This window comes from Paroedura picta, chromosome 2 (genome assembly GCF_049243985.1).
Source record: "Paroedura picta isolate Pp20150507F chromosome 2, Ppicta_v3.0, whole genome shotgun sequence".
Lineage (NCBI taxonomy): Eukaryota > Metazoa > Chordata > Lepidosauria > Squamata > Gekkonidae > Paroedura > Paroedura picta.
Window position 1 is genome coordinate 72,023,984 of NC_135370.1, and position 286,895 is coordinate 72,310,878.

Genomic DNA, 286,895 nt, shown 5'->3' on the forward strand with positions numbered 1-286,895 from the left:
CAATCACTAGGCCAGACTTTCTCAACTAGGGTTTTATTCAATCCTGGGGTTTCTTTACAACCCTGGAAGGGTTTCCCAAATGGGTAGGAGTTAATTCTTATATTTTTTTAAATTTATTTTAAATATATTTTTATATGTATCTATTTTCGGAAGACTTGGTTCTTATATGCCGCTTTTCTCTCCCTGAAGGAGTCTCAGAGCAGCTTACATTTGCCTTCCCTTTCCTCTCCCCAGACACCCTGCGAAGTGGGTGAGGCTGAGAGAGCCCTGATATCACTGCTCAGTCAGAACAGCTTTATCACTGCTGTGGTGAACCCAAGGTCGCCCAGCTGGCTGCATGAGGGGGAGGAGTGGGGAGTCAAAACTGGCTCACCAGATTAGAAGCCCCTGATTATTCAATTTATAGCCCCTCACACCTGGACAGTGGCTCGTGGTGGATAACATCAATAGCCCACAACAAAATCCCCATAAAACAATCATATACCAGATAAAAACCATCACCCAGCAGCGATAAAATACATTCCCGCTCCTGGCTCTAGAAGCTTCTTAGCTAATGCCTCAGGGGGCAACAACAGGGGTAGTCAACTGAGAAAGTTCCGTCAGGGCCCTCAGCATTCCTGGGAGCTCATTCCACCAGGTCAGGGCAAGGACTGAAAAGGCCCTGGCCCTGACCAAGGCCAGGTTAACCTCCCTCAGGCCAGGGATCTCCAACAGATTCATTCCTGCAGAGTGGAGTGCCCTACGGGGGACATAAGAAGATAGGCAGTCCCACAGATATGCAGGGCCCAGACCATGGACAGCCTTAATGGTTAACACCAAAACCTTAAACTTGATCCAGGTTGCAGCTGGTAACTAGTGCAGCTGCCTCAGCACAGGCTGGTTATGGGTCCTCCAAAGTGTTCCTGTGAGGACCCTAGCAGCCACATTCTATACCAGCTGCAATTTCCAGGTAAGGGTCAAAGTTAGGCCCATGTTGAACAAGTCCAGTCCAGAGGTGGCCATTGCATGGATCACTGTAGCCAAGCAATCCAAGGACAGATAGAGTGCTAGTAGCCTCGCCTGGCACAGTTAGAAAAACACTGTGCAGGCTGCTCCTATGACCTAGGCCTCCATTAATAAGGAAGCATCTAGGATCGCTCTCAAGAACATTAAGATGTACAATGAAAGTAACCCAAAAAACCAGCAAACTGTATGTTATAGATGAGACTGCAACAGAGGTAAAGATGTATTCTCCTTCTTTCCCCTCTTCTCTCCCACACCTGTCATTCCCTTCTACCTTTCTAAACCAAATAAAATGTCTATTTTAAAAAAAAGATTATATAAAGATCAAGTGTGGTGGGAGAACAAAAGTTTCCCACACCTCAAGTTTCAGAAGCAAAAGTATTATGTTACAAGAAGGTTTTTGTCTTCTGGAGCGACAAGAAATCAAATCCACCCATCACACTGCCTGTTATTAATACTGTGCAGAGCAATATTGTAATATGTTCTATCATCCATGTTTCTTTATTCATAAATCTGAATATTCAGAATACAATGGAAGCTCTTTGGGACTGGAGAGAAGCATATTTGCAAAACTTTCTCAGGGCATTAATCAGCACTGTCAAATAAAGGCTGGCAACTCCAATTGCAGAAGCATCTCAGAGGCAGCACTGAGTTCCTCAGATCTTAGTCTCTGAATCTCGAAGACTACCAGTTCAACTTAACAGTTGACCAACAGTGTCCAGGGGCTCTGCCCGCCCTTCTCTAGGCATTGATTTTAGAGGGTTGTTGAAGTAATGCCAGAGGTAGATGAGGCAGATCCCTTCCTGTATCGTAACATGGCAGTTTTACTGATGACACCTCGTGCGACCAAGATCTTGAGGAAGTTGTTCCGGAACTTCTGCCCTATAAAGGCATATATGATGGGGTTTATACAGCTGTGAGCAAATCCCAGGATTTCGGTGCCTGAAATAGCAAGGTCAATGGTTCTACGACGGTCACAGGTTTCAGCAAAAACATGGATCCTCATCAAGCTGTCAGCAAGAATAGAGATATTGTAGGGCAGCCAACAGAGCAGGAAGATCAGCACTACAGCTAAGATTACTTTCATGGCTTTAATTTTTTGGCTGTTCTTGGTCTGGAAGAGTTTGTGTACAGTCAAACCGTAGCAAAACAACATGATGATCAAAGGGATGACGAAGCCAAATACTTGTGGCAGGATTCTCAATATCACCCTCCATTCAGATGTTTTTCCCTCCTGAATATTCTCATAACAAACCATTGCCAACGAAGAGTTAGCCCAGAAAGCCTGACGGAAGACAACCATGGGGAAGGAAATAAGGAAAGAAAAAAGCCAGATGCCCAAGCAAAGAAATTTGACCCAGTGCCTCTTCTCAGTGACTGCCCGTGTAGCGTAAACTATTGCCAGGTAACGATCAATGCTGATAAAGGCCAACAGTAGAACACCACTATAGAAGTTGACTTCTTTCAGAATTGAAGTGGCTTTGCACATGACATTGCCAAAGATCCACTCATGAGCTCGGTAAATAGCCCAAATTGGCAAGGTGAGTGCAAAGAGCAAATCAGCAATGGCGAGGTGCAGGAGATACACATCGGTAACAGAACGGTTTCCTTTGTTGTAGGCGACCACCAGCACCACCAAGGAGTTGCCCACCAGGCTCAGGAGACATACTAGGACATAGAAGAATGCCACAGAGTAGTTCAGCATTGCTGAGGTACTGTCATTTCTGCAAGGCGCTGTTCCAAGGCTAGGAACATTGGTGTAATAATCTTCATAAGTGAAATTATAGCCACTAAATAGGTTGGACAAATCGTCACTCTGCAAAGACATATCTTCCACTTGGGACATCTTATTCTGGGCCTGTAGAGAATATAAAGATAAAACACCTACATAAACATGTTGATTATCAGTAGGGTTTATATCTCAGTTATACAGAGCACCTGAACAATCTGAAGAACAGTTGGTTTATATACCCCAGTTTTCACTGCCGAAGGAGTCTCAAAGTGGCTTACAGTCACCTCCCCTTCCTCTCCTCAACAGACACCCTCTGGGTTAAGTGAGGCTGAGAGAGCTTCTGACACAACCGCTTGGCCAGAACAGCACAATCAGGGCTGTGACAAGCCCAAGGTCACCCAGCTGGCTGCATGTGGAGAATCAAACCCAGCCAGATTAGAAGCCGTCGCTGTTTACCACTACGCCATGAGGAAGTTGTCCAAAACCAACCTTGCTTGCATTTTCCTTGAGGAACCCCGGCTGCTCTGTTTAAAGCTGACCAATAAGAGGACCTGTCAGCCGACAGAAGATTTTAAAATGTCAGAAGCATTGAGAGATGAAAAAAGAATATTTTTGGTATGTGTGTGCATATATATACAAACATAATACTGGTTGTACTAAATTGTCTTCATAACAGAGAACAACAGTGGTCTCAACAAAGTTGCAATGAAGTTTATAAACTGCCAGTGCAAACAAAGATTCTGTGGGGAACAGATTTGACCTTATCACAGAGTAGAAAACAAATTTCTATGGTTTCTCAGTGGAACAGGTTTCCTCGACAGGTGGTAGGTTCTCCATCTTTGGAAATTTTTAAACAGAGGCTGGATAGCCATCTTACGGAGAGGCTAATTCTGTGAAGGCTCAAGGGGGTGGCAAGTTACAGTAGATGAGCGATTGGGATGTGAGTGTCCTGCATAGTGCAGGGGGTTGGACTAGATGACCCATGAGGTACCTTCCAACTCTAGTATTCTATGATTCTATGATTCTAAATCTTAGTTATATCAATAGATCTGTAGTAATTATCAAGATCTGGCCCTAGACATCATCAGAGATGTCCCTTTTGGTAGACTATTCAGGCCAGGATCTACGAAGCCATCAAACTATCTAGATACTTTTCTTGCCAACCCTTAATCCATCAAAAAAAAAAAAAAGTGGGAGAATCCATTAAATAGTATTCATCTACAGAATAAAAAGGATCCAAAGCATTGCATCTTTCTCTGTGTTTTATTTACTTAGATTAAGACTCCCACTCCTAACCACTACACCAAACTGGCTCTCGAAAAGGCCCTGGCCCTGATCAAGACCAGGCATGCTTCCCTGGGGCTGGGAATAACCAACAAGTAGGTACCCGCAGAGCATAAAGCTCTACGGCAGTGGTCCCCAACCTTTATTAGGCTGGGGACCGGCAGGGCATCGGGTCGCGCCCGCAGGGACCGCCCATGTTTCGGGCCGCGCCTGCTTCGGGCCGCCCATGCTTCGGGCCGCGCCTGCGGATCGGGCTGCGCCCGGCCGCGCCCGCGGGCCGCACCCGCGAGCCGCGCCCGGCCGCGCCCGCAGGCCGCACCCACGAGCCGCGCCCGGCCGCGCCCGCGGGCCGCACCCGCGGATCGGGCCGAGCGGGCGCGGCCTGCACGGGCGCGGCCCGGCCCTGATTCCCTGCCCGCCCTCCCGCAGTAAGTAGCTTCCCGGGCCGCAAGCTTGCGGCCTGGGAAGTTTTTTACTGCGGGGGGGGGCGGGGAGAGGGAGCCGCGGCCCGGCGCCATGGCCTTTGCGGCCCGGCGCCGGGCCGCGGCCCGCAGGTTGGGGACCACTGCTCTACGGGAAGCAAAGGGCAACAGGCCAATTAGATTGCTCTGCTTAAAGCCAATCAGAGGCAGCAGCTGGCTGCCTGAAAGGTATAAAAGTGCATGAGTTTGCCTGTTTTCCCCTGTTCAGTCGTTGTAATCTGTTGCTGGAGTTGCTAAATAAAAAGAGCTGTTCTGAAGACTTGGAGTCAGTGATCACTGAATCCACAGACTTAATACTTCCATTCCCTAAATGAATCTTTATTATTATTTAATTCTTTTGAAAGCCGTTTATAGAGCCATTCTGGTTTCTTTAGGTCCCCCCCCCTATTTTCCTTCTCAAGGGAATAGAACAATATTTCACGTTTGAGAAACTCCCAACTTTCTTTGACTTCCATCTCCTTAAGTTTTTCTGACCATGGGATTTTACCCAACATAACTTTAAGTTTATTAAAATGTGCTCTGCTGAAGTCCAGCCTGTATGTGTGACTACGTTCAGCTTTTCTCTTCCCAAAGATCATAAAGTCCAAAATCACATGGACACTACTACTAAGTGCACCCACAAGTTTTACCCTGTCAACCAATTCTTCCCAATTGGCGAGAATCAAGTTTAAAATACCAGACCCCCCGGTTGCCCCTTCCACATTCTGGGAAATGAAGTTGTCAGCAAGACAAATCAAGAATTTATTCGACTTTCCATTTTTAGCAGAGATGGTCTTCCAACAGATATCTGGGTAATTGAAATCTCCCATGACCACTAGGTCCTGTCTCTCTGAGAACTTTGTAATCTGGTCAAGGAGCATCTCTTCCAAGTCCTTTGCCTGGCCTGGCAGTCTATAGCAGACCCCCTTGGGGTGGAGTAATTAAATCCCTAGTGTTTCTTCTCCTTTTCCATGCAAACAAGTGTTTCTCCTCATGCAAACAAGTGCTTCTCCTCACTGCCTTTTATTTGGGAGACCAAGTGCCAGTGTTTTAAAATGATGTTTCTTATCTTATGAGAATAGACCAAAAATTAAAAAGCACAAACCATTCTGTCAACATCAGGCCACTCCAATTACAGAAGTAATTGATGCCTGGAGACATTATTAGCCCTTCTCTTAGTCTGCCCAATCAACCCAGAAGGTTACCTGCATTACCTTAAAGCAGTGGTTCTCAACCTTCCTAATGCCATGGCCCTTTAATACAGTTCCTCATGTTGTGGTGACCCCAACCATAAAATTATGCAAGTGTTCTTTCACAGAAATTAAACTGAAACTGACCAATGGCGTAAAGATCCATTATTCATGCTTGAATATAAATTGTTTTTTTCTTCTGGGTTTTCTCAGTTCAGTTCTGCCTCTTGTCCCACCTCACTGTTTTCCACTGCTCCAGACAGACAAACACTCTATCTCGATCTACCCCGCAAGGCTACTGTGTGGTTGGCCCCCCCGGCCAAGCTGTTTGCCCTACTGCGACCCCTGTGAAAAGGTTGTTTGACCCCCCCGGTTGAGAACCACTGCCTTAAAGTATCTGTTAAATTATTAGATGCCCTTTCAAAATCACTAGGATCAGAATAAATTCTTTTATGCCTCAAAAATTGTCCTTGAGGCAAGTTTTCCCTCAAATGTCAAGGATGTAGGAAGCAAAGTGTGGTAGGATATTACAGTCAGTAGACTTTTTGTAGACTGTCACCTTTAAGATATCCTCCTTCTTAACCATCATATCCAGGAAATAAACTTCAGAATGGTTCATAGTACATGTACATTTAATAATGTGATGGATGGTATTAGCCCATCAACAAACTCTTTAAGATTCTCAGCACTGTTGTAAATAAAAAATATATCACAAAAGAAGTGCATATAAAATAGATCTCAGTGAAAAAAGGATTAGCACAATCATTCCTAAGCCACTTTGTTCAAACTCTAACTTGTAGCAGGTGGTTAAGTTGGTGGCACGCAGGTTCCCCATCGATAATCCATGAACCTATAAATACAATTTATCACTAAATTGGAAAAAATCAAAAATGATATTAATCAGCTCCAGAAGAAAATGAGTAGGAGGGACACAATGACTCTGGGATTCAAGATAATGACAGGCTACTTCCCTAGCCTCCTCTGGCAGGTTATTTGTATATAATGCCCCAACATCCAAAGATATTAACACCGCTTGTTTAGGTATCCTAAGGTTTTCAATAAGATTAATAAAGTGAGTGGAATCTTTCAGCATCTCATGGCAGGAAGGAATAGTTTTTGTAAGAAAGAAATCAACAAACTTGGACAAGAGTTCATTTGCTGAACCAGTTACTGCCACATTTGGGCGGCCCAGAGGATTAATAGGAGTTTTCTGAATTTTAGGCAGAACATAAAAATGCAGGATGGTAGGAAATTTATTCTCCAAGAAAGCAGCCTCCAGTTTACTAATAAAGTTTTGACACAGACCATCATCAGTCACTATGCAAATCAATTGGGAAAGATCTTCTATAAATTTAAAAGGGATGGATCGGTAAAAAATTTGGGCTCCCAATTGTCTAGGGACTTCTTTTCATAATCCACCTTGTTAATGACAATCATGCCACCTCCCTTGTCTGCTTGTTTAATCACAATATTGAGATCAGTTCTCAAGGTGGTAAGCATCTTACTCATGTTATGAGGGGCAATATTCTGTTTGTTCTCCATCTTAAGTTGGAGTTTGTTCTCCATCTTAAGTTGGAGAGCCAGCTTGGTATAGTAAGGGGTGAAGACTTTGATCTAATCTGGCAAGCTGGGTTTGATTCTGTGCTCTTCCACGTGCAACCAGCTGGGTGACCTTGGGCTCGCCATGGCGCTGATAAAGCTGTTCTGACCGAGCAGTAATATCAGCGCTCTCTTAGCCTCACATCCCTCACAGGGTGTCTGTTGTGGAGAGAGGGAAGGGAAGGAGATTGTAAGCCGCTTTGAAACTCCTTCTGGTAGAGAAAAGAACCAACTATTATCATTATTATCAGCCTTTCCTGACTGAGAGCTCCCTCCTGATTGGGACTAAACGACCAGGGTGGGGCATTCCTGGCTGAGGGCCATGACTTACTCATGAGTAAACATTCTCAGGGTATAGACTTTTCCTGGTAACCTTAGTCCCAGAACGCTGGAAGGAGGCCCTTTCTGCTCCTCCTGTAACTCCCCTCTAAGAGGCACACAGAGGCTGCCTCAAGGGGCAGCTCGCTCCCCCCCTCCTCTGAGCTGAAAGAGGCCAGGAGACCAGGGCATGCTCTGAGGCTGCCTCCTCTTCCACCCAGCAAATTTCTGAAACTGGCAGGAAGTAGGGGACAGAGAGATAAACCCTTATTAGCTCTTCCTGGCCAAGGGTTCTCTACTCATTTGGGCTAAACTATGAGGAAGTACCATTTCTGGCTGAGAGTCTTCTCCTACTGCATACAATTTGAACTGATTGGCCCTCATTGGCAGAGTGCAATTTGAACTGATTGGCCCTCATTGGCAGAGTGCTCTCTCTATTGCTGGCACATCTCCAGGGTGGGCCAATCAGGTAGGGAGTGAGTTGTCAGCTTGATCGTTATTATGTTCAGTGATGTTTCAATTCAGTCCCAAGGGCAGAACTTTTTGGCTGTTTTGGAAGGATTCCATTTGTGGATATATTTTGTAATTGTGATACGGGAAATCTTGATACCTTGCTCCATGGTTTATTGGACTGCCCAAAATTTCATAGATACAAAACCATGTTTGTTTCTCCCCTTTTAAAGGATCTGATTTGTCTTCCAACCCATTGTAAGCTACAGGTTTTTCTCACTGGAAAGGATCATAATGTCACTCAGGCAGTAGCCAATTTTTTCTATGTAATTAAATTTAACAGATAATTAGATATAGACAACTTGGTGCTCTAATTGTTATAGTTGCATAAGTAGTTATTACTATCCTTTTTTTCTGCTATTATAATCATTGTTGCTTTGTTATTGAATTGCTGATGCTCGAGACTGTAGTCATGAGACTAAAGAACAATCAAATGAATGAACTATAAATGAAGTAAGCAAATAATTAACATGTTCCTTTGAGATAATTTCTGTACATTAAACTCAAAGGCTTAGAAAAATGTTTTATAATAATAAAGAGGACCATAGACCTCCAAGAAATGAGGAAGTCATCAGATTCAATCCATTTGCTACAGAGAGTGTACATGGCATTGGAACTGTCTGCTTGCCTGCCACAACAGTCTACAATGTCATTTCAAAAAGAGCTGAGCTTTTTCTAGGGGCCAGGAAAATAGGGGCCATTCCGCACAGCATTAATGTTGCAAAAGTGTTACCATTGTGCAACACTATTTATTTCTCCTTATTCACGATGTCGTACACAATCTGCAACACTCCTGCAACACTCCCACAAAAATCGCTTCATTGTAGCGCTTTTCAGGGAATCCACAAAAGTGGATACCCCCTAAAAAAAACCACTAGACTCTTGAGAACAACCTGCAACACATCCAAAAAAGACATGTGCGTTCTCAGTATAGTGGTAGCAAGCATGTTCCTCCCTAACCTCTCGCACCTGAGCTTCCAGTGTCGCGATCACCATTTCCCCCCCCCTTAAAAGCAGTGGCAGGAATCCCTCCACAAGCAATTGTCTGTAACGTTTTCCCCCAGCTCCTACGCCAGTGAAAAAGGTCTTTCTGATACATCGAATGAACGAATATGCGTTGCTACTGGTGTTTAGGGTTTTAAAAAAACAGTTTTTAAAGGGAAGCATGAACACAACAGTTAATTGGCTGTTCTGTTTGATTGACGGCCAGGAGCGGAAGCGCGGAAAAATATCGCTTCCTTTTGTGATTTCGGCGAGACCGGAAACTTGTGCATTACGAGAACAGCGCTAGTGGAGAGCCTTTTTTTCAATAGAAATGGCTGTGTGCATTATCGAGACCTGCCGCTTTTGCTTGCAGCGCTTTTCAATAGCGCTCAGATTTAGAAACATTGCCCATTGTGCAGAATGGCCCTTGCTGTTCTGAAGTTTTGCTGTTTTTTCTTACTCTTATTCTCATTTCAACACAATTTAAAAAAATATTTTCCTTTTATTTTTCCTCATGACTCTCTTTATCACAAAAGCAGCAAAGAACAGACTCCTAAGGAATCCTTTTGGGGAAAAACACATAGGTGATGCAGCTGTCTTGTGATAAAGGTAGTTCTGTGCGCTGAAAAAAGGAAAAAATATAACAAGATTTATTTTGAAATGAGAATAAATGCCCCCCCCCAAGAACTCCATAGGTGTTTATTCACCATTAATGTACAGAAAAATGTAATCTGCAAACAGATTTTTGAAGAATAGTCTTCTGCTTTGCTTTCAACTGGCATGAACATAAAGAATTTAAAAAATAAAATAAAATCCAGGACTATTTCTCTCATCGGTCTGGAACCCTACACGTGGTTTAGAAAAAACAAAGGGACAACACTGGGTCTCTGATAACAACTGTTATGGATTTGGCTGTGCTGTTGGAGAGGAGATATTAAACACTTGATGTTGCCGTTCCAGATTGGGAAATACCTGAAGATTTGGGGGGCGGGGTATAGGCAAGGAGAGGGTTGTGGAGGTGAGGGACTTCAATAGGGCATAATGTTATGGAGTCAGCCTTCCAAAGCAGCCATGTTCTTCAGGTCAGTTGATCTCTGTCACTCCAGCCTCTACAATACACTCACTCTGGTTACAAATTCTTGACTTTCAATACACATTCAGAATCATAACTTGCTCTTTTCTGGACAAAGAAAAGTCAGCAGAGGTAACTTTTCTTATTTATTCCTCAAATTAGATTTAGTATGAATCTAGAAAGGGGGGAGGGGGGAAGGAGGCCTTTTGGGTCCGGGGGGAAGGCCTGCTTCTGTACTCACGCCGTGGCACCACTTCCCCGTCGCTTTCTGTCCTCATCAGGACAGTCTTCCGATTGAGCCCTCACCTGACTGTCTAGAACTCTTGTCTGTCCTGGTGAGGGCTCAATCGGAAGGCGCTTTGTGCCTTCTGATTGGGCCCTCACCCAGACCGGCCCTGCCCCACCCCACCCACTCAGGCCTTAGCCTTCTATTTAACAGCAACCCACTGTTAAATATGAGTAAATGATTGCTCTGCAGAATCTGATGTGATTTGGACAACAGAGCCACATTTGTAACAAGCCAGGAGGATAGAGATTGTTCCACTTACAGGTCTTGACGAAGGTCTCTCTTTCCACTTTTATTTTGATGAAATGCTTCTCTGTATTGACATCTGTCTGGTTCAGTTGGCCAGCTCAATGGGATCCAATGTATTTAATATTCAATCAGGTACTAGGGGCAGGGCTCATAGAGCAAGCAGAAGGAATTGTGTGCATCTCTGCAGTTATTCTGTATTAGTTATTCTGCAAAGGCGTAACTGAAACTTTGATTTAACATTATGATGCTGGTCTGTATTGTACAAAACCGCATCCCCAAGACCTACAAAACATGCACAGTGCCTCCTAGGCAGAATATGGCTATTTTGGCATATATGGAAACAAATTATTTTATAAATGGCTATCTTGTTCCAAAGGCAGCTAAAATGAGGATTCATGAAAAGAAGAAGAAGAGTTGGTTCTTATATGCCACTTTTCTCTACCGGAAGGAGGCTCAAAGCGGCTTAGTCACTTTCCCTTTCCTCTCCCCTTTCCTCTCCCTGTGGGGTGGGTGAGGCTGAGAGAGCCCTGATATCACTGCTCAGTCAGAACAGCTTTATCAGTGCCATGGCGAGCCCAAGGGCACCCAGCTGGCTGCATGTGGGGGAGTGCAGAATCGAACCCAGCTCGCCAGATTAGAAGTCCGAACTCCTAACCACTACACCAAACTGGCTCCTTACAGTAACAGTAACAACTGCCTCTTCTTGCACAACAATGCCAATGTCTCTGTCACCTCTTTCAAAATTTAGACAGTAAACTCTTTGGCAGCAGGGACTTAGTAGTAGCAGCAATTGTCATTATGCTCTATAAAACAGCACAGGTGTATGCAGAAAGCGTGCTGACATAAATGCACAACAAGTTTAAACCAATAACTTACAAATTACAGAATAAAGTTTGAGTCCAGTGGCACCTTTAAGACTAATGGAGTTCAATTCAAGGGATAAGCTTCTGTGCACATTTGCACATTAAATTTTATAACTTGAATTAAATGTTCTTGGTCTTAATGGTTCCATTGGACTCACTTTATTCTGTAACTTCAGAGCAACATGGCTTCCCACCTGAATCTAACTTAATGCAAATTACAGTTATATTAATTAAGTAATATAACTCTTTTTTAAAGGAGATCATCACACATTCAGGGTCACCTACTTTCTGGGTCTAAACAGTACTATCATAATATGATCATCACCCTTATCCCCACTCCTTGATTACTGTAACTCACTCTATGTGGGCATATCCTTAACGCAGCTGTAGAAACTACAGCTGGCTCAAAATGCAGCTGCTAGGGGTCTCACATGGACACCCTGGAGAGCCCATATAAGACAGCAGCTGCATTGGCTTCCAGTTGAATACTGGATCCAGTTCAAGGTCCTGGGTTTAACCTTCAAGTCTGGGCCCTGCACAGATATGTAGAGCAGGGGTAGTCAAACTGCCGCAGTTTGACTACCCCTGATGTAGAGTCTGAGTCCTGCATATCTGAAAGACCTCCTCTCTGAATACATTCCCCCGAGAGCTCTTCAATCTAGTAATACTGATCAGCTAAGGATCCCTGCCCCTAAGGAAACACGCCTGGCCTTCCCCAGTGCCAGGGCCGAGCCTGCCTGCTGGAATAAGTCCTCAAGGGAGATCAGGGCTCTGCCTGAGCTTGCCGAGTTCTGCAGGGCCTGTAAGATGGAGCTCTTCCACCAGACATATGGCTGAGGCCAGCCAAGAAAACATCTATATCAAAATACTGGGCCTCCCTCCTGTCCCTCTCCTCTCTTCCTTTCCCCCCTCTAACCCCTCCTGGGGCATCACCCCAGCTCTGCCACAGTCCCACATTTCCCCCCCCCCCCCAAACACACACACACAAACACACACACGCCACCCCTGAAGCTGTGGCTGGCGTCGAGGTCGCCTGGCGAGTGGCCTGGCCGGGGGGGGGGGGGGGGCGTTGCTTCTTATCTCCCACAAGCTGCTGCTCTTCTTCACCACTACACTAAGAACAACAATGGCACAAGAAACACACCACCCCAAAGTTCAAGCTGATGGGGAATGTGGGCAGATGTTGAAACTGGTGGGTGTCTGGCTGCTTTCTCTGGCTCACACTACAACACATTTGGTCTGAAGGCAGCTCTGCTGGGTTCAAAAACGCTTTTGCTGCCTCATAAGTACATTTTCTTGCCAGGTGGACCCCCTCCCCCTTCCAATTCCCGCAAACGGCTTTTACTTATTTGTTTTATATGCCACCTCTCCCAACCAACAGGCTCTGGCCAGTTCATTACATCCTTAACACTTACTCCTGTCCCTCTCCTCTCTTCCTTTCCCCCCTCTAACCCCTCCTGGGGCATCACCCCAGCTCTGCCTCAGTCCCACATTCCCCCACCACACACACACACGCAAATACACACACGCCACTCCTGAAGCTGTGGCTGACGTCGAGGTCACCTGGCGAGAGATAAACACTCATCTCTCTCTTTCTATTACTTTTTCTCTTTCTGTCTTTCTCCCTCTTTTCCTCTCTCTTTTTCTCTTTGTTTAGTTCTCTCCCTCTCTTAATTTCCATCTTTCTCTCTCTTTCTCTACACTTCTCTTTCTGTCTTTCTCTCCCTCTCTTTCTCTCTATCTTTGTCTCTGTTATTTCTCTCTCTCTTTATATCTCTGTTTCTTGATCACTCTCTTCTACCTCCCTCTCTCTTCATTATTTTCCCCCCTCCACCATGCTAGCGCCTGATGTATCACCTACAATGGGCTTAAATTCTAGTAATAATAAATAAATCATAAAAATAAATACAAGCTGAATGAGGATATCCACATACCTGCCTTTTCCACAGAATGTGCTGACAGCACAGATGCTGGAGGTTCAAATTCTCCTAAAGGGAATAGCCCTTGCAAAACTTCCCAGTATATACAGCATAACGGTAGAACAATCTGTTTATAACATCAGAGGCTCAAAGAGGAACAACTTGTGGAAAAAGATAACCGGAAACTGTCAACACCATTCTGAAGGCTGCAGATAGCCTCCTCAGTCCCTTCACCTACCGTAGATTCCCCAAAGGTGGGGCTCAAAGGCTACCTAAATGATATTACCCTATGATGTCTCTGTGGCCAGAGCTTTATCCCTGAATACTATTAGGCTAATGAAATTCAGGAATAAACGGGATTGTCAAATTTGAAAAAGCTTGCATCAGACGGAGAACATGGGCAAGAGTATGTCAGTTTGCAATAATAACAACAGATCAAAATTGTTATAAGGCTGGTTTTCTAGATTAAGGCCCACTGTTCTTAACCGCTACACCATGTTGGCTCTCAAGCTTTCTTTAAATTTTCTTTCCCTAGTGTGATTTAGGGATGGACAACATAGTGAGAGAATGACTCAAAGCTGCCCATAACACTATTCATCGGAAACACTGACTACTCACTGACTGGCACTTCTGTGCATGGAGTTTCATTGGCTCAATGAAGTTAACAAGGAGTAGTACACTTTTTAAAAATAAATAGGAGCATGTGGGCAAGCAAATATAAAGCCCATATTTTATCTTTCTGTAACATGCTTAAGATATTTTTTCCTGCCAACTAATCTGCTTGCTTCTTAGTAAATACAAAAAGTTAGTTAAGTTAGGCATGGGAAGAAGCATGTTGATATACATGAACCTAAAGCAGAGATGATATTTAGAATCATAGAGTTGGAAGGGGCCATACAGGCCATCTAGTCCAACCCCCTGCTCAAGGCAGGATCAGCCCAAATCATTCTAAAGCATCCAAGAAAAGTGTGTATCCAACCTTTGCTTGAAGACTGCTAGTGAGGGGGAGCTCACCACCTCCTTAGGCAGCCTATTCCACTGCTGAACTACTCTGACTGTGAAAAAGTTTTTCCTAATATATAGCCTATATCGTTGTACTTGTAGTTTAAACCCATTACTGCGTGTCCTCTCCTCTGCAGCCAGCAGAAACAATATCCTGCCCTCCTCCAAGTGACAACCTTTCAAATACTTAAAGAGGGCTATCATGTCCCCTCTCAACCTCCTTTTCTCCAGGCTGAACATTCCCAAGTCCCTCAATCTATCTTCATAGGGCTTGGTCCCTTGGCACCAGATCATCTTCGTCGCTCTCCTCTGTACCCTTTCAATTTTATCTACTTGAAGTGAGGCCTCCAGAACTGCACACAGTACTCCAGGTGTGGTCTGACCAGTGCCATTTACAATGGGACTATGTCATCTTGTGATTTTGATGTGATGCCCCTGTTGATACAGCCCAAAATGGCATTCGCCTTTTTTACCGCTGCATCACACTGCCTGCTCATGTTTAGTTTACAATCCACAAGCACCCCAAGGTCACGTTCACACACAGTGTTACCTAGAAGCGTATCCCCCAGCCAGTAGGCATGCTTTTCATTTTTCTGACCCAGATGCAGAACTTTACACTTATCTTTATTAAATTGCATCTTGTTCTCATTTGCCCATTTTTTCATTGTGTTCAGATCTCGTTGAACTCTGTCTCTATCTTCCGGAGTATTTGCCAGTCCTCCCAATTTGGTGTCATCTGCAAACTTGATGAGTAGTCCCTCCACCCCCTCATCTAGATCATTAATAAATATGTTAAGTACCAGACCGAGCACCGAGCCCTGAGGTACCCCGCTACTCACCTCCCTCCAGTCTGATGAAACACCATTGACAACAACTCTTTGAGTACGGTTCTCTAACCAGTTCCCTATCCACCTATCTGAAAATCCAGATTGCAGTCCTTCAACTTATCCATCAGAACATCATGGGAAACCTTGTCAAAAGCTTTACTAAAATCCAAGTAAATGACATCAACCGAATTTCCACAATCCAGCAAACCTGTCACTTGGTCAAAAAAGGAAACCACGTTGGTCTGACAGGACCTGTTGGAGACAAATCCATGCTGACTTCCTTGGATCACCAAATTGTCCTCTAGATGTTTGCAGATCGCTCCCTTTAATATCTGCTCCATTATCTCCCCCACAACAGAGGTCAGAACATCATTTGATGCCAGAGGGCAAGAGACTATAATTGAGCTACAGACCAGGGGAAGGAAGCTTATTCATGATTTTGCAGAACAGAGGCAAACCATAGAAAGAAACTTGTAAGAATCGGATTGTTGTGTAAGATGCACGTGAAAACGTCTTACACAGCAGCCCCAGCTTGTGTGGCACTTTTTTGTCAAAGGGGGATGCCATGGCCAGCTATGCCCTCTGGGGCACCTGGGCTCCTCTTTCCTGGGAGGCACTCCTACCTGACCAGGATGCTCCGGGCAGCAGTGCCACCACCACCACCACAGACACGTTAAAAAGGTTTTTTTTACAAAATTTATTTATTGTTTTCTCTCTGCAGCCACAGAAGGTTTGGGGGGAGCTTAAAGAGACTGCTGAGGAGTGGTTTTAGTCCCAGAGCCAGTTTAAGGATTCACAGGGGCCTAGAAGTGTACAACTGTGGCAGGAACAGCCAGACTGGAGGTAGAGGGGCCCCCCACAGTGGAAAGGGATGTTACTCTAAGTGTCCTTAAAGAGGGAAAAGGGGGGATGGGGGAGGCTATGTCCCTGATCCAGAGGGCCCACAGCACATGCTACATGGATAAACTGGACCTGAACCTGCCCAGCTGCTCTTCCATCGGACAGTGGCTCAATGGGCTCTCCCCTTTCCATGCAGCCCCTTCAGGCTACAACCACAGAAGCCTGGTGTGGGGGGGGGTGAGTTTAAAGAGCCTGCCCAGCCACTCTCCCATCGGATAAGTGGCTTGGCAGACTCTTCCCTCTTCACCCAGACCTTTATCCTGCTGGAGGGCTAGACATCCTGGGCAGATCCGGAAGGGAAACTGATGGTTGAGGGGCCAGGAAGTAGGTGCCTTTGGGTGGGTGGAATTCAGATATATGGCCTGGGTCAGCAAGGCTTGATTCTTGAGTCTTCCCTTCCCTGCCCTCAGTGAGCAGTGGTGGAATGGGAGGCAGACACAGGTGCTGCTGCATGCAGCCTTGTTGGGGCTCCCTCCTTCTCTCTTGCTTGGAACTACAGGCAGTTCAGGTGCAGTCTGCCAAGCCAGAGCCAGAAGCACAGAAGAACCACTGCCATTGCCGCCTTCTCCTGCCTCCTTCTTACTTTCTGTGCTGCATTTTCTCCTCCTTCTACAGGGCTGCTCCAGGGATGCCACTCAGCACGAAGGGTTCCAGGGCTCCTGCGCTTGCTCACCCTGACCACAGGCACCACTGAGAATGTGTGAGTCAACCGTGAGATGGCATTGGACTGGAGGTGGGTTGGCTTGCCTACCTCACCTCACTTCCTTGCTTGCTCATTCTTCAGGGGCTTCTCCTTGGGAGGCAACAGCCGAGGAGGGTGGGCAAGGAGGCAGGCTTGACTGAGGTGACTTCTAGCATCTCTCTCTCTCCTGAATGCGCATGCTCTTGCCTGTTGAAAGATCTCCTAGCAAAAGCATGACCAATAGAGTGCCATGTGGGGACAGGGTGGGGTGGGTACTTCCATTACATTTCTTTTACCTGGTGACACGTAAGATGTTTTCACATCAAGCCTCTGCCTTGGACTCTGAAACTTGAAGACTGTGCCAGCTAATATCAGGTACCAGGATTAGAATAGTTAGCTTTTTTTTTAGGCTACCAGATTATGGAGACCATACAGCCTAATGATATTCTTTTTTTTCTTTGGTCATTCAATAAACCTTTGTGTAACTTTTTTTTTGAAGGGTATGGTTCCTTGTGTTCAGGGGACCACAGGTCTGTGCACTGCTAGCCTACCCAAGGGGCAGGGATTCAGGGGGATTCAGGGCTGAGTTCTTAACAAATAATCTGGCGAGTAGAAACGTCCCATAACAAAGCTGGCGTCTCCTTGAATTAAAAATTTTCCAGTTGGATTTTTTGATATTTAAAGGCAACATTGATTCCAACATGAGCTTTTGTGAGTCAGAGGTCACTTCTTCAGATGGAAAGGAAGTAAATAATTTCCCTCATGTTATTCAGAAAATTACAGAAGCACTAGGGAAAAGATGCTGAACAAAAAGAGTCAACCTGGTATCACAGATCAGGTATGCCTCTCTATGTAAGAAGCTTGAATAGCTTAGGTCAGGCTTTTGTAGTGGGGGTTCTTAAAGGCACTGGAATGGTTTCCTAAATGGGTGGGAGTCAATTTTTTAAAAAATTGATTGAAAATTTGGTCTCTATGGAGCAACAAAAAGTTTAATAGAACGCATAGAATGCAAAAATAGTATTGTAATATATATATTTTTAATTTCAACATAAGTACAATTCGCCAGGTACCCCCAGATGTCCCTCCAAAAGTGGGACAATCTGGTCACCTCATATATGGGGGCTGAGACAGCCACTGCCCTGCCCCACCCAGGCCTTCGCACCAGCTGCACTGGCCCCGGGAGCCTAGGCAGCCACTGCACAACCTGCGGAGGCTGAGACAGCGGCAGATAAGCGGGAGGTAAGGTAAGTGGGAGGGGGGAGGAGGGGAGGGATGGTGTACACACAGCTATTCTTCCCAACCATACTCTGCACAATCACCCCATTTCTGGTTTCTCAATGGTAATAAAGTTGAGAAAGGCTCGTTTAGGTTAAATAAGGGATGATGGAATTGAGGTTAAAAGATAGTGACATTCCCTTGGATTTATCCAAGGCCATAAACTGTTTTTTTTTCACTCATATGCAAGACTACTAGCCGTTTCAGGTGTTGACTTTTTTCAAGAAGGTTCCTTAATTTTTTGTAGATGCCCGGCAAGCAGAAGTTCAACAAAGGCAATTTTTCCCAGTAGGGAAATTCAACAACAGGGTGTACTTTAACCTTTTAGATTTCTTCTTGCCGGAAGGCAGCTTGATGGGAATACTTTTGCTCATGTTGTAGCCCTTTGATAACACTAGAGGGAGGTAGAGGAGCAGCAGAGTTCCAGCGTGTTAAATGTATGTCCCTCCTTTTCAATTATCTCAGGACATCTGATGTCTCTGATATCCCAGGTTCAGCTTCTCATGGAGGATTGTGAGAGGACTGCCCTGTGGGCACAGCCACAGGGCAGAATTAAGGGACCTCTAGAAACACAGCCAAATCTGGAAGAAGGCTTGCTCATTTCCTAGTGGAAACTGTGTGGGAAGTGTATAATGTTGTGATGACGAATGTGCAAAAATATAATGATAAAGCCACAAGCCCCCCTTCAAGGATCACTGCCTTATTGTGGCAAGGGGGCTTGCGTAGTTCAGTGAAGCTATGAGCTATACCGTGCAGGGCCACCCAAGACGGACAGGTCATAGCCGAGAGCTCTGACAAAAGGTGATCCACTGGAGAAGGAAATGGCAAACCACTCCAGTATCTTTGCCATGAAAACTCTATGGACAGTTCCAATAGGCATAACGATATGACGCCGGAAGATGAGCCCCTCAGGTCGGAAGGTGTCCAATATGCTACTGGGGATGAGCAGACGGCTAGTACGAGTAGCGCCAGAATGAATGAAGCGACTGGGCCAAAGCCGAAAGGACGCTCAGTTGTGGAAGTAACTGGTGGCGAAAAGACAGTCCGATGCTGTAAAAATTTTTATTCCATAGGAACCTGGAACGTCAGATCCATGAATCAAGGTAAGCTGGACGTCGTCAAACAAGAAATGACAAGACTGAACATCGACATTTTAGGAATCAGTGAACTAAAATGGACAGGAATGGGTGAATTTAATTCAGATGACCATCAGGTATACTACTGTGGACAAGAATCTCGCAGAAGAAATGGAGTAGCCTTCATAATCAATAAGAGAGTAGGAAAAGCAGTCTTGGGATACAATCCCCAAAATGACAGAATGATCTCAGTTCGAATCCAAGGCAAACCATTCAACATCACAGTGATCCAGGTCTATGCCCCAACCACTGCTGCTGAAGAGGATGAAGTTGATCAGTTCTATGAAGCCCTACAACACCTTCTAGAAGCAACGCCAAAAAATGATGTGCTTATCATCATGGGGGATTGGAATGCTAAAGTAGGAAACCAAAAGATAACTGGGATAACAGGCAGGTTTGGCCTTGGAGTACAAAATGAAGCAGGACACAGGCTGGTAGAATTTTGTCAAGAGAATACAATGGTCATAGCAAACACTCTTTTCCAACAACCCAAGAGAAGACTCTACACATGGACATCACCAGACGGTCAACACAGAAATCAGATTGACTATGTGCTCTGCAGCCAAAGATGGAAAAGTTCTATCCAGTCAATAAAAACAAGACCAGAAGCTGATTGTGGTTCAGATCATGAGCTTCTTGTTGCAAAATTTAGGCTTAAATTGAAGAAAGTAGGGAAAAGCACTAGGCCACTCAGGTATGAACTAAATCATATCCCCGACGAATACACAGTAGAGGTGACAAATAGATTTAAGGAATTAGATCTGATAGACAGAGTGCCTGAAGAACTATGGACGGAGGTTCGCAACATTGTACAAGAGGTAGCAATTAAAACCATCCCAAAGAAAAAGAAATGCAAGAAATCAAAATGGCTGTCTGAGGAAGCTTTACAAATAGCTAAGGAGAGAAGGGAAGTGAAAGGCAAGGGAGAAAGAGAAAGATACACCCAACTGAATGCAGAATTCCAGAGAAAAGCTAGAAGAGATAAGAATGCCTTCTTAAATGAACAGTGCAAACAAATAGAAGAAAACAATAGAATGGGGAGGACCAGAGATCTTTTCAAGAAAATTGGAGATATGAAGAGAACGTTTCATGCAAAGTTGGGTATGATAAGGGACCAAAATGGTAGGGACCTCACAGAAGCAGAAGAGATTAAACAAAGGTGGCAAAATTATACAGAACAACTATACAAGAGTGAGCTTAACATCCCTGATGACCACAGTGGGGTAGTTACTGACCTGGAGCCAGACATCCTGGAATGTGAAGTCAAATGGGCCTTAGGAAGTCTGAGCAACAATAAAGCTAGTGGTGGTGACAGCATTCCAGTTGAACTATTCAAAATCTTAAAGGACGATGCAGTAAAAGTGCTACACTCAATATGCCAGCAAATTTGGAAAACTCAACAATGGCCACAGGATTGGAAAAGGTCAGTTTACATTCCAATCCCAAAGAAGGACAATGCCAAAGAATGTTCAAACTACCGCACCATTGCACTAATTTCTCATGCTAGCAAGGTTATGCTCAAAATCCTACAAGCTAGGCTCCAGCAATATGTGGACCGAGAACTTCCAGAAGTACAGGCAGGATTTCGAAGAGGCAGAGGAACTAGAGATCAAATTGCCAACATACGCTGGATCATGGAGAAAGCTAGGGAGTACCAGAAGAACGTCTACTTCTGCTTCATTGACTATGCTAAAGCCTTTGATTGTGTGGAGCACAACAAATTGTGGCAAGTTCTTAAAGAGATGGGAATACCAGAGCATCTTATTTGTCTCTTGAGAAATTTATATGCAGGTCAAGAAGCAACAGTGAGAACTGAACATGGAATCACTGACTGGTTCAAAATTGAGAAAGGAGTTCGGCAAGGCTGTATACTGTCACCTTGCCTATTTAACTTGTATGCAGAGCACATCATGAGAAATGCGGGATTAGAGGAGTCACAAATTGGGATCAAGATTGCTGGGAGAAATATCAACAACCTCAGATATGCAGATGATACCACTCTAATGGCAGAAAGTGAAGAGGAACTAAAGAGCCTGTTGATGCGGGTGAAGGAGGAGAGTGCAAAAGTTGGCTTGAAACTCAACATCAAGAAAACAAAGATCATGGCATCCGGCCCTCTCAATTCCTTCCAAATAGATGGGGAAGAAATGGAGATAGTGACAGATTTTATTTTCCTGGGCTCCAAGATCACTGCAGATGGGGACTGCAGCAAAGAAATTAAAAGACGCTTGCTCCTGGGGAGGAAAGCTATGGCAAATCTAGACAGCATCCTAAAAAGCAGAGACATCACCCTGCCAACAAAAGTGCGTTTAGTCAAGGCTATGGTCTTCCCAGTTGCAATGTGTGGCTGCGAGAGTTGGACCATAAGGAAGGCCGAGCATCAAAGAATTGAGGCTTTTGAACTCCGGTGCTGGAGAAGACTCTTGCGAGTCCCTTGGACTGCAAGGCGAACAAACCGGTCAGTCCTAGAGGAGATCAGCCCTGACTGCTCTTTAGAAGGCCAGATCCTGAAGATGAAACTCAAATACTTTGGCCACCTCATGAGAAGGAAGGACTCCCTGGAGAAGAGCCTAATGCTGGGAGCGATTGAGGGCAAAAGAAGAAGGGGACGACAGAGAATGAGGTGGCTGGATGGAGTCACTGAAGCAGTAGGTGCAAACTTAAATGGACTCTGGGGAATAGTAGAGGACAGGAAGGCCTGGAGGATCATTGTCCATGGGGTCGCGATGGGTCGGACACGACTTCGCACATAACAACAACAAAGCCACAAGCAGTGCAGCTGAGAAACCAGATGTACTTACATTTTTCAGAGAGGGATGAAGCAGACATATATAGCTGGGAGCCAAAAAATGATAAAACAATGCTGGCCAGCTTCAAAATGGCAGGGAACAAATAGCCTCAAATTGCTTTGGGATTTCTAAACTTTTTCAGGGACTGTTTTCTTGTCCTTGCAGCATGTGACAGGAAAAGTTGCGCCCCCCCCCCAAAAAAAATAATGCAACATCATTTTGTTATTCACAACTCAAGGATTCTGAGCTCTTCTATCACAAAGTTCATTGCTCTATTGTGGGGAGGTAGAAAGAGAGAAGTTAGTAAAGGCTCCTTTAGTTTACAGATAAACGTCTGATACGTGGAGGTCTCTGTTCCCATCAAAGTTGATTTGTCTTTCTATGACTGTTTAAAAGCACACATACACAAAAAAGAGAACAAATATTGTTCCGGCCCCTCCTGTTAGCTCTGGGGCGTCTCCTGCCTTTTGGGAGTGTTTGGAGGACAAGCAGGACCACAAACCTGTGTTTTCCCAGGGATCAAAAAGAACCTCAGTTGATATTAAAACATCCAATAAAATACAATAGATTGAGATGGGAAATAGTAATATTCTGTACCATCAAATAGAATACACCCATTTTTCACCTGGAGTGGAACATACTAAATGACATTCAGCAAGGCCAAAAAGAAGCTGCCACCATATTGCTTTTAATCATTCCCACTACAAAAATTGCTTTTCTTTGAGTACAAAATTAACACAGGGGGGGTATGATTTCTGATTACTGCAATTGTGTGTGTGTGTGGGGGGGGGGTTGTGTATGTCACCAGTCAGACACCAGCAGGGGACATGAGTACTCACCTCCTGTATGGTAATCGGAAATGATAGAGATTAAATCCAGGACCTGTTGCAAAGCAGATGTTCTCTCAGGGAGCTGATGGTCTCTTGCATCTCTTGACCATTGGTCCATTGGTTTATAAACATTTAAAAAACTTTGTACATGGTATGTGTAAGTGTCAATGGAAGATTATTTTTCATGGATGTGATGAAGTAGGTCCTGGGTTGTGAAATGTGTATAAATAAATATTTATTTATTTATATTTATTTATAATTGGATTTATATACCGCCATTCGCCAAAAGGTCTCACGGCGGTTCACATAAAATCCCATAAATACCCCATTGTTACAATAAAAGATGGCATTCTATTCTATAACTTTCCCCACTTTCCCCGCTTGTTCAGAGAGAGGTCGGGCATTAATCCTGTAAGAGAGAGAGGAAAGACTGGCCGATGGATTAGGGATCTTGGATGGATCTTGGCTCTGCCCTGGCCTCAACCATATGCCTGGCGGAAGAGCTCTGTCTTACAGGCCCTGCGGAAAGATGGTAATTCCGACAGGGCCTTTAGCTCCTCCGGGAGCTCATTCCACCAGGTTGGGGCCAGGACCGAAAAGGCCCTGGCCCTGGTCGAGGCCAGGCGAACGTCCCAGGAGCCCAGGACAGTCAGTAGATTCATACCCGCAGAGCGGAGAGCCCTGGGGGGGGCATAAGCAACCAAATGGCCCCGCAGGTAAGTAGGACCCAAGCCGCGTATGGCCTTAAAGGTTAATAAATATGTTTGTCTCTTAAGCTGCACAAGACATTTTGTTGGTTTTGCTACAATAAATTAACCAACGTAGAATTCATTGGTTCACTATTATTATCTTATCATATGTCCATTGTATCCCAAAATGAATAGATGAGGTCACTGAATACCTTCAAAGGAATTGGCAGCGGTTTTTTCTTCTCATATTTTCTCATATATCTAACAGTTACATATCCAGCAACACACAAAAAAAGTCTTGTAGTGGATTTTAAATTACTAGTTATCCAATTTAGTAAAAATATTTATTGTCTGCCTTTCCTCATGGTTCAAGTCGGCATAGTTTCAAAATTACAATTTAAAACCTATACAATAAAACACAGGACAGTCTTTAAGGTGCCATTTTTTTTAATTGCTGAATCACCAGTTTGTCAACAATATTAAGGAAGACAGGATGTTTTCCAGGACTACCATATATATCTAGAGTTGCCAACTCCAGGTTTGGAAATTCCTGGAGAGTTGAGGGTGGAACCTGGGGAGGGCAGGATATGGGAGTACTCCAGTCCTCACCTTGCAATTTACAGTCCTAACAGGAAGTGACAAGGTGAGAGTGGCTCTCCCAGGGTGCTGATGCATTTTAAGCCAATTTTAACATGTAGTTCTCCCAATATTATTATTCTGATATCAGTCATGGGAAAATTCCTCAGACATTCCCCAGCCCATTGGTAGTTATCTGAAGTGCTCAGTACTTACCATCTGGTTATTTAAACGCTTCTAACCTGCATAGGCCCTCTCATACACCGGCAGAAATGTGACAGCAAGGGGATGACAGATGTAAGGATGACAGATTATAGATTCTATCCCATCATGGGAGTAAAAGAGAAGTGGGCAAACAGAGGAAATAGGTTCTCTTGACACAAGGGTCCAGTTTGGCTGAGTCCATTGCAGGAAGGAGCTCTCACCTCTTGATGGCAGCTGTTATCACACAGAGCTAATAAAGGGCAGCCAGACTAGACAAGAACTCAAGGAAATGGATGGATAATAGAATGCCGTAAATGTAAGAGTAAATAGCTTTCCCTAGAATAATAGGTAGGAGATGTATAGAGGAGGAACAGAGGAATTTGTGTATATTTTTTTACTTTTTAACCTTGCTTGATCCATTGCTGTGCGGAGTATGTGTATTGGTATTTCCTTTTTAATACATTTCTTATTATTTGGAATGTTGGAAGTTTGATCTCCATAACTATTCTGGGCCACAGGCTTCTTTGCCTGCTGGAACCTACTCTGCAGAATAGTACTTGGCACAGTTTAGAGTGCAAAGTTAGTAAACTTGCAAACTGGTTGATTAAAAGTTTTCTGCCACATCCTAAGCTGTTCTGAAGGCAACTGCTTGACTTCACTAGGCTGGCAGGATCCTAATGGGACCAGAATTGTGCATAGGACTAAGTCAGCTAGGGCAATGGTCTGGCTCAGTGATTGGAGCATAGGGTACTACCCTGACACTGTATCACCTTCAAGCTGAATCTGTGTAAGGCTGATGCCTCTGCCATTCCTGCTAGGTGTGGAAGGATCTTAGAGGGCTAGGGCCCTGGGCTCTGATACAAGATGGCTGACATGGAACTGTTCCAGTGTCAGAGAAGGCAGCTAGAGGTTGTGGTGATAATGCCAGAAACACCAGTTCCTTCACTTTGCAGGTACATTTTCCCTCATACTCTCTGGTATCAATTATTTGTTGCCCTTCTGGATGTCAAATTCATTGACTTGTTTACTACTCAAACAAGCACAAGCTAGTCAGGAAGTGTCCCCAGGTACAACAAGAAAAGACAGGTCACCCTGACCTACTCATAACAAGGCCTACTTGCTGCGTCCATGATGTTATAGAGAATATAATATGTTTATGTATGTTAGAGAGAAGAATTTATATTCAACAATAAATATCTACAAACTAGAGTTCACTTCATCAGATGGCTCAAAAATTAATCAGAAATTGGTTAAGCATTCTATAAATAAGTGGGAGACTAAACCGTGATATAATTGAAAACTAGAGGCAAAGCCTGTTGCACCCAGGAATACAATGGGTGCTGGAACATACAGCTGCACTGTGACCTTCTTGGGTTCTCTCTCTCTCACACACACATGTTCCCTGTTCGATCTTGAGATCCAGTGTGGTGAAATGTTTAGATCAGGCTTTCTCAACCAGATGTCGTGAAAATCAGGGGTTTCTTGATGGCTCTGGAGGGGTTTCCCAAATGAGTGGGAATTAATTTTTAATTAATGGGGGGAGGACTGCTTCCTTAACAACCCCCATCTCCCAAAGGGCAAGATGGGAGGCCTGGGTTATGGACATAACTTTGCAACTGCCTGTGACATGCATCTTCTGCTGATGACTTTGGACTGCCTGAACAAACCCTTGATTCACTGGACTAAGTTAAGACATTCATTGCATTCTGTTTTTGAAATACTGATTCTCTCTGTCTTCCTGTCAGCTTGTCTGTGCTTCTTTCCAGCTGAGAGCTGATACCTGAGATCAACACAGGAGGCAAAGGAAGCAGCTGGCTTCCCTCACTTGCCTGGAGGAGATGGAGGGTGGGAAGAGACTGAGAGTGGAGCAATTTACCAGCAGCAGGGCCTTTCAGAGAGGCTGGCTCCTCTTCCACTCAGCAAGCAGCAGCAAGAGGAAGAGGAGGATATTTAAGCCCCATGATTGGTCTTCATTGGGATAGTGCTCACCCCCTATGGGAAATGGCATCTTTGGAGGGCAGACTCGCCATAGAGTTTAGGATGACATCACATCTCTGCTGCGCTCTCTCTCCTCCCCAGGCATTGCCCTCAAATCACCAGGAAATTTCCAAGGCAAGAGTTGGTAATCCTCCTTCCTATATTTCTATTAGGTTTGTTCTCATTTGCTTTTCTTCATCCCTTTGCTAAAAGGGCCAAGAACTGTCACCGAAAGTTTCCCAGTCTGACTGCTCCAAGCAGGCAAGAAGTGGCCATTTTTTCCATTTGTTGTTTTTCTCCTGGAAATCAGCAAAATTATTGAATATTAGTCTTGAATTATGCACCATTAGCATTGTAATGATGTATTATTAATAATGATGATGCTATTAAGGAACACAGTGAATAGTAAAAGTAACGTGATTGTTCTGATCGCAAAGATATTCATTTATGCACAATGCAAGATCTCAAAGTTATTGGGTATATATTCCAATATTGTTGAAAACATTTGAGAATTCAAGTTGTGTCTGACTTCATTTCTAAGTTTTCACTATCTCTCTCCCACTGCCAGGTTTTAAGGCAGCCTTTCTCAACTTTTTTACTGTTGAGAAACCCTTGAACATTCTTCAGGCTTCAAGAAACCCCAGAAGTGATGCAATCACACAGAATATGGTTGGAAAACTTAGCTGTGTACATGCCCGGCCAGGATCCCTTCCCTTCCAGGCCCATCACTGGCCATTTTGGGAAGGGAGGGGGGTTGACATGACCATATATGGCCATTGCTATTGTTGTTGTTAGGTGCGAAGTTGTGTCCGACCCATTGTGACCCCATGGACAATGATCCTCCAGGCCTTCCTGTCCTCTACCATTCCTCAAAGTCCATTTACGTTTGAACTTATATGGCCATATCACCCAATAAACGTTTAATAAATTTTTAAAATATATTGAAAATTAATTAAATTCCACCCATTCAGTAAACCCTTCCAAGGCCATCAAGAAACCCCAGGGTTTCATGAAACTCAAGTTGAGAAAGCCTGTTCTAAGAGACTTCACTGGAGTTTGTGGGATTGGGGAAAAACACAATCATAATTATGAACCTTATTCTACATTTAAAAGCGTGTTAGTCTTTAAGGCTCAAGACTCCTGTTTATTTTAAACAGGATCTATATATCGATTTCCATTGAAAAACTCCATCTTGACTTGCTCCCCCGCCGGTTTTCTTTAATATTTATTTTAGGTGAGTTACTTTAATTTATATTTCTGGTTACAAAATAACAATCTTCCTATCTGGAATGTAAGAAATGCACAAAATCCCATTAAGATGGACAATAAAGATTCTGTTCTCAGAAACACTGACTTTAATTAGAGGAATATAAATCTATCTGATATGCCAACTGTATTACCCTTTCAAAGCCACTGCACGTACCAGATTCATGCACATTGCTTTTCCATCTAAGACTATGAACTAAATCTCCCCAAATCCCATTTGTTAAGTCTAAACTTTATGAGCACTACTGCAAGGCACAAGGAAGCTAAATCAGAGCCATTAATGCAAAGAGAGCTTTTAAACTCCCTGGTGAATGGTATCAGATGGGAACCAGGCCAGCCCCTCCTTATGACTGAAAACAAAAAAGCAGCCCATGAAAGAAGCTAAACAAATAAAGGTGTGACCACTTTGCATTCCATTCCCATGAATTTGTTCTACCAGAAAAAAAGTCAACCCAAGTTCCCCAGAGGTCTAAACTAGTCATGGTCAGTTCTGTGGCTCACAGGTTCCTGCCCTGTGAAGTGTTGAGTGTCACAGTGCAAATTATATGAATTACCATGAAGACTCCAAATGTATGTGTACAAAAGAAGTGGCAGCTTACAAACTCCTTTCCCTTCTTCTCCACACAACAGACACCTTGTGAGGTAGGAGAGTCTGAGAGAGCTCTGATAGAACTGTCTGTAAGAAGAGTTCTAAGATAACTGTGATTGGCTCAAGGTCACCCAGCTGGCTACATGTGGAGGAGTGGGGAATCAAACCCAGTTCTCCAGGTTAGAGTCTGGTGCTCTTAACCACTACATCATGCTGGCTTCCCAATTTACCTATTAAAAATGAGGATACGGGTAAACTGAGGCCTGCAGTTTCCTGTCAGGATGGATGCTCATACACATCCCTTCCCCTAGCCCAGTGTGGTAGCATCTTGAACTGGTTACTGCAGAAAGGGAGCACAATTAGCAATAATGTCCTCTAACCTGGGTTCTTTAAATTAAATCCTGCATTGTCTTGGCCAATATGTTTGACCACAACAGCAAAGTGTGCACTCTAGATGGCCATATTCGTGCTGCCATATTGCTGAGTTCATGTCACTCTGGCTTTGGAAAGTGGAAGTCAGACTGGAAATCAGGAGTTATGATTTGTTGAGTTCTGTTCATTTGCATATTGCAGATCCGAAAGCTGTCCATTCGTTTTAGCTGCAATTCTATCCTGCTTTTATTTCACCTTGGAATTCAAAGCAAAGCACGTAAGTTTCACATCTAGACACTAACTGATCTCAGAACCGCAAGGGTGCTATACCACATGCCTTTGGATCATATCTGGCATCCTTCTGGCAACAGCATCCTTAGGATGCTGGTTCTATTTAGATGCTAAAAAATTCACACTCTTGGCAGGAAACTAACACTGAAGCCATGTCAAGTGGTGACCACATATCTAATGGTCATGAGGATAAGCCTGAATTTTATGATGCACAGGGTTCCTTGCTACTCAGGCAGGCAGTGTCTATGCAGGTAAAACAATCTTTCACCTGAGCAGGTTGGTCCCTGCACCATGGTTCCTTATCTGTAGCTTACTAGAGCTGAAGAACTGCCATGTCCTTTCTTCAGCACGGTAGTGAAACACTGTCACCTTTTTTAAAATACAGAATTCTTCATAATGGACTACACAACTCCTTGGCAGCACATACATACTAATACTCAGAAGATATTGATGACTTTATAAAACAGGAAAATCCTTGGAGAGAAATAGCAAGGGTTCAGAAAACCATAATTCCTTGCTGCCCTCCAAAACTGGGTCAGCCATGAGTTATGCGGATGCACCAGGGAATATCCAAAGCTGCAGAGAACCCTCACCTTAGCAGGATGGGAATTTAGGTGAAAGAAGAGAAGTGATCCTTGCAACTACAAGTTTGTAATCCTGTGGGAGAAAGTCTTCTTGTGACATGTTTTAGGACGGGAAAACAGTAGGCTAGATTCCTCCTCTCCCAGTTGCTGCCTCCAGAAATGGCTTTACCAATTCAAAAAGAGCCCCCAAATGTTACCTCTCTCTTCCTTTACAATACTCCTTTGCACCTTCCTAGTATAGATACTTTACCCCAGACATTTCTATGCTACGAGGGAATAAGTAGCTAGTAAAGGTAAAGTAAAGGTATCCCCTGTGCAAGCACCGGGTCATGTCTGACCCTTGAGGTGACGCCCTCTAGCGTTTTCATGGCAGACTCAATACGGGGTGGTTTGCCAGTGCCTTCCCCAGTCATTACCGTTTACCCCCCAGCAAGCTGGGTACTCATTTTACCGACCTCGGAAGGATGGAAGGCTGAGTCAACCTTGAGCCGGCTGCTGGGATTGAACTCCCAGCCTCATGGGCAAAGCTTTCAGACGGCTGCCTTACCACTCTGCGCCACAAGAGGCTCTAAGTAGAATCATAGAATCATAGAATCATAGAATCCTAGAGTTGGAAGGGGCCATACAGGCCATCTAGTCCAACCCCCTGCTCTACGCAGGATTAGCTCTAAGCATCCTAAAGCATCCAAGAAAAGTGTGTATCCAACCTTTGCTTGAAGACTGCCAGTGAGGGGGAGCTCACCACCTCCTTAGGCAGCCTATTCCACTGCTGAACTACTCTGACTGTGAAAAAGTTTTTCCTGATATATAGCCTATATCGTTGTACTTGTAGTTTAAACCCATTACTATGTGTCCTCTCCTCTGCAGACAATGGGAATAGCATCCTGCCCTCCTCCAAGTGACAACCTTTCAAATACTTAAAGAGGGCTATCATGTCCCCTCTCAACCTCCTTTTCTCCAGGCTGAACATTCCCAACTCCCTCAACCTATCTTCATAGGGCTTGGTCCCTTGGCCCCAGATCATCTTCGTCGCTCTCCTCTGTACCCTTTCAATTTTATCTACGTCCTTCTTGAAGTGAGGCCTCCAGAACTGCACACAGTACTCCAGGTGTGGTCTGACCAGTGCCGTATACAATGGGACTATGACATCTTGTGATTTTGATGTGATGCCTCTGTTGATACAGCCCAAAATGGCATTTGCCTTTTTTACCGCTGCATCACACTGCCTGCTCATGTAGCTAGTAGGATATACTTTTTATTGGGAAATTTGGTCTGCCAAGCAGCAATATACAGATTAGCAAGCGGATGAATATATTTCTGTCCTTTCTGTGGCAGGCAAATTGAGCCACACACAATTGCCTACTTTGATATGGAAATAGTTTCCCAACGAAGCTCTGCTCTGCCTGAATTTCCTTGTTGCTCTCTGTTCCATACATAACTTGGTAATTTGTTTGTCCAGTTTTTTTATTTAAAAAATAGGCAGCATCTAATAGAAGTATGAGATCAGATACCAGGAAACTTTTCAAGGTTGGAAGATTAATAGGGCAAATTTATGATCACACTACTTCATGACTATATGTATTTACACTGCATAAGCAACACCCCACACTAGCTGCCAAAGCAACATGATAGACAAAAGTGCCCTCCGTTACTAATTTTATTGCCACCTGGAGATCAGAAGGCTGCTTGTCAACAATCATCACTCCCTCAAAAAAGAACCTGGGGAGACATGTTGAAACAATCCCATGGTTATTTTACTATTTGATCAGTTTACTTCAGTTTCATCAATTCCAAAATGACCTGCATTCTCTTTTGTTTATTTATGCATACATGAAAGGCCATCTTCTTTTTATCCTTTAGCTGGCAATTGGTCAAGCAGGTTGTCCTCTCAGCCAATCAGCTGCTGTAGGTGCCACTGGATTTTTTGCCTTGTTTATAATATGTTTCCAGTCTTGGCGATTGGTGGCAGTAGTTTTGGCCCTATGGATCGTCAATCGCTGGTTTCTCGATCTGTTTAAGCCATGTTTTCCTTGGTGCCAGTCGCTGGATCTTCCATTCAGTTGGTTGGTCTTGACAGAGGAGTTTATGAGGCAGTCTGCTGATGTTCATTCTGCAGACGTGGCCAAACCATTGTAGTCTGCGCTTTTGGATTTGTTCTTTAATTCATGACTGGTCATCACATTTTGTCCAAAATGTCTCATTTTGATTATGATCACAAAGACACCCAGAATCTGCGACAGGCATTCCATTTGGAAGGTCTCAGGTTTTAGTAAAGTCCATGTTTCTGATCCATATAGGAGGATTGGCAGGGTTAGTGTCCAGAAGAGACTAACTTTGGTCTTGAGAGAGATGTTTATCTTCTTCCAGAGGCATGATTTGAGTGTGCCAAATGCTGATGTTGCTTGGCCAATCCTATTGTGGGCTTCAGTGATAGATGACACTTTCTCTTCTTGCACCAATGAGCCTAAGTATATAAATTCTTTGACTTACTCAATTTGGGCTCTATTGAGGTATACATTTGTCAGTGATCCATCTGTGGTTATGACTTTGGTTTTGTCCACCTTTATTTTTATGCTGTAAGACTGGGCATTGCAGTCAATATCCTAGAGGGTGTTAGTAGCCTCTGCATCTGTATCAGCAAATATGGCACTATCATTGGCATTAGATCTGTAAGGAAGTTGTTTTGGCCATATTGAACTCCACATATATTCTTGAATACTTTTCTCATAATGGCATGAACTTCAAAGTTAAAAATTAGGGGAGAGGCCACATCACCTTGGTACACTCCAGTCTGGATGGTGAATTCCTCTAGTAGCTCATTTCAAAATTGCACTTGGCTTGTTGAACCATCATATGCTGTTTGGAGGAGTGTGATTATTGGGGGGGGGCACATTTTCACTTTCTTGTACCTTCCATAGAGAAGGCCAGTGGACACAGTCAAAAGTGGATCTGAAGTTAATAAAGACAATGACCATTCTTTTTCTGCACCTAATTCTTTCCTCTGCTAGACAGATGGTGAACATTTGATCAATACAGCCCCAATGTGGCCTAAATCTTGCTTGCTCTTCTCTACTAGTCTGTTCACAATGTTCCCGTTGCCTTGATTATATGATCTTCATGAACACTTTGCTAATAACTGACAAGAGGCTTACGCCACGGTAATTCTTACATTCTCAGTTGTCACCTTTCTTCAGGATTGGCACTGTGATGGCCTTCTTACGAGTTGACGGAAAACATTCTGAATGCCATATGAGCGTTAAGAGGGTTTGGAGCTGCTGTAGCAGAATGTCTCCCCAAGCTTTAATCATTTCAGCAGTAACTTGGTCTGCTCCAAATGCCGTTTCATTCTTCAGTGATTTTATTGTGTTTTTTAGATCACTGATAGTTGGATCACTGCTGATGAATATATTTTCTGGCAAGTCAATAAGTGGTGGTTCTGGTGGTGGTCCCTGAGGTGTATCACGGTGTATAGCTGATTAAATAATTATTTCCATCGCTACAGGCATTTGGTCGTAACGGATGGAGTGAAGCTGGAGTTCACACAGCACACTGATCCACATTTTTGTAACCTGATGGATGGAGTAATGTAATCCATTGCCAAACTCTCCCAGAAGTTTCAGGTACATGTTTAAAAGCAAGGGGACAAAATAAGCCATTGAAAAACTCCTTAGTATAAGTGCCATGGAGAAGAGCAATGGTTCCCCAGCATCATCTTCTGGAAGCAATCTGTCAAAGAAGGATGGAATCACAAAACCGTGGCATCTCTAATTTCCTCCAGCAGACAATAAAGGATATCATATCACTGACAGTACTGAAAGCTGCCAAGGGGTGTGCTCTCCTGTCCTAACTATCATCAGTCTGCATGACTAAAGCAATTTCACAGTAAACTCAAGCTGGAAGCCAGATTGAAACGGGTCCAGATAATCAATGTCCTTTAAAACCGCCTGGAGTTGAGCCATCTGCACCAGTTCAGAGATCACAGCATGGCTATTAGTTTGAGTGGGAGAATCTCTGCGTTATTTCTAGGGATCTTTGTCATTAAATGAACTGCAAAGGTGGAAGGCACTAATGTGGTGGGAAACAATGTCTCCATATGCTGTATAATTTTCCTAGCACAAGCGTTTAGCAGTAATAATTAACCTACACTCATTTTCCCATGCAGGTGAAATCACCACCTCCTGTTGCCAAATGAAAATAGGAAATTGCTGAAAGTATAGTTTTAAAACATTGTTCTCAAGCCAGATCTTTGCATGGTAGAGTGGCTAAACACAAAGATTTGATACACTGAAGATGATGACAGCTTTCTGGCTCCAGCTTTACAGAACTTGTTCCAATATAATAATGACCAGGAAGTTAAGATCCGGTAACAGAAGCTAAATTCATTAGGGCGGAGTTGTAAATCTGAAGAGGAGTAAGAATAAGCATGCTACATTCATATCTTTATACCTACTTTTATGACACCTTGTCAAAAGAAGTATAATACCTGTGTATTTTAACTTGCTATTTCATATGTCAACTTTGTTTTGACTATCAGATAAAATTGAGCCACCACAAGAAATTCGGTGACACTCTCCCTGTTATTTATAATAAGCAACATGGTCTAACATGTCATGACTGAAGCCACAGTTGTCTCCTTTCAGTCTCTAGCCTAAGAGATCAACTTTTCCATGTGCTTATTAGAAACATGCACTAGAGATGAGTTCCTTGAAGTGTGCATGTGTGTGTGTGCTTTAAAGATTACAGTGTCTAGAACGCATTCATTAAACACTCAAGCCCCATTCAAGGCAAGCACTACAAAACATAAGAGCAGTGGCAATATGGTGAATTCACCTACCCTCTTTGCTACTGGCATTTCATGCCAGGTCCTTGTATGATTATGATGATGATTATTTGAGGTTTTCTATTTTGAACATAACCAACTCGAAAGCAGAATATACCGTATATACTTGCATATAAGCCGAGGCACTTAATTTTACCACAAAATCTGAGCAAACTTACTGACTCGCATATAAGCCAAGGGTGGGAAAGGCAGCAGACTACTGGTAAATTTACAGGATGGCCTAAGTGCTTAATCCATGCTCAATCATCACAGGCTTTCCCATCCAGCCTCCCCCCTCCAACAAATACAGAAATGTCAAGAGGATGAATAGCTGCTGGTTTTTGTACCCCGCTTTTCACTAACCAAAGGAGTCTCAAAGCGGCTTACAATTGCCTTCCCTTCCTCTCTTGATGCCAGACACCCTGAGAGAGCACTGACAGAACTGCTCTGTGAGAATAGCTCTGGCAGGAGAACCAAACAGTGCCCCCCCCCAGGTCAGGAAACCAGAGCAGAACAATAGTACCCAAAGTTGGCGACCTACTACAACAACTACAACAGCTACCAAACAGGGGGCTACAGTATCCCCCAGAACAAAACACTGAAAGAAAGAACTGTAAAAATCAACTTTTAAAAGAAACACAACCCCAAGAAGAAAAGGCAAACAATGCTGCCCCTCAGATAAAAGAAGAAACACTAGAAGAAAGAGTAAATCCCAAAGCACCCCCAAAACCCACTCCACCCCACCCACAGAAACCCAAAGAATAGTTTGAAAGAAGTGATTAGGAAAAGAAGGAGAAAAAAATATCAGAATCCTTCAGTCAAACCATTGATGTCCTACAAGCTGCCAGAGTAAGCTTTCAAAATATTTGCAGAAGGCGATTGTTAGCTTGGAGCAATTAACTCACTTGCAAAGAGCTTAGTTTTTAAGACCTCTGTAGAAGGCAAAGGTTAACTGAGGGGCAATTAGATCACTTGCAAAGAGCTTTGGTTGCAAAGGCAATGCTGCGATTGGCTGGCTGAGGGCGGGCTGTTAATCAATTACCCGCATATAAGCCGAGGAGGTCTTTTAAGTGCTAAAAACTGTGCTGAAAAACTCGGCTTATATGCGAGTATATACGGTAAATAGAATACAAAAAGATATATGGATATGAAGATGTTTAGCCCCTGCTGATTCCTGCTTTGAGGACGTGACTTCACTGTATTGGTTGACCCAGCAATTCAAATTCATATCTAAATCTCACATCTGCCCCACCCTAACCCTCAGCTCTTATCCTCTTCTATGCAAATATTTGTAAGTTAAATCAGTCAAGTGTCTGAGCACAGTGAGGCTTCAACTAATGTGGCAATAACAAAAAATGCTCTGCTTGAGAGAGAAACAGAGCTAAAAGAACACAAAGGAAAGGAACCTCCACCTGTTTACTTATTCAGGCCGATGTGTTTGATGGTAATGGAATAATTCAATTCTGCACCACCACTGCCCCCCCCTTCTACTAGGGCAATCTTATGCAATTATTCCACTTTAACTGGAAACAATGGGCTCAGACTCAAATCACTCTGCATTAAACTTGATTGCGGCAGGATAAGTAAATCTGGTACAAGCAAGTTTTTCAAATATGGCAAGTACACCATTCAGATGCCTTCCACAAGCAAAATTGTATTTTAATAGTAGTAAAATAACAGCATCAGTAAGCTAGTACTACAAGTTGGTTCCGAATCACTGCCAAACTGGAGAGATAATGCTCAAAAGTAAAATAACAGCATGTCGAACTATTTGAAAGACTAATACATTTACAGTGCAATCAGGAAGGGGCATGGTTCTATGGTAAGCAAATAGCTGATATGCTCGCATATCTCTGAGATATGCCAGTGTATGGCAGAGTTACACTGGCGCAATACCCCAGCACCACCCCACGGTTCTGAGCCACCTTTGCAGCAGTTGTCTGTCAATGGGCTGTTGTGGAACTGGATTGGCTGGGAGTGTGACTGGACTTAGTCAGTTACCAAAGTCTTTTCAAAGTGGGAATGCCCCATCAGTGGCAAAAAGTCATACCATTAAAAACACAGTACAAGCCCACAGGCACTCTTGGAAACAAAAAACTCCTCCCCAGCACCAAATTAGTCCCTTCTAAGCCCTACAAAACCGCCAGCAAGGACACCCTGCAACTCATTATTTGTTATTTCAATTCATAGGTAGTGCAATTAGGTAATGCTGGTAATAGGACTCTGTATCAGCACTCCCTGCCCTGCAGACTTTAAGGATACATTACTAATGGAATTGCAGCAAAGTTTCTCCCCATAGGGCTGGAATTGTGGAGCCTGCCAGGGTGCTTCAGAGCTGGCTGAACTCAACATGGCATTCTTGCCTGCTTGCCCTCACTCCATATGTCTCTCTTGCTTTCCTGCAGGCAATGATTTAACAAGGAGACAGCTAGGCATGGCCAGTGCTGTTCTACCCAACACACACTCTGATCAGTCTGCGGTCTCTGGCTACCTCCTGGAGTGTCGCACCCAGTCAACTCTGTTGCTTGCAACTCTATACTGCTTAGATGCATGCTAGGGAAGGCTCAGTCTGTCTCCCAATGCAGGGGTAGTTAATCTGTGGTCCTTCAGATGTCCATGGAATACAGATGTCCATGGAATACAATTCCCATGAGCCCCTGCCAGCATATTTCTCTAGGGCCACAGACCTCTAACTGATTGGTACCTGCAGAGCCAAGAGCCCTGGAGGGTGCATAAGGGCACAAGCGGTCCCTCAGATTGATTGATAAAAATAAATTCAATAGAAGGCAATGATTAGCAGCTGCTCTCCAGTTACAGAAAGTATTTGCACATTTCACCAACTTTTCAAAAAGTCTTTTGAGGCATATCTGTGCTTGTGTATTGTTGTGGAAGTGTGGACTCCATTATTTTAAAACAGGCAAGAAAAATGATCTCACACGGCTACATTATCCCACCAGCTCGTGAATCTTTTCATTTTTGCACTGCTGTTTCCCATTGCTGGAGTATCCAAGATGGACTAATTAATAAAACGATGATGCAGGTATTTGTAATGACCTGTAGAGAAAACAAATATTGTACTTTAGATTCAAGTCTAGTGGCACTTTATAGATTAACAAGATTTTTGAGGTTTCGAGAATCAAAGCTCTTTTCATCAGATACAAGCAGAAGTGAGCTCTCAGGAGTCCTTACATTCCAGCCTGAAGGTGGAAAGAGATAGAAGCACTCTGGCATTTCTATTTGTCTCTGACAAAGAGAGCTTTGATTCATGAAAGCTCACACCCCATTAATTTTGTTGGCCTATAAGGTGCCACTGGACTCTAGTTATGTGGCAGACCAACACAGCTTCCCTCTTAAAACCATTTGATCTAACAGCCGGGCATGCTGGAACAGAAAATGTCATTGGGTGAGTGTAGTTGTAATCTGGTCTACACCTAGAATGAGATGGTAGAGCCAAGGAGTGAAACAAATCATGTTACAATGGAAGATCCTCATACGCACACCAATAAAACACTCATTAAAAGTCCAAAACTTACAATGCAGGGAGGCTAAAACTGAATCCCCTCCCCTTTTTATTTTTTAACTTCGGTAGATTGTTGTATCTAACTTCTTTCTATCCATATGATATCCTCCCCTTCGGTAGTTTTTAGTGGGAAATGTCTAGCCTATCCCTGGATCCTACTATTGGAGAGCCCAGCCCAGCCATGAACGCCACTGGGTGGGACACGGCGGCGGAATATCAAGCTCAGGCGTACATGCTCGCGATAGCTGCAAGGAAAATCTGACCCTCTTGGCCGCACATGCGGAGCTGCTGGGCCGCCTAGCGAGCCACCAGTGGACGTCGCGGAAAACCTGGCTTTCCAACGAACGTGCGCGCGCGCCTGAAGACCCAGGCCGAGTTGCTACGTCAACCAGCCCGGGCGTGCTCTTGCGCGAGACCGTGGGTAGCCCATGAGGCGCGCATGTGCGACGGTCGCGCGCTTTCTCTCCGCCTCCCGATGCCGGAAGTGACGCAGAGTGCCGGCTCGGCGGAGGTGGGTGGGGCCCGTGCGGCGGAAGCGGCTGGAGTCGGGCGGGTCCCCGGTGCGGCGCGCTTCTCGGCTAGGTTGTTTCTTTTTCCCCTCCCCGCCCCTCCTTCTCCTCTCCCCGCCCGGCTTCCGTACCCCTCCTCACCTCGTCCCGCCCGGAGCCGTCGCCATGATCCTGCTGGAGGTCAACAACCGCATCATCGAGGATACGCTCGCGCTCAAGTTCGAGGGCGCGGCCGCCGGGTGAGAGGGGGAGTGGCAGCGGCGGCGGGAGGGAGTGGAGGGGCCCCGGCCCTGCGGACCCCACGCGCTGCCTTCCGCCTTCGCGGGGAGCGGGGAGTCCGGGCCTCTCCGACCACTACTCGCCTTGTGGGAACGTGCCCCGTGACAGGGCCGCGCTGGAGGATCGGCCTCCATTTTCCAGGTGTGGGTGGAGAACAGCCACTTCCTCTTCGCCTCACCCCGGCGGGCGTCGCTTGAGGACCTGTCCCCTTAGAGGCAAGGGGAGCGGCGATTTTGTGTCAGTTGCCCTCTCAGACCTGTCAGTGCCTCTGCATGCTGCAGCAGGGTGTCTTGCTGCTAGGATCGCTCGCTCTGGCTAGAGGTTGCTGCAAAAAAAGCGTGTTGAGGCACGGCTTGAGTCTGAGGGACACTCATAAGCAAGCGTTTCCATCAAGATTACTGTAGAGTCGCTGTGTAATAATTCCCAGGATGCTGAAGCCACATATGAGTGCATCCTGGAGAAGAAAGAACTTGTAAAGGAGTAGAGTTTTCCACTGGCAGTTTTTATCCACCCTTGTTTTACCGTATGAATTTTTCAGAGCAGTTGGAAGCTAAAGGTTCTTCACTGTTTGTGTGAGAGAAGTGAGCCAAGCATTTAGTTTGCAAAAATGGTAGACAGGGGGTTGGTGACATTCTAAATGAGCATAGTGAGTGGCAATGAACCTAATGGAGAGTGTGGGTGTATCCCAGCTCTTGGTTGCTGTATGTGATAGTCATCTTATTCCTTGCAAGAGTTCATGTAGGCTGACTTGAAGTCCCCTTAAAGCTACTTCACACTGACAGTAGTCTGTGTCCCCAAATTAAACTTTTTTGGCCTTAAAGGTGCCACTGGCCTGAAACTTTGTTCTAATGCTGTCATCAGTTCAGTTTCTTAGTAGAAGGTAAGGTATAACCACTCTCTATTAAGTCGTCCTTGCTTTAAGAACTATCTTGCACAATTGCATCAAGGTTCTTCTATATCAGCATTCTCTGTAAGAATCCCAGTAAATAGCTCGTTAGGCTGCCCCCAGGACACTGGATTACATTCTCTCCTCTCCATCGGTAATATTATAAAAGCTTGGATTTTTGATTGTGTCAGTTTCTTTAGTTCCTTAAGGAAACCTCCCCCTCCCCCAAGGTATGTCATATCTGTTTCATTGATTATGATGTGGTAGGGCTTATTTTTGGAATGAAAAGGGTTGCTCAAATTTAACAGAAATTATAATAGTACACTAAATGGTTTGAAAACGCATCGTACGTTGTGCTCCTGTTAGGAGCTATTGAGTCTTTGGGGATATTGAGCTGCTTTCAGTGCAGTGAGGAGCATTTCCTGTCAGAGCTTTTAAGGGCGTGTGTCACTTCTCTAATGCAGTAGATGTAGCTAAGTGTGCAGTGTTCAGCTATACTCAGCTTTTGATACTATTTGTTATTCAGGCATTGCTTGCATATTATAACTGCATACCCTGTGGAGTCAATGGGCGGTACTAACTACTTGGAGGTAGCAACACACCCCTTGCTTGGTGAATGTTCCCAGTCATCAGAAGTTCATGAAACAACATTATCTGGTGTTCCTTATCAGGAGCCATTCAAACTTCTAACATTGTTTGTTTTTGTAAATATTCACATGAATCACTCAAAAATTTTAGTGGCCGTACCTCAGCACTGTGGGTACAGATTACAAGGTGCTATTTTAGGCATTTTCTATGCACTTTTAGAAGCATGTACAGTTTTGCTGCAGCTCCATGTTGAAAGTACACAACATGTGGTTTTGTTCTACCCTTAGTGTAAAGTTCTCAGGGAAGTGATTATGCTTCTGCTTTGTATGCCATTAGCCCTGTGAGGTAGGAGTTTATTCTGAGCCTTTCTGACACAAGTTGTACACTGTAATATGTACATATTTGTGAATATGCTTTTGCTACATTTACTTGACATTCTTATGTGTAGACTTTAATAATTAGTGAGTAACTGGTCTTATACCAACTTCACATTGAACCATTTATGCATGAGTCTAATAAAATGGTCTCTCTAGAACTGTAGAAGGTTTAGCACCTTAAGTAAATCAACAGACAGGAAGTTGTAACTTCTGCATTTTTAAGCTGATTATTTCCATGTCCAGACAAGCTCAGAGCCAACCAAAGATCTGAAATGAATACCATGGTAGTAGTTTCAAGCTGAGTCATCTCTGATTTAGAGAACAGCAATAGAGACATATTCTCTGCCTTTTTTTAAGGTCAGTTGTAGTGCTTGTATTTTAGGAAAATGGACCACTTAGGAAAATGTGTCTTGGTTTGTACCTCTGCTTAAGATATTACAACATTGACTGTGATTTCAAATTGACAGTTCGAGACCAAGAATACAACAAACTGAATGGAGTTGTCCCAAACTGATATGTGGCTATAAAGACACCAGAAGCACTGGTGTCTAATGGCTAGGAAGATACAGGACCTGCATTTGGGAGCTCTTTGCTCTGTTTCCAGTTCTGTCATTTTGTTATTGTTTCAACTAGGTCTTGTCCCATCACTAATTTGCTTACCTTTTAAAAACAGTTTATGCCATTAAAGGCCTGCAGTTAAAGAAGAGTAGCAAGATTAAAGTAATACCCTAGGCCTCTGCCCTACAAAGCACATGTAGCTCTGGCTTATGAAGCTAAAAATCTCATTGATAAGCTGAGTCCAGTGGCACCTTTAAAACCAATGAAGTCACATGAACATGAAAGCTTATACCCTGAATAAAACTTTGTTGGTCTTAAAGGTGGCACTAGAGTCAAACTTTGTCCTGCTTCTTCAAACCATCACAGCTACCCACCTGAATCTATCTTCAGTGATAAGATGTTCAGTAGAGAATAGAAAGGCTGAATCCAGTCCTCCCTCCCCTTTCAAAACACGCTAACTGGTGAGGGTCATTGCTATTTAAAGAACTTCTCATGCATGTGTAGCTGGAGTGTGTTTCTTCACACATGTATATCCCAGGTTGGAGTGCTATGTGCATGTGTCCTGAATTTGGTATATTATCTTTTGTGTAATGCAGACAGAAGGACAGGCATTTTTAGGAAGGACCAGGCTTTGACCTTTTAAAATCTGGTTTCTTTTGTCCCAGTGTTGGTGTAAGCTCTTGCTTGATTTTGCCTCATGGGCTTTCTGGAGCATTAGGTTATGTGTGTTCTTTAAAAGAACAGATTTCCTTGGTACAGCCTGGAATGTTAAGCATCCCTAGCTCTCCATGTTGGTGGGTGTATTGATCTGTGAGCATTATGCCCACACAGCTTATGCTGTGCTAAGTCTTACCCTGCTGCTTGTTTTAACTGTTTTGGCACTGGTTTGTAGTGTTTCTCTAGTGAAAGTTGCTGTCATATCTCCCCTTCCCAAGTTATAATGAATACCTTTGATATACACCATTGCTTTTTTGACATTGAGATTAGTCAGGTAAAGCAGTTCACAATATCTTCTTGAAATTTAGTGGCTAGTATTTCTGAAGTGATTTTACTTGTCTTGACTATACTATAAAACCATACATTCCTCATTATTTCCTGGTTCACTTCAATTATGTATTGCTCTAAAGGCTTCAAAATGAGATGTATGGATTGCTTTGCCAAGTAGAACCAGTGTACAAATCAGATGAGGTGGACTAGTTGAAATAGAGGTCGCACAGTGGGCTGATCAGTTCACATAAAGCTTATCCAGAACAGCATGTGTGACACTCAGATTATAAACATGTTTACTTGCTTTCAGGGTGACTGTATTCCAAGTATGATTGCTTTTAGAAATGAAGCATATTATGGATTCTGCACATCTTGTTTGGCGCAATATGAAGATGTATAGATTGGGATATGCCTGAAGTTTGTGGCTGTGAAGACATGATCATGGGGCAGCTTCCCTAGATGTTGTAATTTGCTGTTCTAATGTATTTTGGGCACATGACTGTCACCAAATTCCACCATAATCTATATTTGTTAGTACTTCCTGTCCTGCAATTCCCCAGAGTAATGTCGACTCTGTGGAATAGAAACTGAATCCCTTTACAGTTCAAGCATTAAGCTTTTAAATGTTTGTCTTTCAGTTAGGAGAGATTAGATAGTCCTGGAATCCTCTATTTCTGTTATTACACGGGCCATTTATTAATTGTGAACCAAGTGATCTCCTAACTGGGCTTTCTTTTCCCTCCATTTCCTCCTATGTGTGCATGGGCCCTGACATCTGTCGAATGTAGCAAATGAGAAGCAACTTACATAGAATGATATTTCTCTTTGTATTAATTTACTGATTGTATGAGACATTTGGTTTGCGTCTGAGTGAAAATAGAGGAAATGTCAGATGGGGATTTGACTTGGTTTTAAGAATGAAGTCCCATGTAGCTGCGTCTTATTTCTGTATCTTTGAGGAATAGTGTCTTCTTGGAAGTTTAAAAAATAGAGTAGTTTCTAAAATCATATAAAACTGTTGTTTGTTGGTTGAAATAAAGAGGGCAGACTGCAGAAATCAGGCTCCCCAGAGTTTTTACTGATAGTGTTACTGTGTCTGTGCATTGACTACAAAGAGGATTTGAATGTCTGTTAATGTTTAATGGAGAAAACAGCTGCCGATTTTAGCTTCAAAGTTTTGATAAGCATGACAAAACCAGGTAAGAGAAAATTTGGGTGTTATATTTAGCTTGTAGTCTTCTTTGTTGAGGGCAGAATGCTGTGAAAACAGCCACTCATTTTTTCAAGTTTAAGAAGTTTTCAAATGAACTAGAGTGTAAAGAGAAACTTATTAAATCTCCAATGGCATTTTGTTTGAAATATTAAGACCTGGCCCTATTAGGTGAATTGTCTAGCAGAAGTCATTTTTATGAGCAAAGAATCCATGAAGATAAGAGAATCCAATGGAGTAAAACTGATCTTGTACTAACATTAAATTATGTAGGCGTTTGTGTCATGCTGCTGGTAGTTGTAAGTGAACAACATCACAAGTTTGCCTAAAAGTGTTATTCCCTGTGAAATTTTATCCTGATAAGGTGGTTAGAACGCATAGCATAGGGTCCACTATGACTGAGCAAGTTCATTGGCTGCACAGCCTTGACCATGGGGAAAACTTCTTAGTTTGGTTGATGGAAAATTATGGTTATGGTAAAAGTGAAATTCTATCTTCTTGCAGTAGCAGCTAAAAGCTGATGATGCAGAAGATTAGTTTTTATTAGCTCTGTCTGGAAAATGTTTACTATACAGAATATTAAACTGGAGCAAGGAATGGACTCTTTCCTTTAGGAAAGAAATAATTGATTAAAATGGTGTCTGAAGAAGTGTGCATGCACATGAAAGATTATACCCAAGAATAAATTTTGTTGGGCTTAACGATGCCACTGGAATCAAACTTTGTTCTGATGCATCAGACCAATGTGGCTACTCGACTGAAATGTGTAGTGTCTTTCTGTGGTGGACAGGCATAGGAGATTAGTAATCTTTGGTAGTATATTGTATAACTGCATACCATACAACTGAGGAAATCAATATCCACCTCAAAATTTAACCATTTAGTGTGGAGATGCAGTTGAAACTCTGGACAGGACCCATTTAAATTAGAGATGCTACAGGAACAAAGCTCCTGTGAGAGGAAGTGATATAGCTCTCCTCCCCATAGTTAACAATATAATATGTTATGCAAAAGTGAGCAAGTATACAAATGTTTTTAAATTGCCTAAATTATTCAGGGCACAGGCACCTCCTTTTTCTTTCCTATTTGGTGGTTAATCCCTTGCCTGATTAGATTGTCTGGTACAATGCCTACAATCTGCATATATAGTATAAAATACATTTTGCATGCATAGAGAGCAATATAATATTTTTAGACTAGTAAAAACTCTATAATTTCAACTAAGCAGGTGCTAAAATGGCTTTTCTAGTACTTTGATCTCTGATGAAATAAATGGAAAACATATTATGGGGGCATCACTATGGCTGAAAGAAGAATGCTTGAGAAACTCCCATCATGTAAGCAATTTTATTGTGTGAGGCATTTTCAAGAGTTTGAGAAGTTTGGGCTTAGTAAGCCAGCTGCTAAGTTTGCATAGTGCAACACTTGGAGAGATGCTGTAGTGAGGGTTTAAAGTAGAAATCATAATTTGGCTGAATCTTGAATTTCTGAGTCCTTTCAAGCAGTGTTCTCCTTGGAATTTCTTGTCAGAATCCTAGGAAGAGAAAGACAGGAATATAAGATAAAGTCCCTTGATTCATGTTCTTTGTGTCCTTATGTATCTTTCCTTGTGTACTTTCCATTAGAGAAACTGCTTGGAAGGTCAAAGGCACATAAATGGGTAGGTGGAAAGCAAGAGCTCTTCTTGTCCCTCTATTTTATGTCCTCCAGCTGGGAAGTAACTTGAAAGGGGAAGCAGAGAATTTGCTAATGATGGAAAGGAGTTCTTTCTCCCAAGCTCCTTTCCTGTCCCCTCTATATCATATAGCATATAATGGAATAAAAGCTGGAGAGAAGGAAGAGAGATTGCGTCTAGATTGCTAGCTGAGAGAAAAATTTTAAAAGCACGTGGGCTGAATGTGTGGTGTTACAGAGAAGAAGAGGGTTTTAATGGATGTTCATCTGCGTATGATAGAGTGGGAAATGCTTGTCATAACACCTTGCTTCAATTTTTTAAATGTCCCTGGATTTCCCATGGCCCAAAATGTGCCAGCAATTTTGTTAACAGGAACATATCGCAATGAATGTGCTGCAACATCCACATTACCTTCCATCTTGAATCTGAGCATAATTCAAATGGCTTATTTAGACCTACGTAGATGAGTCCCTTCTCTGAATCACTCCCCACCTTGCACACGCACAGTCTGACTGGTGGTCACCGTGGTTAGAACATTTTTTCCTATAGCTCCACTTATTTGGAACACCTTTTCTTGCTAGGCTCACCTGGTATACTTGCTATTTGCATTTCATATCAGGGAAATACATTTTTATGCATGAGTTCCTGTGGTTGACTTCCTGTCTACTGCAACTTTTGTTGTGTGTAGTGGTGATTTAATTATTTGATTACTACAATGTGTGTTTTATATTGCCTTGGTGAACATTTTGAAGATGTTATTTGAAAAGTGGTGGTGTTTTTTTTTTTATGTCTACCTGCTCTTTCTGCAACATTTGAGTCTAGTGGAACTTTTGAGACCACCAAAGTTTATTTCTAGGGATAAGCTTTCCTGTGCATGCCCACTTCTTCAGATACTTTGAAAGAGACTTCCTCAACCCCTTACATGGGAGGGGCGGGATAGTTGCCAGGAAGGGCTAGTTAGAGTCAAGATGCATAAGTAACTGAGCAATGAGTATACGTAAGATTAGATTAAAGCAGTTGGTAAGACCTATGAATAGGAGCAAGTTAGCATCAAAGAGTTAATGAACAAATCTAAGAACTAAATTTGAATCCAGTAGGACCTTTAAGACCAACAAATTTAATTCCAGGTATAAGGGGGAACTGAGTCCCTTACTTCAGATACATTAAAACAGACCTTCGCAAGCATAACATATGGAGGCATTAGTTGCCAGGAAAGGCTAATTAGAGTCATGATGCATAAGTAACTGAGCAATAAGTACAGCTGAGATTGTATTAATGCAGTTGGTAAGACCTATGGATAGCAGCAAGTTAGCATATATAGAGATAATAAAATAGTTAATCACAGATGTGAGATCTAAGTTTGAGTCCAGTGGCACTTTTAAGACCTACATTCTGGATAGAAGTTTAACTGGATGGCTTAGCATGTGTAGTGAGATAAGAACCCAATACCTCTGTTATGCCTATTTCACTATATCTGATGGAGTATGTGTGTACACAAGAGCTTATACTCAGAATTAAACTTTGTTGGTTGCCACTGGAATAAAACTTCATTCTGTTGCTTGAGACCAACGCAGTTAGTCACCTGAATCTGCCCTCTCTGCAGTTTACAGCATAAGAAAGAAATCTACAATATAATAATTCACAGATACTAATGTTGGTATGTTAAAAGTTATTTTTGCCATGTAATGCTTTGAAGCTGTGGGGAAAGCCATTTTATTTTTGGAAAATTGATATTAGGTGGGGAGAAATGGAAATGTATGTAAATTCGTGATTATTAAGCCTGAACTTATTTTTCTGCTTCATTAGTATGAAACTAATCACATATTATTTAGCATATAATAATAATATAATAATGCCATAAAGTTGCAGTCCCTTTATGGAAACCCTGTAGAAATGATTTGCCATTGCCTGCCTCTGTTTAGTGACCCTAGGCTGCCTTGATGGTCTCTCATCAAAGTACTAACTTCAGATTGACACTGCTTAGTTTTTGAAGTCTGATGAGATTGGCATAGCCTGGCCTATCCAGGTCAAGGCAAAAACACTGTACCTTGCCAAATTAGTGCAAGTTTAACAAATTGATGTTTTAAAAAGAAGCTGTTTGGTTTATGGATTTATATATAGGGAGAAGCAGTCGTCAATTAAATTGGTTCCTCTCTGATGTTATGTGACTGCTGCAAGATTAAATTGTATACAGGTGTTAATTGTATACAAAGTATAACGCTTTATAGTTTGTGTTTATGATAATTAAAATCTGCCCTTCCTGATTTTATCAAGGAGTTCTAGAATTCCTGATATAATACTTGGTTACTACTTGCATTGCTTCCTGATCTGTATGCATAGGTGCATTTTCATGGCTATATGATCTGTGTCGGAAGTGGGTTTGGTGAGCAATTAAAGAAAGAATAGTTGTTCTTTGGCTGAGAATGGGTTGGGTTGGTATCATTTCCTTACTGCTTTCTGCTTTGGGGTAGTACAATGGTGTTGCTGCCTCAGTCTCAGGAGGTTAGTCTTCCTTAAGCCATATGGTGATTTGATGAGTTTCAAATGGAATTTGACTTCTGGCCTGTGTTGATAACCAATGAGTGCAGATTGATAGCACGTGGGAATTATTCCCATCTCAAGGACAGAAATCTAAAAACTTCTGAAATGGTATAGCTATAGTCCAGCCTTTCTTAACCTTTTTACCATTGAGAAAATCCTTAAACATTCTTCAGTCTTTGAGAAATCCCAGAAGTGATGTCAGCAGGCCACACCTTCCTGCCACACCCCTGGAAGTCGAATGTCACCAGAAGTGACATCACCCAGATACTCCTACTAGATGTGACATCACCAGGCCACTTCGACAGTACAGGAATATGACAACACAGAAATATTTTCAGATGATTTGTGGACAGAATTCTACCTGTACTCTGGGCTGACTACCAGTCTACTACCAGTCTACTCGCCAAAGGGAGCCTGCAGAAACAGAGCTGAGGCATGCTCAGTAGCCTTCACCCCAACCCCCAATGCCAGAAACAGAGTCAGAGCATGTCTAGGCTGCTCCCATTGCCCCTATCCCCCCATTATAGAAATAGAGCTGTGCAGGTTTGTGCTGCTCCATCACCCCCCCCCCCCATTCCAGAAATAACCTTGTGGCCTACTCTGCTGGGGGAGGAATAGGGCTGGGGCAGGTCTATGCCTCTCCATCCCCTCCCCCCTGCATTTAAGTTAAAATGAGTGTACTTATCTCTCTGGACTTCAGTCGCTATCATGTGTGATGAGCCACAGCTAGCAAGGATTTTTTTTGCCTCCAAGCCCTCACTGCCTCCAAGCCCATTATTGGCGATTTTGGGAGTGGAGGAGCAGGTCAACATGATTATATATAGTCATATCACCTGATAATAAAAAAAAATAATTAGTATATAAAAAATTCTCCCACCCAATTGGAGAAAGCCTATTATAAAGCACCAGTTGATAGTGATTGTTTTTAAAAGTCAGCAATTAAGTGGAAACTAAGAAATGGACTTGAACATGCTTGTGTGTGTTCTTTTTTGTCCCCTATTCCAGTCTTTGAAAATGTTCTAGAACATCTAGGGACCCTTATGGTTAAAATTATGTTGAGGTTTGAACTTGCTTTACAACTGTCATGGATGAAGGGAACAATACCAAGACAAGGGGGAAAGAACAGTAGAATATCATTATCAGTTTATCCATTTTGGCTGCTTCTGGACATGACACACAAGAAATCCAACAGCTATTTTTAAACTAAGAACAAGGAAGCCTAAAGATAGCAGTGTAGGTGTCACCCATTCATGCCACAATAATGATATTGCTTCAGAAATTGTTGTGTTTTTAGCCAAATACATGCTAGGCAAAATCCTTTATAAGGTTAGGCTATTCTGCTTGGAATTTTTATTCCCATTCATCCGCTGTTGTGAATAACTCAATTGGGTTGCCATTGCAGCAGAAATAGTCCATTGCAGCAGAAATAGAGAGCAGTTTTGTAGCAAATTAAAGAAGAAAGCTGTAACAGATGACCTGACCAAACTCCGTTATTCATATTAAGAATAAGCCTAGTTTATTATTGGGCTTATATTAGAGATGTGCATTTGGATCTACCTGAGCTGAAAATATACTAGAAAAGTACTTTATCAGGAATGGGGAGGGGGAGAGTTAATTCGGCTTCTCAATTGTATTCAGGTTTTCTCAGGAAAATCAGGGGGGAAATCCTGAGCAAATCCCGGGTATATTTGGAGATAACTGGTAGATTGATCCTGCCTCTCAGTTGTTTGTTGGGCTTCTACTGCAGTCTCTTTAATGTTTAAGGGTACTGCAGAAGACAGCCTGAGGTTTAGCTGTGCTGGAGGAAGCAGACTGTTCCCACCAGCCCCAGAAGCTGCTGTGCTGTAGGGAGCATCATGAGGTGGCAGCTGCCTAGAGCTGGAGGTGGCCAGGTGATCCACAGGAGGAAGTCCTGGCCACCAAGTTGTGTGGTGACTCCCAGCTTCCCAGGGAGGCTGCCAGTGAAGCAAAGCAGTTCTGCTTGCCTACTGCAGATGCGGTTCCACTGTGCTGATGCCAGAATTGGAGTTGCTCCATTCACTTCCTCTCCCTCCATTACACCAGTTTCTCACAGGCCAGATAAGAGCCCTGAATGGGACGATTCCAGTCCCTGGGCTTTGTTTGACACCACTGCAGTAGAGATCAGAACCAGCCATATAACAAGGTAAAGCAGTGGGTTTAGAGGGCATTAGCCTTCCTTTTACTCCACCTCCACTCCTCGCCTGGAATCAGAGCAGCTAGTACTCCTTCTCCTGATATCTTAGAATAGTGTGACCTGATGCCTGATTGGAGCTTCCCAAATTCTTAGGAGATACACAAGTTTGGGAAACCCCTGTTGGATGTCAGCAGCTTGACTTATAATATCTCAAGAGGTTGGGGGAATGAGGAAGAAAGCGGTCTGGTCTAACTTCAGAGCAGAAGGAGGTAGGCAGGGCAGGGGAGTGGGCTCAGGTAGCAACTATGGTTGACTCACTACTAGTTGAGATGGCTTATGGAGCACAACAGTATTACTTTATGTTATTGCTTATGGTCACCTTACAGTTGCTCACAGCAGTAAATACTAGCTAAGGTTTCCATTGCAAAATTGACAATTTGGAGGGTAGAACGGGATGTTTTAGAATAGCAAATGTATGGCTCACTCATGGTTTTCAACAAAACAAAATCAGAGTTTTGTTGTGCTCCTTGAGACCCAACACGGCTACCCACTTGAATCTATCATGGTCTTCAGTTCACTTTGAAAGGGAAAGGCAAGTGGTTTCTCTTATGTGAGCTTATTTTGAAACTCGCATTTTCTTAATATAACTATGCTAGAAAGCATATGGATCATTTGCTAGCATTTGGACATTGTGGTTACATAAATCACAGTTTCTGTAAATGTTTATGATTGCATTATCCAATCCTGATTTTTGCACTTGTTTTTTCCAGAAACAAACCTGAGGCTGTAGAGGTAACATTTGCAGGTAAGGGCCATTATTTTACATCCCATGAGATAAAAATAAAATTCAGATCCTTGAATTTTGTTGTGGCTTTTACTAATCAATGAGCACGTTGTTCTCTCTGTTGACTCTGACAGGCAGGTGAACTATACAAATGGCAGACCTCATTCTGGAAGTGTAACTGGTCATGGTGAGATGCCCAGTGCTTCTCCTGTTGGTGATAGTAATGTCTATTGGTTAAGCACTTTCATAGCTAACACAGTAGATATGCAAGCCAATAATATCACCGGTTCATATTTCGCACTTAAGTTATCAGATAGTCCAGTGGACAGATTGTTTGTTTCAGTCTTGGGATTCATTTTTGTTCTTACTCTTTGAACTTGGGTAAGAAGGTCATAATCATTCAATGGGCATGGCATGGGTAGATGCTGCCCTTGGAATGATAATAACTTATCACATCAGTAATACCGTGAGTTCTCCTATGGATTAAATACTGGTTAAATGACAGGAAGCGAAGAATAACAATAAATGGACAGCTTGTACAATGGCGGGGAGTAAGCAGTGGAGTCCCACAAGGATCAGTATTGACGCTGGCACTATTTAGTTTATTCATAAATGATATGGAGCTAGGAGTGAGTGGCCAGGTTTGCAGATGACACAAAATTATTCAGGATGCTGACAACCAAAGATGACTGTGAAAAGGCAAACTCTGCGTGAGGGATTATTAGGAAAGGTATTGATCTCTTATAGATCTACAGTGCAGCCTCAGCTGGAAAACTGTACAGTTCTGCTCACTGTTTCTCAAAAAGGACATTATAGAGCTGGAGAAAAAATATGGAGGAGGGCAGCCACAATAATTAGGAGACTGGAACCAGATGTGTTGCTCTCAGGAATAGAATAGGATTAGATAGATTCATGGAGGGTAAGTCTATTAATGGCCTCTAGCCATGATGAATAAGAGGAACCTCTACATTCAGAGGAAAGGGAGGTATAAACATCAGGGGAAAGTTTTAATGCCCTGTTGTTGGCTGTCCAGAAGAATTGGTTGGCCGCTGTGTGTGAGAGAGGATTCTGGATTAGATGGACCATTGGTCTGCATCTCTGGTAATCTATCTAACCTAGAGAAGGTCCAGTCTAAATTTCTGAGAACTATTCTCCAATTGCCAAATAACATCTCCAATATCGCAATTAGGATAGAGACTGGAATGGTTAATGTTCAGACTAGGCTCTGGATGGCAACCCTTATGTTCTGGCTTAAACTGGTATTTCGGCAGAGGGGTCTTATCAGCCTCCTACTGACAGATTCATTTGTCGCACCCTGGTTAAAAGCACTATTAGAGAAGCTGTGCTCCTATGGTCTGTCCTATCAATTTATTCTGGGCCTGGGACATGACAAAGCGAAAGAATTAATAAGGAACAGAGTAATAGATGTAGAAAGACAGCATGATATCAATAAGATATTGGACCCACTTTTTGGGAAAGACCTTCTTAACAAGGCTGTCTCAATGCCATATTTAACTGATCTAAATTCTGAACAAAGAAGATCTTTTACTCTTCTCCGCTATAATGCCCTCCCTTCCGCTTTCCTGGAAGGAAAGTTCAAGGGGCTACCGATAGAAGCACGTAAGTGTGTCTGTGGCGAAGGTCAAATAGAGACAGCTGAACATGTCCTATTTGAGTGCAGGCTCTATCGTCACCTCCGTATAAATACACTGGCCTCATTGCTTGCAGAATGCCCCAGAGGTTTGAGGAAACAGCGTCTTAAGCTACTACTTTCAGACACAAATAAAGATCTAACAAAAATTATTGCTAGATTTGCTTGGGTAGCTATAAAAATAAGGCAGAGCTGGACCAACCCTGTTCCCTGGTGCTTTTATATTGGATCCATATACAACTGTTCTTAATTCTTAGTTTTTACCCATTTATAATTGATGTTATATTTGTAATTTTATGTTTTTTACTGGCTGGTCTATGACCGTAAATAAAATTAATTGATTGATTGACCATTGGTCTGATACAGCAGGGCTCTTCTTGTGTTCTTCTGAGTATAATACTAGTTCTTCCCTTGTACTGGTCCTGGAACCCTAACACTGAATTTTTGAGTTGCCACTACAGTAAAATGTTTTTGTTATAGGAACAGTCAAAATATCACCAATCAAATAGCAGCGTTTGAATTTCCTAGAAGGAACTCATGCTAGCTGTTAAGTGATTGGTCTAAATAAAAACATGTTAACTCAGCTGTTTTTGAAAATGTTCAAAAGACTACCATGGATAATTGTAAGCTGTGACGTCTTTGGGTAGTAAAAAGTTCCAACTGTTCCAAGACTACCAGGGCATGTTTTGCAGTCTTTGCCTCATTATAGTTATAATATAGGTAAAGACGTTTGTCCAATCTGCAAGGTCCATTCAGCAAGGTGCCTGCTTCCTATGGCTCTGAAATTCTGTTCTTTGCTTCACTTTGCTCTCTAACTTCTTATTTACACCTGGGTTCTAATAAAAACCCTCAGCATCATGCTTCATCTATGACAAGTTCTAAAAATGTAATTTCAGGAGAGAGTGGTTATTTTTGTGAAGCACATAAGTTTTGTTTTAGGCTGCCACTAGTTCACAGGCTTCAGTAAAAGGAGTAGGCCTGAGTACCAAAGAACTTTTTGCACGTTGTGCCTGTTTTAAAAAGGTTCCTCACCTATCATGGAACTAAACTGAAGATATGTTGAGGTGCACCTTAATATCTCGCACATTTCCTTCCCAGACTTCGATGGAGTCCTTTACCATATTTCCAATCCAAATGGTGATAAAACAAAAGTTATGGTCAGTATTTCTCTGAAATTCTACAAAGAGCTCCAGGAACATGGTGCTGATGAGGTAAGAATAGACATGTTCTGTAATATTTTTCCTGAAATTGTGGAGCAAACTTCTTCGTTGTTCATGCACTTTTTATCACTGTTGCTTGTCTCCTAATGTTCTAATGCTTGCATTACCGTTTTAAGTCTTGTCCACTAAAATAGATCCCGTTCTTTATCTTGCTTCTTTTTAAGGACTCTGTCACTCGTGAAGTTTGTTGCTTCCTCACACTTCCATTGCACAAAAAAACCTCAGAAAGTGGCAGGGTACAGCATAGTGTTTGACTTTCTTTAAATTAAAATTAGTAATAGTGGACATTGCTGATTCAGAAACTGGCCCCATTCATGAGACCTGGAAGTTACAACCATGGTCTAAGATACCACTTTTGACAGATGTAGCCTTAAATTGACTGGTGCCTGCTTGTCTCTGCTTCTTCTGAGGTTAAACAGCAGTCTTCCTTAATGGCTGCTAGTTTGACACTGTCTCCTGTACAAATGGAAAAGTGCACAGAACATGTACCATAGTCCCAGGCACAGTAGAGCCATCACAGTGCTGAAGGACAAATTGAATCCTGCTCCCATCAATAATTAATGAACCCCTAGTGTGCTGTCAATAATGTAAGTAGACCAATGTGGTCGAAGCCAGCCCTTTCACTGATGACTGGCTGGGATATTGCTGTTAGAAGGTTTGAGTTCTGCCTCTGAAAAAGAGCTTTTTGGAAGCATATTGTGCTACTTAGGTTCCAGCAGGCCTTCCAATGCAGCTTAGTGAGTTTGCGTCCAGCTTCAGGTTTTGATGTGTGAAGTGGCAAGTTTAGTTCATGTCGAGCTGCAGGTCTGTTACAGGGAACCATTTATGGCAGAAAAAGCAGTCTTCTGTGTGCCTTGTGGTTGGATCTCTCAGCAGAAAATGTGACTCAGTTCCTGAAATGGTTTTCAGATATTGCATCACTAAATGGAGTTCATACTACACAGCTTAGCAAGAGGAGATGCTGCAATTGCTTATGGGCATATATTGAAACAGTTCATAAAAACTGCTTTGAGTCATTTACAGAGAAATCAAACTGCGGCCTTTAAAAACCTAGGGAGTAAGGACTAATATATAGATACCATACAACGTGCTTATAATACTGCTTGCATTGTTTGTGGAAACTTGTGTTGGAAGTAGCTGCTTTTTGGACAGTGAAGAGGTGCTGTTTGAACTTTCCCCTGGCATTTGCCTATTCCAAATGGTTGTTGTTACTCCCCAGGAGTTTCATATGTGGGTCTACTGCTCTGGAACCTACTGGGTAGAGGGAACACTATTTGGGACAGAGATCAAAGTGGGATGTTACAGAAAACTTCTGACTTGGTCTTGTTTGGAGCAGCTTTTCAGAAAATGGCAATTGAGTTTCAAAGCCCATTATGTGGTTCTAAGTGTTTTTGGCTTTCTGGCAAATTGAGTGGTAGAGATAAGGATCTAGAGTTGCTGTGTGCCCTGTCTCAGAAGGAATGGGTGGAACTAGTGTCTGGAGGACTACCACCCCGCACATACTCATGCTGCAGTCCTCAGGTGCAAGAAAAGTATTTGCCGAGACATGCAGGTTAAAAAAGCCTTTCCCCATTCACCAGGACTGTTGTCTGAGTGACCGAGTAATGGAGAAAACGGAAGTTCTGCTGGGGGAGGGATTGGAGGGTGAGGTGTATGTCCAGAACAGCCAGTCCTAGATTACTAACTTGGCAGTGAACCGTTTCCCAAAGTACTTCCTTGGTTTTTAACAGTGGGCTTTGTACATTTGCAATTAATTATGCCAGTTCAGTGCCTCATGCTTTGTGATACAGCTGCTGCTACCCAGAGGTAGCCCCAAGGTTTAGAAAGAGAAATTACAGTCAGTATTCCGCCACACAAATACTGCTTCGGATCCTGTGGAGCACCCTTGCCAAGCATACACAGTCATGAAATTATATTCTGCTTTCCATCAGTAGCCCCCAAGTTTTGATGCTGGAAGTAGTGGGACTTTAGGGGGGCAAAAAGCCATGCAGCCTGGGCTTCAAAAGGAACTAGACTGGGATCACTGCTGATCTTGCAAAATCTCCTGCATTAAGGGAAACACCACTGAGGGAACAGGATGGCTGTATCACCTGATCACTTCCCAACAGGCCACATGACTTCCAGCATCAGTGTTCAGATCTTAGGGGAACTGCTGGAGGAAGGATAAGGGAGAGAGAGGATCCTTGTTTGTAATGGATCCAAACTCTTGTTTGTAACGATGAAACAATAACCCAGTTATGTGTTTCCTTTGACACTAAAACAGCTACAGTAAGGCAAGACTTCAGAGTTCCCATGAGTTTAATAACTGTTTCACTGAAATGCAGCCTGGAATCCCAGTGCTACCTTCTTTTAAGATATTCTGAAAGACTGTGCATAGAAACCATTTACCCAAATGAGAGCCAGCTTGGTTTCGTGGTTAGGAGCTTGGACTTCTGATCTGGCGAGCCGGATTTGATTCTGTGCTCCTCTCCCACATGCAGCCAGCTGGGTGACCTTGGGCTCGCCACAGCACTGAAAGCTATTCTGACTGAGCAGTAATATAACTTTCTCAGCCTTACCTACCTCAGAGGGTGTCTGCTGTGGGGAGAGGAAAGGAAAGGCGATTGTAAGCCGCTTTGAGACTCCTTCTGATAGTGAAAAGGCAGCATATAAGAACCAACTCTGCTTCGAAGTCAATAGCCTTTATACTCCACTGTTTTGCTAATGTGAAAGATTGACGCAAATTGAATTAACACATTTTGGCAAGATCTTGGGCTTGTTGCTCTTTCTTTCCAAAGTAAAACATTATAACAATGGGGAGTTGGTTGTGTAAAATAAATAGTCCCATAGGGAAAATACATTGACCTGCAGATGTCTCTAGCATAGATATGAGTGGCTGAAGTACTGTGAATTTCTTTATTTTTGAGAATATTTTTAATCCAGATTCTGTCAAAAAGGATGAAGACAAGTTTAAAGGCTAAGATCTTTGATCATGGGAAGGATTAAAGAGTTTGTAACATCTACAATGCCCACTTGTATAATCCGAGAGCCCTGCCACTTCCCTATCCTCTGTTCATTGGAGCTCTTGTAAATAATGTGTCACTAAAGGAATGATGCAGATCACGCTGTTGTAGATTCATTGTAGATCCAGTTATATTAACTCCTCACAAGTTTGCTTCCTCTTGAAGTCCATTGACTATTTTTGTTTTGTTTTCTTTTTACATGGGGGAAGGAATCTGTTTGCTCACCAATGGCTGATCTGCTTTTGTCTTTTGGAGCAGGCAAAAAATGCTACCAGGCACTGAAAACAGCCCACCCATATTCTGTTGCCTTCTGTCCAAATCAGGTTCACAGCTAGGGAATATTGAATAGCTTTGCTGTCTTGAGATGAGGAGTATTGAAACTGATAACCCGAAGCAGCACAGCTGGCACAGAATTTGATGGTAGTGAAAAGTGCTGTCAAGTTTAACTATATGATTTTATTTCTCTATGTTCCATAGTACCTTCATTTCTGCAATTGTATCTTGGGGTGCCTGAAAATATGCTGGGTCTCTGAAAACTGCCATGCAAACTTACACAATAGAATTTGAGTCCAATGGCAACTTTAAGACCAACAAAGATTTATTCAAGGCATGAATTTCGTATGCATGCAGACTTCCTCAGACAATGGAAGAGGGATCATAAGAGTACAGATATAAGGAGAAATTAAATTAGTAGCAAATTAGTAAACAACATCATAAGTCCAAACATGCAGTATGATAATTATTTGCTAGAAAAGCACTCCTTTGGGTTCAGTTGTCGTTCACAAAATTGGGGCAATAAGAATATAAAGTTAATGATCAGTGGCTCATGCCTTGAATAAATCTTTGTTGGCCTTAAAGGTGCCATTGGGCTCAAATTCTGTTGTGCTACTTCATACCAACATGGCTATCCCCTTGAATCTTGCATGCTTGCGGTGACTAAAACAAATTTTAAGGCTTTTTAAGGCCATGCCATAAGGGAAGGGTAGGCTGAGGAAAGCAGATGGGAAGAATAATTGTTCAACAATTTTTGGTGTTTTTTTCCCCTCCCAGTTGTTGAAGAGAGTGTATGGAAACTACTTGGTAACTCCAGAGTCTGGTAAGCCTCAATTATAATTTGTGCTCTGCTCCTTGTTCTGTTTGCAGTTCCAATGTAATTATTCACTGCTTTTCAAAAAGAAAAATTACCCTTCACATTTTCAAGCCAGCTCACAGTCGGGATTGCCTTGTCACAGTGCTATTTAAAAGCAAGCCCCACCCCACCCCCAGTGTTCTGCTCAGAGAGCTGAGAACATCAGAGCTGTATTTCTCAGCAGCACAATCTATGGTTCTGGATCCGCCCCCAAGCAAGCCCCCGCTCTTCTAGTCAGGGATTCTTTGTTCTATGTAAAGAGACTGACAGGCACTCAGAAAACCATGGTTACCTGTGACAGTGCTGCTTCCCACTCCTTCATTACAGAATAAGAGTAGGAACTTGCTCTCCGTGTTGGGGAAAGGAACAGAAATTATATTGGAGGGAGGACATGTTGCTGTCAAGCAGTTGATTTAAATGTCTGGCTGCTGGGAATTTGGTGGAAAAAATTGGTGAATGATGAATCCTATGGGGTATTTTGGTTTTCAGATGTGGCGACTGGTCAGAGAGAGGGGAAAGTTGCAAGGACTATATTATTTCCTCCTTCTAGGTTATAATGTCTCTTTGCTATATGACTTGGAGAACCTTCCTGCTGCCAAAGACTCTATTGTGCATCAAGCAGGCATGCTGAAACGGAACTGCTTTGCCTCTGTCTTCGAGAAGTATTTCAAATTCCAGGAAGAAGGAAAAGATGGGGAGAAGAGAGCAGTTATCCATTACCGGGATGATGAGACAATGTAAGAAATAATTAGTCTTTCACCTGCCCTGTCGCAGCATCAGCTTTGGTTATAGTTTGGTTACAATATGTTCAAAACAATAGCTATATATATACTGTTGTTGGTTGATGACAGGTTCTTTAATATATGCATTTACTGCAAGTATATGTTGCTTTCTCCTCTGGTGGGTAGGAAAAGAGGCTTATATCAGTCTCCTCTCTTCCGTTGTACCCTCACAGCAGTTCTGTGAGGTAGGTTAGGCTGGGTGTATGACTGACCCAGAGCTTCCACAACGGAGTGAGGATTTTAGCCTGGGTCTTCAACATCCTAGATTGTATCACATGCACTACAGCACACTAATGAGCAGTTGCTATAGTCAGAGCTTGGCACTTTTCTTTCAGTTTTTAAATCTTGCTTCCTCCAAAATGGTCAAGACAGTCTGTGAGATCCTCTCTTCTTCCATTTTATTCCCCCAACCACCCTGTAAGATAGCTTGCCCTTGAAGAGGGCAACTGGCCCAAGGTTACCCAAGGAGTTGCATGTCAGGGTAGGCATTTCAACCCATGGATGTAGTTCAGCACTGTTATCTACCACTTCCCATTGGCTTGCTGCGATCAAAGGCTGTTTTGTTCAACACACAGGCATCCCATAATTTAGGCCACTCATAAGACACTGGAATGACCCACGTGGGTGTAAGACTGCAGCAATCCTGCAGTGTTTGAACTATCATCCACTTTGTATGTTAAAGGTATAAATTAGAGTTAAGACTTTGCTTCTCCCAGAAAGAGATGTGAGGCCTGTTCACATAAAGTGGCTATCATGGACCGTTTATGCACTGGAGGTTTGATGCCAGGCTACAGGCTGGAGTTTTAGTTGTGGCACGTTGCCCCACTTCTTCCTGCACCCACATGGGGGAGCATTTGGCCTGGTGCATCTCATCCCCCCTGATTTGTGCTCCTTCAGGGGAACTGGGGCAGTGAAGTTCCCAGTGCATAAATGGTCATGGGGAGGCAACTTTGAATAGTATGCAAGGATTCTGAGTACAACAGCAGATCCTGTAGATGGGAAGAATGTCTCTATTGCTGCAAGCTTTTGTGGGCTGAGATCTGAACTGGTCAGGAGCAGAATCATATCTGTTTTTGTTTGGTTGATGCTAGCAACCTTTAAAAAAAATTCTGTATTCTTTTAGATTCCCTTCATTGAGTATTTGGTACTCTTATGCTATTTCCTTCCTTCTAGGTATGTTGAATCAAAGAAAGACCGTGTTACAGTTGTTTTCAGCACGGTATTTAAGGATGACGATGACGTAGTGATTGGAAAGGTGTTCATGCAGGTATGACAGTTGATACTCCATATAGTTTTAGTGATTATGACAGGAACCTGGTTCCAGGAGTACCACTGTACCTTTGAAACGGAGTCACCCCACAAATATGTATTGAGAAGTGCTGACATGGCTGGTGCCTTGGGGCATTTGTGCTTCCAGTAAAAATATTATATTAAGCAACTACAATCCTTAAATGTTATACAAAGAATCTTATAAAACACTTATTTTTATTTATTATTTGATTTCTTAACCGCTACTCCTGGACCAGGCTGGTTTGTGGCGATTTACAATACAAATTCCCAGTAATACTAAATTATGTATACGAGATTAAGTAGATTATAACCTACTAGGATATATAGGTGATACTAGATTATATAGGCCTTGATAACCTTTGAGAAGGTGTTTTACATATAGGAAACAGCAAAAGAGAGGGGGGAAGGCTTAATTTAAAAGCCATGTTATGATTTTGTAAAATTATTTTAAAAATTGTAAAAGCTCAGGTTCAGCATCTGCTCTCAACACACACGGTAAGAACTGCAGAATGTATCCATTGCCCCTGAATAACTGTAGAGTCCTCACACAGTAGGTGTCAAAGGCAGGGCTTCCCGATCAGAGGGGGATGTTTTCAGATAGCCAAGAGTCTCATTTCTTGAAATGATATACTGACTAAAAGGTTAGTATTAAAGGGAATGGTTGGGAACATAGCAAAAGAGAGGAGACAAATAGCATTGATTGAAGGGTATGAAGCTGTTTGACAAGAAGTATATTGCAATGTTTAAAGCTGAATGGAAAAGTGAAAGTGGAGAGATGTTTGATACAAGAAATGTGGAGACTTAGCCAAAAACCTTAATATATTCTCCTCGGTGTTTATGGTAACCTCAACATATTTAACAGAGCAAGCTAATGTGACTCAGAATGGTAACTCCCGTTGCTTTGAGAAAAAGATCTTTTAGCACATGTTTAGAGGGCAGTGTTTAACATGTGCTAAAAGATCTTTTTCTCAAAGTCACAAGTGTTGCCATTACGAGTCCCGTTAACTGGCTCAGTTAAACATGTTGAGATTGATTTCCTAAACTGCTCTGCTCATGGCAAAAACTGCAGTTGCCTAGCAAAACAAATGATTCTGCCTTTTGCATTATTAGGTGTTAAATAGTACCACCAGCACAATTTGATAAGTCAATAGATGGAGTTCCTTCTGTTCCAAGATTTGGCAGACATTTGAGCATTGGGGAAGCATTACAGATTACATGCATTAAATCTCCCCCTGATCTAAAGGGATTCTCACGGAAGGCTAAAATACATAACATGGGAGATCAATGAACAGAACTCCCAATGTATCTTTTTTTAAAAAGTAGTAATAAGCAATGTGTGAGTATATGAGGTGCCCTTTGTGTTATGAAAATGATCTGGGAAAGAGAGAATCTACACACTGTAATGTCTGCCCAAATTGAGAGGAAGGATAGTGGCTGTGTGTTAATAATCACAATATAAGTTGGGAGGTCTATCATGGATCTTATCACATAACGTCGTTCAGCACTTTGTTAATCACTGTCAAGGTGGTACATACCTTTATAATGCTGAATTTTAAGTTAATTAGTAAGTTGATGTAAAAATGTAAATGCAAGCTGTTCCAAATTTGTATTTCCTTAGAACAATACAGTTCATAGCTCTCCGCAGCAAGTGGTGGAAAGCATTTTATTTAGGGAAATAAGAATAGGCAGCGTTACAGCCATTCTTCCATGGTCTGGCATTGTTTCTTTATCTTGTAACAAATGAACTTGCTTGTGTCCTCCTTCATCTTTGCATTTCTGTTGGAGTTGTTGGTAAAAATGTTGAGGCTTCTTTCCAGTTGCCCACAAAAGTAAAAGAACGCAACTCAAATCCCTCCCATATGGTAGAAATCATATATATTTTTTGAGGAAGATTTTCCAAAATGGACAATATCCGTTGATTTTGGTTGTTACCATATAATACAGTGGAAGCTCAGAAATGACAGCCGTAGTGTGTGAAGATCAGAAGCCCTTGACATTAGGCATTTGCATTTCCTGAAAAGAGGCTGGCCTTGCCCCTCTTCAGAAAGGGGTGCCTGTTCATTTTTGTTTCTGGCTAATGGTAGTTCTGTTTTGCATTTTTTTCAGGAGTTTAAGGAGGGTCGTCGTGCTAGCCACACAGCCCCCCAGGTGCTCTTCAGCCACAGAGAGCCTCCCTTGGAACTCAAAGATACCGATGCAGCAGTAGGAGACAACATCGGATACATCACCTTTGGTGAGTGTGTCATGTGCTCAGCTTGACACAGCTTTGATAGCGATTTCCCCCCTCAGAATCCTGGCTATGAAATGCATAACACTTCTTGTTTCAATATTTCAGTATCCTAGCAGAACAGTGGAAATGGCTCTCAGTTTATTTTTCTAAAAATTGGTAACACAATGTTTTCATTAAACAGTGTTGTTTAAATCCATTTGATGGCATATTAAATATACCAAACAATAAATGGATAATACAGATCAGTATAAAACTGCCAAAGACCCCTTTACAAAAAAACAGAAACAAAACCCAAACCATCCACAGATGGAACAAGATTTCTTACAGCAGTGATAGGAGACGTATGTTCACCAGGCTGCTTTTGAGGAGCTCTGACTGGAAAGTCTTGGTTGGTTTGGGAGGAAATGCGTCAGTCTGAAGGAGCTGGTTAAGACAAATATGATAACCATATGTGCTAAAAGTGTAAAATCCAGGTCACGCAATTTGAGGTTTCCAGTTCATTGCTTGTGATTGCTAGCTTAATTATTTTAAGAGCTGATTCAAGGTGTCACTAACCTATACAAATGAGTTTTGTGTCATGGGACGGTTGCGATGTGCCTTTTGGTGCTCAACAAGCTGCTGTTTGGGGAATGGCTGTCTTGGAGGTGATGGGAAGTACATTTAAATTATCACTTTTGACCTGAAAATATGCAGATTAAGAATTCAGAAGCTTTCTTTACATATGGACACAAGGTAACCCTTTAGGGACCGTTGGCAGCAGTGATTGCTGCATGCTGTACTTTTCCCAAGATTTGAATTGCCAAGATTTGAATTCACCATGCTCAAAATCCTAGCTGTTAATTATTCCACATATGAACACACACATGTCAGACATTCTGGAAGCTGAGCTGAATGTGACCCTCATGCACAGTTCAGATGGTTCTGAGATGTTGCTGAAGGATCCACCTAACCTAGTGTCTGATATGCTACACCTGTGTAATTTTCCCAGTGGCCAGACATGACCTCAGACCTACTAGTTGTGCTGAAACTGACTCATGAAAAAGCAAGAACCATTTGTGCTAAAGCAAGGAATGGAAAGGTATAGGCTAACTACTGTTCTCCAGCCACTCTACAAAAATCCAGTAAAATACTTTCGGTCACAGGTAATTTCTCATTTAACTACTAAATCTAAAAGAAGCCATGTTGCCTCAGAGCAATGGCCATCCAATCCAACACTCTGTGTCATACAATGGCCAAAACCCAGGGGCCATCAGAAGGTCCACCAGCAGGACCAGTGCTACAGGAGCCCTCCACTGTTGCTCCCCCCCAAGCTCCAAGAATACAGCGCATTACTGCCCCAGACATAAACGTTCCTTCTAGTCCATACCTTGTGGTTAATAGCCACAGATGGACCTCTGCTCCATTTGTTCAACCAAAGGTTTCTAGCCTTGGAACAGTGGAGGGGAGCTATGATAAAACAGCCCCTTGGTTATTTAGAACTATCACTTGGCTGTGGAGTGCTTATGAGACATTCCTTCCCCTGAGAGCTTTACTGCAATGAGAAGAGGATGAGAAACTCCAAGTTATCAGTTACCTTCTCTCAGCTGCTACGTGATTTTAGTAGATCTCGCTGTTCAGGAGTCATAGCTACAAGTTCTTGTGATGAACCCTGGAGGTAGAGTCTGCTAGTCAAGATGAATTTCAATACATAGTAGTTAGGGAAAGATACTATCTGTGCAACTAGATCCTTTTGAGGACCACTTCCTGTCGCTGAATTAGTGAGAATGACATTCATTCTGTAGTTGATTAGAGGCAGCATAACAGCTCATCTTTGTTCAGGACACTTTGTGCCAGTTCAATTAAATGGCTGCTTTCTCTAGTTGTCTGACAGCAGGAGGAGGATGGTTACTGAGAAATTCTACCAAGGTGTTTTTAAAGAAGGTTCTTAATGGAGGATCTAGATAAGAATATTTCTCTGATGACTTTCATAGTATTGGTAGAAAAGCTGTACCATCATCTCCGACACAAAGTGAACCCCTGTGCTAACATTGCAAGGAAATTTAAGTTTATTGCAAACCTCACATTAATATTGTTGAGCTGTTTGGAAGGGACCTTTGTCCTTCCATACAGACTATATTCATACGCATGATGTCTGACACTGGGATTGTGGATGTCCATATAGCCTTATGGTGATTGGTGCAGAACAAACGTTCTTTTATCTTTTTTTTGCAGTGCTGTTCCCCCGCCACACCAATGCTGCTGCTAGAGACAACACCATCAATTTGATTCACACATTCCGGGACTACCTGCACTATCACATCAAATGCTCCAAGGTACAGGGGAGGATATCAATAAAGAGCCCTGCTGATTCCCAGTGGAGTTGAGGGATCTAGTATAGTTTGGGAGAAGAAGATGCTATTTGAAGGAGGTTTTGACACCTTGACATTCTTCATTCATATCCCTCATATGCATAAAACAGCTTAATAACATCTACCTGCCACATTCTTGCCTTTTGTCTATAAAGCGTTACATCAGGGAGTTTTCTCCTTCCACCCCCATAGTCTTCAAATTTTTTGTCCCAAAAATAGTTGGCTGGAGAAAGTAGCTTTTGTCCTGTAACTCAAAAGATTGTCTGTCTTCAGTATGCCAAAGTCTTTTGAACAAATACTTGTAAGTAATATTTAAACAGTGGCAGATCGTGGATTGCAGTGCAGAAAACTATATAGAGCTTTCTGGACCAGGTTGTGCAAACCAGTGCCGTGCAACCTTCAGCCTGCTGGGGAGAGAATAAGGTCTTGAGTTTAATCATGATTCTTTTATCCAGTTTGATCACTCCACTGATAATAAGACCAGGAGTTATAAAGTGAGGCAAGCATGTCCCTTATCGTAGCATCTTGCACTTTCCATTTTGCATTTTCCCTTTCTAGTTCGGCAGAATGGAAAAATGTATGATCGGTTAGGCCAAAAGGCGCATTTGGATTGTGATGGGCTTGCCAGTGTTCCCGACTTTTGTGCTTTGACTCCCTGCAGGCCCTCAGATTGATACTGGGTACAGTTTTAGAGTGGATCAATAAGATATAAATTTCAGAGTGCTGAGGCAGTGCCACTCAACTGCATTTTTCCTCTTCTAAAAATAAAACACAGGCCTACATTCACACGCGCATGAGAGCAAAAACATCAGACTTCCTTAAAGTGCTGAACCGTGCCCGGCCAGATGCAGAAAAGAAGGAAATGAAAACAATCACGTGAGTATGAAGGAACAGCTTTCTTCCCTTGCTTGTCAGTCCTTTTCAGTGCTTACTATAGCACAGACTTGGAAGCACAGAATACCCTGGAGAATTTAGTATTGCTGTCAAAACTTCAGTGACAGCAGATATTAGGGTTTATACTGTAAAAAAGTTTCATCTGTATGATCCTAGGCTTGTTTGGCAGGGTAAAATGGCAGAGTGTGCTTTCTGCTAAATAATTTTAAATTGACTTGTTCGTGTTTTAATGATATTATATTTATTGTATGGGAATTTTAACTATGCAACTGTTGTAAGCCACCCTGGGAACACTCTGGGAACACTCAGCATAAAGGCCCAACGAAAAAATAGATACAATAGAACAAGGGCAAATAAGTAAGTCCAGTTTTTAGATATCGTGATTTGCACTGAGGAATGGTTGACCTTTACCCAGAGTCAGCAGAAATGTCATCTCTTAAAGGGCTACGTATTTTCTCAGGCTGGCTTTGAGTCAGACTTGGGCAGCCCTTGGATCCAGTATGATTTATTCCAAGTGTGTCAAGTATACTGCCTGGTGGCCAGAATGTGCCCACTTGGGTCTGTTATCCTGTTCATGAGATGGGGGGTGGGGGTTAGCAGTAGCAAAAGCAGCAAGAAGACTCGCCTCAGATTGGCTAGCTAGAGGGTCCCCCCCCCTCTCTCTGTTGGGCCTGGCTGCGCATGTGCGCTGCCACCTTCTCTCTTCCTCTTATCAGAGGTGGGGGACTCCCCCTTGGCTCCTTAGTCACTGTTGCCACAACCGTCTTCTCTGCCTGCCTCTTTCTTTCTCAGTTGTGATCCTGGAGAAGCTGCCTGAGGGAGGGAGAAAATCATTCTGTGTGAAGATGGCAAGGGTGGGGGGCTGCTGATGGAAACAGGCATTAGGGGAAGTGCAGGTCTGGGACTGCCAGAGTGTATCTGGGGAAAAGGGTGTAAGGGACTAGAAGGAAAGGGTTGAAGTGCATGGTAGGAACTGCACTTGAGAAGCCATGGGGAGGGAGGAGAAATACAGCTGTTGGGGTGAGGGAAAGTGCTTGAGTATTCTGTTTGGGGGGGGGAGTGAATGATTGGGGGGGGTAGTTGGGAATAAAGACAAAACAGGAGTATTGAGCCACCTTAAAAGATGGTGAACTTTTGTTGAATCATTTTAATTTTCTAGGCATTTGTAGCTGGTGACCCAAAGCAATTCACCATGAGGTGCCCCCCCCATCTATGTCTTTGTTCTCAGAACTACTGTGCATGGTACATTAGGCTGAGCATGACTGGGTCAAAGCCCAGTTCCTTACCGAGTTTATATTATATGTGTACATTTTGAGGTGGGGAAGAAATCCTTCTTCACACACAAATGTTTCCAGTGTTGGAGAGAAAAATGTTGCTGAACTAGTGTAGTGGGGAAGAGACTGAAGATGGCACCTGGGATTCCTTATGCTGGAGAGCATGGGGGAGGGGCAGGAAAAGCTTCTCTAAGGTGGGTGGGGTACTCAAGATGGATTACACATAGTGAGCCTGTACAGTTGACAAAATGAGATAGTCACTCTACTCCCCACTACCACCAATGAAAGGATGCTACAAATCACAGGTAGGTGGGAGAACAGTGTGATGCTGTACTGAAGGATAAGCTTTCTGATGTTGGCATTAGCAAATTTTACCAGTTTTGGGGTCTAAACTGCCCCCATCTTAAAGATTTTGCTTCTAAAATTCTGTCTGTGTTTGGAACAACATAGGTCTGTGAACAGCTCTTTTTTCAGTAATAAATGTCAATAAATTAAAAATTCATTTTCAGCTTAGATACAGACCTAAACATACTCAAGATTGCTACAGCACAGATGTCAGCTTCAGATTTTTATGCTATAATTCAGAGCAAGAGGCATCTAATTAAAAATATTTTAAGAGTGTTAATCTCTTAAGCATGTTTGCATTTTGAGTAAAAATATTGTTAATTAGGTTTGCCTGTGTCCTTTATGAAGTTTATATTTGGCCCAGTCTGTTGAAGAGCCATTGTGCTCAGACCTGACCCTCTTAACAAATGTGATCACACCTTTGATTCCTCCCTCTCAAATTAATAAGGATAACTTTGTTGTTCGAGGAACAGATGTGTTATATTTTTGATTAGGAAAAAACTTGAATGCATATACCTGTTTGACCTGCTTGTTTACCTGATAGACCTGCTTGTTTCTCTGCCAAGTTCTAGCATCTCACAACCTTGCAGTACGTGTTTTGCAAACTATCAAGTTCCAGTCTTATGCTTGGTCTGCATATACAGCAGGAACAGACAGCAGAAAGGTTGATATCATGTCAGATTCAAAGTAAGGGATAACATGTCTCAAGATTCCCTTGAATCAATTCCTGTAAGCAGAAAAGAAGTCTTCTGATTGCAGATATCTATGTGTAACTTCCTGCCTACTTTCTCCAATCATACTTGCCTAGGAAAGCTCACAATTTAGTTAAGGATCCTTCTGCCTCAGCTAGTCCGTCCACAGAGTCTGAGTCTACACATGTAGCAGAATGAAGTGACAGAATGGACAGGTGATAGAAAGGGCTGTAACACTTCAGATTGCAAATGGAAGAGGCCACATTTTTAATATTTGCCTGTGTAAAAGGTCCATATGGATTGGGGGGGAGGGAATCCCACAGGAATGAATGCTCTAGTCTCACATTCTGCATGCTGTGCTTGATCTCATGGTAGAGAACGAGACCGTGTAATTAGCACAGATAGTTGTAGTTTGGATTCTTTAGATTTATGCATTGTGGGGGGAGGGGAGATGAGAAGGTGAAAGAAGAATGCAATATTTGGGCCAGTGTGCTGCATGGGCTATGAAGTAGAAAGGAAAGAACCGCTCTACTGATCACCTTTTTAATTCTTGCCAGGGGGAAGACCTTTGCATCTCGTTAACAGCTGCAACGAGGTGGTATCAGACATCTACGGCAGAAGGCTGGAGCACTTGCTACCTGATAATCGTAGCTTTTAAACGTTGCACCTCTCTGGGCTCTTAAGGAAATAAATCCGATTGGGTTCTGTTTTCTACACAAGTTTGGGAAGTGATCTGCGAAATCGAGCTGTGCTTGCAAGGACTTAATAGTTCAAACAAAAAACAAACCTTAATTCCATTTCGATCAACTTTTCTTTCTTTTCCCCCCTTTTTCGAGCTGTTTTGCTTTGCAAATATGTTTACCGGTAATGAGTTGCAGTATTTCTTATGAGAATAATGCAATATTAACTTGTTTTTTCTTCTGAGTATTTGAGTTCACAACTCCTGTATCTGAAGAAATATTGTTGGGATTCATTAATAAAGGAGATCTTTCTATCTTAATGATCATGGTTTATGAGAAGTCATTATTAGATCTGCATTATTAACTAGGATTACATTAAATCAGAACAAGGTATATGGGAAAGAGCAGGTAAATGAAGGGTATTAAAGTGGTAAAGATACATATGGGTTGAATCCCACAGACCCATTTTGTTCATGAAGCTCCAGCTTCCTTGTGCCAAGAAAACGTGCTGTCATTAGCTGAATGGATCTGTAAGAACCAACCCTACATTAGACACACACATGACATTTCTATGGTGCCTTTTAACCAGTTTTTAAACTTTTTTTTCAAGCTTTATGTTCCCCAGGTTCACTTCTCGGACAAAAAAAACCTTTTGGAACTTTAAAACAAAATTAATCTGCCACTTTTAATGAGAAGGAACAATCCAGGCACACAAAAATAAAAATGCTTTCTTCTGAATTGTAACTGTTATCACTAGGATATCAATTGTTATAACATTAGCAAGATAGAATTGAATTGAGAATAGAAAGATTATTAGTGTTCACTTTTAGCTGTGTTGAAATGACTTTAAAGAGCTCACAGGGTTTTTAAAGTTAATTTTCTAATCCTTATCCATGGTTCCTCTATATATTTGTGAAACAGCCTGAGGATGGAATGTGTCCGGCTGTCCACGTTGGAATAGGGCCAATCAGTTGGAACATGTCCGGCTGTCCAAGTTGGAATAGGGCCTGATTGGCCCAGCCCATTGAACTCCCACCCTCCGTCCCTGGACTCTAGCCTCTTTGCTCTCAGACGTACTTCAGTGCCTGGAGCCAGCAGCAGGAAAGGGGAGAGGGTCCTGTGCAAAGGGTGGTGGTGGAGGGCCTGCTAACGAGCCTGCTAGGCTGGGCCTGCTAATGAGGGCCTCCCAGCCTGCTAACGAGGGCCTGCTAACGAGGCCCCCCCCCAGCCTGCTGACTGCCTGCTAAAGAGCTCTGTCCTGGCCCTGCTAACAAGCTGGCCAGTCCCTGCCCGCCCCACTTGATCCAGCTGCGAGCTATGGCCCAAAGCCACCTTAAGCTGCCTTAAGCTTAAGCTGCCTTAACCTTAAGCTGCCTGGTCAGGGGCCAGGAGACAGGACCCTTTCAAGGCCCGTTCTTAGGCACGGGATTCGAAGCTAGTGTGGGAATATGTTTTTATGCCTTACCTTCCCATCTTAAACTTTTGACTGGACAATTCTAAGCTCTGTTTTTTTCCCCTTGTTCTTTTCTTGTTCTGATGCCATGGCTTTTAAGATCAAAATCTGTCTTGGTGATGGAACCTTTCTGTAAAGTAATAGAGGTCGCTGTGCCATCTTGCATGAGCACATGTTGAAAGATGTGTGATACATTTTAATGAACTGGGCTCCTTCATTTGAAATAGCATGTTTATATGTGAGAAATTAGTGGATGTCTGATAGGTAGCTGTTTTTGTCCTCCTGAGCAACCGAAGGACTGTAGCAATGCCATTCTATATGGAATGCTGGGATTGTGCAGACTTTTTTGAAAAAGATCATAGAGGAAGGCATTGGGGCCAAAATATCAAGGAACGCATATAGTAGCTACATGTACCTTCAATCTCTACACTCAGTTTAGCCTTTTAATATGAGCTCAGAACAGTGAGCGATGTAAACAAATGTCAGGACAAGACATCTGGAGTTGTTTAAATATGACTTTATTCAGAAGTAGAAACTTGTGATACAGGAAATTAGCAGTGCTCTGACACATTAGATGAACCTACTGGAACACTTCCTCAGAGGTCTGTGCGACCACTTGCCCATTCACAATGTCTTGCGTCATAACCACTACCTTCTTAATTGTTTGTCTCCTGGTGTCTGAAAGAGAGGAGCAAATAGTGGTTGAGAGGGAAACAAGAGCAGGGTATCCTGTTGCTTCCCACACTATCATGCTTGAGAGAGAAATGTACTCACGTTCAAGATAATGCTTCAAGGAGCTTTTTTAAATGTCACAGAATAGCCCCCACATTAGCTGTTCCTTCACTGAAAGCAATGAGAGGAATCGCATGCTAACTGGAGAGAAGCATCTCTCCCCCCCCCCAAGAAATCGTAAATGTAGTAGAGCAGGGGTAGAAGCTGCCTTTTCCCCTGGCATGAGAAATGGGCTCTGTGCACATGATGCAGCAAAGGAGGTCTCAGTCTGGACAGGGCCTAAATGAGAAACTACAAGCCCACGTTTTGCAGAAAACGTGGGGTAGAAACAAGTAGACACTTTGAATATTTCATTTGAAAACTGCATATTTTCCCAGTTTTTGACATTAATCGAGAAATACAGGCAGTCTCCTAAGAAGGCTGCTAATGTTACTTGTGCATAAGAAACTGAGTAAGGCACATACAACACGCAATGAATTTTGGTCCTGTGTGTGCATTGTCCTCATGCAGAGCACTGGCTTCTTGAAGATACTAGGATCTCAGCTTGGTACAACATGTGCTTTTGAGTCCCTGTGGATTGGGGTGTCAGGTAATTATGCAGGTTGGCAATTTCCATGCCACACCCTATATCACTGAAGCCTCTTGGTGGGAAAGCAGCAGCCAGCCACCAAGTTTGTGGAGGATCTGTTTTAAATACTACACAACAAATAGGCAAGCAGTTTACAGCCAGACTCACAGATGAGAAGCAGGTAGCTCTATATTAATGTCTCTACAGCTACACCACAGTGGGTCACTTACCTACTTTGCCTGAATTCTGCAGCTCCCTTCTGAAAATACAAAACATGCCAGGTGTTTGTGTGCCGTGCCCTATGAAGATTTGCTTACCAGGCTACTACCTTGCTACAGATTTGTTTACACCTGCAGCAGCATGGCTGCAAACTGCATTGGCTGCCACAGTCCCATCTGTTACTTTGTGTCTGTAACTCAACTTTGAACGGCGCATGGCAACCAAGCTGGACCCCATGAGGACACCCTGGAACTGTTTTCAAAGCAACTTTTCAATAGATGCTGCCCTTGACCCACTGGACTGCTGCAGTGACAGAGGGTACTATGCTTGGTGGAGTTTTCTGTCTGCTGTTCCTCAAGATAAGTGTTCCCAGAAAACCTGTTGTCCAAATGACAGATGGCTCATCAGTGGCCAAAATGCTATTGGCTCAGCTACATCCTGGTTACAAGCTTTCAAAATGTGCCACACTGGGATGACTAGTTATCAGATCTTACGGTCTAAAGCTGTATCCCACCAAAGGCTAATGTATGCATAGATTTTCTCTGCTTCCCCAAGTAAGGTAATACCAGGAGCTGTTAGGTGTTCATGGACAAAAAGTACCATGAGTCTGGCACTTGAGTAAAATTGCCACTTCTTCCAGAAACGGCTGGGTGAGTGGCAGAGAAGTGACTTCACCCAGTTCAGCCTCCTGAGCCATGAGTTTTGCTTTATCTTTTCTTATTTCCCTGTATGGAATACACCACCAGGTAGTATCTTGTGAGGCTGTAGGTACTGTAGGAAACTTCATTGTCCAGCAATGAAGACATAATGCAGAGAAGAACAGTGCCTAATGAAGAGTAACATTAAACTTTTGCCAACAAACGTCACTCTTGCCCTGTATATATTTGCAATGGGGACGTAATATACTTTCCTGAGCATTTTCCTTACTACCAGAACAAATTTACATGACAGTATTCCACACTGTGGAAAAACAGCTATGTAACTTGTGGAATGGCATGGAATTCTCCAAAAGATGCTTGTTCCTGAGAAGTATGACTACAAGCCAGGGTGCATAGCCCCTTATTACCTGTCTGTTGCCCCCTCAATCAGACTGCGATAGTGCTCTATCTCATTCTCCAACTTGGTTTTGAGGTCCAGAAGGGCTTCGTAGTCTCGGGCCTGCCTTTCCAGGTCAGCCCGGCAGGCTGCCAGGTCATCTTGCAGCTTGATAATGATGCGGTTGAGATTGGCCAAGTCATTGTGATAGTGGTTTTCTGTATTCTTCAAGGTGTTCTCCAGGGTATCCACCTGCATTGGGGAAAGTAGTAATATTTGACAAAGGAATTCCCTTGGTTTCTTGATAGGGGGGCATGTCTGCATTCCAGATGGCACACGGATGGTGGATTCCTTTTATATAGCATTACAGATAAGTGAGCAGCATCCAGTAAACTGGGGTAACTATTTCCCTGATTTTAAAAAGGCTTTGAACTTATTTTTTCTTGAATAATAAATTATCCTTTCTACAGTTTCTTAAATTTTCTGAAATATTGCTTTTCTTTAAACCAATCAAACCCAAGTCAGTTTCTAACAATACAGCCCATTTTAAAGCCTTGACTTTAAAACTTCAGCCAGCAGTCTGACAGCAAGGAGCAATCTATTAACTGCTTACTTTAAATTTAAAGCTGCTTTAAGAAGAGTCACTTCTTTATACACTTTATGAAAGAAGACTAACAGTGATGGTGTGATCTAAACCTTGGCAGACTATAACGTCCATGACATCAAAGGAAGAATTCAACATGAAAGAACTAAATTAGGATTCATACAGATTAGGATTCATACCATCTTTCTCCTAGTCTTGAACAGATTTCTTCACTCACTATAGAGCCTCTTGTGGCGCAGAGTGGTAAGGCAGCCATCTGAAAGCTTTGCCCATGAGGCTGGGAGTTCAATCCCAGCAGCTGGCTCAAGGTTGACTCAGCCTTCCATCCTTCCGAGGTCGGTAAAATGAGTACCCAGCTTGCTGCTGGGGGGTAAATGGTAATGACTGGGGAAGGCACTGGCAAACCACCCTGTATTGAGTCTGCCATGAAAACGCTAGAGGGCGTCACCCCAAGGGTCAGACATGACTTGGTGCTTGCAAGGGAGTTGGGGGGATACCTTTACCTTTTTATAGCTCTGAATGACCCAACCTTTACAGATGTTAATTAGTTCTGCTTATCATGTTTCACATTGCACCTTCCTTGGTTAGATTTATCCTGCTCTCCCATCTTCTACAGTTAGGAATGACCATTACCCCTTCTGAATGGAGTTACTGGATATTGCATTGCCACCACCCAACAAGAGAAAATGGAATCTCAGCTGTCTTCTCATTCATTACCTATAACAACCACATCCATTCCAGTGCTTTTCACAGGGGCATCTAAATTATTTGTAACAGGTCTCTTACTGCTGTAGCTGCATTTCCTCCCACCTTTGTAACTTTGGCAATAAAGGTGTCTGTAATGTGCTTGTACGCCCCATGCGTGTGATGAAGTGAAGCTTGGCTTGGGGACACTTCTGGAATAAATGCTAGTCTTTAACAGGGGATACTGGAATTTGAACCTGGTACCATTTGTTCACTGAGTATACAATCTACTGTCTAGTCAAGGCCACCTCCCACATCACTCCTCTTGATCCTAAACAGGAAAGGTGGGTAGAAAACAACATTTTTCTCTCCTAACTGTAGAAGATGGGTAGGAGATAACGCTCTAAACATTAAATACAAGCAAGGAAGGTGCAATATGAAACATAAGTATAACTAATTATAGTTCAATCTATACATTAGCTGCCTTTAACTCCAGAATGTGGGAGGTCATTTATGCATCAAGTGACTCATCGCAGTCTCAAAAATCATGGTTTGTTTCCCCTTCCCCCTAATATTCCAGGATGGAGAAGACTCTCCCCACTTCCCTATTCTAGAAAGCTGCTTAGAAATGGTACCCACAATAATTATTAATACTTATAAGGGTACAATCTATTATTATTATTTTTTCTCTCTTCTTTAAGATAATAACAGACTATACATGTATCAATAATTACTTGCTCAGCTGGTTGTTTCTTTTTCTCTTTCTTTCTATCTTTTGTAAGCGGTTATATACAACAAAAATAAAAATAATATTAAAAAAAGAAAAGAAAAAGAAATGGTACCCACAGGCTATACCAGGAGAGAAAGAGACTGGTTGCCATACCATTTTCTGAAGAGTCTGGTGTTCAATCTCCAGACCCTGCAGCTGCCGACGAAGTTCTGTCAACTCGCTTTTGGCTTCTTCCAGTGCTTGGGTGTTCACGTCGGCCTCTTGGGACATGGAATCAAACTGCAGGGAGAAGGGATAACAGCAGCTGGGAAGAGGGAAGTTCAGAGGCAAAGAAATGTCAGGCATTCCTCAGCACTCTTCATGACAGACTCTCTCCTCACCTTGTTTTTGTACCAGTTTTCCGCTTCAGCACGGTTCTGCTCAGCCACTTGCTCGTACTGGCTGCGGATCTCGGCAATGCGTTCACTCAGGTCTTGCTTCTGTGGATTATCCACCTGCACTGTTACATCAGAGTTGGCAATCAGGGCATTGAGAGCCTCCACTTCCTGCAAATAGCAAAGAAAGAGAGAGTGAGCTTTCTCAGTTTCTGCAAGGTGAGAGGCAGTCAGAATTTCTAAGCTAGGCTTCTGGTAATATAGGCACAGGATCACTACTCTGTGCTGTATATGCAGGAATCTGTCGGCTGGATTAGAACAAAAGGTCTATAGATCCCAGAGTCCCATTTTAGGCAGTGACCATGAAAACATGGTACAAGGAATCTAAGAATATGCACTGTCACAATCATGCAAATATTATCTGGAGTCTTCTGAAAAATTTTAAAGATGAAAGTCATCTTTTCAGGAGTCAGCAATAAATGAGAAATGCCTCCTGATAACTCAGAAACAATCTGTGTAGGTTGGCCAGTAACTAGAGGCAACATTTCCATTTTGTTATTGGCAGAGACTAGTCTAATGCAAGGAGTGTTCCACTGTTGGAAGAGACATGGCAGAACATTCATCAGAAGGCTCTACCACTAGTGGAACAGAAATGTTGGATTCTGCTCTGTTTTCAATATCTCTCCTTTCCCCCAAACTGTGTAGCTAAGAACCTTAAGATTGGCCATCCAGCTAAATAATTTATTTTATTTATCTTTGAATTTATCTACCACTGCTTTCCATAGTCTCATGGCGGTTTACAATAATAAAATTTTATTTTTAACCCACCCTTCCATATCATTCAGGGCTAGTAACATCACTCTAAAATCATTTAACAACATAAAAACATTAAAACATTCTTAATTCAGCTAATGTCCCCAATTAAGTGCAAGAGGGCATGAGGTAAGGTTTGGACCATCTCAGACTCTTGCTTTTCTCTACCAGTAGGCTAGCAGTTACACAAGGAAATACAGCCAGGAAGTGGAAGGAGGGAGGACCTTTAATTGTTCTACATAAAAAGAGAAAGTACAAACAGGTTTGCTTTTTTATTTAAGTGTAACGGAGATTTAACACTGGATATTGTATTAACCTTGTGTAATTATTTATTTAAGAAGGACAACCACTCCAGAATTTTTCTGGCTTTTCTGACACCTCCAATAGGCATGTTCTGCTTAACTTAGGCATTGTATCTTTCTTGCAAAAACTTGAGACCAAAGGAGGTAGACATTGCTCCGGGCATTGCTTCCCATCATTTTGCCAAAACGAACTTAGGGGAACAACACCCCTAGCCAGTAGCACTTCTGTCAGCCGTTTTAAACATCGTGAGCACCAATCATATTGCAGACATTTCAAAGTGGTTACAAACATATTTTTAGAGTGGCTCAAACACTAATGCTGCTCATAAACTAACACAGAGAGAAGAATCTATGTTATAATAATTGCTTGTCTTATTGGTAAGGGGTTATATAATGATTGTAAGGTTTGCAATGGCCTTTGGCTACATGCAATAAATTTAACTCAACTATTGGTAAGGGAAATGTTGGCTGAATAGATTCAAATTCTTTGTATCTATAGAGTCACAGCTACTTAGCAGCCAGGTGGCGAGCAGCTTCATGGAACTGTTCCTAACACTTCTATCCATTCAACCATCAGTAGACATCTCTTCTCCTTGGGAGGGTTGCGACCAAATTAAGATCAAACTTATTAATCTGTAAAATTCATTTTTGCCACTATTGAAGTTCTTCATGCTTTAGAAGAGCCTTTTTTTTTAAATACCACACTTTTCATTACCCAAAGGAGTCCCAAACACCTTTCCCTTCCTCTCTCCACAACAGACACCCTGTGAGGTAGTTGAGGCTGAGGGAGCTCTGAGAGAACTGAGTGGTCCAAGGTCCCCCAGTTGGCTGCATGTGAAGGAGTAGAGAATCAAACCTGATTCCTTTGATTAGAATCTACTGCTCTTAACCACAATACCAGACTGTGCGGTTAGCATATTGTATTGTGTTTTAAATTTCAAAAATGTTTGCCATTTCTGGCAAAGGCTCTGCTGGCAAAAGCAGGAACTGTAAGAGCAGTACAGTGTGGAACAGAAACCAAGGTGCAAGTAGAAAGCTATCTGAGAAATTAAAATCCTTCCAGGCCCAGCCCCCACTTGAGGGCTTCTGAATCTTCAAATGACCATGCCCACACATTCCCTGCAGCCCTCAGTCCACCAGATCCAGACAAATGTCTTCTGAAGAAGGCTCTCAAGATTCCAAAGCCAGCACTAAATACCAGATTTGCACATGCAAGTAATGCTTATGTAGATACAAAGAGTATACAAGAGTTGACAGTCTCTACAATGTGTCCCTTGCACCCATGGTGCCTGTTACCTCTTTGTGGCTTTTGCGTAAGTGGGCTAGTTCCTCTCTGAGGGACTCCAGCTCCCCTTCCAGCTTCATACGTAGGAAGTTTGTGTCATCTATCATTTTGCGCAGCCCATGGGTATCCTTTTGCACACTGTCACACACGGCTTGCTCAGCTTCCAGCCTGGAAAAAGAGGGAAAGGCAGGAATTTAAAGACCACAGTGCAGGGTCAGAAACATGTGACTGGCAAGGACAGCTCAAGACTGATCCTCATGGTACTCTCTATACTGTATCTGACAAAGTGTGTTTGCACATGATAGCTTACACTTTGAATAAAACTTTGCTGATCTTAAAGGTGACTCCGGACTCAAACGTTGTCCTGCTGCTTCAGACCAATATGGCTACACACCTGAATTTATACTCAGGTGTACATGCATGATTATTAAATATAGACACAGTACATGAAATACAATTACATTTATACAGAGTTGAATGTTTCTCTCTTTAAAATGCAGAAGGAATCGCCTGCCTTTCTCTTAATGGCTACTCCCAAGCTCTCTAAAGATGCATGAGCTCCTGTCATAAATAACAAGATTCAGATATCTGTGTTTCTCCTTTTTAAAAATACCTGCCATTTGGTTCAGGAAGCCCTCAGATCTGTTTACAGAGAATGCTCTGCCCATAATGGATATAAGTTTGACCTCAGTTTGTGAAGCAATTTGAAAGCAGAACCTCCTCGATTGATTATAATATATGAGATGAGATCACAACACACCCTGAATCCTTGTTCTCCCTGAGGAAGTAAAACTGTCTCTGCTGCACTATTGCAGATTGTAGTGGAGCTCATATGACCCTCTGCATAGGAACTGAGCATGCTCAGGATGAAGCTTCTCTAGAATTCTTCCCCAGCTCTTCTAGTTTGCTTGTTTTTAACATGCAATGAATTTCTGCATGGAAGGTCTGGCTGTTGTCACACTGGTCCCCACCTGCAGTCTGAAGAGGTACAGCCCAGACACAAATTTACGTTTAACCAGATGGCGTTCTGACTACGGAGTTCCCTGTGCTTAGCTGGGATTGAGACTGGAACCATGCTGTGAGGGATGCTCCAGGTAACCCCCACCCCTTGCACTATTTAGCTGATCTAAAATAGTCCTGGGGAAGCTGCCCTTTCCCCCCTTGGAGAAACTTGCATGTAATGGGCCTGGCCTGGTGAGCCTGAATATAATGCTGGGAGTTCTAGACATGTAAGTCCAGGTAGACCCCGAGAGGGATATATACTAGAATATAAAAAGTCAAGTGAGAGACAGCCATCAGGCACATTTTGGACAAGTGAGAGGAATTAAAACAATGGAGGCCATGAAGAAGGAGGAGAAGGAGAAGGAAGAGAAGAGCTGGTTTCTTGTATCCTTCTTTTTGCTACCCAAAGGAGTCTCAAAGCAGCCTACAATCATCTGCCTTTCCTCTCCCCACAACAGACACCCTGTGAGGTAGTTGGGGCTGAGAGAGCTCTAAGAGCAGTGTAAGTGGCCCAAGATCACCCAGCTGGTTGCATGTGGAGGAGAGGGGAATCGAAGCTGGTTCTCCAGATTAGAGGCTGCTGCTGCTAACCACTATACAACGCTGGCTCTAAACAGACAGGAAACTACCAAGGGGACAGAAGTTCCACTTTTAGATCTGAGTCAAATAGTAAATTCAGCATGGAATCTGAGAAAGAGAACAGGCTTTATTTTTAATCCTCCCAGAAACAGCAGCATACTTGAAGAATATGATAGCCAACTGATATTGGTAACCCTTAGTGCTAATTGCAAAGAAAGTGAGAATATTTCATTTGGAGTCTAATAAAAAAAGGATGACATAAAGCAATCCCCTTTTTTTTGGGGGGGGGGGGAATGTTATTTTTTCCCCAGACTTTCTCTCCCATCCTGGGGACTGTGCATAATGCATCCTGCCTTCATTCTGCACAATTGTACAGTGTACTCTCGGACATGGTTGTAAGCAAAATAACTTACTTATGCTTGAAGTCATCAGCTGCCAGCCTGGCATTATCTATTTGCAGAAGCAGTTTGACATTATCCAAGTTTAGATCTTCAACCTGTTGTGGAAAGAAATATTGTTAAACTTATCATGAACATAAACTGAGAGAACAGCAAAGTTCAAGTCCAGTGGCACCTTTAAGACCAATGAAGTTTAATTCTGCATTTAAGCATTCACGTGCATAGATACTGCATCAGACTGTTTATGAACTGGAGGTTTCATGCCGGGCTGGAGTTTTAGTTGTGGCAGGTTGGCCCACCTCTTCCTGAACCCACATGGGGGAGCATTTGGCCTGGTGCACCTCATCTGGCCTGGATTTGTGCTCCTGTATGGGAGCTGGGGCGGTGAAGTTCCCAGTGCATAAATGGTCTCAGATACATCGAAACAGATTTCCTCAAGCCTGGAGAGGAGGGTTAGCTGCTAGGAAAGGCTAGTTAGAGTCAAGGTGCATAAGTAGTTGGGCAATAAGTACAGTTGAGATTGGATTAACACAGTTTGAGAAGACGTGTGGATAGCAGCAAATTAGCATACAAATTCAACAGTTAACAAATGTGAGAACCAAGTTTGTGTTAGTGGCGCCTCCAAGGCCGACTACTTCAATTTTGGGATTTCAGGTCCTGGTTATGGGATGACAAATTTTGCCATGAGGGACAATTCCATGCCATTTGCTGGAAACAAGCAATTTTGGCAATATTCCTATATGCAGGAATAGCAAATCTGACATCTATCATCAGAAACTGAAGCACAATAGCAGCTCTATTTTTGCCTAATTACCCTCTGAAATAGATGTGTTTAAGCCCACACCTTTCAGCCTTTATAAAATGTTACAAAATGTTCTTAGTTCAGCAGATATTTGTATGATTAGGCTATAGAAACTTTAGCTGCACAGTTCTGGGGGGTGGAGGGACAATATTAGGCTTTTAGGATATTAATACTGGAGATTTACACATGGGGCTCAGGTAGGATGGGTGGAATAACAATTCAGCAGTTGGGATTTGCACATGCAATTCAATATACTTTCTCCAACTATAGAAATTCAGCAGCCTCCACCAAGAGCTATCCACTGTTGGTTTTTATTCAGGAACAGAGCTGGAATCCAGAGGGCAGGGACTCCAAGGATGAATCCTGGCACGTTAACAAACACACATTCTCATATATTAAGTTCAATTTAGCAGACCTGGATTGCCCAGGCTAGCTTGCTCATCAGATTTTGGAAGAAAAGCATTGTCAGGTCTGGTTAGATGAGAGACTGCCAAGGACATCCCAGTTCTCTGTGCAGAGGCAGGCAATGGCAAATCTCTTGCCTTGAAAAACCCTGTGGAGTTGCCATAAGTTGCCTGTGACTTGATGGCACTTTCTAGCACCAATGGGCAAGCAGGACTGATTAAGGTCTTTTGTTGCACTTGCTTAGCCTGTCAGCCCTGTCTTTCCCCACCTCCTGTGGAAACACACTGCAATGCGGATTGGGAACTGGGTGGGCTACAGCAGTGGTCCCCAACCTTTTTATCACTGGGGACCGGTCAACGCTTAACAATTTTACTGAGGCCCGGGGGGGGGGGGTGTAGTCTTTTGCCAAGGGATGTCGCTGCCACCTGAACCTCTGATCCACTTGCTTTCCTGCCACCCGCTGGGGGGCACTCCCAGCAGCTGCTGCACAGTGCCATGCAGTGCCACACCAAGGGGGAACCCCAGCCATGGTGGCCGCTGGAGAGCACCAAAGGTGAGCCAGCAGCTGAGTGGCAGGTCAGTCCCTGAGGCAGCAGCCAGGAAGGAGGACAAGGAGGAGCCACAGCCCGGTACCAACTGATCCACAAACCGGAACTGGTCCCCGGACCACTGGTCCTTGGGTTGGGGACCACTGAGCTACAGGATGAGTAGCCTAAGCATTTGCAAAGCAAAACAGCAGATTTGTTTGATTGCTATGACTAATGGGTGAGCTGAACCAATGCATTTGCTTCCTACAAAATCAAATTTAGGACAAGGGGCTGTGTGCGGAACGAGGAGTTTTGGATTGATGGCTTACTGAACTTGTGCTTTTCGAATTACCCATGCATGATTTTTATGCTTTCCTTTAACTGATATACAATGTTAGCCTGTGTTTCTTATTACTGGCTGGTCTTTGTTTCATGGAATGTGAGGCTGAAGGCATAAACCTGTGGGCAAGCATGGCTGGGTGTGATTGTGTCCACTTGAATCCCATGCAAAGATAATCTACAACAAGTAGATGAATCTGCACCATTGTTTGAAGTAAGCACAAAAGGACATTGAGTACATTACTCATCCCTTCTGCAGTGGTATCTTGGCTATTGTGCTAGCAATCTCTGGCCAAGATATGTCCCTAGATCAAGTGCCACCAAGTCTCCAGAATCAGCCCCCTGCCATCTTCTGATAAGAAGCAAAGGAGACGTTTTCACCAGAAAGTTGTTTCCCCATGAAAACTGGGGCACTACCATCCTGGACTGATTCCTATCCCACTCCTAGAAAGGAAAAGAGAGGAAGGTGCAAGCCATGTGGAGCCTAGACACAAAGGAGTACAAAACTTGCAAAAGACAAGGTAGGGGGCAGAATTGCCTGCTGCAATTCTCCAATTGGTGTCTAAAGCTTGCCTAGGAATGTACAGAGGGATTGCTGTGCATTAATGTGATGATCCATACCTGTGTGCGAATGTGCATGAGTGGAATACAATGAGGTTTTGCATTTCCTTGATGCAAGTCTGATAAGCATTGCTCTGTATTCAAAACCTTACTGCCTGGCTTCCTCTTGTCCTCCTGTAGGAGAGTCCTCCTGGGTCAGAGTGAATTTGGGTGGTGATCTGATCCCCTTTCCAGCTCACTAGCCCTTTGCCTGGATCCCTTTGGCTCTGACAGGTGGAGTGTTCGTATTATGCTGGCCAAGGCTCCATCAGGACAAATGCTAGGCCTGAGAATCTTGATGACTGAGCATACCATTAGTGCTTGTTCTTTCACTTACTGCAAGTGCATTGCTATGGGCTTAATGCAAATGCACTGGATCACACTGATCGTTTCCACACTTGCACAATACGAGACATTGCCTACCGGTTCCCTCTTCTGTGACTTGTACCATGATGATGAGATCTGGGGTTTGAGTTATTAAATTAAGAAAATTGGTTATAATGTAGATAAGAGCCCCCTCCCCCCTATTGGATTATGATACCTGAATGCTGGCCGCTGGTGCACATTTCTTTTCTCAGCCTAATAAACGCTTTTTCTTTGGCTTCCTTAACTTCTCTCTTCAACTCCCTGCTTTTTAGGCAACTGTGTTCCAATTTGTTTAGCTCTCCCCTGGCAGTCTTTGAGAAAGTTTCAGAGCACTTCACCCTCCTTTTTCCCCATGGTAAAATCCTCCCCAATTTTAAGCACTATGACATTTCATTACAGCACCCACCCCCTCTAATTCTCCTTGCCTCATTTCCTGGCCTCCTCTGTTTGTTTGTTTTTTTTTAACAAAAACGTTATCCTGCACTAAAGTTGAAGCCTGAAGACCTCCAAAATGAGGAACATAGTGTAAAGCTTCACAGAATGTAAAGCCTTCAGGAAATGATGTAGTATACATGTCAGGTTGTTGCCACTCTTATTATGCCATCTTCCTTGTAAAGTTTAAATGAAAACTCTTTTTAGTGCCAAATATTGAACAGCTCCCTGAAGCCACCTTCCTTCAGATCCACTGAAATGGGTATAGGCAGACCATGTGCAGCACATTTCTATTAAACAGCATATCTGTTTAGCATAGCTGAAGAAGTGAGTGTGCACGTGGACGCTTATATCTAGAATTAAACTTGGCTGGTTTTAAATAAAACTTGGAACAACCTTGTTCTGAAATAAATGTTGTTAGTCTTTAAGGTGCCACTGAACTTTTGTTTTCTTTTGCTATAACCGACTAACACAGAATCAACTTTCTGTGTAGCTCTTTTATTTATTTTGAGATTTATACCCCACCTCACTTGGCAATGTCACCTTGAGGTGGTTTACAGAATAAAACAGTAAAACGACGCAGCTGCTAAGGGAGGTGGAATCTTCTTCCACCTCCCTTAGCAGCCTGGCGTATCAGTCCCTCCCTGGCCCAACTGGAACAGGCAGGAGCAGTGGCCCAGCAAACGGTCTGCCTTGCACTGGAAGGGCAGAGGGGGTGGAGAGAGTGATGCAAAGTCAGTGGGGGGAGCACAGACAACGACAGTCCATTTTTAAAAATCTAACTGAAAATGTAAAAATAAAATGTGTGTCCCTCTACCGTGCGCTAGTGGCAGGAAGGAAGTGGTCAGGGTTGTGAAGAAGCCCCTGACAGGGGAATCCTGCTCCTTGCATCTTCCACTGGAAACTGCAGTTTTGTGATCTGGCAACCTAAACCAAGCAACAAGGCTTAAGAAGCAGAATTCAGAGCCAGTGGGGATACATTTTACATTTTAACGTGAACTAACTAACTGAGGTTTTGATGGCAGGCGTCTGAGTTGTTCAGAGCTTCAGTAGGGCTAAGCTGGAAGCCTGCAGTTTGTTCCTCTTTTCCACATTGCAGTCATGTTTCGGACACAAAATCACAGGCAGTAGTGCTGCTTGCTCGCTGACCCTCACAAGAAACAAACCCACAGTTTTTAAGTTACTGATTGTAGAGCAAATATTGTTTAGCAACAGCGAGGGTTGCCAACTCTGGGTTGGAAAGTTCCTGGAGGTTTTGGGAAAGGACCTCAGAAAGATTACACGCCATAAGGTGTGCACCCTCCAAAGCAGTCATATTTTCCAAGGGAAACTGATCTCTGCCATATGGAGGTAGTTGTAATTGTATGAGATATTGAGCCCTCACTTATAGGTTGAAAACTGTAGTAAGAAGAGCTGGTTTTTCTGTCCTGCTTTTCACTTGTCAAAGGCGTCTCAAAGTGGCTTACAATTGCCTGCCCTTCCTCTCCCCACAACAGGCACTCTTTGACATAGGTGAGACTGAGAGTGCGCTGAGAGAGCTGTGACTGGCCCAGGGTCACCCAGCTGACTGCTTGTGGAGGAGAGGGGAATCAAAGCTGACTCCCCAGATTACAGGCAGTTGGTCTTAACCACTATACCATGCTGGAAATAGCCAGTCTTAACACATAGTCCAAATAAAGGTTCGAACAAGATTAGTCAGAAGAAGGTCCTGAGTTGCTGGTAATTACCATGTGAAGGCAAAATCACAGGGGGAAATATATCAGTTAGCTATTTAACATCTCAGTTTGTTTGGATCTCAATATTGCAGGAAATATTCCACCAGCAGGAAGAACAAGAAATCAAGGAGATTACCAATTATGCTATCAACTGATGTTGCCAACTGCATTGAGGAAAAAGGTCTAGTCCTTTCAATACAAAATTAATGGGATGCTATTTACCTCCCCTCTATGAAAAACTTTCTTTGCCCTTCCCCACACATTAAGCCTCTATTAAAGGGGCAGGACACTTTTCCCCAGGGATGATGACAACCCCTCTACCAACTGGAGAAAAAGCTTTAGTGTACTTCCAGATGTTCGGAAGCCATGACTGGGTGGTTTGGGCAGAGCTGCCTGAAACTCAACCCCTCCAAGGTGGAGGTCCTATGGTTGGAAAGGAAGGGGGCAAAACAGGAAGCGTGCTTACACACTCTGGCCGGGATGCAACTGACCATTGCGCCCCAGGCCAGGAACTTGAGTGTGACCTTGGATGCCTTGCTAACCATGGAGGCGCAGGTCAAGAAGGTAGACCACCAGGCGTTTTTCCATCATTGCCAGGCGAGGCTATTAGCACCCTATCTGTCCCCTGAATACCTAGCCATGGTGATCCACTCGACGGTCGCCTCCACAATTGATTTCTGTAACTCGCTCTATGTCCCTGACCCAGAAATTACAGCTGGGGCAAAATGCAGCTGCTAGGGTCCTTGCAGGTACATCTTGGAGAGCCCATATCCAGCCTGTGCTGAGGCATCTGCACTGGTTGCTAGTTGCAGCCTGGATCAGGCTCCAGGTTCTGGCCTTTAAGGCCCTTCGCGGTCTGGGGCCCACATATCTGCAGAAAGGATAAAAGGATCCCCTTCCCTGAGAGAACAGGCCCCTGTAATTCTGGCCAGGTAGAAGATCTTGAACACGTTTTTCTGTACTGTTCTTTCTATGCCGAGGCCCGAGCTGAGTTCATCCACCCCTTTGTAAAGCAAAAGTCAGGACAAACTGTAACACATAACACAGAAATTATCAATAAATTACTGTCTGATGAATCCCTGTTGCTAAATTTTGTTCAATAGTATGTAGAGTTCGTGGAGTGGGTAGGGTCCGCCATGAAAAATGAAATATGAGAACCTTGTTTCAGGCTCAAAGCTATTTCTGCTCTAGTTTTAATAATCCACTATACATGCTTTGTATAATTTCCTCTGTTTTATGTCTGGTGCAAACCGTAATAAAATTTCTGCTACTACTATCTGCAGAAAGGTTCTGCTTCTACTTACAGTTACTTCCAGTGGCCACCACATTCATGAATCGATAATCATCATATTCATTGGAAGAAAACATAACTACAACTTTTCTCCTTTCAACCAAAGCTATTGCTTATTTTCATTATTCTCTTTCTCTCTCTCTCTCTGGTACTACTAGCATACAATAAAGAAGAAAGATGTAGTAAGTATTGATTATTGTGAACTGGACATCCAATCTAACTTGTTGGAATCGGAAGCATTCCCAGAACTGGAAAGAGATTGATTGTTGCTGGGAAAAATACAGAAAAGCAGAGAGTCACAAAGCCAAGAGGTTGATTTCCACATACAGTTTCTCAGATATGAGAGATTGCAGGCTAGAACAAGGAAGCCATTAACACCGTGAGCCTGCAAATGAACCATGTACAGATGTTTATTTTTTTAATTTTATTTTAGGGGAAGCAGGTACACTGGAGAAGGATTATGTGGTCTTTCAAGGAAGTTAGTGTAGCTCTACATTTAGGGAGATCCTTCTTGCTCATTGTTTGAGCAGACAAAGAAACAAGGAAGAAAGGGGATTTAGAAAGGGGTTGTTTGTTCTCTCGGGGGAGCCTGTTTGCTTTCCAGGGGAAGCAGGAAAAACATTTGATCTTATGTGTATCATCCGCTATCAGCCACTGCCCTGAGACAACTGTGGCTTCTTTACAGTAATGGGTGGAACTCCGCCCTAGCGCTTTTACGGTTGCTGCCATCAGAACCCATCTATCATCTAGTAGAGTACATCGAAAGACAGCAGTGGGAAAAGAGTTCATGAATGCAGCAACATTAGATACAAGCAGAAATGCTAGAAAATAAAATCAGGCAACCCAACCAAGTAAGATCAGAGTTCAAGGAAGTAAATCTCTTCCTCTTTGTTAACAGCCCTGGGAACAGGAAAGACCGGCTATGCTAAAGACAGAAATCCTTTAAGATCTCAAAGTCCTGTACAAATTACTATTTGTATCTCGCCGATCATCTTACATAGCAGCGTTTGTGGCATTCCTAGGTCAGTCTCCCATCCAGATCCAGAGCTACATAGGGGTACCTTTAAACCACTTTCTAGACCAGTCTTCTGTGAAAGACTGGGGGTTCTTGACAGCCCTGAAAGGGTTTCCCTAATGGATGGGAGTTAATTTTTTATATATTTTAAAAAATTGTTAAACACTTATTGGATGATGTGATCATATATGGTCATGTCAACCCAAACCACCCCCCTTCAAAATGGCCAATGATGGGCCTAGAAGGGGTGGGAAAGGGTGGAGCCCTGGGTGGGCATGCTTCCCAATCGTACTCTGCATGATCACACCACTTCTGGGGTTTCTCGAAACCTGAAAAATGTTTCAGGGGTTTCTCAACAGTGAAAAAGTTGAGAAAGGCAGCTCTAAACACAAGTGGAGATTATGTCTGTCCTGTCCACTAATACTTGCTAAACTGAAACAGCCTCCAAAGGCAGCATCTGGTCTTACCTAACTGTTTATCTCTATTTTTTGGTCCAGGGGCTCACTTGCTATTCAAAGGCCCTAGGGAAGCATGCCTACCCTCAACCAGGGCCAGGGCTTTCTCTGTCCTGGCCCCTACCTGGTGGAATGAGCTCCTGGGTGAGCTACGGGCTCTGCAGGATCGGTCAGTGTTCCGCAGGGCCTGTAAAAGTTTTAATGGGTGTTTTAATGGGGTTTTAAGACATTGTTACCTGCCACGAGCCGGTTAGGGAGTGGCGGGAAATAAATCTAATAATAAGAATAATAAGAATCATCATCATCATCATCATCTGAGAATGGAAATCCCAAGTAATCCAATTGAATAATCCTATAGAAAAGTCACAGTGACTCCGGACTCTTTAAAAGAGTTCTGGAAGGGATTTTGTTTCATTTATTAGATCATACCTCACCAACCCTTTAGAAGCATAGAATTGGAAGGGACCTCCAGGGTCACCTAGCCCAACCCCCTGCACAATACAGGAATTCACAACTACCTGCCTACCCATGGTGACCCCACTTTCATGCCCAAGTGATCCCTCCACCAAAAATCTCCAGAATCCAGCCTGGCCTAGAGGAAATTCACCTACCATTCCAAAGTAGCAATTAGCAGTCCCCCGGGTATGCAAGGAAGCGCCACAAAAGACAAACACTGCCGCATCTCTTCCTAAGTTTATAGCATTTGAAATATGAAAGTCTGGTGAGGAATTTCACTCCCCAAATAAATTTTTTGATTATATAGAAAAGTTGGATGGGCAGTTGATAACTCTGTAAACCCACATATTCCCCTTCTTCACACAGAAGAAAAACTCACAGGCTGTTTTTCTTGTGAGTTTTTAGTATCTAAGAGTAGAAAGATCTCAGAGTTTTAAAACTTATTTTTTGCGTATTGAAACTCAACGCTCAAAATCAGGTCTCTGATGTTTGTTGGCTGAACAAATGCTTGCCCAAACCCTTTAGACACAGTATATTCACTCAGCCTTTAAAACTTATCTGAATGCAATATTTTCAAAGATGCATCAACAGAATTTTAAAAATTGAGTGGGGATCTATACACACAGGACTGAATTCTCAAAATGTATTCACCTCTACCAGAAACATACCATATGGCACCAAAGTAATAACAAAATTTAAGCTCTTAATGTGAATGGAGTGGCAATACTGCCCTCATTGTCTCTGTGTCTTTCTCACACACAAAATTCCTCTTAGAGAAACAAGAGCTCAAAGACTGTGTAGTCACATTTCAAGAATATAATGGTCTTCAAAATAGTCTTAAGTTTGAGCAAAATGGAATGAGGAAGCACGAGGCTACTTATTTCTGTATGGTTATAGCTCTTATTTCTCCAAGCATGTAATGGAAAATTTACCCAGTTTTTAGACTGCCCTAATATTCATTCATTCATTCATCTTCTATGTCACTATTCCCAGGGTCGCCATCTCATGGCGGCTCACAACATTCAAATATACAATAAATATATTCAAGCCACCCATAAAATAGCCCAACAGCAACATAATACAGAATATAATCATCATAATCACAATAATATAAACCACAGTTAAACCAAGCTGTGGTCTTCGAGCAGCATGAGGCATCCAGATTTGGAGGTTATGGGGGGTGGGGGGCAAGATAGAATATGTCACTATCCTGGCCTCAAACAAACACCTGGTGAAAGAGCTCTGTCTTGTAGGCCCTGCAGAACTGAGCCCATTCTGTCAGGGCCCTCAGCTCTTCCAGGAGTTCATTCCACTCAGTAGGGGCCAGGACCAAAAAGGCCCTGGCCGAGACCAGGCAGATTTCTCTTGGGCCGGGGACAACCAATGTATTGGTGTTAGAAGAATAAAGAGCTCTCCAGGGAGCATAGGCAGACAGACAGTCCCACAGATATGCTGGGCCCAGACTGCATTTGGCCTTAAAGGTCAAAACCAGATCTCAAATTTAACCAGCAACCAATGCAGCTGCCTCAGGATTGACTGGATGTGGGCTCTCCAAGGTGTTCTAGTGAGAACCCTAGCAGCCACATTTTGCACCAGTGGCAAATTCTGGGTCAAGGACAAGAGTAGGCCCATGTAGAGCAAGTTAAAGAAATTTAACTGGGAGGCGACCGTCGCGTGAATCACTGTGGCCAGGTATCCCAGGGCCAGATTGGGCACTATAGCCTTGCCTGGCAAAGATGGAAAAATGACAACTGAGCCACTGTGATGATCTAAGCCTCCATGGAGAGGGAGGCATCAAAGATCACAACCAGGTTCCTGGCAGACTGTGCACCCTGATGCTGCAAACTGTCCGATCTGGGTAGGCATGCTTCCTTATCTGAATCTTTCCAACCCAGCCACAGGACCTTCATCTTGAGTTTCTGCTTGAACCAAATCAACACTGCTTCCAAACATCTGGCAAATATTTCAGGGGGGGGGGAGTTGGGTCAGCAACCCATCACAAGGTAGAGCTGGGTGTCATCAGCATATTGATGACAACCCAGCCCAAAGCTCCAGACCGGTTGGGCCAGAGGGTGCATAAACATGTTAAACAGTGTGGAGGAAAAAATCACACCCTGTGGAACACCACAGGGGTGCTGCAGAGTCTGCAACTTGTCCTTCCCCACTGCATCCTTCTGTCTGCAGTTCTGGAGGAAGGGGACCAGCCACTGTAAAGCTGTCCCTCGGATTCCAGATCCTGCAGGGCAATGAGCAGGAAGGTCATGATCTACTAGAACAAAAGCTGCTGTCGGATCGAGCAGCACCAGCAGCGCCAATCCACCTCGATCCCATTGGTGCTGGAGATTATCCATCAGGGCGACCAACACTGTCTCCACCCCATAGCCAGGAGGAAAGCCAGACTGGCAAGGATTTAATCCTGTTCTTCATAAATCATTGTGGGCAAAATCCAGCAAAGGGATTTATCAAAATCCAGTCACGAGTGACTTAAATCCCATTGATGTCAAGTGGGTAAATGCAACAGCAACTTCTGCTGAAATGCGCCATGACTTCTGTAGCACATACTGGAACAACAAGTATTCCACTTCCCCCTCCCCTTCAATGCCACCATTGCTTTGATTTGTTGAGTTAGTTTAATAATATGTGGGACCATCCCTAGTTGCACATACAGTTTCTCCTCTAGGATTCTATTCTGAATAAGTCGTTGAGATCAACCATCCCTTCTATTTCATGGGATCTTCCTGCATCCTTTCCCATCTATCATGTTCTGATACATGTTTAGTCTTCTCTTGCCAATCTGTTTTATTTATCTTGGATATTCCTTTCACTATCAGCACAATTCCTATAGGCTTAGACAGTTTTTTTTAAGGGGGGCTGTTTGTTTTTTGCTATGTATGATATACTACTTTCTCCTACTACTAATGAAAATAGCTTGTACATTCTTACAGCACTTAAGAGTCCTTTGCATAGAAAAACAAAAGCACAACAACCCTATAAAGAAGGCATTACTTCTGCCAGGTGCCAGAGGACAGACTGAGAGAAGGGCTTAACTAAAGCCATGTGAGTTCATGGAAGATGAAAAAAACTGAACTGCGGACTGCCTGCGTCTTGGAATTGCTTTGCTGTGCTACACTAGCTCCACAATCTTCTTCTCATCAGGCCTCACTTGCACCCAAGACAACTGCAGATTCCCTAGCCAATGGATTCCAGTCACCTAGCTGTTTGGGCCCTTTCCACTCGGACCGCCTTATTTCCATTCCTTATGATTTGGCTCCATCTGCTGAAATCATCTAAACCCATCTGCCCTGCTGACCTCTCTGTAGCCCCAGCCCATGAGGTCTTCCCAAACTCAGCTGGCCTTGCAGCCTGGTTGTTATTTATTTATCATCTGGCAGGATTGTCTGGCTGCCAGGCAAGAGATGTTCGAAGGTGATTTGCCATTGCCTACCCCTGCATTACAGCCCAGGGATTCCTTGGAGGTCCCCCTCCTATTCAGGGCCATTTCAGCTTAGCTTCCCAGACCTGTAAGGATCAGGTTTGCCTGATCAGCTGGCCTTGCTGCCAGGATTACTTGCTGGTCTCACTTCCTTTGCTCCCTTTGTGCTTTGTGGCCCACACTCTGGCCCTGAGCGTGGGGCTCAGTCTGTACAAGCTCATCCTGGGCTGTAAGTACACCTGGAGCCTCCTAACTGTAGCCCCTTCCCGAACTCCCTGCCCATCTCCTGTGAATTATCTCCCTTCTGGGATTCGTTCGCGTGTCCCCTTTTCTCCTGGTTGGCCAGTCCTCCCCAAACTTGAGTGAGAGGGTCTACCGATTTATGCAGTCCTTTCAGCCCGTCATCCCCACTGGCCAAATCCCTCACCTGCTTACGCAGCTCGGCCAGGGGCCGCTCACAGGCTTCCCAGTCTTTATGCCCGACAGCCCCAGCCCTGCGCGCCCGGATAGCGGCGATCTCCTCCTCCAGGCCTCGGTTGGCCGCCTCCAACCCCCGCACCCGCTGCAAGTAGCCAGCCAGGCGCTCGTTCAAGCTCTGCAGAGCCTCCTGCTGCCGACCCGGGCCCAGCAATATCGGATCCGCTTGATCCAAACTGGCTCGCGCCGCGGGCAGCGCTGCGTGTAGCCGGGACAAGGAGAACCAGGAGTCCGAGCCACTGGAGTTGCCGCGCACCGAGCCGGCCGAAGAGCCCGGGAGAAGGCGCAAGGAGCCGCCGGACAAGGAGCCGCTGCGCGGTCGCGAGTAGGACAAAGCCATGATGCTCCGTGGCCCGCTAGAGTTTTCCCACTGCCCTGTTATAGCCCCCGGCGACCTCATTTGCATGCCCAGGTAACTGACAACCAATGAGAAAGAGCCTGGGCGACCGCCGAGAATTCTCGTATTTGCATGTACACAAAGAGAGCGGGACCTGAGCCAATGGAAACGCAGCCTCGTGGCACGACCCTCCTTTATTTGCATGCGGGACGAGAGCTGTGCAGAGAAACGGACTTGGCGCGGGGTCAACTTTCTGCCCCTTTAGCTGAAGCCCCCAAAGCCCCCCGCGCTAGGCAAATAACAGGCGGGGCGAGCAGTCGGTGGCGGTCATGCCATTGGTCATGCTAACAAGGATATTCCAGGGTTACATCCACGTATGTTAGTTGACATAATTGCGTCTCTCTTCCTCCCCGCCCGCCCTTCAGGTGAAGGCGAGAGGCCTGCGTGTGCCAATAAGGCGAGCAGGTGTGCAAGGGGAGGGGCTGCAAGAAACTCTCCCGTTATTAAGCGGGAGTGATGCGCTGCGCCCCTGTGTCTGTCCTTCCTTCCTCCCTTCTGGTCTTTGCGGCTCGAGAGCTAACCGAGCCATGAGTCTCAACTACCACCGCCCGGGGAGTCTGAGCTTCAGCAGCCGCTCCCAGGGCTCTCTTCCCAATCGAAGCTCTTTGTACCGGGCCAGTCCGGGAGGCTTCCAACCGGGTTTTCTCCGTGTATCCTCCGGGGTCTTTCCAGGCTCCCCTCTTTCCACTTCGCCCTCTTTCCTTCTCTCCTCGCTGCCCAGTCTAGAGATCGACCCTAAAGTACACCAGCTCCGAACGGAGGAGAAGGAACAGATCAAAGGGCTCAACAACCAGTTTGCTTCCTTCATCGACAAGGTACAATTCCCCCACCGTGCATTAGGCAGCGCAGCCGCAGTCGTTTAAGTGTGTCCTTGGAGGGACTGAGCAGGCTAGGGCTGTGCAGTCAGGGTGCTGTTCTCAAGCAGGGGGGGATATGTCCACTTGCTGTGGTAAGATGTCTGCATATGATGCAGTTGTGAAGATGACTGAATAAACTTATTTTCAGATCTCAAAAGTGTGTTAGGTGCAATTTTGGATTTGTTAATCCTGATTAGCAGAGGGCCTGGTGAGGTAGAGAACATAAAGCTAGCCTCTGGACTGCAGGCGCAAAGAGCCGAATCTGAATAATTTTCACATTACCTGTGGGGATATGTTAGCCATCCCAAGTACCTATGCAGTCAGCATCCCATATTAACAAATCTATATGTGAATTTAAACTCTGCAGATTTTTGCGGGAATCTACCTTTGAAGCTTTTTTGCTGAACTACTTACACATTTAAAACTGTTAGTGAGTGCTATTTCCATTTTTGTCTGATTTTTAATCATTGGTTTTTAAATGTGTATTTTGAACTGCTTATTCTCTTGCATACAGACTCTCTGCTCTGACTAATGTAAGAGATAGAATGGCATTGCTGATTTGTAGTGTTATAGGTAGATAGGGCCTCTCATGATGCAGAGTGGTAAAGCAGCAGACATGCTGTCTGAAGCTCTGCCCATGAGGCTGGGAGTTTGATCCCAGCAGCCGGCTCAAGGTTGACTCAGCCTTCCATCCTTCTGAGTTCGGTAAAATGAGTACCCAGCTTGCTGGGGAGTAAAACGGTAATGACTGGGGAAGGGAATGGCAAACCACCCTGTATTGAGTCTGCCATGAAAACGCTAGAGGGTGTCACCCCAAGGGTCAGACATGACTTGGTGCTTGCACAGGGGATACCTTTACCTTTGTATGTAGATAGATAGATGATTCTTTTCTTTCACAGGCTTTGAGGAAATATAGTGGTATACAGAAAGCCTCCCATACTGAAACTACTCACCAATAGCAATGCAATACATAATGAAATACAAATGCAAGAAATAATTCCTAAAATTATAATGCCAGTCTACTCAAGTGACACCATCATAGAAGGACCCAATAAGGATGGCCATATTATCAAAGCCTACACATTTATTTGCACATGTGCTTCTGTGATATATCATTTCATGTTAGCTCCTGGATGTTTGGGGTCTTTGACTATGGCAAATGGACTGCTTGTTTGAATTCCATGAAATGTGATACAAGCAAGTAAAAAAAAGGTCTCAGTCTCATCTCTGCCAGGTCAGTGAGGACATGGCCCAGTCTGGTGGATTTCAGCACCATGCAAAAGGCTCAAGCAGAGGGAACTAATTTTACATCTCTGTGTCCATAAAATGCAAACCTGGGCTCTTGCAGGGCCATACAGGTAACAATGGAGTGATTTAATCATTTATGGTCTTCTCTGTTTAAAATTAGCCCGCCTTTTACATGAAAAAAATCTTCCCCCAAATTCCCCATTTAAAATGCGTATAGCAGAGTGGGTTGAAATCTGAGCTGAATGGGTTTATAAGTATTATAGTCAGTTAAGGAGGTTAGAGACCCCCTGGTGGAGAGCAATGTCAAATGCAGAAAAAAAGCCTTGGTTTCTCTGAAGATAAAGAACCGCAGTTCAAAAATCTTTGCAGAGTAGAAAGGAATGCACAGAAATCCCCAAATTTTACAATGTCCTAATCAAAGCCCTCTATTTCCAAGCAAGACGCTTCTGGGAGGTGAGAAAGGAGCAGCATAGATTTGGACTTGTGTTTCTGGATTTCCTCTGGAGTCCATAGTTAGTTAGGAGGTAAATATATAAACCCATTCTCAGGTGTTTTCAAAACCACAAGTGTATAATAATGGAGCTATTATGAACTGGGGATATAACATGGGTTTTATAAATAAAAATGAATTATACCCCCAAACCCCTTGCCTTCCTATGAAGCAACAAGAAATAATATCTGACATATGTGTAGATGGCAGAATCCAAAAGGGGTAGAACTTCGTCCTTACACATCTCTACCTCTTTGTGTCATTAGAACTAAAACTCCAGATCAAGGTGGATCAGTAACCTTGATTTCCCCCCCCCCCCCTTTCTACTTCGATTATGAACAATCTCTTGAGAACAGGATTGTCAGGCCAACTGATGTGGCAAATCCATTCTTACTGCTTCAGTTTTTGCTTTACTGCAGCTAAAGGTGTGTGGGATTATATTCCTGTGTGCACATACCCTAAGACTGAACAGAAGAAACTCCAAGTGTAGCCATCTCTGTAAAAATTATACAGACTATTAATCCATCACGTTTTTATTTCACCTTGCCTAAAGATAGATCACAGTGCTGTATGTGGCTTTCTCTTCCAACACTGTTAATCCCTCTATGAACTCTGCATTTGGTCATTTGCTTTTCATCCAATGTGGTATTTGGCTTCTTGGAACATGGGTCCTCCCTGTCCTCATGCCAGTTTTCTTTGCATGTTTGTTCTCTGCTGTCCTCCTAGGTGCGTAAACTAGAGCAGCAGAACAAAGTGCTGGAGACACAGCTGAAGCTCCTGAAGGGCAGAGACCAGTACAAATCGAATGTGGGGCGCATCATGGCCATCCACAGCCAGCCCCTAAAGCAGCAAATTGATGCACTGAATCAGGACAAGACAAAGCTGCAAAATGAGCTTGACCACACTCAGGCCTTTCTGGAGGAACTGAAAAGCAGGTGGGCTTCTGTGTGTGTGCATGGGCTGCAAGTGTCTGGGAGCAGTCTGCATCCAAGAGCATGAGGAAAGGGAGTAGCCATCTCCTCCCTGGCAGAATGAAGCATTATGTGTGTCTCTGGAGAAGATACATCTTACAAGGAGGGCATTTCAGATGTCTTGAGATATGAGAGCCAGACCATGAGTAAATGACAGAGACTAAGCTCTCCTGGCCTGTGTGCTCCAACTTGATTCCTTCCATTTTCTTCTTTCTTCACCTGGGAGATTGCTTTTCTTTCTTCCCTATAGGCAGTTTGGAGTGGTAGTGTTGTCTGTGATTTAGTTTGTGGAAAATGCATGACAGCTTTTATATGAAAACAAGATGTTATGGGATCCTGGGAGCTCTACCAGTCTTATTTCATACAGATGTCCATCTGATCCTTTGTCGCATATCTAGTTGGGTTTGGTGCCTGCGTGCTTACCATTGGGAGGGGGAGCTCTAGCTTCTGCCTCAGCTCCTCCCTCCCCAAGCAATCTATTTAAGGGGCCTGAGTCTACATAGCCCTGATTTCCTGCCAGCAAGTACAAGCAAATATTTGCCTCATTAATCCCTTGAAATAGCTGCCTGTTGCGGTGGGCTTATCCACCTTGTGAAGGTACACTAGTCACAAAAGACATCCATTTGAAACAATCTTTTTGGGAGTGTCCAGAAAACATTCTGGTTGAATGGCATCCCTGTAAGGCTGAGTTCCTTTTTTCTTCCTGAAATCAGATGGTTAGATACCAGAATAATGGTTAAACCCACTTTTTTTATCATGACTGAATGTCAGAAATTATTGCAGACAGATTAGTCACGTTAACTATATTAACTAATAGGCAAGGTTTTGAGGCAGACTGTGTGCATCTAAATGCCCGTCCTTATTGCTAAGGGAAGAAGAGGCCATTCTGGCAGTGAAGATATTCACAAGACTCTACAGCAAGGATAGTCAACCATGTGGTCCTCCAGATGTCCATGGACTACAATTCCATGGGAATTCCATGGGAATTGTAGTCTAAGAATATCTGGAGGACCACAGGTTGACTACCCCTGCTCTACAGCACCCAAGCCACTATGCTGTGCTTCAGCAGTTTTACCTCATTCAAAGAGGTGATGTGTTCAAAGGATTGCATTAAAAATGGTGAGGTGCTTGGGTATCAAATCAACCAAGGTCTGGCTGCACGAGTTGTAGCTGCTTTCTATTCTGCCCTATTTTTGCCTATTTTGCCGTATTGATGGCTGACATCAAGATGAGGAAATTCTTAGTCCTACCTTATTGGAACCCTTCTAATATTTAGAAGACAGGAAAGTAGCTCTGTCAGGAATAGACAGCTCTGACCTGCATTACGTGGCTGTGGAGAGATTACAAGCTGAGAGATGTTGGGGGAAGTGACAGGTAAATGCTTAAAGGACAAACTATGAAGGCTGGAAAGAGAAATCTGGTAAAATAGCACACTGGCTTTAGACTTAATTACCTAATTTGCTCATGTGAATATTTGTGCGATTTCCCCTCCTGCACATCATAGTCAGCATCTCTGCTCTGACCTACAGGTATGAAGATGAGATCAACCGGCGGAACCAACTAGAAAATGAATTTGTGGTGACCAAGAAGGTGGGTTCCCAAAGTGGACTAAGCAGTAGCTGATGCCTAAAGGACTCGGCGTGGCAGAGTCCCTACTCACTGCTGCAAAATCCACAAGCCTCTTTGTTCAAAGATTACGGTAGCTGTTGTCAAGGTAGTGACTGCTTCCCAGTCCTCTCTTCCTTCACCATCCTCAGATGCTCATACTTACTTCCTCCCTCTTCTGTGCCTGTTCACATCTGATGGTCAGACAGAAGTCCCTGCTTTACTTCCTGCTCCTCTTTGGAACAAAGGGGAGATCTGCTGCAGGCTGCCTAACATTCCTGTCTCAAGATTTTGTGTGACCTCTCCCCTGGAAAAAAAAGGTCCATAATGCACACAGTCTGGGTTAAGGTCAGGGTTAGCTTAGTTTAGGTGAGTGGCATTTACAGTAGTTGTGCTTTCTCTGTCCCCACTCCCCAGAAGGGAATACAGAGGAACATGCTTATGCAGGATTGAAGAACATTATTACAAGTCCATTATGTTGCTCATTTGTGGCATCACAAACTGGCGGTAGAGAGTGTCACCCCCCCGCCGTAGATGAGGATGCGGAGAGCAAATGAGTAGATTACGCCACCGCTGTTACAATTACTGTAAATCATTGGTTTTTATTGTCATTTTATGGTTTTAGGGGACGGGGTTATGTAAGCCGCCTCGAGCCTTCGGGGGGATGCGGGGTATAAATATAATAATAATAATAATAATAATAATAATAATAATCGAGATCTATGCCAGAGGTTGCCAAAGTGTGGCTCTCCAGATGTCCATGGACTACAATGATCATGACCCAGTTCATGGTAATTGTAGGCCATGGACATCTGGAGAGCTATACTTTGGCCACCCCTGGTCTATGGCATTTTAGTTTGGGATTCTTTCAGTGTAATCCTATGCAGAGGTACTCCAGTCTATGCCCACTGAATAACTGTGCATAGAATAGCACTGTTAAGGAAGCACACAAACAAAACAATGAACACTTCCCCCCCCCAAAAAAAAAAGCTGTGTTACACAGTTTGCATGTTTTCCCTTTGTGTTGATTGTATTGACTACAGTGACCCCACAATACCTCCAAGTCTGCAGCACAAGTTATCGGAGAATAATCACAGGCCATATATGCCTGTCACTTGGGGTTTGGAAACTAGATGCATCAAATCAATGAACTGGAAATCTCAGCAGTTCAGACCCAGCTCAGTCCCAGGCAAGCCTAATCCTGTGAGATTTCAGAAGTAGGGTTGGTCCTGGCTAGCACTTGGAAGGGCAACCTCCAAGGAATGCCAAGGTTGTGACATGGGGGCAGCAACGACAAACATCTCTTGCCTAGCAGCCAGACAATCTTAGGATCGCCTGGCTACATTGCACACACGCCATATGATATATAAATAATAAATATTTGACAGTCACTGACAGAAATCTGGTTCTGGCCACAGCATGAGGTTTGTTGACTACTTCTCTCTTTATTTATCAGGACCTGGATGATATCTACTTGCAGAAAGTGGATATTGAGTCCAAGCTTGAGAGCATCTCCAATGAAATCAAGTACCTGAAGCAGCTGTTTGATGAGGTGAGTGCCAAATTGGGGAAGTACACTTGACAGGTTTGCTATTGAGATGGAAGTCAGTGAGGAAGGAAGAATAGAGAGGGATTTTTGTCCCTCACTAAGATCTCTAAGTAACTTAAGAGGTAAGAGTAGGCTAAGCTCTCTCTAACTTTGCTGTTAGAACTAGGCCTTAATCGCAGGTTCAAATATAAACTAGTTATTCCTTTCAGGAAATCCGGGAATTACAGTCTCAAGTACAAAACACTAAGGTAACTGTAGAGATGGACAACAACCGGGAGCTGGAGATGAAGCAGGTCATTGATGAGGTGAAGGCACAATACCAGGTCATGGCTTCCAAAAGCCGGGATGAGGCTGAACAGTGGTACAAAAACAAGGTAAGTGACACATTTACCTCACCTACCTTTCTAATTGTATTGTCACATTGGATATGTGGCCAAGTGCGGGCAAACTCAGAGGACATATAAACAGTCTCACGCAGAGTTATTATTTTGCCACGGAGAAATAATGTGTATATATGTATTAAGTGCCATCAAGTCACTTCCGACTTATGGTGACATTAATGACCTCCAAAGTGACGTAGCATTTAATTGCCTGGCTCAGATCTTGTGAATGGAGGGCTGTGGCTCCTTTTATTGAGTCAATCCTTCTCATGTTGGCTCTTCCTCTCTCCCTGCTGCCTTCAACTTTTCCTAGCCTTATTGCCTTTTCCATTGTTGTCTCATAAAGTGACCAAAGTATGGTAGCCTTAGTTGTGCCATTTTAGCTCCTAGGAAGAGTTTAGTATTGATTTAATCTAGAAAGGAAAAAGCATTGGTACCCTTTTTTCCTCCACTGCTGTATTAATAACAGATCCAGAGCAGGGACTGGGCTAGAAAATAACAGTGGTAGAAATGGTTAATTGCCCTCTCTCCTCCCCTCTCCCAAGGTCACTGCTCCAATCAAAGTCATATGCACACATAAACACATAAAGTTGCTTTTATATTAAATAGAAGTCAGATCACATCTATTTTGGCCTCAGTGGAATATTTACAGGAATAGCAAGGTAGCCCTGGTAGCAGAGGTAGGGGAATATTAGAGGTCTTTTCTGACAAAACTGCTTCAATCTCTGAGTGCAGGGAGGGCCTGTTAAATATTTATACACACACACACACACACACTTTCTTCCTGTTACCTTAGCCCAGGAGGCAGAGGGGAATCTGCATGCATTAGGGATGGCTTTTTCCAGCTCTCCCTTCTCAGTCTCCTTTCTCTGGTTGTCATGACCACCCAAGCTGTGCCCTTCTTTCTATCTGTTGCTTGAGGAGCTTTGTGTGTGTATAGACGTAAGCAGCTACTAACTTCACACACACCTCTTATTGGCCAGCTAACAGTCTGTAGCCCAGTCTGGTGCTCTGGGTAAGAACTTTGACCACAGTCAAAGCTCTTTAAAAGTAAAAGACCTTTGTTTGCCAAAATACAATCTCAATTTGCTAAAGTAAAAGCAATTGGAAAACTATATTGAAACAACATAGAGAATTACGGAATTAAGAAAGGAAACCAAAGGACTAATTAAGTAGTATAGTGTCAGAGACCTAAGCCTGGGTCCCTCTGGGTCACCACTCCTTTTTACCTGAGCAGCCCTCAACCTTGTGGGTCCTCGAGGTTAAAAGCACACAAATGAAGCAGAACTTCACAAATATATATAAAGGTTTATTCAAAAGTATTTTTAAAAGGATATCACTATGCAGTTTGGTATCTATAGCTTAGCAACAGAGAAATTAGAAAAGCTAACTTTTCTATCGAATACATTTAGTATGTGCTGTTGGATAGCATACCCTCCCTCAGCATAAGAATCCAAGACCGTTTCCACATAGAGGCAGACAATGTGTGCCATCTTTGCACGATTGTAAACTGCACGCCTGGCCACTTCTTGATGGGAGATCTCTCCAGCGTTATCCTGTTATCCTGTCATCTCATTGCGGCTTTTCCCTTCCTGATGAGGTGGTGGAGAAGTCGGAAGGGCAGACAATCCACAGGTTTCCCCTCCCTGCTCCTTGGGTTGTCAATCAATGCAAGCCCGAACTCCCCTCACAGTGGTGGCTTTGGGGATTCAACCCCCCCTCCCCCATCCTGAAATTATTATTTTTTAAAATACACTTCCATGTTGTTACGGTATCATGCCACAACAGTATAACATTTTTTCAAGATTTCTTTTTGGGATTCTTCGTATAATGGTCTTCATTTATGTTTGGATAGATTTTTGATAGGCTGTCCACGGTAATTGGATCCCAATGATTGTGTGTTCACAATAAAGATTAAAAACACAGAACTTGGATGCCATGCTAATAGAGAGAGGTCTGCTTCATCACACGCCCCCACCCGACTTTCCCCGTTCATGCCGTACCGCCAGATAACAAAAACATGAATGTGTTTTAGATAGGATTGCTGCCTGCTCCCAGTATTACTGTGCACACTAAAGAGAACATGACAGAACATTTTATTTACACTGATACACGGGCACGTTGCTTTGTGGTTCCATAGCAACACAGACAGTACCATTTTTTAAAATTAGCTATCCAAGAAATAGAGAAGGGAGGATGGGTGTGAGGGCGGGTAAAATGATAGCAAGACTGTCACGCATTTCTTCTTTCAGACAGGGCTTGCCCCTGTTTGTGCCTTGTTGTGTACTGCAACAAGAAAGGGGAAGTGGATTCTACCAGTTTCCCTCATTGCAGGGCAAAGGGGACAAAAACTCACACCAAGCATCGGAGAGCTTTGGGCTGCTGCTGACATAATGAGGAAGCAGCATTAAAACCTGTGAACCATGAGAGGCTGGGCAGGGGCAAATTCCTCATGCGGAAATGGTCCAAGTCATGGCCTAAATCATTCTATACCTTGTAGTCTACTATGATGTAGTATAACATATCAAAGCATAGTGCCTTGGCACAAGCTGGCATCGCTTCCCTCTGCCCTATCCCTAAACATTATAAAGTACGTTACATGCAGCCAACTAGCTCCCTACCTGATTAGTCCTGGTGATGTGCTGCCAGTAGGGAGATACCACTCTGCCAGTTAGGACCAATCAGTTCAAATTCTGTCAATCAGTTCATTGTGTCAATGAGGGACAATCAGTTCAAATCTGCCAATGAAGGCCAATCGTGGGGCTTATCTGTCCTCTCCTTCCTTTTCCTGCTGCTTTCTGGGTGGAAGAGGTGCTGGGCTATCTGAAAGGCCCTGCTGCTGGTAAGTTGCTCCACTCTCAGTCTCTTCTCTATCTCCTCCAGGCAAGGGAAGGAAACCAACTGCTTCCTTTGCCTCTTGTGTTGATCTGAGGTTTCAGCTCTCTGTTGGAAGTAAGCACAGGTCAGCTCCAAGGCAGGTAGACAGAATCAGTATTCCAAAAACAGAATGCCAAGGGACAGACAGAATCCAATGAATGTTAACTCCATCCAGTGAATTAAGAGTTCCTTCAGGCAGTCCAAGGGCATCAGCAAAAGGAGCAGGTCACAGGCTGTGTTCAGATTCAGATCCCTTTATTGGCATAAGAAACCCAGGCTTCCCAGCCTCAAACAAATATAGGCTGTCAGCAGACACTCAGTTCTCAATCTGTGATGACTCTGCAGTCAGCAACTGTCTTGCTAACATGGTTTGGTGCCTTTTAGACTGGAGCTCTCTTCCAGCACATAGCTTACATTGCTGAATCAGCTCAGGTGAGCCAGGTGGGCTGATAAGGCAGGGAGCTGCAGCTGAAGGCTAGGCAGAAGAATTAGGAGCTCCTGCAACAACTTTGTAATCTAAGCCCTTGTTTGTCTGCAGCTGCATTCCCTCCTGCTAGCCAAAACTTTCTGCCTCTTGAACATATGGCTTGGCTAAGCACTCATCCAGCTGAATCTCATGTGAAGCTGGGAGGTCCTGGCAAGGCTTTTCCTCCAAGGAGTCTTCCCTAACAGGATCTGGGCTCATAACACCATCCCATGGCCCTGCATCTTGACATTGGAGCATTCTTTGTTTTCCCCAGTCCTCTGTCTCCTCAGAGAAGCAGCCTTCCCCACCCAGCCTGGTCCTTGGGAGATGTGGGGAGATGGGAAGGAGGCAGCCTCCCCACAGCCTTACCTGTCCAGCCTGTCCTTTGGGAGATGTGGGGTAGGTGGGAGATGCTTGGCCTGACCTGTGGGAGATGGGGATGGGTGGGAAGGAGGCAAACCACCCCATATTGTCTTCCTGGAGCAATCTGGCCTTTCAGAGAAGCGGGGGTGGTGGGAAAGAGGCAACCCCCACATGGCCTTGCTCACTCAGCCTGGCTTTTGGAGTGCTGGAAGAAGGGACAGGAAGGAGGCAACCACCTGTGGTCTTCCCTGCCTGGATGCTTTGCCACACGTGGAGCAGTGGTGTCACCTTGTCATTCCCTTCCATGGAATAGATGCAGTAAGATCTTCCAGGATGATGATGCTCTCTTTACTAAACATATAGGAACTTTATTCCAAAGAAATTAATGAAGGAACCCAAAGCCTACCAGTGTCTTTCACAGCAGTTCCTCTAGCCCAGGAGTCCCAAAAATGTTGCCTGTGGACACCATGACATTCTCAGTCACCATTCCTAGTGCCTGCCAAGTGTTTTTAGAAAGTGGTCAAACAGACTTTATGCCATTTGCTTCCTGTGTTCCCCAGGCCATGACTTACATGCTACTGACTGACAGGGTGCTCGGGCCTTTTAACCCTTCGAAGCTGGTTAGGTTCAGGTTTATTGCTCTACACTCTTTCACCAAACCAATTAAGATGAACATCACAAAATTCTTATGACCCAACTCAGATATCTAAGCCACCTACCTTGCCCTTTCCTGGCAGGTGGCAAATATTTTTTCCTCCTGCCTCTTTGTCTTTGAAAAGGAAGTTGACCTCCTCTCAGAGGTGGTTTATTGCCTCATTTCCCAGGAAATAATGTTTCCCCTGAGACTAGGGCTACCCCATGTGTTAAACAAGGGGTCCTGCATTTCTTCATCACTGCAAGGCTATTTGAAGGGGAGGAAGGAAGGAATCCATCTTCCATTATTCTGAGAACTCAAAGGGTATTCTGCTGCATAACCTGATCGCTTCATCAGTAGTCAGGCACCATCTATCAGTAATAACTTCGCCATGAAGGCCCCCATATGCTAGGGCAGTGGTCCCCAACCTTTTTCGGGCTAGGGACTGGGGGGGGGGAGAGAGAGGGAGGCAAACACACAGGCATGGAGCTTTCACGTCTGCACGTTTGCACCCACCGGCACTCTGGTGCCCGCGCCTCCTCACCGCAGCATGGCGTTCGCTGTGCCAGGAGCAATCAGCTGCCAAAGCGACCTGGGCGTTGGGGAACAATGTGCTAGGGCATAGTTGAAGCATAGGTATCTGGATATAAACCAGGGGTTGACAACTTTTCTTTAAAAAGAGAGCCAGCTTGGTGTAGTGATTAGGAGTGCGGACTTCTAATCTGGCATGCCAGATTCGATTCTGCACTCCCACACATGCAACCAGCTGGGTGACCTTGGGCTCGCCACGGCACTGATAAAACTGTTCTGACCGAGCAGTGATATCAGGGCTCTCTCAGCCTCACCCACCCCACAGGGTGTCTGTTGTGGGGAGAGGAATGGGAAGGCGACTGTAAGCCACTTTGAGCCTCCTTCGGGTAGGGAAAAAGCAGCATATAAGAACCAACTCTTCTTCTTCTTCTAATGCAAGCTGCTTTTGAGTAATGAAACATATCCCAAATTCTTTCCCCTTACCTCCACCCCCCACATCACGTTAACAAGTTTTGTTCTGTCCTAGAAACAAAATACAGACTACAAAGAGTGCCAGAAATGAAATTATCAGCTAAACAGTACAGAGAAAAATCCTATAAGATAAAGTTTGTTTTTTTAGGCTAGAACACGTTTTTTTCACAATCTTCTCCTGTTTTTTTTTTTTTTTTAGGGGATAGATAAGCTGCTCTGCAGCAGCCAAAAAGCTAACCGTAAATCACAAGCTACTTGTTGGAGACAAGTGATATAAATCTTCCAAAACATGCAGTACTCTAGTGTCTATCTTCTTTGGTTTCCCAAACTTACCAATGAAACTATATGTACTATATTTCTGCCACATATTACAAACTGCTTTGTTGATTAGGTTTGGCCCATTTGGCTCCAGTTGGTGATTCTTATCTTTGTCGGCCTGACAATGGAAATGGTCTGGTAACCCTTCAGATGATGTCTGCGTCTGACATCTTTATGGATGCTGACTTAGTGTTACTGTTGATTGAGCTCTCCTGAATCTTCTCCTCACCTCCCAGATTGATGACATGGCTCGTCAGTCTCAGAAGCACCATGATGAACTGAAAGGTGTCAAGGGGGACATTGCTGAACTAACTCGCTATGCTCAACGCATTAATGGGGAAATTGAAGCCTTGAAGAACCAGGTGAGCTGTGTCTGGATGCAAAAGAGGCAAAATTTTGAGGAGTGCACAACTTAAGGGGTTATTTGACCCTTAAAATCTATTCTGTATATTGAATGTATTCTTCCAATGGGCCTTTGGCCACAGTTTAAGGAAGTTCTGTTCAGGCTCTGACTAGCCTGGCTGCAGATGTCCTCTGAATAAGGAAGTGTAGTTGTTGCAAGAAACAAATAAAGGGGTAATTTATCTTTGGTAGACAAATGTCAATAAGATTGTAACTTTAAAATTGTCTATTGTTAACATCCACTGCAAAAAAAAAAAAAAAAAGGAAAAGGGGGAAAAAAGTGCATCATTGGGCAGGTAGTAAACTTTCAGCTTTTAACATAAATCTTTTACCAGAGCACTGACTTCTCTTGAAAGTGGTTTGGGCTGTTTTCTGAACTGGAAGAGCTAAAGTAATTGTGTCCCAGCATTAGCAGGCAGACTCCCCCTGTTGTGCTTTAGCAAGAGATTTAACCCTGTCATCAAGATCATACTTGAGGCCTGCATGTGTGCCCAGTTGCCTTCTATAATCTACTGTGGGTTTTGCATATGGCTTCCCACCAGTTCAGTGGAGATAAAGATCCCAGCTCACAGCAACTCTCTCCTCTTGCGCAGCGAGCTAGTCTGGAGAATGCTGTGACAGTGGCTGAAGAACAAGGGGAGCAAGCTCTGCAGAGTGCCAAGGGCACCATTCAAGACCTAGAGGAGGCACTGAGGCGTGCCAAGCAAGACATGGCCTGTAAAGTGAGAGAATACCAAGAGCTGATGAACATCAAGCTGGCCCTTGATATTGAAATTGCCACCTACAGAAAATTACTGGAAGGAGAAGAGAACCGGTAAGAAAGCAAATCCAAACTTTGGCTGAATTCCTTGCTCTTGGGTGTCACATGTTTGAAAATTAGCTGCCCTTTTACGTAGCTCTAGGAATCACTGGAAATGGTTAATAGTGGCACACAGGACATTGTGCCCTCCTATGTCCTTGTCCTTAAAGCTCCCACCGGCACAGTTTTGCAACCCTATGCAAATTTGATCTTGGAAAAATGGAGAAACTTGAATAGAACAGCAGCTGTGTGATCTACCTATAATATCAGTGCAATCCTATATGCAGTGTGACTCCAGCTCAAACCCATTTATTTCAGTAGGCTTAAATTGAAGTTATTCTTCATAGGATTGCAGTAGGGTTACCTGAGAGATTTCCCGTCCTCGGCTTCTGTGGCCCATCATGACATCTTGCCTCTGTGATTTACTAGGGACTCTATGGTAACATTATAGCATTTCTGGAGATTCCTAGAGGTTCATGGCACCACTTTCAGGGAAAACCTGGAAGTGGTGCCATGGCCCTCTAGGAATCTCCAGAAGTGACATAACATCAATGCCCTGTCCCTGGTGCCCAACTCCTACTGGTTTCCAGCTGCTGGCTGGCAACCCTAGATTGCATAGTGATCACTCTTGAGGATGAACAAGTAAGACTAGAACAGATAATTATGATATGGACATAAATGGACCAAGGAACTGGATTGATATTTGTTCAGCATTTAAGAATATGTCATAGGCAATTGCAGTGGGAAAAGTTCACAAGGACATTGGATCTTTAATGGGGGACTTAGCAAAATCACTTTTCAGATTACAGTATGGTATCTGCTGCTGTTAAAAGTTCAAGAACTTGTTTGCTAGTACTGGGAGAGTGTGATGACTCAACAACAAATTCAGCTGACCCTTTAAGAGCTTTGAGTAACACACAGGTGTTACCATGACTGTGGGGGCAGGGATAATTACTTTTTAAATATTAGCTCATATCAAAAATCTTAAGAGAAAGTCTTTGGAATTTGGCCATCATACAGTGGTGAGGAATCACCAGAACAGTGGGGGGGGGGGGAGAAGAGGCTTTAGAGGGGGCAGAGCATTAAAATTTGGGCCAATGCTAAGGGGAACTGGGTAGGTGTTCACAATGACGACAAAAACAAACAAACCGTACAGACTGTATTCCCCTTTCCCTGTCTGATATCTGTAACCTGGTTTTTTAAATCTCTTAGGATGGTTAGCCAGACCCCAAGTCATCAGCTCAGCGCTATTGACAAGCTAGGTGAGTTGAGTACACTGCATGCTCTGGCCCTAAGCAAAATGGAAACATGGGTACTTCCACAAGTCCCATCAAACCATCCTCATCTGCTGTCCTTCCTCCTATGGAGATTCCTGAGACTGTTGCTGCATCTCTCTTCCCACACAATTTTTCTTTGAATCCTTTCTCAGTTTCCTGGGTCTCCTTAACTTTGCGGCTGAGCATGATCTCTGGAGTGGAAAATCCAGAATTTCCTTTAACTAATTCTGATGTCTAGTGTATCTGTATTTTAAAACAGTGGCCCCCAACCTTTTTATCACCGGGGACCGGTCAACGCTTGTCAATTTTACTGAGGCCCGGGAGGGGGTAGTCTTTTGCCGAGGGATGTCGCCACTGCCTGAGACCCTGCTTGCTTTTTTGCCGGTGCCCCTGACTTCCCGCTGCCCACTGGGGGGCGCTGCCAGCAGCAGCTGCACAGTGCCATGCAAGGGGGAGCCCCAGCTGTGGCAGCCACCGGAGAGCACCAAAGGTGAGCCAGTGGCAGGGCAGCTGCCGGGGAGGAAGATGAGGAGGACCCATGGCCTGGTACCGATTGATCTACGGACTGATACCAGTCCCCGAATCGGGGGTTGGGGAAAGCTGTTTTAAAATATTTGCTGAATGTGTGATAGTGGTATTTAACTTCAGTATTTTATAATAACTAATTTCAGTATTTAACTGTAAAAATACAGGAAAAACTATCAAGAGGTGCCAACAAGTCTAATGCATGCAAATACTTTTCTTTAAAAACAAAACAAAATTTGAATGAGAAGAAAAAGTATTTTAACAATTAGCACAATTATAACTAAATTATAACAGCAGAACCCAGTGCCTTTGTGGCAATGACAACTCATCAGGACTGATGTGATATACAGAATCATGATTGAAACAAGAAGAAGAAGAAAAAGAACAGTTGGTTCTTATAGGCCACTTTTCTCTACCCAAAGGAGTCTCAAAGAAGCTTATGGTCGCCTTCCCTTTCCTCTCCCCACAGCAGATACCCTGTGAGGTGGGTGAGGCTGAGAGAGCCCTGATATTACTGCTTGGTCAGAATAGTTTTATCAGTGTTGTGGTGAGCCCAAGATTACCCAGCTGGTTGCATGTGGGGGAGCAAGGAAATCAACATGGCTCACCAGATTAGAAGTCCACACTCCTAACCACTACACCAAGCTGGGCTGCAAGGGGAGGTTACAAGTCCAGCACAACCAGTTTAGTGTACACAATGTCAAACAGAACCCAGTGCCACTGTGACTTAAAAGAACATCTCAAAGTACAAGGTCACAACAAATCCAAACAAGGGGGATTTTGCAAGCCTTGTGTAAAAAATGGGAAGGGAACACAAAGAAATGCTGGCAAAGTTGGGAATAGTAATTAAACCAAAGGACACTGGAACACTTATATTTCAAGATTGCTGAATCTAGCATAACAAGTAGATAGACAATCTTCAATCTTCAAATACCATTTCTTTAATGAGCAGTATTATGTAATGACTAGAAAAAAAAGCCCATTTATAAAAATGGGCAGAGAGCAGGCATAGTGCCAGGGCTCCGTACCTGGGAGCTCGCAGAGCAGCTGGTGGGGACAGGCTGGTAAGCGGCGCGGTTTGGAGGTCCGGTGGTGCAGGCGATGGGGAAGGGAAGCACGCATGCTCGGGAGTCTGGGCATGCGTGCTGGAGCTAGGGGCGGGGGCGGCGCGTCGGGGCAAGCAACCAGGCATGCGCGTGAGTCCGCGCATGCCTGGTTCATTCACGTGGGCTGCTGGCCAGCGGGCAAGCCCCGCTGGCTGGCGGCGTGGCGAGCAGCACAAAGGGAAGAAAGGGAGAGGGAGCAGGAGGCCCGGCAGAAGGTGAGTGCGGAGCAGGGAGCGGCCGGGGAAGGGTGAGTTGGTGTGGGGTTAAGAAGTGTGGGGACAGGGGCTGGGGTAGAGGCGGCAGATGGCTTTTGGGGCGTTGTGGCGTGTCGGGAAGGGGTTTGCGGAGGGTGGGCGGGTGAGCGGGCTGCGGGTGGGAGGCGGGGTGGGTTGTTTTTTGTTGGGAAGCGGCGGGAGGTAGCGCAGGGGTCTGGGGAGGGTTTGGGGGGTTGGGTGGCGGCGGGTGGGTGTTGGAGTGTGTGGCTGGGTGGGTTTTGTTGTTTCGGGAAGCGGCGGCGGGTTGGGAAGGGGTCTGGGGAGGGTTGGGTGGTTGGCTGGCGAGGTTGTGTTATTGGCGGCGGGCTGACGCGGCGAGAGGCGCTTCGCGCTTCTCGCCGCGTCAGCCCGCCAGGCAGGCTCCCTGGGTCGGTGGCCGGGAGGAACTGGGTCGGTGGCCGGGAGGAACTGGGTCGGTGGCCGGGAGGAACTGCGAGCCGCGCTGCGCGCGGCTCGCAGTTCCTGGAGCTGGGACTCGGAGGGACCAATCGGCAGGCGCTTCGCGCCTGCCGATTGGTCCCTCCAATTGTCTGTCGTGAGGAAGGGTCCAATCCGGACCCTTCCTCATCACAGACACATCCCGCCTCGGCAGGCCTTAACGAATTATTTAGTCCGTGGCGCCCGTGGCGCCACGGGCGGTTTAAAGATTCCCAATGAGTTTCGCTAAATAGCACTTTCTCAAGGGATTCCAAAATTGAAAATCAAGGGGCTGCAGAAATATTCTACAATAATTGAATTTCTTATTGTACTGATTTTCAATTTTGGAATCCCTTGAGAAAGTGCTATTTGGTGAAATGCATAGGGAATCATTAAAGAACACTGCCCATTAAAGAAATTATATCTGAAGATTGAAGACTCCTTGTCTATCTACTTGTTATGCTAGATTCAGCGGTCTTATATTACCATATAGGTGTCCCAGTGTTCTTTGGTTTAATTACTATATTGTATTTTTCACTGGGTCCCACCCTGCTGTTTCTGTAATTGCTTTGGCAAGAGGATGGGAGCCATCCTCTTGGAACTGACAAGACTAGTTTGAAACTGTCAAGAGTGGGAGGCTGAATAATGCTCCCCCCCCCCCGGTTGCTTTGAAATTTGAGAAACATATTGTTTCACCAGAGACAGTCTGCCTGGAAATTTATCCATTCATGAACTGCTGTAAACCTCCACAAACTGCTTTAAAGAGCTGAAACATTTGTGCTGTCTGCCACAAACATCAGTTCACAAACCAGCAAAAATTTGTCATGAAGTTTAATTTGTGAGCCAATTTGCACCCATCCCTCATGTAGATGTGTTATTCAAAATCTGTAAGGCTGAACTATGACCATTTGGCTTTAGCCTTGCTCCTGTGCATGCGTCCAGGTGTAGGCACATACATCTGCATGCCACTGAAGAAGATCTGGACCCCCCCCCCCCGCCATTGAGCCCTATTGGGCTACCAGGGGCAGATTAAAGAAGATCAGCCCCTCTGTCCACCCTGAGGTTTATGAGTGGTTAGAATTGGGTCGCTTTGCCGCTGAGTGCTGGAGGGTTTTAAGGTTGATTGGTTGATTTTCGACTGTTTTAATTTGTTTTATGGGTTTTATGGGGGGGTTATGCTTATTGTTAGCCGCCACGAGCCTTCGTGGGTATGGCGGGATAAAAATATAATAAATCATCATCATCATAAGTCTGTCATTTCAGGAGAAAGATCTATAGGCGAAGGTCAGGGCTCTTCTTGCTAGTGCTCTTTGCCTTGCCTTCATTTATGCAGGAAACTACTCTCTAGGGCTTATTTCCAGCATAGGCAGAATTATATTGAAGTCATTCACATGGTGAGTTCAGCATGATTCTCTGTGACTGCAAAAGGAAATGAAAAGGTATCTCAGTACTGATGCTGAATGATGGGAATTCATATCAATCCATTCCATCTCCTTCAACAGCACTATTTACAGTCATTTAGACCAGAACAATAAATGCTGGGGCATTCCTTCTCCTTCACCTCGCTATCTCTGCTTCTCTCTCATTGTACTGATGTTCACTTCCTAGCCCAGTCCAAAAAGGATGAAAGAAGAGAAATGCACATGTGAGACTATTTGAGCACAGAGCGTTCTTCCCACTAGTATCCTTGTTTCATCTTCCTATCCATCAGAAAATGTTGAGTTTCAGTATGTGGGCTGCCTTTCTCTCCCTAAGCAAATTTATGTAAATTGTGTGGCGCAACTGTCAGGCCTTCTATCTTCTTGCTTATGTGGAATCCTAGCTTCCAATCCTGTGGTCTTTCTCAAATCACTTGGGGGAATCAATCAAGAGTCTCTTCCTTAAAGCCACCCTTCTCTGATCTTTTAACCCAGATTTCTAAACCCATCCATTGCTTATGCAGCTGGGTTCCTGACACAACCTGCCTACAGCAAGGTCACTGGGAATGCCAACAACAGTTCATTGAAGAGGCCCTTGCTGATCAAAACCATTGAGACCAAGAATGGGAAGATTCTGTCAGAGGCCAGTCACTTCTCAGAGCAGTAGCAGAACCCACCAAAGGGGCAGTTGACTTGAATGGTCAAAATAAACAATTGTTTTAAAGCCTCTCATTCATGATCTCTTCTTTATTGCCCAAGCAGTGGTCTCCTGTCTCAAGCCTAGAAGCTATTACTGGTAAGTGGGTGTGGGAGAAGCATTTATGTAATATTCATGGTAGCATGTCAGGAAATGTATAGTGTAATCCATCCCAGCTTCTTGCTTAAGGTGCCATAGAAATTCCATTTGCTTTGACCCTGTTCTTCTAGACGCTGTTTTCCTTTCAGGATTTGCGTCATAGGATTATTCTTAATTTACAATGACACCAGAGGTTCTGACCTCCTAGATAATGTGTATAAACAGAATTCTCCAAACACACAAATTCCTAAACTTGTAGGGAGGGCAAAGAAGGTAGGAGATGGAGACTGAGAATCTCTATTATATACTATTTGCCCTTGGACATTTTACAGACTGGTTAAAAATGTTCTTGGATACTGGACAAGGATGAATTCCTGTCTTGTTCAGACATCTGGTGACTAGCATTGCTCATTGCTCCCTCTTCCAGTCCAGTGTCATACTAAGAAGGAACTAGCCCAACTATTAAATGTTCTTTCTAGCATATAGCCCAGCGTTGGTAAATAGGGTAAGAAAAGCGAACAGAAGGAACTTAAGCAAGGCTACAATTTAGAATCCCTAATTTCTAAATCTGTAAAACTCAACTATTTTTAAAGGGTTGAGCGTAGGATTGAGATGTGCTTCCCACCATCTGATAAGGACTAAAATTTAGAAACCCATACGTCTTATACAACTGGGCCCAAGTTTTTTTTTTTTAAATAAAATTAGGTATGGTAACCCGGGCAGTTTTTCCTTCCCCTTGTTTACTTCTTTAAATCATCTAGGATGGGAGAGATGGGTGTGGTCTTTGGGCTCTGGTTGGATTAGACAGCCTTGTTATCCTTACTAATTGGTTCTCTAAAGGACCCAGATTTTCTTGTTCTCTCCTGTTCAAAGATATATGAAACCAGCTTTCTGAGAGCACATAGGAATGCTGCCTTTTGGTTTAAGCATTACAGAAAACATTGTTTTCATTGCAGTTCCTGCTCAGTAAAAAAAAATGCTTTCCATATGCTGTCCTGCATCTTCCAGAACATGCTTCTCCTGTAGCCAGTGACTCACATCATCTATGTGATCATGCTTTCTCATTTGACAGAGCCTGTTCAATGTAATAATTGTCATTCACTAGCCTACTTTGGCCACCTCGTGAGAAGGAAGGACTCCCTGGAGAAGAGCTTAATGCTGGGAGTGACTGAGGGCAAAAGAAGAAGGGGACGACAGAGAATGAGGTGGAGTCACTGAAGCAGTCGGTGCGAACTTAAATGGACTCCAGGGAATGGTAGAGGACAGAAAAGCTTGGAGGATCATTGTCCATGGGGTCGCGATCGGTTGGACACGACTTCACACAACAGCCTAAACAATTCTGTACACATACACTTCCCTTTTTGATTTCCTCTAGAAAGCCTGTTTTTGCCTCATTTAGTTTTCTACCAATCAAGGTGGCTCTGAGGAAATTCTGCCCCTAGATCTATTCATCCAGTTGTACGAGGTGTGCTTGCAGAAGTATTCACAGAGACCTTCCCCTTAGATTGTCCTGCAGCACAATCTGTAAAAAATCACATGAAGTGAGGATGTGTGCAAAACTAGGTCAGAAATGGCTGTTAGTGTTTAGTGGAACTATTTGTTGGGAGGTTTCCCTTAGGACTATGACCACCCTGCATTGTTCATTTGAGCTGCCATATTTCAAGGTGGCCATTAAGAGAATAAGTGGAGAATCAGTAGCTTCCTTCTATGGCCCTCTCACCAAGTCAAAATGTGTATTTGAGAGTATATGAAATTTTAACAGAATTACAAAAATTACTACAGGAACTTTTAAAACCAGAGATTCCTACTTTGCTCCTTACAGTAAATATTGTCCTTGAATTGAGTTACCCCTCTTCAGGATCCTGATATGCTCCTAATTCATAAAGGGTGTTTTCTTTCTGGGTAATTATACACGAAAGAATTCAGAATCAGGGGAAGGCCAAAGCCTCTATGTTTCATCAGTAGGTGTTCCAAAGCATAGGTCAGCAACTAGGGAAAACCAGACTCTGGACTACATTGACTATTCATCTGACCCAATAAGCTTCTAATTTTAATAATGAAAAGTCTGTTCTGAACCAGAAAGAACCTTTGATAGAAATAGCTGAGGCAGGCTAGGAGGCCAGAATTTGGAATACTATAATCTTTGGGGACAGGGGTGACTGCCATCACTGTTGTTCCTGCTTTAAGGTAGTTAAAAGTAAATTGAAGCACTTCTCTTATTAAAAGAGAAAGGTTACGTGCACAAGATCTTCACATATTCAATAGTCCTTTCAGAATTTTTTGGAAGAAACCTTGGAAGAAAAATGCTCTGCAGCTTAGGTCTGTTTGCAAGCAATGAGTACTGAATTATCTCTGCTCATGAGTGCCTTGGTGCCACAGAAGTTCATCAAATGCATACCACCACTTATATGCGTTTCCACACAGACACCCTGCCCTTTGCTCACACAGTGACAAAACTCCCACCCATACTTTATTGAAAAATAATGGCAAGATGGAAGGGAAGAAGCAGTTCAGTGAGGGTTACCACCCTAAAGGTGGAGTTCTAGAATTACAGCTGATCTGCCTACAGAGATTTGTTACCAGATCCACTCATCAGGCCGGCCATACACTTGACTTGATCTTCAGTGCTGGGGTAGAGATGGATCTGATGGTGGCTAACCCCCATCCCATGGTCAGACCACTACACCCTGAAGGCCCAGCTCATGTACCCTGTGGCACAACTGGTGTGGAGTTACAGCCTGGGTTGTCATCAATATGCAGATGTCACCCAGCTCTATCTCTTCTTGGATGGCCACCTGGACTCCCCACTGGATACATTTGCCAGATGTTTGGAAGCGGTTGCTGGAGTAGACTTACCTGAAACTGCTCCTCCAAGATGGAGGTTCTGTGACTGGGCCAAAAAGTAATGGGATAGGAAATACATCTACCCACCTTGGCTGGGGTGCACCTTAACATTGCTCCTTCAGCCAAGAACGTAGGTGTGGTCCTGGATGCCTCCCTTCCAATGGAGGTCCAGGTCACCGGTGTAGCCCGCATGGTGTTTTACAATCTTCACCAGGCGAGGCTACTAGTCCCCTACCTGCCCATGCACTGTCTAGCTACAGTGATCCACGCAACAGTCACCACTAGATTGGATTTCTGAAACTCACTCTATGCGGGCCTGCCCTTGTTTTTGACCTGGAAACCGCAGCTCCTAGAGTCCTCACTACATCTTGGAGGACCCACATCCAGCCAGTGCTGAGGCAGCTGCATTGGCTACTAGTCATATCCCAGATCAGATTCAAGGTGTTGGTATTAACCTTTAAGGCCATCTGCGGCTTGGGCCCTGCCTATCTGAGGGACTGCTTATCTCCTTATGCCCTCCGCAGGGCTCTTTGCACTGTGGGTGCTAATCTGCTCATGGTCCCTGGCCCCAAGGAAGCATGCTTGACCTCTACCTGGGCCAGGGTTTTTTCGGTCCTGGTCCTGACCTGGTGGAATGAGCTGGAAGAGCTGCATGCCCTGTAAATCAGAGCTGCCAGATCTTTGGTTGAGGCTGAGCCTAGGAAGAACTTGGGCCTCTCCTCTGGACAATGCTTAACATCATTCAAACCCACCCTATGGTGCTGGCTGGGATGAGGTTGGGAGAGGGTAGCTGAGGGATTATGCCCCTTCTTGGGTTTGCTTTAAGGGGAGTGCTGACTGGTTTTATTGGGGTTTTATGTAGCCCACCATGAGACTACAGAAAGTGGTAGAATAGAAATACAAATAATAAATATATACAGAGATCAGTTCCCCTGGATGAAATGGTGTTGAAATATGCAAGATCTGTAGTGTGCATTATTCCAAAACACATGAATAGTATCCAACAGCAGACATTGGAGATGTGCATTTAGCATATTTAGGTCAGGAACTTGTGTGTCCTGATTGGCTCAACTGGAGACTTCCTGCTCCATTCAGCACATTTCCTCCCTGCTAGCCTCCAAAACAGAAGAATGACTGCAGATAACAGTTAGAGGACTATCTCTATTCTCTCTTTCTACACAAAGTTTTTCTCTTCCTAATAAAGCTATTTTATTCTTTTAAGCAGTCTGGTACTTGACCCTTCTTTGTAAATTTAAACTCTGCCGACAAATGGCAGCTTCAGAAAGCAGGCTGTGTGGTACGACATCCCAGCTGAACTCCCTTCCTTCCACCTTCCTTCCACCACCTCCAAATCTCCAGGAGTTTCCTGCAAGATGGAGTTAGCAGTCCTGGGTCTAGTGTAGATTTAAGATTGCTCACTCCAGGTTTGACAATTACTAGGGATTTGGGAGGTGAGCTGTTGAGGGGAGGGACCTCAGCAGTCAGCCACTGACAACAGGAAACAAAATATTGAATTATCAGTTTGGATTTGAAAAGCAGTCTTTAAGTTCTTCTCTTGCTTTGCCATTGAAAGACGACACGCTTCGCAAATTGTATATCAAGTGATCCCAATGTAATGGAAGTGCAGTGATCCCAATGTAATGGAAAAATGCTCAGAGGTAAGTGGGAGGAAAAAATTTGGGTCTAGGGGGCCATAATGCAGAGGATGTCTTTGTGATGTTTATTTCCCTTCTTGCCATCGGTTTTAGGATATTTTGCCTTATGAGAATAGCATTTGCACAGGAAAACGATCATCCCTCACAAAAGCTATGTTCTTTACAAATGTGTTAAAATCTCTGTCCCCACCCCCATCCTGGCCAGTGAGTCAGAAATGTGGTTGATCTAACCAGCTCTTTGGAAAGCAAGAATTATCAGTGCACCTCTTTGGTGTGTAATTCTGCTTATTAGAAAATGTACCTACTGAGTCACTCTTTCCGATCCCCCATATGACCTTTTGGAACTCTATACCAAAATGATTGCCCTATCCTAATCCTAATGTCTCACAGAATCTCAACTGTGGCAAACTTTCCCCTTTGGATTAGTTACTATACTACAAACACAAAATAGAATTTGGTTTGGGCTTGGATTTGTTAATGGACATTTGTATCTTACGTTAGCGATCCCCAACTTGTGGGCTGCGGACCACATGTGGTCCTTCGACTAATTGGAGGTGGGCCCGGAAGGACGCCTTCTCTCTCCCCCCCCCCGGCCCTTTACTTCATCCCCCCCAGCCCTTTACAACACACTTCATTGTTGTGGCGTGTCTGTATCTTATTTTGAAGGGATGCTTAAACATTACCATAGCGATCAGAAAGCGCTAGGGCAGTGGTTGAGAGTAGAGGAGTAAACTACCCCCCACCCACCAGGCCTCAGTAAAAGGTGTTGAGTGGTCCCCGGCGTTGAGTGGTCCCCGGTGATAAAAAGGTTGGGGACCACTGTCTTACGTGATGAGTTATATTTGCATAATGCCTTTAAGAACAGGTGTAGGATAAGACCCAGGGTGAGCATCATTCCTTCTCATTTAGACACTCTGCCACTTAATTATCAGTCAAATTAATCCCTTTAATTCCCCTGCTGTTTCCCTACAGTAATAAATGTGCTTTAAAAGAAGCAATGGACTTCTTGTATAGATTTTCCTGTAGACAATGCCGGTAACTCACCAAAGCATAAGCTTGAGCAGACAAGAGCATACTTCATTATAAACGGAGAGTGGCCATGCCATCACGGGTATCATGACTGGTGGCCCCTTTCAGCATTGTCTGGTGCCACTAGGAGGCAGCTCAGTCCTTAAAAGAATCACAGGTCAGCAATGCTGGACTTGACAGCAGCTCTCCGGGGGTTTGACTGGTCAGCAGGAAACAGGCAGGCAGTCTCTCACGGTGGTTTGCTAGCAGCCTCAAGAGCCTTCTTCCTGTTCCTCAGCAGGCATCATTTGCTGCTTTTCTTTTCACTTGGCAACACCCAGCCCAGCTGACTGTTAGGGCTCATTCCGTCTGTAGTGAGAAAAGTTATTGTGCTATGCCATAGCAGCTGAAGATGGGCCAGCCTTTGCCCAGGAGGGCTGGACAAGAAGTAATTGACAAGCATCCATCCTCCTCACTTAATTGGATACAGTGAAAGCCAGCACTGTCTGTGACTAGAAGATCCTGAAACATTCGCTGAAGGTTGGTTAATTCCTGTCTGATTCCTGGATTTTCAGGAGGGAGGGAGAACAGAACGAGGGGGAGGGAGAGTGCTCCAGTTTATACTAGGTTTATCACCCGACTGATGCAGTTCAGGCACTCATCTGGTATAGTGGCCACAATAACTTCACCTTGGAGAAATTAACTTGCCCTGGAGCGTAGAAGCAGCATCCTGAGTAAATGTTTGCCTATTTTGAATCAAGGATACATTAGTCATGGACCACAGATCTCAGGGCCCATAGTGCCCCACTGATCAGATGCTCCATGTACAGACTCAGGCTTCAACTGTCCCAGTTTACCCAGGACAGTCCCTATTTCTTGGAAGATGTCCCCAGTAGGGGGCTTTTGGGGAAGATGCTGAGAATGCCTTTTTTTGATCAAAGTTTGAGTCCAGTGGCATCTATAAGACTAACAAAGTTTCATTCTGGGTATAAGTTTTTGTGTGCACTTTTTGAACAGTTAGCATGTACACACAATTCCCCCTAGATCTGTAGACCTTGCATTTGAGGAAGGCATCAGTACAAGGCACCTTCTGTTGATGCTCCCTCACCTGCCCCTTGGTTGTCAGTGCTGCTTACTGCTGGTGGGGATGAAGGAGCAGAGTAGAGGATTTCCTCAAGTGGAAGAGGGTCCTCTCAGGTAATAGTCTGTGAGCCTCCTAGTTTCCTACCAGGAGGAGGTGACATTGAAGGGGCAGCCAACCATGGAATCATAGACCAATGCTGGCTCAATTGATATACTGCAATCACACATATGGTAAAAAGAATGCTCAAAGCAAGCGCTATGTGCCTCTTTTTAATGTATGCATCTGGCTGTCAAGTTGCTAGAGGCTTTCAGGTGAAAATAAGATTGTTTGCCATGGTCTTCATCAGCAGAGTCTTCCTTGATGGACTCTTATTCAAGCACCGATGCTGCTGAGCTTGCAAGATCTGACATGATCTTGCTATACTGTACCATTCCTTGCTATACTGTACCTTATAGCTAGTTGACCAAAATACAACCACAGAAGTCAACTCAGGACAACTATTTCACTGTAAACTAATGCAGACAAGGTGCTTTACTAGACTTTTGGAGAGTTCAGCTGTTCAGAAGTAGGCATTTTCTATTGATGCACAGCCAGGGACATACAATTATTTGGCAATAGTTACCCCATATCGAAAGTATTGTGCTGAAAGCTGGTAAATATTTTGCCTCCCCCTAAAGAACTGCTCTGCATGTCTTCATGTGAGTAGGGGGAGGGTTTGAGCATGAGATGGCAGTGGGCAGAATGGTGATAATTATTGGGGGTGACCCTGATGTGGACTTTTATTTAATGTCAAAGATGTCCCAGCTGAAATCAACAGTACTGCTGTGCATTTTCTAAAGTATTTTTCCACAGGAAAAATTACTTCCTTTGAATCTCAGAATCTATCCACTTAAAGACAACTTTTAACAGCTACAATTAGAAATAATTTTCTATCATATTTTTCATATTTTTGTAAGGAACTCCTCCCTTCCCCCACAGCATGCCTCTCATAATTAATCTGTTATAATTTCTATTTTCATTAGTTGTAATCAATTACAATAATTGCTGTACATAACTGCTTAGCAAACTAGTGTATTGATCTGCTCCACACTCCATATGGTCCTGCATCTTGAGATGACTGCCTAAATACTGCCTTGGGGCAAGAAAATAATTCCCTGGATTAGCTTTCTTTTCCACTATGCAATGAACTGCAAAGGGAACAGGCAGCTATCAATCACCTTTGAATAATGGCCAAGCAGAAAACCCTTAATACAGTCCATTGCACACTATATTAGCATTTTTCATCGAGAAATGCTAATGGATTGCAAAAAAACAATACAATAAACAAATGTTCCTTTGGAGCTCAGAATAGCCATTGACAGAGGAGGCTGCCTATTGCAACCCTGTATGAGTTACTGCTCTCCATTTGTCTCTGTCTAATTAGAACAGTCATTTGTATACCTTTTGGCATAAGTATGACATGAGCCTCTGTTTCAGTTCAGAAAAAAGCAGCCCATAAATGTTAGAAATTTGGAAGCCCTTCTTTAAGAATATAAGAGTTGATTCATTTGGCATCCCTGGGAGTTGGATTTCCTTTCAGCTTTCTGTTTGACTAAAGCCCGTGACCTCTCACGCCATACTGCATTTCCCCCTTTTATTCTCCTTAGTTTTCAGCCTTTCAAGACTATAGGGCTTCAGCTAGGATAATTTCTGCTAGCAATTATGTCAGTGTAATAGCTTAATTGACTCCTGTTACACATAGCCAGATGGTAAAAGCCTTTCTCTAAGAGCCTGTTGCAGCTTCTTTATGAGCTTGTTAAAATAACATTCCTGGTCATTTCAGAGGCTCTTGCCTACAGAGCAGCTGCAACCATAGATGATACCACACATATGCCTCCTTCCCATGCCCAACTTCATGCTCTTCTCCCTCCTCAGTTGTTTCACCAGTGGGATGCAGGAATAGGTTTCATCTCCTTAGAAATGCAGTTTAACTTCTGGTGTTCCCAACCTATAACTGAGTGGGCATCTTCTGTTAATTTTCTGCATGGTGTGTGCCCCAGATCAAATGTCACTTGGAAATAGTTGGACTTTTGATAAGATGATTAAGGGCTGGACAGGCTATGGAATTGACAAAATAATTCGATTTAAAAAAATTAAAATAGCTAGCTTTTGTCTTTTGTCTTTGCTGATAGGATTGCCAGCTACGGATTGGGAAATGCCTGGATATTTGGGGCTGGGAACCTGAGGAGGGCAACGTTTAGGAAGGGGAAAGACTTCAGTGAGGTCTAATGCCACACTGTCTATCTTCCAAAGTGAACAAAATGTATAGGAATTGTCCAGGCTATTCCAAATCGATAATGGATCTTTTTATTTCTTCTTTTTATAATGATTGAATCATTTAATCACAATAAAAGATCCATTATCGATTTGGAATAGCCTGGGCAGCTTGGAGTAGTGGGTTAGGACTGTGGATTTCTAATCTGTTGAGCCGCGTTTGCTTCCCTGTTCCCCCACATACAGCCAGCTCAGTGACCATAGATATGAGAAATCACTGGCTATCTCTAAAAAATTGATTTTTAGAAAAAGAAAATTGCCTTCCCATAGCAATGCAAGATCTCCCAGTGAATTTACCACGTTTGTAGAAGGCTGCAGTATAGATTTTTAAGAATTGTACTTCATTCCCAATCATTAATTCCCATGATTCAAGCATATGCTAAACACACTTATTAGTCTGGCTACATTCTTAAACATAGATACATAATTTTCCAATAATAATTGAATCAATATTTCTGGTTTTCCCTAATTAAGAAATTGCCATAATTCTATCTTCTCTTCCATGTATTTGTCACATCTCACCACCTGATGTTTATGGACAATGTAGCAACAGCTTTATGTTTCATATATTTTGTGTTATTGTGCAATACTTATAATACATGTGAAAGCCAGACATGTTGTGATAGTTCTGCCGCATAAGGATGATTGTGGGGATTCTTTGATATCAAGATCATTTAAATAAATGCAATGGTGCCAATGATTTATTTTAAAATTCCAAATTCAGCTCCAGTTGTTTGGGAAAGGAATATAATTGCTGAACCAGACCTGATCTCTCTACCCCATTCTCCTCATTTGCTGGATGATCAAATTGGTTATTTTTTCATTCCCATTAGGAGGTCTTCATTTCAGAAAGCATAGAGGATGGGAAATTCCTTGGCTGGGAATAATTTCCAGGAGTTGATATTCTGGCTCACACGGCCCTTATCTGCCTTCATCATTTTAGCCAACTTCTTTGTCATCCTTGGGATTATCTTCAACCGCAAGCTCCACGGTGCCATCAACTGGTTCTTCCTAAGCCTACTATTTGCTGATCTTCTGGCTGGGGCAGCCCTTCCAACTGTTCCACAACTAGCCTTTGAAAACCAATGGGGCTACCATCTTTGCTTCTTCATCCATGTGGCACCCAATTTCCTCTTTCTCTCTTTTTTAGCCAACCTGCTGGTGGTACACTATGCCAAGTATGTGTGCATCATCCACCCACTACACTACCACAACTCCTGGGTGTATCGTTGGGCTGCTTTTTACATACTCTTGGCCTGGACTGCTCCTTTGATCTTTGCCTGCTTCCCATTCATTTGGAACCAGTGGCAACCTAGTCTCAACTGCTCCTCCCACCTTGTGTTCCCCATGCCTTACCTCTACTTAGAGATCTATGGACTCCTCATTCCAGCCATCCTTGCCATGGCCTTCATGTGCATCCGAGTGTTGTGTGTATCCCGAAGGCAACTGAAGAACATTACAAGGCTCTTTCATTCAGTGAATCGAGGCCAGGCCTCTTCAGGACTGGAGCAGCAGCTGGAACTGCGGAATGCCAAGGCCATTGCTGGTGTGTCCCTCATCTTCTTGATCTGCTGGGTCCCATATATTGCTTACTTGAATATTTCCTTGCTAGCCATAAAGCACGACTCTGTAAGTTCCCTCACTCTCATTATTGTCACCTGCATAGGCAATGGCAGTGCAGCTGTAGTGCCGATCTTCCTCAGTTTTATCAACCAGCAATACATACAGATTTGGAGGGATATGGCCTCAAAAGTCTGGGGAAGCTGTTGCCAAGGACAGAGCTGCAGACAGAAGCAAGTCAAACCGAAGGCCAGGATGCCACAAAGTAAGCCTCGTATCCCAGAGACAGACCCACATGGAATACAAGATGAGAGTCTTCCCGGTGAAGAAGATCCCAAACCCTCGCCAGCAACAGATGAAACCGGGTGATGTTTGGAATTAGCTATCAGATTTAGCACACACCTCTGAAAAATATAGTAAAGAACCCTGATCAAAGTGTTTTTCTACTTTTATTGGCCCAAAGGACATATTTGTGGAAGGCAAATGGGATTTTGGGCTGTATAAAAAAAATAGCAAATGGGATTTGGGGCTGTATTAAATGGAGTATTGTGTCCAGATCACAGGAGGTGATGGTACCGCTTTACTCTGGTTCAACCTCACTTGGAGTACTGTGTTCAATTTTGGGCACCCCAGTTGAAGAGGAATGTAGACAAACTGGATGGAGGGCAGCAAAGATGGCGAGGGGTTTGGAGACCAAGACGTATGAGGAAATGTTGGGGGAGCTTGGTCTGTTTAGCCGAAAGAGAAGATGACCGAGAGGGCATCTGATAGCAATCTTCACGTATTTAAAAGGCTGCCATATAGAGGATGGACCAGAGTTGTTCTCTCTTGCCCTGGAGGGACGGTCAAGAACCAATGGGATGAAATTAATTTTTTTGAATTCCATCTAAACATCCAGAAGAAGTTCCTGACAGTTAGAGCAGTTTCTCAGTGGAACAGGCTTCCTCAGGAGATAGTGGGTTCTCCATCATTGGAAATTTTTAAACAGAGGCTGGATAGCCATCTGATGGAGAGGCTGATTCTGTGAAGGTTCAAGGGAGTGTCAGGTTAGAATGGGTGACCAATTGGGCTGTGAGTGTCCTGCATAATGCAGGGGGTTGGACTAGATGACCCAGGAGGTCCCTTCCAATTCTATGATTCTATATGGATTCCAACTGTGAATATCCCAAGAATATACTCTGCTTTATGTTAATTTTAAAGAATCTGCCAGGCTAGTATAAGATTGGTTTATCTGATGGATTGTGCTTCTAGTTTCTTTACTGTAGCTATACATAGTATGTGATGGACCATAATTTCCATTAGGTTCTCTGTTTATCATTAACTTGATCCTGCCAATACCAGCCCTTTGTCTGATGACCATAACCTTTGCTGTACATACCAAGCATATACTTAACTCTCACTGACTTAAATCAATGGGACTTAAAACTGCATAAATCTGCCTGGATTGTGCCCCATAGGAAGCAGCTACTTCCCCATCAGACTTGCAGAAAGAGGTATCCCTATGATATTTCTGTGGCAGGGTGATGTATGCCACAGAGGCCCAGGACTGGGAAGGCAGTATTGCTGCCTGTCTTTTAATGACCATGTCCCTGAAGAGCTCTCTCACCATGTAACTGTCACAAAACTCACTAAGGGATATTTGGGTGGTTTTAAATAGCATTTGAGGAGAAGGCAATTGACTTGGTTTTGCAATCTTGAGTTTCCCACAAGAGAGAGCTGTCCAGTTTCCCTGATAAGCAGAAACCCTATTAATAGCAGTGAAGCAGGAAGCTTGAGGCTTTCCATCTGTATGAAACAGAAAAGTCAGCAAGCAGCAATGCATATAGAGAGGAAGAAATTAAGTCAGGCTGGTGACTACATGGCCCCAAGGTCAATGCTCAACAGGGCCTATAATCTGAGTTTTGCAGATTTTTGGTATTGTATGTACAGTTTTGGTCAGAACTAGTAATAGTCCTGAAAGAGCAAAAAACAATACTGGGCATAGAATAACTTCAATAGCAGGGCTCATGGGAATTGTAGTCCATGTACATCTGGAGAGCCAGTTTGGCCACCCCTGTATCTATAGGAATCCAGGCTATGAATACTGATTCTCCAGAAAAGGGATACTAGATTGGGTGTAGGTCTTGGAGATCGAACTGAAAACTATAAGATAATACACAGAGCAACAAAAGTGAACAGAAGCATGGTTATATGCAAAAAGACTGTATGGTAGGATGTAGCAGAGTGAGTACAAACAAACAAAACCCTGCACACCCCTTTGTAGACAATAAGTTCCGAACTCCACAGTCTCATTGTTGCAGGATATTAAGAAAGTCCAGTCTGTGTTCTTAAACACTGCAAAAATTAGTGGAGGTTAAAGCCACTATGCTGTTTATTTTACAAAACCTCACCCAAGGGAAACCACGGATTGGTAAAACTGAACAATTAAACCTTAAACCAGGGCAAACTCTTGGCTGGATGGTTAGTGCTAGACAGGGGGAAAGAATGTACAGCCAAGATGTTGCAGTGGCAGAACCTGTGTGAGATACAATACAATGTGACTGTTTCCTATCAAGTGGAGAGGAGGCTTCAACATCTGGCAAGGGGTGAGGTTAGGGTTAGGGGTGCTGAGCTCACACTTTCTTTCCACTGCTGCTTCTCTCTGGCTGTTTTAATCCAGATGAGGCAAGAAGCAATTGCCTCCAGAAGAAAAAGAGCTGGGGAGAAATGATTGTGGAGGGAAAGTTCAGTACACTGTTGTTGTTTTTTAAACTATAATGTCTAGGTGCCCTGGCAAAGAGGTTCGATCCTTGCTTTGTAGCACAAAGCACATCTGTGCTCTGTGCTTCAGTTTATCTGTTGAGAATATCCCAAACTTTTCATAATCCCTTTAGAAATGATACTGAAGAAGGATAGGACAAGACAGAAAACACATTTATTTAGAAAGCAAGGGTATAAGACTATATCAATTGCACTCATAGAATTAGGTCCTTGCTTCTATAGGTACATCTTGAGGGGCCTCCACAACACTTTCATGTAATGGTTCTGACACACAACACACTCCGCCCCCATAGCTCCATATTTTTGTGGGGTTGCCAACCTCCAGATAATGGCTGGGGATTTCACACTATTACAATTGATCTCTAGATGACAGAGATTAGTTCACCCCGAGAAAATGGCTGCTTTGGAAGGTGGACTCATGGCATTATACCCTACTAGAGGAAAAGCCCATTGTGCCCAGGAATAAAACAGGCGCTAGGATGCACATCTGCACTGTGGCCTTCCTGGGGGCTCCTGCCCATCCTTGGACTCTTGAGGCCCCGCCTCCAAACCTCAAGGAACATTCCTGACCCAGGGGTCACCAACCTCCAGCTGTGGCCTGGAAATCTCCTGGAACTGCAATATAGAGAGCAGCTCCCCGGGGGGGAAATGGCTCTTTTGGAGGGGGGACTCTACTACGACAACTCAAGCTCCTGATGAAAGGGCTTGCTTGGGAGGAGGGAACTCTGTAGCAGAGAAGTTGCAGGAGGGGAGAGGTTTGGCCCTGGGGAATTGCGGGACATTTCCAGGCTACAGAGATCAATCCCCCTGTAGAAAAGCTCTGGCTTTGGATCCCATGGAGTTGCAGGGATACCAGCACCCAAGTGGGAAACAAACAGAAATGCTGGGTGGCAAGAATTTCTAATAACAATAAACATCACATAATTCATAAACTTGTCACAGCTTCTTCCTTCAATGAAAATATTTAATTGATAGCAAAATTTGTCTAAAAACTGAAAACCTTTCAATCAGCATGTTCAATTCAATATCAGAATAAATCAAAAACAATCAATATGTCTTCTCCAGACTGCAGAAATCAGTTCCCCTGGAGGAAAAGGCTGCCTCTCCTCTACAACCTGCTTCATGCCTTTGCTCTCAAGTGCTCTGTCTCCTGTGCTCCTAGCAACTTAGGTTGATTTAGAAGTTGTACTAGGACCTACTACTAGGTGACATTATATCCCATGCAGGTTCCTCCCATCCTCAAACCCCAGCTCCCTTAGCCACCACACCCCAAATCTCCATGTATTTCCCAACCCAGAGCTGGCAAACCCTAGCTGCAAGCAAATATACAATCAACGTAGCTAATTCTCAGCATGGCCTCCTCTATGGATACTTAATTCCAGAAATTAGAATCATGAACAGACAAGATAGATTTTTACAAACCTGAAAGACCCCAGGTTTCCCCCAAAGTCTGAAAATGGGTTCTTACTCATGTTGCTTTTTGGGTTGCTAGAGTAAATAAGAGCTAAACACATTCTCTAAAGAACTCAGGCAGTTAGAAAACATGACCTATATGAGTTCATAGGTTTCTATTTAAGGGGCAGAAAAATGCAGCTTTGAAGGGGAAAAAATAGAAAATTGGATTCTCTCAGCCAGAACCATTACTAGGATATATTAGGAACTATCAGTAATGTTAACTTCAATTGCTCTCAGATTCTTGTGAGAAATAATAAGAGATGATTCTTATATGCTGCTTTTCTCTACCCAAAGGAGTCTCAAAGCGGCTTACAGTCACCTTCCCTTTCCTCTCCCCACAACAGACACCCTGTGAGGTAGGTGAGGCTGAGAGAGCCCTGATATCACTGCCCGGTCAGAACAGCTTTATCAGTGCTGTGGAGAGCCCAAGGTCACCCAGCTGGCTGCATATGGGGGAGTGGGGAATCAAACCCGGCATGCCAAATTAGAAGTCCGCACTCCTAACCACTACATCAAGCTGAAAGAGAGTGTGTGGAAACCCTTCTTCCTCTTTAAAATTTGACCTGTATGTTTGCAATGGTGGAGCAAAAAGACTCCATATTCAAGATTCGTAACATTTTCATTTTGGCCAATTCACTAAAACATCTAATATAAATGGAATTAATTTTCATGGTAAGGAAACAATATCCTCCAATCCTCCATTCACACATCCTTTTAAGGAACAGTATGTAGGATGTTTTCTGTAAAAAGGCAGCATTGCCAAATTTGCGGAAAAATAAGCACGCAGTACCTCATTTATTTCCTGTTCCTGTAACAAACTGATTGCATTTTAAAGTACACAGCATTGGAGGGTGGGGCGTGCTTATTGCTGATAAAATGCTAATTTGATCAGCCACTGGAAGGCTGACTTGACATTAACACCCCTCAGATAATCTACTATACAACTATTCATTAAACCTGAGCCCCTCTGTGAGAAGTTCTCTCCATGTGTCTACTATCCTACCTTCCTCAGAAGCTCTCCAGAAATGGCAACTACCTTGCAAAAAAGCTGTGGCTGTGCTATTGCTTAACAATTAAAGGGAACCAACAGCCAGCCATTCCTGCTGCCCAAAGAAGAGTATTTCTGAAATTTAAAGCACATAACCTGAATTGACCTTGGAAAAAGAGAGCAGATGCAGTGAATGTCCTTACAGTACTTCGTACTCGCTCTTAACTCTTTCTAGTTTTAAACTGGACAGCGAGTAACACAGTTGTCCTGGGTGAAAAGCTAAAATAAACCCTTTTCAGACACGCAGCCATTTGAGATTTGGATGGCATGGCTATTTGTGGTGCGACATAAGGTTAATGTGGACTTTAAAAACCATTGGATTAGATGGGACATGCTGAGAATATGATATAAATACAAACCTAAGTTGTATCTTTGTGGCTCTTAGTACAAGAAGTGTATTTTAGACAGGATATGATAACAAAGTATGAGCAGTTAACATATTGTTGCATTCTAGAATTCTCTCAAAGGAATGGAAAATGAGATTAAGATATTTGATACAGAATATACTTGCCAATAGTTTTTTAATATACAATTATATGACAGATTTAAAACAGATAAAAGATCATATGGCTTTGAACAAAGATGGAATTCAAAACAGAATTATGTACAAATGACAAACATGTAATTGCTAGAATGTATAAATTTGTTGAAATTTGAGTCTGAGAAAGAACAATTGAAAGAATATGATAAAATGGGCTAAATTTGGGGGTGTAAGATACCTATGGAAAAATATGTGATTGAAAGATTGAAAGCTCTGGTCTTAGAGAATTTCTATTTGTGCTGGTGTATGTCACCAGAGAGAGTAGCTAGAATGAATAAAAGTATTTTGAACATATGCTGGAAATGTGGACAACAACATGAAGGGAATTTTATCATTTATCATGGCTGTGTAACCAAATTTTTTTTGGGGGGGGGATACAAATACATTCATTAATCCAGAAAATTTGAAAGACTAATGTATAAATGAATCCAGCAGCCTTTCTTTTAGAACTAATGGACAGAAAGCTAGGAAAAAAGTCACAGAACTTTTCTGTATAAACGCTGAAACAAAGTGTAGGGTTGGGTGACTTTATTAGAGTTTATAGAGGTTACAAAAGGGACAAGAGAGCATTAAGTCATACCCTATCCTAATCTGGGCAGGCAAATTGAGTAATGCCAGCAGGGGATTTCCAGCATAGATCATAGAACATCTACAGTTTCTCTCCTATGCCTAGGAAAAGGGAAAGCAACAGGGTTGTGTGTTTAATGAAACCTCAAGTCCCACCCACTGACTTCCATACGTTTTACCCTTTCCCGCTGACCTTCATAATCCTCCAACAATGCTATTAGTACATCCCGTGGGGATATTCATCTGCAGCAATAACCATCTTCCCCTTTGTTCTCATTACGCTTTTGAAAGGTGGGGACCAAAAAGAAGTCCCTAATGCTAGCCTGACCCACTGGGGAGGGGTACCAACAGTGATGATCCCAGATGGCAGTGATGCACAGTGAATTGCTCCTTGCACCAGTCTGCCTCCCCATCACAACAAGGTGGCATTCACAAGCACCTTCTTTCACTCTGGGATGGAGCCTATCCTCCTGCTGGCTCCTAATTCTCAAAAGAAATTCAAGGGGATTTGTTTGATGCTTTCTTTCACAAACAAGCTTGATTGCAGCATAGCTTCTGTGGCAGAAGTTCAATCTTTCCCTCCTCCAACAGAGTTTTCCATCTAATGTGTAACCCTTTGAGTTGGAATCCTTTCAAACCTTTCTTGGAGATCTGGGTAGGGTTCATATTGTGGCCAGGGCTTTTCCCCACAGATCTTGACATTATATCAGACAGAAGGAAATTTTAAAGCAGCAGTGAGGCATATTCCATTGATCTGGGAAGTTCTGTCAGCCAGCAGATTCTGAGGCAGCTGGGACAGACCAAAGATGGAGTCCAAAGGCACCTTTAAGACCAATGAAGTTTTATTCACAAGCCAAGCTTTCTCAACCAGGGTTTCAGGAGACCCTGGGTTTTCTTGACAGCCCTTGGTTTCCCAAATGGGTGGGAGTTAACTATATATATATTTAAATATATTAAATATATATACATATTTAAATCATTAAACATTTAGTGGGTGACATGACCGTATATGATCATGTCAACCCACTCTCCCCCAAAATGGCCAGTGATGGGCCTGGAGGGGATAGGAAGGGGAGGGGCCCCAGGTGGGCAGGTACACAGCTATGCTTCCCAACCATATTCTGCACAATCATGCCACTTCCGGGGTTTCTCAAAGCCTAAAGATTGTTTTGTTGTTAGGTGCAAAGTCATGTCTGACCCATCACGACCCCATGGACAATGATCCTCCAGGCCTTCCTGTCCTCTACCATTCCCCAGAGTCCATTTAAGTTTGCACCTACTGCTTCAGTGACTCCAGCCAGCCACCTCATTCTCTGTCGTCCCCTTCTTCTTTTGCCCTCAATCGCTCCTAGCATTAGGCTCTTCTCCAGGGAGTCCTTCCTTCTCATGAGGTGGCCAAAGTATTTGAGTTTCATCTTCAGGATCTGGCCTTCTAAGGAGCAGGCAGGGCTGACCTCCTCTAGGACTGACCGGTTTGTTCGCCTTGCAGTCCAAGGGACTCGCAAGAGTCTTCTCCAGCACCAGAATTCAAAAGCCTCAATTCTTTGATTGTTTTAGGGGTTTCTCAATGGTAAAAAAGTTGAGAAAGGCTGATACAGGTTTTCGTGTGCATACATACTTCTTCATGCACACAAAAGCTTATTCCTTGAATAAAACTTTGAGATTTAAAAAGTGCCACTGCACTCTTCAGCCCATCACGGTGCCCCACCTGTTCCTTCACTTGGGGTGAAGAGACATTTTACATGATCTGCGATGCTCCATGTCAGAACAGGTATATGAAAAAATACCAACTGTTTGCAACTGCAAATGTGTCTATGATTAAAAGGTGCATATCCAGAAGGGATTTGTGATCTAGGACACTGTATCACCAATGATCTACCCCCAAGAGTAAGCTTATTACCATGCACCTGTAATAGAATTACTTCTCATCTCACTGTCTCTGCAAGTACATTTTAAGGTTAATGAAGCAAAAAAACCCATTCAGCGCCGTTTGCTTTCAAAGATGGAGACTCTTAGAAGTGACTCCAATATTTAAGGTTGTTTCCCAATGCATATTGTCACAGGGTACAATCAAAGCCAAAATTTATTTTCTCCCTGGACTGTTTGACCACAGATGTCTTGCTTTGCCTTGGCTGTGACCATTCCCAAGCCTGGTTTGAGATTATCTTGTCTGAAACCTTGTAGTCAAAGCACTTTTGGATGTCATGTGGCTGGAAGGGTGTGCATTTTTTTTTTGCATGTGCCATTTTCTTTGCCTCAGCATCCTAGTGACTGCTTATTCTGAGGGCTTCTTATCTTTACACCGCTCCCCGGTATAAATAAAAGGCTAAGGGGTGTGGGGGTGGGCTCATTCAGGGATGGGGGGGGTCCAACGATTGGCCCCTTGGCCCCGGACTGACAAGCAGAGGGGCCAATTGGGAGGCACGCAGCACCTCCCGACCCCCACACACCCCATGGCAAAATCCAGCCAGGTAGCTGGGCTCCCTGCCTGGCATCTGCTCTGCCGCTACCTCTGACCATGAGGACCTTCCCCTTGACGCTGCCCGGCCGCATAGAACAGCCGACTCGCCCGCCAAGAGCTGCTCCCTTTGCCCACTGCAAAGGCCCCAGGGAGCACACCCAGCTGGTGGAGGGCTGCGTTGTCCACAGTGCTCTCCCCCGACCAGCCGCAGGACACCAGGCGCCACTTCTCTGCAGAGGGGAGGGTCCGGCCCGGAGGGACTCGCCCTCTGCCCTCCGCCACATGGGTGGTGCCACCACCGGGCTGCCATCGCTGGGGCCGATGATTCAGACTTCACTCCTCTCCCCGCTGACCGCGCCTGAGTCCCCGTAAAGCACGGTAAGACTCCGCCACGTGGCTGGCCCAGATGAGCACCTCTGCTCTTTGGTGCCACAGCATCCAACCACTCGCCAGAGAGGGGCACGGGTGGGAACCACTTCCTGCAGCCGCCGCCGGGATGCCAGGGAGGGAGCCAGCCAGAGATGCCTCCCTGCGTGCCTCAGAGCAGGCTCCGAGGCCCACGGGGAGCGCAGGAGTTGCCCGCAGGCGGGCCGCTCTGAAGCCTAGTTTTGAATAAAGATCTACCAGTTCTTTGCTTTCGTCTCTTTAAGTCTCTTTCTTCTTAGTGCTGTGTGTGTTTTTTAAGGGAAGCTGGTGGGAACTAGTGGATTGTGGAGAGAGACTATTAACATGGTAACACTGCAACAATTTATATTAAAAAACACACTAAAATCCTAGGAAAAATCCCTGAGATGGGAAGAATACATGTCTACAGGGCACTGAAACAAGGAAAATGTGAAGAAAATTCATGTGGATACTCCATTTCCACAACATCTCTGTGTTTATTATAGCAATGAAGGCAACGGGGAGTAGTTAACCTGTCTACGCTTTGATGTTGGTCAAAAAGGCTCTGGCACAAAAGATAGCTGAAGTTTGTTTAGTAAGAAGCTATGAAAAGGCTTCTGACCAGCTATCTAAACTCTTCAAAACTCCTCTCCCACCATTTCTGCATATGAGTTGCTGGCTGCACACCTTCTGACAACAGTCATTTGAAGCTAATCCCACCCTGCCCTCCATCCCAGGTTCACACAGGTTTTCCCTTATACAGATTACGAGTTTCCATTTTTTAAGTTGTCACAGCTGTCTGGTGTTCATGTGTGTTCAAAATGGAGAGGGCGGCACCAAAACGCACTTAACCACAACGTTGCACTTTTATGAGAGTTCAGGCTATGTCAGCAGACACACTGGTCATGTGCAAAACTCAACAGGAAGTGATTCTGTGCTGTGCCCCCAGAATGAACCATTCCGAGAAAGCGAACTGGCACGGCTCCCGTAGTGCCTTCGGTCAAATGACTGCAGCTCTCCTGACCCCTAAGGAATTTCTTGCGTTTTCTTCCAGTTAGCAGTGGGGAAGCAGGCAATAGAAAGAGGGAAAATGGGAAGGGGGCTGCTTCATAACCACCCAGGCCCACCATGGTATAAAATACTGCACAGAACAGGCTGTCGGGAATAGCTGCCCCAATATTCATGGTTTTGGCTGCCCAAAGGATAAGGCTTTCTACACAATAAAACCACCACCACTAAATATTACATACCAGGAGCTCGAGAGACAGAGCAACCAGCTGGCAAAGGGAAAGGGGCAATATACTTTGTGTCATGCCCACATTCATTTTCTCTTAGCCAAGCACAGAAAGGCCAGCAGCATGAAGGCCAAACAGTTTCAGAACACCTCCATGAAAGTGGCAGCTTTTTATTGCATTATGGTTTCACCTGACAACCCAAGCAAGAGCGACTATTTGATCAAGTATTGGGGGGCTGATCCAATGCCCAACCCTGGCCGATATAGTCAATCAGCCTTAACCAATTTTCCTCGGATGATGCACCAGAGCTGGGGCATGAACAGGATCTTTTACTCCCCATCACATGATTTTCTTGAGCCAATGCTTGAGACCCAGGTTTTTAACAAGGGGAGGACAATTTTGTTATTTCAGTGTCTGCAAAGCAACCCACCATACACAGTTTATGGGTTGAGGCATGGAAGGCAATTCCTCCAAGAACCAGGCCTTGGAGTCCTGCTAAGCACACGGAGAGCCCTAGCTGAACCTGGAAAAGATTTGTGTGTGTCTATTTGACATGGCCACACCTTCCTCACAATTGTCATACTGAACAGAGCTAGTAATGCAGCCCTGTATCAGGCCTCATTTGCCCTGGGTGCTCTGTGGCTGCATAGTGCTCCAGGCCTGCAGAATAACTTATATATTTTTAAAGTACAAAACTCCAGAAGTCAGGCCTGGAACCATCAGGGAATAGGGTGGCAAAGCTTTCTTCTCAAAAGGTTAGCTGTCCCTTTCACTAACACACCCGCCGCACCACAGCCCCAGGGGTGCAGCCGCCAGCATCCACACCGGTCTGCTCCTTCACAGTGCCAACCATAGCCCGACTGAGGCACTGTTAGCGGTCAGGGCGCTGTACACAGAACACCTTGGCTTGATGATCCCCAGAAGTGGTAACCACAACGGAAGCGTCTCTGCAAGGTAAGAGAACAGGGGGAGAGAGGGTTAAGTGCTCAGGATGCTGATGAATCATGGCCAAATCTCTTTTGCAGCTCAGTCTACCCACGATGATTTAGAAGCGAGTTCCCAAGTGATTTCAAGGGGCCTACTCCTAAGCAAGAGGGTAAAGTATCATTCTCTTTTACAACTCCTCATGGGGGGCAGGAGTGCCAGAGAACTACTAATAATGCAATCCACTGCAGTGTTAAACTAGTCTTGTGCACTGATTTCACTGGACTTGGACACGAGTTAATGCCCAAAATGGCACTAGAATCCTATGTTTTACAGGTCAAATCCCACAAATTTTAAGTTCAAAGTGGCAATAATTGCAGTTCCTTCCCATGGTTACCCCCCACCCCCAAATTCCCTGTGGGACCTGCATGAACTACTAGCCATTGGGTTGAAACTACATGGAAGAGAGAGAAGGGGGCAACATTCCCCTCCCGGTCGAGTTATCTCAGCATGACCTCCTTACACAGTCAGCTTGCTGTAGTGGTTAAGAGTGGCAGCCTGTAATCTGGAGAACCAGGGCTGATTCCGCCCTCCACACGCAGCCAGCTGGGTAGCCTTGGGCCAGTCCCAGTTCTCTCAGCCTCACCTACCTCACAGGGGGTCTGTGGTGGGGAGAGGAAGGCTACGTGATTGTAAGCTGCTCTGATACTCCTTCAGGTAATGAAAAGCAGGATATCAAAACCCCAGTTCCTCTTCCTCACTGCTCCGGTCTGCTTATCCCAGGGCTTCTCTTTCCTGCCAGCAGCCCCTGCTAGGCCTCTGACCACCCAGGAAGAATCTTCCCCTCCTACTTATTTCTTGCTCCAGGCACTCACTTGTTCAAAGCAAAGTCCAGGATTTCGGCCGAGTGGCCCCGATACTCGCTGATCAGCTTGCCGGAGCGTGCGTCCCAGAGGTAAACTGCACCATCCAGGCTGCAGGTGTAGACCACTGGCGAGTTCTCTTCCCACAGGAGCTGGACAATCCCTGACTGCAGATCCAGAGGGAAAGTGTTAGGACTGGAGGCATCTGCACTCCCATCGACTCAGGGTCCTTCTCACATGGCCCCTCACATCTGAGGATTATTAGATCACTTCCTTCAGCCAGGTGTCAACACTCTATAGATTTGTCCTTTTGGCTGAACACCAAGCTTGATCTGTCCCCACAGTAGCATTCATGATCAAGTTTGCACGGCCTGTTATAGCCAAAACTCCTTTGAGTTTCTACTATGCTATCAGTAAGAATCAGAAATACACCAGCAGGTATCTCTCAGTTCCTTTCTTGACATGACTGCTTAGGAAGAGGCTGCTGAAGTGCCTGCCTGCCAGCATTTACAGCCCCCGCTGGGTGCCCTCTTGGGGCTCAATGGCAGCAGCACAGCTACAAGGCAACGGTGCAGAATGGCCGCCACTGAAAACAGCTCCACTCTTTAGCTGCCAGGCTTCTCTCAGATAACAGTGCCCACTGGTGGTTGCTGTCAGGATCTTCTCCATTACCTCGTGTTGACACTTGTGCCTCAGGGTCTGAGTGGCGAGGTCATAAATGGCCAAGGTCCCATCCAAGTAGCCCACAGCTGCCAATGGCATTCTACAACAGCAAAAGGGGAGGATTATTTTATTACATGCCATCGATGTCTAATCACATGCCACCTATCCCATTTTTATCCTGCTGTGCTACCAAAGAGGTCAAAAGAAGCATACACAGTTATCATGTCCTCCATTATACCTTCATAACCATGTAAAATATGTTAGGCAGAGAGACACACAGAGAGAGAAGTTGGTCCAAGGTTATGCTGTGATCTGCAAGGTTCAGCGGGAATTTGGACCCTGCATTCTCTGGTCCTAGTCTGGTATCCTGTCTCATGGAAATATAGCTGGTATAGGCAGAGGTAGTTAAGTTTAACCTTTTAAAATGACCTTACTTGGACCAGGTTTCTTTCATTCACTCAATCTCCCAAAGCTGGCCTTCTTTATGAAGCTCACAAAAAGGCCTCCTCCACCCCCCACCCCCCGCAATACTCACACATTGCAGAAGCCCAGGGACTCGACCGAGTTGGATTCAGCTTCCTCAGCTTCGCCTGCTGAAGGCTTGGGGACAATGCTCTCTGCTCTGAACACAAAGACAACCTGCAGCAGAGGAGGAGCCAATCTCAACATCCGAAGCATCAGCACACTGTCAGGGGGACTAAGGATGGAACACTGACCAAGCCAAAGACAAAATCCATCTCTCCTCTTGCGAGATTGTTTTCATGCGCAAGTCTATTGGGGTGACCTTGAACTCTCAGCCTAGCGTACCCCACAGGTTTGTCTCCAGGGTAAAATGGGGAAGGGAGAACCATGTATGCTGCCATGAGCTCCTTGTAAGGAAGAGTTAAATAAAAATAGAATAAAATTTATCAATGTTCCAATTTTCAAGAGATGAATTTTTACACAGATTAAGTCCTAGGAACTGACTTGTTTCTACTTTATCAGTTTGGTAGGAGACCGGAATCCATTTACTGGGTTGGATCCTAAGAACTGTGAGCAGAGTTTTTCCTGCCACAGCCACACACTCCTTTACCTCCCATCGAAGACATGAAAGCTTAGGGGACTCACGGGATTTAGGGTTGGGCGCTTCGGCATCTGAAGCAGCTGTTCCCACCCAAAGCAGCCAGGTGCGCCTGCGCCGACTGGCACACCAGCACCCGTGCCTCCCCCCCCCCCCCCGGGCTGCTGCACTGGCTGCTTCGGGCGGGAACAGCCGCTTTGGACACTGAAGTGCCCAACCCTAAAATAATGTAAGATGGCATGAGAAGACCATGGCTGGAAGGTGGAAGACATGGAAATTATATGGATTCCTTATGGGAGTGGAAGAAGCCTGGATCTAACCCTGTCTATAGAAGTCATAGTGGCAATGAAATGTGTTCTCCTGAGAGATTTTAAGGGAGAAGTTTAAAAAATAGAGAGAGTTCAGCCAAAAATGCCATCTCCAGAGCAGATACTGGAAGAGCAGCACAACCACTACATTTATGAATGAATATGACCCCAAGTAACTGTGCAGATTAAAGCTGGAAAAGATGAAAGTGGGCGGGGGGGGGGGAAAGATCTTTTCTGGAAACTATGGTATGTAGTGGTTTGACTTGTGACCCTCACTGCAGCCAAATCAGTGCTATTTTCTCAAAAAGAACAGTCCATGGAATCAGAAAAGCTAATGAAGCAGAGATCAGGGCCCAAAACAGTTCCACAGGGCCTGCAAAAGGGAACTCCTCCACCAGGCATTGGGTTGAGGTTGACCAAAGCTAAACAGTGCCTACTGGGCCCCTGAATCTCTCTCCCTTGAATCCATATGACTGAGCTGACCAACTATGGCTCTGTTGGATTGTCTACTCTGTTGGAATGTTTATTGTTATTATTAGTAGTTGCCTTTGATTCGTTATAACCACTGAGTTTGTTATGTTTCATGTGAACCGTCCCGAGGCATAGGGGAGGGCAGTATATAAACTTAACAAATAATTTTAAAAAGCCAGCAACCAGGCTATGCAGGCTGTTCAATTGAAAGAATGATGAGTGTTTCTCCCCCCCCCCCCACTCCCTTGATTTATCCCAGCAAGGAGGAAAAGGAGGCACTAACCTTGCCAGTTGCAGAGTTCACTAACTTGGCATGGCAGTCCACAGAGCCTGTCAGGACCAGGCTGCCATCCTTATTGCTGGCCAAACAAGTCAAAGGGCCCTGGTGCCCATCTTGACCTGTAAAAAGCAGAAGTCAAGCAACTACAAAACATACCTAAGCAAGTGCAGAACTCAGCAGAGTGCTTCAGCCCATGCTCCCCAGCACCCTCTAGTTCTGTCAGTGACTTGACTCAAAATACCCCCTTTATCCTTGAGAAGGAATACCCCAGTGCTTGGAAGAGCACTTCTGTACTCACCTGCCCACCCAGATAAAGAGCTACTCAATCCACCCCCTGTTCAGTTGCAGTCCAGCTGAGGCTCCTTGGCTACCAGAAGAGGATACAACATGCCAAGCAGCACAGAGAAGTCCTGTGTAAGCTGGCACAAGCGAGGTGTCTATTTTTTAGCTGGGCTGGCCTAATAAGTATCTCAGGATTCCCTACATTCATTGGAACCCACCCAATGAATGAAAACAGGCAAGGAGAGAACATGGAATCTTTGGTACCTTTTAAGACATGCAGTGAGCTGCCTTGCTTCAGATCCCAGAAGCGCACAGTCCCATCTTCATAACCAACCACGGCTCTCTTCCCTGCATTGAATGTCTTTGTGTTAAGTCACTTCTAGCCTCCTTTCCCAAAGGCCTTCTCAACTCTTAAAGAAACCCTTGCCATCCCTCACAACACAGGTAAACCACAGGTGTACCTTGAAGGACAAAGTTGCACAGCACTCCTTCCACTAAGCATTTTAGTTAGGTTATTGACTCATAATCCACCTTTCTCACTGGGACTCAAGCTGGATTACAGACAGTCAGTCACTATAACCCACAAGGCAGGACAATCAACAAACAATACAATAAGATTGCTACTGGAGAAATTTGGAACCAGCCAGGAATCTAAAAACAAAACTAGAGCAAAGCACAGGTATTAACACAATGCATTAAACAAATTACTGCAACAGGCAGTACAAGTTATACAAGTTAGCATAGATCAGCCATTCTCAGCAAAGCCATATGGCCCCTCTGGGGGTGGGGGGGCACTGGCACATCTGAAGGGCGCCACAGACTGAAAAATGTGAGACAGGAAACCCAAAGGGATATGGGGGCCCCTGGTAACTGAATCAATGAAGTACCCTTTTTCCTGTATGAGATTGTTAATTGCTAGAAAGTTTGACCTTTGTCAAGGGAAAGCCTAGGGTCACTGATGAAGAAACCAAAGACTGAGAGCAACAGAGCAGTGGGTCTACTAGGGAGTAAGATATCAACTATGCCGTCATCGACTGTAAAGGAATTTTTATATGTTTTATATTTTGTGAATTTTTATTGATATCTTCTATATTTTATAAACCGCCACAAGATGGATGGACCAAGAGTGGCGGTCTATAAATCGAAACATATATACATACATAAAATCATGTACTCCATTTGTTTGTGCTTGAATTACTGCATTTAAAAAATGAAAACATGTTTCTTCTGGTTCTAGAAAGCTTGCATATATAAAAGGCAAAATACGTCAAATATTGTTAGTTCAATTTTAGTTTAGGCCTTTTTTAGTCTAGCTCATTTTGCAAGCACCAGCCACAAGAATTGCACTAGGTCTCATAGATGCTTAAACTTCATAACAGCCTTTAAAGAGTTCTTCTGATATTACAGAATGTTCAAGCTTTCTTGTTCAATAATAAAGGATTCTTTGTCTAGCTGTACACATTGTGTGGTAACCTTGTTTGACAGGGGCACTCGAGAACTGAGCAGAGCTCCTAAAATTCCTCTGGCCAAAAAATCAAAAGGGTCGAGAATGGCTGGTATAGACCACAGTTCCTGGACCTTTACCCAAGTAACTTTTGAAGCCATTCTGTACAGTGCAGCTCTATCATCTGTGTAGGAAAGCGCTCCAGAACAACTCAGTTTTGCATGGCTTTTCAAAAGCCAGGAAAGTGGAAGCCTTCCTGACCTCCTCAGGCACCTCCACCCCTGCATCTATTCTGCAAACCAATCTCCACATCCCAGGCCCCATTCCTCACCGTCTGGGAGGACATGCCCACAAGTGGCTGGGCAGTTTGGCCCTTGAAATGTCTTGCAGTCTCCACCAGGGATCTTCCACATCCAAGAGTTGCCATCGGCCGTGCCAGCGAAGAGAACGTGGGCCTGAGGATGCCATTCCATCCACTGGGGTTGAGAGGCAGGAAGAGACAAGGCAGACCGGGAGGTGAACAAAATGCTACAAAATCTGAACAGTTTTTATTATTCTTTTTTATTATTATTATTAGATTTTTATACCGCCCTCCCATACGACTCAGGGTGGTTTGGTATGTAAAGAACAAATCCCTGCCCAAAAAAATGAGCTGCTTGAAACCACTCCAGTAGCTTATACCTCAATACATTTACTAAGAATACATATAATACTTAATATATAAATAACACTTTAAAGTAAAATAAATAATACTTCAAGAAAGTCTAACATACAGTTTCTCAGTAATCCTTTCAGCAACCTTATGAGGAAGTTTGGTATCCTTCTCGTATTACAAACAAGCAAGAAGGGCTGGGAAATGGGGACTTGCTTAAAATTACTAAGTCAACCGATTGCCAAGGCACCCCTTTTCCATCAGCAATTTGCTTTGGATGGCAGTATGCGGCAGGAGTTTAGATGCCCTGTCTATTCCATCTGATTTCTTGAAGAGCTTAAGGGCTGTGAAAAAGCTGAAGAAGTTTTACAAGAACTGCTAAGTAAACAGCGTTCCGGCTGTTTATTTCCTAATGTCCAACGTTGTTACTGCTGGTGCTAAAAATGGTTCCAGCTGTAACCTCATCCACAATCTCAGGCCCACCATTTCTGGGACACAAGGCCTTTGTGGCTGGTTTGACCAAGAGGCATTTTCATCAACAGCTGCTGGCTGGCCAGAAAACCTTTAGAAGTTCACTAACAACGTATGTTAGAGGCAGCCATCTCAGAATCTTGCAAGCACAGCACTAGCTCTGAAACACACAAGTTTCCATGGATTTGTTAAGGTCTAAGTAAGATCTTCACCCCTGCCCTCTTGTGAATGCAAAAGAAGCCTTTGGAATGCATTGGCAGTATTTCTTAAAAGCAACATGGATTGCTCACTGGGGCACCAACACTATCTTCTCATACTGAAACTTACATCCTGGAATTTGCAGACCCTGTTCCTTACCTCCAAGTCACCCACTTCGAAAGACCAGATCTCCTCTTTGGTGTCCACCCGCCATACTTTGATCAGTCCACTCATGTCGCCTGTAGCCACGAAGGTAGAGTCATGGCTGAAACCAGCACAAGTAACAGAATCTTTGTGACCTAGGAATAATGAAGAAAAAGAGATCCTGGTTTGTGTGCACAGCCTACTTAACACAATTAAGTAGAGCTAAAGTGCACTGGCAAACCACCCCGTATTGAGTCTGTCATGAAAACGCTAGAGGGAGTCACCCCAAGGGTCAGACATGACCCAGCACTTTTTAAAGTGCAACAGGTAGTCAAATGATTCAGCAGATCATGGCTGGCTACTCGGTGACAGTATTAAACTGTCCTTCTTAAGTAAGCCCCATCCTCAAGAAATCAGCAGCTCTTCCCTTGCAAAAGGAAGATGGTCTCTTCCAGGGCAATAACTCAAGACTTTTGCACTGGCTAATCCTTTCTCATCCAAACCACATGTCAACAGTTCCTCCTACATTTTTCTTACAGTGTGGCACATGGCCTAAGAGACGTAAGCTGTGCGGTGTTCCAAGGAATACCAGTTCAAATCTGCCCTCTGCCAAGAATGCAAGAGGTGGCATTAGACTGTGTACTCACACAGTCTAATGCCACCTCTTTCTCTAGTCTCCTTCCCCTCCCAAATGCACCAGAGCTTGTATTTTATAGGACCGCCACATGGATAATTGTAATGTATGGGACTGCCATAAGGATAATTGTGAATTAATATAAAATATTTGGAATCCTTTAAAATGCCATGTAAATGCTAACAACATTATCATCATCAGTCTCCTGTCTCAACGCCCCCAACCGTGTCAACTTTTCATGATACAAAAGATCACTCTGGCTTACATTCTTGGTCAGCGGAATTATTCACACATGGCTGTCTTTTTGACTGTCGTTGAGCGCCAAAAATAGTATAAAAATATAAAATGATTGATTTTATCTGATTTCCATACCACCCGCCCAGCAGAGTGGTTCACAACATTCTATATAAATTGGAAGCAACATCTCAAATGGGAAACAGCAGCCATTGTTTCTTCCTCCCATTCATTCAAATTTCAGACAGGGGGAGAATAGTGCAGATCACCTGAGCATTCAAAGAGGAGCTCGCCATCATTGAGGTGCCATATGTAGGCCTTGTCATCTTCTCCACCTGTCACAGCCAACGTGTTGGTCTTGGGATCAATGCCGACACAGAAAACAGAAGCTGGAGTAGAGAAACAGAATGTTAACAATGGACTCAAAATATCTCCTCCTCCTGCGGGTCCTCCTCCCCCATTCAGGGCTCTCCCCAAGAGTCAAGGCTTGTCCTCATCCTCTGTGCAACCTTCTCCCCGTGAATGGCCAGTATGTCTCCAAGGAAAGAGAGAAGAGCTTGAATGGCATGTAGTGCCTCGCCCTCTTTGCCCTCTTTTCACTTCAGAAGGCAACTGGCCTTAGAAAGGCAGAAGGAAGTAATTGCAAAGAGCACCAGTCCCAACTTGGGCAACTCAGCAGCAGCAATCCAAGTTGGCAATACGGGCTTAAAATTGCCATGGTTAAAATTGCCCCCCTCCTTTTCCCTTCTTAGCAGGTGTGGAATTGGGATAGTTATATTTAATTTTGCTGCCATTCTTGTCTTAACTTTTGTACTACTTGTATTATGTTTTATTGTGCTTTTATTGTTTTAGGGGATTGGGTTTTATGTGACCCGCCTTGAGGCGGGATATAAATAATGATAATGATAATGATAATAGTTGTCTAAGGGTACCAGGCAGAATGAATATTGCCTCTCTCAAAACAACTATGTAAGGAACACAACAGGCAAATTCCATTGCTGTACTGATACTTTTCCAACTGAATCTGTTTGGCCAACCTAAAATTAGTCTTGGGCAGCAGTAAGCATTAAATTACACAGGAATTATTCCATGAGTGAGAGACACACAATTCAAATGAACCTAACATTCCCCCCCCCCCGTTCAATCCAAGCTTCATTTTGCCACATTCCCCATAACAAGGACAGAATCCATCATCTGTTTCCAAACAGAAAGCATCTTCTTGGGAGATCAAACGGTTTCAGGAGAGGGCCACTTCTTTCCTTGTGCTAGCTTACCTGTGTGCTTTGAAAATGTGACCTCACTATCATCTTGGGCCTCCATGCCTTCCTCCACCCCCTCATCTTCCTCCTCAGTCTCCCAAGCAACCTCCTCTTCTTCTAAATCCACATCTTCCATCTCATTGGCCAGATCATCTGTTGCAAGGAAACAAACCAAACCAGAAACCATTGAGGAACATTTATTTATCATTTACTGATGTTATTACAGTATACTTTTCTCAAGATGGAATACACAGAATAAATATGTACAGTCAACGGGAGGGGACATCCAATAAACAAAGCAACAGGATTTGTATGGTAGAAATCTGTAACCAGACAGACATCTGAAAATATAACTGAAGCAAAGCACATGAATTAACATGATGTATTAAATTACATAGTAGGATACTAAATAAATTACATAGTAGGATACTAAATAAATTACATAGTAGGATACTAATTACAACAGCATGCAGCATGAGCTAAACACAGGAATATCCCTAACCCATTCACCAAGTATCTTTTTGAAGCCTTTTGATATGTGTAGCCCTCCTGAATCATCCAGTGTTGCATATTCTTTGCAGAAAGCCAAAAGAGAGAGAGTCTTCCAGTCTTGACCTCATCAAGCAGGCCATTCCATAGGGTGGAGGCCACCAAAGAGAATACAGGTATAAGGACAGTTGTTTATTTGGGCTCTTTGCAGGATGCCACTTCCAAAAGGCAGAGCATACAGTAAGAGCATGATTGTCAACCTCCAGGTGGCAGCTGGAGATCTCCAGGTAACCAAGTGATGGGCAGCCAAAGGAGTAATTGCGGAATGGACATAACAGCCATGCAGCTCCCAATAATAGCTGAGCTGTAGTATTCAGCACCAACTACAGTCTGTTGATCTTAAGGGGAGTGCTGCAATGTTACTGTGGCACAACCCCAGGGGGCCAAATCAACCATAACAAGATATGTGTGTGTGTGTGTGTGTTACCTTGCTTCTGCGGCAGTAATCTCGGCACTTAGCAAGTGTTTGCTGAACTTCATGCTCTCAACTTCGGCAGGGTTGATGTCAAGGAACACATAAAGCCGCTCTTAGAGGGCTGACAAGGCAGGTGCTGCAACTGCGCTCAAGGCCACTTCTCAAGCAATCATGCCTGCGCCCTATTCAAAGGACAAGCTCGCTTCCCTCTGGGCCCATCGGGAGATCTCCAGCATTGCCTCGACCAGGACGCGCCTGGTGCAAAGGCAGCCAAGGCGACCGAATCCCCGCCTTCCCCGCAACACCAGTCCATCGGATGCCCAGCGCCTTCCCGCGCTCACCGGGTCCAGGCGACTCCAGGTCCACCACTTCCACGAGCTCTTCGGCATCGCCGTCCCCACCGGCCAGGAGCAGCAGGGCCGCCGAGCCTTCCGGGCCGGGGTCCGATTCCGCTCCGTCGCCAGACTCCGCCATGGCAGCTGCGACTTACCAGCGCCACATGCGCCTGCCCCGCGCTTGCCAATCACGCCCCGTCCATTCGCTTCCCCGCGGATACGCGGAGGTAGAGGCGCCACAGCCAATCGCCGAAGGGAGTTTGCGACGGCTGACCAATCGGAGCCGTCAAAACAGCGCTAGGCATGCAGGGAATTGTAGTCGGCGCCGCCTGTGACGCTTTGGAGCCGGCCGTCCGCCCGCTGCTGCCGGTTCAGGGCTTCCAAGGAAGGTCACGGGAGCTCTTGCGTTGCCGGTGGAGCGAGTAGTTGTGTCCGAGATGGCGGCTGCGTGGCTTCGAGTTCCGGGTAGGCTGGGGACTCCCAGTGGGGAGTTGGGGCATCAGAATAGTCTTGAGGCTGTGCGTGCCAAGTGGGTGGCTCTGGAGCAGGAGTCTCTGCACAGTTACTTCGCAGTTAGTCCCACTGAACTCAGCGGGATTTACTTCCGAGTCGATGAGTGGCCTTAGAAGAGCGTGGTTGTAGTTGTCCACAAATAGCCAGCCCCTTAGATTGGGCAGGAGAGGACGGTGGGTTGTAGACCTGCAAGGAGACGGAAAGGGTCCTTATGGATACCGGAGACCATGGCAGAAGGAGGGGCTTCTTTCTATCAATCACATTTTGTTATCACTCCCGTGAAGGGCTTTTATACGGGGGTTCACTGCAACCATGTGAGGGAAGTTACTCTGAGCGTGGGCTACCCGGTGAGCCTTTTGGCGGCCCAGATCAAAATCCGACACCACAACTGCCATACCAACCACACGATTGCTATTGATACACCTGGTTCTGGGTGCGAGATTAAGCAAAACCCATAAAAACAGAATTCCAAAAGAATCAGACAAGAGTCCCAGATGACGCAAAAATAAAATACACTTGCAAATATAGGGAAATCACAGCAACAGGGCTTTCTTGTTACTTTTCAATTCACACATTTCCATTGGTCCATGCATCGTCACCTTATACTGTTAGCACCTTTAGATTGGTCAGGGTCTCAGGACAGTTCTGGTCGAGCCTAATGTGCTGGATTCTCTTTTACAAGGGGGTATTGTTACAGGGTGCTAGAATCTCTAGATTCCTAGGCCAGCAATAAATCATCCTTGAAGGCCATAATGTGGCCTCTTGCAACCTCTTAAAAACTCTTGTTTTCATTATCTTGTATATGGAATTCAGGCATACGTGCCTCTCTCACTCACAGCTAATGGTGCTAAGACATCTTCCAGTATCTGTGTGAAACTTTGGTCAAGCTATCAGCAAAGATTTTGTGAAGTCTATTTTCAATGGTCCTACACTATAATCCCTAAAAGCAGAATATATGCTAATCTGTTTTGGCTAATAACCACTCACAGACCTCTCTAATCCTCTCTTGAAGATGTCTATGCTTGTAGCCACTTCCATTTCCTGCAGCAGTGAATTCCACATTGATTACTCTTTGGAGGAAGTAGTGCATCCTTTTATTTGTTCCAAGATTACTGTTAGTTTCATTGTGCACTCAGCAGTTCTTGTACTGAGAAAGGGTGAAAAATTCTTCTTTCCCTCATGCACAACTTTATAAAACACTGTCACCATCTCCAAACTCAACAGCCCTAACCTCTAGCCTTTCTTTCCACTTAATTTTAGTTATCCGTTTTTACATCTTTTTTTGAAGGACAGTGACCAGAACTGTACACAGTAATAATGAGGTCACACCATTGATTTATACAGGGGCATTATGGAGGAAGCCAACACGACTCTTGAGCTTCCACTTTAGGCTACCATGAATTTTCTGCCATGGGAAGGGGTGGGGACTGATTTTAGCAGCACTCCCAAACTACACAGCAAGCAGGGAGTGCACCTGAATCGTGAGATTTGTGCGGAATGTTTGTAATTTCACGGAGCATTAAGATGGTCATTGCACTGTTGTTTCTAGGTGCGTAAAGGGTTTCAGTCTTTTTCCTTGAAAACATATTGACACATTGACACAATCAATGTGTGAGTAGTTTAAATCACCAAAAACAAAACAACCCCCCCCCCAAAAAAAATACATATGTAATAAAGTGAGTGGCCATCGATGACACATGACCCAACACTGCCTAGCACCGGAGGGCCCCAATCAGATCTTCCTCACTGCCCTGGCCTCAACCATAGACCTGGCAGAAAAGCTCAGTTTTGCAGGCCCTGCAGAACGACGAAAGCTCCCACAGGCCCCGCAACTCAGTCGGGAGCTCATTCCACCATGTAGGGGCAAAAAAGGCCCTGGCCCTGGTCAAGGCCAGGTGTGCTTCTCTGAGGGTGGGAATGACCAACAATGCATAGGGTGACAGGCAGTCCCTCAGGTTTGTGCGTCCCAGACCTTGAAGGGCCTTAAAGGTCAAACCCTAAACCTTGTACCAGATCCAGGCAGCAACTGGTAGCCAATGCAGCTGCCTCAGCACAGGCTTGATATGGGCCCTCCAAGATGTACCTGTGAGAACCCTAGCAGTTGCATTTTGTACCAGCTGAAATTTCTAGATCAGGGACAAGGGCAGGCCTGCATACAGCAAGTTACAGAAATCTATTCTGGAGGTGACCGTTGCATGGATCAGGGGTAGTCAACCTGTGGTCCTCCAGATGTTCGTGGACTACAATTCCCATGAGCCCCTGCCAGCATTTGTTGATGGGGCTCATGGGAATTGTAGTCCACGAACATCTGGAGGACCACAGGTTGAGGATCCCTGACATGGATCACCGTTCAGAAGACAAGTAGGGTGCTAGTAGCTGTGCCTGGCGAATGTGGAAAAATGCTGGGCATGCTACCCTCTTGTCCTGTGCCTCGATGGTTAGTGAGAAATCCATAGTCACTCACAAATTACTGGCCTGGAGCATGGTTGTAAGTTGTGTCTCTTCCAGAGTGGGTAATCACACTTCCTGACCTGCCACCCTATCCCCCCCCCCAGCCACAGGACCTCCATCTTAGAGGGGTTGAGTTTCAGACGACTCTGCTCAAGCCCTTCAGCCACTGCTTCCAAACATCTGGCAAATGGTTCCAGGCGGGAGTCCGGGTGGCTATCCATGAGGAGATATATCTGGGTTTCATCAGCATACTGATGACAACTCAGCCCAAAACTCCGCACCAGCTGGGCAAGAGGGTGCATAAAGATGTTGAAAAGTGTGGGGAAGAGAACCACAACCTGAGGGACCACACAAGGGAGTTGATAGGAGTGCAACAACTCCTCCCCCACGGCAACCCTCTGGGTCCGGTTATGGAGAAAAGGGTGTAACCAACTAAGGGCTGTGCTCCATATCCCGGTCCTGGCAAGGCAGTGGGCCAGCTGTTCATGGCTGACCATATCAAAAGTGGCCGACAGATCTAACAGAACAAGTATAGTTGACACGCCCCGATCCAGCTGGTGATGAAGGTTGTCTATCAGGGCAACCAACACCGTCTCCACCCCGTGTCCAGGGAAGAAGCCAGACTGATATGGGTCAAGAGCCAAAGTTTCATCCAAGAATGCCAGGAGCTGGTCCCCTGTGGCACTTTCAACTACCTTACCCAGGAATGCCAAATGTAAAACCGGATGGTAGCTGGCCGGGTCCCGTGGGTCCAGAGATGGTTTCTTAAGGAGAGGGTGAACCACTGCCCCCTTTAGCAGCTCAGGGAACTCCTCAGTAGATAGGGAGAGATTAATAATATCCCTGAGCTGACGTCCTATCCACTGGTCACCTCCTTTGAGGACCCAAGACGGGCAGGAATCCAGGGAGTAAGTGGTAGCCCTAATCAACTCCAGCAACTTATCCACTTTGAGTAAAGAGAGCCATTTGAAGCCATCAAGCATCACCTCTGAAGGTGGCCAACAGGCCTCCAGTTCATTTACTGCACCAACCATGGTGGGAATGTTGCGGCGGACAAAACTTTATCTTCAAAATAGCTCGCTAATGCCTCACAGCCAAGATTCAGTTGACTAATATTTTGGCACCCCTCCTCCAGGGTGGTAAGAGACCAAACTACCCTAAACAATTGAGCTGGGTGAGAGCTTGGAGATGCAATTTCCATGGCAAAAAATTCTCGTTTTGCCACTTTCACTGCCATCTCATACGCCCTCTCACAAGCATGTGATAAGATGTTCTTGCCACCTCGTTGCAAGTCTTCCACCATACTTGCTCTAGCTGTCTCCCCTCTTCTTCTCAAGGAGTGCCCTGGTATACCAGGGAGCCTGTTTGAGTCAAGGATGGAGAGGGCACCTAGGGACAATCTTATCTGTAGTGGCTGCCAGGTGGGACTGCCGGTCCTCCACCAGGGCCGTCAGCGAGACGCCAGGAGGCATCGGGTTCTGCCGAGCATTTCAGAAACCAAGTGGATCCATAAGTCTCTGTGGGCAGCCAAAAATACACCTGATGCCCAGTTGGGAAGGGGGTGGTACCCTAAGCCCAGCCTGCAGGGCATAGTGGTCTGACCACGGTTCTCTCAATTCTAGCTTGAAATTCCAACCACTACATCAAACTGATTTTTGTAGGATGGCTGCTACTGCAACAGTAGCAAACAGCCAGTCCTGGGTCATGCCTGTAAAGGGGACATCAAGTTGTCCTGTAGTTGCTATCAAGCTTGGCCCAAGGAGACCTCCCTTAAAGGCCAAAATAGCTCTGAAAAGCCCCCCCCCCCCTTTCCTCATTTTTACTGACAGAAATCAGGGCATGATTACTGGCAATCGTTTCAGATTCAGAGTACCTTTATTGGCATAAAATTGCAAAGCATAAAAGAAAAAGTTCCAGATGTAAAATCCATCGTAAAAAGATTTTCATTTAAAATTGCCAGCAAAAACTTTGCTACTTTTAAATAGTTGCTGAGTCCCTCACATTTAGTGTCATTTTAATCCAATGTTTCTCATTAACACAGCTGAATTTCAATTTCTTCAGATAATTAGCTAATGTGACATATACTTCAAACGTAGGACACACCAGATGTATATGATTACAGGCAATATTGTGGGCATCTGTTTCTTAAAGCTAAAGCTGCTCTTTTCATTATTTTGTAGAATTCCCCCCCACATAGACATAGTTTTTGTTGTTTAATTTCAGATTTTTCTGCAAACCTGAGGCTTTCCCCTAGTTTATAGAAAGTTCTATCTCATCTGTTCATAGACTCCAACTCTAAATTTAAGTATCCACCAATGAGGTCACATTGAGAATAGGATCTGTTGATTTTATAATTGTTATAAAAGAGCAACTTCATATACGCAGTGTGACCCTTTTGCAGGTTGCCTCTCTGCTGCTGGGAGCCAAACAGCAGGCTTAATTGTGCCTTTAAGGACTCCCACCAGGTTCTTCCATAGTAGCCACCGGGCTTTGAGAGAAGTACCAACAAAGTCACAGCCTGGTGAGCAGATATATGAAGAAGAAGAAGATAAACCCCGGAAGAAAGCCTGGCACCCCATGAAGAAAGTTGCCATTGCCTGGTGAGTATCACAACATTAGTTTGTTTTGTGTGTTCCCACTCAGTTTGCTGTCACTTTTGCAGCCTTCAGTAGTGGGTAAAAGGCTTATGACAGAAGTCTGGTTGAGCTCTTGGATGTACCTGCAGTGCTGGACAGCAGCAGAACAGTAGTAGGATAATAAGCACAGATAGTGACAGGAGGCTATGGTTTGAACCCTAAGGACCCTTGCATAAAGTGGCTCAGGTTGTGAGCTTTTTGTACCTTTTAAAAGGGCTTTTGTACATAGGCAGTATGGTAGCACTATACAAAAGTCTTCCCAAAGTTACTTGTAACTTTGTTACTTGTAAATTATTGGGGCTTGTGGCCTGTACTGATGTGAGTTGAATCCTGTTGTGTAATATTGCATCAATGTTTCATCTTAATATTTATGCTTTGCTTGTCCTTTTTTGGAAGTTTTGTTTGGATCTACAAGTCAAATCCTATTTCATGCTTCTTGAATGTGCCATCTTGTTGATTGACTCATCCTGCGTAATCTGCTTTGAATTACAGTGAGAACAGCAGGCTATAAATTACATAAAAATTCCATGCAGCTCTTTGCTTAAATATTTATTTTGTCTTCCCAAGGGCCATCGGCTTCCCTTCTGGCATCGTTCTTTTTCTCTTCACCAAGCAACAAGTACAGAAGGACCGTCTGAAACAGTTGAAAATCCGCCAGAAGTTGAGGGCATCCAATGAGGGAGAGTATGCGAGAGAACGGTATAAGTTGGCCACACTGAGAACAGAGGAAGTGACTGAAACAAAAACCTAACCCTTGGCTATGGTTGCAATAGCCAGAACCTCCAGTACATGGTGAAGGAACTAATGGATCTGTGTCATTCCTACTGTGCAGTTACTGGAATGGGACAGATACATTTAGCAGGCTTTCATGTTGCATTTGGATGGAAATATGCAGCTGTCACCAATAAAATCTTTTCAACCCCCAGATCCTCAGTTTTTCATGGTTCCTAGAAAATAAATACAGCAGCCTTCCTGGTAACAAAAGGCAATTCTGTGCTCGTAGTAAGTAACCAATGCTATTTGTTTTTTTAAATGCTATTATGTATAAGGTTGTTTCAGTTTCTGGCTCCAGAAACATCTTGGAGGGTCTCAGTAGCAGGTATACTTGTTGTCCATATCCAGCTCATAGGGCCTGCAGATGCGCAAAATATCTTCTGTGCATCAGGGCATGGTACATGGGAGGCTCTCTATGTTTCTGCATATGTGCATTGCTTACTGCCAGAATGCAGAACAAATGGAATGTAACAAAATTGTGATGGTGAAATGGAGGCTTTTACTACACTTATTCACCTGGGAGAAAAATAGGGGCTGGCTAGACCTCACACAAAGGCAGCTGGATCCTTAAGAGAGCTGCACTGGGGTAGTCAGTGTGTATACCCATACATCCTGCTGCTTCTTCCAAGCCAGGTTAAGTTCAGGAGGCCTAGGAGAATTTCAAAATGGGTAGGAAGAGAGGATAACATCACTCTCTCTCCCTATTGAGGTTGTATTTGCTTCCTTCACACAACTCCTTGCTTTTGATTTGCATGGACTTAAGTGCACACTAAGTGGTCATCTTCAGCCGTAAGGAATGGGGCTACGACATTGGGCCAGGGACTTTTATCAAATGAAGACCCAAGGTTGCCTCAGAAGCTTTCTGAAATAGAGCTGAAGCCATAATGGGCCACTTGCTTAGTGCCTTAATGTGCCAGTGCAACCTCTGTGATGCCAACCTGCAAGGAAGGGTCAGTAGTCAGTCCATCAAACACTTATATCTTTGTTTGCAGATAGAAGAGAAACCTTTAGGATTTTGCTGGCAGAAGAATCAATATATATCTTGGATACATATGCTGTGCAGAAGTGGGATATATGTATGTGTGTGTATATTATATATTGTAATAGCCAAGTGTGGCTCCATATGCAGAGAGTTTAAATCAAGTTGTGAGTTAAAAATCAAGTTGTGTTATCATGAAACATCTTTCAGATAGAAAAAAAATAGTTCTGGTGGCATCCGTTTCATAAAAGCCCCCAAACAATTCCTCTAGCTATGTGTTAACAAACTGAAACTTATTCCTTATAGTGAAATCTGTAGCATCACAATTATATTCTCATAAGCTGCAGCATCAATATCTTTTGCTAATGCATGCTGGATGTTATGGGCTGCAATCTTGGGCGTCTCATTTACAATTGCGGATGAAGTTCATTTGTAATTTGTACGACTGTAGAACATGGTCACAAAATAGTGCCAAGAGTTGGCTCAGGCTCACCAGTCTCAAGGTGGCCAGGTACTGAGATGCCCTGACAGGCAAGGTGCCTCAAATGCTCAGCACCACTTGCCTTCGGAACACCTGTGCTCTTTTACCCCAGACTTCAACAGGAGCTACAGCTTGGAAAGCTGCACAGTGCAGACTATAGGTTTAAGAAGAGGCTAGACATAATCTAGAGGAACAGGTGTAAATGTTTCTGCGCACATTACCCCTTCCCTATGGATTTTTTTACTTGCCAATTAGAATAATATTTTAAATGGATTAGATCTAACACTTCATTTGAAGCAAGGAGTATATGTAAAACAAAGATAACATGTTTTATTTTACACCATTATATTTTTTGCATAAATCATCTTATTGTGCATGGTCTCAGAGTGGCTACATTCAACATATAATATAAATGGAGTAGGGGGGAGTAAATATTTTGTGTATCTATTCTATACTGCATTAACCAGCTTCTTTCTTTCAACTGTATGTTAACAGAAATAGACTCTTCGGCCTGTAAACCAAATTCACTTGGGACTCAGAGAACCAGAAAACTTCCCCAAAGAAGGCACAAAATGTTTTGAGGGAAAGCCTAGAACATTCATGTAAACTAAAGAAATTCATCTGTTGCATACTACCAGATAGGAAGAATGCACTGGATCAAGAATCCTTCACAGAATCTACATTCTGGGGTTTCTTGAAGATAATAAATTATCTGAACTCCCCCCCCCCCAAAAAAAACAACAACAGCAGCACAATCTTTGATGGCTTCAGGCACCAGTGGTTTGACCCTATTCCTTTCCATGAAGGTGGCAAGCTGACTTCATGAGGCATATATGGACAATGTGTATTTAGGCACTTCTTTCCCTGCTTTTTCCCCCCAGTGGGTACTCAAGATAGGTGTCCTGACACACATTGCTGCTTCTTAAAGCAAACACCAGTTTTGTCTTGTTCAGAAGAAGCCAGGAGGCATCAACTCCGTATCAGCTGGGACCCTCCATTATAGAAAAGTGTTTTGTTATTTATTATTATTTGATTTATATCCCGCCCCTCCCCGGAGGCTCGAGGCAGTCACAACACAATATACAATATACAGTACATCTTAAAAGCCCCTAATAAAATACCCCTTAAAACTAAGCTAAAACCCCATTAGCCACAATTCAAGATGTAATGCGACGCAAAAATCATAAAAAATCCCTAATGATCTCCGACTGGGGGGTAGGCATGGGAATGGTTGTAAGCTATTAGCAAGGGGTGTCAGATCTACCGTAGCGTGCCGGCCTCAACCATAGACCTGGCGGCAGACCTCCGTCTTACAGGCCCTGCGGAATGCCAGAAGCTCCCGCAGGGCCCGTAGCTCTTCTGGGAGCTCGTTCCACCATGTAGGGGCCAGGACCGAAAAGGCTATGGCCCTGGTCGAGGCCTAGCATGTTTTCTTGGGGCCAGGTATGACCAATAAATTAGCACCCGCAGAGCGTAAGGCTCTGTGACATTCACTCCCTGTTCTCAAAATTCCAGTGTGCCAACTATTCAGAGGTTATTTGGGGGGGGGGGGGGGTTGGTGATTGGCTCACCATACCATAGACTATACCATGCACCAACTGACCTGTAAACTGGACAATCACTACAATAGCATTTCCTAATATCAACTGTCCACTAGTTTAACTTTTGTACCACTTCAAAATATTTCTTTTGGAAATAACAGGACCTGATGGTAGTCCGAGATTAGTGGCCGCTTGCCTGGTTACAACAGACATCGGTCTTTTCAGACATACATTTTAGATCTGTCCTTAAGGATAGCTCAAGCTAGTCTGATCTAATTGGATCTCAAAACCTAAGCAGCATCAGCTCTGGTTAGGGCTTGGATGGGAGACCAAAGAATACACTGAGGTAGGCAATGGTAAACCACCTCTGAAAGTCTCTTGCCTTGAAAACCCTATGAGGTCACCATAAGTCATACCGTTTGACAGCAAATAATAATAATACTCTGAGCTATTTTGTATCTCCAGCATCTCATCATAGGGAAGTGCTACAGTTCAAAGATACAGCTGCAGCTGCTTGCACAATGTAGGCTACCCCACAGAATGAAAGTTGCTGCTTCTCAATTTTAAAATGCTTGATAATTGGAGCAGAAATTAAGCTGGTTAAATTAGAAGGCAGCTTCTGCATGCTCAGATTCTAGAAGCTCCAACAATTGACATCAACACAAGCTTTGCCAAGAGATAATGCCTTAGGAGCTGGCTCTCCTTTCAGTCCTGCTGACTAGCTTTTTTAGCCTAAAAAGGCAATTTCACAACCATGTAGTTGTAGTGGAGCATCCTTACTCAACTTGAGGTCTACCTAGGAGGGTTTTGACTGGGAAGCACTTACCCCTGCTAAGCAACACCATAAAACAGAATCAAATATATGAGCAAATCAATAATGCCTGATCTAGAAACAATGAACACATGAACCTTCATCATTCTAATCCAGTGCTGTCTGGCTGCAAGCAACTCTTCAGTGGTTCAGGATGAAGCCTTTCACAACACAGCTGTTTTAGATCTTTCAGCTGACTGAATCTGGACACTATTCTATCTGCAAATTATGTGCTCTACCATGCAGCTAAGTTCCACTGCAAAATTTAGCATCCACCTATCCATTGTCACCTTTCTATCTATAGTTTGGCCATGTCACTCAGACATTGACAGTGACATCAGAGATATTTATTCCAAAGAAAGTGAGTACAGGATAATGTAATCCCTGATCACTCCACCACACAAAGCTGAAACTTGTCTTATTCAAAAATATGTGAATTCTGAAGGAAAACCGTGTACTTTTGGATTTTCTTTCTTATTTGAGTCCGAGAGCGCAGCCCTGTACTTTTGGATTTTCTTTTTTTGAGGTGTGTGTGGGGTTGGGGAATTCTTGTACTGGCTGTGTGAGCCCATGAGAATACAAGATGAATTGACAGACCTATAATATACCAACAACAAAGTGGTAATATATACACTCTGTATCTGTGTATACTGAGCACTGGATACAGCATAGGCCTAAAACATATGGAAACAGAGAATTATAGGCATTTGACAGATTACAGTCAATGTCCACACAGTACAGAATCTGATGCTTCCCCCTTGTTTACTCTATGAATCTGTCCACTCTATGAATCTTCTAGTAACTTCTATAACAACAAATGAGCAGAATATTAAGTTCAGAAAGAAAGGTATTCCTTGAAAACTCTGGGGAAAGAAGCCAAATGTCCCAAACAAATCAGGGCTTCAGCCTCCTAACTTCTGCGGCCCGTTATCTGCAAGAGGAAGAGGAAGATGCGGACCACGTCCAAGTAGATCTCGAGGGCTCCATAGACATAGTCCTCAGGGCTGATTGTGTGTCTTCTGTTGCCCAACACCAACTGGGTATCAAAAGCCAGAAACTGTTTAAAAAAACAAAAGTGCCATAAGAAATCAGCCAATCATGGGCTTTAACAGGTTGTCCAGTAATAAAGCATTCTGCCTGCTCTTTGGGACATGAAATGAAATAGGCTCCGAGGGCTATTCCACACCCATTATCCACTCTTTATACCAGCTGCAGGGTATCCCGGCTAATCACTGCTCCCTGCAGCCTGTCACAGTGGCATTCATTGGTATACCTGCTAGCTTTGCAATACTTAAAGTGAACACAAGACCAAGTCGAAGCAAGATTTTGTCCTGTGGATTCAAATGTTCTCTTCATTCCCTACCACGCTGGTTTCTAATCAGTATGCTTTTGGCAACATGATCCCATTACGCTCTCCCCACTTATTACAAGACCACTTATTAAAATTACCTGGGCCCACTGAACTGCCAATGAAACTAAACAAACTAGAGAAAATATGAATTTCCTTAGGTCATTTCATTCCTGAAAATTACAGTACAAAATAATGCAAGACACTGTGAACATGTTAGGGTGAAGTGAGGCCAGCCACATTAGTAATCTGGAAAAGCTCTCAGACTAATTTGATATAAACTACATTACAAGTGTAGGTAGGTGAAGTAAAGAAGATATTCCAGTTTAATTTGCACATGTGAACATTCCCCATCTTTTCAATCTTTCCAAGTCATTATCTCACATCTGTAAATTCAGTTACATCACTCCATTCTTGGTTTCCACCATACAATCACCATGGATACATACAACTTCCGTAACTGAATTAACATACCTCTATGTGCATCTGTTTGCATCCCGAAGCATTATATTTTGTTACTTTCCTGATAAACTGGAGTGGAGGGAGCAGAAGGAAAACTGCAACCTGGGAACTAGTTAGAAAGCCTGTAGCATCTTAAAGAAAGCCTACTATCGCCCAGGGTTGTTTTACTCATCCTGCAGATACTTCTGCTCCTTGCTATCATAACCTCATCCCCTGCAGAAGCACAGCCCTTTGGATCTGTGGCCATGAGGAGCCCTGGATGTGGTCTGCAGTTACATTTGGTGTGCACAAGGCAGAGAGGGCCAACTCTGGCAGAAGGTTAGTATGACTGGACGGTTCTTATGGGGGAAGGTTCTCTGTCATATGCCAGGTGAACTCATGTGTATTATCTGTACATGTTTCTGTGTCTCCACTCTCAGTTGGGATGACATGTTTGAGGAAACAGCATGGGATCAGGGATGATGCAATGACCCATAGGGTCTGGAGTGGGGAGAGACAGGGTAATAGGAGAAGGGCATACCAAGTGAGGAGACTTATTATATATTTGTGGGCTGTGGATCCTTCTGGTTCTTCCAGCTGGGAGGGACTCTGGTCCATCTCAACAATTCACTGGGCTACAAAATCCTGCTTTTAAATGCTAGGTCAGTCACAGATAAAATGGCAACCTGGATAAGAAGACTAACCTGGCATGTGTCAGCAAGACCTAGCTGGAGGAGAGGGGTAGGGTTAACCTCTGCCAATTGGGCCCTGTAAGGTACTTGGTGATACTTAGGCTTGGCAGGTAGGGAAGGAGTCCACAGTAGTTTCTCGGGAGTTTTCTTCTTGTACTGTGCCCTATCTAGGTCTTTTCTGATTTGAAGTATGTATACCTAGCACTGGGACTGTGAGACAAAATTTAAGTGTGCTGATGTACCACTAAGTCTGCTGTTTAATTGTCTCCCTTACTGAGCTGGCTGAGGTAGTCTTGAGGCCAGTGTTGAGGAATCCTAGACTGGCTCTCCTCTTTGAAATGTCATGCTGAGTCTGCATTGTCAGGAGCAGCCTGGGATTTCATTGATGGTATGACGACTACAGACTACAGACCACTGGCCCCACACATTATGTTACACTCTTGATATGGTGTTTTACTCTAGGCAGGATGAAGGTGATCTGAAAGCAGAGGGACTGAGGGAAGTCTCCCTGTCATGGACAGGTTTAGAATCACAGCAATACCGAGAGATGGGGGATCGATCCAAATGGTTTTCTGATGGCTTTAGGAGAGTTTCCTGTTGATATGGTAAATGCTCCTGTCAACCTCTGGAATGGGGAAATGACCCAAGCAGTGGTTATGATGATTGTTCCCTTCCTAATAGCCCATCCTGCCACTTGGTGACTGTGGGCTATGAAAAGCAGAAACTACTGGAAGAACTGTGGAAGAAGGCTCAGGATGAATCTGACAAAACATGGGCAAGAGCTCAGTTGAAATTCAGTTGTACTCTGTGGGGGTGATGGCAGCAAAGAAACACTTCTTTGCCTCCACTGGGTCTATATAGTGCAGGCCTGAAGAACCCTTCCAGGTGGCCAGGGGCCTACTGGGATCTGGCTTGTGGAAGGGACAGATAACTTGATGGTCCTCTGCGACTACTTTGCAAAGCACTGTGCTCAAAAAATCTCTTACATCCATCCTGACTCAACAAAATCAGAGTCCAATGGCCCCTTTAAGACTGAAAAAGATTTATTCAAGGCATGAGTTTTCGTATGCATGCACACTTCCTCAAACTCTGAGACTGGAATTCTACATAGGGTGACAATGGGCCTGATGGTGCTGGGGTGTTGGTTTGACCAGTTGTGCAAGATACTTTGCCATTTATTTGGTCTGGGGATATGGACAGATTCTTGTAAGGTTGCTTGTATGTCCCTTGCCTCTCCTGTTTGCTTAAATCTGCCATAAGGGCTGGCTGGTTGGTTCTGGGAGGCAGCAAATGAAGCTGGAAGGCACTGTTTTATCATAGTTTTTGCTTACTTACAAGGTAGGTGACAAAAGATGGTGCAGGGGATTGATGTTTGGTTCTTGGCCTCTGGTTCCATCTTGCTGTCATGTTTTTTAAACATCTACATGAACTGCTGGGTGGGGACATCTAGATACCTGGACTGAGTTGTCACCAGTATGCATGTGACACTCAATGCACTCTCTCTTTCAGCAGGTCCAAGGGAAGCCGTGGAAACTGTGAAAACTGGTGCCCAGAAGAAATTCTAAGATAGATGAGGTCCAGTAGACAGAAGTGTAATCCTGACAAGATGGAGGTGCTAGTGGTAATTGGAAGGACTGACCCAGGAACTAAGGTGTTTCCTGTTCCATATAGGGTTGCACTTCCACTAAAGGGACAGGTTCATTGCTTAGGGCAAGCTGCTGGACCAGGGTCTGCATTGGGATAAACAGGTGACAGCAGTGGCCAGGGGTGGTTTCTACTAACTCTGGCTCTATACAGTGTCTTTTATAAGCAGTTTAAGATTTTTCTGTTTCATCTGGTGTTCCCTTGTTGAGCCTGTTTGTTTTTGATTGCTAGTTTTAACACACATGTATTCTTTTAAAAGTTGACTTGTGTAGTCTTTTTAACTGTTTTTACCTTGAGTGCCCTAGTTGAGAAGAAAGGCCAGATACAAACATAATGCTCACAGTTGGGATGCTTAAAATTGCCTTTGGCTAACAAGAAAATTTCCCAGCATTGCTGGGAATGAGCTAAATGGTGGCAACCCATCATATATAGGCAAGGACTAACGTTGAATGGGAGACAAAGGTGTCCTCTGAGCAGCCTATACCTAGGCTCTGTCAGTCTAATCTTAAAGAAAATGCCTCTTAGGATGAAAAGGAGGGGTACACACATGCAATTTCCCTGTCTGAAAGACGGGGTTGGATGCGAAAGAGGAGCAAAGGGCAGGAGAAAGAGGCAAATGAGGAGGGACAGAGCACAAGGATAACAAAATATGGTTCTCTGGCCTGGAGTTTTTGCGATAGGACAAGCAGTAGCTATAAAATGAAATACCACCAGGGCACACATCCTTCCACACAACGGTCCACTAAGTAACTCTTTACTAACCAGGGTGAAAACAATTGCACCAATAGATGCGTACAGCATGTAGAGCCAGGAAATCTGCAAAAGAGAAGAGAAGAAGGGAACTGTGCTTTGATTTAACATGTTTTCTAGGCCTCTTAGCCCAGCATAATGAGGAACAATGGTCAGAAATTAAAGGAAAACATTCAGAGAGATTAAATGATTTTTAAAAGGAAAGTCAGTGGGGTATTGCCCACACAAAACTTCCCAATCATAACTGAACTACTACTGGGGCAGACGACCGGCTATACACATTGTTCTTTTAAATAATACCGGGGAACAATCCACGTTGTGCTTCAGCCATCTGACTCAGTGACGCACAGTTCGACATGTCTATATGAAGAGAAGAAGAGCTGAGTTCTGTACCCTGCTTTTTACTCCCCAAAGGAGTCTCAAAGCAGCTTATAAATTATTTACCCTTCCTCTCCCCACAACAAACAACCTTTTTGAGATAGGTGAGGCTGAGAGCGCTCTAAGAGAATATGATTGGCCGAAGGTCGCACAGCTGACTGCATGTGGAGGAGTGGGGAATCAAACCTGGCTAACCAGTTAAGAAGCTGCTGCTCTTAACCACTACACCAAGCTGGTACATGGTCCACTGGGTAGAGCTATAAGGAAAGACTGAACTATCACTGTCCAGTCATTGTACAGGAATAGATCCCAGGGCCCTTTGTTTTCACCATTAGTAGCTTACATATTGGAAGGACAGGACAATTGCTGTGACAATCCCAGTCACCATGACAACGATGCCCAACACACAGAACAAGCCTGTGCAGGATGTGAAGTCCACCTGTCAATGAGAAAGAAACACATTAAAGTTGAGAAACAAGGATGAGATGTAGACAGCACATTACCTGGGCTGGTTCCACATGGAAGAATTTGCTTGTTTCAACCACCTGACCGCACTCCCTTTCCCAGGATGTTACACTCTATCCTGTTCAGATCTCAAACAAGCCACTACCTCAGTAAAAATACTTCATTTCAAACCATTTCAAACCTAGCATGACAATATCGGGGTGATTTTTTTCCTTGTAACCAAAAGGGAAGATACACTTTGTATTTGAATGAAAGAAAACACTCCCTTTGTTCCCTTCCTCTACATTTTCTCAGTGGAGTGACAAAGCTGGGGATGTTTTATTGGAGGAAAAGGGTCATAGCGATGTCATAGCACAGTTCCAACTATATGACAGTCTCATGTCATTGCTGTAATCTCTACAGTACTCTGAGTGACTGCAGATCCTGTGGGTTTGTCTTACCCCAGTCCTTCATGATTTGTCTTGGGATGTGGGAGAACTACAGAATACTGCAATTACAAAATAAAATGGCATGTCTTAGATGTATTCCTTCAAGGACCAAGATTATTCCACTTGGGAATGCAGGCAAAAGGGACAACTGTGTTTTGTAACTGCAAAAACATCTACAAAAAAGAAAGTACTACTGTAGTCACATTGGCGATATGTGTTTCTATCAGATGGAGAAGCCCAGGTGCCAGAAAAGCAAGAACGTAGTGCAGAGGTGTACATATCTGTTAAATATGGGGATCTTTTCCACTCTGATGCAACGATACAGGAAAGAGATGGCAAGGGACAGAAGTCTGACAGCCAAAACAAACAAAAAGTAGTCTGGTTGCAGGCATTCTGGTGCACTGAAGATTAAGAGTAGTCCTTGCACGGATGCTGCTCCTCTGGAGTGGAGAGGATCTTACCCAGCCTAGAAGTATAGCTCAAATAGGAACTAATTCATCCACCAGGAAGAACCTCAAGCTATTCCTAGGCAGCACTATAAATACCACCCCTCGCCCCACTAAAAACAGAAACAAAAGACAAGAGATTCATGCTGACGACATAGCAGTGGTGTGTGTGGTTGAGTGGGTGTGCAATGTATACCTGGTGGGAAAGAAAAAATATGGCTAACAATGGTGGGAAATGGATTACCCTGTGCTGTCTGGAATCTCCCTTGCAAGTATGTATTGACCATCAATTGCACTGGCAACATAGCCAACACGGAAAAAAACTTCTGCGCTGTCCTCTGCCTCAGCTTGCCCTGCATAAGATTTCATACCTTTACCCGCTCCTCAGTACTGAGAATCACACACGAAGCTACATTTGCTCACCTACTTTCAGGCTTACCTTCATAGCCAGGAGGGCTAAGGGATTGTAAAGTTTAAAAACCAAGTCTTTCAGAGCAGCAAACCAGAAAGTCGATACAAGTTTCTAAAGTTATCTGATGAGAGTACAAGCAGCACTGAATGCACAGGAAGCCCAGCTTTCTTATCTGTCAAGGAGATCCCCCAATGAATTTGTGATACAAATAAAAAAGCAGGAGGAAGACAGTGTTATATGCAAATGATACTGTTTTAAGGGCAGACTACATCACCTTTGTCTGGAAGCAGAAGATGGTGACTGCTATGGTCACTATCGCTGTTATTACCATGGCAAGGAGAACAGCTTTTGTATCGTACATGCTGCAAATAAAGAGTTAAGATGTTTATTTCACTGGAGCTCTGTAACACTATTGAAGAATCAATGGCAAAAGACGCCATGTAGTGCATTCTTAAGGGATGCCAAAAGAACGAAAGAACAAACAGAATTAATCCTGCTTGGGTAGATATAATGAACTGTTTAATTTAATATCCAACCCTAAATACATTTATCTAGAAGCAAGATACACTGATTATTTTTAATATAAAAGCTCAGCTATAATCTGAGCAATCAAGACTACAACATTGCAAAGGTGGACTAATTTTGAATATTGTCTTGCCACTTACTGTTAAAAAACATAATAAACATCACCTTTTCAATGCATCTTTTAGGCTGTGGGTTAGTACTCTTTCTATAATGAATTAATTTTGACTTTAGCAAGTCATAGTGAATTCAACTGAATTTTCAGCCATGTAATTTTATTTATGATCCTGGCCTATGTCACCCTGACTTTATGCTTTAATGCTGCTCTTAACAGAAACATTTGTCATTGGGCTGCTCCTTAATGCAAATACTAAAACAGTGAAGTACTTTCCTGAAAAGACATATTAGTAACTGCAAAGTGGCATGGGACAATTACAGGTGCTATATCTCTCTCAGTTCAATCAGACTTCCCTTCAAGCAAGTATGATACAGACTGCAGCTTGGGAAACTCTCCCCCACCCCCTCCCTGCCAAAGCAGGGAATGGAAAGAACTTCCTTGTGGATGATTCACACATTTCCCAATTTAGACTGAAGCGGGCCTAAAATAATAATATTACCTGTAAGCCGAAGAATCCAATCAGTTCTCAAACGGAAACAGAGCAATAGATGATGCAATGGAGAAAGCTGCATTTGGTCAGAGTGGTTTTGAGCAACAATTTCCATGGCAAGTTTATATAGTGTGTGCAGTACTCTCAAATGCCTGGATCAGAACTGCTGATTAAATAACAGTTATGGCCCTGTGATACCACCAGGCTTTCCAGTTATGAACCTGGGGGGAGGGAAGGAGGGAGGCAACTGCAGCTGTAGATATGGGACTTCCCCCATATATGAGGGACAGGCATAGTTTGTTCCCACAACCCTCTACTCAAAATGGCTCTCCATGTCAAGGTAGTTGCTGAGGGAGGGGGAAAGGAAGAACATCTTTAGCAGCTGCACTGTCTTTCTGAGGATTTCCCCATCTGCGCACTTTCCCTTTGGATAGCTGCCAAAGAACTTACTTGGGTTGCCAGCCTCCAGGTGGTGGCTGGAAGTGTGCTAGGATTACAAATGGTCTCCAGGTGACAGATCAGTTCACATATAGAAAATGGTATCTTGGAAGGTGACTATCTAGCATTATACTCTATGGAGGTCCTTCCTCTCTCCAAATTTCACCCTCCTCACTCTACCCTCAAAATCTCCAAGTATTTCCCAACTGAGAGCTGTTAACCCTAGAACCTACATTGCTTTGTTGCTGCCATTTTGTTGTTTATTAATTTACTAACAAAGAAGCCCATTGCAAGCAGGAATACAATGGGCGCTAGTTCCCAGGAGACACCGGGAGGTGCAGATCTCTGTGTCTCTCTCCCTCTCCCTATATGTCTAGGTGTGCCTCGCAGCAGAAGGCATAGCAGGTAATTAATGGCTGGTCTGTAGGAGGGAAGGAGGGCTGGTGTACAGTTTGGGACAGCTCTCTCTCTCTGTCTCTGTCTCTCTCTCCCTCCGTCGCAGCAGGGGCGGCTCTCTCTGCATCTCTGTCAGTAGCTTGGGGCAGCTCTCTCTGTGTCTCTCTCTGCCTCCCTCTGCCTCCCTCGCAGCAGGAGCAATAGGAGGGAATGAGGGCTCTTGTTGGGTCTGGCAGGGCTCTGTCTGTCTCTGTCTGTCTCTGGCATGTCTGAGGAATGTGGCTAGCGTCCAGGGAAGGAGGGACGGAGCTGTAGGGGCAAGGCCAATCAGGGTGCAGCCAGCAACGCTGATTCGCCCTATTCCACCTTGGGCAGCCGGACACATTCCACACTCCAGGCTGTTTCACAAATATATAGAGGAATCATGGATAAGGATATGTACGGTTCTTTATTTGGGGGGGGGGGTCTTATCTCCAAGGAGTGTATTTCTCATAATTTTTTACCCATCAACCTCACCCTGTGAGGTATATGAGGAAAAATAGTTAGTCCAAGGTTACCCAGCAGATTTCATAATGGGGGTGGGGGGGTAGGGTTGAACCTGTTTCCTCAGTTCTAGTATACCACTCTAACCACTGCATCACACTGAGTTTTAAAACTTGCTAGGAAACATACTGAACTAAAATTACAAGGATCTGAATGTGGGAATATGTGCCACAGCCATAGCGGTCCCCTTTGTTCTGTAGAATACTACACAGCCATCAACTAATCAAGCCTGCGTCCAAAACGTAAACCCCCACTAGCAGCATTTACTTAGAGAAGGATTTTCTGCTACAAGTTTAATGACGATTAATTGTTTTGGCACACAGAAATAGGGTCTTTCCCCCCAACTATTGAATGTTAACTTGGCATTCCAACAAAGCCTTCCACTGAACACACATTCAGAATAACCCACTCTGACAGGGAAGTCAAAGTTTAAGTGCCAGAAAGCAAGTAAAAAGAACATTAAAGGAAGGAACTTTTATTTTACATTACCTAGTAATGGTGCCTGTCATGAACCCCATGGCCAATGTCTAGATATAAACAGAAGGAATAATGACCAAAAGCTTACTGCCGCCTGCCATGTGACATTAGTCACCACAATCTTCAATTCTCTGCACACACCCATTCATTTGGTACCCGCCCTTTCTCTTTGGACTCAGGGTGGAGTTCACCATAATAAAAACAGACAGAATAATAAAATATATAAATGCATAAAAGAAATAATTAAAAGTCTAAAATGTTTTAAACAATTTCATTCATAATTGCTTGTTCTGGATTTCAGTGGGAGAGAAGGGTAGAGGGGGCGGAGGAGACTTACCAGCCCCACATGATGTGCAGTTGGGGCTTTGGCTCAACTCAGCCAAAGAGCTTTGAGGTCACTGTGGGATACCCACAGTAGTGCATGTAAGTGCCATGGTGCCTGCTTCTGATCCCTGCCAAGGGTTTTTAAAAAGCGAGCGGAGCCAGGTGGGGATTTTTCCCAGCAAGGCTTCTGATTGGCTTGGAAAGTCCTGTCATGTCACAGCTGATTTACTGAGACACTGTATGGTTTTCAAGGGAAGAGACATTGAGAAGTGGTCTGCCATTGCCTCCCTCCACAACACAAGCCTGATATTCCTTGGTGGTCTCCCATCCAAATACTAAGCAGGACAGATCCTCTTAACTTCTGAGATCGGATGAGATCAAGCTAGCCTGGACTATCCAAGTCAGGGCGTGGTTGGCTTTACAGGTTTTTAAAAAACTTGCATTGGCAGCGGCTACCACTACAGCACAAGGAGTGACTGAAGGTAAGTTGCAGTAGCTATTGTGAGACAGCCATTTTGTCACTGCATCCACCATGCTTTGTCAGAATTCCAAAGGAGTCAACAGGCTCAAAAAAGTTGGGAAACCCCTGTACCATCATCTGGGATAACTTTTGTCTTTCATAATTTCTTCATGCCACTGACCTTACCAAATAAGTTCCTTCATAAAAAATAATGACAGAAAACTGAGAGAATCTCATACCCAGGTACTGTTGCCAGCTTCTGATGACATTTTCTACATTTCTGTTTTTAAGAGCTCCAAAAAGCTAAAGCACACTCTTCAGCTGCCTGGTGCTCATTCAGTATGTTTCTTGCTATACCACAAAGAGTGTCATATGATTGCATTACTCTCAGCCCATGGCCCACAGCAAAACATCCACTTACAAAGACAGACAGAAGGATGATGTTCCATGGAAAGCGCCTCCTGAAGAGCAAATGGTAACATTTCAGAGGCATGCCATCTTGGAACAAGCGTTATAAGCAAATCCACCAGTGCTAGCTAGCTATTTGGCAACAGAAGTGCCACATCAAAATGACCTTTCCACTCCCCATACTAGGCTGATACTCTTTTTAAAATGACAGAGAAGAAAAATAACATGCTGCCTGTTGTCTCATGGCAAGTCCAGCACTTCCGAAGGAGGTGGTTCTAAGAGGAAGTCTACACCTCCATTCCCATCAATCTGCCCTCCACATTTCCAAATGTGGAAATGTGGAAAAACAGCCATGCTGTGACTTTACACCCCTGGCAGCCACCCACCTGCAGAGGATCCAAGAAAAGGGTTGTAGTGGGGAAATGGCTAACCTGTCTAATTAAGTTGCTTTCTAAAAATTTCGTTTAGGCCTGTGTCTTGCAAACATGCCTCAAACTGATGTTCCTGTAAAAGTATGTGTTCCCAATTAAGACAATAGATTCATCCCTGGAGACTTGCAACTGTAGTCTTGAAGCCACTAGCCCTGAGTCGAATGTTTAAAGATAAGATGTTCTCTCTCCAACTTTCTCCAATTAATGCTATGAGAACTAGACCCATTGTTGATACAGGTCATAATGATGTCAGCTTTTAAAGCTAAAGCTCTGCTTGTGAGTATTAAGTATTCCAGATAGAGAGATTAAACAACTTTATTATTTTGTTCACTGATTAGTATTAACTTGTGTATGTGCACCATAAATGAAATATCAATCATTTTTATAATCCTCTTGTCTGCTTCTTGGAAGTTGCTTCTTAGTCATATTACCATTGTGTCCTGTTGAGCAGTGGTCCCCAACCTTTTTATCACCGGGGACCGGTCAATGCTTGACAATTTTACTGAGGCCTGGGGGGGGGGTAGTCTTTTGCTGAGGGACGTCGCCGCTGCTGCCTGAGCCCCTGCTCCACTTGCTTTCCCGTCAGTGCCCCTGACTTCCCGCCGCCCTCTGGGGGGCTCTGCCAGCAGCAGCTGTGCAGTGCCATGCCGAGGGGGAGCCCCAGCCATGGCGGCCACTGGAGAGCACCAAAGGTGAGCCGGCGGCAGAGTGGCAGGGCAACCCCCGAGGCAGCAGCCAGGGAGGAGGATGAGGAGGAGCCGTGGCCTGGTAGCGACTGATCTACGGACTGGACCGGGGGTTGGGGACCACTGCTGTTGAGGTCTCTCTGTCCTGGACTGGGCCTGAGACACCTTGCTTTAGTTCACTTATAGCAACAGTTTTCAACCACTTTTAGCTGTCAACCCTGGCGGCGGGGTTGGCACGCACGCACTCGGGCAGTGTAGAGACGGCCATTGCCAAGGCTCCTCTCCTGCTTGCAGCCGCCGCTGTTGCCCGCCATTGATTGCAGCCACCACCCGCTGCCGCTTGCAGCTGCTGTTGCCCACCGCCGCAAACCTGGGGAACTCCCAGAAGGAGCCAGGCGACCCCAAATGGGGTCCCAACCCACAGGTTGAGAGCCACTGCATTATAGGCTCAAGAGCTGCCCCTGGGCTCTTGGAACCAGGAAGACTGCAGGGCAGTGGCAGTACTACCTTACCGGGCTTGTGGGTTAATCTAACTCTGCTTTGTAATTTGTGCCTCTCCCAGAAGTGGGACCAAGAGGATTCGGCTTCCCCTCTTGGGTACCACGACGGGTATTCTGGGGATGGTTACACACAGCAGTCTTTCCAGATTGCATGACTGCCACATGCAGCCAACCCAGCCTCCCACTCTGGGAACCTCCCACTACAAGTTAGTGAACAGACTCACCGTGGGCCTTCACAACATGCCAACACCAGATAAGTGACCAGGAATACAGCACTGGGGGAAGGAAGAAAGATATTTTTAAACAACTGTAGTGAGATCTGATATCAAAGCATTCCTATCCTCCCACAGGCAAAACAATGGGATTTCATATGAACTAGAACTTGGCTATGAAAACTTCTGGGTCCTCTAGTAGCGAAGTGGCCCACAGCATATGCGTGTCCACAGCATACAGAGTCCTTTAAGGTGATTTGGCCCATCTGTCCTTAGTACTGTTCGCTATGCCTCAAGGAGAACATTCATCTCTGTTGCTTTTTCTCTACACACGCCATCCAAGCCGAGCTAGGCCTGCCCACCACCACCGCTCCTAATGCAATCCTTTTGTCTCCAGATCTGTATTTAGGAGAGTACTGGGGTGGATTTCTTTAAGCTTATTTCTCCTTTTGCACAAGGTGTTTTGCAACCCAGTTCTATGGAAAAGTAAGGCTCACTGAATTCAGAGGTACTTTCTCCCAAAAACTTGTAGGCAGAGTCACTTTAGTGGCCCTTCAGATACCTGTGGGCACTTGGCAAGTGCACAGAAGGAAGGAAAAGGCAATACTCACTAAGATGCATAATACACAGCAATATTCCTTCGAACAAAAGTGCTTAAAGGGGTGCTGCAGAGAGAGAAGTAGACATGAAACAGGAAACAGTACAGATTGTATGCCCACAATTCTAGGTAAAAAAAAAACATATCTTCACATTTCAGACTGAAGATGACGAACAGGAACTGTCACTTCCTTTTTAACTCCAGTTATTGGCTTGGGGGGGGGGGGGGGGAGGAAGAGAAGAAGAAGGAGAAGAGTTGGTTCTTACATGCTGCTTTTCTCTACTCAAAAGAGTCTCAAAGCGTCTTACAATCACCTTCCCTTTCCTCTCCCCACAACAGACCCTGTGAAGTAGGTGAGGCTGAGAGAGCCCTGATATTACTGCTCAGTCAGAACAGTTTTATCAGTGCCGTAGTGAGCCCAAGATCACCCAGCTGGCTGCATGTGGAGGAGGAGCACAGAATCAAACCCAGCTTGCCAGATTAGAAGTCTGCACTCCTAACCACTACACCAACCTGGCTCTCCAAACACTGAAAAGATATATGCAGCTCTTGTTTGGAAAGTGTTTAGAATGCATGATGATGGAACCAGTACCCCAAAAAAGAGAGATTCCGAAGGCCCCTCAGCTACACAGATCCTTCCCTTGCCTTGCGTGAAAGCATGAGGCTCCAGTGACCCTCGCACCACTCCCTCCTTCCTCAAAGTAACTCAGTAGTGAGGGGGGATGCCCTCTACAAGAATGAGGTTTGGTCACCATAATCTCCAGTCTCCTGTTTGGGAATAGAAGTGAGTGGGAAGATGCCCACCACACTGCTGCCCATAGAGAGCTGCCAAAAGAAGCCATGACCATATAACAGAAAATCCCTATCTCTGAGCTGTCAGCAGCAATCTCTATACGGATGAGGATCACAAAGTGAAGTTGATCAGGAACCCAGTTACATTCCTGGGGCTTTTTTCAAAGTTTACCAGAGCTGGTATGCTAATCATGATTGCAGCATTTGAGTGGCAATATTTTACAGAGAGGAGTTATGGCTCAGTGATAGCGCAGCTGCCGTAGATGGGGACGGCTCCAGCTTTAATCCCTGGCATCCCCAGTTTAACAGATCAGGTAACATGATGTGTGAAAGAGCTCTGCCTGAGACCCTGGAGAGTGGCTACCAATCAGAGTAGGAAGCTTCATGTGTTTGTGGGCGTGTTCAGCTGAAATAATTGCAAGGCTCCTGATCGATTAAAAAAGTGCTTCCCAATTAGTCAAGTAGCAAATTTGGAAAGTGTAAATTATGTTTAGCACCCAGTACTGAGGAACTTGAGTGCCATCTAAGAAGGTTCTCTGCTAAGTGATAAAGAATCATCCAAAACAAACTGCATTCTACCCCCCTCAGAACTACTATATGCAGGTTAGATTAATTGATCACAAATTACATGACTAATCAAGTAAGATTTCACTAACAAGAATGACAGCATTTATTGGTAACTATGATTATAGTGCATTTTCTGCTGGCAGGTTAAGCCCAGCTACTTCCTGATGTCACCATACAGGAGACTTGCATATCATGAGTTCCTCCAGCAGTGACTGTCCTCTTGTCCATTCCTATAAGTATTTTAGTTAACCATGTGAACTTTAATGGTGATAGCCAAACAAGTAGCAACCCTACCCTGTGGCTAAGGGGTTGATGGGTATGAGAGACAGAAGCCAGGAAATCAGTGCTGTGCACTGCCAGTTTCTGCTACAGATGTTAAGAACTTTTTTCCAAACTATAATTCTTACCTTTTCAAGCTCTTTTGCTGTTACTTTTTAAAACTGCAAGAGCCATCAAAACCATTATAATGAATCGGGATGAGCACGAGCTGGTTCACAACCCTACATTCCTCATGAATTTGGCCAGTTCAAGAGCAGCACCTCCCCTGAACATTTCCTGCACCTTTGGTCTGGTTGAGTTCTGGCCATTTAAGTCTGACATTGGTGCAGGTTGACCTGCCCATCATTAGGTTTAAATGCTTCCATTTTGCTTCTCCCCCTTCCAAAAGGAGGGAAATGAAACAGAAGATTGAAACAGCAGCCAGCCATTTTAATCTTAAAGGAGATAGAAGGATCCATCAAGCTGTTAAGTTTAAAGGGTTGGCAGCCATTTCAGCAGTCTGTTTTGCTTCTCCCTGCTTCAAAATACAGAGAAGCAAAATGGACCGGTTCAAACTGGCTGGTTCATTTCAGGGCTTTTGGTTTGGTTGGATTCTGGGGTTCACTTCGACAACACCCTGATACCTGAACTGAACTGGAATTTTCCCATTAGTGTTCATCCCTAATAATGAATAGAGCCAGAAGACAGTAGAGACAACCCAATCCCCCTGAGAGAATTCGTAAAACAGGTGTAATTAAGATCCATTACAGGGTACTAATTCCAATCAACAAATCCTTAATGGAACTACAATCAGTATTCAAACAGTGGCAATAACCATGCTAACTTCACAAAAATGAATACCACTGATGGAAAATGGGTATTCTGAGCTTCTGCACAAGTTATGGAAACATATATCGTTTGGGTAGGATGCCTTTTTTATCCCTATTGTGAAATAAGGGGCAAACTTACACAAAGATGAAAATAGCAGGGAAAGAACTTACACAAAGGTAAAAATTGCAATGATGCCCACTGTCACGAGCAGCTGCAATGAGATGATACTGTAAACCTGGATAGGAAGACACAGTGTTAGTACAGGGTGTATAACTGCACATGACATTAGGATAAGATTAAAATGTCTGGCAGCCATGTTCAAAGTCATGCAATTAGGCCCTCTTCTGCCATTTATATAGGAATGTTGTCTCTCTTGCATGTGCAATTTTAGCAGCTGCAAAAGCATGACAATTCTTCTTCCATCCTGCAGTGAGCGAGTGGCCACTCTGCTCTGAATTGCAGTAAACTGTCAAGAAATTCGAATGTCACATAACCAAATGGACAGTTGCTTCAAACTCCTGCAGACCTATAATTACACTACAGTAGGATCCTAATTTGGCAGGGGCCTGGTTTTTATTTAGCATTTTGTAGGAGCTCCCTTCTTGGCTCTTGCCCTACACAGGTAGAAACTGAAATGAGCAACCCAAGCTAGCCATTCAGGAGAATGGAGGATGCATTCCCACAGATTTTCATCTCACTTCGGCATTTAGAGATGGGCACATTACACCAGTATCATTTCCTGTGCCTTTGAAATATCCAAGCCCACAGGGAGGGGAACTTCTAAAAATGAGCCAATATTATTCGTTGCTCAAAACGATAGCACAGTGGTCATTCCCATACAACAGTCCCCATTCCGATGCTTCCCTGTAGTCATAATTAATTCCTTTCTCCCAGATAGCACAACTCCTGTAGGATCTCGGTCACAGATAAACCCCTACTTTCTATATTAATGTCTGATAGATTTGCTTTGCAATGGCCCAGAACATATTTTTTGCCTGTGACTCCTGGGCTGACTTTTACTCAGTGCTACAACCTACACTAACATTGTATTATTCAATAAAATCAGCCTTTCTCAACCTTGTTACTGTTAAACCTTTGAAACATTCTTTAAGATTCAAGAAACTCCAGAAGTGATGTCAACAGGACACACCTCTGGAAGTCATATCACCAGAGGTGACATCACCCAGATACTCCCATTGGACGTGACATCATAGGCTGTTGCCCTCCTCCCCACTGAAACACCATAAACAACCCAGCAGCCTACCCCACTGGGCTGGGAACAGTGCTAAGGCAGGCACCTGCTGCTCCATCACCCCCTTCCACCCCATAACGCAGTTAAGTTAAAATGAGAGTACTTACGTCTCTGGACTCCAGTCACTCCCACGCACAACCAGCCTTCATCAGCAAGGATTTTTATGATTGGGGCCTCCCCCTTTCCACCCCCTTGGGGCCCATCGTGGGCCATGAGGGGGAGGGGAGTCAACATAACCATATATGGCCATATCAACCAATCCATTGTTTAAATTTAAAAAAAAATATTCAACATTAATTAACTTCCATCCAATTGGGGAAACCCTTCCAGGGCCATTGAGAAACCACAGGGTTTCACAAAACCCCTGTTGAAAAAGCCTGAATAAAATTATTCCTAGCAGCAAACAGTATCTTGATCCAAGCCAAAGTCTGGATTGTTATTTTGATTAGAAACCTGTCTCTAGCTGTTGGAGACTCCTAAGGACAGTTTTGTTTAACATGAAATGTTGTTCTGAACCCTACAAATATAAAGTGAATATTGTTTAGAAATAACCAGAGGGAAACATCCTGCAACACATTGAAAGAAATACACACATTTGACCAAACCATCTTTACTGAATTTTTGTCAGAGCGTATGCTTACAGAAGAATATTTATCCTTTGGGTGGAAAAAGGTTAAACAAAACTCCGAGAGTCAGACACAGGTTAATTCAGTTATCGTTCCTGCGGGTTGTTAAGCCTCCCCCTAAAGGATGCCCTCTGCAGCCATTTCCCCGTGGAGCATCAAGACTGGCTCCCTGAAGGTTTCTTCTGTTACATACAAGAGTACAGTGTGCTACTACAGATATCACTTTCCTCACAGGAAGGTGCCAGTGAAGCAGAACTCACAAAGAGACCACCCAGCACTGATGCCTCAAAGATACCTTGCGGATGAAAGCATGTCGAACTTTCTTGTTGTCCCAGCCTGTTGAATTGAAAAACCCGTCCTCTCCACTACCACTGCTACCAGACCTGTCACCTGTCAAGACAGAGACAGTATGTTGGGATTGACCTTTAACACACTACACAGTTTGAGACCAGGGCACTTCAACAGTAGCTCAGGGACAGCCAGAGGAGTTCCACTTCCCACCCCTCCAGCATCAGAAGCAGGTCTCAAGCCACAGGGATCCCATGGAGGTTCAGTGCCCTTAGAAATACACTATCTCTGCTCTCTAAACCCCAGCTTTCTTTTTGGAAACCTCTGCTGGCTCTCAATTTATCAGCTAACCTCTCATTAGCTTCAATCAGGTTCTTGAGCTTTTGCCTAAAAGTCAGTCCGCCCACTGGGACTCCTTAAAATGTGTTCCCACAACCTTCTGGACACCATAAACTTGGGTCACATATGTAGCTGAAACTAGGTCTCTGACACAGGAAGATATTTCCGAGAATGCTCTCAGATGGGAGTGCCCCAACTTCCTTAACACTCCAAGGAGTATATCAGAGGTCTCTGTTTAAGCCCCCCATTTCCATGGCCACATCCAACAACCCAGTTTTACAGGACTATTACCTAGGCTCTGAATTTCATGTCCACAACCTGAATCTCCCGCATAAAATAAAACCTCTCAGTGACAGCATTCAGCTCCTTTAGTGTTTCTCAGTTAAAACAGCCACCTTACAATGTCTCTCACCAAGAAAAGAAATAAGCTTACTACAGTTCACTGGAAGAGTTTCCAAAGGAGGAACTGGCTGAGGATAGCCTCCAGGCTGTTGACAGGCAACACTATACGAGGGTGGCTGTGGGTCAGCCCCACGGAATCCAGAAGGATGCCCCCCAGAGTACCCATCATATGGTGGTGGAGGGAAGGAGTCCTTTTTATCATAACTTGGGGGAGCACTGGGATTGGACATGATGTCTCAGCGAGACTCACAGCACCTGGAAAAAACAAAGACACAAACCCAGTTATGACCTATGCCCATATTTTTAATGCAATAATATCTAGAATGTGGAACACAGCTAGGTCATCCCTGGTGTATCAGACTTGAAACACCTTTTCCAAAAATGGCTAGTAGAGGGAACTGGACCAAAATAAGAAAGGACAAGGGAAGGATTTTAATTGTGTCATGTTGCTCCCCTCAATCACAATTTACCCCAGAGAGAGGACTGGGGCTCTATCCCAGAGAGAGGACTGGGGTTATCAAATTTCTCACTGGGTAGTAACCACTGCTACCAGCAAATCTAAGAGCAACTCCTGCTAGATAGACCTGCACATCTAGCACTCAGTATCTGTGCTGTTGTTGTTTAGAGTCTCTGCCTAGTTATCACATATTTTGCTATTCCTGCTGGTTGCACTGCTGGTGCAACATCAACTTCCGACAACAGGGCTTAAGTACCATCCCAAACTAAGTTGGCTGCACTTTGGTAACACTCAGTCATAATACTTTACCTTGCTTTGATGAACACAAATGTAGCTTGCTTGTTTCTTAGGCTTCCACCCTCTCCTCATTTCTCACATGTGTGATCAAAGATTTCCGTTTGGGAACGAATTCTGTATCTCCAGGACATATGAACGCAGGAGTTTATTCCCCACAAACCTGGATAAAACTGTGATCATGTGAGTCCTGACTTTATAAACTCCAGTTTACTCAGGCATTCACATTTCACAGGGAACTAGAGTTTGTTTCAAACCTAGAATCTTTACCCATGCTCCAATCAAAAAGTGTGGGGAAAATTAAAGGACTTCAGTGCTTTCAGCTGCACAATTTTGTATTTTGCAGTCTTAGACAAGATCAACTGAGAACATCCTTTGGAAATATGGGTTTTCCGCCCACACCAGTAGAATAAAATTAGACTTTAATAACCATGGTTTATCAAAATATTATAAAGAAAATCCAACCACCCAACAGTGGAAAATACTGTTAAGCTATAGTGACTGCAAGAGTTCAGAAGTAGTTTACCATTACCTGTCTCTATGTAGCTACCCTGGTATTCCTTGGTAGTCTCCCATCCAACTACTAATCAGAGCTGACCCTGCTTAGTTTCCAAAAATGGACAAGACTAGGCCACCCTGGGCCATCAAGTCAGGGTACATTTCTCATTACTCACTGGAATAAAATGTAAAATGATGTTGTATTGGATAATGAATGGAAACAAACCTTTGACTTCTATTATGCAAATGCAATTTGTATTAACTGAAAAGAAAATTGATATAAGTGGTTTTTCACATCTTACAAATATGTTAAAATCTTTAATGATAAATTTCATCAGTGCTGGAAATCCATTTATAAATTAAATAATTTACACATGTAGTGGACATGCCCAGTTATCTCTATTTTTTGGAGGAGTCTTAAACACAGTTGAATCTGTGCCCAGGATATTATCACCTGAAGATCATAAAATAGTCTTGGTAGGATTTGGCAGGCAAGTTTGATAAATTGGGAAGCTAGCTTAACTAACAGAACATGTTCTTCTAAAACAGGGTGGGCAAACTGTAGCCCTCCAGGTGTTCATGGACTACAATTTCCATGAGCCCCTGCCAGTTAATACTGAATGAGAAGGCTGACCTGGTGAGCTTCACCAAGACATGGTTAGGAAGGGGACAGGCTTACTCTTTTCCAACTGTGCCCTCCTGGGTACTCAGTGATATATCAGCACAGACTTGGCAGACAGGGAGATATTGTCATCTAGTCCAGTGGTCCCCAACCCCCGGTCCAGGAACCGGTACCGGTCCATGGATCAGTCGGTACCAGTCCGCGGCTCCTCCTCATCCTCCTTCCTGGCCGCTGCCTTGGGGGCTGCCCGGGCATTCTGCCACCGGCTCTCCAGCCATGGCCATGGCTGGTGCTCCTCCTCGGCATGGCACTGTACAGCTGCTGCTGGCAGCGCCTCCCAGCGGGTGGCGGGAAGTCAAGTGTGCCAGCGGGAAAGCAAGTGGAGCAGGGGCTCAGGCGGTGGTGTCCCTCGGCAAAAGACTACCTCCCCCCCCCCCCGGGCCTCAGTAAAATTGTCAAGCGTTGTATCAGGACTCTGTTCTCCTAGTGTGGTGCCGTGTTCAGAACTTTCCCAGTTTTGAGAGTGTGGAGCTAATACTGGGACTGTGAGACGGGACTAGAATTCTATCGCTCAACTATCTCCCTGGCAGAGGTGACCTCTAGCTTGGTGTGAGGACTCCTATACTGGTTGTTCTGGGGACTTCAACATCCACACTGAGGCAGCCTTGGTGGGAGTGGCTCAGAACTGGTGGGGTAGCTCAGGTCTCCATGACAGCCATGGGCTAATCTTAGGTAATAACAGATCCCACACTATGTGGGTCACACTCTTGGTTTTGTATCATCTATATTCAATTGGAACTCTAGCTCATACCAGTCTGTATCATTCCAGGCTTGTTCCACTTACACTAGCTTCCAATTTGGTTCCAAGTCTGATTCAAGATACTGACCTCTAAAACCCTATACAGCTTGGGGTCTACATAAATTAAGGACTGTTTAGTTCTATATGAACCTAACCATTATAGTCATCTTCAGCAGCTCTCTCTTGGATATCCCTGTCATGAGACCAGATGGGTGGTGAGAAAGGGACTTTTTGATCACGTCCTTAAAATAATGACGATCCACCAGGAAATTCATCTTCTACCCTCTATCACTGTCTGCCCCCAGCAAGTTTTGGCTGGTATTGCCTCACAGTTTCTATTTGTTCTTTGTTTTTATATGCTTATGTGGGTTTTTAATCTTGCTTTTAATGTTTTTAACATTTGTCACCTTGTGGTCCCTAAGCTGCATGGAAAGGCAGCTTCAAAATGTTTTAAATAAAACAAGCTGCTTATACTCAAATTCAACCACTCAAATCCAGCATCTAAATGGAAGAGCAAAAGGGGCTTTTGCCAAGGCATGGCAGAGGCTGACTGGGGGAAACAGCAGGTAGGAGTGGCACAAGGAGGTTAGGATGGACAGGAATCAGCAAGTCTGGATGGGCCAGGATGAGGCCTGAGGAACCATGATAGTTCAACAGACCTGAAGAAAGGTGATGAAAGTCTGCATAACAACAAAGCTTTGAATTCCACCCAGTCCTGTAGCTGCTGTGTTTTATACCAGCATGACTCACAACACTCTGCTTGTTACTTCAGGTTCCCTTGCAACTATGCTTTCTACCAACTTCTCATTTCTTATGTCCTAAGGTACACAGAAAAAAAATCACAAGTGCCAGAGGAAACAAGCAGCAGACAGCCTGACTCCTCTCACTACTGTACGTTACTCTGGTAAACTCCTCCTCCAATTAAAAGACAACTCACAGCCATATTCATTTGAATTGCAACTAAGTAGAGCACAGATTCAGGTGGGTAGCTGTGTTAGTCTAGTAGTGGTTGTTGCAGATCAGTTGCAGGACCGTGAGGACTCTGCAGGAGAAGATCTGAGCAGTAAGAACTTGGCCCCAGCAGAATTCTAACAACAGAAGGGCAAAATGGTCAAGACTCAATGGCTTGAGGTGTCTGCAGAAGCCCACCCTCCCAGCCTGGGACCAGATGAGAGAACTCAGGATGTTGGCTCGCCACAGTTGCCTGCAGAAGAATAGGCAGTATTTAAGAAGTGGGCTGCAGAATAAAAGGTATAGCATCTAGTTACTGGCTCGAAACCATTTGCTGGGGGTTGATGAGTCATCTCAGGATGAGAGCTAGCATCAGCAAGAAGAACTATTTAAGGGCTGCTTTGATCACTGACAGACAGACGTGGACACAACTGTGAACAGTGATTTTTGCCTTGCTGACACCAACCTTGCACAGCTACTGGACTGGACTAGTTGGATCTTGACTCTTGAGTGCCCTCGCCTGCCTGCTCTTGGACTCTCGGCTTTTACTCAACTCTTTTTGACACTGTGTACTGTAGTTGAATCCAAAGACTCTGCACAAAATTTAATTCTGAATATAAGCTTTAATGTGCATGCACACTTCATCAGATCTGAAAGGTGCCACTGGACAAACTGTTCTAAGTAGAACACAGCAAATAATGAAGTTAGCCAAGCTACCTGTTGGCTTGCATTTCCGGATGCCTAAGACAATTTACAGGGTGTCTAAACTGCAGCAGACAAACCACACAGTATCTCAGCCCATAAAACCACTTCCTGGTCTTTTACTCCATACTGTTTTTCCCCACAAAAAGTCAGATGTATTGGGATCCAGATGGAACTCATAAAGGATATACAAACAAGGCTTCACTTACACCAGGGCTCAGCCTGGGAACCTGTGTTTAATACTTAACACTAATGATTACTGGGAATTACACAGCTTTAGGGATGACGATAAAGAAACTGAAATTGTTCAGGATTTTCTATTCCTTGGCTCCATCATCATCAACCAAAAGAGAGACTGCAACCAAGAATCAGAAGAAATTTGGGACTGGGAAGGGTAGCTAGGAAGGAACGAGAAGTTTCTTAGGTGTAGGGATGGGTTGCTGACAACCAACAGCAAGATGATTCATACCATGTTATTCTCTGTTACTATGTATCGGTGTGACTGGTGGACAATGAAGAAAGCTGACAAGAAGAAAGTTGATTAATTTGAAATATGGTGCTGGAGAAGAGTTTTATAGATTCTCTGGAGCACAAAAAAGATTAAATTCCTAGAAACTAAAATTACTAAACTTTGGTCATATTATGAGAAGATAAGAGTCACTGGAAAAGACCATAATTCTAGTTAAAATTGAAGTCAGCAGGAATAGAGGAAGACTCAAACGCAAGATGGATTGACTTGGTTTGTAAGACCTGAGCAAAGCTGTTAATGATAGGACACTTTGAAGGACATTCATTCATAGGGTGGCTATGAGTTAGAACTAACTTGTGGGCACTTAACACATACATACACACATGTTCATGAGTATAACATTGTTCAGTGAATCTCCTATACTTTATTATTACACTAGTAGTAAAGTCTGTTGCATGCTGAAATGCAGCAGGCACATGCAAACTGCTACATGGATTTAGGGAGAGGGAGAGAAGGTGGACTCAGCCCCTGTTTTAAGAAGTGAGTTGTCACGTAATACACCTGACATTTTATACAGTATATATTTATTATATGATGATGATTATGATATGATCATTTCACCCACTCTTTCTCTACTCTGTAATCCACCTTGAGTTTGAGTTAGAAAGCCAGGCTACAAATAAGGTGTATAAAAGAAAGTATGGTTTCCCAAGCAGACTACACCACAAGAAAGCCTCTCTCCTCAGCCTACTTTCTCAGTTTGCTTTCTATGCTGAAGAAAGCCATGCTTTTAGCCATCTTCCGGAAGTCACAATCTTATACCATTTTTAGACATCAAACCTGATTTTTTAAAAAAAACAATGTTGGTGTTTCTTTGCAATTTTAATTATTTTTTTCTTGGCTATAGTTGAAGAAGAGTTGGTTCTTATATGCCGCTTTTTCTCTACCCGAAAGAGTCTCAAAGCAGCTTACAGTCGCCTTCCCTTTCCTCTCCCAACAGACACCCTGTGAGGCGGGTGAGGCTGAGAGAGCCCTGATATTACTACTCAGTAAAAACAGCTTTATCAGTGCTGTGGGGAGCCCAAGGTCACCCAGCTGGCTGCATGTGGGGGAGCATGGAATCAAACCCAGATTAGAAGTTCGCACTCCTAGCCACTACACCAAGCTGGTGCCTTTATTTTGTCATGTTGTTGTCATTGGCTTCAACAGGAAACACACTTTGTGATGTAACTGCTACTGGGGTGTAAACTTCCAGGGTAGGGGGGGCAGAAGAGTTCATGCCCCCCCCCTGGATCTCCCTGCAGGCGCAATGTCCCCGGCTGCCAAGCCCTCCACTAACTCCCAGTGGGGGCAATGCACTACTTGGGCTGCTGGGTAACATCATGAAGCTGCTTAGGTTATCAAGTTCTAAGATTCAGTCAACCCTGTTTGTCTTGTGGCAACTTAGCAGGTCCAGACAAGGCACAGGGCTTGCTTGTTTTGTAAAGATAAGAAGGGGCAGGGACCATGATCCTTTTAATATTTTCCCTTACTGAGTGCAGCAGTTCACACCCAGAGCAAAATATAACTGCTGTAATCTTAAAATGGACAATGGGCAGTGCAAGACCTTCCTGCGCAACTCCAGAGTCCAGATTCCTGCTGAGCAGGGCTTCCGGGGTTAATAAGTGGGTGCTCACACACACAACTATGAGGTAACATTACAGGGGATATAACACTGAAGAAGCCCACTTTAGCAATGGGAGCTAGCAATGTTTTGCTTTGGAGAAGGTGAAGTCTGGGCTCTCCTTAGGCTGTGCTAATGAAAGGGAGACTGATTTGCCAATGCAACACTCGCATGCTTACCTATTGTCACAGAGGTTTGCAATGTCATGCACCAATATGCAAATGCATATATGCAATATGCAAGTCTTCCCGAGTGCTATATTTCAGATGAGCATAATTACCTTTTACTAATATTGTCTGAACCGAGCCATGCACACCTGGACATGCCAGTCCCAAGACTGGGTAAACGGGGTGGGTTAAGGAAAGATCTGGCAACCTGTCTTGTAAAATGGTGAAAGCAAGGGTCTGTGCTTTATGAAGATGCACCAAATAGCCACTTGGAATGTTAGAGGACTGACTCAAGGTAAATTGGACCACTCATAATGCTCTCATCTCGTGACCATTCCTTGCTGAGTCCAGGGGCCCCTTTGACACCAACAAAGTTTTATTCAAGCCACAAGCTTTTGTGTGCATCACTTGGGGTGGGGTGGGGGGAGTCGGGGCACCTTTTGTTGATCTTAACGGTGCCCCTGGACTCAAACTTTGTCCTGCCGCTTCAGACCAGCACGGCGCCCCACCTGGACCATCCTTTGCTGTTGAAGCGCTTTTCTGCCAGCCTGACTCCAATACCGAAAGAGAATCTAGCCGAGATGAAAGCACTAAAATTAACACGGAAAGAAAGTATGGAAGGAAGCAAGGTTTCGCTCCCGGTTCCTATGGACGCCAGCTTTTTTAAACACTCTCTCTCTCTCTCTCTCTCTCTCTCTCTCTCTCGTGCGCTTTATTGGCACACGAACCAAAGGTCCTACTCTGCTTTGTTTCTTTCCCCCGACCCCCCCCCCCCCCGGGCATTTGCCCGCGCAGCCCTCAGACCCATTACCTGCCTGCCTGGCTGCTTCTCCGGCTCCCTTCCCTGAAGAGAAGAACCAAGCACCTCCGGGAAGGCGAGGGGCATTCCGAGAAGGCAGGAGGAAGGGGCGGGTCGGAGGGGGGCCAGCCTCTTTCGGCTCCCACCCCATTGCCAAAGCGGAGCCAGCGCTTGAGCGGGGCTGCCCCCAAGAGGCGAGAAGCGGCTACAAGCAGCGGGCCGTCAGAGGCGGCTACAAGGAAGGGCAGCGAGGGGCTGCTCGGCTTCCACGCGGACCACCTTCAATTTGCCCAAAGGCATCCCAAACCAGAGTGGCCGAAAGCGTATGACTCCTCCATCCCCCACCCCCACCCCAAGAAAACCTCAAGTTTGAGTCCAGTGGCACTCGGAAGACCGACACGGTTTCATTCTGCGTCGATGGATAAAAGGTAAAGGTAAAGGCATCCCCTGTGCAAGCACTGAGTCATGTCTGACCCTTGGGGTGACGCCCTCTAGTGTTTTCATGGCAGACTCAATACGGGGTGGTTTGCCAGTGCCTTCCCCAGTCATGACCGTTTACCCCCCAGCAGCAAGCTGGGTACTCATTTTACCGACCTCGGAAGGATGGAAGGCTGAGTCAACCTTGAGCCGGCTGCTGGGATCAAACTCCCAACCTCATGGGCAAAGCTTTCAGGCGGCTGCCTTACCACTCTGCGCCACAAGAGGCTCTTTGCGTCGATGGATAGGAAACCCAGAATTAAACATTGCTAGTGCCACTGGACTCTAACTTCGTTCTGTTGCTTCAGACCAACACAGGGTTCCCAGCTCTGCGTTGGGAGGGTCAATATAATGTAATGATTGCATTCCCCTCCCCCCCCCCCAAAAAGAAAAGAAAATGGATTTGAGAGTAGTCACATGTGAATAGAAATGAAGCCCTGTGAGGCATTATTTTTTGTTTCCCCTTTCCAGCCGCCATATAGAATAGGAAGAAAGAGATGTAAAGGGGAGTTTCACACGGCTTGCAAGTGATTTGGGGCATTTCACACAGTAAAATTCAGTTGCAAAGTATATTGAAATCGGACTGAAAGTGCATTATTTACTGTGTGATGATTGCTTGCACATTTCCCCTCAACCTGCCAGAGATGTTTTGCCAGTGACCCAAATATTTTAAAGGAACCAGGTTTTTTTTTGGGGGGGGGAGGTGTTTCTATGTAAACAAACTGAGGACAAGTGCAGAAGATCCAACTTTCATAATATAAATGGGGAGGAAAAATGTTTCATATATTTACATTGCTTTAACCAACCTCCTCCATTCAAAATGTGTTAACAAAAACAAACTGGAACACATTCAGACTCTTCTGTCTGCAAACCAAATTTACCTGGGACTCACTCAGAGAACCAGGAAACTTTCAGCATCCCAAGAGGCGGCACTAAATGTTTTTGCAGAAAGCTGGAATGTCCATGGGAACTAAGCAAATTTATCTGTCGGTTACCATTAGAATGTGGATTCTGCAAAGGGTGCCTAATTCAGTATATTCGTCTTTACCCTTCACAGAATCCCCATTCTGGTGCTTCTGGCAGATGATAAATTATCTGAACTGTTTGCTTCCACTTATCCTCACCTCCAAGGGAACTAGTGGGTTGATCTTGCTCCTTCCCATGAAGGCAGCATGTTCATGTGGCACCTGGGGGGTACTTTTAGAGGCATCCACTTTGCATCAGCAGGGAGTCCCCGCCATAAGACTGGTTTGCTCAAATGGGCTTTACCTGTAGTCTTAATTCACACAAGGGATAATGCCTTAAGAGTTGGCTCTCCTTCCTGCCCTACTGATTAGCTGACTAGGAAGGCTGCCAAGGATGCCTGATGTTCCAGCTAACTCAGGGAGGGGCCCAGATCTTACCCCAGCCTCAACCAAAGACCTGGTGGAACAGCTCTGTTTTACAGGCTTTGCGGAACTGAGTTTCTTTAGGGCCTGCAGCTCACCCAGGAGCTCATTCCACAAGGTTGGGGTTAGGACAGAAAAGTCCCTGGTCTGGGTTGAGGCCAGGTGCACCTCCCTTGGGCCAGGGATCTCCAATAGATTTGCACTTGCTTAGTGTAAAGCCCAGTGAGGGTCATAAGATAGGTGGGACCCAGACTGCAGATGGTCTCAAAGGTTAATACTTGAACCTGCTCTGAGCTGCAACTGGCAACCAATCAGCTGCCTCAGCACAGGCTGGATTTGGGCCCTCCAGGATGTTCCAGTGAGAACCCTAGCAGCCGCATTTTGAACCAGCTGAAATTTTCAGGTCAGATGTATTTAGTATAGTCAGATTAGGAACTTCTTGATAATTTTTTAATAGTCTCCCCCTATGGTACATTTGGAGATTTTCCTACAGAACAGAATGAATAAATCCAGAACAACCATCAGTCTCTCCCCTTTTTATACAAAGTTTGCTTCTCTTCTTAATAAAACTATTTTACTCTTCTAAGTAGCTTGGTGCTTTTTACATATTTTTTTACATATTTAAATTCTGCCAGCATTGGAATGGTCTGGAGGATTTTAGGATTCTAAACACAAACTCTATTGACAGTATTGGACCTATTCTGTGTAATCTGCCATGAGTCTTGAGGAGAAAGGCAGACTACAATGTAAGAGCCAAGTCATCTTTGGAGGTCCTGTGTAAGGTGCCCTCACCATCTGAGGCTAGCCACCAGAAAAATGGCCTGCTTTGTTACGACATCAAAACTTTGGAACTCCCTCCCTGGGGAGATAATCTGTCTCCCTTTATCACTGTCTTCACCACCAAGTGAAGATTTTGTTTCACTGAGCATATTCCCAATAACTGTTATTGGCTCAGACTTCCTTCCCTGGTTTTGGCACTGTGTATTTGTTTTGATGGAATTATTAATACAGTTATATAAATGCTGTTTTAATGTTCAAATGTTTTGTAAGTTTCCATGTTCACCTGCTTGGGGACCCTATTTGTGTAGAAAGGCAACACAGAAAAATTTTAAATAAAAATAATAAATATATTTCCATATAATCTGATCCAAACTGTTTTACGTGGAAGTCAATAAGTATTTCAGCAGTACTTACCCCAAAGTTAAGTTTGTAGTTTTAGAGAGCAATCCTAGAAGGACTCCTCAGAATCTTACTCACGTGCATTCAGTGGAGCTTACGCCCAAGAAAATGTTCATAGGATCACACTCCTAGTGTCATACTAAAACAAACGAACGCAGTTCCTTGTCATGCCATCACACAAACCGAGAAGACCACTTTATTCAAAAATATAAATTTTATTTGCACACATGATGTGGTTCCCTGGAGTTAGGGGATTCTATTTGGAAGAACTTTCTACACATAGGTTAAGTATGCTGACAAAAATACAAGATACACTGAAAGGACTATGATACATCATATGAAGGTGGTAACATACACATACTGAATTCATGTGTAGAGGGCACTAAATGCACCCTAGGTATGGCATTATGGAAACAGAGGAAGCAGGCATTTTACGGATTATGGTTAATTCCCACACTGTACAGAAGCTGCAGACTCCCACTTATAGCTGTCCACTATATGAATCCACTAGTAGCTTCTATACATGTAGTGGAGATAAGAGCAAAGCAGCAGAATATTAAATTCAGAAAGGTATTCCGCTGAATCTCTGGGGATGGCTTCAGCATTCTAATCTCTGCTGCCTATAATCTGCAAGAGGAAAGTAAAGATGTACATTATGTCCGTGTATATCTTGAGGGCTCCAAAGACATATTCCTCAGGGCTGATCGTGTGTTTTCTGTTGCCCAACATCAACTGGGTATCGTATGCAAGAAACTGCAAAAAACAAAAACAAACAAAAAGTCATGAGAAAGTAGCAAGTTGTGTGCTTCAAGAGATTATCCAATAATAAAGAATTTCCCCCCCAGCTCTTCTTAGCTGCAGAAGCCAGAATCTAGGCTTGGAGGGTAGTTCACGTGTTACAAAACTGCATTGTGAGATGAGACACACTTTGTTTGAATCAATACCTAGTATCCATTGAATGTACAAGCTATAGAAATCTAGGGACCATCTCTGCTACCTTGAATATGCCTAACAGTAGTCATGAGTCTAACTAGTAATTTAGTTATATACAGAGTGATCCCAAGTCCAACCAAGATTTTTCTTCCCTTGGTTCCCTGTATTCCACCTTGTCTGCCATTACATTCACTTCCATTCAACGGGTTTTAGGCAGTTGTTACCCTGTCAATTCCCCATGTACTTCTGGGTTTTCTTTTCCTAACAAGCACTGTTCCTTTGTTACAAAAAGAAAAACATTAAAAAAACGTTTCAAAGTTACAAATTCCCATTCAACAAATGAAACAAAGTGAACCAGTGAAAACATAGTTTTTTATAAATTGTTCTTGAAAAAATTATAACTCAGAATAATTCAAAACAACAAAGCTTTTATGTTAATGTGTTTATGAATATTAACGAAGTGAGCTATGTATGTTATTAGTGAACTGGCCAAAATTAACAAGTGGTTCTTTGGTTCCATTCAAAACATAAAGATAACATCTAAGAATCATTTATTTAAAATGATGTATTTTCAATAGATAGTGCTGTCGAAGGATATAATTTTCCAATCTATCCATAAACAGACAGGTCGATTCTGGTGCATGTTTGCACCCCTTAGCTGTGCCTGTGATTGGCCAGGAAAACTGAACTATTCTTTAATTCTTTAAACATAACTTTGAAAGGTGACAGAAAAGATGTTGTGGGATTAGAGTGCTGATCTCTTTTTTTCTAGCACCTCCCAAAGTATATCCAGGACGTGATCTTGTAGAATATTGTTGTAAAGGGAAACCACATCTTGAGTGACAAAAAATAACTCCTCTGCATGTAACTGTATATTGTCAATGTGATTTCAAAAATCCATCGTATCTCTTAAGTAAGAGCCAGTTGTCTGGACAAAGGGCTTGAGAAAAAGATTCAAATACTTAGCCAAAGGTTCTGGAATAGATCCACCACCCCAAATCTTCCTTGAAAATAGAAAATACAGTATTTGCTGGCGTATAAGTCTACTTTTTTCACCTGAAAAAACATGCCTCCAAGTGGGGGGGGGGGTCGTCCTATACGCCGGGTGCACTTCAGTTGGGATAGACATAGCTGCCCATAGTGGCCCATACTAGTGCAATGTAATGTAACAAACGCTATATTTTGAGTGGAAATGTTGGGGGGTCGTCTTATACGCCAAGTCATCTTATACGCCGGCAAATACAGTACATTTTTAAATGAAAGATTTTTGGACAATATCTTTTATGATTTGGAATGCAACCAAAAACTCTCTTGTTAATTCTAGTTACTTCATAGCACAGTTAAATTTGAAATTACTTATGATACACCCAAAAAATGAACTTTAGCTTTATTAATGAAATGAGGCCAGTCATGACATTAAACTGAAGTAAGGATTAAATCTCACAGATGATTGGAAAATGAAATTAATTTGAATTAATCAATACTGCAAGCAGAGGTAAGGATAGCAAAGAAGAAATCTCAGTTTCACCCACACCTCTGAACAACCCTGGCCAACAATCCCCCCTCCCATCTCTTTAGCTTTCCTAAATCATCATCATCTCAAATACCAAAATTCAATTGCCAATTTTTGGCTTCCAATATCCCAGTGTTACCTTAGGCATATATGCTTTCATAGTTTCATACAGCTCTAGATAACCACTCTCCCTGACCAAATTAATACACTTTTTCTATTTGCATCAAAAGGCACATAATTTCACTAGTTCCCAATCAACTGTGCTTGTAAAAAATTACCTTTAATTGGCAAAGGCCCCAGTATTGCAGGAACAGAGATACAAAGGTACTTGCCGTAGCTCTGACCTGGTTTTATGCACTAGGACAGGCCAACAACTCTTTAAAAGACAGACAAGCTAACAACTCTTTAAATGTTGGCTGAGAGACAAAGAATTCCCTAAACATAGCTTGTACCAAGGTTATGCATTTACTTGCCTTTCTAATCTTAAAGTAAAGAGCTCTTAGGTTAGAAAGGAGGGGATGGATATGCAACTTTCAGGGACAGCAACAGCCTGTTCTAAAAGACACCGTGGGATGCAAAAGAGGAGCAAACACAGGAGAAAGAGGTGAAAAGGGAACATAGCACAAGGCTAACAAGATGCGGTCAAAGCTTTCACCCTATTCTATTCTCCAGTGGTCTGCCTGGAGTCCTTAAAATGGGACAGGCAACAATTCTAAATGAGCCTGCAGAACACACATCCTTCCCCACAATGTTCCAGTAAGAAAGTAACTCTTTACTAACCAGGGTGAAAGCTATGGCACCAATAGCCGCATACAACATGTGGAGCCAGTAAACCTGCAATGGAAAAGAGAAATCAGTGAGTTGTACCTTGCTTTAATAGGTTTCTTAGACTGCTTAACCTGGCATAAAGAACAACAATGGTCAGAAATTTAATGCAAAAAACAAAAGGCATTTAGAGGGATGGAGAAATTAATTTATTTTTAAAAGGAAAGCCAGTGCGGTATTGGCCATCCACAACCTCCAAATCACAACTGAACTACCATGGGGGCAGACAATTTGTTATACCCATTGTTCTTTTAAATAATATTAGATAAGAATATACATTCTGCTGCAGCCATCAGATTCAGTGACACAGATTTCAATACAGATTCAGGTGGGTAACCACAATGGTCTGAAGTAGCAGATCGAAGTTTGAGACTAATGGCACCTTTAAGGCCAACTAAGTTTTATTCAAGGTATAAACTTTTCTGTGCACAACATGCTTCATCTGACACAATACACTTTGCACCCGAAAGCTTAGACCATGGATAAAACTTACTAGGTCTTAAAGTTGCCATTGGACTGAATCTCTGTTCTATAGAGTTCAATTTGTCTACATGCTCATGGCCCAACTGTCACTGGGACTGGAACTGATCCGGGCCCATCAGTTTTCTCCATTAGCTGCTTACATATTGGAAGGACAGGACAATTGCTGTGATAATCCCAGTCACCATGACGACAATACCCAGTGCGCAGAACATGCCAGTACAGGATGTAAAATCCACCTACCAATGAGAAAAGAGGATACATGTTACAAGATGTTGTGGGGAAAAGATGCAGACAGCACATGACTCACTCTATTGCAGTGGTTCTCAACCTGGGGGTCAGGACTCCTTTGGGGGTCAAAAGACCCTTTTCACAGGGGTCATAGCAGGGCAAGCAGCTTGGCTGGGGGGGGAGTGCCATCTACATAACAGCCTTGCGGGGTAGGTCAAGATAGAGCGTTCATCTGTCCGGATCAGCGGAAAAAAGTGAGATCGGCATGATGGGACAAGAGGCATAACTGAACTGAGAAATCCCGGGGGGAAAACAATTTATATTCATCATGAACAATGGATCTTCACGCCATTGGTCAGTTTTGGTTTAATTTCTGTGAAAGAACACTTGCATAATTTTATGGTTGGGGGTCACCACAACAGGAGGAACTGTATTAAAGGGTCACGGCATTAGGAAGGCTTAGAACCACTGCTCTACTGTATACCGCAGCCTGCCTTGCAGAAGTCGTTAAGGCCTTGTCCGCTATTGAGAATCACACACAAAGTTATATTTGCCCACACACTTTCAGACTTATCTTCATAGACAGAGGGGCTATGAACTTGTAAAGTTAAAAACCAAGCCTTTCAGAGTAGCATACTAGAAACTCAATACCATCTACTAAAGTTATGCAATGGGAGTGCAAACAGCACTGAATTTACAGGAAGCCAAGCATTCTCATCTGTTAAGAACAAACATTTCCCAAGAAATTAAGGATCAGAAATTCCCCAAGGAATTCATGACACATCTAAAAAAGCAGTATGATATTTCTTTAGGACAGTGTACTTCACCTTTGTCTGGAAGCAGAAGATAGTGACTATTATGGCCACGATGGCTGTGATTAACATGGCAAGGAAAACTGCTCTCGTACTATATACGCTGTAAACAAAGAGTTGAACATTTATTTCGCCCTAAGATTTTTAGCATCACAGAGGCAGTAGCAAAGGACAGTGTGAATTGCATGCTTGAGGCATACTGTCAGGGCAATTTACATACACACATACAAATTAGTATGTCACAAAAGAACAAAATTAATTCTGCTTTAGTAGCTAAAAGGAGATGCTTAATTTAATACCCCAAACACATTTGTTTGGAAGAACATCACATTTCTTCCTTAAAAAAAGAAATCCAGCAATCATTTGTAGCAATGCTGGAAAACGGAACTCATTTTTTACAAATATTCTTAAGGCAGCCTGTACACTGGGCAACTGCCTAGGCCTAGGGCACTAATGGCTGAGTGAACCAACCAACCTTGTCACCCTGGAGTCTGCCCTGGGAGGTCCCCTTGGCTACAATAAACAGCCAGTGGGCACCCTGCTCCCCCCCCCCTCCATCAGATGGGCAGGGCCTCCTTCCCTCCACTAAGCCTCACCTGACCAGCATGACAAACATTACCCTCTTTTCAATGCATCCTTTAGTCTGTTAGTACCCTTTCTATAATGAATTAATTTTGACTTTAGCAATTCTGCCACATAATTTTATTTATGAACCTGGCTTGCCACCTTGACTTTATGCCTTACTGCTGCATTTGTCATTGGACTGCTCCTTAATGCAAATACTAACCCAGTTAAGTTCTTTCCTGAAAAGATATATTAGTACATGCAAAGTGGCATGAGACAATTACAGGTGCTATTTGTAAATCTCTCTCAATTCAATCAGACTTCCTTTCAAGCAAGTATGATACGACTGCAGCTTGGGAAACCTCTCCCGCTCCTCCACCTCTTCTTCAAAGCAAGGAATTGAGAGATTTTTGTTTTTGGATGATTCACACATTTCCCAATTTAGACTGAAGTGGACCCAAAATGATAATATTAGCTGTAAGTTCCAATCAGTTCTCAAACAGAAACAGAGCAATGGATGATGCAATAGAGAAAGCTGCATTTGGCCAGAGTGATTTTGATCAACACACTCATTGGCAAGGGAGAGAGCAGCAGCTGCAGATATGGTTCTTCCCCCATATATGGGGAGAAAGTATAGTTTGGGGCCACAACCCTCTAGCACCAACTAAAAACGGCTCTTTAGCAGCTGCACCCTCTCCCTTCCTATTCTGGTACCTATAAAACTTGGGCATAGCCAGAATCATGAAGCCTTGGGCCCAAGCAAAAGGCAAGAGCAAAAGCCCCGGCCTTCAGAAGAGCCAATACCAGCCCAAGAGTAGTTTGCTGTTGTGATGCTATCTAAAGTTTCATGAATAATGTTTTCTTCGTTGTTGTAAGATGCTTTAGGTTCCGTCAGGAAAAAAATCAAAGCAAAACTATTTAAATACATTCTATCTTGTGGTGCATTTTTTATCCTACTCTTTTTCCAAGGAGCTCAAGGCAATATACATGCCTCTCTCAAGCTACATTTTACCTGTAAAGTCTGAGGTAAGCTAGGATAAGGAAGAATAGCCAGTAGAAGATTACCCAGAAGGTTTCATGGCAAGGAATTTGAATCTGTCTCTAATGATTTTGGCCACATTGTCTTTTGTAACTCGCTAGAAAAACACACTGAACTAAAACCACAAGGATCTGAAAGTAGGAATATGTGCCATGCTGGTCTCCTTTCATCCACAGTATAGGATTCTGTAGAACATTACACAGACATTAGCTAATCAAGCCTGTGTTCAAAAGTTAAACCACCAATAGTACATTTGCTCAGAGAAGGGTTTTTATTAGACCTTCAAAGGAAAATAATTGCTTTGGCAAACAAAATAGGGTCTTTTTCAAACTCTGTTCCATTTGACCTTTCCATATATTACTTTCTGGACATTGTTGCCTTTTTAAACTTAATATAATCCCAACAAAGACAACTTAACTGTTAGAGAAGAAGCCAAAATAATATTAAAGGAGGGAACTTTTGTAACATTACCTAGCAATGGTGCCTGTCATGAACCCCATGGCCAATGTCTAGATGGACAGATAAACAGACAATAACAATGACATTTAATGTTAGTGTCTCATAACACAATGTCTAGCTACAAGCATTGCTATGATCTTCAACACCCCTCAATGCCTATTCAGCCAAACAACTTTAGTCCTACATCATCTCAGGGAACAGGTTCAGGCTTACCCAGACTGCAGATCTGGGAGAACTTTTGCCTTTCACAATTTCATTGTGCAACTGACCTTATGAAATAAGTTCATTCATGAGAAACAGCTAACTAACAAGAAACTGGTGAGAATCCTGTATCAGGGATACTGCTGCCATTTTTGTAATGACAACAAACCGTACAGATAGTCTAAGACAGATTGTTTTGGAGCTCTGGACATGTCTACATTTAAAAAAAGAGATGCTAACAGCCAAAACATGTTCTCTAGCTGCCTGGTGTTCGTTCAAAATATTGCTTGCCACACCAAAGAAAGTTTCATATGTTTGCATAACCACAACAAAACATTTACTTACAAAGATAGACAGAAGGATGATGTTCCATGGAAAACGCCTCCTGAAGAGCAAATGGTAACATTTCAGAGGCATGCCATCTTGGGACAAATGTTATAAGCTAGCTAACCATTTGCCACCAGAAGCACCAAATCAAAATGACATTTCCCCTTCCCCAGTCTAGGCCAATGCACCCTCTCTTTTTAAAATGACAGCAAAGAAGCAGAAAAATAACATGCAAGTCCAGCACTTCCCAACTACTTAAAGAGGCAGTCTGTATAACCTCCCATTCCCATCAATCTGTCCCCTACATTTCCAAAGCCATGCTGTAACCTTACACTCCTGGCAGCTACCCACCTGCAAGGGATCAAAGAAAGGAGTATTCTGGGGATGGCTATGCATGGCAGTCTTTACTCACCTTGGGCCTTCACAGCACACCAACACCAGATAAGTGACCAGGAATACAGCACTGGAGGAAGGAAGCAAGGTAATTTTTTAACAACTGCAGTGAGATCTTGTATCAAAGCACCCCCATCATCTAAAACACACAACAGTGGGATTTCAGATGCAGTAAAACTAGGCTATGAAAATTTCTGGGTCCTCTAGTAGCTAAGTGACCCACAGCATATGTGTGTCCACAGCATAGATAATCCTTTAAGGTGATTTAGCCCATCAGTCCTTAGTACTGCCCCCTATGCCTCAAAGAAAACATTCATCTCTATGTTTTTCTTCTCTAGACCTCCATCTAAGCAAAACTGGCCCTGCCCACCAGCGCTGCTTCTACTGCAATCTTTGTGCCACCAGATCTATACAAGTGAGAGTATTGGGGTGGATTTCTATAAGCCTGTTTCTCCTTTGGCACAACAGAGATTATTTGCAATCCAATCCTGTGCAAAAGTAAAGTCCAGTGAATTCAGTGGTACTTTCTTCCAGGTATTTGTACATAGGATTGTTCTCGTGCCTGTTAATATCCAAGACTAGGGAACAGGCGACTCTTCAGTGCAGAAGTATGGCTGGTGCCAAGGCAATGTATTTCTCCTTAGTTTAGGGGGCAATCCTGCATGGTCTTTCCCTCCCACCTCCAGTCATGTCAAAAAGTAGCTATGAAATGCCAACCTGCACTTCAGCCTTCACTGACAGACACAGTGTAGCGTGCATCCAACAGTGTGGAAACCTGTCCCATGAAATGCCTGGCCATGCAACGGGGTGATTTTTATCACACAATGACATCTCTGACAGCAGAGTTAGTGGTAGGAAGAGGCAATACTCACTAAGATGCATAATACACAGCAAGATTCCTTTTCACAAAGGTGTTTACAGGGGTCCTGTGCAAAGAGAAGTAGATATGAAATGAGAAGAGGCACTTATTGTACATCATGAGAAATTCATACCTTCACATTTCAGTCTAAAGACAGAAAGGAAGTTTCCCTTCCTTTTAAACTCCATGTTCTAGTTCTGTGCAATTAGATCTGACACTAAAAAGATATATACAACTCCTAAAATAATGTACTTTTAATGTACAGTAGTAGGACCAGGTGTCTTAGAGATTCCAGAGGACTTTCAAATAAACTGATTTTTCTCTCCCAAAACACATGTTTTCAGAGTCTTATTCAACACTTTTAAAGCAATCTAGTGGCATGGGAGGGCAGATACTCCCACAGGAAAAAGGAATTGGTCTCCATTGGGTACAGTCATCCAAGAGGTTCCACAGTCATCCACTGTCTTATCTGGCAGAACTAGCTGATTTTTTTTCTGAATCTTTTAAATAACTATAAGAATATTTGTTCAATATACTTTTAAATTTGCTCTGTAGCTAAGTGGGAGTTACTACCAATATTCAGACAGTGGAGATAACCTTGCCAACTCCATAAACATTAATAACACTGAATGGAAAATTATTTGTCCAGAAGCACAGAACAACAAAGGAAATACATATTGTTTTATTGGAATTCATTTATTTTATTGGTAGATACTACAGAATCATAGAATAATAGAAGGGACCTCATGGGTCAGAACTGGTTTGATAAGCAGATCTCTATAAGAAAACAGGACTTGGAAACAACTGCTAGGGAAAGAACTTACACAAAGGTAAAAACTGCAATGATGCCCACAGTCACAAGCAGCTGCACTGAGATGATGCTGTAAACCTGGAGATGGACACAATGTTAGTGCGAGAGTACATATATGTCTATGGGAATAGGAAACTGTTTCAGATATTAGGGTCCATCTAGCAGCTTGGCACAGGCTCTCTCACACTGTCTTCTCGGGTGCTGCCTGAGAAGGGGGGGGAGTAATTTAAATGTGCCATGTAGCTGGGGGTGGGAGGCATTTAAAGGGCCTGCCAAGCAGCTGATGATGACAGATCCACTGCTTGGTGGGCTCTTCCCCTTCACCATTTCAGGCACTGTAGAGAAGAGTGGGGGGAGGCATTTAAATTGGCCAAATCATGGCCAAATTGTGATGCAGCCACCGCTGCTTCAGCCCATTTCTCTGCTGCCTGGGAAGTGGAGGGGACATATGCAGAGAAAACAAACCAAAACTTTTCAGATTTTTCCAAATCTGGAAAAGCGAAGGGTCATTCGGGCCAAATCAGTTCAGGATGAATTCAAAATGGTATAAATCTTTATTTTGATGCACATGCCTAGCAGAAACTGAAAGGAGCAAGCCAAGCTAGTCAGGAGTGTAAAAGGATACATTCCCACATCAGTCTCTCATTTAAGTTTTTGGAAATAAAAACACACTATGCTAAACACTCTATTCTGTGTTTTTAAACAGCCATCTTGACATAATGTGATAAACAGAAAACAATCTAACAATCTAACATTATTTGTTTACCAAATAATGTATACCCTAATCGTCACCCCATGATAGCAGTCCCTGTCTATATATTCTAGCTGCCTTCCTGTAATCATAGTTCATTCCTTCCCCCCAAACTATAGTAATACTTCTCCTTTAGCAGCACAAGGAGGAACTCCCCTCAGACTCTCTCTTCTTTGACATAAAAAGTGTGCACTGTGCTATTATACAGGCCATTTTCCTCCAGAGAAGAAATCAAAATGGATACCACAGCACAGCACTGAAGTTACCTTGCGGATGAACCGATGTCGAACTTTCTTGTCATCCCAGTCTGAAGAACTGAAGACCTCATTCCCTTCTATACCACTACTGCCATAATTGTCACCTGTCAAGATGAAAAACAGAGTGTTGATATTGACCTTTAAAGCCCTAAACTGTTTAGGATTATGGCATGTTTAAAACTCACCTTCTACAACAAGAACCTGAGGAAATGTTCTATTCTTATTCCCCCACCAGGCTACATGGGTCAATGGGGGTCCAGTGCTCTTAGATATCTACTATGCCCTCCTTTTTAAGAAAACAAGAATTAAACTTTTTAAAAAAGAGATGTCCATGGAAACCAGTTAATCAGTTCAGCGCCCAATTGCCTTGCATAGGATATGGGAAGAGGGAACTACATAATGGTTCTGGAACTGACTCTTGCCCAGAAAGTGAACCCCTCTGTGACCAACTATCAAGGGTTAATACCTGCCAGAGTCTGAGAATTTTTGAGTGACAGGTTGTTCAAACGGAATTCTGTGGCAAGAGTCAGTTAAGGAATGACAGTTGGAAACTGATAGTTGACGAAGAAACAGTTAAGCACTGACTGAAGATTGGGAAGGAGGTAAAAGGAGTGAGAGGATCAGAGAGAATCCGTATTCAAGCTGAAAGGGGAAATTGCTTCTAGTTAAGAGAAGTTATCTCTGCTCAGTGAAAAGGGAGATAGCTCTTAAAAGAGGAGTGATCCCTGGTCTATGTATATTGAAGGATTTGGGGAACTTGGTTGCATGCCTAGATTTTTAGAATCTGTAAAACTCAGAAACCTATGTTTAAGTACTTAAATAGAAACTGAAAAGAAAGCCTCAAAGTTTTAAAATACATTTTTGAACACCAGAAACACACGCCGGCGACAGGTTATCTGGAGTTAGTGCGATTACAAATTTACCTCAGTTTTGTTATGGGTTCACTTCATACATCTTTCCGTGATTCCACCTGACCTTTTCTCCTCTAAGTTAAATAAAACATTTTGTTTATTTTGATCCTTCAAAGGCCTGTGTGTGCCATTTCAGAGAATGAATATAAGATGCTGATTTTGTCTCTTCCCTCAGCTCCATGGGCTGGGCTAGCATCAATATATTAAAGCAGGGGTAGTCAAACTGCGGCCTTCCAGATGTCCATGGACTACAATTCCCATGAGCCCCTGCCAGCAAATGCTGGCAGGGGCTCATAGGAATTGTAGTCCATGGACATCTGGAGGGCTGCAGTTTGACTACCCCTGTATTGAAGTGGCAGCCATGAACAAACAATAAGAAAATAGATATAGGTGCTGCTGAGCAAGAAAAAAGAAGAAAAAGAAAATCCCACGCATATTAGAGTGGGAAGTGGGCAAGATCACCATATTCAAATTCTTATATGTCCCATTTCCTATCCTGCCACTTTCCTTCCATCTCACTTGCTGTCTGTTCCCTGTAACCACTGCAATGACAAGAGTGTACTCCGGGCAGAAAATCTCACTGAAAACTATACTATTTTGGGATACCTTCTCTGGGTAAAGCAGGAAGACTGCCCGTCTGAATCAAGAGGGCTATGGGCAGGAAGGTAATTAGGGAAACTAGGGAAGTTAACCATGCCATAGGGGGGAGGACTACAAGAACACACTCTTACCCTAACCTAATCCCAGGGCCGTTGTGAGGATAAAATGGAGGAGGGGAGAAATGAGGTTTACTGCCCTGACTTCCTTGAAAGAAGGGTGGGATTAGAGAGTACTAAATAAATAATAACCGAATGGTGAATGAGAAGAGGCAAGCCAAAAGATGCTGTGACAGTTACGGTGACGCAAAAGCATCCAGGCATCTCCATGGAAAGGAAGAAGGTGCTCTTTGCCAGATAGAAACCATTCTTTCCCAACTGAGGAGGAAACATGCTTGCCTTCGATGTGTTAACAACTCTTGATTGGAAGGTCCTGGATTGGTAGAAAGGCATTGGAGCATGTGCTGGAGGTTGAGTCTGAAAAGGGGAGCTACATCTTTCCATGGAGTTTGCTTGTTACTGTGCATTTTGGCAAAATCTTCTGGGTGTGCATTTGACATAAAGGATGACAGAGCATTGGTCACAGTTGCACAAGGGCAACTTCTAACTACCAAAGACCAGATATACCATTGGCTAGTCTTGCCGCACAACATGATGGACACCACACAACCATTTAGAGCATCAAATTAACCAAACATGGATTTAATTACTCCAATTAACTCCACAATCATTTAGTCAGATAAGAACACATACTTTGTCTATAAGCACATATAGAAACAGTGGGGAAAATCCCTTTTCTCACTCTTACATACAAGAGTAATCAGATGGCATTAACAGCTAGTTAGTGCACATTAGGGTTCAGATTTAGTTTATATTTCCATGGGTGATAGGACTTCTACTCATGGAGTGCAACTTTTAAACCTCCTCTCTCTGGCTGCAACCCAAATGCCCCTGGAATTCCCAAGAGCATTATTACCCGGGGCATTTGGGACTCTAGGAGGGGAAAAGTGAAAAAGTTACACTCATGCTTCCGCTCAGGGAAACACTTGACTGAATTCAATTCTAAGTGATCTTGAGTATAAGGAACTGGACCACTACAAAGAACAAATGATTTAACCTAAATTTTCACTGAATCAACTTAGTTGTTCTGCAGAACAAAGGTAAGTTCTGGATACTTCTAATTTCAACACATACATCCATTTTTAAAGCCTATCTTCAAGCTGTATATTTTAAAAGTAGGATTAAAACACTTTCAGTTACAACATTCACTTTCTCCATTTTTTAAATCTGGTGTTCAGTTAAGACAATTCTTGACCCAAGAAGAGAAATCAGCTTACCAAAGTTCATCGGAGGTGTTGGCATTGGAGGAGCTGGTTGTGGATATCCACTACTATATGGTGGAGGTTGTGGATAAGCCCCAGGGTATCCAGCAGGGTATCCAGCAGGATATCCTCCAGAATATCCCCCATGGGGAGGTGGATAGTGGGGGTTTCTGTCATCATAAACTGGAGGAGCACTGGGATAGGACATGATGTCTCAGCAAGACTCAGAGCACCTGGAAAAATAAAGAGGAAAACCCGGTTATGATCTACGCCCATGTCTTACACAATAATATCTATCACACAGAATACTATCGGATCCTACTGAGCGCACCAGATTCAAAATACTTCCTTCAAAATGGCCAGCAGGGGGAGATAAAGAGAAATAAGAGAGTGACGTTAATTGTGCAACTTAGCTTCTCTTCAGCAGAGAGGAGACTGGACGCTCCCTATTAGTGCTGCAACAAACAGATCTTTTAGTATTAGGGGAATATCTGAAGTTAAAGGAGAGGACACCATGTCATCCCAACCTTAAAACACAGAGCTACTGCTAGGGAAGCCAGAATAGAATGGAAAGCAACATACATGCTCATAGATATGACATTCTATCCCCACATGCTCTGATTCTAGCAACTAGGTCATGGAAGAAACACTATTAAGGAATAATTGCTATGCATAGCCTGAAAGTCATGAGGATAAAGAATGTGGCAGACATATTTGAGACTGTTACCCCAACAGTGAATATACATACATACGCCTTTACTGGCACCTGACAAGTGTAATTAGAAAGTGGGCAGGTCCTAGGAATGTGTGTTCAGATCTTTCCAGTCTGAATATACTTCTGGAGCAAATATTCTGGATTCTTGAAATGCCAATATTCAGGCATATTTGAATATTTCCAAAAATATTTGGAATATTTCCAAAAATATTTTGGAAATATACAGTCCAGTCATCTTATGGTACCCAAGGCTGTTTTTCTTCAATTTTACAGAATCCCAAGCAATGAGAGGGAGAGGGGAAGGAAGTAGCTAGCCCAGGCAATGCACTACAAATGAGAGAGGGAGTGCTAGAACTGTCTGCCCAATTACTATGATGCTCTGAGGATGGGCTCAGAGGATAAAAAGCAGGCACGGCTGCTACTTGCCTCCAATTCAGGGGGAGATGTTTTTGAGGTACTGTTCTTTGCTCTGTTCTGTCTGTGCCTTGGAGTGTTTCTTCTGCTTCCTTGTTTCTGCCTGTCTGGGAAAACCTTCATCTTGTTCGGTTCCTGGATTGGTTTGCCCTTTGTTTTAAATTATTATTTAATGTTTTCCAGTGATTTCGTTTTTGGCTGAGAGGCTCTGTGGGAGCAATCCTTTGTTATCTCTCTGGTTTGTTTAAAATAGTTTAAAACTTTTTTGTGTTTGTTGGGGAATGGATTATCACAGAGTTTGCAGGTATTCCTGATGGTTTTGAAAAATCTAATTGCTGCAGCAGGTTTGGAAGGAAGCTTCTGGCTACGTTTTAGTAACAGTTAATTTCTGGTTAGGGTCCAGAGTTCTAAAAAAAAGTAGGTTAGCCCCCCCCCCCCCAATTAGCCAGGTGGTTTAAAAAATGAGTTGGAACACAGTATTTACTCTTGACAAAATTATTAGGACAACTTGGGCTTCAAAACAATTGAAGCCAAGTGGTTTAAAAATAGGGTTTAGGCTGACCTTTTAGCTGTTCAAAAAATAAAGTTAGGTCTTCAGAAAGACTATGGGTTAACTTAATTGTTGAAAAAATAATAGTTTGTAGGCTTGGGGCGGGAATCATCTGAAGTTTTAATAAAGAACTCCATAATTACTTCACAGGATGGAATGGGGAAAAATATTCACCTTTTAGGCTAGAAAGTCAGGAGAAGGTTTTATAAAAGAATTCAAATGAGAAAAGACTAGATGCAGAAGAGTTGTGGCTTTTATTTTGTGACCCCCCTTACTATCCAAAGGAGTTTCAAAGCAGCTAAAAATCATCTTCCCTTCCTCTCCCCACAACAGACACCCTGTGAGGTAGGTGGGGTTCTGTATTCATTCCACAGAGTTCTTAATTACACTCAATGTTTGAGCCTATGATTAACATCAGATTCAGCGCTACAGCTTTCAGACAATAGTGCCGTGTAGTATAGAAGAGATGGAAATTTTATACTCTGCTTTTCACAACCCAAACTAGTCTCAAAGAGGCTTACAACTGCCTTCCCTTCCACTCCCCACAAGACCCTGTGATGTAGGTGGGGCTGAGGGAGTTCTAAGAGAATTGTAACTCACTGGCTGCATGTGGAAGAGTTGGGAATAAAACCTGGCTCTCCACTGTGTGTAGATGTAGTTTTACCACCCACCCCCCAAAAAACTCAGGAGCACAGGTAGTCAGAAAAAGTCAAGAGCAACAGGTTAGTGAGTCAGGTTCAAGAGCAGGTTAGTTAATGCTCAGACTCAGTGTGTTATGCAGCCTAGCACAGCAACTAGCTTACTTCTCTGAAGAGTCTTGGCATCAGACTGATCATCAGAAGGTGAGTGGAATGTGGTTTTAGAGGGAGGATGAAGCAGGAGAATTGTAAGGTGGAGAGGAATGGCTGTGCCTTTCCTTCCATCTGTGCAGAGGCCTGCCCCAGAGCTGTTTTCTATCCCCCACTCCCCTGGCCAGGGTAGTAATACAATGAGGCCTTGGAAGGCCCTCTTCATTGATCCTGCAGCTGGATTGCCGGATGCAGAAGCACCTGAGATAGTTGCTGGCACTTAGCAGGAGTATGCTTCTCAGGCAGATACTCCACTAGCTTTTGTAACTCAGCGGCAGGGGGGGGAATCTTGAACTGTCTTTTGGAAAAACAGTAAGGGACAAGACTTCAGGCTCTTGATTTCACCACTGGACTCCACAGGCTGCTGGAGGAACTAAAGGAAAAACTAGACTTCTGGGGAATGGGAGGAGGAGGGGCTGGAAGTGCTACAATCAGAAGAGATGGAAGTGCACACCAAGGTGCTGTCATCTCAACAACTTCTCCCTCAGGTATCCTCTGCCTCTTCAGACCCAGTGTGTGATCAGGACCATCAGAGGTGGCAGCTCCTGTGAGGACTGCAGCTGCTGGTCAGCAGGAGTGCCCATTTTTCTCTATGGTCCAAAAGCACCTCAAGAGGATGGAGGATCATTGTTTCACACAGTGGCAGCTGTGTAGGGACAGGGTCAATTGAGGAAAGACCTGGATCATCTCTTGAAGACCAGGCTCAGGAACCTTTTCAAGAAGCACCACCAGGTAGTGAGAGAGGTTAGCGGGGTGACCATGCCACCACCAGACAAAGAAGGAATTGCTCCACAACCACCTCTCTGCCTTTCAGGTCTCATGGACGGAACGGATGCCAAGCTTCTCTGATGGCTATGTCTAGTGTGGCTGGCATCAGTGTGTCAATGAGTGGGCTGTGGTAGACAGGGCAGAGGGTCACTTATCTCCCTAGAGAGATGATGGTTGCATGTGGAGGCTCAGAGACTCCTCTAATGCTTTCTGATGACCATGCAGAGTACTTTTTTTCCTAGATTGAGAACATTACTAAGCAACAGAGTTGAGTAACTGGTTTTGCTGAAGTTCAGCTTGCCACTCTTCAATGACCCAGCCTTGGGCTTTGAGAGTGAGTAAAAAGAGCACATGCTCATGCCTGCATTCTGTCAGTCTGTGCTGGGGAGTCAGGGGAAAACCTTGTTTCCAAAACTTAAAATTGAGAAGAAGAAACAAACAGTGGGGAGGTTATTCAATTTGACTGTCGCTATACAGAATCTACACTTCAAGGTATAATGGAAAAAACAGCAACAACTCAAGATGGGAGATGTTGGTGGGGCTCACAAGTCAAATTTTGCTGTAAGTTGGTGCCGGAAAGAGAAAAAGTTTGCAGCTTCCATCACCTCCTTGGCACTGGATGATAGGTGGCGTTTGAGCTCCCACAAAGATTTATATAGTACAGATTCACACTTGCCTCATCACCTGAAGCAAGGAAATACTATCCTAGAAATCATGTCCTCATTGGAGTGGGCCCTCTCCTGTTTTTTACACAAAAGGAAAAAAGAGCCCCCCCCCCAAAAAAAACAAAGTTCCCCTCTGAAAATGTCATGCAAGATGGTATCCCTCCTTCTCGCCCTCCCCAGAAGATACAGAGCAAGCCCAATGCATGTCCCATTATGCACAAGGCCTGTCATTTTGAAGGCCTGCAAACAGGGCGTTCTCTGGGAGGTGAGAGAATCTTAACACAGCCTCCATGACGCAGCTCCGTCTTGAACAAGGCTCTGTTTCAAGCACAATAAACTGGTTGTCTGGGTTCACTTTCTCTTTCTATCCCTCCCCCACCAAAGAAAAGGGAGCAAAAACAGAGTGGAAGCCTTCCTAATCCAATTTCAAATTCTGTAAAAGCCAGCCGCTATATTTTCTGCATGGCTTGTCTTTTTCACTGTTAATCAGTGCCCAAGAACTTTCGAAATCCTTAAAGATTTAAAATTATGGATTGGGGCAGGGGGATCCTTTTTTTCTTTTCCCCTGAAATTTCATATTTAGGGACATGTGAAAAAATGTCAGACCTTAAAATACAACTAGTCTCATGTGCATGAATTACAAATACTGAATTCTTTAAAATATTTGAGTAATGTTTTGAATGTGTAAAACATTTGACAACAAAATAAAACAGCATTTGGGACTATTTTATGCATGTTTTCTGGAAAACAGATTTCAAAGTTAACTTTGTCTTTGTGCCAGACTTTTAAACACAGGACAGAATACTGGAAAGGTGGGGAAGAGCGTTGTTTTTAACAAAGGTTCCCCACCCTGTGGCATGGTTTTCCTTTCATCTTCAGAAAATGAAGTAGACTAGAATATCCTTTAAACACAAGCTAATAAATCAGAAAAAAGGCGTGGAAGTCCCATGAGAATAGACATTCCCAACTGAAAATAAAACATAACACAGCCATATTTTCAGGTTGCCAGATTAAAACTGACAGACAATTCTCTTGCTGGATGGCAGCAAGCTACACAGAGAAGCAAGGCACCATGCCAAACTGGGCCTGTGTGCACTTGAAAACTGAGTCTAGGCGAAAAAATCATTGGAAACTTCAAACATGGGGGAAGGAAAGAGTCTGGTATTCACAAGAAATAAGCAAGCCAGTCGCCTTACTTCATGCTTAGGTTTAAGGACCGAAAACAACAAAAGAAGTTGCCAATTGGCTGTTGATCATTATTAAGCAGTGTTCTCCCTCATTTTCTATGGCTGTATGGGGAATACTGAGAACCTTCAGAAAGATATTTTCCTTCTGGAAATGCACTGGAAAGTTTCAACAAATCAGTTTAGCACCAAAGCATGAAGTTGAGCCCCCAGCCTTAACATTTGTCAAGGACTGATTTACACTTCATCAAGGACTGATACACACATTGTATCTGAGGAAGTGTGCATACACTGGACTCTTAAATTTGTTCTACTGCTTCAGACCAACATGGCTACCCACTTGAACTGATTTACATGCCATTATTTAGCCTACTAGCACAGCTAGTTCCTCGAACTGGGACTGTGAGAGCTCAGAAAGTTAATGGAAACAAAAGCTTAAAAGATAAAAGAAATCAGTACACAAACACTCAGGAACTTTGTATTGTTGCTATCTGCTTCTCTACCTTCACAGCTCACATACACACAATCCTTTTCAGCACACCATATGCTGAACAAAGCTACCTAATACAAAATGCATAGGTATCATGAAGAAGGTATACAACCAACTGGTAACTTTACTGTAACACCAGACAGGCACAAAGAAGAAATCTTGAGGTAAGTTGGCTACCAGCACATGGTCTGGAGGGTAGAAGTATTCTGGCTAAGATGCCAACTTCGAGCATTTCAGAACACAGGAAGCAGGGAGGGCCTGTACACCCTACCACAAAATCTCATCCCGTGTTCCTTTGCTGGCAAGCTGGATCCTAGACAGGTTTTCTATGCTAGCCAAACATGTTGTGACTATAAGGAGTGTCCCGGAGCTCTCATCCATGCCAAAAGTTACCATAAGCAAAAAGAAGCCAAGTGACCCTTGACACTGAATTATGCTGCTAGCACTGATATAGCAGTGCCACTGACTGCAGAATTGATGAGCTAAAACAGACATGATGGAAGAAGAGGTGGATGAGCTGACCATAGAATAAATGTGGGGGGAGACAATGATTTTGATGAGAGCAGCAGCACTAAGGAGGAGGCAGCCCTTTTGAAATGGTTGGAATTCAAATTTTGACAAGGTCAGGAAGGCCTGATTCCCTTGCTTTTATAAATCTGCAGAACATAAAAACAAAATTGTTCAAGGTAATTTTTAATAGAGGGTTGTAGTTTTAATTTTTGTGAAAAATCCTAGGCAGTTTTATTACATTGTTTACTTGTGTTACTAGTAGTAAAACCCATTGTGCAGAAAAATACGACTCTAGAAAAGGGGAGAACAAAAGGGGGGAGCAAGCCCATTGGCTCACTTTCCCCAAGCAGCCTCTACCCTCCCCATGCCCTGCTCATTCACTCACCCAAAAGGCCTCCAGCCTCCCCCCACCACTCACCCAAGGAGCCTCAACCCAAGACCCTGCCCTGCAGCTGAGGCACAACTGCTTGACACGTCTTTAACTGCTTTGCCTACACACCCCTCTGAAGCTGCAGAGAGGGATCTCTCTACAGCCTCAGAAGGGGATGTAGGGAAGACAGACCCTCCATCAGCTGATTATGAGGATCAGCTACTTGGCAGGGCCTTTTACTGCTGCCCCCAAAAGACCTGAGGTGGTCACAATCTGGTCCAACTGCTGCTGCCCAAAGCCAATGCTGCTCCAATAGAGGAGCCTGCAGGTTTGGGGAGGGGGGCAGGTGAAAAGCACAGTGTCCTCCAATGTGCTGATATCACACAGACCCAGTGTCCGCTCCTGGCAGCTACTGCTTTAAGAGGTGAGTCGTCAGCAACATGGCTTGCCTTTTATATGAGAGGATACGGTTTTTATTGCATTATTTTCCAATTATATTACCCACTTTACTGTTATTTGTTTCTATTGCATTGTTTTCTAATTTTTTTATCTCTCTTTAACCTCAGCAAAAAGGCAGGATACAAATAAAGAAAATAACTGTTTAAAAATGTACTAGAGCCATTTACAAAATCTTAATGAAAGCAAGGGCACATAACCCACGCAACCTTCAACTTTCTTTTCTCAGTAATAATACACAAACTGTTAGCACCAGGCAAAGAGGGTCATGTCTAGTGCCATGCGTTAATGGCACAAGGACTTTTTCACACCTCAATATTGTTGCTTTTTCCTGGCAAGTTGAAAACCTAGCTGATGCTCCAACTTTGCAGCACCCCTTTCACAAAAGAGCATTTATTTCAGGGATTTTTTCCTCAAATTAGGATCCAACCCTCCCCATGTGTTTTGAATTTACTTTGAAAAGAGGCTGTGCAGTTGAGTCATTATATATATACTTCATCCGTAAAGGAACCCCGTATGGGTTTTTTGGGTATGTGCAGTAATGTTATAACATAACATCGTAAAAGAATCTGGATGAATTGTGAAGAGCAGCAAGTTGTTTCAAATGGCTATCAATCATCAAACCAATTCATTACACAGTAATTCAATAATTATGATGCACCCTAAATGTGTCATCATGTATTTAATCAGCAACAGAACCTCCTCTAATTTTGCATATGCAATATGTTGTAACATCATAATGTCAAACAGGAACATGCACTGGGAGATATAGGGAAGAAAAGAGGGGGGAGAATGAAGATACACCACAAGAGCATAGCATCAAAACCTACCCACCCAAAAAACTGACAGGAAATTGCACAGAGAACATGAAACATCACAGTCAACCTGTCAGGGAACCAAATTAAAATTTAGGGATTTCTCACTGAAAAACTGTGAGTTAAGATTCAATTGGAAAAAGCCTTGCTGTAAGGGAGGACTTGGTAAGGGGGAATGAAATTTGGATCTACTCCTGGGAAGAAGGCAAAATTTTGTGTGGAAAAGTTTTGCATTGTTTAATTCTTTAAGAGCACTGATGTGGAGGTTTGCTCTTGTGTGTAAACGGTCACGGTACATGAATTACCTGTTGAACAAAAAAACTAAAGGTCAGGAAAATCTCCATCTACTCCCCAGAATTCAGGTATAGCTGCTGCTGCAATGCATAATGGAAGCAAAGTCCATGTGCTTGGTATCAGAATTATCAAAGCATGGGAGGGAGGCCATAGTACAAAGAATGGAATGGAGGAGTGATTATTTCCTGTTTCATTATCTGGCCTAGAAACATGCCAGGTATCTAGGATACCTCCCCAGGTAACAAATGACTCAGCAAAAACCCCGTCCAGTTATTATCTGTTTCCAATTATCAAGCATTATACCACTGCGATATTCATTAAAGTCCCTGATTTTTTAATGCCAAGTCCCAGGTAATTTGTCCTGCTCACTGCAGGCCCTCAAAGCTATGCCTTGACTAGAGCTCCAACTGCATAGAGTACTGACTTCTAGCTCTGGTACCCAGACCCAGGAATGGGCAAGGGGGCGGGTTAAAAATCTAACCAGAAAAAGCAGAATAATTAGGTAACCCAAGAAGGCTGAGAAAACAACATACATAAAAGATAGATGTCTTTAATAAATCAAAGTTAACACCCCCTGCATCTAAAAAAGTCTAATGTGTGCCTTACAAGCACAGCATACAGGTATCAACTATATAATAATTGCACACATTCCATAACACAATACAAAGTTCTGATTCAATACATCACATATAACTGGATCACAGAAAAGCTCAAAACTATGTACTACACGGAAGTCTGCACTGAGCACGATGATATACATAACACAAAAATAGTGGTCTTGTAATGCTGTTTAGCAGTCTGATTTAGATAACCTTGAAGACCTATTGAGGTCCATTCCAAATTGTATGCTATGAGGAAGTGATTACTGGATCTTGAGAGATTTATCGTATGTGATCTGTTTTATTAAAGACATCACATTTTATTTAGATATTTGATTATTTTTTCTTTCTCAACCTTTGGATTTCTGAATCTTCCAATAATGGGGAAGGCAAAGAATAAGCCATCCTATGGACTCTTCCTCCTGAAATATTTATGAGGACATGATCCTCCATATTTACATAGACCCATGTACCAAATTTTGGATAACTCTAAAACATTCTGTCTTGGCTGGCCGTTTATACAGAAAAATAACCAACAATCTGTGTGGCCAACATCTATGTATACAATATAAAGAATTTCCAGTTCCAGTGGAACCAGGCTCCATTTGACTGCATTTTAATTCTTTCTTACTAAAGTGACCAAACTGAGCTATTTTTGTCACACCTACCCCTTGGAAACTCTTTATGTTTTCTGAAGGCTGTGCTGTTGATGAAACGAGGGAATACTGGAACCTTGTCCAGCACTGCTTGATGGATATATTTGTAAATATTTTCCTTTGGATTATCTTCACTGAATATCAAGATTTAAACAAGAAAAAAAACTTTTTATCTTATTTACTCATTATTGTATACATAGATATTGGCCACACTGGGATGGTTCGTTTTCTGTAACACATTGTTTTTGTGTGCTCCTGGGCTGTCTTCATTGTCTGATTGTCAGGTGGAAAATACTGTTCAAAATAGCTGCATTTGTTTTTTCTTTGGATTTTATACAGTACCAATCCAGAGTAGGACTGTAAGCAAATGATATGAGACAAACTGTTTTCACAGATTTTTTCAGTTCATGAAACTCATATAAAGCATGCATAAGGACACAAAGACTTTCTTCCTCCTGGAAAAGACTTTTTATATACTGAACTTTACATAGTACACATGTGTAAAATCCAACATCAATACAATAAGTTGGATCTTTCCAACCAGACGGAATGGGGGGGGGGGATACCTTCCCCAGACTGTTCCTTAGGGCAGGGGTAGTCAATCTGTGGTCCTCCGGATGTCCATGAACTACAATTCCCATAAATCACTTTCCTTAGGGAACCCAAAAAACTGATGCTTAAGACCCAGGGATACTCCTGGACAAAATGCCATGAGGGGCATGAGGGGACAGTTATTAAGAGATAGAGAGTTGGGTGAAATCCTCCCATCCTCTTGTTGTAACAGAAGTTACGAACTAGCACAAGGAGAAATTCCACTCTGCTTATGACAGCACTCTGTCATATGATTCCTGTGGGTCCTCTTGATTTTTCATGCATAACAAGGTGAAACAGAAAGTGGGGAAGGTCCCTGAACCAATTCCTTGCCCCTCGTGATTGGCATATGATGGTTATCCTACAATTGCAACATTCACAAAATCATAAAACCACAGAGTTAAAAGGACAAATGTGAGATCAGTCTAAAATTATCCAATGCAGGACCAGAACAATGAATTTAATATTCTAGTATTCAAATGAGTACATTGAAAAGATAGAGCCTACATCTACAATGAGGCACAAACGCAGTATGCAGCAGCATCTAACTATTAAGTAGATACAGTTCCTGTGTATGCTGGTGCCAGTGCAATATTGTTGCCTGTTCTTGCTGAGCGAGCTCTATTCTTAGCCCTTCAGCAGCTTCCCGCTCCTCTGAGTCAGGCCTCAAGCACTTGGTTGCTTGAAAAATAGGGAGTGGCACTAAACGCTGCCTGCCAATATGCTGAGCTCAAAGAGAACGCTCATGAGACAGCAGCCGTGAAACAGGACCAAGAACCAACACACTCTGCTGTGACTAGCTGTGCTTGAAAGGCCTCTGTGGCCAATAATTCCTATAGGATAGTAGCAGAATACCACAAGCTGCCTCTATGTAAAATATTTCTCAACTGCCTCTCAGCCAGAAGATCTCCAAGTGGTTCACAATGAAGCAAACCAATAAAAAAAAACCCAGAAAATCGTTATTCAACAAAAAGCGGCAAAAAGTAAACTGCAACGAATCAGTTAAACATACCTGTCTTTGAAAGCAGCAACTAGTGGTAAAAAAGACAAGTTACTAAAAAGTAAGTAAGGCTTTACGGCCAAGCAATCCCAGCCAGTACAAATCAACATAAATGAACATAAATACTAGTCACTGTGAGAAGCCTAGGGGAACAGAAAAGACTTCAGATGGTGCCTAAAGTTGTATGTGGCAGAATTCCACAAGTAAAACACTATTCATGAAAAGGGCCCTGTCTCCAGCAGCCAAAGATCTCACAGAAGATGGATATACATGGAACAAGAAGATCTGGTGGTGACCTTAATGTTGGACAGGTCAACATGAGTTCTATGCCACTTGGATTCAAGCTGTAATGCTAAGTGCCAGCATTTTCAAACACTACTTTCTCACCTTGGCAGGAAGTGTGGCAACTGCTAAACCAACCAAAGTCTATCAAAAGCAATATATACCACAGAGAAGACTGAAGGGCCCATCTGTAGGGATGGACCTCTTACTCTGCTCCAAGCCCCAAACATGCTACTACATGTGAATAAAGGCACATTCAAGACTGCCTCCTCCTGTTCCCCCTTTTGCTGTATTAACCAGCAGCAGTGCAGCATTGTCTGCTTGGAGTCAGTTTACAGACACCAAGCCTATTACCAATGTTGTGCACCTCTTTAGTGTATCTACTGCAGGGGTAGTCAAACTACGGCCCTCCAGATGTCCATGGACTGCAATTCCCATGAGCCCCTGCCAGCATTTGCTGGTAGGGTCTCATGGGAATTGTAGTCCATGGATATCTGGAGGGCCGCAGTTTGACTACCCCTGATCTACTGTCTCGCTTCAGCCTGCTGAGGAAGAATATAAGGTTTTTTTTTTAATTTCCAATATTTTTATCCTACCATTTTGCACAATTAGGGCCATCAAGGTGGCTACAAAATGAAATGGCATAATAAAATACATCATAAAACCACACAAGAATAACACTTAGCTCCATGTCCCTGGACAATTTCTCCCAGTAGCTTCCTGTAATTGTTAAACACCATGAGAAACAGCTACAGTGCATGACTAATGAATTCAGGTATCCATGTAGTCTCAGTGGAAATTTGGGGCTGGCCCATAGTTGGCTCGACAGTCACCTGGGTTCAAGACACAAAACTCCTCAGGTTGCTAAAGTATTAACATAAAGGAGAATGCAAAAAGAGTTACTTGAAGGGAAACATCTTGAGTCCTGGGTTAGGGAATACTGACATAGGAATAGCTCCTTGTGTATATATAATATATGTATATATGAATCATATATGCTGTTAAAAATCACAGAATGATGACTGAGCCCACATTTAGCTTGTCAGTATATGTATATTATTTGGAAATGTTCTGTACATTCTCACTTTCCATTAACAGGTGTGCATATAAATATACCACATAGATTTACTGTTATGGTCATACCCCCCCCCCTCTGTCATTTCAGTTCAAAACATGGGCAGATGCCACAATTACTGGGCAGCTGTGGGACATCTTATTATTATTACTTCTGTACTTTTGATGATTGCCTGGGTGTGCCTGAAAAAGCTATTGCTGGAAAGATTAGGCTGTGATAGACAGGAAAAGAACATGATTCTGACACACAATTAACATATCTTGTGTGGACCCTGAATGGGCATAAGACGATAATCTGTTTAGTGCAGGAAAACAGAATAATTTTTATACTCAGCTTTTCTCTGTTGTAAGGAGTCTCAAAGCAGTTTACAATCTCCTTCCCTTCCTTTTCTCTACAACAGATACCCTGTGAGGCAGGTGAGGCTGAGAGCTCTAAGCGAACTGTGACTGACCCAAGGTCACCCAGCTAGCTTCATGTGGAAGAGTGGGGAATCAAATACAGTTCTCCAGATTAGAGCCCACTGTTCATACACTGTGCTGGCTTGAGGTGGGGGTATGGAAAACATTCCACCATCTAGGCCAGACTTATCTGCCCTCTCTGGCTTTGAAATTTACTTTGATTATTCTAGCTTGGTCTGGAAAAGAATGTTATATGAAACTTACTTATGGGTGTCTTTGGGGGTACTTTTATCATATGTCACAGGACAAGGAACTGGTGGGTGAAGTGACCCAATCTACATTTCAGCTCCTGCTTTCAGAGTGTTCATACATAAGGCCAAAAACAAGTCAATCAAGGACCCGCATCCCAGGTGGGGTAGCCTTTAGCCCGTTAATATATGCTTTGCTCCACAATGGTACAAATGCCTCCAGGAGTTGCTACCATTTCAGGAGGCAAAGTACGGAAGCTGTAAAGATGTATTATTTTTGAGAGTGGGCGGGCCCTCACCCGGACAAGCCACGGTTCTAGCCAGTCGCTTTGCGCCTCCCGCCCCCCCCAGGGAGCGTTGTGAGGCGCCGCCATCACTTTGCTCTTGGCCGTTCGCAGAGAAGGATGTCTGGTTAGTGGCATGCACCTCCCTTCTAAAACAAGAGGCACCTACAGGCCTGGGCCCAGGAAATGGCTTCCTCACAGAGGCAGTGGGTGTGTTCTGCAGTCCCTGGGGAGGCCGCAGCCTCGCCAGGGGGGGAGGGGGCCAGGGATGGCTTCCCCAGGCCTGTGGAGTGAAAGGGGTGATTATTGGCAACAGGTGTGTGCATGTGTGTGCGTGCACACATGCATGCATGTGCCTGTTCACTCCACCATGCTTTTCACAGGACTACAATCTGCTTGGGGGAGAAGTCCTCTGGTAGAAGGTCCAGAGAGCTAGTTTTATGTCACTAAATTGAAAAAAATATTGAGGGTTACCTTCACTAATACCCTAGCAGAGCTAAATGGTAAAGCTAATTTCTTGCCCTTCCTTGCAAATTTGTGTGGTTTTCACTTTGTGTTTCTCAGATTTGATTCTGCATATTGGTCGTGATCTTGGCAGTTTTTTAAAAATCCTGTCCTAAGCAAAGTGTATGCTGTCTCCAAATGGATCAATCCCAAGCATTCCTTACATAACAGCAGTTTGCAGAAGTTCCATGAGGCTCGGACACCATTTTAATTATAGGCTTCCAGAAACTGCCAAAATAGTTTCCCCCAAAAAACCCTTAGTTCACTAAAGTATTAAGGAGAAAAACATTTTCAGAGTTTTAGGCTTTCCATTCCAGTGTGTCTCCCTTTACGTCAATTTCATTCTGTTCTGATGATTTCCCTTCCTTTATTTTGTTTGCACACAGCGCTGAAATCCTTTTCTTTTTGCACTGGGGACACTACTGTTTATCTACTCTGACTCCCCTTTCAAGTAAATACCAGAAGGGAATTAAACCTCATGGGGTAACTTTTAAACTCCCCCCATCATTAAACAACATTTTATTCAGCAATTCGAGACAAGCAATCTGTAACCGCTCCGTGGAGTGGTATAAATAAAACAGTAGGGGGGGGCGCTGTCCAGGATGGGGGGGGGCAATGATTGGCCCCTGGCCCCGGAATGACAAGCGGAGGGCCCCTTTCCCCAGGACTGACCAGTTGGGAGGCGTGAACTGCCTCCCAATCCACCCCCCCCACGTGGCCCACCTTCGCCCCACGGCGGCTGGGAAACAGCAACCAGAAAACAAAGTGAGCACTGAAAGGAAGAAACCCAATGCAAAACAACAAAGAAACTTGAAGAATATGCAGCACAACTAGTACAGCACAACAGCTACAGATACCCTGTGGGAAGAGTACAGTAGAATTGTCCCTCCTACAAACTGAGAAGACAGGCACGGAAAGGTGCCAGACTGTGGACACCTCCCACATGACTCATGGCTTTGCATCTTATTAATTCACACTACAGAGGCTTCCACACAACAATGATAACACCAGAAAATAATCCAAACATGCCTTGATTATTAATCAAGCAATCTCCAGGGCCACCCATCTTCAGTCTGGCAGACATTACTGCCCTGTCTTCTGCCCTGTCACCTATTCAACACTACTGTGTTTAAATTTCCAAGTTTGCCCAATACAAACTCCTCTGTTCACCCCCCCACACACACAATAATAACTGCTGGGGGGGGGAAGCTTCTTCCAGAGACAAAGCCAGCACTGTAAACAATATTTTGCTCCAGGCACTATACACCAGTGAAGTAGTAAGGCTGTTTTTAGTAAAACTTTTTGATCTACATTGACTTTCTTACAGCAATGTTACTTGGGGGGCATAGAGAGAATGCATTGGAGGATGAGGCAAGAATGGGAGAAACCTTGCATGGGTGCTATGGTGCCTCAGTGAATGCCTCTGCGCTTGCAGCAGCCAGAACAGCTACACGGAGCATTATTTCCATGTGGAAGAAGCTTCGGTTTCTTACTCTCCTCCCCAGACAGGGATGTGAAAAGATTCTTGAACCACTCCCTGCTCCAGCCCTAACCTACATTGCCTTCAGCTGTGAGAAATAATCAACTAACTTGCTGCTCCAGGAATTCTGGCACCAGACACTGAATCCAGTGAAAAATTAGATTAGGACACTTCTTCCTAGGTTTTCAAGTCTTTCAACTAAAAGGCTTGCGTTCAGACAAGGGCAGCTCAAAGCCTACAACATTGTAAATAAAGGACATTTACTTTGGGACACTGATATTCCTTCCTTGTAGGATGAGGAATGATATAGTTGACACACACACCCCACTCACCCAGATTTGCCTTACCAAAAAAATCTAGTGAGGGTCCGACTATCACAGGGTATGTGGAATACATCCCTGCTCTGGGACCCCCCTTGGTTCTGGCCCCTTCCCTCTTTGTCACAAACACACATACACACACATAGACTCCTTCCCCCCTGGCTCCCTACTTGCCTCTCCCCCTTACCTCTCCTTCTTGGTCCCTCCCCCCTCCCTGGCAGACAGTCAACACACCCAGACAGACTCCTTTTCCCCTCCCTCTTCCACTTAACTCTTCTCCCACACCATACTCCTTCCTCGCACTTACCTTTTGCAGTGGCTGGTAGTTGGGGGGTCCTTGGGGCTCTGGCTGTGGTATGGCAGAGCACCCAGCAAGGCTCAGAGCTGGGCCTTGCTGCTCTGGCACTGTTGCCACTGCCATCTACTTGTGCGCTCCCTGAGGCAGGACAACAGACTTCACATCTGTTATCTTTTCCGTTATAGGGACTGTGCCAGTAGATGTGTTCCACATCAATAAAACACAAAACGAAACTAAATAAATGCTTTTCTTTAGTTATATTTTGTACATAAATTCAGGGTGGTAACCATGTTGGTCTGAAGCAGCAGAACAAAGTTTGACTCCAGTGGCACCTTTGAGACCAACGTCATTTGATTCAAGTATAAGCTTTGGGGTACACAACACACTTCTTCAGATGTTTAACTGATACAAGGCTTTTACAGGAATAGCAAGTTAAGTTTATAAGGTTGTCATTCCTTTGGATTCAACTCTAATCTTGACATTCTTATTTTCTTTACTGTGTTTTTTTTAGCTAGAGTTGAACCAGATTGAGTTATACTTCAAGGGTAGATTGTTGCAATACAATACTACTTATTGTTTGTTTCCAGATTTCTAGTCCAGACCCTACTGTCTTGTATTGTTCATTGTATGTCCCATGCTGTTGACTGTACTTTCTCACACTACATAATCCACCTTGAGCCTCAGCGAGAAAGGCGGACTACATATAACCAAATAAATAATATACACTACATGGACCAGCCTTGAAAACAATCCAGAAGCTTTCACTAGTGTACAATATGGTTGATTGTCTTTGACAGGAATGGCCATGTTACATCCCTTTTGAAGAGTCACTAATAGCTTCTCATTTAATTCCACATTCAGGTCAAGATGTTGCCTTTTATCTTTGTAACCCCTCAAGACCTTGGACCCAAATCCTTAAAGGACCACCATCCCCACTTCTGGCTGTTTCTGAAGAAGTGAACAGTCACTTCACTCATATCATGCCGCAACTTGTTAGCATTTATGGTGCTACTGGACTAATAATCTTTTCTACCACCACTCCCAGTATGAGTATGTAAGCCAGTTTAATTCCTTCCAATTTTCCTCTCTGTGTCCTCACCCAAGACTATCGTATCTGCCTCAATGAGCTCACAGTCCCTTTGAATCACAACCATGTTCTTTTAGTGACCTTCCTAAGGAACTAAGGTGGGCATTAACTCTGGCAATGTTTGGTAAACGTTACAAAGCAGATTTATGAGAGAGATCAAGCTTTTTTTACTGCAGCTGACAAGAATCTTCTGGACTTCAGTACATATTTATTTAGATTTTTATACTGCCCATTCCATACAGCTGTTGTTAGGGAGGCTGTGTCCAAATTTGTTTTTAGAAAAAGCCCATTTGTACTTGAATAACTTAGTGGGCAGGATGAAAATATTCCAGTAAATAAATATCTCACTTAGTAATGAAAATACTGTCCTTTTAAGCATTTAACCAATAGCCTCACTGTAACATGGGTTAAAGAGCCTCTTGTGGCGCAGAGTGGTAAGGCAGCGATATGCTGTCTGAAGCTGTCTGCCCATGAGGTTGGGAGTTCAATCCCAGCAGCCGGCTCAAGGTTGACTCAGCCTTCCATCCTTCCGAGGTCGGTAAAATGAGGACCCAGCTTGCTGGGGGGTAAACGGTAATGACTGGGGAAGGCACTGGCAAACCACCCCGTATTGAGTCTGCCATGAAAACGCTAGAGGGCGTCACCCCAAGGGTCAGACATGACTCGGTGCTTGCACAGGGGATACCTTTACCTTTACCTTTAACATGGGTTATGTGGATTGGCAAAAATCCTTTGGCTTTTTCGTTGTTGTCTTTTAAACTTTACATGGAGCACAGTGGCCATGGGCTCCCCACAGTAGAGTACCAAGCAAGAAGGATAGCACACTGGATAAAAAAACTACTGAATATATGCTTGCTGGCTTCCTTGGTATTCAGATACTCTCACTCAGATATGAACTCTTCTCATGATCCCATCACAAACATCATGCCCCAAGGAACCAAACAGCACCATTTAAGGCAGAGGTAGACAAACTGTGGTTTTCCAGATGTCCACAGAGTACAATTACCATGAGCCCCCATCAGCACATGGCAGGAGCTCATGTTTATTGTAGTCCATGGTCATCTAGAAAGCCACAGCTTGGCCATCCCTGCTTTAAGGTGCAAGTCCTGTTTTCACTGTATTCATTCCACAGAGTTCTTAGTCACTCAGTGTTTGAAACAGACAGATTCAGTGCTATACCTTTCAGACAATAGTGACATGTAGTACAAACCAATCTTTTACAGGAATTTGATTAGTCCTTTTAAGACAGTATGATGAATAGTGGGAACCTGCCAACCACATGTACCAGGAACTTTTTTCTTTTTTAAATCACATAACATACAGAAATGAGAGATTGTGGATTTATAAAAGGACGCTGAATATTTTTTGTTCTTTTGATTGCGCAGAAGACTGGCTTGCTGCATACTAGTGTATTTTCATATGATGAGTTTTCATTGCTTGTTATTGGACATTGCATTAAATATTACTTTGATTGGAATTTGTGATGCTTTTTAAAATCTTACTTCATAATTTTGTGCTGTCTTTTGTACACAGAGCTTCAGCCCAAAACAGGGAGTTCGGCTATGGGAGGCAACCTCCTGCTCCCAGCTCATTTATTGGAACAGCAGAAAATGCTGTCCTCTTAAGCAGTAAAATGGGTGGTGATGGCATCCTGCAACCTCACTTCCCAGTATGTACCCTGAAGTGATATCACAAAGTGCAATGCTCTAAGAATTTCCCAACCAGAAAGGTAACAAAGAGCTCTGGGAAATTCCTAGAGTATCACATTTATGCTATGATGTCAGTTCAGGTACATATCCAGCACTGCTGCTTTGATATTCTGCAACACCAGTTTCTGGTGTTCTCTGTCACAAAGCCCTATATAAAGGAATTTTGTTTTTTAAATGCAATACAGCCTATCCATAATGATTATATCAAACTTGCATAGATGCAGGAGCTCTGTTTATGTGACTGAGTCAATACATGCAGCTGAATGGGGTGGTGGAATGAACATACCTCCAGTGAAGGCTATCCCATACTACAAAACTCCTAGCAGTGGGAAAGGAGAACCGTACATGCTCAGAGATGCTCTGGACATTTAAAAGGGAGAGTTAAATACAGTGGCTCTTTTTGCTGATGGGAATGTAGCTATTTACAAGCCTCAGAATGAGTACTCCTGCATTAATTCACAGAATCACAGAATCATAGAGTTGGAAGGGGCCATACAGGCCATCTAGTCCAACCCCCTGCTCAACGCAGGATCAGCCCTAAGCATCCTAAAGCATCCAAGAAAAGTGTGCATCCAACCTTTGCTTGAAGACTGCCAGTGAGGGGGAGCTCACCACCTCCTTAGGCAGCCTATTCTACTGCTGAACTACTCTCACTGTGAAAAAAGTTCTTCCTGATATCTAGCCTATATCGTTGTACTTGTATCTTAAACCCATTACTGCGTGTCCTCTCCTCTGCAGCCAGCAGAAACAGCATCCTGCCCTCCTCCAAGTGACAACCTTTCAAATACTTAAAGAGGGCTATCATGTCCCCTTTCAACCTCCTTTTCTCCAGGCTGAACACTCCCAAGTCCCTCAACTTATCTTCATAGGGCTTGGTCCCTTGGCCCCAGATCATCTTTGTCACTCTCCTCTGTACCCTTTCAATTTTATCTACATCCTTCTTGAAGTGAGGCCTCCAGAACTGCACCCAGTACTCCAGGTGTGGTCTGACCAGTGCCATATACAATGGGACTATGACATCTTGTTGTAGTGCAATTACTTGTTGCACTGGGGATAACAGCTAAAGAAATGGTTAAAAATGAAGGATTTTTCATTAGTCTCAAGGCAGTCAAACACAAATAATATAATTTTATGTTAGACTCTGACAAAGTAACTATCATCTAAGTGCTTGGTTAGCCCAGTCTCATCAGATCATGGAAGCTGAGCAGCATCTGTCCTAATTAGTACTTAGATGGGGGACCACCAAGAAGCCTAGGGTTGCAACACTGAGGCAGGCAATGGCGAACCACCTGGTACTTTCAGGATTAATTAGTAATCTTATTTGTTGGAATATGCAAGATCTGTCATGTGTTCCAGAAAAATATGAAGAATACCCCACAGGAGGCATCAGAGGAGGTGTGTATTTAGCATAGTTAGAATAGGAACTTCCTAGAATTATTCAAATATTCTACTCCAGTACCTTGATTGGCTCTTTGAAGACTTCCTCTCTGCTTGCTTCCCCAAAAGACAGAATGAACAGAAAAAACAGACAATTGGGTCTCTCTACATTCTCCTTCTATACAAAGTTGTTTCTTTTTGTAATAAATCTATTTTATTCTTTTAAGAAACTTGGTGCTTCAGTTCTCTTTGCAAATTTAAACTTTGCCAACATTATTTTCCCCTTTGTTTTTAGTACTGGACAAGATTATGGGGGGGGGGGAACTTCAGCTGGATTTCATCAAGGTTATTTGTTATCTATATAGATACATGTGCCATGCTTTTCTTGGGAAGGGAAAAAGAGGAGAAAATACTTAACCCAAAAAGGCTAAAGAAATATCAAGGTGTGGCCAGATATAATAAGCATATTATGTAGAAAAATGAAAATTAAATAGATAAAAATACATGTATTCATTTACATATATTTATTTACAGTGAATGTTTGAAACACTATAAGGCTCCAATGATAGCCTCACTATATAGTTATCCTAAAATATTTGGGTTTTCATATATTTTTATATATTTAATATTTTTCTACGTAGTGCACTTATAATACCAGGTCACACATTTTTGACTTCTTTATACCAAGCTTTTCTTCCGAAAGGCGATCCATAGCAGTTTACAAGACCCTTCTCCATTGTTTCCTCAAGGCCTACAACCTGTGAGGTAAGTTAGGCTGAGGGGGAGTGACTGGCCCAAAGTCTCCCAGTGACATGCAGTCATCGTCATTTTCCTGAAAGGAATGGCCAGACCTTTATTGTCAGTTCAGCAGGTGAACATATTTTATTGTATACATATTATCTTATATGAAAGCTGACACCTTTTTTTGTACATCACAAACATAACAGTTACTGTTTTATCTTTATGTATTTCCATAAAGAGTTGATGTCACTCACTCATATAAAGGAACAGGATGTTTCTTTTAAATCTTATACATATGATATGAGGGTTGACATCTTTCTTTGTACAGCGCAAACGTAACTTTTATCTAACTGTAGTTCCATAAGAGTTGAGTTCACTCACTCATGTACAGGAACTGGATATGGTTCCTTTAAATCGTATGCATAATTAATTATTTACATATGCACACTGCTAATAAATCAGTCCGTGTCCCTACAATCCAAAGTTGCACTGGTGCTTATTAAAATTCACAGGAGCATGGAGTCTGGTTAGTTAATGGTTTAAAGGCTACATACCTAAAAGGTAACAAAAATGCACATAAACCCACCAATGGCAAACACTCAATAAGAAAGAAGCAGATGGTGCTCTGCTATACATTAACTTTGCAGATAGAAGTAAACCTCTGCGTATAATCCATCCTCATCCTCCTCGATGCTTCTGCCTATCCTTATCTAAAATATATTATGTGCTTTGAAAGAACTGAGGTTTGCCTCCTTCTGGCTTTGCCTCCTTCTGATCAGCCTCTGCCAAGGGAGGATGATTTGACTCTGCATAGGCAACAACTGGCGTATTTCATCAGTTACTCCCAATACAGAGGCACAACAGAACAGCCCACCCAAGGAGGCAGTCTCTCTCTCTCTCTCTCTCTCTCTCTCTCTCTCTCTCTCTCTCTCTCTCTGTTCAGGGTTGTCCACCTCCTAATCAGGGGTCATGCCCAGCTCAGTGACTCATGTGGGAACACTGGGAATGGACTGAGAACATTCATTCACACTATCATACGCCTGGAAAAAAAATCTCTGTAGTTACAAGAATTAAGCATATTCCCCATGTTAATGGAGGGGGGAGATATATCATCTGACCTCTAGTTTCATGCTGATGCAACTTCCTTGGGTTCCTCATGCAGTCATAGGAATCTCATCCCTACTGCAGTTAGGAACCCATATACATTATGCAGCAATATTACAGGTGTTGTTTCCTCATCACTGGCATGCACACGCAGCAATTCACACACAACTATTCATTTGGGTAAAAATTGATGGGTACAACTGTATATTCTCTCCTGTTTGGGAGAAAGTCTCCCAAAAGATACAAAACCAGAACTGGGGTGCATGAAGGCCATGCTTAGCAAGGCTGTGGCCAGGAGGTAACTATTACTCTCCATTGTTCAATTTTGAAGGTGCAAAGAGTGGAGAGGGGAACATCAGCATCAAGTTATTACCATCAGGGCCTCTCTGCAATGGAAGAAAAGAAATCTTCAACATACAGCCAGGCAGGGACACTTCAGCAATGAAAACTCATTTTCTCAGTCTTGGGGTTTTTTTTGTTGTTGTTTTTTGCTCCTCTCTTTGGCTACTAAAATGGTTGTATGTCACCAAAAAATGAATAAATAACAGGGAAGCAACAGATCACATGCTGTCCACTGATTTTGTAACACAGAAGTCTCCATAGACTTTATAATGCAATGGGCACTAGCAGTGACCATGGAGCAGCCTTGCGGGAGAGCAGGGCTGGCTCCCGTGGTACCCCAGAGTGAGTCCAACCCTCCTTCCGCTGCTCCCTGGGTGGCAGGAAGACTGGGGCAGAGCGAAGGTCCCACTTGCCACAGCATAGCTAGCAAGTGACCTAGCTCTCTTTCACACAGGCACACATACACTCGGTCTCAGGAGGGCAAGAAGGTGCTGCAGAGGCTGTGCTCCCCACTGCAGGGCTGGTGAGCAGGCTGGCTCTTCTCTTCTTACCCACACCCTCCTCTTGGGGGGCAGGGCACTGCAAAGGCTGCACTCACTGTCATGGGACTGACAAGCGGGCTGGCTCTTCTCTCCCCCCCCCCCCACTCTCCGATCTGTCCTACCTTTGACAAAGCGGATCAGCAGGGCAGGCCAACTCTTCTTCCAGGAGGGTGGAGGAGGAGGAGAATGGAGGTGAGGAAGACCTGCAATTGGCCTTCAGTGGGGGAGTGCCTGGGGGCATATCCCCTGCTGAGGACCAACTCGGTAGGGTGTCTGTTGTCCGCATACCAACCCAACATTACTATGGCTAAAGTTTTGGGAAGTTTGGGCTGTTATGCAAGTCTGGGGTGGCTTTCAGTTGAAACACATGTAGAACCCAGCTTCTGAGAAGGCAACAAAGCCTGCTATATTAAGGCAACTTTAATTTAGGCAGGACAATAAATTGTGGTTTGATCAAAGACTCTGAATGGGGGTGGGGAGAGGAAAATCCATGTCAAGAACAAGCCACTGTTTGTTCATGACTTCTGAAAACAGCTTTACAGTGCAGAAATGACACTTTTCTTGGACCATTGAAGCCTATGGGCTTAAAGGAATACAACTTTGCTTAAGATGGCAGCAGCGCTCCTGGTTTTCTGCTGGGACTTTTGGCTGCTGGGACTTTTGGCTAATATTTCTTTGCTATCATAGATTCAGTTTTAAATGAAAATGTTCAAAGTTAGAGATGCTTATCTTACTTGGGATGCACATAAACAACCCCCTAGAGAAAGAGGTAGTCAAACTGCGGCCTTCCAGATGTCCATGGACTACAATTCCCATGAGCGTTTGCTGGCAGGGGTCATGGGAATTGTAGTCCATGGACATCTGGAGGGCCACAATTTGACTACCCCTGCCCTAGAGCAAAGGGAACTTATATTGGAAAGCAAGAATAATCAGGGTATCTAAGCAGAAAAAGAACTTGATGACAGGGAGGGGCAGGTTGTCAAGATTCCTTATTGTGTGGCTGCTGTGAAGAATTAGTCCTTTTTTTATCCTGGGAGATAAGAGGCTATAACTACACAGAAAAACAAAAAGGGTTTCCAACTCTCAAGAAGGATTCTCAGCACCCAGGTGGCCTCATGAATCTATTTCACTCATCTCATTCTTAAGGAGTTACTGCTGAAGAAAAAAATGAGATAAGTAAGGACATTCTCCAGGGTATGGAAACCAGGCTCATACCCTCAACCCTGCCTTTCTCCTTCCTTTTTGTAGCTAGCCCTCTCAATGTGTTCCTTCTCTGTGCCTTTAATAGCCGTTTTTGTATGCTGACATAACCAGGTATAACTATTCATGCACCGAAAAACTTTACTTGAACAAGTAAGGAGGCCTTACACTGAGTCTGTCCTATCAAGGGTCTTGATTTGGCAGTAGCTCTCCAGGATCTTAGGCAACAGCTTTTTCACTGGAGATACCAGGGACTGAAATTGGGGTCCCTCTGCTATGCATGTTTTGGTCACAGCCCCTCCCTAGAGAGTTTCTCCAGTCTCAACCCAGGGAAACAAATCTCTGTAGATCTACCTGCTTTGAAAAGCACAACAGTAAATCAGATCAGTTTCCCTTCTGGGAAATGGGCAATCGTATTTGTAGCACTGAGCCAGAGGAATGCACACTGATAACCAATAAGTGGAAGCTAAAGAGGTTTTAGAGTTCCATTATTATCTAGCTTTAGAGCCTCTTGTGGCGCAGAGTGGTAAGGCAGCAGACATGCAGTCTGAAAGCTCTGCCCATGAGGCTGGGAGTTCAATCCCAGCAGCCGGCTCAAGGTTGACTCAGCCGTCCATCCTTCCAAAGTCGGTAAAATGGTAAAAAAAAGCTTGCTGGGGGGTAAACAGTAATGACTGGGGAAGGCACTGGCAAACCACCCCGTATTGCGTCTGCCAAGAAAACGCTGGAGGGCGTTACCCCAAGGGTCAGACATGACCCAGTGCTTGCACAGGAGATACCTTTTATTATTTAGCTTGGATTCCAAACTCAAAACAGTTCCAGTGACTTTATTTGATGGTCTCCATTCAAACAGAATCAATATCATCAGTTAAATAAATAAATAGGCAAAGGCTATTGTGGCTCATGGGACATACCAGCGGCCATTAATACTTTGGATCATGCCATTTTGGTGAGGGGTTAAGAGTTTACATTACTTTAAATCATTCCTTTTAGACAGGACTCAGCACCAATGTGGGCCTTCCCCTGTGGGTTTTCTGCCATACTATTTAACTTCCATGTAAAGCCTGGAAACAAAAACATTTGTGGTTTTCCAGTAGGTAGTCATCAACATGTTGATAGTACCCAACTCTATATTTTTTCATTTAAACCACCTGGTGACGAGGTAGAAGTCCTAAGCTGCTGCCTGACTGTTATGGTTAAATGGCTCAAGATGCATACGTTGAAATCGAATCCTGGCAATGCTGACTGGGAAAGCTGAGGTCTTAGAGGACACCATCCTTCCCACATTTGATGGCTCACTTATGAGCCAGTGAGTTATACCGGACCTATCATTATGACTGGAGAAGCAAGCTAATGTAGCTGGGGAAAAGCGAAATCGAGATCTGGCTTTCTACCATCTATATTTAGCTCAGAAGACAGCTCCCTACCTTGATTTAGCCTATCTGGCCACCTAGATCCATGGGTCAGCAGCTTTGAGACTAGACTTTTGTAATGCCGTCTACATGACTTTTCCCTTAGTCAACTTGGGAACTCCAGCTGACACAAAATGCCATGGCTTGATTGCTAGGTGCAGCGTGCCCATTAAAGCCCATGAGGGACCGGCGGTATAAAAATTTAATAAATAAACTCATTCTGCAGTCCCTCCTTAGGTTACTGATCAACTAGTGGGTTCAATTCAGGGTATTTTATTTTTCATTTATAGCCTACCTTTCTCAATGAAACTCCAGGCAGATCCCAGTCCTCACCTTCAAAAGGCCTTCATGGCTTGGACCTGCATACCTTCAGAACAGCCTCTCCTATTATGTTCCACTGCTTTGCTTATTTGAATAAAGCCTTCTGAGGGTGCCACCTTGCAGATGTTAAAATCAGCAACTGTCGGTACATGTATATTCTCTGCTATGGTTCCTATCTTGTGGAAGCGCCTGCTTGAAGGGATTAGGAAGGCACCTATGCGTGCATCATTTCATGGACTGCGCAAAACACAAATGTTCATTAGATCGTTTTTACAAATGGATTAGAAGTTTAGTATACTTGACCAGTTGTGGAAGATTTTCTAAATAAGAGAACAAGTTTGTAGTCTGTTGTAATGTTACTGTATGTATGACATTTTATAATTTGCCTCAAGCCTCAATGAGAAGGGGGCTGTTAAAAGCCAATAGTCTTCCCACTTAAAAAAAAGCACAGAGTGACTCACAAACTCTGGCTGTTGCCTCAGGTTCCCTTGTGAGCTACGTCATTTTTGCCAACTTCTCACTTGTCCCTAAGGCCCACAGACAATATTTCTCAAGAGCCAGAGGAAGCTTTAGCAAAGCCAAAAGGCCCACAGGTCTGAAGTAATCCCATCTCCCAGCCCCACCCAATGGAAACAAAACAGGCTATCCAGACTAACTATTAAGCACACAACCCCACTGGTCTGATTGAGGACACGTAGGAGCAGACACCTCACACCAGTCCCAGGTCAGCTTTACCTAGAGAAAGACAAGACACTTAAGGACTAGGCTAGAACTTACGAGGGGATACCACCATGTCATTTACACCACGGCCCGGCCCTAGAACTTGGCCTTCATGAAATTATAAGAGCCCCCCTGAGCATAAGCAAAGTGCTCCTCTCCTACTTGAGAGTGTATCTGTACTGCAGCATAGCGCACGAGTGGGGGTGGGGGAGAGGCAGAGCAAACGCTACGAATTTCAAGAATTCCCAAGCCCCAGGATCTCTGGACTTAAAATTAAACTGCGTGGGTGGTGGGAAGCGCTGCCAACAGGTCACACAATTCGCGCAACTACTCCTGGCACTCGCTGGCCTCCCATGCAAGCACCAAGGGGTCGTCGCCCTGTCGAGCTTCTGAGAAGAGGGGGCACAGGGCTCGCCTGCGCCGAGCGAGGGAAGGAAGGAAGGCGCCTCCGTCATGAAGCGCTAGCAGGCACTCGCTCAGCGACGGCGCCGACCAGGCCAGGGCCAGAAGCGGCGAACCTTGTCACGAGGATTTATCGTCACCAAGACCGAAGCCGAGACAAAACTTTCGTGAAGAGGCACACAAGGGTTAACTATCCAGGCCAGAACCTCCGAGAAGGGGCGGCTGCTTACCTGGAGATGCCCGCGCGGCACAGCCAACTGGGGTACGCGACGAAGCTTCGCCAGAAGTATCCTGGGGGCTTCGTGCCCGCGAATGCCCTCAAATCCTTTGGGCTCCGACAGAAATAGCCACGTTTTCACGAGCCTTTCCTCGGCTCCTCTCCTCGCGAGCTTCCCAGGCAATGCAATGATCGCCTGGCTGCTGCACGCCCGACGAGTTAACCCGCCTGTTGCTTCGCCCTTCCAGATGGAGGAGGGCTGGGTCAGCGAAAGGGAGGAGAGGCTTTGTGCGCGCCGTGCTAGACCCCGGTTAGCAGAAAGCGCCCCCAAGAGGCAAGAGTTAGTACTTCTAGGGGGGAAAATGAATTGTCCCTAATAAGGGGGAAGGGGGACGACGAGGACATCCGGAGCTGCAGTTCTACTTGGATACTAAAGTGGCACTAGAGGAAAGAAGGGAAAATGTAGCATCTTGTGCGTGTTACTTCTAGTGTAAGGGTCAATGGTCTTTGGGCTACGTACAGGGAAACTGTTTTTTTGAAGGATCTGCTCTCTATTTCCAGTCCTCGGGTGTTTAAGGCACCTCACAGACTGAACTACACGTCACACACAATCCTCTCCTCGTGTTCACCCGAGATCATGCAAGCCCCATTAGGATCTGGACTGTGGCCCGCATGGGGAACGGTTCCCCGCACCCCGTGCTGTTTTTCTGGCTAAAAATAGGTCGTGGGATCAGATATTTGCCTCGTTGCAGGCTCCACTTTTAGATTTAGATGATGATGATGATGATGATGATGATGATAGTTTATGCTTATAACCCGCCCTTGCCTGGACGGGAACAGGGAGCTTGTTGGTAACAAGTTTTAAAAATAAAAAGCTTTTTCTGTATATATTAACTGAAGTGAGACTGGTCGTCCCACAACTGGATAGTGAAATCAACATCCAAGAAAAAAAAAAGAATAACTGGGAAAAAGGGGATTTCTCAACTCATCCTCAGGATTTTCTCCACTCATCCTCTCACACACAAATATACACATGACAAGAAAAATGCCTAGTCTTTTTAACAGAAGCTGATGTGTGGAAATGAGTCAATTTATTTGTTTGTTTGCTTGTTTATTTATTGCATTTATATATTGCCCTCCCCTGAGGCTCAGGGAGGTTCACATAAAACAAAGGAACAGGAACAGGACAGAGAAAATCAGTAACCATAAATAACAATCAAACATTAATAAACAGTGGGAGCAGTAAATTTAAAACCATAACATACAAACGAACCCATGATTGGTCAGTTCATGCACTGGATTTCCTGGGAGGGAAGCCTGAGAGCCCAGTGTAAGATGTTGGTTCCGGTTGACCTCAACCAAATGCCTGGTGGAGGAACTCCCTTTTGCAGAATTTTTTTTAGCTCTATCAGGACCCTGACCTCTGGGAGATCATTCCACCAGGTGGGGGCCAGAACAGAGAAATCTGTGGCCCTGATTGAGGTCAAGCAAGCTTCCTTGGGGCCGGGGATCACCAGCCAGTTGGAGGTGGCAGAATGTAAAGCTCTTTGAGGGGTGTAGGCAGAGGTGATCTCTCAAGTACACTGGGCCCAGACCGTGCATGGCATTAAAGGTGATTACCAGAACCTTAAGTCTGATCCGGAATTCAGCCGGGAACCAGTGCAGTTGTTGGAGAATGGCCCAAATGTGGGATCTCCATTGTGTAGCTGTGACGATCCTGGCTGCTGTATTCTGGACCAGCCATAGTTTCCAGGTCAAGGTTAAAGGCAGGCCTACATAGAGCAAGCTACAGAAGTCCAGTCTAGAGGTGACTATCACACGGATCACTGTGGCAAGGTTTTCTAGGGCCAAGTCAGGCACGAGTAGTTTGGCTCGTGCCTGAATGCCAGCCACGCATGGTAGATTGCCAGCCACGCTACTCTCATGACTTAAGCCTCCATTGAGAAGGAGGCATCGAGGATCACACCCAGGTTCCTGGTAGAATGAGCCACTGATAGCTGTACTCTGTCCAGGTTAAGTAGGCATGCTTCCTTGCTTGGCCCGTTCCTGCCCAGCCATAGGACCTCAGTCTTTGAAGAATTGAGCTCCAGATGACTCTTTGAGCCATCTCATCACTGCTTCCAGACAGCTGGCTAATATTTCTTGGGGAGAATAAGGGTGGCCATCCATCGGGGGAAGAGCTGGGTGTCATCAGCATATTGGTGACATCCCAGCCTGAATTTCTACACCAGTTGAGCAAAAGGGCGCATGAAGTTGTTAAATAGGATTGGAGAGAGAACTGCTCACTGAGGGACTCCACATGCAAGCTGGTGATGGCTTGATGATCTCTCTCCTATTGCTACCCTCTGTCCATGATCCTGGAGAAAGGAGATGAGCCATTGAAAGGCTGTCCACCATATCCCAGCATCGGCGAGGCAGTGAGCTAGGAGCTCGTGATCGATTGTGTCGAATGCTGCTGAGAGGCCTAGTAACACAGGCAGTGTTAACTCACCCCAGTCCAACTGGTGAAGGAGATCATCCATCAGGGTGACTAGCATTGTTTCTACCCAATAGCCAGGCTAGAAACCAGGCTGAGTTCGGTGTAAGACTGAAGCTTCTTCCAGGAACGCTGACAATTTGTCCGCTACAGCCCTTTCAAGCATCTTTCCCATCAAAGTAAATAAAATCTTATTCATAGAATCATAGAATCATAGAGTTGGAAGGGGCCATACAGGCCATCTAGTCCAACCCCCTGCTCAACACAGGATCAGCCCAAAGCATCCTAAAGCATCCAAGAAAAGTGTGTATCCAGCCTTTGCTTGAAGACTTCCAGTGAGGGGGAGCTCACCACCTCCTTAGGCAGCCTATTCCACTGCTGAACTACTCTCACTGTGAAAAACTTTTTCCTGATATCTAGCCTATATCGTTGTACTTGAAGTTTAAACCCATTACTGCGCGTCCTCTCCTCTGCAGCCAGCAGAAACAGCATCCTGCCCTCCTCCAAGTGACAACCTTTCAAATACTTAAAGAGGGCTATCATGTCCCCTCTCAACCTCCTTTTCTCCAGGCTGAACATTCCCAAGTCCCTCAACCTATCTTCATAGGGCTTGGTCCCTTGGCCCCAGATCATCCTCGTCGCTCTCCTCTGTACCCTTTCAATTTTATCTACATCCTTCTTGAAGTGAGGCCTCCAGAACTGCACACAGTACTCCAAGTGTGGTCTGACCAGTGCCGTATACAATGGGACTATGACATCTTGTGATTTTGATGTGATGTGTTATTAAACTGCTGTTAAAGCTCAGATCATCAAATCTCAGAAGCTAAGCAGGTTCCGCCCTGGTTAATATTTGGATGGCAGTGTTGCATCATAAGAGCAGGGAATGGAAAACACCTCTGAATATCTCTTGCCTTGAAAACCCCATGGGGTTGTCAAAAGTCAGCTGTGACTTGGCAGCAAAAAAGGGGGAGAAGATATTTTTGGCAACTCTGACCTTGATCAACCAAGTCTTAGAATGACATACTAAGCATTACTATATCCCCACCCCCACCCCAATTTAATACATGCAAAGGATTTCTGGTTTTTAAATGGCTGTGCAGCAGGTAAACATTCAACAGAAAAAGCTAACAATAGAATAATTTTTCTTTGTAGTGCTATTTTATAGCTTGTGAAAAGCAACCCTCCAGTGTTCCTGATCATATTAGGGTCTTCGGAGGTCAAGTAGTAATGTGTAAACACATATCTAGTTTTGTACTTGTACAGCTGCTGGTTCAAGTTAGTTTTTCTCAAACTCTTTCAGCTTGTCATCCATCCGCCCCAGCTTTATTTCATTTTCAGGGGACACAACACAGCTTCATAGGAAACTGGCATTCCACAGAAAATACTAGGCTGGAGCTGTTTTCTAGGTACCCCATTAACCCAGGTATGCCAATGTCACTTCTGGGTGATGCCACCACATCACAGTGTTCTTCTGGTTTGGGAGGGGTTTGGGGTGGTAAGGTGCATCTGGAAAGGAAGGAACCCCCACCCAGATCAGGGGACCGGGCAACCCTATTAACTGTAGTGGATCTATTGATTGTTTCTTTTTAAAATGACGGGTGTCCCATTTTTAATATGAATGTGGTACCGCCCTGAACAAGATTTACCATGTCTGTGAGACTTAGGCCAAAGGGTCCTGTGACATGTTAAAACCTGCCAAATGTGTTGTAGCTTTGTAGTTACATATTTATAAATTTTAAAAAATCTAACATTTCTAACATTGTGATTATATTTAACATAATAATATACAGTGAAATCATATGCAGTTACTTTCAGACCAAACCCATTAAAGTCCTGCAAAATTAGAAATGAGTAAATCTACATAAGAATACACAAATAATCTAGCAAATTAAATGTTATACAATATAAAAGGAGCATAAGAAGAGACACAATCCCGGCATTTAAAAATCCTCATTGTCCTCAAAGGAAAATGACATATGCTTATCTCTCCCACTGAAATCATCGGGAAAATTGCCATACAACCCTAGCCATGTATACTCAGAAGTAATCCTCAGTGGACTAATGGTGCTTACTTGTGGGTAAATCATTATTATTATTGCCTAGTCTTGCATACTTTAAAGCACTTAATAGCAGTAAACAGCCTGCAAATCACCAAAATATAAAAATGCAAGGCAGACATCCTCTCCACATCATACCCTTGCTTGCACTTGCACTTGCCAGCTTTTCCCCCTACTATGGCCCACTAACCCCCTTTCTGTTTCAAGGCTGCCACCATCTGCCACACCGATGGCTGGAGGCAACACAGGATGTCAATTTGTTAGCTGAGAAAGTTGCTTCCTTTTCCACTTTGTTCAATTGAGCAAGTAGGATGGGCTTTCTCAACCAGGATAGATTCAAACGAGTAGCCATGTTGGTCTGAAGTAGCACAATAAAATCAGAGTCCAGGAGCACCTTTAAGACCAACAAAGATTTATTCAAGACATGAGCTTTTGAGTGCAAGCACTCTTTGTCAGACTAAGAACTGACCATCGTAACAGTAGGCTTTCTCAACCAGGGTTCATGAAACGCTGAGGTTTCTTGACAGCCCTTGAAGGGCTTCTTAAATGGGTGGGAGTTAATTATTTTTAATATATTTTTAAAATTTGTTAAACATTTATTGGGTGATATGACCATATATGGTTATGTTGACCTCCCCCCCCCCCCCCAATGGCCAATGATGGGCCTGGAGAGAGTGGTAAGGATAGGGGCCTCAGGTGGGCGTGTACACAGCTATGCTTCCCAACCATATTTTCCGTGATCATGCCACTTCTGGGGTTTCTCAATACCTGAAGAATGTTTCAAGGGTTTCTCAATGGTGAAAAAGTTAAGAAAGGCTGCAGTAGGAGTTCTCTGGGAGCTTCTTGCCTGGCTGCAGACTGGGAGTTTTTGTTCTTTCGAAACCTTGCTGGCAGTGATGGTGAAAAAGCAGGCAATCTGTTGGTGGTCCCTGGCCTCAGAGAGATACGCTGGGCCTCAACCCAGGCCAGGGCCCTTTTGGTCCTGGCTCCAATCTGATGGAATGAGATTCTGGGAGAGCTGAGGGTCCTGACAGAGCTGTCAAAGTTCTGCGGGTCCTGTGAAATGGAGCTCTTCCACCAGGTCTTTAGCTGAGGTTGGTTTCTTAAGATCAAGGCCCCCCCCCCCTGCCCCAGCTGCCCTATACCAACATGTGAACCCCTGGAGGATGACTGTGGGGAGTTAGGGGGCTTCTCATAGCCATCTGATACTTATGATAATTCTGAGACTTAACTTTGTTTTAAGGATTTGGGTTTTTATGGGAGTTAGATTGTATTGCTATTGTAATCTGCCTTGAGTCCCTGAAGGAAGGCAGACTGTACATTCAATAAATAATAATCATTAGTCAAGCTGCCGAGGAAAGAAAGAGCATGTACAATTTGACTGGCTGCAGTGGTTGTGGCATTACTTGATCAGAAAGTACTGGACCTTTATGTGTCCGGTATCTTCTCAATTGATTTCATGGACAGAAAGGGCAAATACTGGATAGCCCAGTTCAAAACTGGACACCAAGCAACCCTACATAGATTAAGGGATGAGAACTACTTGGCTAAGAGGAAAGCATTATCAGACATGTAGGGAAAGCCCTTAGCTAGACCTTCAAACATGCAGATGAGGTGGTAGTTCAAAGGTGATATTTCAAAGGGAGCTTCAAGGATGGTTATAAAATGTCTCAAACCTCCACCCACCACACACACACACACACACACACACACAGATAATTCCCCACACCATTGTGGATATATTACAACTCACCTCCCAGAGTAGAGAGTGAAAACTTCCACTAGGTGGCAGCCTCTCTGCATCAATGCCTTATAAGAGTGGCCTTGGTCCAATTTGTTTTAAATTGAGCCAATGGATCCAATAAGAAGCTATACACATTCAGCCAGACTATAAAAAGAAAGGAGTTTCATTTTATTTTTGAGATGGGGTTCAAAGAAAAGCCACCAATTGCCAAACCAATGCGGGAAGTCACATCACTGGATATTGCACTTTAGTTATGCTATAAAAATCATTCACAAATGGAATTTGTCTGGACACAACAATCCAGCAGTCAACTGATGGTTTATAGTATGATAATAGATAATATCCAAAGATGTGTCAGTGGTTTGGTCCCTATCCCTACAGTCGCCAGAGCTTTAAACCCCACCATTTCCAATTATTTCTTTATACTGCTGTTACTCCAAGGAGCTCCAGGTGATGTAGACCAGGGGTAGTCAACCTGTGGTCCTCCAGATGTCCGTGGACTACAATTCCCATGAGCCCCTGCCAGCAAACGCTGGCAGGGGCTCATGGGAATTGTAGTCCATGAACATCTGGAGGACCACAGGTTGACTACCCCTGATGTAGACCATCCCTGGTCCTTCATTTTATCCTCCCAAGAGCCCAGTGAGGCACATTAGACTGACAGAAAGTAACTGGTCCAAGGTCGTGCAGCAGCTTCAGGGTCCTGCTGGGCTTTGAAACTGGGTCTCCCAGACTTGAAGCTATAATTTCTTTGAGGGGGTAACTTTTCCTGTCCTGTTTAGCATGATGGAAGAAATAACAGTTGACAGGATTTTCTCTTCCATGGAACTGTCAAAGGCACAGAGGCTTCCTCGGGGCAGTTGTATGCATGCCTGATTTGGGGTAGGAGGGATGAACAAAGGAGGAATCAACTATTGGTGCCATCCTGTGCAGAGTTAAATCCTTCTAAGTCCATTACAGCCTGTTTAGGATGGCTCTGTATGTCCATCTGTGCAAATGATTCCACAGGACCTTTTTCTTCAAGCCTTTGTTCTTAATTTATCCATACTAGTGACCTCAAGATCATTAGCTTTCATTCTAACAATATTCCAGTGCATTTGATAGCTGTGTTATTGGAGAGAATCCAGCAAGTAAAGCTTTTCCAGCTGCAGCATTTCTTGTGCTGAGGAAAGTTTAGATTTAGAAAATGGGGATGGGGAACTGTCAAAATTCAACAACAATTAATTTCTATAAAAGGGTTAAAGGTATCCCTTGTGCAAGCACCGAGTCATGTCTGACCCTTGGGGTGACGCCCTCTAGCGTTTTCATGGCAGACTCAATACGGGGTGGTTTGCCAGTGCCTCCCTCAGTCATTACCGTTTACCCCCCAGCAAGCTGGGTACTCATTTTACCGACCTCAGAAGGATGGAAGGCTGAGTCAACCTTGAGCCGGCTGCTGGGATCAAACTCCCAGCCTCATGGGCAGAGCATCAGACAGTATGTCTGCTGCCTTACCACCCTGCACCACAAGAGGCTTTTATAATAGCATTACTATATTTTTAATGAGTCTGCGTCCCTCCTTGTTTGTTTCTTTGTTTCCCACCACTCCTGAGACTGGTTCATGGCAGGTTACAAATGTCTGATAAAACCTGTCAGCTGCCTTACCACCCTGTGCCACAAGAGGCTTTATAAAAGGGTTACAAATATCTAAAAATAAGTCCATAGTCAGTTGTTGCTTATTTATTTATTTGGATTTTATTTGGATTTTATAAGCCATGCATTCAAATATTGATAGAGTCCTAAGGTCCTCTATCCTTTGATTTATCAGAGGTAGATGTTTATATTTCCAGTATTGAAATGCAAGTCTTTTCACTGTAGTTAGTGCAGGGAGGGTCCATCAGTTAGCCTCCAAGAAATGGGCAGTCAGTTTGAAAGGACATAAGCATCCTCAAAAGTCTGTCCCCAAACTCCGCTTTCCTTAAGCTCCCCTCCAAATTCTCCAGATATTTCCCATCTTGGACCTGGCTACCTGAAATGCAACAGATGCACCATATAGCTCTTAAAGGTATAAGAGTTCTGCCAGAAAAGGCAAGGTAGCTCTTCTTCCAATTGTTGCGGCTAAAATAAAGTGTTATTCAGTAAGCTAAAAAGTCTGTGATAATCAAAATACTCTTCTTGTGATCCTATCGTCAGCTGTGCCCACAGTTCCACGTGGTGAGAGGAGGGCATGTTGCCAAAATGTTACTGGGAACATGAGCTAGCGTGGCAAGTAGGTTGAGGTCTGTTTATCTCTGAGGGCATTTCTGCACGCAGGGAATGTAGTATGACAGCCACCAAAGGTAGGTGGCATATTCTGGCCCCTCCAGATGATGTTGCCCACCTCCAGCGGCTGGCTTGCTATATCTGCCATTTTAAGCCGCAATGTGGGGATCCTAAAAAGTAAATCACCGCCTGGAAAAGCACAACCCACCTGTAAACAGCGGGAAGAAGGTTTGGAGGGAGAAATGCACTTTAGCTTATGTTCCGCCTCCACCCTCCTCCCTCCATTCCTTGCCAAGCGAAGGTGGCATCCCCCCACCCCAGTGTTGCAAAAAGCATAATTCTCATTAGGCATTCCTATCTCCATGCAGCCTTCACATTCTCTTTAGTTCGCAGACCCCTGTCCCGTCCGCTGCTCTTTCCTCCCCACCCTGCTGCTCCACCATTCCCTGACAGTCCATGCCGGTCCAGTCTCCCTGGATGCCTTCTTTCCCTCCCCACACATCGTATGATGCGCCTGGGAGGGGGCTGCCACCTTCACCATGCTCTTTGCTGGCTGTGGTTTCCTTTGCACATTTGCTGCTTGTGTAGCATGTGGGGAGGGGAAGACGCGGCAGGAAGAGTGTAATGTGTGGAGGGGGGAATTGCGTGATTAACTATCAAGCTATTGTGACCCGGAGGTGTCCAGCCATTTTGGCTACTTTGCGGAAATCCCCCTGAGTTAAAGCAGAAGATGTTTTGTTAAAGAACAGAAAGAACACATGGACAATGTTGTGTTGAAAAATAATCATCCTTCCTCAAGCTGCTATTCAGGTCATGGGAAATTCAGACATTTCCCCCCCCCCCCCGCCCTTCAGTGACCAATTTTCTAAACAAAGAAAGTTATTTGTTGTTCCTGCCTGTCTCTGTTGAGCAAATGCTTCCTTTGTAATTGATACTGCTGTATGATTCCTTGACATGCAAGTCTCACAGATATCTGTTGGAGAGTGCACATGAAAACACCAGTCACATGCAACATAAGACCTCCTTCCCTTCCTTTGAGTAGGTGAGTGCTCCCCACTATAACATTCAATCAGGGGGGCATTTCTCTAGAGTAGCGATCCCCAACCTGTGGGCTGCGGACCACATGTGGTTCTTTGACTAATTGGAGGTGGGCCCCGAAGGACGCCTTCTCCCCCCCCCCCGGCCATTTACTTCACCCCCCCCAGCCCTTTACAACACACTTCATTGTTGTGGCGTGTCTGTATCTTATTTTGAAGGGATGCTTAAACATTACCATAGCAATCAGAGAGCGTTAGGGCAGTGGTTGAGAGTAGAGGAGTAAACTACCCCCCCCCCACCGGGCCTCAGTAAAAGGCGTTGAGTGGTCCCCGGTGAGTGGTCCCCGGCATTGAGTGGTCCCCGGTGATAAAAAGGTTGGGGACCACTGCTCTAGAGTAACCAGATTGACTCCCTTCCTGCCTTATTGCTATGACCTCAAGATTTCCTGGATCATTTTTATTTGTACCTGCTTCTCCGGCACCTCCCTGTCACATTTTGACGCTTGACAGAAAGGGGGGAACCAAACTGATCCTGGAAAGTTTGTGTAGAGGGTGATGTGTATGTGGGCACATGGGCTATCCTGCAGAGGACTGAGCACATGGTCAGGTAGATCTGGTCAGCCACTGTGACAGCCAATCAGTTTGATCTAATCGAAAGGTCTGTGCCAATGGCTTGCTGCCCTGGCCAGCTCACTGTTCTCACTATGCATATATGTTGGGATCTGAGGGGAGGGTTTAGTCAGTGAAGCTTTGGTGGGGCTTGCATCATGTGTCTTCACCAATCAAGAGCTGCAACAGTTCCAGGGTCATATGGTTCTTGGACCCCCATATTTTCCAGAGGGGATGGGTAAAGCTTTGTTTTCAACATTGTTCAACTTCAAACTCCATGTCTTACTTGGACTCAATGAGGCAAAGAGCCCTGTAGTATAAAACTTACCACCCTGGAGTGTTTTGAAAATGACACTCTTTATACAGATCGTGTTGGAGTCATATTTACCCCCCCACCACCTTCTAGTACCAGAAAAGGAAATGTGCAATGTTGAAATTGACAAAGTATTATTGTTTGCTCAGGGAGGTTTTCTTTTGGATGGGCATCCAGAGTAGAGCAGGGCTTTTGGAGCATTCACACCATGTCACCTGTAATTGTCCACTTGCCAGATTTTCACCTGCATTAATGTGATCTTTCCCAAACCTGGCTGGAAATATTTTTGGAAAGATCAATCAATGCATGCTGGAAGTTGGCCTAATTTTCCTTGCCTCAGCTTGCCACCACAAACGCCTCTGCAGCAGCAATGAGAACTAGATGGAGAATCATCACCATGTGGAAGTAACTTTTATTTTCTTATATTTCCCCCCCCCCTGTGTACTTGCTGCTGATCTATTTCTGTACTGCTTAATTAAATGTTGGGCTTTTTCATTGGATGATCGCATCAACCCTCAATAAAAAAAAAACTATGACTTTCTTTGGGGCTTGTTCAACTCCCACACCAAATAATTACATTTTTTATTCTGTCAAGTGAATAATAAAAAAACCCCACTCCCAACAGTGAAAGTGACAAACTGCAGCATGGTGTCTTCTATTCCCTTCTCCCTTTTCATTTGCCTTATGGGAAACAAATAAAAGGACTGTCATGTACTTCTGGAAACATTGCACCAGGTTTTTGAAAATGGCTGGTCTGCATTGTTCAAACACAGTGGTGCAAACAAGCAAAATGACTGCAGGAATATTGACAGATGTTTGGACAAGGCTCTCTAGTAGTTACTGGAAAATAGTTGAGAACTCCCACCCAAAACAGCTCTAAAAGGCTAAAAAAGTAATCTTTCAAGGAAGCAGTGGAGGTTGTTCAGGCATTCTCTTGGTTGGAAAAGCCAAGACTAAAAATTGTCATGGTTGTAATGAAAGGGACAAGAAATGCGTCTTTCTCTTCCCTACATATTGCTCCAGAACGCACTTCACAGGGCAATGTGTTCCTAAGACAGAAAGGAGAAAATGAACCATTTAAAAGCCTGGGAAGAAAACAACAAAGATCCTGTTCCTTTTAAATAAAACAGGCTCTTCTTGGCTCCAGATCCACTACAAATCTTTGTGTGGAGCCCCAGAGAATTTCTCATGAAAATGATGAGGCCCCTAAACAGTCTTCCCAACTCTGAGGCTGGCCTCTGGAAGGGAATATGACTGTTCAATATGCAAGGTCCGAGGGAAAGAAAACCGATGACACTGGAAGATTGCACACACTTTTTGAAAGGTATCCAATCATGAGATAGATCAGGCTAAGTTTGGTTCACGCATGCAGGAAAATGAGGTAATAGAATGGGCTGCAGGTAAATTCCATTTTAGAATGCAGTTAAAAACTCCCAACAGAAAATCAGCCCAGCAAAGCAAGAGAAAACCAGCTATGCTGGTTCTCATTGCAGGGATATTTTTTAAAACACAGAACTGTAATCACCCATCTGCAGTAGTGCAGCTCATTTTGCCAGCTCAGGGCTCTGTTAGCTCCTCCTCCTGTAAACATGAAACAGGCTTTAGCAGCAGCAAAAGAAGCTTGGGGGAGGGGTGATATTTTGGCTTTTCTTCTTCTGAAGCATAACTAAGACCTTGCGCTGTTCATTAGCATCTTTTCTCCAGAGTCAGTTCCAGGACAAGGCAGCAGTCCTATGTGGTCTTCTGTGGAAAAATGTCCCCTTCAACATACTAGGATTTGCTTCTGGGGGCCTAACTACTGTACATCATACACAGGAACATCCCCTGGACAAAGTGATGGGCATGGTCTGTGAGTTCCATACGCCCCAGGCATGCAAGGGCCAAATCGGAATCAGGAGCACAGCAAACAGGCAGAGGAGGCTTAGACCTTTCCCTTAATGGCAGTTTTCTGACCAAGGGAGCGGATGTTTAATTTGCTGGGGGATGTCAAATGCTCTGATGGGGTACCCAGACCACATCTGTCAACCCAACTCAGCAACATACATGGGAAAGCACATCATGGGATTAAGGTCCTGAATAAGCTTGCAGAGTGATGGAGTGACCCTCAGGGTTTTCCCTCTTGTAAAGCCTCTTGACTTTACAGAATGGAGAGTGAACTTTGTACAGACGAAGATGCCCTGGCAGCTTGCATGAGGGAGGGGGGAAAGTCCCTGGAAGCTGGCCCAGACAGGGAAGGCACCGCCATTATGTGCTTGAAGATCGACAAGACAAGGATAAGCAGGCTGTGTGTTGAATGGATATTTATCTAACTTTGTACAGAGTGGTTAATTAGAGAATTACCTAATTTGGATGTTATTCTGACTATAAAAATTTGTACCCAGGCTGTCTCTGGGTGGACGCTGGATTTCAGACATGACACAGTGGCACCCCTTTTTAATGCTGCAGCTATTCAAGTGGTATTTTGAAAGAATTTTCTGCCATTGTGGATAATTTGAATCTCTCCCCACAACGGGTTAAAACAAATCTGAACTCCCTAATGGTGGATGCATCAAGGGGATTGGGCTATATTCAGAAAGAGGGTTGAATTCTGTGCTTCTTCTTTCCCAAACTCCTCTTCTAGATTGTGCATTTCAGTAAAATGGGGAATTTCTGCACATTAGCTAAAATAGTGTCATGCCCGTGGAATGGAAAAGTGTGAAATTATATAATGCCTCCCAGGCCCTCCTCACCTTTATTCTTGTCTCACCTTTGTCTGCCATCTTTTCACATGCCTTACCCTCCTCATCTGCTGCTGGAAAAGGTGAAAGAGAGCAACACTTCTTATATGCATCACACTTGTCTGTCAATCAATCCAGGCAACCAATAACCTTCCTTCATATCTTGAAGCAGATTAAAGGTCCCACACCTGCTAACTTTTTAAAAATTCAAACTTAACCATTGCAATGACCATGCATGGAATCATAAATTCATGGTGCTTTTGAACACCACTTTTGAGAGCCATGCTTTGTGCCATAAATCTTTGGCCTTATTCACTGCTCAGCCCCCCTCCCCACCTTCTCTCCCCCTGCTGTGTCTGTTTCTGTTCAATGTCTTATTTCTGGCATTGCCTACACGCATGTCCACTTATTCTTTGCTCCAGGCACATCACCATTTAAAAAAAGAAATCCCTGTCTCTGGAAGAGGAAGGCAGGTACGAGGGCAGGACAATAGACAGCTCTAGCACATTTGAGCTTCCATACCTTCCTTCTGCTGGTTGCCTGCTGGTTGTTCTCCGGTCGCTAGCACTTTTTAGGGTGGTGAATCCACTTTATGCAATTCCCAAAGCGTTTTAAAATGGAGAATGTAGCAAGCTGTCAGCTGGCCAGACACTGGATGTGGTGAAGGGGATGCAATATAACACTTACATTCGACTGGCATGTTGCTACATTTAACGGGTACAGAAATCCCCAGGGACAACAGACAGGCTGTGACGAAGATCTACAGAACTGGGTGTGTAGGAAAAAGCGGAAACATAAGTGGACTTGGCATAGTTCTACCTGCACAAGATCATGTGGAAAAGCTACCATTTTCCTCCTGTGCATTATAGCGCCCAGAAATTGGTTGCAACTTATATGAGTGGAAACACAAGTAAGGATACAATAAGATTGATTTAGCATAAGCAGTGACTGCAGTTTTTCCCCTTGTGTTTCTGCTTGTACAAGAGGTTTGATGCAATCAGCAATTTTGCACTAGAGCCAATCCCAGGTCTTGATATTCATTGCCCAGTGAAAAGACATTGTAGTCTCCGTTCCTATGAGGCTGTGCCTCACCTTTTATGCGCAGAACTTTCTGCGACCAGTTTCAGAGTTCTATGTGAGATGTGCAATTGCATAACCCAGCCTACACTTTTCATGGTTTATGAAGCAATGGCTTCCTGATTAATTAACCCTAAATAAGTTGGACTGTAATGAATATATTTTTTCAGTGATTTGACACTAAACAGGGTACAGCATTGTAAACTTTTATTCTCAGACATTTACATTTGTTTGTTTGTTTGTTTACCCTACAGGGCCTCAGCATTTGAAGACAGACATTGTAATAGCAGCTCATTAAACTTTACAACAACCTAAATTTAAAAAAAGATTATCTTTGTAAAACAAAATCAAGTATTTGTGGAGCGCCAAGACAGGATAGGATAAAATGTAGTGTCTGTTAAAAATGCAAATAAGTTGCATAATGTTTAAGAAATAAAAACACTACCAGCCCTTCTTAATAGCTCTGTGTTATTCAGAGAAATAGGTTAATAGAAGCTTAACTCATATACCTGCACACAACAAGCAACCATAAGGCCACATTGTTGATGGTCAAGGTGCTTCCACATGGAGGTTTTGTTCCAGTTTGGCATCCAAACTGGAGTGCATTTTTAACCTGAACAGCCACACAATATCATCCCTTAATTGTTCACTTTCTGGATTCTCCTTGCTTTGCTTTGTTATCTTTCCCAAAGATGGTTTATAATGACCTTTTTGGAAAGATCAGAAAGCATCTTTCCACAGCACAAGGGCAGAAAGATATGCATTTCTGAAGGTGCTGACCACCCTGACACCATTTTCCTCATCCCCACACATAGATCACCAACACTCCAGACATGATTTTCCCCCTAGCTTTTCTTCAAAAATGGTAATTGGTAGATTATGCATACAATCTTTTGCCACACCTGGTAACTCCTCTGAATTCTTAGGTTTTGTTTACACTGTCTAGAGACTTCCTTTAAAAGAATGAAATCGGGGAATTCAGAGATATCAGACCATGGCAATCAATCTTTATGCTATAGAGACTACCGATTTTTTTGTTTAAAGCCAGAACGAAAACCTTAACAGTGGAGCGGTGGGAACAAATACTGGGAAAACAGTAGCTAATGAAGGAAAGTGAACACAAACCTCCACTGCCAGTGAATGTGTAGCTACCCTGACAAGAAAACACAGAATGCTTGTTGTGTGGACACAATCCAAGTTTCAGCAAAAAAATATCCAGTAAAAAAAAATCAGTAAAAGCTCCCATAATGTTCATCTTCACTTTTCCAGTCAACACACTTGTACACAGAATGAGGTCACGTAGCATATCATGTTCTGCTTCTGGGACTGGCACAGACTCCCACTGGTTCCACTGTTGGCCTGAACTCTAGGAGTGCTTGTGCTTTGTGGGGCAACGGGAGAAGTGATGGAACCCTGCACAAGCCTGGATATCTATCTTTCAGGAATTTGAGCCACAAACTTGAGCCTTTTTGTTCTGGAAAAGTCAATGTGCTTGACTTTTTTTTTAATTAAGAAAAAGTCAGAAAAGAAGGAGCAAACAGAAGATGTATAACATAATCCTCTCTTCCTGGGTTTAGGTAGCCTTAGAAGGTGCTTAAACTGCCCAAGACAGCAAAGAGGAAGGAGAAGGTAACTTTTTATGTGCTAGACAGGAGCTAAACATCAAAAAGCACTTCGTTTTCATACATGTGTACCTATCTCTCCAAACAAAGTGTTGAAATTGTGCTTGTAACAAGACCCAGGAGCGCTAGCAAAAGCTCCCCTGAGCTAGCAATAGGGAGGCACACTCAAACATACAAAATTTAAAAACAGTCACAAAGTTCATTTTTTCTTCTTCCAAGCATTAATCCCACACCACTTCATCCACCCAGAGCAGGTTAGGTGGGAAGCACAGGGGGGTGGTATTTCACACTGATTTTTACAAAAATCTATTCAGTCCTCCAGGAGACAGCAGCTTTAACGACAGACTGCAGGTTCCATTCTTATGTCATGTTTAGTAAACAACGCTGACAACTAATACTCAGGAAAACAGCCTGACCGGCAGTCTTTCCATTCCATTCACTTCACATTGTGGGAGAGTTCAACATACAAGTAGATCCTTCCTCAGTAGGGTAGAGCCTGTTTTGTGACCAGACTCCTTCTCACCAAGGCAACCGTTGTGCCACTGCCTCCGAGTACACCTTCTCCACACTGGTGCCACACTGTTCGCTAGTTTGCTTTGTAGACATCCTTTCGCCGTCGTACTTCCTTCAGTACCCGGGCCCGGAAGAGGTCCCAATTCTCATCCCTTTGGCGCTGGAGGCCCACAGCTTCCTGCACCTCCCGACAGTGAGTCCTCAGGAAGGGATTGTATTGTTTCTCCTCACTAATGGTGGAAGGGCACTGTGAGAGGAACAGAATGGGAAAGGTGCATTTAAATGCGGTGGGAACAGGTGGCTCTTACCAGTCATTACACTTTACAATTATTTGCAATACCCATAGTTACAGGAGCACACTTTAAAAATGCACACAATGGAATAATTTGAAGGGGTTTGTATTTTCCCTGTTGCACACATCACTACATTACTGCACTGTTGTACATTATTCAATTAGGACCTGGTGGAACACCCTACCCAGTGAGATCAGGACCCTGAGGGAAATTAGACAGATCCACAAGGCCAGTAAGAGGGAGCTGTTCTGCAAGGCCTATGGTTGGGGCCTAGAAACACCATCAAAAATTCTGGCCTCCCTAAATAATGAGCCCCAAATATCGGCCAATACCCACTTACTGACTACTGAGAATTCACTTTATATGCCCCCATTCCCTTGAGGGTAGCAGGTGGTCCTTCTGAAATCACTGGAATTTAATTTTAATTTAACCATATTTTAGGATTCTATGTTGTTTTTCTGTTATATTTATGATTGCTCTGAGCCCCCCTGAGCCCCTTGGGAAGCGTAGCACACAAATGGAAAAATAAATCAATAAATAAAATACAAGCAGGGAATCCATACAGATTGTGGGGATCGCTTCATTTCCCCCTATACCCCCTTCCCCACAATACTGGACTCTCAGCACTCCAGGCAGCCTCCTTCCCACTTTTGTGGCTCGCTTCTCTCCTTCCCACTTACCAACCTGATGACAGTTACCTATCATAAAAAAGCAGAGGTTGGTCACAGCCAGGCATGTCAGATAAAGTCAGGAAAAGCTAGATGAGGCTTTGCAGCAGATATAGGAGCTCTTCAGCCAGGTCTATGGCTGAGGCCGGGGTAGTGAGGAAGATCTGTTGTCCCGTCCCGTCCCGTCCTCCCCCAGGTCAGCCAGCAGCTAGTCTTGGGATCTTGACCCCTCTTCCCATTCCTCCAGAGGTAGAGGTTGGGAAGGGGGTAGGGGAGTTTTGGCAGCTATTACTGACATGTTGCCCGGGTTTTATTGTGGTTTTTGTTGTCTATTTTAATGGGGTTTTATCGAACATTGTAACCTGCCACAAGCCAGTCTCTGGAGTGGCGGGAAATAAAAAAACAAACAAATACATAAATAAATAAGGAGGGATGCAGACTCATTAAAAATATGGTAATGCTATTACAGTGGAAGAGGAATTGGTGAAGAGGGAGATCAATTGCCCCACGTGTTTGAGTGTGGACTACCAGGCCTGGCCTCCAGTTTTATAATGCCCAGTATCACGTATTAGTCTGCTGCAGGACCAACTAGAAGGTACAGAGCAAGCAACTGAGGCATGGAAGCACTATGTCCCAGCATGAGCCACAGTGTATGAGACCAAGAACTTCTAAGACAAACAGAGCCCTGTCTGAAATCAAAACACTCCCTTCATCCCATGGACCAGGGGTAGTCAAACTGCGGCCCTCCAGATGTCCATGGACTACAATTCCCAGGAGCCCCTGCCAGCGTTCGCTAGCAGGGGCTTCTGGGAATTGTAGTCCATGGACATCTGGAGGGCCGCAGTTTGACTACCCCTGACTGTATCACATCCAATAATACTGCAGCTTCTGGAAGAGTGTTGCACACATTTGAAGACAAACATAAGCAAATGACATATTCTTTTAACATTTTATGATCCTTTAATAAGGAAATATTTTCTGTGATACAAAAATTCTAACTATAATCTAGCTTGTATTTCCCTCCTCCTTTCTAGAAGTCAGATTTCAATCTACTATTAAACAATCAAACCCCAAATGAATGGCTCAACTAAGACATACACAGGAAGATCCCTAGACAGGTGTTTCCAGTGGGAGGGAAGAGCCAGGAAGCTGCTCTTGAGTGAATGCCACCTGCAGTAGATGGAGAGTTTAGAAGAAGGAAGTTTGAGGACACACACATGCGCGCACACACCCGAATGCACAGCAAATGAGGGGGGGAAGGGGGAGCCAGTTAAATCCTGAATCCATAAACCATTCCAAATGACATCAAGAACCCCCCATCCCAGTTCCAGGTGTGAAGTGACAGCTTTTGGTCTGGTCTCTCTCTCTCTCTTACCCAAATACACACACCCTTCCTTACCGTGCTTTTCCTCTCAGTTCGTTGTTGATTCACCCACTGCAGCTTCTGCTCCAGAAAAGGGTTCTCTGCCTCCAGAAGACTGGCAAACATTAGACACTCTAAGGCATATTCATGTCCTAAAGAGAGAAAAGGACATCGGTGTGGTTGATTGCCTTTGAAGTCCAGCTAACTGTTACTCTCTTTCAACCCTTCTGAATACACCAGAGGTCAAAGTGCACTTCCTCTAACTCCATACAATCGCCACCCTTGCATCCCCATGATGACTTCGTTATTAATTGGGGAAATATCTCTGCTATGTTTCCAAAGACCTGTTTGAGGTAGCTTAAAAACAAGCCAGGGACACAAAAACAGCATAAAACAAGGCATCTAATAACTGAAATGGATATTAATAAAACAGTCCTCAGGGCAGAAGAAAACCACAGTTCAAGAAAGACCTTAGCTTAAAAAAAGAAGCCTGGTTAAAAAGGAATATTGTTGCCTGATGCCTAAAGGTGAGAGCCAGCTTTGTGTAGCGATTAAGAGAAGTGGCGAACTAGGTTTGATTCTTCACTCCTCCACATACAGCCAGCTGAGTGACTCTGGGCAAGTCACAGTTTCTCTGAGACCCCTCTCAGTTCACCTAACTCACAGGGGGACTGTGGTGGGGAGAGGAAGGGTAGGTGATTTTCAGCTGCTTTGAGACTCCTTTGAGTAGCAAAAAGTGGGGTACAAAATCTAGCTGCTCTTCTTCAGGGAGAAGGGCATTCCATAGGTAAGGAGATGCCACTGAAAACCATCTTTGTCTCCATCCTCTGACAATAATGTAGCTGCCACATTTTGGACCACCTGAAGTTTCCAAACAGTTTTCAAAGGCAGCCACACGAACAGCACATTACAGTGATCTAACCTGGATGCAATCAGAGCATGGATCACTGTGGCCAAAGCATGGTTTCCAATGAAGGGCTGTAACCAGTGAAAAACACGAAGGGCCACCGAGCAGACCTGAGCCTGCAACCATAGGGCCAAATCCAAAATACCAACCTGGCAGTGCACCCCTCTCTGGGACTCCTCGGTATTCAAGCAGCACCACCTCAAACATCTCTGGCCTGAGCCTCCGCTTACTAGGCCTGGTCTATTCACTATGGCCTTCTGCAGGACTTCCACATCCAACTGACCCAGTTAATAGAAGCAGAGCAGGGAGCTGTCCATATTTTGGAGGCACTGCATTTTATCTATTTGGATTTTTATACCTCTCTTCCAGATGGCTCTGGGCAGTTTCATAACCCTGTATGACACGGGTGGCCAAACTGTGGCTCTCCAGAGGTCAACAGACTAGGATTATCATGAGCCCCTACCCGTATTTTACTGGCAGGAGCTCATGGTAATTTTTTTTTTTTTTAGAGTTGGGAGGGACCTCCTGGGCCATCTAGTCCAACCCCCTGCACTATGCAGGACACTCACAACCCTATCGCTCATCTACTGTAACCTGCCACCCCCTTAAGCCTTCACAAAATCAGCCTCTCTGTCAGATGGCTATCCAGCCTCTGTTTAAAAATTTCCAAAGATGGAGAACCCACCACCTCCTCAAGAAGTCTGTTCCACTGAGAAACTGCTCTGTCAGATAATCTTTCAGTAAGACCAAGGCCATTTCCACTTCAAAACTAGCAGGCTTGAATCTAGGTTAGTTTCTTCCAAGATTCCTTGAGGCTGTGCAGCCACTCCCCCCCCCCCCAAGCACTTGCCCAAGAATGGAATGTTGGCCAATGGGTGGCAGCTATCTAGGTCACGTTCTCCCCTGAACAGTCTCAAGTAAGCCGTAAGCCATTATCATGTGGTAATTACTGAGGACTGCAAAAGCCCTGAATTAACTGCAATGCAGATTCTGCATACACAAAAGACTACAAGCTCCCAGCCATGTTCTGTAGATAGTGGCATCTATCCATTTTATACAGAGAAATCTAGACTGCATCGACATACCCAGTCCACAGTCTCAATTGTAGAGACATGGCCAGTATTAAGGTTCCAAAATGGGAGGGGAATCAGGTGCAAAACAATACGTCAGTTCAGCTATCCCCACCAGTCTCCACGAATCCTCTACACCAGTGGTCCCCAACCTGCGGGCCGCGGCCCGGCGCCGGGCCGCAAAGGCCATGGTGCCGGGCCGCGGCTCCCTCTCCCCGCCCCCCCCCCCGCAGTAAAAAACTTCCCAGGCCGCAAGCTTGCGGCCCGGGAAGCTTCTTACTGCGGGGAGGGCGGGGAGAGGGAATCAGGGCCGGGCCGCGCCTGCGCGGCCCGCGGGTGCGGCCCGATCCGCGGGCGCTGCTCGCGGGCGCGGCCCGCAGGCGCGGCCCGATGCGTAGGCGTGGGCGTGGCCGCGGTCCCCACGGGCGCGGCCCGATGCCCTGCCGGTCCCCAGCCTAATAAAGGTTGGGGACCACTGCTCTACACAGTCCATTAGCAGAGCTACTAGTGAATATTCTTCTCCCCTCCACCTGTGCCGCACGGTGCAACTGTTCCACTGTCTGACCTACAGGCCTGGAATAAAAAGAAGCTATAAAACAGATACAAGAGCATTCACCTGGCCACAGAAGTGTGTCCTCGTCAAGGTTAGCTGCTATATCTAGTGACGCCAGCATTGTTTCTGGAGTCCCTTCAAATATCCGGCCTACGTGAATAAGGAGTCAGCAGTTAATTAGGCAAGGAGCAACTCACCAGCTGTTCCCATCTCTGTATAAAACTACTCCTCCGTTATTCACAGGGGTGGGTTCAATGGGCCTCTTCCTCAGCCCACTCCAGATACCATTCAACTGCCAACTTACCACAGCCAGAGAGGAAGAGGAGGTCTCCCGAAAAGAGAGAGGCTGGCCCTTCAAAAGGTTTCCCATCCAGCACATAGACCATGTGCCCCACGGTGTGCCCTGGAGTGAAGAGGGCTTTGAAGTGCAACCGTCCTATCATGATTGTCTCCTTGTCTGAGAGGGGACTAGAACACAGTAAGCGGTCACAAGGAGGAAGGAGTAGCCTACAGCCAACCTGGAAATCTGTAGGGACTCAGCATGCCATTCAGGATAATGGGGGGGGGAGGGGGCTTTCCCTGCTTGGTTGACCTTCCTGTGGACAAACGAATGGCACAGCAACTCTCTTGCCTTAGCGATGGAGAACTACAGCTTCTTGATTAGAGCCCTCAACCAGGGAATGGTTCATGTAGAAAGGTGTCTTTCCATTCCAGGCTGGGCAGGGAAACAGTTTATCTGTGTGGGGAATCAGACGTCACTCACTCTGTCAGTTCAGGGATGTCATCGCAGCTGCTGCCATAGACCCTACAGGAACTGTGCCGCCGCCGCAGTGCCGCATTCCCCCCACTGTGATCCCTGCAGAAAGATGCTCATTAAGCAACAAAGGAAGCTTGTCTTTCCCGCTAATCCTCATCTCTCTTCCCTGACGTTAGTGCCCAGAGAAAAGGGCTTATTTCTAATTAAGACACAAGGAGGCCATACTAGGGATGGTGATCCTGGAGATTACCCCACTTACCCACTTCCCTCCGGTGCTGCTTGCATTAGGAGGGCTGCAAAGGGGCTGCTCAGCAGCACACATGCCTTTTCAGACACCTTCAGTCCTCAACTCACTATGGGAAAGTGGAAACCAGGAGTGCCTTACCAGTGCTTGTGAGTACACAGGATGGCCTCCAGAGTCACCCCTTCTTCCTCGATGACTGACTACAGAGTAAGGAAAAAAAATGCTTATGAGTACTGTGGCTGCTCTGCACTCCATAAAGGCAGTACATGATTTTAGCCAATGAAACACAAGCCTCTATTTCAATGGCAGCGGCGCTTCCTGGTTTCCTTCTTCTGTCATATGCAGACAAGTGCCGCTGGCAGAAGCACTTCAGAATGTCTAGTGACTGGCATCACAGTCCAGCTGTGAAAAGACTACACTGGCAGACAGCAGCTCAAAGACGATCTATCAGTCACTGGGGCCAGAGAGAAGGGAAGGGCAAAACCAGGAAGCACCACCAATAGCTTTGAAGGGCAGCAACACCTCCTTGCCTAGGCTTGAATTATCCCCTGGTCAGAACTAAAAAACAAGATACAAAACGGTATATAGAACTGGCTGTGTAATAAACTATTCTAAAGAATAATCTCAAAACTGATTGAAATTCATCTTCAAATAATCTATTCACATCTGGTAATTGCAAAGTAATAATTTAATTTCTCAATGTATACAGCATGACAAGTACGCTGATTATGAGCCTGTTTCCTTCCACTTCTTCAGATACATATTCTTCTAGAGCTAAGTTTTATACAGCATTCAATTTCAGTATTATCTCCAACATACAGAACTTCTCCAATGATCTAACTACAAAAGTGCTCCAAGCCAGAAACCATCAACCATTGAGCTACTCCCCAACATATAAGGAGAGGAGCATCGCATTTATTTATGTAAAGCATTTTTATGCTGCCTCGCCACCCAATCAGGGTCCTCAAGGCAGTGAATATTAGGCCTCTTGGGCCAATGGACCCCCCCCCCCTCCCATTTTATTCCACTTGGAGTAAAGGATGATTGAGTGGACTCTTCCTAGCCAAGTTTTTACTCCACCACTTGGAACTGGGCAGAGAGCTGGGGAAGGCAGGCCTTTATCTCAAATAGACATTAAGCATTTCTAGTTCTGAATGGAGAGAGGAAAGGATTTTGATCATACCTCTGCCACTAGGACTGATGGGTGCTTCCCTTCTCTGACTGGACAGTCTGCTCCCAGACTGATATTTACTTCGTTCAGGAGGGCATTTTTATAAATGTTCTACTGCAGTGGCTCTCAACCTGTGGGTCGGGACCCCATTTGGGATCGCCTGGCCTCTTCTGGGGGGTCCCCAGGTTAGTTGCTGTTGCGGCGGCTGCAAGCAGCAGCAGAGGAGCCATGACAATGGCCGCCTCCACACCACCCAACTGCTGTGCGCCTACGCACACATGCACATGCTGCCTGTGCACACGCCAACCCTGCCGCCGCAGTTGGGGTTGCCAACTCAGAGTGGTTGAGAACTGCTGTTCTACTGCTTATGGTATGTATTATTTTTATCTTCCTGCATTACTGCTTAGTTTTGTAATTTCATTCTTTTTTCTCTCTCACTGTTGAGGACATATTAGACTAGCGTTCAGTTTGGGGTTTTGCATTATCTATATATATATATATATTTGTGATCCTAGCCCTACTGCACTGTTTGTTGGGTGTCTCATACTATATGATTACACTGTGTAATCAGCCTTAAGTCTCATTGAGAAAGCTGGCGTATAATAAAAAGAACAAACAGATAAATCAAATGGTTCTGAGGCTCTGCATTAAAGTTGAGGAGGATTCTAAAGAATTGAATCAGCTCCCGAGGGTGCAGGGGGGGGGGGCGTTGCTATCATTGGGCATGGAGGGCGTGGGGGGAGGTTACAGAAGTATTTGATTTATGGATTTTACTGTAAACCGCCATGAGGTGACAGGGTCCGGGAGTGGCAGTTAATTAAGCTAAAGCTAAGCAATAGAAGATGGATGGATAGATGGACAGATAGATGGGGGAGGAGGAAGGGGAGAGAGAGAGGGAGAGAGCACAAAACAAGTGTGCAGAGGCAGCTCTTCCCCACCTTCCCACAGCATCCCCTATGGCAAAGTGCCAAGCAGCACATAGGCTGCAGCAAGGAGCAGAGATCTGGAAGTATCAGTGCTCTCTCCGCTTTCTTCTGGCAGAGGCAGCCCAGCTAAGCAAGTTCTACTCTAGTTGCCTCTAACAGGACATTGAGTCAAACTGTCTCTTTTGCAGCAGTTTCAATGAAACCCTCGCCTGCTTCTGCCACATTGTCTTCCAAGTGTGGGTACGTTTATTTTAACCTCTACTACTGCCTAAAGTGATTATTTCATTGGGATTCACATGACAACACTTTAAATCAGAAGGCGCCTAGACAAAACCCTTGAAAGGAAGCCCCAGGCTCACAGGGGGATATAGTTATTGTTTATAGCTGCCCTCGCCCTTTCATTCAAAGTTGAGATATTAAAGCGTCTTCCTTCGGGTCCCTGGTCTGGCTGTCTCATCCATCAGGCCTGCATGTCTCTACAGTCTGCAGCTGAACAAAGCGCTCAGCTCCTCCTTGAGGGTGCCAGCTGGACACAAGCCTTTGAAAAGGAATGAGAACAAGCCCCCCAGCAGCAGGGACAGCGCTCATCATGTGGGGTGTCTCTAACCTTAGTATGACCTTGGCTGGGGCCGGCTGACTGCTTTCCCAGGAGACCTACAAGGAGACAGCCTAAGTCCTCAGCTGGAAGTGGCAGCAAGGAACAGAAAATGGTGAGGGGATGGTACAGCACGTATTTCCTAGGGTGGGATGGCAGGCTAAAAATGAAAGCAAACAGCATTCTTCCTGCCAAATCAGTTGCAAACATACAAGGGGAACTGCATGATTAGCTTTCCTGTAGTGCCTCGGGAACATTCTGATGGCATTTATTCTACTAGAAGCAGAGCACCAGAGATGGGGCAGGTGGAGATAAACAGCCTTGTCCCAACAAGTTAAGACAAGAACAAGGAAACGGTAGAGCTTGGATAAGTCTAAGCTAATGGACCTGAACGGAATTAATGGTCACAACTTGGCCCCTGTGAAGCCTGGGAATGGTAGTTTGACGAGAGCATCAAGACTTCTCGAAGTTCCCACTCCACACACAGAACTAGAGTTCCCAGGATTCTCTCAGGAGAATAAATGCCTGCTAAACCAGTTATGCCCATAGAGAAAGGGTGTCGTAGCCAAAAACATGTCATCTGTCATAATGATTAAAATATAAATTAAAGGAACAAGTTTCCTCCCCTTGATGGTAACTCAGCATTTGCTGCCTGAATTGGACTGCCTGGCTCTGCGTAATGAAAGGATCCCAGCACTACAAACAATACTATCCTGCCTATGTACAGGGAGGGCACCTAATAATTTTGGAACATAGCCTTTCCACCATGAATTGAATGTTCATATACACAACAAACAAATTCCCACACTCCAGAAGAGTGTTGGATTATGTGGTGATACCAATTTCTTCCTTTAATACTGCAAGGGATGATTTGGGTTCATTTTCATAAATCTGGCCCTTGTCTGGGAGGGGAGGGGGAGGGGGAATCCATCTATTTCAGTAAAGTATGTCATTTGTCTTGTTTGCTCCCTTTCTCTATTCATGCCACTTTGTGACCTCCGTGAGCATTAATTCTTCTACCAAGCATAGGCTTGGACAGCTGTGAGTTCTTAACTCAGTACGACCATTTACGCACTGGGAACTTCACTGCCCCAGCTCCCATGCAGGAGCACAAATCAGGGGCAGATGAGGCGCACTGGGCCAAATGCTCCCCTGTGTGCGTGCAGGAAGAGGTGGGGCAACCTGCCACGACTAAAACTCCAGCCTGCAGCCCAGCATGAAACCTCCAGTGCATAAACAGTTTATAAGAGGCTAATCCAGACAACATAGCTTTCTATGACTGCAGAGTTGTATGCCCTTGACAACTCCCTTTCTGTTTTCCTGACAAACATTTTAATTTACAGGTGTATTGAATGAGAAAAGAAATTCTAGTTTTGCTCAAGAAAAAGGGCTAAAGTTCCCATCCTTTTGGTGGGTTGGGATATCCCATTTTATCCCCCTCACCTGCACAGCCACAGGGTCAGACGGGTCCACAGCTACGGCACAATTCGAGCCAGTGTCAATAACGAGGTAGCTGTAGTTGTTGGACAAGACAGGGATTGGCAAGATCTTCACTCCTGGGGTGACAGAGCAAGGAAGGAAGTGGGGAAGTCAGAAAAAAATTATTCTACAAGATGGTACCAGAGGTGAAGGAATCCACGTCTCAGACATGCGAGACAAGTGAGAAACTGGAGTTCTGCAAGAACTGCTCTAGAAAATGTAGGAATCATCAAAGAGATGGGAGCAGAAAAAGGTCTTTTCTAAGTACTGGACTGGTAAGTCTTTTACCCACACTTTATATCATTCTTTACCTCTCTCTCACCTCAACTGTGCCCAGTCCCCCTTTTTAAAGGGAAAACTTAATTAAATCAATCAATTAATTAAACAGCATTTTTAGTCCACCTACCTCAAAGAGACTGAAGGTAGAACAGGCAATAATTTAAACAATAAAAAAATGTGACAAATTGTGGACAAAGTGCCTACAATATTACCACAAGGCACCTACAGCAAGTTCTCATGTGCTTAGCAACTGCCCTCTCCTGCAGAAAGATTTAACAGCATTTATCACCTGTAACAGTAGTTTCAGAAGGAAGTACAAAAGGTTTTTAAAGCAACTTTAAAACTTACAGTAGTACAGTGAGATCCAACTAGGGTCTTGTTCTCACTGAAATGGTAAATCTATCCCTTGGCTGTACATCAAAGTTCCAGAAGAGGACTAAATGAGGCCTTTCCATGCACAGAATTAATTTTCCTCCACATAAAAAACCATGTCAGTTCTTTACGCAAAGAATTCAATCCCGTGAGCCCTACCCCCCCCCCCCCCCCCCGGCATGCAGTCTAAAGCTGACCCTGCTCAGACACAAGCTTACCACTTCCGTGTGACTCAAATTCACACTGCATCAGAATGTATCCACTCAGTTTTTGTTCTTAAAGATGGGTAGGGGGAGTATAGAAAAAGGTGGGGGACAAGATAGCCAGAGGCTCTTAAATGAAGAAATCTCAGTATAAAATAAATTATACCACTGTTGTCACACATGGGGGTGGAAGAGTTGACAAACTGCCCCCCCCCCAAAAAAAAATACTCACATTGCAGCTTGCTGCCAGGTCAACTCATGTCAAAGATTAGATTTCCAGAGACCGCAACTTGAGGAAGTGAGCGTGTACACAAAAGCTTCCACCTTGAATAAAACTTTGTTGGTCTTCAAGGGGCTCAAACTTTGCTCTGCTCCTTCAGATCAACATGGCTATCCACCTGAACCTACTAACGGTATTTGTAATTCGTTCTACTTGCCATGGCATAGTTCAGTTTGGCACCAGAGACACACAAAACATTTCCTGCCTTGAAATTTAAACAAAGGTAAAATCCAGCTAATTAGACAGTGCAGTGCACACAAGACTCATAAATCCAATGAAGAGTCCTGGCACTTACCACTGAACAGGAGCGGCTGAGTGATAGAGTGGCCTTGAGGATAACGCTCCCGTGCTTTCTTCATTTGTCGCTTGTAGAACAGGTAGCCCAGCCGGGTGTGGGCATACAGACTATACCTGCAGGACAGGGAGAGACAAACAGTGAGGCAATGAAGGTCAAGCCTGTTCATGTACCAATGTTTGTACTGTTGTTTTCATCAGGATGATGTTTAATCAACCAGACAGTCATTAACTCCCGCTGCCGAAGCTTCACTAAGACAGACTTAGAGTTTTAAAAATGACCAAAATCTTGGAATCTTTCACAGGACAGACCCACCTAGTTCTTAGCTATCCAATCATGTAGGCCAGTGGTCCCCAACCTTTTTATCACTGGGGAACACTCAATGCCGGGGACCACTCAATGCCTTTTACTGAGGCCCGGTGGGGGGGTAGTTTACTCCTCTACTCTCAACCACTGCCCTAGCGCTCTCTGATTGCTATGGTAATGTTTAAACATCCCTTCAAAATAAGATACAGACACGCCACAACAATGAAGTGTGTAGTAAAGGGCTGGGGGGGGATGAAGTAAAGGGCCGGGGGGGGAGGCGTCCTTCGGGGCCCACCTCCAATTAGTCGAAGGACCACATGTGGTCCGCAGCCCACAGGTTGGGGATCGCTAACGTAGGCAATACTGCTTCAGACTCTTACCTACCTGACTCGCTCATGGTTTTATAAGGTGCTTTTCACAGGTTGCATAAATGATCAGAAAACACAGTTAATCTGTTAATTTCCCAGAAAGGATTTCTCACGGTTCATACAGAAATGTCAATTAACAAGAGTGGGTGTGGGGTTTTGTACTTAACAGTGAGATCTGATTCCTCCGCCTCTATTCTTCTACAAGCACATGCATGTGGCTTTGTCTACGGCATGAACTTTCATCCTTAATTCCATACTTTTGAGGGTTTTAAAAACCATTTTCCCCTTTTGTCTAGACAGCTGGGATGTTCATCCAATTAAGCCCTTATTTAGCGCATTTTAGAAATCCACTCATTTTTTATTTTCAATTTCAATTTGGAGAGGGGAGGTGGCATTTTGATTAGGGAGAGAGGGCCATTCACAAAGCACTTACAGTTGGCTTGGTTGAAAGGCAGGGGAGAAACCATGCTCCAAAGCTTCATTTGAATTGGAAGTACACAGGCTCACCTCTCAAGATGTGTACATCTATATGCAGTATTAGTGAATTTTCCTGCACTACTGAGCAAGCAGCTAAAGAGAGAGTTGTAGCTATGAATCTCCATGGTTCTATGTAACACTATATTGCTTAACTCAACACTACAATATCCAACCCGATGGCAGAGGCAAATGTTAACCTCTGAGCCAAGATGAGGGAAACGGAGTGTTTAGTGCTGTGACTTTACTACTGAGTGTTTCAGAAACATGGTGGAATGCTGAAAATCAATCCCAGGGAGGGATGTGTTGGAGGAGGTGTAGCAGAGGGATGTACTGTCATCTGTCTGATCAAACCTTCGAAGCTGACCTCAAAATGGAAAAGGAAATAAAGCAGACAATGTTGGGAAACTGTGTGACTTCAACTGCCCTCACATCGACTGGATGAACACGTGCTTAAGTCATGCTACGTAAATGAGATTCTTGCATATCAAAAATGACTGCCTACTGAACACTCGGTCACAGAGCCACTTGGAGAGGAAGTGACCTTGGACTTGATTCTGAGCGGGGCTCATGACTGATGTAAGAGGAAGCCCCAGATGGAAGCAGCGGCCACAATGCTATTACGGCCAGCATTTATATAATGGAAAGTGACCGCTAAAATTCAAAACAGTAATATTTGATTATAGGATATGATTGGGAACTTGACAAAAATGAAGGAACTAGTTAGAAGACAGCTGAAAACGAAATACAAGGGAGTCAAATCCCTAGGGGTTGTTTGGAAGCTATGTGAAACTATACTAAATGAAGCCCACACAGAATGCATTCCTCACATTAGAAAAGCGACTGCCAAATCCAATAGGATATCTGCATGGTTAATAATCCGAATCAAAGATGCCATAAAACACTTTTTAAAAAGTGGAAGATCTGCTCCTGTGAAGTGGACAGAAGTGATCACTAGGTCTGGCAAAAGAAGTTAATAATTAGGACTGTGAAACAGGAATGTGAAAGAGTTGAAAGCTGGATTGCTTAAATCATCCAAACAAACAATAAGGAGGAGTTCTCACAAAGAGATTGTGTGCAATGTGTAGTTTGGAGCCTCCAGCAGCACAGGTTTACACTTTCTGCTTGCTTTGACTGAAGAGGCTCCACAATTGTAAGGGCCATTCTGCACGACTTAAATGTAGCAGAAGTCTTACCTTTGGTAAATGCTACTAATTCAACGTTTCGCATGACGTCACACACAATCTGCAACACTCCCACAAAAATCACTTCGTTGTAGCGCTTTTCGGGAAATCGGGAAAAGTGGATTCCCCCTAAAAAATACCCGCTACACTTCTGAGCACAAGCTGCAACACATCAGCAAAAGACATGTGCATTCTCAATATAGCGGTAGAAAGAATGTCCCCGCTCTCGCCCCCGAACTTCCAGAGAAGCGATAGCCATTTTTTTCCCTTAGACCGGAGAAAGCAACGAACAAACGAGGCTTCTCCGGCTAAAGTCCGTCCACAGAAGTGCTTAAGAGTAAAACAAAGCTCCCTACTGCAAGTGTCTTCAAAGTTCCCAAGCACAATACAGCCCTCTCTCGACACTGCCTGTAATTTCGGCCACAAATCGTGCCCATAGGGGGGGGAATTTTTTTGTTTGTTTTACTTGAAGAGCGTGTAAATGATTAAGCACCAGCTCCTACTCCAGCAAGAAAGGTCTTTCTGAGACAATGAATAAACACATATTCGTTGCTACGAATTAACACATGTTCGTTGCTACTGGTGTTTTCGGCTTTTTAAAAAACAGTTCTTAAAGGGAAAGGGGCTTTTCGGGAGCATGAACACAACAGTTCACTGGCTGTTCTGTTTGACTGATGGCCAGGGGCGGGAAGAAGCATGGAAAAATATCGCTTCCTTTGTTGCGATTCCAGCAAGACCGGAAACATGTGGGGAATGAATACAATGCTACTATAATTCCACTAGAATTAAAGGTATGCGGAATGACGGAATTCCACTATTAAATATAGCATTTCTGCATACTGCAAACATTCAGCAAAATTGGTCCTTGTGCGGAAAGCCCCCAAGTGTTTGAGATTCATACAGAGAAAATATGCTCAGATAGGAAGACTAAGAAAATAGTACTCCCCCCCCCAAATGCTCAGAAATGAAAGAGCATCTCTTCTTCAGCCTGCATAGTCCTCCAGTCTCAGATTCCTGGCAATCCATTTGCAAATGTTCTTGGGTCCCCCATCAACCCATCAGTTGTCAGATAATAGTTTGAAACCAGAGTATAGTCTGCAGTTATTTACCACTGTAAATCTTGCCAAATTCTGGTCAATTTGAACCCATATCTACAGCCTTCTTTTTCCGATTTTAAACACATAGCCCTTCTGCATTTGTCCCAATTTTCAGTCTCCTTCCCGTTTGACGGGGGGGGGGGTCAGGAGCACAGGCTGAAGAGTGCTTTATTTCCTGCCTTTTGACTCCTGAGAACAAGCCAGGGAAGGGGCCAAGTGGAGTACAAGGCTGCTTGTTTATCTTTCTTTTCCTGCAGAAGCAGGGTGAGGGAGGGGGGGACTGGGAGGTAGCAGCCTCACAGAGAATGAGGAGGGGTAAGTAAATGCAAGACGCAAATTTCTGCTCAGAAAATTGTGGGCTTTTGGAGTGCAGTCACTTTAAGACAGATCCCAAAATGAGGGCAAAAATAAGTCTTGTGAGGAAATGGCAACCCGGGAACCAGGCAGTCTTTGAACTGACGCCCTGACCAATCAGCGACAGACTGCTTTGCTACATCAGCCTTGGAGGTGCCGGGGAGGAGGTTAATCTGGCAAAATGCAGAGATAATACTTAATACTGGGATCTCAGAGTGGAGTCCTCAAATACAGCGAGCTAAATCCACTCCTGGATATCGTGGGGGATAAGTGGGGTCACCACAGATCAATCATAGACATTGCAGAGGGAAAATTTAAAGCACTAAATATCAAAATGGAAAACAAATAACATTTAGATGCCTTTCTTTAATTCAGGGTCACCGGGATAAGAAGCCCAGTGCAGATTCTATCCTGGACTGTGTCCGCATTTTCTGTAACTGGATAAGAGTTTGGATAGTGCAAGGCAGCTGCAAAGAATTGTTATGGTGGATCAGCCGAATTGGGAAATGAATCAGGATCAGATGAGTGCTAGGAACTAAGGTTGGAAGAGCATTATCAGAGATAAATAGGGATTAGTCTAGCTACAGCTTCTTGTTGGCATGAGAGTACAGGCTGTCTTCAGAATTAATGTTACAGCTCCGATGGCTGGAATCCAAGTTTAACAACAAAACCCACCCCTTGAGCACTACAATGAATTCAGTACAGAAGAGATAAGCACCATGAACTGCAGGGTCATGGTTCTCTGGCATGCTAGCTAAGTGTTCCAGAAGCCATTCAGAATTGCACACAGTCACCCACACCCACGCACTGCACTGCACATTAATCCAGCTGCTTAACTCAGTATAGAGCCTTGTGGAATTACACATTCAAAACAGCTGCAGATCTTACCAGCTCCGCCTGAGCTGTTTCCTGGAAGACCCCTCTAAGTTGTTTCCACAATAACTTCCTCCAACAAATCAGAATCTGAGAACACAGACTCCCTGCATACGTTCTAATGTTGATTCGACTGGATCATGTACTCACACATTTCCGCTCCAGATCAGCCACAAGTTCTACTGAGCTTTAAACTAAATTTGCCTGTTTCATTTAGACCCTGACAATAGCAATGAAATCAACCCTGAAGAACCAGTTCCTCAAGGGTCTATTAATCACAGATCTTACCAAGCAACTAAGGCATCTTATTTCATCTAAAAAGTTCCCTGTGTCTCAAATGGGTGATGCCTGATAAATAATGTTAATAACAGTTGTAAAAGGACATTAAACTGCTGACTCAGGATCTATTTGGTCCAGAATTCCAAAAGTAACCAGCCAAATGCCTCTAGGAAGCTCTCAATCAGTTCACTGACGTAATAGCCCTCCTCTGATGGTCACCAGCATACCAATATACAAAAGTATACTGCCTCTAGATTTGAAGCATCCACTTCATTGAAGAACAAGAGCAAGGACACAAGCCTGACTATTAAATGTAGATTAGTTAGATCTATCATATTTCCAATGGCCACTTATGGCTGTGAAAGTTGGACAATGAAAAAATCAGACATGAGAAGATTTAATTAATTTAAATTCTGGTGCTGGAGAAAGCTTCTGTGGGGTCCATGGACAGCAACAGTCACAAGAAGGAAATACTACAGCACATAGAGTCTGATGTGTCACTGGGAGGCAAAATAATGAATCTCCGGCTCACTTACTTCGGCCATCTCATGCGATCCAACTCAACAGAGAAAGCAATTATGCTAGGATTGGTCAGTAGAAAAAGGAAACCAGGCCAACAAAGAACGTGGGGGTTAGATACAATCAGAGTGGACACCGGGCAGAACATTATACAACTAAAAGGAGCAGTGCAAGATCAGACATCATGGCAGGAGTTGAGTCACAGGATCACTAAGAGTCGCACTCGACTGAATGGCTATCATCTTCATCTTCATCTTCATCTCCTTCTCCTTCTCCTTCATTGATAGGTGGCAACAGACCTGTTTCCCAACAATCAGTGTATCATACAGAACTTTATGTTCACATAACCTCAGTAACCTTTGTAATAATTTTATATTTACCATTTTGAAGTTGGTGGACTGAGGCTGAAGACGAGCTTATGCAAGATGCTAGTCCTATTACCGGATCACCAGCAATGAGGAACAAAGGAGTCTTTTACTCCTCCACCCAAATCAAGCTGATCTAAGACTTGCTTTGCTGAAGGGAGGGATAGGCACTACCTGTCTTTATCTATTGGGGAAAGGGACATTTTCAAACAGGGAAACTTTATGAGGGGAAAAGTTAAGCTTTCTCAACTAGGAACCATTTATTTAGATGCCCCGCCAGAGCTTTAATTTTAAGGGTCTAATTATCTGGAATCTTAATCACATACAACTCCAGTATAACATGTAGAGTGGCAGAGAGGGGGGCACCAATGGCACTTGAACCAAGGGCTCCACTGCTCAGCCTCCTGGGCACTCTGGGATGATAGCTCTTGCAACACAAATTCGGCATACCTGTTCTGTATTTGCTTTCCATCAAGTTATCAGCCAGCTTGATCTAACGAACAAGCTCTGCAGGTTCCATCCCTCCACGCAGACCGAACTGCTGCAAATTTGCTTCCAGGCCCAGGAATAGTAGAGGCTGCACAGAGTTTCCCCATTTTAGGGTGTTTCTATGTAAAATCAGCAACTGGCATTTTACAGGAAGGACAATGTGCTGAAGTGGGGGAGGAGACACAACTAGTTATGAGGGAAACTACTGCCATACTGGCTTCTCCCTGTCCACATTATAGTCATGCCATCTTCTTCGGGTGTAGCTGTCCTTTCAAGTAAGCCCATGACTGCATGTCCCAAAGAAAAGGGACGAGATCATATCTACAGCAGATTAAGATGGGGGAATTCTGAGGGGTTTACCATTTCAGGTTGCAGGTTGGGGGGGGGGCATTTTGAATGTTTCCCTACACTAAAACAACCTTCTTACAAGTAGAATACTGGGATATAAGGGAGCAGCCTCATCTCTGATTTGCTAATTTTCTAACAGTAATGGTATTTTACACACAGGACCCATCACAAGTGTGATTCCCCTCCCCACCCGCATCCTGTACTCATAGCAATCTATGCTGTTACCTCATTCTATACACGTGTAGACCAAATCTAAGGTTAAATATGGGAGGGGCAAATGTATTAGCCTGCCAACTGACTTCAGAAGCAAGCCCCAAATGCAGCTAGCAGCCAATTAGATCAGATTGAAGAACTAAATAGCATTAAAAACAGCTAAAGCAGCAAAGAGCAACAGTATAAACATTCAAATGCCTTCCAAAACAGGATTTTTTTCAGCCATTGTAAAAGCTGGAAAAGAATGGGCCTCAAGTTCATTTAGATTAAGGCAGTGGCTCTCAACCTGGGGGTGTTCGTCTGTCTGGAGCAGCGGAAAAGAGCGAGATCAACATGGTGGGACAAGAGGCAGAACTGAACTGAGAAACCCTGGGGAAAAAAAACAATTTATATACAATCATGAACAATAGATCTTCAGGCCATTGGTCAGTTTTGGTTTAATTTCTGTGAAAGAACAGTTGCATAATTTTATGGTTGGGGGTCACCACAACATGAGAAATTGTATTAAAGGGTTGCAGCATTAGGAAGTGTTGAGAACCACTGGATTAAGGCCAATGCCCTACTTGGTGTTTGGACTTTCACTTTCTTTACATCATCCTTGGTGGGGACATAGTCTGGTTCTGAGAATTCTCTCTTACAGGTCTCCTGCTCCAGGCTTTCTTAGGGAGAGAGTGTTCAGAGATGTTGCAGATCTCAGGGGCTTTAACCCTGAAAAATTCTCCAGCAAACTGCAAACATATGGAAGGGACATGTGCTTCCCTTGTGGGCAGCATGGAATGTACTACAGAAACTTTTTGTACCAACACTGCTGATGCTGTTTTTGAGAGCTGTTGCAAACTATTCTTTGTCTATCCCTCCCACTAGTGCCACAATTATGTTTCTTAGAGTGAAAAGAATAGTTCTGGCATTTTACCTCTTCTAACGGCAAAAAGATCAAATGGCCAGATATGGTTTGTTTATGACCAAGATAAAAGCACATGGAACCGCAGAGGGGAGCAAACAGAATTTATCAGCCTCAGCTGATACTCTGGCCATAACAACACAATTCAAAGTCAGGATAGAGAAACTGGGAAATGTTGGGTACTAAACACAGGCATAATAGGAACATCACAAACATGGGAAACAGAATCTATAGGTATCCCCCTGGAATATGGTTATTCCTCCATACAAAAATGTGTAAGAAGGAGGATATATTGATGCAGCCCATTTGTCAAAGGAGAAATATTTCTATTACTTTGCCACCACTCAAAATTTTTCAGGGTAGTATACAAAGGGATCAAATTATTTAAATATACAGCAGCACATAAAAACTGGAAGAGGATGAAACAAAACAGCTATTCAAAAGCTGGGAAGGCCTCTCCAAGGATCTGCACTGGGACTCATGCCATTTAATGCACGACACAAAAAAAACTCCCGGACAGTGAAAACCCAGACAGACTTCAAAGCACTTAAAACAGATGCCTTTACATAAACCTACAGCAAAGATAAATCTGCAATACAGTTCTGCAAACAATGACATGCATAACACTAAAAATGGAACAGAAAACAACCAGAATGACTGATGGTTGCAGCCACTTCCTCCTAATAAAAGTTCAGGTGTTTGGGTAATTTCTGTTTTGTTTTGTTTTTTAAGACAATTTACAGCACAATCCTATGCCAAGCTACACCATCAAGGTCACTGACATCAGTGAACTTAGATGGGTATAACTCTGCTTAGGCTTGCACTGTAATACAGACAGACATGACAAAAGGTTTAATAAAATATGCATAGCGTGAATAAACTGGATAGAGATACATGTTTCTTCCTTTCTCAGAATGCTACAATTTGGATTCATGTTAAACTGAATTGCGGTAGACTCTGGACAGAAAAAAAGAACTTGTCCTAAAACTTAAGAGAATTCCCTCCCACAAGGCATGGTGATTGCCTTTAGAGAATCCCTTTTCTTTAAAAGGGAGTTAGACAAATTCATGGAGGATAATTTATCATAGCAATTAACCTTGAATGCTAAATAGAAGGTCCATGTTCAGAGGCAGTATATCTAAATCAGTGGTCCCCAACCTTTTTATCACCGGGGACCGGTCAATGCTTGACAATTTTACTGAGGCCTGGGGGGGGAGGTAGTCTTTTCCGAGGAACATTACCGCCGCCGCCTGAGCCCCTGCTCTGCTTGCTTTCCCACCAGCACCCCTGACTTCCCGCTGCCTGCTGGGGGGGGGCACTGCTAGCAGCAGCTGCGTAGTGCCACACCAAAGGGGAGCCCCAGCCATGGCAGCCGCCGGAGAGCACCAATGATGAGCCGGCGGCAGAGTGACAGGGCAGCCCCTGAGGCAGCAACCAGAGAGGAGGACAAGGAGGAGCCGCGGCACGGTACCGACTGATCAATGGACTCGGTCCCCAGACCGGGAATTAGGGACCACTGATCTAAACCACAGTTTCTGAGGAGAATAGGTTTATAATTGTACAGAATGTTGAACAGAACCTCTATGTTTAGAAGCAGAATATCTGAATTACAGTTGCTGAGGAGGAAGAGGAGGAGGCTGTTTCTACCATGGCCTGTTTGTGGGCTCCCTAGAACCATACAGCTGGAAACTGTGGGAAAGAATGCTGGACTAGTTGGACTCCATGGATATCCAAGACCCTTCTTAATACAGACATAAATGACTCGCGCGGTGGAGAGGAAGGGGGCTTAGGCATGATGGTAATTACGTTGGAGAGGTCACCGGATAAATGGGATTTAGCTTCAGGATTACTACATTTGACTAAGGTCAAATTGATGCAGAGGCCAAGTTAACAAGAAAACAAGCCATGCGTATGTTCATACAGGATACATAGTTCTCACTGGATCATCCCCCCAGTGGGGATGAGGATAGCTAGCTGCTGTCCTCATTATGCATTTTTCTAATAACACAAAACAAACCCATGCCTACCACAAATAGTTGACATCATTAAGAAACAAAACAAACAAAAATTAGACCAAGCACAAAGAAGGATGGTTTAAGTGTGTTGATGCAACGCATTAAAAAATATTTATTTATTTATTTATTTATTTATTTATTTATTTATTTATTTATTTATTTATTTGTATACTGCCCTTCCCGAAGGGTCAGGGCAGTTCACATGAAACAGAACAGAAACAGTACAGATAACTTATATTAAAAATGATGAATGAAACGAAACAACAAGCAACATGGAACCATAGAAAAATTAAACATTAAAGTAACTCATACTGATAGCCCAGTGGGTTGGGTGGAACTGCAGTGGGTGCCATAAGAGGGAGCTTAGGAGGAAGGCCCTTGGGAAGTGATAGTACAGGTCAAACTCAACCAAATACCTGGCAGAGGGGCTCCCTTTTGCAGGCCCTGAGGAGCTGCCTTGGTACTGATAGAGCCCTGATCTCCTCTGGCAGCTTGTTCCACCAGGTTGGGGGCCAGGATGGAGAAAGCTCTGGCCAGGGATCACCAGGAAGTTGGAAGGAGGCCATGGTTGGAGAAAAAATGCTTAGCAGTCTTGCAGTTATTTGTCACTATTTATCATCTGTCTGATCTCTGTAACAAGGGCCCTTACTACATCACAATTTTTGATACTGGTCCGACAGGCTGACACTCATATTCTAAACCCAGGTCTGTAGAAATGACAGAAAATGACAGAAAAGGATGGGACTCAAATGAACCCTTTGCCCTCTGCCACTGTATGTATGCATATATTTGTTCATAAATCAGGAAAGATAACCACCAGTAATTAACAAAAAATTAAAATTCATTTAAAAATCAAATGGAAAAAAGGAAACCTAAGTATCATAAGTAAATATCAAAATCAACAGTCATTCTCCCTTAAAACTGAATCCATGGCTCTGAGTGATCTCTAATGGCAAAAATGAAGCCGCATGTGCTAAGATGCAGTGGTTTGCAACTCATTTTCCCCCTCCCTAGAATTGGATATACTTGCCGTTTTACTTGTAGAAAATTAAGGCAATTATACATTTTAATTTCATAAATATGCCAACTAGGACCCAAGCTGCACTCACATTTTTCCCCATTTGAACTCGTATCTACAGCCTTCCTCCCCCCCCCCCCCGGTTTTAAACATGTCAGCCTTCTGCATTTGTCCCAATTTTCAGTCTCCTTCCTGCTTGATTAGGGGAGGGGTGTTGGGTGAAGCTCCAGCCGTGTAGGCTTTTGGAGAGCAGTCACTTTAAAACAGATCCCAAAATGAGGGCAAAAATAAGTCCTGTGAGGGAATGGCAACTGGGAACCAGGCAGTCTTTGAACTGACACCCAGACCAATCAGTGACAGAGACAGACTGCTTTGCTATGTCAGCATTGGAGGCATGGGACAGGAAGTTAATCTGGCAAAATGCAGAGATCTACACTTAATACTGGGGCTCTTGGAGCGGTTTCCTCAAATGTAGCGAGTTATATCTGCTCCTGGATATCACGGGGGAAAGGTAGTGTCACCATGGATCAATCATAGACATTGCAGAGGGAAAATTTAAAGTGCTACATATCAGAATGGAAATCGATTAACATGTAGATTACTTTCTTTAATCAGTGTCACCGGGGATAAAAAGCCCAGTGCAGATTCACCCCAGTTCAATTGAATAATTCATTTTACTTTGTTAAAGCAGTATAGTAAGTTTAAGTAAGATAAGAACCATAGTTCTCCTTTAATAAAAAACTATTACATGGTACACCAGGTACCATTTAGAGAAGCAGCCTGAGGAACCTGAATTTGTTCCTCCACCTTGTGTTTATTTCTCAGAAGTGCTTATATTCCTAGCCAACTCCTTGATTCTGCACACTATTATTGAAAGCAATTAGAAGGCTTTTTGCAGTAGGCATGCATCTGTCAGGAACTGACGGCATGGAAAAGGCATATTTCTGCAGTTACTAGTGGAATAACAGGGTAACCCTTGAAATAAGGAGATTTGTTTTTTTAAATATAAACATTCAAAAATAACCTAAATCTTGCTTAGAATTGGTCATCTCTTCTCTCACCCTCCCACTAAAGTCTCCTACCCATCGGTGAATAATGGTTCCTTTGCCAGGGGTAAGTAATGCAAACATATTTTTGAGAAAGATGCAGATTCCTAGGAAGGCTTCTTCCAGTGTGACAGAAGAGGACTGGACATAATGTAAAAACAGTTATGTGTGGAAGCATGCACATGTATGCACATGGAATCATAGGGGAAGCTAGGGGATGGGGCAAAACCTTTGCCAATTAATGTGAGGATTAAAGATTGCTCTCTGGGAGATCAGTATCCTACCGCTGAACTCCGAGCTATAACAAAAAATAAGCCAAGACATTTTATTTTTGCCTTCAATTTTTTTTATACCACCCTCAAGCAAGTCATCTTGGGGCAGTGTACGCCATTCAGTCCCTATACATTGATTACATAGGCTAAAAACAGTAAATTATATATAGTATTTAATAAAACAATTATTAAAGCCATTTAAAATTATCACTAAATGTTAGCACTGATTGATGTTGAGTTCTGATCTGGAATGGAGCTGAGGGAGGCCCAACCAGATGTATTAGATGTGTTTCCGCTGGCCTCAGTCGAAAGCTCCATCAAGGCCCAGATCTCCTTTGGGAGCTCATTCCACCAAGTAGGAGCTGGGGCCAAGAAAGCCCTGGCCAAATGTACTTTCTTGGGGCCAGGAACCTTTAGCCAGTTGGTGCTGGCTGTTTGTAATGCTCTCGGGGGAGATGTATTACACAGGGGCTATCAATGCTGCTTGTCTTCATTGCGACCTTTGTAGAGACATGGCATAGCATAATATTTAAACAGAGGAAAACACCCTGATTATTTGCAATTTTTGCTTCCTTGCCTCTGGGCTTGGACTTATCAGGTCTATCATCAACCCAAACGAAAGCTTGAACTGGTCTTATTTTTCCACAAGGATCCACTCAAACCATCCATGCCCTAGAAATGGGTTTGGAATGCTTCCTTCTGCTGTGTAATTATTTGCTTGGCTTAGCTGGCTTTCCAACATTTTGGCAGTACAATACAAACACACAGATTATGATCTTTTCATTGTCTTGTAGTAAGATGACGCCATAAGGGCAAAGTTCTGCAGTGTGAAACTTATTAAAAATGCAAAAGCTTTTTAATAAGTCTCCCAACTAGCTGGCAGGCAATAGGCAGGGAGGGAGTTGAGCACCTTAGCAACAAAATGTGATGCACAGAAAGGAGAATTCGGTCAACAGAAAAGATGGCTTTAGAACTAAGGTCCTAGAAGTATATAATTTCTGTAATGAAAAGTCTAAATTGTACTAAATTGTGTCAGTTGTCAGTTGCCTTGGCTTTCATACGACTCTAACCTCAGTCATGCAGAAGACAACCCTGCCCCCCCTCCAATTGTACCATTTAAAACATCAAGCCATGTGTGTGTAAAGTGCCATCAAGCTGCAGCCAATCTATGTCAACCCCAGCAAGGAGCTTTCCAGGCAAGGGAGAAGCAGAGGTGGTTTGCCACTACCATCCTCGGCAGGGTTTTCCTTGGTCTCCCTTCCAAGTACCAACTTCTGATGAAACTGGGCTTTTCCGCCCATCAATTCATACAAAAGTTAATTTTGTTAGTGGATGTAAAATTTACTGACAACAGCATCAATAGTAAAGTGAGCAGCCCAGGCTCCTCTGGAATCCCAGACTCTGATCAAGCAAATCAAATTTCTCAACCCATACCAACAATAATCCCAGCAGCCTCCATGTATACAACACAAACTGCCCAGCGCTGTATGGAAGGTATAAAAATCTAAATGAATACATACATAAATAAATCATTGTAGAACATTCTGATAAAAGTTATTAATGTTATAATAAGAGCAGCAATGCACAGGTGTATTGTAGTAGTGTGCTGTGTGTGTGAATGACCATCATGTATCACTGTCCAGCTCCAAATCCTTGTTGTCTCCCTAGCCAAAATGATTCAGTGCTCCGACACATGAAGGTTTATTACTCTTTCACCAATCATAAACAGGGATCTCTAAAGGACACAGAGAGCCAGCTGGGTGTAGTGGTTAAGAGCACCAGCCTCCCAGTCCTCCACATGCAGCCAGCTGGATGACCTTGGGCCAGTCACAGTACTCTCAGAACTCTCTTAGCCTCAAATACCTCTTGTGGGAAGAGGAAGAGAAGGTAATTATAAGCCGCTTTGAGACTTCAAAAACCCCAACTCTTCTTCTAATGACTACATGACTTTTTAGGACCATTAAAAATAATTTAGCTTATTTATAGCACACCTTTCTCACTGAGGCTTAAGGCAGATTATAAAGGAAGACTACAGAGTAAAGAAAGTTTTCCAGTGTTTCAGCAGATGTCATCTGTATATTTTCTAGCTCTCCACCAGGATCATAAGTGCCAGAAGTTTACTTTAAAAACAATAAAAGTTGGAAATCATTTACAATTCAAGCCAAGCGTTTAGCCAAGACTATCTACAAAACTTCAAATTTAACTCCACAAGTTTGCTTTATTAAAGCTAGAAACCCAGTGATCCCCCTTTAAATATGTCTGCTAAGAAGGAAGTCCTATGGTAGAACTGACTTTCTAGTTTGCAGTTGGGCTGTAAATTCTGTATATCCCTTAATGCATGAGCATCAAACTATTTGGTGAAAGTCTAGACATAGGAATAGAGGGACAGCCATGTTAACTATTCCAGTCAAAATAACAGTCTTAATAATAGAAGACTAACACGTAGTTAAAATAGCAGAAGACTAACACATTCTATGGTGGAACAAATTTGGAGTCCAGTAGTTTTATTCAAAATATGAGCTTTTGTGTGCACATTCTTCAGATACAATGGCATGGAATGGAAGTAATCAATTCATACATAGGCAAAATAGAAGCAGTAAATTAACATGCAGACTAATTAAACTGTTTGACAAATTCCAGATGAACAGGAATAACAAGCTGGATTCACTTCCAGGAGATTGAATTCCAGGAGAAACATAGTGAGATCAATAAATATGCCAAAATGGGAGAGCAATAAGCAGATATATAATCAATTGCAGACAACAATTAGCTGGGACCGTGCCCTAACTCTCCATATTCTATTGTGGCAGAAGCTTTGACAGCCAGAGCCCCACTGTCAAGAGGCAAGGCAAAACAGATCGGATTCACTGGGCACTGGCTCACAAGTGCTTATGCCACAGTAAATGTGTTAGTCTTTGAAGTGTCACAATACCTCAACTTGCTTACTCTTTAACAGCTGGGGATGGGATTGTGAACAGAAAAATGGCTCATGGGGAAAGGGCTAAGCACATCCTCTTTCTTCACTGCTATTATTTCTCTGATCAAAATTATAGCCTCCTGAAACTGTTTTTCATTATTATTATTATTATTATTATTATTATTATTATTATTATTATTATTATTATTATTATTATATGTACTTATGCCCTTATGTACATTGGCTGCTAGCAAGATAATCTTTGCCAGTCATAATATTAAATGTTTGGACAACAAAAGCACCCATTAAAAAAACAATGACAGGCAAAAGTCTTATTGGATAACCAGAAATAACAACATGCCTGGACGAGTCAGTAGCATACCCTCTGCCAGTCAAAAGCCACTCTTGGAGCTTGAAAACTGGTTCATCAATGCTTTCACTTTATCCAGAATAATGCGAAATTCAGAAAGTGTAAAGAAATAGTGACAATACACAAAATATTATTGTCTATATCACACATTCCCAGCGTCTAGTAATCAAAGATCCTGGAATGCATCTCATCTTAGCCTTCCCAGGAGAAAGTTACCCTACTGCTGCCTAAAGAGTAGGTGCATTAAAAATAAAAAGACAGCAGCAACTAAAGCAGAAATGCTCTGCAAATTAATCCACAAAAGTTACTAGCCACAACTTAAAAAAAATAGCCCATCTATTGCCCACACTGCATATGAAGAAAATGAACCAACGTTTTCCAAGTTTCCCCGCCTAGTTAACCTGACCATGGCTTTGACTTGCCATGGGCAACTGAGTGAATCACCTGCAGCAAAAGGACATATAGCTACTTTGCCACAGAACATGTACAATGCCAAAACAAATCTATAGATCTCCAAATTACAAGAGGGTGGCAGAGCTTCAAGCTTAACTGCCTATGTGATAATTTTCCTTAGTATTAAGGAATTGAAAAATGGGTTGAATCAGACTAGCAGCATAGCCTGTCCAATATCAAATGCTACAGTGTCTACAATACAGCACTCTGCATAAAGAAACACTGGAATCCCTGACATCAGTCACTGCCGTGTTCTTGCAGCCTAACATTTCAGGACAACCATGCAGCTTTCAGGCGTCACCCATGGATGGTCAGACCAGAGAAGAGCTGGGTTTTTTACATCCCGCTTTTCACTACCTGAAGGAGTCCCAGCAGCTTACAACATCTTTCCTTTCCTCTACCCGCAACAGACACCCTGACAGGTAGGTGTGACAGAGAGCTCTCAGAGAACTGAGACTGCATTTGGAAGAGTGGGGAATCAAATACTATGCCTGCTACTTTCAAAACGAAAATCTTTCCAGATACAAGAGACAATGGCTTGCTTGGGTCACAACAGACACAGGAAAGGATGTGGCATGCCTGAAAAGGAGGAGTTCATGTGAAGCTGGCTACAAGATGATTAGCCTTTTCTCTCCCATGAGGCTTCTCAGAGCTCATTAGACTTCAGGCACACACACAGGAACTGAGCAGGGTCGAGGGAGAGAAGCATAACTAACTATCACTTCCCTAACCATCTCATTTAATATCCACTTAATACTGTTTCTATCTGCCTGAAAACCAATTATACCATTATTTACAACTCCATATTGTGGCTATTATAGGTGGGGGAGGGGAGAGAATCTGTGGGATAAACGCTTCCGTTTTACTACATATTGAGATATGTGCTTTTTTTTTTTTATAGAAAGTTTTTATTTTTGTTTTCCGAAGTTAAAAACAATGAGATACATGCAATCTATATTGTCAATACAGAAAAAAGAAGGCTATGATCTTCATTTAGTACACTTAGTTCCCTGTTTCAATCCCCTTTGTATTATTTTCTTAAGTCGTTCAGGTAAGGGCCCCATTGTTCTTGAAAGGCCTCTTCTGTTTTTCCGTTAACTATCAGAGTCAATTTAGCCATCTTGGCAAAGTCAGCTAGTTTATTCAGCCAGTCTTCTGTCGAGGGTAGTTCTTGCGTTTTCCATTTCTTGGCCAATTCTAGTCTTGCTGCCGTCGTCGCGTAGAAGAAGAAGCTCTGTGTGTGGGTTGGAAGGCACTGAGGAGGAACACTTAGTAACATAGCTTCAGCTTTCATAGGGAATCTAAGACCCCACATTTTCTGCATAATAGTATGTATTTTTGCCCAAAACTTATAAACTTTTTCACATCTCCACCACATGTGAAAAAAAGAACCTACTTTATCATCACATTTCCAACATTTGTTGTTACAATTTTTGGCAATTTTAGCGATCACTTTTGGTGTTACATACCACCTATAAAACATTTTGTACCAATTTTCTTTAAGTATTTGACTGTTAGTATACTTTGGTATTCTAGACCATACTGACTCCCATTGTTCCATTGTCACATTAGTCTCAATATTTTGCATCCATTTGATCATACATGGCTTTACCCGTTCCATTTCTGTCTCGTACCTTAATAACAGTTTATATACTTGGCCCTGTAGATGTGGTTTATCTTGGATTACTAAATTTTCAAACTCTGGTATTGGAGCCTCTGGATTTAACGGTTGCTGAAACTCTGCTTTAAATCTAGATACTAGTTGGTTATACTCTAACCATTGAATTTCTACTCCTTCTTTCTTTATTGTTTGTATATCCTTGAACTTACCAGTCTTTGATATTAAGTCTTTGTACTGGAGACAGGTCAACCTTTTTTGTTGAGCTTTCCCAAAATATGCCTCAATTGGCGATTTCAATATTGATGGTGTTGGGGATAGTCTCTTATTATATCTTGACCATACATTCATGAGCCCGCTAGTCCAGGTATTTGCTGCTGCTTTTTGTTTTTGTTTTCCTGCTGGCCAGAGTCTTTCATGGAAGCTGTTACCCATGGTTTTTCTTTCAAATACCAATTCTCTTGAGTGCGGTTCCCGTATCCAGTCCACTATGTATGTAAGTGCTGCTGCGTCTTTGTATAGTTTTAGATTAGGAACACCTTGGCCTCCTCTCTCCTTCACGTCTTGAAGTATTTTAAAAGCAACTCTTGGCCTTTTTCCACTCCAGATAAATTTGTTAATCACTGATTGCCATTTTCTTAGCGTTTTCTCCTGGATCACTATTGGTAACATTTGGAACAAAAAGTTGAATTTGGGCAGCAGGTTCATCTTGACTGTGGCCATTCGAGCTGACCAGGACAGTTTTAACTCGTTCCATCTTTTGATATCCAGTTGCATAGTCTTCCATAGTCTTTCATAGTTACCAGTGAAGAGTTCTTGGAAGTCTTTGTCTAAATAGATTCCCAGATATTTCACCCATTTGGGATTTGTCTCACACCCGGTTTTTCGGTATATATTTTGCACGTCAAGATCCGTGGCTCCCTGTAAAACGATTTTTGTTTTATCCTTATTTATTCTGTATCCTGAATAATGCCCAAAGTCTTTCAGTATTTCCAGGAGAGGGGGGATTGACGCTTTTGGGTTCATGACAGTACACACTACATCATCAGCATAACATTTTAATTTAAATTCCTGATCATCTATTTTGATTCCCATGATCTCCTCTGTAGCTCTTATCTTAGTTGTCAGCATTTCCAATACCAAGTTAAATAACAATGGAGACAAAGGGCATCCTTGTCTGGTGCCTTTACCTATTTTAATGGATTGTTTTGTAAGCATTCCATTTATTAAAATTCTGGCTTCTTGTTCAGAGTATATTTGTCTGATGAATTCCAGGAAGGTACCACCACAATGTGCTAATTTCAGTCTTGTATTTTACGAAATAATTTGTGAGCCCACAAGTTTATGTACAGATAATTTCCCGTCATGCATCATATTACATTTATATTAAATGGGATTCAGTTGCCATACAAACGACCAACTACCTATTATTTGACCATGAAAAGATGCTGCAGAAACCAAGGCCAACCTTGTGTAAATGGCCATCCACTTTTCCTATCAGTTTATTCTGGGCTTATTTGGGGAAATGCCCAAACTAGGGGCCATTCCGCACCAGGATCTATGTTGCAAATTGGTTGCGGAACGAAAAGACGCCATTTCAAATAGTGGAATTCGTCGTTATGCATACCTGCCTTTGTAGTGGAATCCAGTTGCGTTTCTATCGTTTCCCACAGGTTTCCGTTCTTGGCAAAAATCGCTAGCCAGGAAGCGATATTGCCGAGCTTTGTCCCGCCCCTGGCCATCAATCAAACGAGCAGCCAATGGGCAGCCGTTATCAGGCTCCCGAAAAGCCCCTTTCCCTTTAAGGCAGGTTAAAAAAACACACACACACACGTTGCAACGAATCTGCGTTGATTCGTTGCAACGGAGAGACCAATCTAGCTAGCAGGTGGCGTTTGAGCTGCCGTTTCATCGTTGCCACGCTCCCCCCGAGTGGAAAAAAAATACACCCCCCCCGGACGGGCATGATTTTCGGCCAAAAATAAAGGGAAAAATAAAGGGAAAATAAACCAGTAAACGGGGCTGTGTGGTGCTTGGTGACTTAAAACAGCTCTGGGGAGGGACTGCAGCCGGGGAAGCCTCGCTGGGTAAACAAAGGCTCGCCGGTGCGTTGATCTCTGCTCGCTCTGAGAAAATCTTTGCTGGAAGATCAGAGGAGAGAGCCAGGGGGAGGGACTTTGCAGAAATCGCAACAATGGTAACGCACAGAACTTTTCTGCTAGTGTTGCAGATTGGTTGCAAGAGTGTAGCGCTTTCCGGAGGGTGAATCCACTTTTTGGGATTTCCCTGAAAGCGCTACAATGAAGCGCTTTTTGCGGATCGGTTTCAGGAGTGTGGCAGATTGTCTATGACGTTGTGCATAACTGCAAATTAGTAGCGATTTCAATTTGCCACACTCCTGCTACAAAGAATCTGTGCGGAATGGCCCTAGATTTTTTCATGACAGCATTTCTCCCAGGTGATTTGCCAACTTCGGCTTGCCACAAACAACTGCTGTAATATTTTGATCCCATCGCGTGCTAAGGTCCTGCAGTAATTAACTCATATGACAAAAACAACAGGCAGGATTTTCAACCCAGTAGAGCCATGTCCCATTCAGTGGAACCCGGTTACGTTTGACTATATAAGCAAAACAAATAAATTATAAATAAGTATACATGGGGACTAAGGAATGGTGATGAATCATATCTATATTATTATAATAATTAAAAGTAGCCTGAAAGGACTTGCGAGAGCATTTGATTTTCCTCTGTGCCCCCTCCCCCACTGTTTCCTCTTTTCCTCTGCTGGCAGCGTGCACAGCCTTTCCCCTTTTCCTGCTTCCTTTTGGTTTTCTCACCCAATGTACAACCTAGCTTTCTCTCCCCCCACCCTCCCCCAGGCCCATCATCAGCTTTAGAATCATAGAATCATAGAGTTGGAAGGGGCCACACAGGCCATCTAGTCCAACCCCCTGCTCAACGCAGGATCAGCCCTAAGCATCCTAAAGCATCCAAGAAAAGTGTGTATCCAACCTTTGCTTGAAGACTGCCAGTGAGGGGGAGCTCACCACCTCCTTAGGCAGCCTATTCCACTGCTGAACTACTCTGTGAAATTTTTTTTCCTGATATCTAGCCTATATCGTTGTACTTGTAGTTTAAACCCATTACTGCATGTCCTCTCCTCTGCAGCCAAAGGAACCAGCATCCTGCCCTCCTCCAAATGACAACCTTTCAAATACTTAAAGAGGGCTATCATGTCCCCTCTCAACCTCCTTTTCTCCAGGCTGAACATTCCCAAGTTCCTCAACCTATCTTCATAGGGCTTGGTCCCTTGGCCACAGATCATCTTCGTTACTCTCCTCTGTACCCTTTCAATTTTATCCACGTCCTTCTTGAAGTGAGGCCTCCAGAACTGCACACAGTACTCCAGGTGTGGTCTGACCTGTGCCGTATACAATGGGACTATGACATCTTGTGATTTTGATGTGATGCCCAAAATGGCATTTGCCTTTTTTACCGCTGCATCACACTACCTGCTCATGTTTAGCTTACAATCCAGAAGTACCCCAAAATTATTCTTTTTAATTTCCAGTGTACACAATATATTGAAGACTCCTGAAGACTCTTGACAGAATGGCAAAGACAGATAAATTTATTTGGAATAGCAAGAAACCAGGGATAAGTTTTAGAACACTTAAGATGAGAAAAGTGAGGAAGGTTAGTAGTTCCAAATATTCAATTATTAGGAAGCAGCAGGTTTGGTCAGGACTGTGGACTGGACTAAAGATTTTTTTTAAGAGTAAAACTTGAATCAACAGACCTAAACAAGGTTTACATAGTTTTTTCTGGATATAGAAATAAAACAATTATAAAGCAATTAAAGAATCATACAATTAGAGATGGATTATTGAAAGTATGGTTCTCACGTTGGAATTTACTGAGTCCTCCAAATTCTCCACTTATGTTCCAAATAAAAGCCTATCATAATAAGATGAGAAATAAAAATGATTTTTTTACCTATGCTAAACACTCAGGTAAAATTTAAATCTTAGCAAGATGTCAGAGATGAAGGATTTAGTGTTCAATTTTTATTATATCATCAACCAGTTTCAAGATTAAAGGAAATAATATGGAAGGCACAGTTTTAATAGAGGAAAGTGAGTCTGAGCAATTGACTATACCAGTGGTTCGCAACCTTCTTCAGGCTGCGGACTGGCGGCAGCGGGGAGGGCGATTGCCGGGCCGCGCATGTGCGACTGGGCCGCGCATGCACGTTTGCACCATGCACGGCTGCAAATGCGCATGCACAACCCGGCTGCGCATGCGCGTTTGCGGCCGCGCATGCCGCAAACGCGCATACACGGCCCTGCTTCCCTCTCCCCCCCCCACAAAAAGAAGCTTGCCAGGCCACAAGCTAATCGGCCGCTTTTGCGGCTGATTTGCTTGCGGCCTGGAAAGTTTCTTACTGGGGGACCACTGTTGAGGACCACCGGACTATACAACAAAAAATAATTTGTCATAAACACAAGATTAAATGAATGCAGAATTTTAGAGAGCAAATATCTATACAATGGGATAAATAAGTTAAGTTCACAACCAGCCAGATCTTAAGAGAAAATTGGTACAAAATGTTTTTCAGATGGTACATTACTCCAAAGGCCATTGAAAAAAATGATTAAAATTATAAAGGAAGAATGTTGTAAGTCGAGAGATGGAACTTTTTGTCATATATGGTAAACCTGCAAAAAAAATTTAAAGAAAATATGTGGGAAAATGCAAAATGCATTAAAATTTAAATTTCCTATGGAAGCTGAGAATATTCTATTGGGAATATTACCTGATAAATTACCAAATATTGTGGGAAAGAACTATCTGTGCAGCTAAATGGAAAGCTGAGGGCATTTCTGCACATCAGTAAAAATAATGTTATGCCAGCTGAATGGCAAAACGCTAAATTTCATCATGCTTCTCAGGCCCTCCTCTCCTTTTTGCTGTCTCACCTTTATCTGCCGCCTTCTCATGCATCTCACCCTCCACATCTGCTGCTGGAAATGGCGGAAGAGAGCAATGTGCCTTATACGCGCTGCACTTCCACCTGTCAATCAGTTCAGGCAAACCATCCCCTTCCTCCATATTTTGACGCTGTTTAAAGATCCCACAATGTCCGATAATTTTTAAAGGTCCCACAATGTCCGAACATTGCAATGCCTATACATGGAATCATAGATGCATAGTGCTTTTTTTATGTCACCCCTTATGGGATCATGAGTCCTTTGATACATTTAAAAATTAATATTTTTACTTATTTTTTTGGAGGGGGGAAGAGAAAATTTTTGAAAGACACACTTTGTGTTACAACTCTGAAAAAATATTATTTTATTTCTGACATTGCCTACATGCATGTCCACCTATTTGTTGCTCCAGGCACATCACCAGTTTTAAAAAGAAATTCTCATCCCTATGAACAAGGGAGAGGGAGGCAGGTGCGAGGGCAGGATGAAGCAGGTGACTTTAGAGCGTTTGAGCCTCCATACTTTCCTTCTGCTGGTAGCCTGCTGGTTATTCTCTGGTAGCTAGTGCTTTTTAGGTTGGTGAATCCACTTTATGCGATTCCTCAACTTGCACTTTAAAATGGAGGATGTAGCGAGCTGTCGGCTGGCCAGACACTGGATATGGGCAATGTCATTTGGAGCCAGAATATAACACCTACATTAGGTAAGCATTTCACTATATTTACTGTGTGCAGAAAAGCACTGATGTTTGCTCAAACTTAGAAGATTGGAATAATTGGCTGATTATGCTATAATGGCAAAATCAACATCATATTTGAAAAATAGATCAATTTTCAAATTTAGAAAAAGATGGAAAATTTATTATAAAAGCAGAAAATTCATTTAGAATGAGAAGCAATTTAAAATAGTATATGCATTTATAAAGAACTGGAACACACATACATATACCGACTGGAAGGGACACAGTCAGGCCAAAGAGATCATAGAGTTGGAAGGGACCTCTAGGATCATTGAGTCCAACCCCCTGCAGAATGCAGGAAATAGCCACAAGCCATTTCTGAAGAAAATGTATATATAACTTATTTTGTATGGGATTAGAAACCTGATACTCCCCCCCCCCCTCTTTCCTTCCCCTAAATAATCTGGAGCTTTCCCCAGAAAACCCATATTATGTGAAATGATGTCAGCAGCTAGCACCTTCTCAGGAAAAGAAGAGGAAAACAGTGGCAGCAGGACAGGAAAGCTCTGCCCTCTTGATCTCAGTACCATGGTGACCTAAAAAGCAAACCTTTCACCACTCATAAGCACCGAATAAGATGCTAAAGGTGAGAACTGCAGGGCATGCGTTCGCCTTTGGGTTCATTGATACCCAACTGGGATTGCTTCTTCCCACGGAGCAGCTTCACACAGGGAGGAGGTGTCTCCGTCCCAAACCCACATACTACCCGCAGGGCAATCTTGTGCAGAGTTACTTTTGCTTAAGTCCACTGAGTCAATGGGCATAGGAGGGTGTAACTCGCTTTAGGATTGCGCTGGCAGTTTCCTAAAAAAATCAATGACCCTTCATCGATGATACGCACACACACGTAGAAACTTCAGATCCGAACAGCGGACCTCCCCGCCTACCAATGGAAGCCCCCTTATTCCCGAATTCTAGAGAGAATTCCCATCACTCATTAACCGTGTACGCCAAACTTTGAGGTGCATTCCTCCTGTAAAATCTCGATTGCTTTACACGCTAAGCCGCGCCTCCTCGCCACATACCAGACCCTTTCCCCCGGTTAAGCAAGCCCGGACACCGGCAGCCATACCCACGCCTTGCGGATGCAGGCACTCCAACATCGGCAGCACGCGAAGCATCTCCTCCCCCCTCCCCCCATACACTTACTGGGGGTAGCGAGATCCCCCCCCCCCCATCCAAGCCTCCCTATTTTGCTGGGTTGGAGCCCCGCTCCCTTCAAGGGCGAGCCACTTCCATCGTCCCACTTACCCGATGCGGAACAGCAGGGGGCCAGCCAAGGCCATGAGCACTTGGGGAAAGCAGCGCACGGCCGACAACCGGTAAAGAACGACTCCCAGGCCCCGGCAACCCCGCGCGACGAAAGCTGCAGCCCCAACCCGAATCCGCAGCAGCCAGCCCAGCCAAGCCATGCTCTGCAGAGGGAGCTGCAAGCAAGCCTCCGACCTCGGGAACGCCCCGCCCTCGACAGGGAACGCCCCCCTGGAACGCCTGCGCCGCCCAAGGCAGAGTGGCCGGGCGCGCGCCGACCCCCTCCGGGGCGCCTGGGGAAGCGCCTGCGCTGGAATTCATACAGCAAGCGTTATTAAGAGGAAGGATGCGACTGCAGGTTAAAACCATCATTCTTTTTAAATGTCTCGGTCATGTTTTAGAGAACTATTCCTATTAAATCCGATTAATAGCAGAACTATTAATATCTAATGTCAACGGTCGGGATGAGCAAACAGGGTTAAGCAAGCTCATGGCCAGGCCGATCCTATTGTGTAATTATGCGTGGCTGAATAACAGCTCAAGTTATGAAGTAAAGCCTAGATGAGTGGGGGAAATCTCAAGTCTGTTTTCCTGGGACAGCATCTGGAACGGGCAGAAACAGGCATTAAACATGAGTACCACAAAAAAGCAACGGGATGCATTGCAGACATTTGAAAACAATGTTTTAGGAATGAAAAGGTGAAAATCCTGCTCTTTTATTACCCATTACCAGGCAAAATAGCTGCTGGAACACCCCAGAACAGGCCAGAATGGCCATTAAACAAACCAGGATACTACAAAAAACAGTGAGATGAATTAGAGACTCCGAAGAACAATATTTTAAAAAGGAGAAAGTGGAATTCTCACCCCTTCCAGGGCAGAATGCCTCTGGAACACCGCAGAAAGAGCATTAAACCAGAGTACCACAAAAAAACCCGGGATGCATTAGAGACACTCAAGGACAATATTTTAGAAATTAAGTGGATTTCTCACCCCTTTATTTTCTATTGACGTGTGGGTGAATGAGGGGATTGTGATTTTTTTATACTATTTCTCTTTTTATAGCATTTGCACAAAGTTTCGTTTTTTGTTTATTGGTTGATTTAATTAATTGATTGATTAATTGTATTTATTATATTTCTATACCACCCTCCCATAAAGCTCAGGGCAGTTTACATAAAACATAAGGGTATACATTGTGATCATAGCAATAATCATAACATAACAGTAACAATAACAGTAAGACGCAGTATTGAACAACAATATGACAATTAACAATACAATAGAACTTTTTAAACAGAGCCCGTAGTGTAGGGGGTCAGGTGGGTTCAGGATGTCTGCAGTGTCTAGGGGGCCAGCTGAAGTGCTAAGTCTTGTCAGCCTCAGCCGAATGGTGGAGGAGTTTCCTTTTACAGGCCCTGTGGAATTGCTGGAAGGTCCCTGATCTTTTCAGGGAGCTCATTCCACCAGGTGGGGGCCAGGACAAAGAAGGCTCTGGCCCTGGTTGAGGCCTGATGTGCTGCTTTGGAGCCAGGGATCCTCAGCCAGTTGGGGGTGGCAGAGTGTAATGCTCTTTGGGGGGGTAATAGGTATAAAGGCGGTCTCTCAGATACACTGGGCCCAGACCAGGTATGGCCTTGAAGGTGATTACCAGAACTTTAAGCGTAATCCCGAATTCAACTGGGAGCTAGTGAAGTTGTTGAATGGCAGGCCATATGTGGGACTTCCACAGTGTGTTTGCGGGGATCTTGGCCATGGCATTCTGAACCAGTTGCAATTTCCAGATTAAGGTTAAGGGAAGCCTAGTGTAAAGCTAGTTACAAAAGTCCAGTTGAATGTTGCTCTAAGTTGGGGTGTCCAAGATTAATTTGCAAAGAAAATCCCCAAATAGGAGGTCTTAATCTGCTCAATCCTGCTTTTTAGTTATAAAGATTTATCTTTGCAATGGTTTAGTACTGGAGATCTCTTAATGATCTAAAACCTTTTGAGTATAGCCCTCTATCTTGATAGCTAAGATGATCTGCTGATTCAGTGGTTTGACAGCTGTGCCCCCCCACCTCGGCAGGGAGGGGTGGCATCTGTTCAGCCATAGCTCCTGCCCAGCCCTCAGAGCCAATCCTTATCCTGAAGTTACAGATCCACTTGACCAACTTCTAGATTCAAGTGGGAAGCCATGCTGATCTGAAGTAGCAGAACAAATTTAGAGCCCTGTGGCACCTTTAAGACCAATAAAAGATTTTTCCACATTCTTAATAAAATAGTTTGGTCAATAAAAAAACTTTGGTCTTCAGGACCAATACAATATTGTTGATCTTAAAGGTGCTACCGGACTCTAAAAGAGTTCTCTACATTGTTCTAGCATGCTAGAGGCTGTTTTCCTTGGAGATCTGCTGCAGATATGGATACAGCCCTGCATGAGATTTATACTCTCACACCAGGTTTCAAAGGCCATTTCATCTGGATGCCAGGTCTGCCTACTGTAGAAACTTCAAGTGGGCAGACCTATGGCTGGTAGACCTGATCTCCAGAGATCTGTTATACCCACTTGGAGGTCAATGGAAGGAAGACCTCTATCTGCAAGCTGGGGCTCCCTTCGAGAGAAGCTTTGGGTGATTAGACATGCCCTCTTAGTAGCCTGGAGATTTGTCAATGGGCCTCTACCAGTTCTGTACCCATCGTGAATCCACAATCAGTTAACCTGGCCTCCTAAAGCTAAATCTTCCCAAATCAGCCTCCCACAAGGGAGACCTCTACTTCTGAGTCCTGGTCTACCTGTAGAGCTGAATGGCGGATAGCACTACTCTCCATTGTTGTTGTTATTGTTGTTAGGTGCGAAGTCGTGTCTGACCCATCGCAACCCCATGGACAATGATCCTCCAGGCCTTCCTGTCCTCTACCATTCCCCGGAGTCCATTTAAGTTCTCACTGACTGCTTCAGTGACTCCATCCAGCCCCCTCATTCTCTGTCGTCCCCTTCTTCTTTTGCCCTCAATCGCTCCCAGCATTAGGCTCTTCTCCAAGGAGACCTTCCTTCTCATGAGGTGGCCAAAGTATTTGAGTTTCATCTTCAGGATCTGGCCTTCTAAGGAGCAGTCAGGGCTGAACTCCTCTAGGACTGACCGGTTTGTTCGCCTTGCAGTCCAAGGGACTCGCAAGAGTCTTCTCCAGCACCAGAGTTCAAAAGCCCCAATTCTTTGATGCTCAGCCTTCCTTATGGTCCAACTTTCGCAGCCATACATTGCAACTGGGAATACCATAACCTTGACTAAACACACTTTTGTTGGCAGGGTAATGTCTCTGCTTTTTAGGATGCTGTCTAGATTTGCCATAGCTTTCCTCCCCAGGAGCAAGCGTCTTTTAATTTCTTTGCTGCAGTCCCCATCTGCAGTGATCTTTGGAGCCCAGGAAAATAAAATCTGTCACTATCTCCATTTCTTCACTATCTATTTGCCAGGAATTGAGTGGGCCGGATGCCATGATCTTCGGTTTCTTGATGTTGAGTTTCAAGCCAACTTTTGCACTCTCCTCCTTCACCCGCATCAACAGGCTCTTTAGTTCCTCTTCACTTTTTGCCATTAGAGTGGTATCATTTGCATATATGAGGTTGTTGATATTTCTTCCTGCAATCTTGATCCCAATTTGTGACTCCTCTAACTCCGCCTTTCTCATGATGTGCTCCGCATACAAGTTAAATAGGCAAGGCGACAGTATACAGCCTTGCCGAACTCCTTTCTCAATTTTGAACCAATCAGTGATTCCATGCTCAGTTCTCACTGTTGCTTCTTGACCTGCATATAGGTTTCTCAAGAGACAAATAAGGTGCTCTGGTATTCCCATCTCTTTAAGAACTTGCCACAATTTGTTGTGCTCCACACAATCAAAGGCTTTAGCATAGTCAATGAAGCAGAAGTAGATGTTCTTCTGGAACTCCCTAGCTTTCTCCATAATCCAGCGTATGTTGGCAATTTGATCTCTAGTTCCTCTGCCTTTTCGAAATCCTGCCTGTACTTCTGGAAGTTCTTGGTCCACATATTGCTGGAGCCTAGCTTGTAGGATTTTGAGCATAACTTTGCTAGCCATTAGGGAGATTGATTCATGGAAATCTACAGTAGGGAGACCTGTTCTCCAGAATACCAGGGGTAAGCACTTGGAGATCTATGATGGGTAGAACTCTGGCAAACATGTCTCCTTACATGAGCCTTAGTGGGTACACTTGTCCCTGTTTTTCCCAGCTAGAATGCCTGCAGAAAGAAAACTGCATTTCCCCTTTACCCAGACTGGTCCCAACTACCATGTTTGGAGTCATATGTGGGATGTAATAACACATGTGTTCCAGGGCAGCTGTGCATCAGTGGCGATGGAAGACAAGCTGCCTATTCACCAAGTTCAGCTTTAAATCTTGTTATGCCATTTATTCTCTTCCCAGTTAGTTTTCTGCTGCAGCACTCCAGCAAAAAATGACAAAATATTCAAAGGACTGAATGAGCATCCAAATAGGTTATTAGAATATAGTAATGTACTCAATATCTAAACCATTTGGGGGGAAGATATAAAAGCCACAACATGCTGGAACAGACATTCAGTAAATTATATTGCTTGAAAACACAGTAATATACATGTTACAGAAACCTGAGAATAGTACTTCAGAAAGAGTATGCTTTGATTAAGACTTTCCCAGCCAGAATTCAAAACGAACTGTAGAGAATTCAATAAATAACATTACTAGAAAACAAAGTGGGATTTGTTAAAGAAGAAAAAGATATTTTACAAATGAAAATAGTGTGAAAAGTGGGATGTGAAGGCTGGAATTATCCTACCTTTCAGCTGGTAAACAGCATAAAGAACCCATTCCTTTCCATTCCACCTTTTACACTGTCCTGGCTTTTTAAAATTGTGTTTAAAGTTCACAAAATGGTGTGATCTCTGTGGTGAGATCATCATATGGTCTTGGTTTTATCAGTTTGGTTTCTTAAGCCCCCTCCCCCCAATATTTACATCTAGTTTCTTATCACATCTAGTTTCATATCTATGCACATCTAGTTTCTTATCATTTTCTTATTGCCCTTGCTTCCTGTTCTTTTGACCTTTAGTTTCCCTTAGTGTTTCAGTTCTGATTCTCATGTCATAGAGATGATCTAACAAGTCACACTTTATGTTTCTAATCTCCTACCCTTGCTAACCTCTCTCTAGGTATTGCTGCTGTTTTTTCCAAAGTTCTCTGTTCTCTCTGTCTAAACATAGATTGAGGTGGGTAGCCATGTTGGCCAGAAGCAGAAGAACAAAGTTTGCCCAGTGGCACTTTTAAAATTAACTACGTTTATGCAAGGTATCAGCTTTTGTCTGAATGCACATTTTTTTCAGATACCTATATGAAATGGTTGAAGAAATTCTGAAGAAGTGTGCATGCACACAAAAGCTTATACCTTGAATAAAATATTGTTGGTCTTAGAAGTGCCACTGGACTCAAACTTTATTCCATCTAAGCCTGACATTCTATTAGATATGTCTCACTGATGTTATCAATTTCCCTATTCCCAACTCAGACAGTATGTTATTTTTGCTATTTCTTCTTAACTTTCTTTTCAGATGTATGGCTCAGCCCTAGATAGAACGTTTTTTTCTGCTGATTCTGCCCACACTTTGGTTCTCTTTCTGGTTTTGGCTTGCCTGGCTTATTGCTATGCTTCCCCATTCCTGTCTTAAATTCTTGTTTCTGGCATGCATTCTGCTGCCTGCTTTATTTTTTCTGAACACAACATATGTCCATGTTTCTCTACAGTTTATTTACACTCTGGGTACACTTGGGGAGGGGTTCACACTCCATTTTAATATTGCTGTCAAACCTCTGTGAGAAGAGCAAAAACCATTGTGTTTTTAATGTTTATCCATTATGTTGTCTGACAATTTTGTTCATCATAATACTTTGGCCAGGATAATTGAATCTGGAGAGTAAAGAGTCAGAAAAAACATAACTGAGATTTTTTTTTAATCGTTTTAGAATTTAGAAGATTGTCTTAAACTCCTCTCCAGCCCCATCTTAAGTGGGCCCCCTTGTACACTGAGGAGCTTCGCAACAAGAAACGGGAACTGAGATGGCTAGAGTGAGTTTGGGGGAAGACTCATGACGAAGCCTCGGGAACATCTTATAGAATGCAGATGAAGGCCTATGAGATGGCAGTGAAGTCAGTAAAACGTAATTTTTACTCGGACACCATTGCATCTGGAGACTCATGCCTGGCTCAATTATTTAGGATAGTTTGATCTCTCACTGCTCTGGTAGAAGGGCAACAAAACAGTAGCCAATTGGATATCAGCTGTGAGGCATTTGCGAATCATTTTGCAGAAAAAATCTCAATGCTCCGTCGCGACCTCCCTCCAACCTTAGATACAGAAAGTGAACTGTAGGGCCCTTGGCCGTCTTTGGAGAAAACATTGAGTAACTTCAGATGACTCAGGCTGACCGAAGTGGACAGGATGCTAGCAGCAGTGAGGCCAACCAAATGCCCTCTAGTCTAGATCCCTGTCCATCGTGGCTTTTAAAAACCACTGACATAAGGATAAAGGGTCCCCTCCGGGAGATAATAAACTCATCTCTCACACCAGGAGAATTCCCGGAGGAACTGAAAGAGGCAGTGGCACGCCCATTGCTGAAAAAAACATCTTTAGATCCATGAGAGCCTGATAACTATTGACCCGTCTCGCACTTAGCGTTTCTGGGAAAGATGGTAGAAAGGGCTGTTGCAAACCAACTAACAGCATTCCTGGAAGAAGCTTCAGTCCTAGACCCATCCCAGTCTGGCTTCCGACCTGGCCATGGGGTAGAGACAGCACTAGTCGCCCTGACGGGCAACCTCCGTTGCCAGTCAGACCGAGGTGGGTCGGCACTGCTGATACTGCTAGATCTCTCAGCAGTGTTTGACACAGTCGACCATGAGCTACTAGCTTGCCTCCTCATCAATGCCGGGATAAGAGGGACAGCCCTTCAATGGCTGATCTCCTTCCGCTGGGGTCATGGACAGAGGGTTGCAATAGGAGAGAAAATATCAAACCACTGACTACTTACTTGTGGAGTCCCACAAGGGGCGGCCCTCTCTCCTCTCTAACATTTTCATGCTTCCTCTTGCACAACTGGTACGGAAGTTTGGGCTGGGCTGTCATCAATACGCAGATGACACTCAGCTCTTCTTCCTGATGGATGGCCGCCCGGACTCTCACTCTCCCCCAGAAGCATTAGCCAGTTGCCTGGAAGCAGTGACGAGATGGCTCAAGCAGAGTCGTCTGAAGCTCAATCCTTCAAAGACTGAGGTCCTGTGGCTGGGTAAGAAGGGCCCATGTGAGGAAGTGCGCTTGCCCACCGTGGATGGTGTAGAGCAGCGGTCCCCAACCCCCGGTCCAGGGACCGATACTGATACCGGTCTGTGGATCAGTCGGTACTGGGCCGCGGCTCCTCCTCGTCCTCCACCCTGGCTGCTGCCTCAAGGGCTGCCCTGACACTCTGCCACCAGCTCACCTTTGGTGCTCTTCAGCAGCCACCATGGCTGGGGCTCCCCCTCGGCCTGGCACTGCGCAGATCCTGCTGGCAGTGCCCTCCATTGGGTGGCAAGAAGTCAGGGGCACCGGTGGGAAAGCAAGCAGAGCAGGAACTCAGGTGGCAGTGGCGATGTCCTTCGGCAAAAGACTACTCCCCCCCCCCCCGGCCTCAGTAACATTGTCAAGTGTTGACCAGTCCCCGGTGATGAAAAGGTTGGGGGCCACTGGTGTAGAGCTCTCTATGGCTCACTCGGCTAGGAACCTGGGTGTGATCCTGGATGCTTCCCTCACAATGGAAGCCCAGGTCACAAAGGTATCTTGGCTGGCATTTTACCATCTCCACCAAGCCAAGCTACTAGCACCATACCTGGCCCTGGAACACCTAGCCACAGTGATCCATGTGACGGTCACCTCTAGACTGGATTTCTGTAACTCGTTCTATGCAGGCCTGCCCTTACCTTTGGCCCAGAAACTACAGACGGTCCAAAACACGATGGCCAGGATCCTCACAGCAACACCGTAGAGTTCCCACATTCTGCCCATCCTCCATTAACTACAATGGTTGCTAGTTGAATTCCAGATCAGGCTAAAGGTTCTGGCAATTATCTTCAAGGCCCTATGCGGTCAAGGCCCAGTGTACCTGAGGGACCACCTCCCTGCCTATGCCCCTCAAAGAGTTCTATGCTCTGCCACCATCAACCAGCTAATGGTCCCTGGCACTAAAGAAGTCCGCCTGGCCTCGACCAGGGCCAGAGCCTTCTCTGTCCTGGCCCCCACCTGGTGGAATGAGCTCCCAGAAGAGATCAGGGCCCTGATGGAACTTAAGCAGTTCCTCAGGGCCTGCAAAAGGCATTTGGCTGAGGCCAAGCACAATCAGTCAACAACATCAGCAGGGCCCCTGCCCCCCCTTTCCCTCTCCCACTCCCCCCAGAAATCCACCAAGACTCCTGGACCTGTTGTATTATTATTCTTTAATGTTATACGGTTATTCTGTTGCTATTAGTTAATAATATTAATGTGATATTAATGTTATAGTTAGTTATAGGTAATGTTTCCTGTATAGTTTTTCAGTTCTATGTAAACTGCCCTGAGCCTTCGGAGAGGGCAGTGTATAAATGTAAATAAATAAATAAATAAATAAATAAACTAAAAGAGATTAATAATCTTGGACTAATTTATGCCTACTCATAGCATACCTTGATTTTCTCTTTTGTATACATTTTGACAACAAAATTCACAAAGATTCCAGAAGACTTGCTTGTACTGATTATAGTGAAAATAAGATCTATAGTCATAAGGTGATGATTGTTTAAGCTGGAATTCAGGAAAAAGCAAGTTATGCTACTGGACTCTGATTTTAATGTGAATAAACTGTTTTTGTAGAATGCCTTCTCCTCTCCAGCATGGTGTAACAGCTATGTGTGGCGGCTTCTAATCTGACGAGCCGGGTTTGGTTTCCCACTCCTCCACATGCAACCAGTTGGGTGACCTTGGGCTCCTTACAGCACTGATAGTGCTGTTCTGACCAAGCAGTCCTGTAAGAGCTCTCTCAGCCTCACTTACCTTACAGCGTGACTGTTGTGGGGAAAGGAAGGGAAGGCGATTGTACGCCACTTTGAGACTCCTCTGGGCAGTGAAAAGCAGGATATAAAAACCAAATATTTTCCTTCAAAACCCTTGTTTAGTCAAAAACTGATATGGTACACTGGGCCCTGGAACCAGAGCCGGGTATGTGGAAAAAGAAATTCCAAGAGAGAAAGAGGCAAGCAGAGAAAAGAAAGGAGGGTTAGGGTTGGAACTCAAACCTGCTTTGCTGGAAAATTTTGAGAAAGCTCACACAGTAAAGCCAGGATGTCATGTGGGTGGGAAACTTTGGGCTTTACTGTTTACTCCTGCAACCACCAGGGGTAGGGTAACTCACCTCCAGGTGGAGCCTAAAGGTCTCCTGTAATTGCAATTGATCTCCAGACTACATGTTCCCCGGATGAAATAGCTTCAAAGCATGAGCCCTGTGACAGCATATCTCTGCTGATAAGCTTACTCAGACATTTTGCTTTCTTGCATTTATTTTTCTTTGGGATGGTTTTAGTTGCTACCTCTTGTACAATGTTGTGAACCTCTGTCCATAGTTCTTCAGGCACTCGGTCTATCAGATCTAATTCCTTAAATCTATTTGTCACCTCTACTGTATATTCGTCAGGGATATGATTTGGTTCATACATGAGTGGCCTAGTACTTTTTCCTACTTTCTTCAATTTAAACCTAAATTTTGCAATAAGAAGCTGATGACCTGAACCACAATCGGCTCCTGGTCTTGTTTTTACTGACTGTATAGAACTTCTTAAATGCAAACTTAAATGGACTCCGGGGAATGGTAGAGGACAGGAAGGCCTGGAGGATCATTGTCCATGGGGTCGCGATGGGTCGGACACGACTTCGCACATAACAACAACAACAACATAGAACTTCTCCATCTTTGGCTGCAGAGCACATAGTCAATCTGATTTCTGTGTTGACCGTCTGGTGATGTCTTGGGTTGTTGGAAAAGATTGTTTGCTATGACCATTGTATTCTCTTGACAAAATTCTACCAGCCTGTGCCCTGCTAGCTAGGAAGGATCTAAACAAATCTAAAATCCTTCTGATCTGTGCTTTACTCCTTTAGTTATTTTAATATATTTTTGAAATATTAATCTGTCATCTGTTTGCTTGCTGAGGAAAATTCTCAAAACTAGATCATCGTGGAATTCATCCAGACATACTAGGGAGAATGTCCTCACTTGGCAGGGACTGCTTGGGGACATTTGTTGAATATTTTTCTTGCAAAGGCCACCAGATGGTGTGCTAACACAATGCCATGAAAGTTCTGGGAGGGAACAAAGCATGCAACACAACCCAGAAGCAGCATGTTTGTGATTTCTACACTGGGCAGGTGTGTTCACAGTGATCTCCAGGAACTAGTCTCAGCTCTCTGTAAAGGTGGGATTTGTCTGCATGCTCTTTTCCCCCACTGATATCTCAGGAATGATGCAAAGAATGTAAATAAACATGGTGCACTGAAAATAGTAGCCATTTAAATATTACTACTTCACTTACTCCCCCAAGAAACTCTAGTAAAATCTTTATGTCAGAAAGAAGCCTTCACAGCATATACTTCATTTCTGGATCACATATCACTTTTTAGCCTCATTTGGTTCAGTTCTATTTCTTTTTAAATCTTATACTGTTTTCTATGCATTTCTTGTGGAAGCCCATCTGTTGCTACGACAACCATGATGTCATAGAGATACTTAGCATTTAAATAGCATCCACCAGGCATAGGACCATAATGGACCTCTGTGATGCCTGATTCAACATTTTGGGTCCCAACACTGTCTATAATATCAAATAGTACAATGCATTAACAAATGCAGAACATATGTGTAGGAATATGTGGTTTCTGACAACCAATAATTCGTCTATTCATTTCATTCACTTGCACATACTCCAGATCTGTTCTTTGTTTGCTCACCCATTCTGATACTTAAGAATAAATGCAGTCAGGATTTTTCTCTGTGATAACGACAACTGGTAAACTGCAGTTTAGATATCTCAGCATTGTTACCAGAACAGGACTTGTGATATTGTCTTATGTGGGAGATGCATAATGTTTGACTGTGCAGGAGTGTGAAAAACAAGCATACCTTTAAACAGGTAAGCTAGATTCAAGTCCAGTAGCACTTAGAGATCAAAAACATTATTTGGGGTTGCAGAAAAAGGAATTTTGTTCATTTTTAAAGTGCTACTAGACTCCTGTTTAATTTTGCTGCTATAGATGTTAAAAGATTGCCCATCTGGAATTATCAAAAAAGATCCTTAAAGATGTACACTTTTATGTATACCCCACTTTTTTCCATTGTGACCATGGGAAC

The 286,895-nt window shown here is 43.9% G+C and overlaps 11 protein-coding genes across 23 annotated transcripts in view; 5 read left to right on the forward strand and 6 right to left on the reverse strand.

Moving 5' to 3' along the window:
* Positions 1–1,480: 1,480 nt before the first annotated feature.
* LOC143829547 (C-X-C chemokine receptor type 1-like) lies at positions 1,481–38,267 on the reverse strand. Of its 3 annotated transcripts, XM_077320653.1 has the most exons (3): positions 38,061–38,267; positions 37,214–37,331; positions 1,481–2,860 (listed from the first exon to the last, which is right to left on the reverse strand). In XM_077320653.1, the coding sequence occupies exon 3, from the start codon at positions 2,846–2,848 to the stop codon at positions 1,757–1,759; it is 1,092 nt and encodes a 363-aa protein (XP_077176768.1). In that variant the 5' UTR covers positions 2,849–2,860; positions 37,214–37,331; positions 38,061–38,267; the 3' UTR covers positions 1,481–1,756. The 3 variants fall into 3 exon arrangements, with proteins under 3 accessions (XP_077176768.1, XP_077176770.1, XP_077176769.1); XM_077320655.1 differs by lacking the exon at positions 37,214–37,331 and having other exon boundaries at positions 38,030–38,267; XM_077320654.1 differs by lacking the exons at positions 37,214–37,331; positions 38,061–38,267 and adding an exon at positions 13,485–13,597.
* Positions 38,268–38,301: 34 nt separating this feature from the next.
* Positions 38,302–68,203, forward strand: ARPC2 (actin related protein 2/3 complex subunit 2). The gene is made up of 10 exons (XM_077320662.1): positions 38,302–38,545; positions 50,333–50,367; positions 53,096–53,208; positions 57,270–57,315; positions 57,899–58,085; positions 59,304–59,397; positions 61,527–61,653; positions 63,862–63,962; positions 64,774–64,874; positions 67,761–68,203. The coding sequence occupies exons 1-10, from the start codon at positions 38,472–38,474 to the stop codon at positions 67,783–67,785; spliced, it is 903 nt and encodes a 300-aa protein (XP_077176777.1). The 5' UTR covers positions 38,302–38,471; the 3' UTR covers positions 67,786–68,203.
* Positions 68,204–69,838: 1,635 nt separating this feature from the next.
* LOC143829543 (keratin, type I cytoskeletal 18-like) lies at positions 69,839–91,337 on the reverse strand. 2 transcript variants are annotated; one of them, XM_077320648.1, is made up of 8 exons: positions 90,925–91,337; positions 78,677–78,759; positions 76,694–76,850; positions 74,289–74,453; positions 74,062–74,187; positions 71,922–72,142; positions 70,867–70,895; positions 69,839–70,014 (listed from the first exon to the last, which is right to left on the reverse strand). In XM_077320648.1, exons 1-8 carry the CDS (start codon positions 91,312–91,314, stop codon positions 69,917–69,919), a joined length of 1,269 nt encoding a protein of 422 aa, XP_077176763.1. In that variant the 5' UTR covers positions 91,315–91,337; the 3' UTR covers positions 69,839–69,916. The 2 variants fall into 2 exon arrangements, with proteins under 2 accessions (XP_077176763.1, XP_077176764.1); XM_077320649.1 differs by lacking the exon at positions 70,867–70,895 and having other exon boundaries at positions 90,925–91,336.
* Positions 91,338–91,532: 195 nt separating this feature from the next.
* LOC143829544 (keratin, type II cytoskeletal 8-like) lies at positions 91,533–111,082 on the forward strand. Of its 2 annotated transcripts, none has more exons than XM_077320650.1 (9): positions 91,533–92,186; positions 94,693–94,901; positions 96,467–96,527; positions 97,999–98,094; positions 98,301–98,465; positions 104,368–104,493; positions 105,127–105,347; positions 106,545–106,594; positions 110,875–111,082. In XM_077320650.1, the coding sequence occupies exons 1-9, from the start codon at positions 91,899–91,901 to the stop codon at positions 111,015–111,017; spliced, it is 1,359 nt and encodes a 452-aa protein (XP_077176765.1). In that variant the 5' UTR covers positions 91,533–91,898; the 3' UTR covers positions 111,018–111,082. The 2 variants fall into 2 exon arrangements, with proteins under 2 accessions (XP_077176765.1, XP_077176766.1); XM_077320651.1 differs by having other exon boundaries at positions 91,534–92,186; positions 110,846–111,082.
* Positions 111,083–116,970: 5,888 nt separating this feature from the next.
* GPBAR1 (G protein-coupled bile acid receptor 1) lies at positions 116,971–127,808 on the forward strand. Its single transcript, XM_077320656.1, has 2 exons — positions 116,971–117,193; positions 120,884–127,808. Exon 2 carries the CDS (start codon positions 120,912–120,914, stop codon positions 121,977–121,979), a length of 1,068 nt encoding a protein of 355 aa, XP_077176771.1. The 5' UTR covers positions 116,971–117,193; positions 120,884–120,911; the 3' UTR covers positions 121,980–127,808.
* A 3,495-nt stretch (positions 127,809–131,303) lies between these two features.
* AAMP (angio associated migratory cell protein) lies at positions 131,304–143,491 on the reverse strand. The gene is made up of 11 exons (XM_077320652.1): positions 143,254–143,491; positions 141,964–142,101; positions 140,959–141,078; positions 139,837–139,976; positions 138,688–138,832; positions 137,177–137,260; positions 136,634–136,749; positions 135,047–135,150; positions 134,521–134,611; positions 133,861–134,015; positions 131,304–133,008 (listed from the first exon to the last, which is right to left on the reverse strand). Exons 1-11 carry the CDS (start codon positions 143,384–143,386, stop codon positions 132,933–132,935), a joined length of 1,302 nt encoding a protein of 433 aa, XP_077176767.1. The 5' UTR covers positions 143,387–143,491; the 3' UTR covers positions 131,304–132,932.
* Positions 143,492–143,560: 69 nt separating this feature from the next.
* LOC143829551 (uncharacterized) lies at positions 143,561–149,774 on the forward strand. The gene is made up of 3 exons (XM_077320663.1): positions 143,561–143,712; positions 148,613–148,811; positions 149,415–149,774. The coding sequence occupies exons 1-3, from the start codon at positions 143,685–143,687 to the stop codon at positions 149,596–149,598; spliced, it is 411 nt and encodes a 136-aa protein (XP_077176778.1). The 5' UTR covers positions 143,561–143,684; the 3' UTR covers positions 149,599–149,774.
* Positions 149,775–151,391: 1,617 nt separating this feature from the next.
* Positions 151,392–179,984, reverse strand: LOC143829549 (protein lifeguard 3-like). 4 transcript variants are annotated; one of them, XM_077320659.1, is made up of 13 exons: positions 179,829–179,937; positions 173,162–173,309; positions 172,427–172,650; positions 171,662–171,756; positions 169,659–169,723; positions 167,054–167,107; positions 166,455–166,505; positions 164,627–164,666; positions 163,434–163,471; positions 160,712–160,799; positions 159,030–159,125; positions 158,321–158,374; positions 151,392–154,490 (listed from the first exon to the last, which is right to left on the reverse strand). In XM_077320659.1, exons 3-13 carry the CDS (start codon positions 172,623–172,625, stop codon positions 154,344–154,346), a joined length of 927 nt encoding a protein of 308 aa, XP_077176774.1. In that variant the 5' UTR covers positions 172,626–172,650; positions 173,162–173,309; positions 179,829–179,937; the 3' UTR covers positions 151,392–154,343. The 4 variants fall into 4 exon arrangements, with proteins under 4 accessions (XP_077176774.1, XP_077176775.1, XP_077176776.1 ...); XM_077320660.1 differs by lacking the exon at positions 179,829–179,937 and adding an exon at positions 173,679–173,838; XM_077320661.1 differs by lacking the exon at positions 173,162–173,309 and having other exon boundaries at positions 179,833–179,984.
* A 3,071-nt stretch (positions 179,985–183,055) lies between these two features.
* On the reverse strand, positions 183,056–223,410 carry LOC143829552 (protein lifeguard 3-like). The gene is made up of 12 exons (XM_077320664.1): positions 223,146–223,410; positions 196,160–196,377; positions 193,325–193,419; positions 192,321–192,385; positions 191,510–191,563; positions 190,657–190,707; positions 190,263–190,302; positions 189,729–189,766; positions 187,670–187,757; positions 186,755–186,850; positions 186,087–186,140; positions 183,056–183,613 (listed from the first exon to the last, which is right to left on the reverse strand). Exons 2-12 carry the CDS (start codon positions 196,350–196,352, stop codon positions 183,467–183,469), a joined length of 921 nt encoding a protein of 306 aa, XP_077176779.1. The 5' UTR covers positions 196,353–196,377; positions 223,146–223,410; the 3' UTR covers positions 183,056–183,466.
* A 14,183-nt stretch (positions 223,411–237,593) lies between these two features.
* The window catches only part of LOC143829555 (putative thioesterase PNKD), a 59,554-nt gene continuing 10,252 nt past the window's right edge, over positions 237,594–286,895 (reverse strand). The window contains exons 1-9 of one of the 4 annotated variants that reach the window (XM_077320675.1): positions 282,519–282,645; positions 250,994–251,109; positions 249,529–249,641; positions 245,535–245,593; positions 245,156–245,248; positions 244,697–244,860; positions 244,456–244,542; positions 241,899–242,014; positions 237,594–239,785 (exon numbers count right to left, since the gene is read on the reverse strand). In XM_077320675.1, coding sequence (XP_077176790.1) covers positions 239,612–239,785; positions 241,899–242,014; positions 244,456–244,542; positions 244,697–244,860; positions 245,156–245,248; positions 245,535–245,593; positions 249,529–249,641; positions 250,994–251,109; positions 282,519–282,613 — 1,017 coding nt within the window. In that variant the 5' untranslated portion in view covers positions 282,614–282,645 and the 3' untranslated portion in view covers positions 237,594–239,611. Of the gene's footprint in view, positions 239,786–241,898; positions 242,015–244,455; positions 244,543–244,696; positions 244,861–245,155; positions 245,249–245,534; positions 245,594–249,528; positions 249,642–250,993; positions 251,110–253,337; positions 253,446–275,455; positions 275,686–282,518; positions 282,646–286,895 lie in introns of those variants that run through there. The other 3 variants (XM_077320674.1, XM_077320677.1, XM_077320676.1) reach the window with 3 other exon arrangements.
* Positions 275,670–286,895, forward strand: part of CATIP (ciliogenesis associated TTC17 interacting protein) — a 29,235-nt gene continuing 18,009 nt past the window's right edge. The window contains exons 1-2 of one of the 3 annotated variants that reach the window (XM_077320669.1): positions 275,680–275,813; positions 281,454–281,556. The gene's annotated coding sequence lies outside the window, so the exon portion shown is untranslated. Of the gene's footprint in view, positions 275,814–281,453; positions 281,557–286,577; positions 286,678–286,895 lie in introns of those variants that run through there. The other 2 variants (XM_077320668.1, XM_077320670.1) reach the window with 2 other exon arrangements.

Excerpts from the sequence above, each read along its gene's own strand:
- LOC143829547 (XM_077320653.1), bottom strand. The coding sequence starts at position 2,848 with ATGTCCCAAGTGGAAGATATGTCTTTGCAGAGTGACGATTTGTCCAAC.
- ARPC2 (XM_077320662.1), top strand. The coding sequence starts at position 38,472 with ATGATCCTGCTGGAGGTCAACAACCGCATCATCGAGGATACGCTCGCG. Across the intron at positions 50,368-53,095 it reads TGTAGAGGTAACATTTGCAG|ACTTCGATGGAGTCCTTTAC; the intron begins GTAAGGGCCATT and ends TTTCCTTCCCAG. Across the intron at positions 53,209-57,269 it reads AGGAACATGGTGCTGATGAG|TTGTTGAAGAGAGTGTATGG; the intron begins GTAAGAATAGAC and ends TTCCCCTCCCAG.
- LOC143829543 (XM_077320648.1), bottom strand. The coding sequence starts at position 91,314 with ATGGCTTTGTCCTACTCGCGACCGCGCAGCGGCTCCTTGTCCGGCGGC. Across the intron at positions 74,188-74,288 it reads AAAACTGGTACAAAAACAAG|TTTGATTCCATGTCCCAAGA; the intron begins GTGAGGAGAGAG and ends TTCTCCCTGCAG. Across the intron at positions 72,143-74,061 it reads ACCAGACTCTTCAGAAAATG|GTGGATACCCTGGAGAACAC; the intron begins GTATGGCAACCA and ends TCCCCAATGCAG.
- LOC143829544 (XM_077320650.1), top strand. The coding sequence starts at position 91,899 with ATGAGTCTCAACTACCACCGCCCGGGGAGTCTGAGCTTCAGCAGCCGC. Across the intron at positions 104,494-105,126 it reads TTGAAGCCTTGAAGAACCAG|CGAGCTAGTCTGGAGAATGC; the intron begins GTGAGCTGTGTC and ends CCTCTTGCGCAG. Across the intron at positions 106,595-110,874 it reads CAGCGCTATTGACAAGCTAG|CTGGGTTCCTGACACAACCT; the intron begins GTGAGTTGAGTA and ends TTGCTTATGCAG.
- GPBAR1 (XM_077320656.1), top strand. The coding sequence starts at position 120,912 with ATGGGAAATTCCTTGGCTGGGAATAATTTCCAGGAGTTGATATTCTGG.
- AAMP (XM_077320652.1), bottom strand. The coding sequence starts at position 143,386 with ATGGCGGAGTCTGGCGACGGAGCGGAATCGGACCCCGGCCCGGAAGGC. Across the intron at positions 134,016-134,520 it reads GGCACAAGTGTCAACACGAG|TCAGGGATTGTCCAGCTCCT; the intron begins GTAATGGAGAAG and ends CTGGATCTGCAG. Across the intron at positions 133,009-133,860 it reads CTGGACTTTGCTTTGAACAA|AGACGCTTCCGTTGTGGTTA; the intron begins GTGAGTGCCTGG and ends CTTACCTTGCAG.
- LOC143829551 (XM_077320663.1), top strand. The coding sequence starts at position 143,685 with ATGGCGGCTGCGTGGCTTCGAGTTCCGG. Across the intron at positions 143,713-148,612 it reads TGCGTGGCTTCGAGTTCCGG|GTTGCCTCTCTGCTGCTGGG; the intron begins GTAGGCTGGGGA and ends ACCCTTTTGCAG. Across the intron at positions 148,812-149,414 it reads AAGAAAGTTGCCATTGCCTG|GGCCATCGGCTTCCCTTCTG; the intron begins GTGAGTATCACA and ends TGTCTTCCCAAG.
- LOC143829549 (XM_077320661.1), bottom strand. The coding sequence starts at position 172,625 with ATGTCCAATCCCAGTGCTCCCCCAAGTTATGATAAAAAGGACTCCTTC. Across the intron at positions 167,108-169,658 it reads ATTGCAATTTTTACCTTTGT|CACCCCTTTAAGCACTTTTG; the intron begins GTAAGTTCTTTC and ends CTCTCTCTGCAG. Across the intron at positions 159,126-160,711 it reads TCTTCTGCTTCCAGACAAAG|GTGGACTTCACATCCTGCAC; the intron begins GTGATGTAGTCT and ends TCTCATTGACAG.
- LOC143829552 (XM_077320664.1), bottom strand. The coding sequence starts at position 196,352 with ATGTCCTATCCCAGTGCTCCTCCAGTTTATGATGACAGAAACCCCCAC. Across the intron at positions 190,708-191,509 it reads GCTGTGTATTATGCATCTTA|TGCTGTATTCCTGGTCACTT; the intron begins GTGAGTATTGCC and ends TCCTTCCTCCAG. Across the intron at positions 186,141-186,754 it reads TTGTCCTGTCCTTCCAATAT|GTTTACTGGCTCCACATGTT; the intron begins GTAAGCAGCTAA and ends TTTCCATTGCAG.